This window comes from Pteropus medius, unplaced genomic scaffold (genome assembly GCF_902729225.1).
Source record: "Pteropus medius unplaced genomic scaffold, Ma_sr-lr_union100, whole genome shotgun sequence".
Classification (NCBI taxonomy): domain Eukaryota; kingdom Metazoa; phylum Chordata; class Mammalia; order Chiroptera; family Pteropodidae; genus Pteropus; species Pteropus medius.
Window position 1 is genome coordinate 38245610 of NW_024351730.1, and position 288358 is coordinate 38533967.

The 288358-nt window shown below is 34.4% G+C and overlaps 1 protein-coding gene and 2 pseudogenes across 6 annotated transcripts; 2 read left to right on the plus strand and 1 right to left on the minus strand.

Annotated features, from left to right (window-relative positions):
* Positions 1–48726: 48726 nt before the first annotated feature.
* On the plus strand, positions 48727–230279 carry PDLIM5 (PDZ and LIM domain 5). Of its 6 annotated transcripts, none has more exons than XM_039845735.1 (14): positions 48729–48872; positions 52070–52207; positions 108778–108929; positions 152064–152106; positions 153745–154160; positions 162789–162806; positions 163059–163231; positions 163598–163634; positions 192401–192588; positions 212079–212253; positions 220310–220490; positions 222888–223008; positions 225578–225693; positions 227083–230279. In XM_039845735.1, the coding sequence occupies exons 2-14, from the start codon at positions 52112–52114 to the stop codon at positions 227170–227172; spliced, it is 1806 nt and encodes a 601-aa protein (XP_039701669.1). In that variant the 5' UTR covers positions 48729–48872; positions 52070–52111; the 3' UTR covers positions 227173–230279. The 6 variants fall into 6 exon arrangements, with proteins under 6 accessions (XP_039701674.1, XP_039701673.1, XP_039701669.1 ...); XM_039845737.1 differs by having other exon boundaries at positions 154069–154160; XM_039845736.1 differs by lacking the exon at positions 162789–162806.
* LOC120588498 (uncharacterized) lies at positions 145123–145241 on the minus strand (annotated as a pseudogene).
* Positions 230280–263965: 33686 nt separating the features above from the next.
* Positions 263966–264889, plus strand: LOC120587978 (pre-mRNA-splicing factor 38A-like; annotated as a pseudogene).
* Positions 264890–288358: the final 23469 nt, after the last annotated feature.

A 288358-nucleotide genomic window follows, 5' to 3' on the forward strand; every position in this document is an offset into this window, starting at 1 on the left:
AATTAGGAAAAAATTAACCGTCTTTACAGAGATACCTGCCACATTCTGAGAAGAACGAAAAAGAAAAGTTCTAATAATTTCTAATCTCAGGTCTGCACTAACAAGGTTTTGTTGCCTAAAATTCATATTCACTTTTTCATCTCCACCCCCAAATCCCCCAAAAAACAGATCAAAAATTTAATTTAAAACAATTCCAAGTTGTAGTGCTCTCTGGAAGAAAGCACATTAAATTTAGATGTCAAAGAATTCTCACAGATAAAATTCCAAGGAAAATCGGGTCAAAATAAAAAAATTACCAAATACCGTGAAAACAAGACACTATGAGTGAGAATGAACAGAAACAACAAACAATAATATTTACATCTTAAAAATTACAAATATTAGAATCAATAACAAAAGAGACTGAAATAAGTATGTTTAAAGATACAAAATAATTCATTGAAACTATAATGAAAGAACAAATGATTATCAAAATTGATTAAGAAAATTTGTAAACAGTACCAAAATGAATTTCAAAAAATAAAAAATGTAATATCGACATTAGAAATTCCATGTTTTGGCTGAATAGCAGACTGGAAATGGCTGAAAGGATAATTAGTAAACTGGAAAATAACAGAGCTAAAGAAATTATCAAAATGTAAACTAGAGACACAAGAATATGAAAGAAAAGATGAGGAAATAAAGGATAGAGGGAGAAAAACCTATATATACATAATGAAAGTTTCACTAAGAGAAAATACAGAGCATGGGAGAGGAAATTTAAAGAGATAAAGGCTGATAAAAAAAAAGAATGCAATATTGCCATTTATAACAACATGGATGGACCTAGAGGGTAACATGCTAAGTTAAATGAGTCAGACAGAGAAATACAAATACCATAGGATATCACTGATATGTGAGGTCTAAAAAACAAAAAGATTAAATGAATAAAAAGAAACAAACTCAGATACAGAGAACAAATTGATGGTTGCTAGATAGGGGATTGGGTGAAAAAGGTGAAGGCATTAAGAAGTACAAATTTATAGTTACAAGATAGTCAAGGGTATAAAGTATAGCATAGGGAACGTAGTCAATAATATAATAACTATGTATGGTGCCAGGTGGGTACTAGAATTATTGTGGTGATCACTTCATAAGGTATATAAATGTCTCATTGCTATGTTGTACACCTAAAACTACTATAATATTGTGTGTGAACTATAATTAAAAAATAAAATTTTAAAAATAAATTTAAAAGAGAGATAACTGCTAAAAATTTTCTGGAAATTAAAGATATCATTCCTCAAGATTCAGAAGACTAATGAATAATCCAATGAAGAATATATAAAAAGAAATACACTCCTTATCACAGTGTAGTAAAGTTTCAAAATACCAAAGGGAAGATCTTAGAAGTGGTGAGCTCATCTTAATATACAGATCACTGAGTTCTCAACTGCAATAATGAAAGCCAGATGATAGTGGAATATTTAGTCACTGTGAATCAAGTTAGTTTTCTATCTTAATGTGACATTTGGAAATATGGAAAAGTGTTTTTACAGTCACAATGACTGAAGTGTGACTGGCAAGTTACTTAACTCATCTGTATCTGTTTCCTTATTTCTATGGGAATGATAATATTTTCATGAGATTGTTGTGAAGATTACATGAGTTCAATACATAGAAAGCATTCATAGCAATGCATGACACAATAATATGTACAATGTAACTGTCGCTATTATAATACCTTGCAGCTACCTCTGGTAATACATAGAGGAGTTAAGACAATGGATTATCTGACAAATTTCCAAGAAAGTCCTCCATTGAAAAACATTGAAAACCTATCTAACTTTTTTTTACACTATTCCCATTATTTTTCTCCATCTCACATTAATACACGCTATCATCTAGTAAATCTCTGAATTCACTTTTTCATCCAACAAATAGTTTCAGAAAGCAATATTAGGTGCCAGGAACTATACTTTTCATTGTCTTATGATTATATCATTGCAAATTTCTTGAGGGCATATGTAGCAGACACTAGCTAGTCTCTGGCAATCTCACTTTCTCTTCCAGTTCATTTGGGGAGTTTACTTTCCTCAGCCTCCCTTGCAATTGCAGTAGAGCTACACGACTGCATTCTGGCTAGTGGACTAGTAGAAATAATGCACACCACTACACCACTTCTAGCCTGGGCAAAACACATCCTGTGCTAGCCTCTTCTCCTTTGCTCTCTTTGCTTACGAGCATGTTAAATGTGGAGTATGCAGGGTTGGACTCCAAGGAGACCAGGAGCTCTGAATCAGCACATCCGAAACACCTAGTCAGACTTTGACATAAGCAAGAAATGAATAATTATTGTGTTAAGTTATTGAAAATTTTCTCTTGATCAATATAGCATAATTATTTTCTTCTTAACTTTATAAACCTAGAACAGAGCACAGTGCCTGGGTTATAGTATATCTCTATAAATATTTGTTAAGACAAAGAAGGAAGAAAGAAAGGAGGGTGGGAAAAAATAGTCTCCAAATAAACTTATTCATTCCTTATTTTATCTGAAGTGATTATTCTAACCCATCTACAACTTTATAAATTTTAACAGTCATGTTCCCCCCACGCACATACTTTATTTTTTTTGTGAAGAAGACTCCCTTCTTTGCCTCTTATTTATTTGCATTTACTTACACTGTAAGGAAATATAGACCACTTTAGTGATAATGTTGGCTTTTTAGGTACTGCTCATATTGAATTAAAGTGAGATCATTATATTTCAAAGAAAAATTTAGAATTTTTTGTCACATCTTTCTTTTTCTAAGAAGGAAAGCCATCCTAAGCATTTTACTCCTGGAGTTAAAGTGGTAGTTATGCAGTAGGACTTGATGCAGACTTCTGGATGAGGCAGTAGATCTTAGACTAGTCCTAGAGACCCTACAAATAAGATGATCCCAGTGATGGAAAAGGGAGGAGGACAAGAGAAGCTGTTCGAGAGTGGCTTCCCTTCTTGCTTTGCCCTCACGCATCTCTTGCCGCAGACTCTACAGTAAAGCTGTACTCGGAGGATAGATATGAAGGGCTAATGGAGGATAGGAGGGGGAAGGAGGGATGAGAGGAAGAGATGGTTCAAGATAGGCAGCTGGAAGGAAATGAGAATCTCTGCTCATCACTCCACAACAGGTTTTCCTGTATAAACACTACTTGTAAATTAACCTTAGATACTTTGTGGACTACCATACATGTCTTAATGCTAACATACATGATTAAATGTTCTTTTTAATTTTTTTTACAATTAAAATTATTCTGAATGTTTTAAGAGAAGGAGAATAAACCAAGCACTTCAATTGATATTAAATCTGTCTGCATTTGAAAACCGCATACGCATGTGTTTCATTTATTATTATTTTTCTTATATTTCTCCAAGATTCTTTTGGAAATAAGCACTGTTGTGAGTGCACTGGTGTATCCAGGGAGATAGTTAGAAGCCTAGTTTTAAACATATGGCAAAACAAACATATAAAAGTATTTGGAAATGAATTTTTCCAATCACGAACATTCTTACCAATGCTTGGATAAGCACAAAAGAAACTTTTATAGCTCTCTGGTGGTGCTTTAAGATGAGAAAATGCTGGTAATCATTTTTCCCTTCAGTACTTTATTTATAACTTCTGCTCTTTTCTATAAAGGAAAACATTTTTATGAGACTGTAGCTTTAGCTGAAGAAATACTTATTTTTATATATTGTGCCATTGAAACCAATTTATATTCTGATTTTTTAAAACACTCATTATCAGAGTAATCTTTATAGTTTTCTTTGACACTCTTGAAAAAACGCTTTTAATGCACACATCCTTAGAATTATGTTTTCATAAATTTTGTATTATCTTTCTAAAATAAAAACTTCAGACTAAGAATCATGAATATAGATGGCATACTTTAAGATTGATCATTGGAGAATGGGGCTTCCTCGAAGCAAGATAATACAAGAAGGTAGGAGGGAATTGGATTAGAACAATGGCTTTCAGTCTCTAGTCCATATGACCGCTGGGAATTTTGAAACCAAGTAAGTAGTTTACATGCACATTAAATGCTAACTTTATTCAGAATAAATAAATAAATAATGCAAATATATGTATTAATAATTCTTTTACATAGATGCTCTTAAAAGTAGTAAAATGTCAAACTGTTGCTGAACTCATGGTTGGTTTTGCCACTGTCTGTTTCCCACCAATTACTTTCAAGTGAAATTTGCATTAGACTCATGAACAGAGCACAACTAGAGGACAAGTTGGTCTGGCTGACAGCAGAGATGTCCTGTGATGTCCAGAAATTTATATTTTCATTGAAGTAAATTGTCTGCACTAGATATTTCCCTTTTATCAGTGAGAGTTGGCATCCTTTCTTTCTAAAGACCAGCATATCTTGGTGATAGCTGCGGAGGTAAGTTCTCAGTCAAGTTACAGATTGTTGGTTTTGTTGACCAGAGGCCCAGATGCCCATGAAAAGTTTCCCTGATGGTGATTATCTGTATGACTCAGATTCTAATAGCCTTGCTTCAGTCTCTGTTGTAGGCTCCATCAGCCTGTTGGGATATCCAGGTGCCTCCATTTGTACTAATGCCCTTTTGGCGTTTGCTCGAACTGTGTTTGAAGACAGTTGAATATCATGAATACAGGGTATCCTGCGAGTCTAAATCTGTGTTGTCAACTGCTACAGTTGAGGTGGGTTTTCTTGGGTCTGCCTTACTCTGGTGGATGGGTTTATTGCTATCCCTAGATCTAGTGTCCCAATTAGTCCAGTGCCATACAGTGTCATAAAAGTTCAAGAATGAATGCCAAGTGGAAATGTTCTCTAAAAGATAACACAGTTCTTTATTCCCTTTCTGGAGAGTTCTAAGTTGTTTTGTTTCATTTGCCCTCTGCTTTAATTGAACTAAATATTTATCTTGATTATGTTGAGCTGCAATAGTTTTTTTTTTCCCAGACAGAATGTTAATGAACCAGATTATTTTAAATTTTCAATTGTCTCTATCAGTAATTTACAAAGTAGAGCATACAAAGACTTTTCATGGGAAATGTGAACATGGAAAGTTTTAAGGGAATCAATTTCCTTATTCTCAGTTTTTATATGTACTTTTCCTTAAAACTGATCTTCCTGAAAATATTACTGTGCTCAAGGCGTCATGCCAATTTTCCTCTCCCACCTCCCTTTTACTGTATAAAAGTGAGGTGAACAGTTCAGCTATTCCAAATTTTACTATGCACATTTTATGTGTAAACATCTCTGAAAGTGCCAAGTATAGGAAAAGTTCAAAATTTGCTATCAGTGAAGCCTCATTTAAGCAAGGCTCCGTAAATCTACAGTGGGTTTATGTATTTTCATGTCTTGTATATATTTCTGTGCCTGGTGTTAGAAATGAGGTGATTTTGCCCACGTTGGAGTGTTCTGAATGGAGGTATATTTTAGAATAGGAGTAGCAAGAGTGATGAGTATTTTAGTTTAATAATCATTTTTTTCTCTCCCCTAATTATCGGTGACAAAAATATATTTCGTTCGTGGAAGAGTGCAATGAGAGCAAAGCAAAGAGAGTGTCAGTAATGCATACTAAAGGTGACATTACTTGATTTCATCTAGTCAGCAAATTCTGGTTTTTAAATTCTTCTCCTCCAATGATCTTGTGCTTCACCCTACCCCAGCCATTAACTTCTAGGATCACAGACTAGACTTTGTCATTTCCAATAACTGCATCATCTCCACAGTCTCCCATCACCACAGGTATCTACTCACCAATAAATGTAACCATATACTCTGCTTTTCCACCTGTTGGTATAGATAACTATCATGCTATGGTAGAAACCACTTCTTCTACTTGGACAAGGATCCCACTCCCTCTCTTCCTACTGAAGCACTGAGAATGGCAATTCCACCCCTTCCTACATTATTAATTTTTCACTCTCTGCCAAATATTTCCTATCAGTATCCAAACATGCTGTTATTTTTCCTGTCTTAAAAATACCCTCTTTTAACCACAATTACTCTGAAAACTACCATCCTTCTTTTTGCTCTCATTTCTAATAAAATGCCTCAAAAAAATTGTCTATACTTGCTTTCTCTGACTCCTCTCATTCTCTCCTTAATCTGTTAAATGCTACAAAATTAGGCTTTCATCCATCATTACATCCAAAGTGTATTATAGAGTTCATTAATGATTTTCACAATTGCTAAATCCAATGATCAATTCTTCATCTTACTTGATCAGCAAGATTTAATATAGTTGATTAATCTTTGCTCCTTGATATAAATTTTTATATAAAAATTTTATATAAAAACTTGGTGTTTCTCTTCCCTCACTAGTCTCTGTTTCTCAGTCTCCTTTGTTTTTTCTTTCTCTTCAGCCCAAGTTCATAATGTTGGTCTACCACATGGCTCAGTCCTTCATCCGCTACTGTTCTCAACACCAATTGCCTTTGTGATCTCATTCAATCTTGTGGCCTTAAATAACAGAGTGCACATTGCCAATGACTCAAATGTATATTTCCAACCCAGTCTACTCTCTTGAACCAGTATCCACAAGGATTTTTATATTGTACACACACACACACACACACACACACACAACAAACCATATATCTTTATATCAAAAGCCGAGCCATCTTTTACTCTTTTATTGCTCATGTTGCATATTCAATGCATCTAGAAATTGTGATCCATAATTAGACCACTTTTCAATATCCTGTTCTGAGACACCATTATTTTTCAGTTATTATTATTCAATAGCCTCTTTAGAGGTCTCCCTACTTCTACCTTTGCTGCCATACAGTCTATTCTCAACAAAGCAGCCAGAATGATCTGTGAACAATGTAGATGAGATCATGTTATTTCTCTGCTTAAAATCCTCCAGTGCTCATTCCCCAATCTTACGCAGAGTTAAAACCAGTCTTTATAATGGCTGCCAGGCGCCCTCAGTTTCTGGCCTCCAATTGCCTTTCTGACTTCCTCTTTACTCCCCACCCCCACCCTTTGCCATACTCCAGCAACACTGGCCTCCTTGAGCATGGCTGGCAGGTCCCCACATTAGGGCCTTTGCATAGGCTGTTCTCTTTTTCTGAAATGCTCTTCTCCCGTTTGGCCATCTTCTCTACTCTTTTAAGGCATTGCTCAAATCTTATTAATACAATAAACTACCCAGTTTTTTTCTTCTACCTTTATATTCCCGACTTCCCTTTTTCTCTTTTATTTTTTATATCTCCCATGGCACATATCACCTTCTAACATACTATTTAATTCAGTTATACTTATTATCTGTTTCTAGACTGTAAGCTCCATGAGAGTCTTGGTTTATTTTGTTTACTGATGTATCCCAAAAACATAGAATAGCACCTGTCTATAGAAGGTGCTCAAAAAATATTTGCTGAATAAATGAATGAAAAATCCTTTAGGGGATACACAAACAATTTTGAAAACCATTGCAATGATTTTTGATTTCATAAGGGAACTATATGTTCAAATAAGATATGTCTAAATAAAAACTTTAGCTTCAAATTATGGTTTCCGTTGTTTTAATTCAACAGTTTTAAATTTGGAAATTTTTAAGTCATTTTGTAAAAGGCAGTTCTGAATGAACACTAAAAGATACAGACTATTTTTCATCTCAGAGCAACGAGGAAGTATTACCTAAATCACAACCAACTTTAAAAAGGACATTCTCTATAAGTCTGATTTTGAAAAAGAATGGAGAACTATCCAAGTTTTACACTATGTAGTTATATATTTTTTTAAAAGACAAAATAAAGAATTGATTTATTGCCTTAGTTTTTTAAATAACAAACTTTAGTATTTCTTTGTTAACTGTAAATTCTGTACACAGTTTATAAGAGCCAATTTAGTACCTGTCTTCTTGAAAAAGAAAAAGGCTCCTTAGAAATTACAAAGGTAAAGTCTCTTTCTTCCAAAGGCCCCTTAGGCTTAAAAATATAACAGCTATTCCCTCTAAATAGCTAAATTTAGTGATTAGAAAATCAATTGACAACTACCTTAGGAATAACAGAAGAATAAGCAATATGATTTTGGGAAAAAATATTCTGTGGGACCAATATAGATTTTTTGCAGACCAGAATGGCAGAACTGGTTAGAATAGATATAATTTATCTTGACTAGAATAGGATCACTGTAGGAATGGAAATCATGGCCCCAGAAAAATGCAATCTTGCATGAATATCAGCTCCTTTTTTCAGTCGGTTTCTAGTCAACCGTAAGTGAGCTTTCTGCACATACTACTTTTTGTGGTTATGGTAAGAATTTTGTGCATCGTAGCTGTAGTTTGGTGGCACGTAAAGGAATCAGATACTCCAACAAAACCATGCTGCAGAACAGGCCAGCATGCACTGTAGCCAAATGACACAAGCTCACGGTGGGTTGTTTGTGGTCTGTCTACAGAAGGCAAAGAAAATGATGCTTGAAAAATGAACTCAGTGCAGCATCAATACAGTTCAACATCCTGAATAGACTAAGTATGTGTGCTGCCCCAAAGATTGCTTAGCTAATATTATTGTTCAATGGAAATATTTTCCCAAAAAAACAAAAACAGTCCTCAGAGGTAACATTGACCTATAAGCCAAATTATTTGTAGAGTTTATATTGAATCTAGCTGTTTTTTTCACATTTTATTTGATAATCACATTAATGGAATATAGAACGTAAAAGTTAAAATCATAAGTAATTTCAAATTAGAGTAATAAGATATTTGCCACTATAATCAGGTATTTTATCCTAGTCAGAAAAAAATGAAATTCAATTTAAAGATTCACATTGATAAATTGATCCAAATACAGAAGAAACAATACACAATTAAAGAATGTGTGGCTTAGATAAAAAGGAGATAGAATTCACAGAGAATACAAATAATGATGTATTAGAAATGCATAATATTGTTTAAAAGTGCATATGATACCAGGATTTTAAGGCCATAGTTTGAACAGAGAAAAGGAATTATTCTCAATGCTGGTACAAATATTAAAGTGTCTCGTACACAGTTTATGAGACATGGAAAACTCAGAATTCACAGGCATGAATCAAAATGATTGAGGGTTTGCAAATAGGTGATAAGAGGACAGGTTTAATGAATGCGATCATTATCCAGTAGAAGAGAAGACTGTGAGATGACCTCAGCCTTCTAATTTATAAAGGAATATTATGCAGATGGTGACCAGCTGTTCTCCATCTCTACTGAGAACTGAACCAAAGGAAATAGGTCTAAACTTTGGCTTCTGGGATATAGGTTAAATGTGAAGAATAGTTTCCTGACAGCAAAGATTGTAAAGTACTAAACAAATTCCTGAGAGGCATTATAGAATCCCATTCCCCGGATATCTCTTAAGAATGTAAATTGCTTTACCATCTACAGACAACTACAGAGGTGCAGAGAATAGGCGATAACTCAAATCCTGTCTTTATGAGTTAATATAATCTGACGAGATATTTCCACCCAAGCAGATTTCCATATATTTTGGTTTGGGGGCGGGGGGGGGAGGTGGCGTATATTTGGAGGTGGGGGTTGTTTTTTTTTTTTTTGAGAAGTGATATCTCAGTCATTGAGAATTTTACTCACACAAATACATTTTTCTATGGTAGTTAAAAACATTTTCTTCACTTCATTTAAAAATATATGTGGCCTATTTTCACTGGTCTCTAAAAGTAGTCCAGCCTGTGGGACTTCCAGACAATTAAACACTTCACTGACTGGGAGGTGTTATGAGAGCTGACAGTTTTTGCCCCAGGATTGTTATCACTCTATAGCTAGAGATCCTCAGTCTATTTTCACATGGTGGAGATATTTACAACTGACAACAAAACAGAGGCATGTGAGTGACTCACAGCATTATAAGAAATGGTGTTTTATCTTCAGTTTGCATGTATTTAAGCCTTCATTTTTCATTTGAAAGAAAAGAAGATAAAAACTATTTTGTGTCCCTAGGCATTAGAATTTAGCACTGTGTATTTACTCTTCTAATCTGAGTAACTCAGACAAGGCAAGTAAGTGTGAGGCTTATTGTTCATGCATGTGTATGCAAGAAAAATTAAACATCTAATTTCCAATAATAAATTTTCTAAGGAGATAACATATATTGACTACAGTTGTTACTCTTAACAAATGAATTTTTATATAATTTAGGACATTAATAGGGAATCTTTTTTGCCTATACAAAAATGTCATGTTGAATATTGGCTATAAGAACTTTCCATACCTATTACCTTATTAATGTTTTTGAGAACTTAGTAAATTCCTATTTTATAAAGTATAACCCAAATAAATCAAATAATTTGCCCAAGGGCACATGTTTAGTAATTGGAGAAGTCAGAACTAGATCTCAGAAACTCTGTGGGAAAAGTTTACCTAGAACTCCTTGTCTCTATATTCTCTACCCACTAAACTTTACAAAACGAATGTTTGCCTCTTTCTCTTCCCTTATCCTTCCATTCCCTTCCAGTCAGAAGACCATAGCATCGCTTCTGTCATGAATCTGCCAAAGATACTGTGCTGGCTGGAAAATTACTGCTTGGCTATCCGCCCATGGGAACATAGGCTATCACCCATGGGAACATAACATTCTAACAATAAGCTTTCTGCTTCTGTACCCCTGCTTGCACACCTCACCTGTGGGTTGACAGGTAGTGAATAGGAGAAAAATAGACCTTTGTGTTTAAGACAGAATGAGGAATGGGATTTAGGGCTTAAAAACCCTGTACCTCTACATTTCCGGGCCGCTTAATTTGGGGTCTGTGTACCCCTGGCAGAGCCAGCTGGATGAATAAAGAGCATGTTTCCTATAACTCACTGATTTCTGGTGGTCCGTGTGTCTTTCGGGGGCTGGTGGCTACAACAATACCAGAATTTAATCATGAGGAGAGATTTTTTTAAAAAAATGCAGAATATTCTACAAAATAACTGGTGTACTATTCAAAAGTGTGAAGTTCGTGAAAGTCAAGGAAAGATCAAAGGTAATTCCAAATGAAAAGAAACTAAAGAGGCACAACATATGATTCTGGGCTGCATTTTTTGCTATAAATGACATTAAGTGAAAGTGTTTTGATGTCTAAAGGAAGAAAGAGGTTCTTAGTGGATATAGATATATCATTAGCATCCTAGTATACATTAGTAATACATACTTACTCAGAGGTACCTAAACACCTCTGCTATATGCCATGGGTAGGGGTCAGAATTTAGCACAACGTTTCTCATCTTTAATGTCCATTCGTTTCAGGAATGTTTATATAGTGAATTGCCTTGGAGTCTCTTCCCTACATACGATCTCTTCTAGAGCAAAGGGCAGGCATGCTTCCTGCTCATTATAAAAGATTCAGGTTCCTTTCTGGAACACAACCCATTGCATGTGCAGGTATCATCTGGCCTTCTTGGAGTTGCCCTGTAGAAACTGGGGTTCAGGGAACAAACATCAAAAATATGCCGATTCTCTGGCTACTGCTATTGGAGTGAATAATAAACTGTCTTTCATCTGTGACCCGAGAGTCTTGTTTCTTGTACTAGCATCTATTAGTACAAGGTTAACTTGCAAATAGGGTCAATCTCACACCCTTTGCAGTTTTTGACAGTTCATTCTTCTACTAGTTTCATTCGCAATAGCATATTGATACCCTATTCAATATAGACTCATTTGTAAAGTTAACCACTACCAACCACACCATATAAAACAATAGAGGGAAGGGGAATAGGAAGAAAAATGTAATTGGTTTTATATACACATAACATATGTATGATAAGGCAAGATGAAATATAAATAAGTACTATAATCCCCATTTCTTCACCCGATCGAAGGCCAAAATTTGTATTTATACTTTCTTTATCCAATATTCATTTTATATTCTTCTCGCCTTCGCTTGGTCTAAGTTCTTTGTTAATCAAATGTGATGACAATAATACATTCTGGTATATTATACAATGGAATACATATGTCAAAATGAATGAAATTCACAAATATAAATGTTGATGATAAAGTGAGCCACAGAAGAATTACATAGTATGGTATCATTTACACCAGAATTAAACAAGATATATCTAGGAGTAATATGTGTAGCAAAATTATACTGACAAGAAAGGAAATGAGAAAAATTACAAGCATCAAAATCAAAACGGTATTATCTCTGGGAAAAAGGGAAAACTGTTCACATAGCCTTCAAGAGCTAGATAATGTTCTATTTGTTGGGATGGGTGGTATACACAGATGTTTGTTTTATTAGTATTTTATAATATATGTATTTGTTGGACATTGAGTGATACTCAAAGTCTTTTTGCCCTAGCCCCAGAAAATTAATGTAAGGCAATAGTTCCTTTTAATGTACTTGTCATTTCTTTCCCATTTATCTTTTGGGCTGTACCAATAAATAAATAAAATAAAATAAGTACAAATAAATAAAATAAAATACTTTTTTAAAAAAAAAACAATACTCATTATAGGTCTGAAGTTCATTTGAAATTTTGAAAAAATATCATGTTAGTGTTTTACTTATTTCTTTCTTCATGAGTACTCATTTCTGGGTAATAAACAGCTTTCAGGTGGCAACTATTAAGGTAGAAACAGAATAAGTAGTAATGACAAGAACCTGGATCTAAATCTTGCTTGCTCTTATAATTTGTATGTTTCCTTTTTCCCTTTTCAACACAGAGCCACCTGCTGGCAGTACAGAGTTGACCTTGAAAATATTTTGGAAAATAATTACTTTCAAGTGTACAGGGGAAAAGTACAGTTGATGAGTCTGTACCTCAAAATGTTTTATAGATTTTATCAATAGTAATACTATCAATGAAACTGAAAATGTCAATGTTAAAATGTACTATGTAGTGAAGTGCATTTTTTGACAGCTGAGAATGATTAGATCAAATTGAAATGTTGACAAGAAAACCTCATTAAGAGCAGAGAAGCTGAAGAGACAGTGGGGAGGAGGAAGAATCTGTTCTGAAGGTTCTTGAAAGGCAAGAGAAGGACTACTGAGCACACACAGAAAATCGGTCAGGACAAGAGATGAAGATTTTTCTCAGATGCATCAGGCAAGAATGAGGAGAATAGGTATGAGTTGGGGAGGAACCGAAGAATTGTTTTGATTTTATTTGGCTGAAAGGGAAGATGAGATAATAGTCTAAGAAATTTAGGAGACTAAAGAAGTGTGAAATAGTTAAGGAAATAAGAAAGTTGTCTAGAGAAACAGTAGAATTTCTGGGTTATACTGAGAGCCCAGTTGAAGCTGGTGATCATAAATTTCCGGTGGTATTGATATGCTCTGTCTTGTGATTTTTTTTTTCATAATTGTTCTGTCATCCAGATAAGGATATGGAAAAAGTAGCGTTGAGATAACACCGCAGGGGTTTCTGCCAGTTAGAAGAGATAAGATTAAAAGAAATTGTTCTTAAAATTACAGAGCATGAGAGATAAACAGAATAGGGAAAAAATTAAAGAATGAGGGGATAATATAGATATGGGGACTTGTCTCTCATTAGAGGGTCCAAAGAGATGAAGAAATTGTCAAGGTGACAGCAGTTGAAGAATCGAGCCAGAAAGATGAGAGATGGTAGTGAGAGTACTCAATGCCTAAGCCATTAATTTAGAAAATCAATGATTTTGATGATTGAAAGTTCCAGAGTGTGCTCATGGGAAGAAGTAGCTGAGGTAGAGCAGAAAAGGCCATAGCAATGAGAAGGATAAGGAAATAAGAAGTCAGAGTGTCGAAAGGACACTGCGGATATTGAAGCCACCTACAATGATGACAGGAATTGGAGCCGAGCAAAGACTGTGAGTCTGGTGCTGAAGGTTTTGATGAACAAAAGAGAATGGTCAAATAATAGATGACAATGACAAAGAAAATTAGCAGGCTGTAGAGGCTAAATGGCATAAGCCTCAAAGAAGTAAGGTTGCTTTTATAAGAGATTGGGTGGGTAAAAATCTAGGAGATGTAATGAGAAGCAGAAAGGATTCTAATCTTGCCTCGAGAGAGTAAAGTCTGTAAGGTCTGGAAGAATCACATACACCACTCCATGGGCTCCTAGGAAGCAGCACAGTGACAGTAAGGCTGGTGGAGACAATGCTTGGAAAATGGTGGAGCAGCAATTTCAGAGCTGATTACAGAAGTGGGAAGTAGAGATGGAATGGAGGGCAAATAATTTACCACCAATAGTCTGCTTAGTGTCTTCACCTTTCCTGAAGGAATTACTCAAATCGAAGAACTAAGTAGAAGATATTTCTATTAAATATTTACTGTTACTGAAATAAGTATAAGTTGATTACTGAAATAAGAATGTACTGCTCTCTAGAAAGTAGTTAGTTCATATGAAACATACAGCAAGGTACAGACTTCAGTTTCCTTATTTGTAAAATGGACATTATTATCTCACAGATTTGCAATGATGAAATGGAATTTAATTACATATGTATGTATTTAGATGCATATACACACATACAACATCTTTATTAAAGATAATTGACACTTTGCAAAATAAATGCATACGATGGACTATAAAATAAATCAGAAATTTAAATCAGTGCAAGAAAAAGTAAAATAGTATGGTGAAGGCAGGGATGAAGCTAATATACTGGAAATCTTAAGTTCTTACACAAATGCTGGAGTTAAACCACACATTTCTTGATTTTCTAGAAGGAAATACGTCGGATTCAAAATATAGTGTCCATAAAATTAAAATATTCTGGTTGTTTGGGTCAAGTACCACTTTTCCTAGCACTGGGGAATAAAATGTCTCTGATTATAATTTGAGATCTGGAGAGGGAGGGAAAATGGGTCGCTGAAATGAAAATGACACTACAACGGTTATTTTTTTTAAATTCATAATACACATATTGCAGTAACATTACTGAAACATTCACTAATGGAATATATTTTTTAAATCTTCCGATATTGCTTTTAAGGGGTGGCCAAGTAGGAGGTCGAGGGAAAGGAAAGGAAAGGTACTGCAAGCTGGGGAAGCAGTATCTTCAAAATACGGGCCATTAATAAGCATGAAGGTACCCATCTGTGTTTATACTACTTAATCCCATATGATGCTGACATTGGTGACACTGGCTTCTGTTGACTTTCTTGTCACCATGGAACCTAGCTTTTTCTTATATCTCTTTGGGCATTCCATCTGAGTTTGTTTTACAGGTTTGTCTTGCTCAGTTCATTCCTTTAACGTTGGTTTCCCATATGGTTATGTATCAGGCCTTCTCTTCTTGTTACTTACACACCTCCCAGAAGGTTTCACACATGTTCAGGGTTTTATTTACAGTCTATATGCTGATGACTTTCAAATCTTCATCTGGAATCTGAATTTCTCACCTGTTCTCCAAATCCACATATATAGCTATTAATATGTCTACCATCCACCAGTTGCCCTGGTTTGAATTATGAGCATCTCTTTCTATATTCAAGTAATTATCAAGTGTTTTAGAGTCCACTTTTGAAATCCCAAATCTGTAAACTTCTCTCTGTTTCTTGATATAAATTTCTATCATTCTTGCTTGGATCATTGCAACAGCTTCTTAACTGTGCAGTTGACCTTGGAACATCACCGGCACGAACTTCCCTGGTTCACTTATATGCAGATCTTTTCCCAATAAATATACAGACAGTCCCTCCATACCCCTAGGTTTCACATCCTCAGATTCAACCAACTACAGATCAAAAACAGAATTTTTTATTCCAGTTGGGAATCCATGGATGTGGAAAGACAACTGTGTGCATTGTTCTATGCCATTTTATATAGGGGACTTGAGCACCCCTGGATGTTGATATCTATGGGGGTCCTGGAACAAATCTCCTGCAGATACCAAGGCAAGGTTTTGAGAAGTCAAAAGTTATACATGGATTTTTGACTGCTATATTTCTAACAGTATTTCATTGCTCTGATCCATTTCCAAGTGCAGAGTGATTTCTACATTGTCTGCATCCTACTTTTAAAAATTTACAATGGCTGCAAATTGCCTTCAGGGTAAAGCTCCAAATCCTAACAAGGAAAGGATTTACCATCAATATTTGAGATGGACAATCTCATGTTTTCTCATTCCACCCCAGCGTCAAGGCTCGCATCCTGCTGTCCCTAATCTTTGGGGTTTTGCTCATGCTGTACCTCTCACTAAAATACTTTTCCATCTTTCCCTTGCCTCCTTCTTCCCCCCTCACTTCTGGTCTTCAGCTCCTTATTCTCACTTGTGCTTCAGTTCTTAGCTCAGAAATTACTTTCTCTGGAAAATTTCTTTGAGGTTGATTGTTGGCTCTTCTATATGCTTTCATAGCACCTTGTACTTAATCTTGACGTTTATAAAATTTAACCAATTGAGATTAATGAACTCATATTCTTTCATTTAAAGGATGGTATACCTATAAGTAAGATATGAATGAATTTAAGCAGGATAATGGATTACCTCGTTCTTAAGTAAACATAAAACATTAAAATTTAATGATTCAGGCTGAATGGGGGTGGAGTAGGGAAGCTCCCTCGATAATAGCTACAAGGATGTATCAAGCTTCATTTATTTGGAAGTTTACGATTATTTAGAAGTTCTTATTTAGTAGGTAAGAGAAGATAATTTGCCTTTGCCAGTTCCTAAGTATATATATGGTTAATTAATAGGAGTTGATTAGCAAAGGAGAAGGGGAAGTTAATAAAGAGCCCACTCTTAGTTCTTTAAGTTTACACACAAGCCCGGAGCTTAAGACTTCCACCTAAATCCTAACTAGCATAAGCCCATCTGTCATTTCTGGTCATATCTCTGTGATAAATAAAAAGAAACTAAGGCATACCCACGCCACTTCCATCTCAGTGACAGGACGGAGTGCTAGGAATGGAGCTGAACCAGGAACAAGTTAATTGTATGGTACCTGAGCTCAGTTGGAAAGGGTAAAACATATTTTAAAATAACAAACGTTATGACCCAGTTATCTCATTTATACAAGAAAAAAAACATAAAGACACATAAAAAATCAGATTTTGAACCTTTCAAGAGAAACGTTTTTCCCCTCTCTACCCCAGTTCAAGTTAAAGGGCAAATGTTTTTTAAATCTAAATGGGAAACTTTTTTTTTCTTAAGAGAATACTACTCTTTGTGTACTTTGTATACTATGTTATTCTTACTAGGGCTGCATGCTTTGGACTCACCTCTGTTAAGAGAGTTCTCACGAAAGTGTGTTCTGATCATGATTTGTTAGCTGATGCTGAGTAACAATTCCGGAACTTTGAGAGCCATCTGCCTTTGCACTTAGTACACTGGGTAGATAGAGAGGGAACAGGAAGATTTTATCTTATCTGTGATCATGTTTTTCATCAGCAATGGGAAGCATAGCGTATCGTTAAAGAAAATTCTATTTCAGCCAGAATTTTCTTTTTGATCTTTATTTAAGCAATAATTTGATTACCGGGCTATGTATTTATCTCTTATCCCCAAATAGTGTGAATTACAGCAAAGCTTTATATTTCTATCTTTGAATTCCATGCTCTCATTTAAGGATATCTAGGAAAAGGGACACTATTTCTAACTTAGCCCAACCTATCACATGCATGAAATTAGCTCACATTTTTTGGCTGTACTTCTTAACAAAAATCAATACTTTGAAAAAGATGTTTAAATCAATATCTAAAATGCCTAAAGAATTCACCCTCTTACAGCATTAGGAATTAAGCATGGGGAGTTTAATTTCAGACTGTTTTGCTTGTTTTAGGTGTGTATTTTAATAAAACAGTATCTTTAACAGCTTGTAGCTAAAGATTAAAGTTCCTGCTATAAAAATTTCCTTGGAATAGTAAATATCTCAAATTATACTGTAGCATTCCAGAGTTTATCCAGAAAATGGTGGTTTTTCTTATTTGCACACATATGTAATAGTAAAGAAGTCAGGGAATTTCAGAGAAATTTTAACGGGGGTCACTGTGGTAAATTCCTGAGGATTTCATAGCTCAGTCTGCAGAGTAAAGAAAGTACTCTGAACATTTAGATCACTGAGTGGTTTAGGTTTCAGTTCTGGGTCTCCTACCCAAAGAAAAATATTGCAGTGTAATCGCTCTCCACAGTTACTAATTGCAAAGTAAACAGCTTTCCAATGCAATGAGACATGCTCTTAGAGTGAAATACGTTAATACTACACTATTTTTAGGAATAATGTTGGAAGTAATTTCTTCTTAGAATCTAGTTGTAAATTTTGCATATATTAGAAGACTTAGTAAACCTGAAGATTCCCGAGTAGTTTTCTGGCCACGCAATCTACCACATTCATTGGACACTTCTCACTTTCCCTCCCCAGTCTCTCATCACAGACTAAAGAACACATTCCTGAGGATAATGAATGATGATAGTGAAGTTGACAGAGGAACTGGCAGCTCATTCGTAGTGTCCAATAGACCTTCCATTTTAAACAAGTGATCTACATCTTTTATAAAATAAAATGTCTAAATTACTTGGTGAATAAGGGACTCTTACCTCCTTTTTTCTTACTTTCTATTTTGAACAAAAATTCCAAATATACCAAAAAGATACAAGAACAGTATAATGAATCTCCTTTTAACTTTTACCCAAGATTCACTAGATGCTTAACATTTTGCCTTACCCTGTTCTCTCTGACTCTCTCTCTACTTCTTCTTTCCCCTCCCTTCATATTCTTCTTAGTAGTAATTTTGTTACTTATTAGTGGTAAATTTAGCATGAGTTTTTTTGTTGAATCATTCTTCAATATAACCACAATAAAATTATAAACTTTAAGAAATTTTACACTGATAAATTATCTTATGTACAATCCACATTCAGATCTTGCAATTTGTCTTAGTACCATTCTTTACAGAAATTTTTTAAAAATCTAAAGTTCAATCCAGGATTATACTTATCATGAATTCTATATTTAATAAAATTTTTTTTATCCTACCTAAAATTAGAAAATGCAGGCAAGCCATCGTGTATAAAGATTAGTAATCTCATCCTTATGGTACCAATAAAATAATATTAAAATTATTAGAAGAAAATTTTAAGCAAATTGTCTATGCAATGCTGATTGTGTATCCAGCACTATCTAAACTAAAGATTTTAGAAAAGATTTCATGGTTCTTGCTCTCAAATAACTCACTGTATAATGCTGAAGCAGATCTAATACCCAAGTAACAATTGGCTAATAAATAACCATTATATCCATTAGCTTTGCTGCAAAATAAACCACTCTTCAATGCAATGAGTTTAAACAACATTTTTTTTTTTTAGCCAGCAATTCTGTTAGTTGGCAATGCCAGCTGGCAATGTCAGCTGGCCAATTCTCTTGATCTTGCCTGGGTTCAGTTTTGCAACTGCAGTATTGGCTGGGGGCTAGTTGTTTTCAGATAGCCACACTCATATGTCTGGCAGTTTATATTGGCTGTTGGTTGGTGTTGACCCTGAATGGGAGAGCAGGGATAACTGGGCCTCATGTCTCCATCAGGATAGCCTCTGTTCTTTCACATGTTTGGTCTCAGGGTTACCAAGAGCAGCAAAAGAAGGGAAGTCCCAGCGTACAACAGTTTTCAAGTCTCTTTTATATTGCATTTGCTTATTGCCTGTTTGGTCAAATTACATAGAATGGCCAAGTTCAGAGTCATTATGTGAGAATTTATCCAAGGGCACAGATACAAGGAAATATGAATAAATTAGGGTCATCACTGTAACAATCTATCCCAACAGTTTGACTAGAATGAGATTGATGAGTGATATTATGGAATAAGTATTATTTTGTAATTACACTTTATTAAAAAATCAACTACTAAAGGACAGGTGAAATACACTACAGGAATTATGATACAAAATTATTATGGTTAGAATAATTTAAGAAAACCCTCAAGGAAAGAATGGCATGTGATGGCTGGCCAAGACTGACTAGAAATTGGATGCATAGGGAGGAAGCTATGGGTAAGAGCATTAGCAGTGGGTAAATGAGGGATATAATTTAAGAAAAGGCATGAAACTGACACCATGACATATATGTAGGATAGTGAAGGAACAAACTTAAGTTGAGTAGATGGCCCATTAGAAATAATAGAAAATAAGATTAAACAGGTAAAATCAGCATAAATTATAAATGGAGGCATTTAAAGCTTAGCCATGGTTCAGAATTGTGGTAGCTCCATGACATCAACAACATTTTAAGGAGGGTCATTTAGTAATAGCATTAAGATGGATAAGGTCAGGGGTGAGTGGAAAAAAACAGATACATGTTTATTACAGTAATCCAAATTAAAGTACTACAATTGAGAATAAAGAGACCAGGACAAATCTAGGAGACATATTAAATGAAAAGAAAGTTGTAACTTTGAAATATATTTTATATAAAAAACTGTGAAATTTTTGAACTACAGATTTAGACTCAACATGTTTTCTCTCCCATTCTTTTCCTTTCTACATCATAGTGTTACATATATTTGAAAAGAGCTAAAGAATAACTGCACCTTTAGTATTTTGCCCAAGATGTTTAGCTGTTCTCTATATAGCTTCAAACATTTCCTGTTTCTGAATACTCTGTAATTTGTTGATATCGTTAAACTCTGATACCCAGAATAGAGCCTGACCAAGACGGAGTACGGTGCTGCTCTGAATATCATACTTATATCAATGCAGTCAATGTCAACGTGAAATACTTTTCACATGATATCATGATATGTCATATTTGTCCTATAAAGTCAACCAAATTCCTCAAATTTTACATGAGGACATTCAAAGTCAGGCTAACTTCTAAGTCAATATTTTTTCAATATTGGTTATGTTCCAATTTTTAAAAACTTTTTTAAAACTTTGTATATATATTAAAATTTAAAAGAGACTTATTCTAAATATGGGAAAACTTTTAAAAATCTCTAGGGATGTATTTAATATTTTTCAGTATTATCAGAACTGCCATTCCATAGTCCTGTAATGAATGTGTGAGTACATAATCAAATGCAATATTTAGTACAAACTATACGCTTTTACTTGCATGATTATAGAACATGGCTATAGAAATAATTCTAAAACCTCTATTCCTGTTCTTAACATACAATGTTATCCTTAGACAGCAAGGAATCTGAAGTCATGAGGTATAAATCCACCGAGAAGCCAGATATTTCTAAACACTCATGTACAAGATAATGTGCTCATTACTAAACATGGCATTGCAATAACAATTAGTCCCATAATGTTCTTTTAATAACCTGGAAAAGGAAAGAAAATGATCAATGATAGCTTACCAGCCTTTCGTCTTCTTATAAGCAAGGTAACAAGTAAATATGACAGTTAAAGAACAGGAGTAAATAAGGAACACTGCTGAAATAAGAATACACTCCTCCCACTCTTCACCCTCTTCCATCACACATACCTATGGCAATTTTAACATTGTAACTCCTGTAGCATATCCTTTTCTTCTTAAAAATTTGCTAAACACTGAAAATTATCTCATCTCAATGACCAATAAGTCAAGCACGTAAGATCAAAGAATTACTTTTCTAGTAAATAAAACATTATTACTTTTTGCTTTTATGGTAAAAAAAAAAATTACCACAAATTTCATGTTTGTACATATCTTCCCCTATTAAAAGTTTCTTCAGGGAATTTCTTTTGTGAATAGTTGCATGTAGATGGTTTCCTAACAGATATTCAACAAATATTTTTGTTATATGTAAAAATCTATGATAGCAACAAATAAAACCCATTAATATATAAAAATATGTATGAGTGTGTGCCTTTCAACAAGAGAAATGAAACCTTTTGGGATATGAAGATCATATTGGCAATATGATAACTTTAGCAAACTTTGCTTTTCTTAATGGCCATACTCTGAATAAAGAGGAGGAGACTTCCCAGGGAAATGTCTAAGGCACTTGAGGTGAGAGAGAGAAGGCACCACTAGAGGGCGGTAGCCGCCCCGTCCCAGTTGCCATAATTAAAGTGTCACTTGAGCACAAATTCATATATCTATAGCTGTTTGGCATTTCTTCCAGCTAATACGTGATAAGTTTTTCCTCTCACAGCAAATATCTGTTACGCAGTTTCACTAACTTTGAAATCTCAAGAATATAGAGATATAATACCTAGGAGTGTGAGATAGAATAAAACATCTATACTCTGTTGTTTTTATTGTTATTTTGGTTTAGTAAAAATAAAGTGACACCTTGGATTTGGGAGAGAAATCATTTCTCACACTAAGCATTATTCTTACAAGTAAAATTTACTATGTGGCCTGTTGAATGCTAGTTAAGATTGCTTCTTCTCAAGGCACACTTTGCCCTTTATCTTAGCGCACAGGAAGCTTCAAGACAGCCTCTTTGCCAAAAATAGCTTTCCACCAGCCTGTCACTCTACCTAAATTCCATTAAGATAGTGGTTCCCTACCTTTTCAAAGTGAGGGCTCTTTTCAAACAAAATTTCATAACTCCCATGTGATAACTCTTGAACTCTTAAAATCAGTAGATTAAAATATATAATATATTACATAAAAAGATACTAAAAAGATTCTATAACTTCGGTAATACATTTTATTGAATTAATATTGTATTAATAGCAAAAATGTATATTTAAAAGATATCAGTAGAAATATGAAAAATATATTATTTAGTCAGTAAACAGTTAAGGCTCTTTGCCTACATAAGTTTATAAACCTCTTAAAATAAACCCTTAGTGCTCCCCCTTACCTTCAACATAAGGTCCGGGGGTCTGAAAAAAGAGCATTAATGAATTTTTGTATTATTCCACTCAACTTCCACTTTTAGGTTGGAAACATCATATTTTCTGGTTAGATTTCTTTTTTAAACCCCACCAACTCTTAGAAAGTGTATCTTTCTGCATACAGTTAAGAAATGCCACAGTTCTTGGCATTCAACAATGAATACACACCTGACATAAGTGTGAATATAGCATCCTGCATGTGTTCTACCTGTGAAGACTTACAAAGGTTAAATTTTTAAAAATATCAATGGAAGCTTGATCTCTCAAAGACATCAGTTCCAAGTACAGTTTGTCTATATGACCTGAGCAACTTTCTTCGGTGTCCTACTGAGTACGTAACATGCATTCTCAGCTCAAATGTCCTGCGAGTTTTGACATCATAGATAAACTATCTCCTGGCACTATTAAAAGAGTATCTGGCATCATGTAGCTCTACAGAGAGCCAGGATTCCATAGCTCATGTTAGCTGACAGTAAAATTCCACCACTCAATTCTGGGAAAAGTTAAATTGAGTCTTTTATAAAAGTAACTTATTGTATATTCTGCTCCTGCTTCTTGTTGGAATTTGTCAACTGAAAGACATTTTAATTAAATCAAATACATAATCACGCATCCATGCTTGTTTAATTATTATCAGGGAAAGTTACCAAATATAATAAAGAGTATATGGTACTAAACTTAAAAAAACAAACTTACTCAAAAGACAGCATTAAGAAGCCATCATGCAATATGGAGGATATTAATTGATTATAGTTTTCTGTGCCTCAAGGTTATTTCACTGTAAAATAAAAATGATTCTTCTTATTCTTGTCAAATATTACTTTTTTAATGAATGTATGTGTTTCCACATCCATATCCAAAGCTATATCTATATTTATATTCATATATCTATATCTTTCTGCACTAACAAGTTTATAAATATTTTTACTTTTGTCAAATGTAGAAAAGGGGGTCTATGAGACAAAAGCTAACAGAGAGAGAGAGAAGCTTATCCATAACCTACTCCAGTGTTTCCCTTTTCGAAAGTCCTCTTTGGAACATTGTAACTCCACAATATCTCACGTGTTTTGGTGGCACTCAGTAAGACAATTCTGGGCTGCACATGCTTTTGCGAGCCCTTGATAGTACATAGAACCCTCTAGAATTTGAGGGTCATAGGTTGGGAAATGCTGATCTGGGCTAATCTTCATTTTCTGAAGTCCAGAGAGAGATGAAGCAATTTGTAGAAAATTACACAATTAACTAGGGTCAGCCAGAGCTAAAATGAAAATCTCTTCATCTTTGTTTCCTACAATTCCACTACCTCCAAATTATAAAAGTACATAGAGTCATTGAAAGATAGTTCCTATGCTAATTCAGAGAACTATACATTCAGGCAAAGCTATCAGCTAAGTGCCGAGAGCACTATTATACTCTATATCTGGAAACTCAGAAGCATGCTCAGGAAAGTTATAAATAGAGGGGTTGCAAATGGTTTGATGTCAGTCTTAACACATAAATAATGTTTAGCAGGTGTCAAACCAAGGCCTGGTTCTGTTTGATATTTTCGTCAGTGACCTAGATAAGAATTGGCAACCTAGAGGGCCAAAATCTCTCAAAAGAATTTTACATTTTAGGAAGCCTTCTAGTGTCTCCTGTCCACAAATTACTACTCCTTCTCTTCTCCCATAATCAAGTTTCATTTCATTCCCACAGCTCAATTGAGCTCGCCAAGGAGTTAGATTACTTATTTACCACTAAACTAACAGCTCTTCCAAATGTCTTTTTAGTGAGTGGAGATATGCATCTCTGTGTGTATCTCCTGATTAGAACATTTCTTCTTGCCAAATACAACCATAACTCCTCTACATTCATTAACATTTTTGAAAAAAAAATGCTCATAGATTTCAAAATCACAACACTCTTTCCTGCTGAGCCTGAACTAAATCTGCGAACCCTTGTCGATATGATTGTCCAGGCAGCCGATCAATGAGAATTGATCGGCACATGCAATGAAACTTATTTGCCATTTTTGATCTATATGAGTACATTCCCCCTTGGAGGCAGAGAATGGTATTTCATAGTCTCTCAAAACACCCCGTCGCCCATTGCTCATTTTATAAAAAAGATAAGGTAATATTTCTCTTTTTGCTCTTCGTTTATTATTACTTATAAATTGTGTTAAAGTTTGAAGAAAAAGAACATAGCAGCAGCTTTGGTTTGTATCAAAGAGAAAGCCAGATCACTTACATCTAAAAATTATTTCCGGAAGTAACCCAAATGCCTGAGTGGTATGAAATTATGTAAAGTGAAGTTTTAGCCATAAGTAGTATATTTTTAGTGTATACGCTACTACATTTAAAAAATAAATGAAAATGATGCCAGTATGGGATGGGGGCACCACAACCAAGGGCTTACAAATGACGCTACTTAGAAGCAACCACAAGTATTTGACAAGTCAAGAAAGTAGACTGTCTTGTCCAGGCTTTGCTGTTAAAAATACTCCAGTGATGTATTTTTATAGGCAGGCGAAGGAAAATGTCCATAAATAGTTCTAGGAAGTTTAGCCAAAAATTTAAGCTGCCAGTAAAAATATTATATTGACCATCATTAAAAGCATTTCAAACTTAGTTAATACTCAAAAAGCAAAAATAGAAAGAATGATATCAATATTTAAGTTTAACTAATTATTTTGTTTGTTATATTGTGTATTTTTCTATATTTTTCTTTTTTCCATTTTTATATCCTAGATTTTCTTTGTCCCAAATTTTATTATTATTCATCGTTTTAAATGTTTAATTTCTTTTCTGTTCCAAAGTGTGGAATTTTTTACCTTATACTCGAAACTTTCCCTTTTACATTTCAAATTTCCACTGCCGGTCAATTTCTTTTTTAGGAAAAAAAACATTTCAATGGGTGTGGTTTGTTGCAAGGGAGAACTTTACCTCTGACGCTGGTAATCCATCTCAATAAGATGTTCCTCACCCTGATATAGGCTTCTCTGTGTGTCAACTGTCGGCACTTGACCATGAACTATGACTTGGCAGCTATGATGTCTAATCCTAACTCAGGTTTGTGAAGTTTCACAATTTTTTCCCTTGGGAACAGCCAACGCTGAGCTGGCACAACACCACCAAGCGCAGATCTCTGAAGAGCACTCTCTTCGAGTCCATGTAAGGAATATGGTACTTGGTCACGGCAGCTTTTCTTAATGCAATAGCATCCACAATAATGAGGAGGAGGCTTTGCGACCTCTGATAGCCTTCTCCCACATTAATTTGAGAAAGCTAAAAAGAAACTAATTGGCAACATTTAATGACCATCTGATCATGGTGACTCCTAACTTTTTAGGAACGATAAATATTCATGTACGTGAAAAACCAATTACTTAACTGGTTATAAATTTAAACATTGTAAAGCTTCTTAAAGTGTCATGTGTTTCAACTCTCTCAGAAGAATGACTTTAGCTCTTCGTTTAAGCCTAAATTCAGGAATGAAACAAGAAACAAGAAGACAGACCAGAGCCCAGGAGCAGGAGCAGGGTTTAGCTTAAAGTTTTCTTTTTAGACTTTTTGATTTTTGAAAGCAACATCATTTGTATTTTCTTTAGACACAGACAATATTCTCCCGTGTCTTAAAGTGTGCATTTTTGTCCTTGCTAATAGAAATTTTTATCTATTAAACCTGCAAGTTCTCTCTTATATTCCAATTGTCTTTATGCCTCCACACTCACGATTCTTTACTAGTTACAACATAGAGGTAATCTTAGCTAGAAATATTAGAGAATACACTAAATTTTAACGTAAAACCATCCTTCTTAAAATTCTTCCAACAAATGATCCATGTCATTTCTTGTGATACTTTGCTACTGAAAGCTACAAAAGATGTTAAATGTTGACAAAAGGCCCCTTTTCCTGTTTTCCTCACAGTTACTGCAGTTTCAAATTCTTATTGGGAATTTCAATGTAAACAAGAAAGAGTTTGCAGTGATTTTCATAACATGTTCTTTGAAACCTCTGAGCTTCATAAACATCTCCAGGGTTATGCAGAGGTATGCAGAATGATCACAGCTGGATGTAATTTATTTTCTCCATTTTTTTCTGTAGCCTAATTTAATAAGATTGAAGGTCAGGGATGTGGAAAATTAGCTTTATGATTTGGAAACACTACTCAAGTGACATAGACTCAGTTGAAGAAGACCATTTTATAACTTGCTGCCAATTATTTTAGGACACATTTGATAATTTAGAGTGAGCTATGTTATTCTTCAAAATAGAATAAGTGAAAGTTACTGGTTTGCCTTTGGAGAAACCCATTCGTTTTATATAGATGACAAGAGGAAAGTAGTGAGGCTCATCAGTGCAGTTTCTGTTCTTTATGGTTGCCTCCGGCAAGAATACCAAAGGCTAACAAGCCCTTTGAAATTTTAATTTCCAAAGCACTGTCACATATAAACTTAAATGTACTACAAGTTAATTAGAAAACAGTACTGTCAAGTGTGAATACTGATTGTTTCACACGCAAACTGTGTCCAGCAAACAATACTGGGAACCAAGCCAAGAAATGTCATTTATTTCACTTCAGACTTTCATAATAAGTCTCCATCCCCAAACGCTTTCCCCTGTTCCATCCCCTGACTAATCCACCCACTCCAAATCTTTCCTGTTTACACTGTAAAAGAATGGTATTTAAAAAAAACCTTACTCCTTAGTAAAAGTACCCAATAGAGATGTTTGCATGTAAGGGCATGTCATAAATGTCATTTTGAAAATCTTCTAAAATAGATGTTCCTTTATGAATTTCCTTTATCACTAAAATAACTCATGGTTAAACTTAGCAACTGATTCTTTATTATAAAATTGCTACCATCAGAAAGCACCTGAGTGGTCTCTGAGTGGAAGATTTAAACTCTTAAAAATTTTACCTTAATTAACACACAAGTTACTCAGTCCACTAATGCACTGAAACAATATTAGCATTTCATAAAAGTTGGTACTGGTTTGGCAGAACATTTTTGATTTTTTCCTAGTTTGTGAAATTGATCCTCCCCTGACCTAGATTATTGAACTTTGTAGGAGACATTATTAGTCATGAGCTAAAGTTTGTTCCTGAAATCTGAATAAAAAATAAACATTCGTTCACACAGTAGGTGATGGTCTATGGTCATTTCTCTTATATAAACAAACTGTCCTCAACCAAGAAGTCCAGAAACATCTTTAAGTGACAGTATCTGCAAAAGGTCAACTTAGAATTAACTTTACTTTCTTCCCTGTGTGGGAATTTTAGAAACCAGCATATCTTTTTTTATAAGTCTTCACGTAGCGCTTCATAAATCAGGAATTGTTTAGATGTCTCTTTAGAGGCATTGCATTGATACAATTGAATTGTTTTCAGCTTCCCTCAACTCAGGGACTAATTCTCATCTTGTGGTTTCAGCAAACATTTAAAAAGATCTTCAAATAATTCTATTTGTCTTGTTTTCTATCTGCAGCATAATCCCTATTCAACAAGATATCACCATTGAGTCAAGCTGACCATGGCAATAATAAACTTTGTTGTATCAATTCCAGTCTCCACAAAATCTACCACTCTCTGCCTTCACAGTGACAGTTATATCACTGTCTGGCCATTACCCATTATAAGACCTCAAGGTCACAGTTAACTACTTCTAGTTATAGTACCCTTGTGGTTACCAGACATTGCTTGTTCTCTTTATAAGCATCTCTCTGACACACACCAATTTCCACTCAGAGCAGTTCCTTTTACAAGCCTTCATAATTCACCAATTGACTATTATAATCTTTTGCCCTTTGGCTTCTCTCCCCTTTAATCATCCTAAATGCTATATGTCTTATAGTAATATATAAGAAAACAATTCTAACTGTAAGCCACAGTTAACAATTAATGTAAGGTGTTATTATATTACTATTGTAAGTAATTAACATCAACTAATCTTTGTTCTTACTCTCTGACACCCAAGACATCTGGAGCCCAGGGCTTGGAAGGTGAGATGTAGGCACTTAGCTCCCATCTCAGCCTGGGCTGGCCCCAGAGGAGGGGACATATAAGGCAACTCATTCCTGGGGTCACACCAGAGATGATTCACGCAGTAACACAGACCAGTGACTGCACTGAATCAGAAGGGAGTCCATCTAAGAGTCTGTTCAAAGAAATGAGGGACAAACACAAGAGGATCAAGGCATCAAAACTTGGGCTCAGCCTTCAGCAAAATCAAAGAGTAGAATGAAGCAAGAGGTGAGCCATAAAGCAGGAAAAGATGGGATGAGTTGTAAAAGCACATGGCCAGCCCACCCATGACTACCCTACACTTTGTATCTTCTCTAGATCTTTGTTTCACCACCACCCACTCAACCTGGATAATTAATTAAAAGAATTTTTTTCCCCCACCTCTTTTCTTCCACCCTCTCCCTCTTCTTTATTGTGTTAATTTACCAGCTTGTCTGGCTTTTTTTGCTGTTTTTAAACTGTCTGCTTTATCCATTCTCCTGACTCTACATAAACAAAACCTCAAATCCAGTTTTAGATGAATAGAAGGAGGGAAAGTGAGGAATTCTTGCACCCTTGTACTTTAATAATGTATTGAATTGTTTTCTAATTTTTTCCAAGTACTATATATTAATTTATTTCCTCAATCAGGCTAAGGATTCGTTGAGAAAAAAAGAACATATCTTACTCATCTAATTTTTCTCTGAATTCTCTTGAGGACAGATAATAGCCTCTCAATTCTGGTTGATCAATGTACATATAAGATATATTCGTGTTATGAATAAGATGAAATGTTTTAGAAGAATTTTATTATATGTGCTACTGGACACTTAGAAGGAAAAACTGTTGGAGCAAGTGAAAAATTATGGATCATCATATGAAACTTAAAAAATCAAGTGTAAAAGAAAAATATATAAAACAATGATTTTTTAAAAGCATTTTATTTCCATGAATTTTGCATAATATAGTGCATTATTGGAGAGTTCTCACTATGTACTAGTAATTCTTCTAGGCATTTTACATATAATATCTCATTTACCCTTCGTAACAGTAATAATAGTATAAAGTAGGAACTGTTATTATCCCTAATGTACTAATCAAGAATCAGAAGCATGTAGTGATAGCTTATCTAAGGTCACCGAGGAAATACATTATTAATACATTATTAAGCATTTTGACACTTAGCGCATGCTATAACTTCTGCCCTGCACTACCATTTCAACACAGGGACACTTGACCAGAGAGAATGTGACCAACAACTTTACTCATCATACTTGGAATGGTTAATTTTATGTATCAACTTGACTGAGCCACAGGGTATCCAGACATTTGGTCAAACACTATTCTGTATCTTTCTGTGAGGGTATTCTTGGATGAGCTTAACATTTAAATAAGTAGGCTGAGTAAAGCAGATTGCCCTACCTAATCTGAATGGGCCTCATTCAATAAGTCAAAGGCTTGAATAGGGGAGGAAAAAAAACGGATTCTCCCAGGAGTAAGAGAAAATTCCTCCTATCTGATTGGGACGTCGAATCTTCTTGCTTCTCCAGCCTGCTAGCCTCTGGACTGGAACTATACCATCAACTCTCCTGAGTTTCTAGTTTACCAACTCACTCTGCACATCTTAGGACTTATTAGCTTCTATAATCATGTAAAGCAATTCCATATAATAAATTCATAAAACACATACACACACACACACACACACACACCCCCTATTAGTTCTGTTTCTCTGGAGAATTCTGAATAATATAATACTTTATCTATGTGTTTTTATAAAGAACTAAGGTTCTTTTTTAAGATCTTTGGGTTTTTCCATTAAGAAAATGAGAGAATTTTTCGTTATTATTTCTGTAAACTGTGAAGACATTATTTACATTACCTTATGTTATAACTTACTGATTGAGATTAAAAGACTTGGATGGTCACATGAAAAATGACTTTGAACTTTAATTTTCAAGTGATCAACTTAAATACTTAAGAGCTCATCAATGGATATTCCTATCTCAGTTTAGTCATATAATAAAAACTCTAGAAACCCAGTTTTGGTACTAATTTATTACATGTCTAAGGAGTCCCAGAATGGGAAGAGAAGTGCAGGAAACTGTTTGAAGAAACAATGAGTGAGAAATTTCCAAAGTTAATTAAAAATATAAACCCATAGATCAAAGAACATCAACAAACCCCAAGCAAAAGAAACATAAAGAAAGACTACTCCACAGCACATCAGAAATGCATTGCTGAAAAGTACTGATGAAGACAAAAATCTTGAAGACAGCTTTGGAGAGAAAAAAACAGGAAATACAGGGAAACGAAGATAAGAAGGATAACAGAAACTTATTGTCAGAAATTGTGCAAGCCAAAAGGCATGGAACGACATCTTTAAAGTACTGAAAGGAAAATAAAAACCCTACCAACCTAGGATTGATACTTAGTGAAAATCTTTTTTAAATGAAGGTGAGATAAAGACATTTTCAGGCAAATAAAAGCCAAAAAAATTCATTGTAAGCAGACCCACACTACAAAAAGGGCCAAAAGAAGAACAAAAGAAAAATAATACCAGATGGAAATTGGGATTCAGACAAAAAATAAAGATCCACAGAAATGGTTACGAGATGGGAAATTATAAAAGGTATTTTTCTTATAATTTAAATCTCTTTAAAAGAATATTGACTATTTATAGCAAAAATAATGGTGTATTGTAAAGTGTATAATATATGTAGAAATAAGGTATATGATAAATATAGTATAAAGGAGGAGGAGATATAAAAGAATACTGTTCTAAATTTCTTATGTGACAAACAGTATAATATTATTTGAATAAACCCTGTGCGAAGTTTAAAAACATATGTATTGTATACCCTTTAAGAAACCATGAAAAAATAAAGAGCTGAAGCTAATAAACAAATAGTGGTGATAAATAGAATACTAAAAATAATTAATGCAAAAGAATTCATGAAAAGGGTAGTGGGGAAATGAGAAACAAATAAGACATATAGAAAACAAACAGTAAAAGGGTAGATTTAAACTCAGTCATTCTATTTCTTGGAATTTACTCAAATGAAATGAAACATCTGTTCACACAAAAACTTGTAAGCAAGTTTATTAACTTTTTATAAGCTTATATAAGCTATAAACTACTCAAACATCCAACAATTGGTAAATGAATGAATAAAATATGTATATCCATACAAGAAAATACAGCAACAGAAGGAACAAACTACTTATACATGTTAAGACATGGGTGAATCTCAAAAGCATTATGCTAAGGGGAAGGAGCCATCCAGAAAAATCTACATACTATATGATTCCATTTATATGAAGTTCCAGAAAAGCCAAGGCAAAATTATAGCAACAGAAAGCAGATCAGTGGTTGCTAGAAGCTGGAGGCTCAGGAAGAGGACTGACTACAAAGGGGCAATGAAGGAACTTTGGCAGGGGATTGGAGGGGTGATGCAATTATTCTATATCTTGATTGTGATGGGGGTTATATAACTGTATACATTTGTAAAGACTCGTTGAATGTAACATTTAAAATTACCCCTCAATAAAACTGACATTGAAATGAATTAATGATTTGACAATCACATTTTAAAAATAGCAAGTTGACATTAAAAATTAACTAGTGGACGCAGTTGAAATAAGACCCCAGTGTGGAAAGAAGGATAACTCATTGGAAGAATGTGAAGGGAAAAGATCAGTAAAATAACCCATGTTCCAGGAATCCCAGGACTGAGTGTATTAATAGAGGTCCTAATCCCTTCTCTATAGGAGTCTGTTAAAATATCCCTGAGAGATTTGGCTATTCCCTTATCTAAACAGAAACAATGACTTCATGACAGCTAGTATGCTAACTGATTTCATGTTGAAAGCATCAGGTAATATGGCAAGTTGGAATATCCTTGTATTTGCTACCTAGCTCCAAAGAGCAAACAAACGGGCTTCATTTAGCTAATTGAGGCCAACTGGTTTGGTCCTGAGCAGTCACTGGATTAGGACAGATGACAAATGCTTTTGAGATAGATGTGTATAAGCCATTTCAGAGCCTGAGGCAGGGCATATCATACTACAAGTGGAGCAGTGTAAGGCGTAGCTGGGGAAAGAAAGTAAATTTTAAACTAAGGAACAAGTTGACATTAGTGCCAAATGTAAAGCTAGAAGGGGGAGCTGAAGATGCACCTGTTGGCTTCTAAGTCTCATTAAAGGGTTAGAAGGTTGAATAGTTTTAAAACGTCTCTAAGCAGGTAAATGCAGTTGACTTTTTCTTCTGCCTGCTTACTATGTGATCTCTCATTTAACTACTTGATCTTATTAAATTGTTGCAATATAAACTTTTTAAAAATAAAAATAATACACAAACAAGATTTTTAAAAAGTTTTGAACAAGCACAGAAATGTATAAAAAAGTATTGAACGCATGTCTTCCCAATACCCATGCCTATTCTCTTCTAGAAACATAGGTCATGTTAAAGTCTTCAGACTTTTATATACATGTGATCTTTATGCTGTAGCACCTAAGATTTGGAGATTTCTTATTTCTAATTATTATACATATTTATATCATCAAGCATCACTCTGATTTCCCCTTAAAAACCTTTGCTCTCCCATTTGCCTTGACCCCTCTCCATCTCAGTAAACAGCCCCTCGTTCTTTCATATGCTCAAAGCAAAATTGTTACTCATTCTTGATGCCTCCTTTTTTAAAAAAAAAAAAAATAAACTCCATATTTAAGCCATGAGCAAATATCTTCAAATCCACTCCCCAAATATTTGCACTATTCCACAATTTCTTACCATATCCACTACGACTACACCTAGATTCAAGCCATCGTCCCTCTCTTAACTGGTCTCAATGATCCTACTTTTATCTTTTAAAGTCTATGTTTATGGAATTATGTCTTACCTCTGTTAAAAGCCGTCCAGTGATTTTATGGATATTGGAATGAAATACAGACTTCTCCATGAACTACAAAGCTGGCCTTTGGCTACTTCTGTGATCTCATATCTGACTTCTTTCCCGCTAGTTCTTTTAACTCCAGCAAAACTTGCTTTCTTGCTGCTCTGAAAACAAATTGAATGCATTTTCTTCTAAAGGTATTTTTTTGTTTGTTTGTTTTTTGCTTTTTATACTACCTGAAATGCTCTTTCTCAGATATTTGTGTGGCTTACTTTTTTAAATCACTCAACAGTCTGCTTAAATGTCACCTTCTCAAAAAGCTCTTGTGTGTCTTTATATCATTTATCACCACTTGAAAATAATGTTTGTATCTGTTTTGTTGCTTCACTGACACACTAAAATGTTAATTCCATGAGGATACAGACTTAGTTTATCACAAAAGTTTTATCCTTAGAACAGTGCCTGCCATAGAGTAGGCACTCAAATATTTTTTGAATGAATGAATGGACCTTCAACATCTTTAGCTATCTGAAGTCCTTCCTATTTCATTAAACTATGGTCACCAAGCACAGATCAACTGGAAATATCTGTTGTTTCTCTCCATCAGAGATACAAAGAAAGAGCTAACCAAAAATAACTGGAAAAGTCCAGTACTGGTTTTTAATATGTTATCAATAATATAATACACTAGACTGGGTGATTAATTATATGTTAGTAAACAAAGAAGCCAGTGTTAACTTTTAAGTATATGAGAGACAATTGATCTATTCTTTTTCAGATGCACTATCTTATTCTTCAGGAAATCTTGACATATGTCTCCCAATGGAAGGTTGAGTTCATTAGCATTAATCACATTCATTTGCTCCAGACACTACAGTGCATTTCACAAGTCTTCATGGCTGCAGTGTTCTATATTCAACTGCATCATTCTGATCCAGCTGGCTCTGGAACACTGCCAAAGCTATGGACATCTTCAAAGGTCTTTTTAAAATTACAGGGTGGAACCTTATTCTCTAAGAGTTCGTTTCTCTTCTTTATGATAGAGATGATGATCTTTCTTAACTGTACAACATTTTTAATAGATGGTTTTGATCTATTTATATGTACAAGAATATATCATATAACTAAGAAAGGAAAACTTTAATCACTTTTTACATTCTCCAATTTAAACAAAGGAGGTATGAGATTCAAAATCACCACCAATAAATCTTAGTTCTCTCCCAGGGTATGTAACAATTTAATTCATTACTCTGGTCCCATCGTTCATTTGGTAAGATGATATCTCTTGGTCAGGTAAAACAGCAATTAAAAGAAAATTTTTACTCTGTTTATTGTTTCTAGTGAAATATAGATGATGTTGAAATAAATTTAAGACTTCAGGCTAAAATATCTAAGGCTGCATTAATGAAAAGATGTCTTGATTTGATTGTTGTTGGCAGGTTACACACACTCAAGTGGTCCTCACTTACTAAGAAAAACAATATAAACCTCAAATATGCTAGTAATTTAATCTAGTAATCAGATATTGGCATATGACGTATAATATTTTGAAACCCTTGGGTTTAAAGGCACTGGGACCAGAAGAATGGATTTACCAAAATCTGGGTTATAAACTTTGTCTTGAGTTTAAAATATAATGAAATCTGTCTAAAGTGGCAATAGTGATAGTACTGGTGGGAAGTGAGGCTGACCCAGTTGAAAATCCATGGGGATTGCCCATAATAGGCTTAAATGTCAATTAAAAAATACCAGACTATTTTCTGGACATAATTGTCTTATTTGTGGACTTGTCAATTGGTTCCATGTCAAAATTTATTTAATAATAGACTTTATTAAAACTAAGTTCTGCTGTATTTATTCAGTACTCTCATTTGGAGTGAGGTTAGCTTGAATGTCTTCTTTAGTCCATCTTTCTCCTGGTTGTGGCCTATGTAGACTGTTCCTTAACCTGGGAAATGTTCTGGGGTTTTGATGAAAGTGTGTAACAAAACTAAGGGCCTCCCCCTCAGCAAAGCATACAATAGACACTCAGTAAATCCTATTTTCTTTCAGTTTATATGCCATGTTGTCTAATTTCTGAAATGATGCTTTCATTCAAGTTTGGATTCTATATTGTATTATTTTACAGTCACTAGGGAGTGCCACACAATAAATGGAACCTATAGAAAAGCTTTTATCCTTGAGTATCTCTGTTACTATATGTATAGCTTTCATTATGAGCTTGTTTATAACTTTCAAAGGAAATAAAAGGAAAATTTACTTAGTGGTATGGTAGATTTACAATGAAAAGATTCTTAGCTATGTTATCTTAAAGTACTTTAATAATTTCATGTGAAAAAACCCTCAAGTTTGGCCAAATAAATAGATATTTTCTACTGTACAGTACATTACCTCTCTTCTAACAAGGTTTTCCTGTTTTTATCTCAAGGGCTCTTGGAGTTTATCGAGATCAAGTAGTGGATATCACTTGAAAGTCTTAGGCAGGCCTCAAAAGAAGGAATTAGTCTGAAGGAAAAGAAGTTTGGTTTAGTTGATCAATGATTGTATTTTTTGTTGTTAATTTAAGAACCTCTGAGTATATGTGAAAATTGATTCTTTATGTGAGCAAATGCAATTGCGCTATATACTAACTTTATAAGCCATAAATAATACAAGCAATTCAATAATATGAAATCTTGCTTAATAGTCATAACCCTTTATTACAGATTTCAGGGGCAAAAAAGGCCAAACGATATGAAAGCCACAGATCTTATCGAAGACTGTAATAATAAAAGATCAAGAGTATGAGCTAGGCTCTTCTACAAAATGGATTATTAGTAAAAGATTAACTTCATAGATATGAGGTTGGAGCCTCTCAACCCATAGAATATTTATGGAAGACCCTTGGGTTCTCAACCAAACTGATTTCAAATTAAACAAAAATAATATTTTTGAAACTATTTTTCAAAAATGATATAGGAATTATCTTCCTGAGAGAATGTTGATGTTCCAAAGCAAGAGCAGAAATTACAGATTTTGATACATTTTGGTATATTACTGTTACAAAATGCACAACACCTTCCTTGGTTCCTTGGAGCCCTCTTTGCTCTCCCTATAACTTCATTCTCTATTAATACTTCCTTTTCTGTTTTTCTTTGTAGTCTTAGAAAAAACAAACAGCAAAAATACCATTTGTCTCTTTGAAGCCATAGAAATTCAGATATTATTTAAAATAACTATATAGGTAATACGTGGACATGGGAATAAATAATTTGAAATCTTTTAATTCAACCCATAGACATAAAAGCCGATGCACTAAAATTGGGATCTGTTCAACAGGAATCAAAGTAGAAGAATTGGACACTGAGCGATTATTAGGAAAAGTGGGGATTTCCCTTTCCTACTTCTTTCCACGGTTGGTATAACATTAGTGAATAATTAAGAGAGGTTACTTTTTGGGGAAAAAGACATAATATTTTTCTTCCATTTTTTATTTCCTAAATTTCTATATCAGCCAAACTTTGACCACTAGCTAGGTAACTTTGGACAAGTTATTTAATCTTTCTAAACTTTATTGTCCTCATCTGCAGTGAGATTTAAAATTGTAGCAACCTCACAGGGTTGTTGTGTACGTTGCACACAATAGATACACAATAAAGAGAGCCATAGTTATTTGTTATTTTTCATAATCCAGAGAAGCAAAAATTTATGAGGTTATACTGAGAAACACATCTATTCACTTATTAAATAAATATTTATTGAACACCTACTATGTGCCAATCACTGTCAGGTGCTGAGGCTGTAATAGTGAACGAGATAAACAAATTCTGCCCTCATGGTACTTATGATCTGAAAGGCAACAGTAATGTTAAACAATAATTATTCAAAACATTGGATTTAGTTAACCAATGTCACCATAAAAAATGAATAATAAACAAACAAATAAATAAATAAAGCCAACGATCCAGCTAAAAAAAAACAATAATTACTCAACTTACTATATAATTACTATCACAACAGGGGCTCTGAAGGGAAAGTGCAGGTGCTATAAAAGTATAAATGCAGACTGTGGGGGTGGATAACTTACTCTGAAGAGTCACAGAAGACTACCCTAGGGACATGACATTTAAACTGAGATCTAGAGTCAACAAGACATATTTGTAGAGATGGCACTGATGGAATATAATTAAGTAATTCAAATGTATAAATAAAACCAGGAAAAGATCTCATTTCAGCTAAAGACATTTTTATTTAACAATGATAGAAGACAGCTTTCTAAGGGGCCTTACAGTTTGAAACTGTTATTATAAGATATTACTAGATTATTAAACTCAATCTGAAAATTAAGAAAATTTTATTTAGCAAAAGATGTTTAAATGGATCAATTCGTTACAAATTCAGGTGTATATTTAAAAAGCTAGAATTAAAAAAATCAATCTTACTTCAGGCTTTCAAGATATAATTTACAACATGGAAATGAATAAGGTGTTATTTGCTTTGGGGAGTTTTTTCATATGTTTATATTTTTAGACTTAGTGAAGTGGAAAGAACATTGAATCTGACGTCAGGAGCTCTGGGTTCTATTTCTGACTTTTATTCCCTCACCGGGGAGCCATAGGCAAGGCATTTAAAGTACAGCTTCCTCTCGTAAAAAGGGATATTACTTACAAAAGCTCTGCATTACAGAGGCTTAGCAGAGGAGCACTGTTAGCTCAGGAGATGACGTGATGGTATGGCTTGGGTCAAAGGGTTCCTGAAATCTCATTATTCTTTCACCTAAACATCTGTTTGCTCTTTTCTGGTTTTATGACAGTAAAGGACAAGGAATCTCATTACCTTAAGATTGAAAGGAGAGAGAGAATTAAAGAAAAGATTAACAGCTTTTGGTAACAGTAATGGAACAAATAACTAACAGGAGCCAAAGTTAACCTGAGCATAAAAAGGACATGATGGGAACTGAATATTTATCACTGTGGTTACATTGGAGTCTTTTATTTGATGAACGGTGCTTGGGGTTCTGTTGCCAGTCATAATCACACTACTATGAGAATCAACCAAACTATTCCTTACTCTCTCAGAATTTCTCTTTCTCATCCTCTCTCTTCTTCCTAAGCAACTTTCTGCCTTCCCCTCACATTTCATACTTCCTTTTTCAGTTTCCTTGTCTTTTCTCCTTTGTTTTCCTTGCCTTCTCTCTTACATTCTTTTTCCTTACTGTCTGCTTTCCCCTTTCGATTGCTTCACCCCAAAGGAACACAATCATAGTTAAAATCTTTAATAATCAAAGCGAAATGCATTTCAATAAAAGCCTTAAAAGTTATAATCAGTTGTTATAACCACATAATACAATAGCAAATTTGTCTACAAATTATACCCAAAAGTCTTTCTTCACGTTATGCAGGACTACTTGCAAGGTCCCATTTACAAGAAAGTAGTATTCTAGCACTCACACAGTGGAACTTAATGTTTTTTAAGGAAAGAAATATGAAGAATAGTAAGCATTACATTTATGTTCAATGTGTAGGCCACTCTGAGCTAAACGTATTATGCTTCTATATTGTCGAATAATTTTCCTGTCATTTTGCAGGCACTCTTCAAAGGAATTACTTGTAAATCCATATGGTTGTAATTATATAGATAAGAAAATAAACACAAGCAAATAAGTCTGAAGGAAAAAAAAAGAAGCAAATTGCTTTAGATTTTGTGGAACTAACCAGTGTATTTTTTCAACTTCAAAACTAAGAAGTACATTATTTTTGGTAAAATCACTTACATCCAAGAGAATATTTGCATATAAGATATCAAGTGTTATTATTTCAGACACCTAAATGCTACAGCAAGAAAATTCCTCAGCATCCCTACCATTTGTCACTACATGCTTTACTAGTCAACTATCTTAGAAGGCACTAGCAGAGGAGGAAACTGCTCTTTACAAATGCCAGAATCAGAATGTGTTGGCAATCCATAAGGGTACAATGAAATGCTCTCTAATATTATTAATTTTTTTGATTGGAATTGATTTTTAAGAATTCATGTCAGTTGGCAGGCTGTTTAAGTCTAATTCTTATGGATTGGCTAGGGCTGGGTTAAAAAGGAAGCCACTTACAACAAATGAAGGAAGTCATGAAACTTCTGGCTCTGTTGACTCAAGTGTCTCATTTACTCCTTTGTTAGTATGAGAGAGAGCTAATGAAACAGAAATTTTAATCCTATAATCTGAGAACTCTTGAGATTGTTTCAATTCTTAATCCTTTGAAAAGCTAACGTGGTAATAATAAGTTGGTAGCCAAGTGCATGCATGGAGAAACAGTGTTTTATTAATCTTGTAGAGAAAGAAATATTAACAGAAGCAACAGGCTTGCAGAAAGATGGAAAAAACTTTTTCCTGATGTTCAAGTTGAAAATCTAAGCAAGAATTTTGAGTCTTTGGAAGCCATTTGTGGAGACTGGGTTAGAGGCCAGTCTGTCTTTAACAATACAAAAAAAAAAAAAAAAAGCCAAAGTCCATTCTCTGAAAGCTGGAAAAACAGGAAAAATCTGTACATATTTATGCTTTGCCAGTGTTAAAATCTAAATGACCTCAGGGATGGTAGATAGTACATCCAAGAGTCAACAGATTCTAAGTAGATTGCTTCCTAAAGGTCAGCAAGGGGCCTAGGAGTTTTTCCTCCAAATGGAGGACATTAATTTTAAATGCTACCCAGGTAGGTAAGCTACAATCTTAGAAATTGGATATCTTCATAGTGAAGTGTTTTAGTAATTTTTAAAAATGGAAATTAAGAACTTTAACAAAGAAGAATTTGAAAGTAAGCCCTTGTTAGTGTTTGCCAACCCTGGCCTGGGGATGATGTATTATGAGGACCCGAAATCACCTATGGAAGGAATCACCCAGCAAGGGGTTACCCCATCAGATTTCCCCAACAGAATGGGGTTCTCCTTAACCTTATCTCCCTCTTTTACTCTGATTCTATTCTTGATGAGCAAACTTCTAACTTAAATTTTATTTTTCAATTAGATTTTCCTGGAAGTAAAATGACCTGAACAGTTCAGATTGCTTCATAAGCACCCTTCATTATAAATTAACAAATTGAACTTCTGGGTTTTTCATCAGCGTCTAGAGAGTTTTATTGCTAGTGGAATGAGCCCCTGAGAGTCTGTCTATTCTGTGGTCGAGCTAGTAAAAGTGAATTTCTGAATATGCTCAGTTTTAATTTATGGAGGCCTCACAAACATTTATTTGTCCTGAGAGTTTTGGTCTCAAAAAAACCTGCCAAGTGTTCTCTTTTTTATCAAATCTTTAAGTGCAACATGGATGAATGAAAACCCATTTTCCTTCATATAACCTGAAAAAAAAAATCTTGTCATGTACAAAACTTATCTTTGTTTAAAACTATGTATAAAACTTTAAAATTATATTAATGATGATAATTGCTTAGGCTGGATAATGGATACATTGGGAGTTGATTATATTATTCTTTCTAGTTTGTATATGTTTGTAAATTCTACAATAAAAAGTAAAACTAACAAACGAAGAAACGTATCAGGAGATTTAAAATCTAAGAACTTCCTAAAATTGAGGTAATACGATTTGTTTGCTGCCTAGATTTTCAGTGTATCTGTCTCCACAACAAGCAAAACTTCAGCTCAGATTACTCTGGCAATGCTATCAGGTATCCTCCCACCAGCTCTGTCTCTTGCTTGTGCTCTTTTTTTTTTGCCAGGAGGCACTATATTTGGATCTATGTGTAACAGTTGATACTTTGGCTCAAGTTTTAATGAATCCACTCATTTCTTTTCTAGAAGGGATTGGCTTGTCCTTGCTAATCATATTGATATGTATGTGAAATAGATAGGATTTTAATTTTCCTAAGGATGTTTCTACTTCCTTGATAAAAGAAGTAGAAGTTCTTATACTCCAACGTCTGTCTCCTTGTACACCAACAGGATCTCTTGTTCAAAATTTATATACGTTCCTGTCTTTGGGTTAGAAACACTTTAATGTTATAGAGGCTAAGTTCCGAAATGATAACACACTCATTAATTTATATATAATTTATATATTCTATTTTATACTAAATTTATATATGTAAATTTAATATAAAATTCTAAATATTGTAAATTTATTAGATAGTACAAATAATATAATTTATTAACATAAAATTATATTAAATATAACAGCAAGGCTATGGAATTTTGTCAAGGAATATGACCAGATAGATATAAAGAAAACTAATGATGCTCTCAGTTTTTTCTCTTAAAGATTAAATCCTACATAGACTTATCAGCCTAATAAAATTCCTTAAAGGAGATGTTTAATTGATGTTAATTTGGAAAATGTGTCTCATTTACCTCACTGTGGTATGTTTTCAATTTGCCTATATTTTTCACACACTTTTCATCATATTACTTTAACTGGTATGTTGAATTATCAAATTTTTCTTTTAACATTTTGTCAAATAAAATTATCAAAATTTTCTTTCAACATTTAATATAACTTTGACTTCTCTATTAAGATTGATTAAGGTGTATCTGTATCATCTTCCTTATTGAACTAAAAAATAAAACAAAATTAAATTAGATAATTAAAAATATCGAATAGGTTGGTTTTATCTAAACCAAGTTTGTGAATGCTTTATTTTTCAGATTTAATTTGTATGTTTGACTTTGTATTAATGGAAAAACCATATATATATTCTCGAAATTTCCTTCCCAGAAGAAATTCAGAAAGAAAACCAAATATTCTGTGAAGATTTTAATTTGATTTTTTTAATTCTTTTTCACATACTGAAAAACATGTTATTATTAAAAGGCCCTTTTTGGTAGAGAATAAATCTTAATAGAAATAATGGTTTCAGTTTAAAACATTCCTTATGATCAGTTTACATGATTTATCTTGAAATGAGTTTTATTATGATCACTGTTTTTATTTTATTGCAGCTTATTCAGCTGATATTCCTTGACAGTTATGCAAAAACAAAAATTGTCAAAGAAGTTTACATTTTGAATTTGAACCACATTGGACTGAATCAGACTTACATGAAAAGAAAATTTTAGAGATACAAACTTCCATAACACATTTTGTAAACACAGCCATATATTTTAGTTAAGTACATGTGTTCTGTAGTCAAATTGTTTGGGTTATAACCTAGCTCTTCCTATGCTAGCCAGCTTTACAATTGCAAATTTTATTAACTCTCTCCTTTCATTTCCTTATCTAAAAATAACTGTATCTAGAGTCTGTAATTGCTGTGAGGATAAAATAAGTCAATACGTATAAAGGAGTCAAATGCTACTCCTAAAAATGCTACTCCTCATTTTCAGTTTATTATAAAAGTAAAATGTTTTATTCGAAAAGTACAAAAATCCAATAGAAGTAGAATAAAATTATACCAAATTTCACCACCCAGAGGCTACCATTGATAGCATTTATATCTAGACTTTTTCTATGAATTTTAAATGTGAATTTTAATGTCTAAAGTAATAAAATTTAAGTAAAAATGGGTGGATTTTGTTATTTATACTTCACAAAATTACAGTTGTTTTGTTAAAGCTTTTAAATTCTGAGAAGAAGCAGGCATTAAACTTTGGCTAAAGTATAGTTTTGAAATATGTTGTCATGTGAAATAATCATATTATGAAAATATTTAAAGATCCATTTTCATATCTCATTTTTTAAAAAAGTCTTGCTTATTTTCTTCTTCAGTTAACCTTTCATAGCTGGCAGAAAGTGGCTTTGAGAAATTTCCCAGAATTAATTTTATGAAACTAAATGCTAATAGGTAGGTACATATTACATACTGGCAAAATTGGGTATGATGTGTAAATGGATATTTTCAGTAAAATGGTTTGGCTTATGTTATCGATCCATATTCATTTCTTTATATCACTCCTTATCTTAAAAAAGTTCTATGCTTTAATCAGATTGTTGATAAATTGATTTAGTACTCAGTACTACATCCCTTACATTTTGCCTAGGAATGACGTGCCTTAATACATTCCACTGTGGCTATACATGTGGATACCTTCCAACAAAAATATTAGTTTCCTTGCTTTTCCCAGAGTGTGTAAAAAAGATTCTAAAAACACTTAATGGAGGTACTGTCTTTTGGGTGGAGAGACTTTATTGTAAATAAAGCATAAGATTAGATTTTCCCAAGGATCTTTCCAATCCCAGGTATCACTTGTTTAAATGGCTTTATTTGTATGCTAGTCTTATTAATAATTATATCCTCATAGCTCCACCATTGAAAGAGAGATACATGGAAAAGCATGAAAAATTCTAAACCCAGCCAATATAAAAGACTACCTAATAGATCAGTAGAGATTACATCAATGGTTTGAGACAAAACCATACTTAAAGAAATTGATATTTAAAAACCAATTAATTTAAAATTAATTTGGGACTGATATAAGTTTATGTTACCATGAACAATTTAGTTAATTCATATAGTTAAAAAAAAATTGCTTTATCCTCAATATAGATATAATAGATATTCTCTAAAAATCTGAAATATAGAAAATTATAAAGTAAAAAAATTAATGGCTTCATAATCCCATCTCTCAAAGATAACTATTATTATACTTTACAATATATACATAGACAAGGTCTAGATTTAAGAAGTATTTTATTTGATTCAGAATAATCACAATTGTTACTAGCTCTTTTATTGATTAGAAAGTTGACAATGTGGCAAGAAAACATTTATTTCCAAATTCTAAGTGATGGTGGGTCATACCACAACATTTTAATCTAATATAATTGCTTATAAAAACCCTAACTTAATGCCTAATTTAACAAGTCATCGATTTTAGAAATCCAAAGGGCAAAAACCCTATCTTTTTTCAAAAAATGAATTTGATTTTAAAATCACTTATATCAACAGAGTTGCTCAATAAAGAAATGTGCTCAGCATTTTAATGATTTATGCTAAATAAGGTGTCGATGATTCTAAGTGACTACTCTTACAGTAAACATTCTAAATCTATCTTCACATTTTCTCTAACTCACTTACTACAAATGTGAAAGACATTATAATGAGCACATGGAAAGTCAATAATTTAAATTTATCTTTTTTAGTTTTCCTAACCCTCTGCTTCTCAACTCTTAATACATGAAGGCAAACTTAAAAACTGAGGACAATGGACAAAGCTTCTTCCCAGGCTGCTCTGCCTCCCAGGCTAAAGAGATTTTTTGGCCAAGTTATACCCAGGGAAGTTATACCCAGGACCACTTCTTACTTTTTTGACTTTCTTCAAATAACACTTTTCTTCATATACTAAACTTTTTCAATTACTGACCTACATGTTTTGTTTCTACTTTATCTCTAAATTCATAGTCATTAGCCTTTCAGCCACTCACCAGACTCCTCATAGAAATGACTTTATCTGAATAAAATATCAGACTGGCAAAACCTGGATCTTATCATGAAGAATATTCCTCCCCTTCTGAAATCTCAAAGTTGGAGCTTCCCAGTACTTTTTTCAGTGCCATTACTATCTACCCTTTTTCTTTATACCCCGCACTTAGCAACTGGGTTTTTTTTTGCTTACTAGAAACTGCCAGAGAAATGCATCGTGCCTTCAAAACTTGCTATTTTTCGTTTAGCCTCAGTTATTAATAGCATTCCCAAATCCAAGACTTGAAACTTTGAAGTTTTAAAAAGTTTAAACTTCTTTTCAACTTCCTCAATTGCACTTTGGCTCAGTTACCTAGACTTCACAAATCTGTGCTTAGAGCTTTCTCAACCGTTTATTCCCTTGCACTTTGCGCCTCCTTTGCTTCTGGCCTTCTCCCAGCATTCTGTAGTAGCTTTAGAAAAACAAATGCCTTCAGTCTCTTTCTCCCTAGATTACCAGATGTTTCTTTAGGTATTAGAATAGTTAAGAAGCCTTCTCCATTCTAGATTTTAAACATTAAATAATCATACCTATGAGTGGTTTATTTGCCTTTTAGGCTTAGGATTTAAAAGATAAATTGACTTAGAGTAATGCAGGAACTTTTTAAAGACTGGCACTTTATGTTTATTGGGTGCAACTATAAAAGCTCGGTCACAACCATGCCATCTGTTAATTAAAAGTTTCTGTTATTTTTGAAGCACCGCAAGAGGATTCTGAGTCATGCCTTGGATAATAAAACGTTAGAGCAAACATTTATACACATAGGTAAATACTATGTTTAGATGGAATATTCTTTAAATATCTTCCTGTTAAATCAGTTAATCTTTTGATCTACATTTTTTTCTACTTCAGCTTTTTGTGCACTGGTTATAATAAAGTGAAGCTTTTAATATGGTTTTCTTTGTGGCAAGTGCCTCATTGCTTAGCCCATGGATGAGGCTGAGGACGTTGATCTGATTTCCCAATGGGTCAGTTATTTTTTTGCTAGTCGGTACTCACAGAGTGTCTTTCAAAACATGGCCAACCATTTTATAAATGTTAGTCATGAGGAAGAGAGAGAAGGGGAGTCAGAATGGCTTAGTGCCAATTCATTGTAGAACAAGTTAATGCACATTCCCTACCAGAAATGGTTTGGGAGTTTCATCCGCTCTCACATACAAGTAACTCAACGGTTATTGAATTTCCATAATTTGCTGCAGATTCTTCCTCTATGGCCTTCAACAATGTTAACTGCTATAGCTTTTCACCTTCTTTCTTTGGTCTTTAAAGCTGGATGGCTTATCGAATTTCCTGAGAGGCAGTTTGTTGAGATGAAAAAGAGACATGGTTTTTGGAGTCAGACCCTCTTCTCTACTTCTGTCACTAATTATTTATGTTCCCTTGGTTAAATTTCTTAATCTCCGAGTTTCTCTTTCTTCCTTTGAAAAAAATACCTACATTATATTGTTGTAGGAATGAAATATAATAATGTGCGTGTCATCAAGAACATAGTACCTGCATAATGAATATTAGAGTTCTGTACTTGTCTTTTGCGATACATAAATTAATCAATTGATTAGGAAAGTTTCACATGACTACCATTTATTTCACATCTATTTGGTGCCAAGCATGTTGCAATGTGCTTTATATATGTATTATTTCTACTCCTCATGATAACCTCGAAAAGCTATTTATAATTATCATTTCCTTTAACATGAGGAAACAGATAAGTTGCTGCTATCTAGGATGCATGATTCTCATCTAAGCATAATACACAGTAAATTGGGGATAAAGGAGTACTTCTGGGGAAGTGGTTTTTAAATATTGTAGTTCAATAGTTACCTTGTGGTGAGGTGGAGGGAGAGTGTGTTTGTTAAAAAGACAGATTCCTGGGACCCACCTGCAAGGACTCTGGGTCTGGGTGGGACCTAGGAAAATGCAAGTTTAACAAACTGCATTTTGATGCCAACTTGGATGACTATCAGTCTATATATTGCACCTTAATCATTTACTCTATACCTCAGGCTTTAAACTGTGGTAGGAGAAGGAGGAGGATTCAGAGGGAGGCTAGCATCTGTAGGCTAAAATTGAAATTGCATAAGTAAGCAACACTCCTTTCACTCTCAATTCTTCTTCATTACTTCAAGATGCTTACCTTCCGCACTTGCTTTGGCAGCACAAATACTAAAAAAAAAAAAAAAAAAAAAATGCTTACCCTTTGGTAATACCTCCATATACCACTGCAGTTATTTATGTCTTTAGTCAACTTTTGTTGATACAGGCTCAAATTAACTATCAGCAGCAAATAGATGAGGAGGAGCAGAGATAGCACCCTTACAGGTTAACTGTAGCCATTGCCTTGCAGAATTGTCACAAGCTGTAATCTCCTGCAACCTCAATTTTCTTAATTATAAATAAGAATGGCGTTTATCTTAGGTAAGGATTACCACATTGCCTAGCACATGGTAGATATTCATAAATGGGAGCTATTGCTACTATTTATTTAAGTTTGGGGTGAGATGGCAAACATGATAACAGAGTTAAAAGTACTCTGTGAACCAGCTCTCACACTAGGAAATCCTTCCTGCCAACATTAACTTTTGGAGACTGTAATGAAAAGTATGGGCCAGTGCCATTCAATGAAAATATAACGCTAGTCATGTAGGTAATTTAAAATTTATTAGTATTCACATAAAAAGCAGGCAAAATTAATTTTAATAACATATTTAACCAAATATTAAAATTTTATCATTTCAACATATGCTCAATATAAAATTATTGAGGTATTTCATATTATATTTTTCATACTGTTTTCAAAATACAGTATGCATTTTTACACTTTCAGCATATTTCAAGTTGGCACTAAATTTTCAATGTTCCAGTGAAATGTATTTCTAACCAAACAATGAAGTGTGTTTTATGGAAATAGGTACTCTGCTTCAGTTTTTAAATTTAAATTAGTTAAACTTATAGAAAACAAAAAAATCAGTGCCTCAGTCACAGTAGCCACATTTCAAATGTTCAGTAGCCACGTAGTGGTTAGTGGCTACCGTTTTAGAGCAGCTTTGGACCTTCTCTAGCATTTGTACTTTTAAGGGATTCACGGACTCCATGATGTTGATCCTTGCTTTTTATGTCTCTTGGTTAAGAATTGTCCTTTTCACGTTTTATAAGCCAACTCACAGTTTTAAAAAGATAAGTTACTTTCTGAATGTTCACTGAACATTATTCAAGTTTATGAATAAATTTCTTGGGCTAAATCAAGCAACTTTATAGAAACTGGACTACCGAAGCTGTTGAAAGTGGACTATTATCGACTTAGAAAAATAGGGTGAGGATATACAGAGGTCGAACCGCTTTTTGCCACAGTTCTCTATCACTGTCTTCTGGTGTGATCACAGGATTTAATTTCTAGATATTAAAGTACTAATTTTCACCTTCCTGACAGGCTAGCTTTAGGGTTTGCACTTTTCAGGACATAATAAAGCTCTTAAAAACAAAACAAAACATGCAGTAGCCAGTGAAATTGCATAGACAGGGATTTATCCAAAACTCCCTTCTCTTTTTAGCTAGAGCAACTGCTCTCCAATACAAAGTTTCTGGAGAGAGCAATGCATCCATCCGCTGCAAAACATACACGTGGAGCAGACCTTTGCCAGGTGCTGTTTGCAAACCCCTAAGACTACTCCCACCGAAACTCTGTAGCACAATTGTTTCTCGGTGGCGGCTTCAGCTCGCCTCAGCAAGCCCAGACACCGCAACATCCACCGCCCTTGCGGCGCGGCCGTGTCCGGCCCAGGGGCGTGTCCCGGAGCGGAGGAGGCGTGTCCAGGCTCGGGGGCGGGGCCGCGGAGAGCCAAGAGGCGGAAGTTCCCGCGGGCTGTAAGGTCGGCGCTCGCACCGCGAATCACTTGTCAGCGCTCGTCTGAGGCGGAGGCGGAGGCAGCGCCGCGCCGGACCCGAGGTGAGTGGCCGCCCGCCGGGGATGCGCGTCTCTGATCCGCAGTAGGGAGGAGGGAGAGAAGCTGTCTCCGTGCGCCAGGCGCGAGCGGAGCCAAGCCGCAGAGGCGGAGGGGGCGCGCTTTGCGCGGGGGCGGCTTCTCAGGTGCTTTCCCGACGCGGCGGAGGTGGGAGAGCAGCGTGGGAAGCGGCGCGCGGTGGAGGGCGGCGCGGGAGGGGCCGCCACGCCGTTAGCACTGGCACTGGAGGACCCCGCAGCCCTGGCGGGCCGGGACGAGCGCGGCGGAGGCAGGGGCGCGGGAGCGGGGACGCCGGGGTGGGGAGGGCGAGCGTGGAAGGGCCCCCGGCTCCCTGCAGCGGCTCGCCAGCCGGCTGCGGGTGTCGCCGAGCTCCCGCCTTGGCGTCCGGTCCACCATGTCCTGCGCGAATCTCTCGGGGGTGTGGGAAGGAAGCGGGACTAAACAGGAATGGCGTGTTTTTGTTTGCTCTCACGCTGCTAAGAAGCATTTATTTTTCTCCAAATATTTAGGATTGTGTAACCTGTTCGGGGAAAACTTCCGTGCGTCCAGGAATAAAGCTTGTTTTAATAACAACCTGTCGTGAACGCCAGATTTATTAATACTTGCGTGCTTGTTGAGGCTTTTGTAAGACTGGCCTCAGTGCGTTTGACAGTAAATAAGTGGAAAAAGGAAGGGCGTATGTCCCAGCAGGGCAGAGCTTGGAAAGAGAAATCGTAGTTGCGCTGGGCAAGGCAGGTCTAGGGTGTGATCTCTAGATCCTGTCCCAAGTCCGCCTTCCTGACCGTGAGGACGTCGGAACCCGCCTGCCACGGAAACAGCCTGCTAGGGAGCCTTATTTGGCAAACAGGGCTAGGCGTGAACATCTGCTGGAAAACTGTCTCGTCGGCTGCTTTCATCCTGTGCCTCTGGCCTTAGTTCTTCAGCTCTATCTCCACTGTCTCTCATAATGGAGAAAAAGAGAATCTCAAGATATTGCTCTTTAATTTCAGACCCTTTTTGTTACCCTGAGCAGTTCATCGGGAGTTCTCCTTTCCCCCTACGTACCCATTAAAAGAAGCTGGGATAGGAGAGTGGGAGATAACCAAGCACTAGAGTGTAGACATTGTTTAGACTTCCCCTAAGAGAAGACCCAGGACTATACAGAAGTTCCAGCATTTTCTACATGTTTGAAAGCAGAATAGGCTGCTATTTCCTGCCTGCTTAGTATTTTAGGAGGAGTTTGGGCACCAATAACCAGATGGAGGAGACCGGAAAAGGCCAGTAATATTACCATTGCTTAGGGATCAGAATATTTTAAGGCAGATGAAGCTAGCAGAGGGAGAATACTATAATTGAAATGACTGTACTGATTCTGTAGTGTGCCTATGACCTTGCCAGTGCTAGAAATTTTAATAACAAATGGGAGAAGTCAGGAAGGGAGCTCCCAAATAAAGGGAAGTTGTATTTACTTGCGTCGATACATTAATTAAATACATTTCTTGTGGGGAACAGTGAGGCCAGAAGTTGAGCCTAACTCTCACATATTTCTTGATAAAAGTTAAGGATTAAAAAAGGAAGGGTCAGGCTGCGCGTGAAATATCTGTTGGCTTTATACGCTTCTGATTTGTATTGTTTGCCAGTATCAAAACTATATTTACTAGTTCTATGAAAATTTTCTTTTATTATAGCGAGAAAACAATTAAATTTTGTTTCTCCTTATTACCTCCCTAGTATTTGTTTTTCACATATATCTTACAGTTTGACTTCTCTCTTGGCCTTGGGTCTCTAGTGCCTTCTGCCTATTACATCAGTATTGAAGTAATGTTATTAGTAGTTAGTGTACTACCGTGCGAGAGAGAAAGCTCATTTAATTTCTAGGTAGATGCCATGCAGATTTTCACTGATTTAATATTTCTTTAAGAACCAGACTTATTTGAATGTTTTGTCTTATTTTCCCCTTATGAAAAGATGGAATCTATTTGCTTTTAGTATATCTAGTGGTTCCAATATCTACATCTGCTACTATCAGTAATAGGATATAAATTTTGAATGGGTTAAAAAAATGGAAAAATATTTTAAGACAGGTAATATAAGGTGATGGTTTGGTTAAACAGCAGCTTCTCCAGGGAAGTGTGTCTTGAACAGCTTTTTTATAAAGTGGTTTTAAAATTATTACATTATACATCTGTTAAGTTTTTAATATTTTTTAGTGGGAAATATTATATTTCTTAGTATTACCTTTTAGAAAATTTTCATTCTTCCTATTTTCTCCAACCCACATATAACCACCATAGCAACCAGTACCAACCTCCAAGTCATACCACGAGTGGCATTATGAGTCCACTTACAGCAAAACAAAAAAAGCATTGAAGTGCTGGTTCTTTTCTAAAGCTGCAGTTTACTTTTGTACATTGAGATGAGCTATACTCCTACCAGTTAGTCTCAACTTGTGGTAAATGCTCACTCTGCTTGATGAAATGTGTGTGTAAACAGAAAGGAGGTTGACTGAAATGTCACTGTGCTAGAGTATTGCCAGTCTTAAGAAAAAGTATTACTTTAAGTGTGGGAAATAACATTTCCCTATAAGAGGAAATACAAGTTGTAGTTTATGTTTGGAGAGAATAGTTTTGTACATTAAAAACAACTTTTAAAGAGTTTAGTATTTGGAAGGCATGAATGAGAATCTGCAAATTAGCAGTTTTTTTCATATGTTAGAGTAATTTAGAATTTAAGTTAGTGAAATTGAAAGATTCTTGCCAACTGCAGGCAAAAGAATGCGTGAGGTAGAGGGAAGGAGAAAATTGTTTTGAATTAAACCTGAAATAAAATCTTGTGCTTGCTTATATATATATAACAAAGTGTTGTAAAGTACTTTGAGTTAAAGTTTGTATGCAAGAAGCTGCAAATTGTAGCAAGTTGTAAAACTGACCAAGGGTCTAGAAACATACTCTCATGTGGAATTTTTAGGCTATGGAAATTGGTGTGAGTTTATAAATTGTATGTTAGCTCATAGGTTCCTTTTCTTAGACTCAAATGAGAACTTAATATAGACTTATTCTCTATATCCTCTCACTCCCCAAAATAAAAACCCAAAATATTGAACATAATTTAGTTGGGTTTATATTAAATACATTTAGATATGTAATAGAGCTCTAAATAAACTTTTTTTTTTTTTTTTTAACCATCTGATTTTCTTTCACAGTTTCTTTCACTTTCTGGGATTGAATTTTGAGCCATCAAAACCATGAGCAACTACAGCGTGTCCTTGGTTGGTCCTGCTCCTTGGGGTTTCCGGCTGCAAGGTGGCAAAGATTTCAACATGCCTCTGACAATTTCTAGTGTAAGCAAACTACAGATTTTATTACAGATGTTCATTCAATGCTTAGTCCTGGGGACCTCAGTACTAATTATCTGGCTGACCCGTTCTACTTATTACGATTGCTTATGGCAGGGGTCCCCAACCCCTGGGCCTGCGGACCAGTAAAGGTTGCTGCTCCCCAGTGCTGGCATCACTACCTCAGCTCCACCTCAGGTCATCAGGCATTAGATTGTCATAGGAGCACTAGTCCCTGGTGCCAAAAAGGTTGGGGACCGCTGGCTTATGAGATTTGATCTCAGCAAACTTAATTACCTATAGTAAAAGATGTGGTGGGAGGGAATTTAGCAAGGATAATTAATTTCAGTTATGTTTATTTTCATTTTTCCTTCATGTTATTAATAATAAAATGGAAAGCGTTTAACTGGGGGGCAGACTCCAGATCTTTGAATTGTCACTAATTTGGGGAATTCTGTGGACCTTAGTTTCTTCATATGTAACATTAGAAAGTTGCACTGTGGGATTTTCATGGTTCTTTTCAGCTCCAAAGCTGTTTATTAAAAACTGTTGCTCAGTATTAATAAAATGACTATTTTTGGTGTTATTTCCTCAGCTCACTTTCTGGTGAAGGTGATAGCCAACAGTACAATGGCCAAAAGCTACTAACCTTTGAAGAGGAAATGAAGGGCTTGGATCTCCAACTAGATAGTCAGTCTATGAATAATTGAGATTTGGCTGTTTACCTCATTAAGGATTTAGTTTGAACGGATTATGTATGCATTTTTAAGGATATGTTTTCATGATGATGAGGGGAGTAATAATAGCTTTTGTTTATTGGGGCTTGACTGTGTCAGGTACTGTTTCACTTTCATCACTAGTAGGTAATTATTACTGTTAATTACTTGTATAACTTTCCAGAGGATGGATTTTTTTTTTTTTTTTTGTATAGTCAAAGAAATGTGAGTGTCTATTCTCCTTTTACTTATATGGTAGCATATTATATACACTGTTCCATACCTTGCTTTTTACTCAACAGTTTACCATGGAGAACTTTGCCTATTCATATATAAAGATTTTTATTTTTTTTTAAACAACTGTATAGAATTCTCTTGTAGGGAAGTAATGTTTATTTAACCAGTCCCCTGTTGAAGGGCATTTGTATTGTTTTCAGTATTGGTAATACAAACAGAACTGCAGCTGATACTATATAGACATAATTTTATACGTATGTCTAATTTTAATTAGTTGTGCCAATTTACACTTTTGTGCAGTGCATAAAAATACCTATTTCCCCCTCCTCCAAGCCTAACCAAGAGACTTTGGGATTTTTGCCAAGTGCTTTACATGCATTATCTCATTCCTGCCATCGTGAGGAATGATGGTATTATTCCCATTGTATAGAACTGTGCTGTGAGCTCATATGGCTGGTGTGGAAGAGTTGGCTTTCAAGCAATTATACTATGCTGCCTCCTTAATAATAAACTTTATTTTTGATTGAAGTAAATTGCTTCTATAATCAGATATTTAGAAGGTTATTGTTTTAATTATATATGTATGTATGTATAAATATATAACACACACTACTTATAATATACACACAACCTAAAGGATTGTGTAAGTTTGTAATATGTACATATCTCCATTAAAATACTGCATATTTCAGCTTACTAAAGAAGTTTTCTTAACTATGGATTTTAAAATAGTTATCATTTCTTGTTTCTTGTCTGTGGATTTTTAAATAGTTATAATTAATTTATTATTAATTTCTGTCTTGTTTTCAGTTTTTCAGATTTTACAAGGAAATACATATATGTAATCCAGGCTGCAAGTTTTAAGACTTTTTGTGGTTGGATGAAATTTTAAATGTAAAGCATTCTTGTGAAGACATGTGTTGTGATTTATTCCTGTTTGAAAGAGGCAGTGTTTTATTTATTTTTCTCCTACTGGAGATCTATTATGCAGAAAGGAACAATATTTGAATATTGTCTTTATTTATATGCTGTTAACTTTATTTTATATTAAGTATGAATATCTTTATGATAGTGGACTAAAAAAGTTATTGTTTAGTTTAAAATAATTCCATTTTTGCTGAAAAAATAGTTCAGAAATAAGTTTACATTTAAATAAATAACTTAATCATCAATTTGTTGTTTGGTAATAGAAATGCAAATTGATATGTAAATGTGGTACCATTCTTTTTAGAAAGTTTTCTGCACTTCAGTTCCCTGGCAGACATTTTGAGGCCTAGCTACATGTTGTGATGCTGATAAAACTGAACACTGTGTACATACATTCGTGCCCTCCCTTGGCACAGAAGAAATGTTTTCCTTGTGTAGACAGAGTGCTAATTAAAGGATTTCGAACATACTGATTAAAAGAAACTACCCATAACAAAGCTGCTGAGTTATTTCTGTTCTCTTACAAAAGTCTCTGCCATCTCCTGTGACCTTTTTGGGCCATGTGCAGTGGGGCATGCAGTTCATTCTGAACTGGAGAGGATGGGAAGGGGAGGGGGAGGAGAGAAGGGAATGTTGGCTCAACTGTGCCGCTAGGCTGTTGGCCTTTCATTGTAGTTATTTTTAACCCCTTGTGTGGTTCAAACATGCCTAGTAACATTGTCTAATAAAGATGTGTGCTAGTAACTAATTTATATTGTTTGTTGTAGTAAGATTACTAGTGTTATACTTCATCTTAATTAGTTCTCTGATTATATTTATTCTGCCTTAATTATATAAAATAATTGGGATATATTTCATTGTCACCAGATTAATAGTATCAAGAAGCAATTAAAACCTGAAAACATGCCTTAAAACATGTAATTTAGTGATTCTCTTATTTTAATAATGGTATAAAATTCTTAGCAAGGCCTGGCATATAGTATTCTCTCGGTTGTTTTACGACAATATTACTATAAAATTAAAAAAAATTTATTTAGAGACATGAAATAGCAAATTTCCCATAATTGAAGGGAACATAGCAGTTACATACTTTTACTTATAGTCTTTTGTATTTGAAAAAATAAATCATAAGTTTGTGCTTAGCTGTAAAGTTGCACAAACTCTTTATATTTAGAGTTCAGAAGTATACAATTTTTCCTTTGGTCAGGTATTATTATGTTGAACTCCAAAGGGCTATTTATATTTCTTTAAAATATTGGAACTCTGATATCAAATGCATTTGAGGTAAATAAGCCATTGGCTGGGGCTTGAACATTCTAGTTTCTTGAGATTTTGTCGTTACCAGAATATGCTGAATATGACTTGTATCTTAAAGCACACAAACTATAAAGTTTTAACATTTCACTCAAATTTGTTCATCACCTATACTGTATGAATTTTGCATTCTTTTTTGGTAGATTGATTTCTAAGAAAAGGTTGGTAATTCCTACAAACCTTAAGAGATTCTCGGATTGCCGTTAACTGCATGGTCACGTGTCATTATCTTCAGTTTTCTATTCTTAAAATTGAGTGCTGGCTACAGGAGTTTGCAGGCTCTTTTTATGACCCTGTATTTATGGAATTGCCTTGAAGCCATGGAATGTGGGGAAGGGTTTCATTGTAGCTGTGTGGGTTTATTGGTCTTTGCCAGTATATTTTATAAGAAGAAATAGGAGACTTGTTGCACAATTCAAAGCCATATTTTGGCAAGTTGGTGTTTCTCATGATGGAATTACAAGAAGGATAATATATTTGTGAATAACATCTTTTAAATACAGCATCCTAAAGTTGGAGTCCTCTGCTGCGTTATTTTCTGATGTATGTTAGTTTTTTCCTTAAATGCCGATATTTAGATTTACTAAAATGATATCCCATTTCTCCATAAAAACATCTGTGATGTTCCTTAAGCAAATAAGAATGAGGTCAGACATTTTAATACCCAAGTAATAACTAACTTTGATTCTCAAGCGTTAGGGGAGGATCAGTTGTTAAGAGCTCAGACAGGATTTTAGTTGGATTTGAGAAGCAGAAGACATTTATCGTTTCCTAGAATATGGAGCCCTGTTTGGAAATGTAACATGGAATGGAGAAAGACAGAGCCATGAAACACTTTGCTGTGAATGCATTCATTCAGCAGTTAAAAGAGTACTTCCTAGAAGCCATGAAGAAGATAGTATGGGGAGTACAAAGGTTGCAGAGAAAAGAAATAAATACAGTATTAGTGTCGTAAGACCTGTCACCAGACAACATTTGATGAAATGGCAAAGATACAGATACGTGTTTCTCAGTTTCACTGGGCATAGATCTTTAGTGCTTGTGGGGGTGGGTCAGCTTCCTACAGGAGAAATGAATTGAATTGGTCTTTGAAGGTTGAAATTTGAACACCTTCAAGTCAACATTTCTCTGTGTTGGTTTTCAGTGTAAAGTGAAGATGAAGACTTTCCTTGACATTTCTTGACTGAGTGACGCCGTGGGTGTATAGTTGAGTGATTCTCCAGGTGGGCCCGCTGGAGTTTGCCTCCTACAGGCAAAGAGACTTTCAGTCCTCTCAAGCTAAAAGGGGAGAACCATCCTACCTTGAATAAATGGGCCCATTGTTAATTTTAAGCTGTTGAGTATTTTCTTTTACATTCTCTCCCAACTATCCTGTCATAATGCCAAGTTGAAAGTTAATTTAGTTTATGTAACTGCATAATGTATACTTCACAGGTATACCACTTTCTGCTTTTAAAATACTAACTACCTTTTGTGTGGGGCTCAGAGACCTGTCTTTTCTCATGTGACAGTTTTCTACCATTGTCATCATGAGGCTTAAGAATGTCTAGATAATTCTGAAGATGTTTGGTGTGTTACTTGTTAAGAAGTGAAAATCTTATTAGTTTTATTGTAAATTAATAGTTTTACTTTCCAAAATGACAAACATTTTAGAAAAGGTCATTTAGGAAAGTTATTTGTTAAAACAAGGGGAATTTTACTGGTTTGCAGGACTTTTGTATCTGATAAAGGAAACAATATTGTAGAGATTGAGTAAAGTAAGAGTAGCACTTTAGACTTAAGGAAAAGAGATTTTCATGAAACCTCTTCACCTACTCATGAGTTAGGTTGAGTATTTACTTACTAAAACTGAGAATGCTGAAGTTTATGGACTTAGTTTCAGTTATCTTTGAGAACTTTCAAGGCGAAGAGCTTTTCTGTATGATGGTTGTTGGTCAGGCTGTAATATGAATATACAGTTAACCAAGTGTCTTTGCCTGCAACAGCCTATTTTCAGTGGTTCTGACCCAGATTCCCGTCTACTACAGGGCCAGTCATGGCCTTTCCCCCCAGTTACAACTGCATGGAGGAGAAATCTGATATGAGTTAATCTAGAAGCAAACATTGCTGTGGACAAGAAAGGGTTGTTTCTTTGGTGTCTCATAAGGAATAATTATGTTTCCGCTTTAGTAGGTGAGACTATAGGCCTTTACTTAAATTTTTAAGATGTAGAAATGAGTATGTAATATAAAACTTGACAAAACAAAACTCTTGTCTATGTAAGATTAATATATGTATGCATTTGCAAATAAATGACATAATGGAAATGAAAAGAGAAAACATTAATTTAAGCAAAGGATGAGCAGTGACTGTGGTGACGCCTAATTTAGGTATTCTAGGTGCAGAGCCACAGTGTACCCTGCTTGGAATGTAAGTTTGGTTTTTTAATTACAGATTGGAAAAATCACTTTTCTAGCACATATACTCCGTTTTATTAAGATTTTTTTTTATAGTAGTATAATATGAATGGACAGAATAGATAATATTGAACGAGTGTTTAAAGTTAGTTTTGGAAGAATTTTTTATAATGTTAAAACAATCTCAAATCTAATAGTCACTTCCCCCTTGTTCCCTCATCGTTTTTTCTTTCTGTTGCGTAAGTGGAGTTATCTACCTTTCTGTAAATATTCAGATTTTTTTTACAGCTGATGTTGTTGCCTATTTTGTGTGACAGTTACTGGAGCAAAGTTCATCAACCTCACTGGCACTTAGTACTCCCAGCAGGGATAAACAATTGCAGCAAATGTCCCTAATAGGCCTAAATGGAGGAGAGTCAAATTAACTGGGAAAGTTGACAGGAGGGAATGAAAAAGAACAAGTTAGATAGAGAAAAGAAAGAGCCAATTCTAAGAAGGCCAAAATGGGAACAGTTACATACTGGGTTAAATTTTGTACTTAAGAAATCTTTTTAACCCTTCACCCTTTCCCCCGTTTAAAGTTTGACTAATTTATGCTTTTCATTAGGTAAGACATTCATATGGTTTGAAATTCAAAAGATATAATAGGGTTCACAGGAAGAATGTCCTGTTGCCCTGCCATTCATTTCTTCTTCCTGGAAGCAACAGCTGTTAACAGCCTCTTGTGTATACTTCGAGCGATAATCTCTACTGATATATGTAAATGTGTCTGTATCCTCACCACCTCCCTTTTCAACACAAATAATATCCTTAAAAAATATACTTATTTTTCGGCACTTCTTTTTTCTCTTAACCCCAAGTCAGTAAATATATCTTCATTCTTTTTGTACAGCTTCCTGGTGTTTGGATTTGTCATGATTTCTTTAACCAGTTTCTATCGATGAACAGTTAGGTTGTTTCTAGTCTTTCTTCTAGTGACACTGCGAAATTTTTGCATGTATATATGTATGAGCAATATATGCATGATATATATATATCTGTCATTTATAAGCATTTCTGTCAGATGGATTCCTAGAAATTGAATTGCTCAAAGGGTTGTATGTGTTTACAATTTTGATTGATATTGCCAGATATCTCTATAGAGACACTCCTACTTGCAATATGAGAATGCTGGTTTCCTCATAGCTATGCTAGCACACATTTTAATAGACTTTGATCTTTTCCAATCAGATGGGCCTATTTTCACCTTTCTCCTTTTTATAGGGCTTAATCACAGGTGTTTTGCCAAGTACTCTAGAGTTTTAAAGTGGTTCATTGTTTTCCATTTTGCATGAGAATATATGAAATAAAAATGTGCTGGCTTTCTTTTAATGTTTTTTATTAATTTCTAGAGATGCTGTTGTTTGAATTTTTTCCAGAGCTTTGGTTACGTTATTTCTGTCATTTGTTTCCTATTTTTCTAAACGGATTTTTTTCTCTCTGTTAACATATTACTTCTGATTACATGGTGAAAGATTTTTTTTTTTTTGGTGCAACAGTTTTTGGCATAGTGCCCTGTCAGAGACTTTCTGAAAAATTAAGCAAATTACATTTAATAGATTTAAGGTTGTTACCTTTGGAGTTTCTCCAGTAGCCTGATATGGTGTGTAATTTAGAATCCCACTCTTCGCTAGCTCCCTTTCAATGATGTGACAAGGAGACTCGCCATAATGTAGTGTTCAGCATGGTCTTGGGACATAGTAAAATTTACCCTTAGGAGCCTCACTGTGTTTTCATATCAGCCTTTATTAGCCAGTGGACTTTAACTGAAGTCATAAAGGTTTATAGAGTGTTCCATAGCATAGTGAGTCAGGCATAGTGAAGGCATGCTAATATGGGGCACAAAATGTTTCTTCATTTTACTTGGATGTAAGCAGCAGAGTGTATGTGTTGGTAACTTTGGTGACAAAAAGAATAAGGATTCCAGGGATGTCGGTATTTTATGTACTTAGAGATGGGAGAAGGAGGAATTTTTTCCTTTAGTGTGTTGCTGTAAATTTTTACATATGACAAGAAGAATTTGGAGCTAAATAAGAATTTGCACCATTTGTTATTTGAATTCTGTGACTTGTTAAACACTTTGTCCCAGGATCCAAAAATTGATTTAGTAATGGCCACTATTCATAATGATTGTCCTGGGTAAATTTTGATTTACCAAAAGGGGAAGTAGTTATATTAATGACATTAACAATTGAATGCCATTTACTATTGATTCCATAAGAGATCTAAGTGTTGTGATTCGACCCATTGAGGTTCCGATTATTAGTACTAATCAAATAATTTTTGAGATATTAATTTTTAGAGATGGTTAAATTTAAAAATTTAGTAAGGTTGTATAATGTTAGCCAGAGGAGATTGTGGATATGTTCTGAAAGTATTTTCCTTTTGAGTAAAATTACTGGAGGACAAATGTCCTTTAAAAAACAAATGCTTTATCCCAGAGGTCCCAACCCTCAGACCACAGACCAGTAGTGGTCTGTGCCCTGTTAGGAACAGGGCCACACAGCAGTAGGTGAGTGGCAGACAAGCAACCGAGGCTTCATCTGTATTTGCAGCCGCTCTCCAGCACTAGCATCACCACCTCAGCTCCACCTCAGATCATCAGGCATTAGATTCTCATAGGAGCACTAGTCCCTGGTGCCAAAAAGGTTGGGGACTGCTGCTTTACCCCTTAACTAGGAACCCTTAGAAATTTTCTGGAAGAAGACATTTATATATAAGTACAAATACTGTCACACATATAATTTTCATGATTTTTGGACATTCTCTTGAAACATTTCTACGTGACTAGCTTCCAAATAGTCTACAAATGGTTCTTTTGACCTTTTTATACTAGGCATTTTTGTTTATGTGTACCTTTATCCATTCTGGAAGATTCTAGTTGATAGTCAAGTCTCAGAATGATACTTTGACATTTTAGGAGACAAAGGTGTTTCCACACCTCATCATTGGCTTATCCCCTCTTTAGGCTGGTTCTTCATCCTCAGGCTGTCCCCTTGCCGAGGCAAGAATTCTAAAATCCTATGTTTAATACATTACTGTCCTATTTAAGAACTATTAGGCTTCCTGTTATCCACTGAACTATTGCTTCTTATTCTGCCGGGCATTTGGGCTGCAGGTAGATGGGCTTACTTAATACAACTGAGTTTATAGTTCAGAATGCCCATTTTGAATTCTGAAGTTCTTGTACTCTTTATTCTCTATGCATACTACCTTTATTTCTTCTTATCCCTAGAGCCCTAGATATGTACCCCAAGGTACATTCATATGCTAGATGCTCTTTGAAATGTTTGACTGTTCCTTCTCTCTTGGGTCTCTTTTCTTTCCTTTATTAAATAATTTATTGATCCCTTATTATTTTCTAGGCCCTGCTCTGTGTGTTTTGCACATGTTTGATTATGTAATCTTCATAACAATCCTCTAAGGAAGTATGATTTTAGATCTGATTTACAGATGAAGAAAATGAGAGACAGAGAAGTTAAATAACATGCCCTAAGTCACATAGCCAGTAATTGGTTAGGCTTAGAATTTGAAACCAGTCAGAGTTAGTAGTAGTAAATAACGCTTTTAATCAGTATACTCTATTTTTGGGCCTAGATGACAGTTTTCATTACTGACAGCCAAGTGTGTGTGTGTTTCTTAAAGAGAGAATGTATGCTATAGTATCAAAGTCTTGTATATATGGGAATAACTAAGATTATTAAGAAAAAATATGACTGGCTTCCAAACTATTCATCAGAATCATCAGTGAGATTTAAAAAATGTAGATTGCAGGTCCCAGACTTTGAATTCAGGATGTTTAGGAATTCTCACATCCTTTCTGGATATTTCTCATGTACCATTTGAGTTCTGTTTTTGGGAATGTTTAAGAATTAATAGCTTTGCTGCTTTTAAATAATATTTTTATTATGGATCCTTTGTAACTTAGATCATTTCAGCATTAAGGCTAAGTTACAATGGAATTGCCATTGACTAAATAATGTGACATATCTACTTTTCTCCAACCACCAGTCTTTCCCCATTTTTCTGAGTTCAGTCACCATAGGTCAAATCCTTTTTAGAAATAAATGACAATCTTAATAATGTCTGATATTGGGCTTTACTTCTGTTTACAATGCTATATTTTTGTGACAAAAGATTTTATGACAAAAGATTTAGATGTTGGTAATACTATAAAATTTAATAATATTAAATTTACCAAAGAGTTTTCGATGAATCTTTGTCTATACTAGGTTTTGTTTTAAGACTCGTTACTAAGGTAAAGTGGTAACATTTAAGAAGAACTAGTTATAGACTTAAGGCTATCGACCAGGAATTAGTTAAAATTTTTGATCTTTGTATTAGCTTTCACAGCAGTACAGTTTAAGTATATATAAATGGGTCATATACTTTGTTAAATTATGAACATCTCTCACCAGTAAAAAAAAAAACCTACACTCTGGGTCTTATTTACTCGACATCGTATTAGAATTCCTAGTACCGCTTCAGTGATTTTTGACTGATGGTCATAATGGTAATAGAGGACAAATGGGTGGCTGGGTTGCAATTGCAATCAGATTTCTTCCAGATTTGTTTTGTTAATGTACATCATTGATAGAATTAACAGATGAAACATTTTGGTTTTCCTTGTTATTAATTCTAGTTAGGGTTTAAGTTTCTAGGAAATGCCCCAGAGGTTACATTGTATGATAGCTTCCTGCCTTCCAAGGTACAGTATATGTCAGCCAGATTTTGTTTTCTGTGTTTCTGACCGAAACAGTCCTACCTTTGTCCTTTAGTGTCATTCACAACAAAGGATGATCCTCTCTCACGTGATAGCTTTTTCAGATAGGTGAGTGAGTTGTATTTCCATTTGAGTCTTGTGGATATTCTGTTGGAAACCATTTCTTTACATGTTTCTGTCATGACAGTTTGCCTCTCTTCATACCTCTGAGCATTTGCCTTTAAAAAGTAGTTCAGTTTTTAAATGTCCCTTTAAGTATGACTCCTAGGACTGAACCTAACACCTCAGATATATTAAGACCAACGCAGAAATATGGCTGTGCTAGGCAAAGAAACTGAATTTTGTGTGGCTGAACAGTGCAGGATTTAGAAGCTGCTCTGGGCAATGGGTTTGATGTAACTTTCAGTGATTTCTTTGTATACTTTTGTACTGTTTGAAATTTTTGTAATATGTATATTTTTTGTTTAAAAATAGAACTAAAACTATGCTTTGTACATGTGCAAGCTCAGGCTTCTCTGGACATAAGGAGGTTAGGAGAGCCTCAGAGGGCAGGAGTGTGTGTGTGTGCGCGCGCATGTGTGCATGTGCGCATGTGCATGTATGCGTGAAAGATCAAGAAACCTCATGGGAGGAAATCAGGAAACAGATAATTGAGGTGTATTCAACCTTAATCCTTAAAATTTTGTTATTATTGATTATCTTTTAGGAGAGATTGGGTAAACTCTTGGTACAGCAGGGTATGTCCTCTTGATATTGTCTTCTGGTTCTGCCCTTCTGAATCACTTGTGCCATAGCCCCGAGAGGAGAAGCTGTTAGTCATCACACATTTTTTGATCTCTTACTGTGTACTAGGCCTTAAGTACAGAGGCTTGTTCTCTGTTTTCTGACATAAGGCACATGGAAAACGATATGGTATATAGGAAGGAGCTTTGGAGTAGGAGAGGACATATATGTAGTCAAATCTAGGAAAAGACCACTGTATATGTTGACTGTACAGCCTATGTAAGGATAGCAGTGAACTTCTAGACTAGGATCTGTAGAATCCATAGAGCAGACCAGTAGCAGTGGCATCCAGAATTTGGGCATGGAGCCATTTATTCAGTATCATTATTGAGCACCTACTATATGTACAGTACTGGTCTAGGCACTGAAAATATAGAGATAAGCGAAACAAAGGCCTTAGTGTTATGGACCTTATATTCTAGTAAGAGGAACTGATAACTCATAAATACATAAATAAGCAATGTAATTTAATAAGGTGATATGGTAGGGAATAATTGGGGAAAGCGGATGAGTGTATGGGGATAAAGATTTTACTTTTGATTGGGCAGTCAAGACAGGCCCTTCTGACTGAGGAGGCGACATCGACTTAATAAGAAATCAGTTATGTGAAGAGCAAGGAGAACAGCATTCCAAGCATAGAGAACAGTAAGTGCAAAGGCCTTGAGGTAGGGAAGACCTTGGCATATTCAAGGAATAGAAAGGAGGTCAGTGTGACAGGAGTGCCGCAAGCAAAGAAAGCAGAGGGAGAGGGGAGGCATATCTAGTGCCAGAATGAGAGATGAGGTTCAAGGTAGTTCAAGGTATGTAACATTGGGGGTAATGGTGGGACAGCTCCTGGGGACTTGAGAGGGTGTCTGATTCCTCTGGATTAGGACTGCGCTAGAAAGAATGGGTTACCAGTATTGTGATTGCACCACATCTACAAGCTGGTGTGGTTTTAAATTAGTTTTGATAGACATTTCAGGGAAAGAATTCCAAAAACTTTTTGAGCAAAGGAATAAACCGTGGAGCCTTCTAAGGTGACTACTTGGAAGTAAATTACTAATTTTAGTGTAGTATGTTTGTTTTGAAAAGTTATTTATAGTTAAAACACATACATTATTATTTTTTCATTGTTATTTGCACACTGATGAAATTTTTTCTGTTTTGTGTTCCTCACAACTTTTTTTTTATTGCTGTAAGAAGCAGCTTGTTTCCCAGATGGCTTCTGTTTTTATTTCCTTGTGATGTTATGACCTTTTCTACTTTAATTAAGAAATGTTATGTACACATTCAGGAGTTGTTTACAAATTATGCTGGTAACACTTTTGTTAGAGTCTGCCTCAAAGATAAAGTGAGTGTTAGGATGTTTATTCTAGGTCAGATATGTTGAGCAGAAAAAGGTTTTAAAATGCGTATTCTAAAAAAGAATGTTTTAGTCTATTGGTTAATGCATTCAATACCCAAAGTTATGTTTTATGACCCTCTTATTTCAAGTGGAGGGAGTTTATAAGATTTCATGTTTTTCATTTCCGAAACTTTAAGAGAGGTCACTTGAATAGGGTTAACATCTAATAAGAGAAGGCTGACAGTTAACACTTTAGTAAATTCAGGTTTTCATCCCCTGAACACATTAATGAATAAAAGCGTCATCAATGTTATATAGCTGTAGGTCTGCTATAATAAATCATAATGCCTTAGCAAATGATGTAACGTCATGTGTAAATTTAGCTCTTTATTAATTTAGGGAAAAAATGAGTTTTCCTGTGAGTTTTGGGGTATATTTACAAAAAAAAGCTTTATAACCAATTTATGAATTATTTGTATTACATTAAATATGATAATAATATACTAGTAGAAAAGAAATATAACTTTAGATATGGTTTTCTTAATGGTTTTGTCATAAGAGTTAAAGTAATCTAATAATAATTGATTTCTAGCCTTAAACACTTCAGGCCATTGTAATTATAAAATGATAGGTCAAACGTCTATGAATATCGTATTACCAAAACCGTGTTAGTATTATATTTTTTATTGTTTATTTTTACAATGATCTTTTAGGGTTTATATTTTTTCCCAACATACCCTTTAAGATTATGATTTTAGTAGATAATATCCTAGATGTTGTTTGTGTAGTTATTACGAGTACAGGCTCTGAAGCTCAATACCTGGGTGTGAATCTGGGCTCTGTAATTTGTTAGTTACTAGACTCAACTGTGGAAGTTACTCAACTGTGCCTCAGGTTCTTCAGCTGTCAAATGGGGGTAAAAATTGTATTGTTGAATAATTAACACTTGTAAAGTGCCTAGCACATGTAATTCCTCTGTGAAGGTTACCTAGTAACAAGGTTACTATATAGTAAAAAATATTTACTAGTAGTATCTAGTTTAAGCAGTTTTGACACTATTATTGAAATATTTCTAGATCTATCACATCATAGATCATGCCGTCTTCAAAATTCAATTGTTTTTCTTTTTTGTAGATTTTTACATAGGATTCTTTAGAAGCATCCTTCTCAGTGGACACACACACACACACACACACACACTCAAAACACACACTCTATAGTTTGAGTTTTTCACGAAGCATTTTCTTTTATAGAAGGTACGTAATAAATATTTGTAGAATGAATGGGCATTTCCTTCTTCGATCCATCAAGGCCTGGCTTAAACCGAAAGATTTGAAAGGAGCATTGGCACCAGTAGTACCTCTAATTAGACACTTTCTTTTACAGTAATTACCATTATCTATTTTGTAAAAAATTCTTTTAAGGTGATATGGTAAGATATATTGTTGATGAGAGACAGTTGCTCATGGGGACAGTTTTCTTCTCCAGTGACAGGCAAATTTGATTATAAGAGAGAAGATATAAGTGATGTCTACACTAGACAAGCTAAGCAATATGTCTGCCATTCGTACTGTCTCTTTCCAGGAGTTTTGCATCATCCATTGTAATGAGACTAAAGCTTCCCAGCAACTGTTTCTGAAAATAAAACTTAAAAGGTAATTTCAAATATTATTTGACAAATCTCTAAATAGAATGAATTATTTTACCTATTAATATGCCTCTAATAATCTCCTTGTTACTTTAGTGATTACCCAACAGATACTAAAATTTCTCAATCTCCATTCCGAAGCTCAAAAATAAGGGTAAAGCCAAAATCTTAGAATAAAGAAAAAAAATCTTTTATTTCACCTTCCTTTAAAGTGAATATTATTGAAAGGACAATGGCAATAAAATTAGTCATCACTCCATAAAAGTTATCACTGAACTATATAATCTGACCCTACTTCTCATTATAATCAGTTACTCTTCCTATGTATAAACAATAGTACTAAGAATACAAACAACAACATTTACAGTCTGTTAAACCTCAAATACTAGTAAAAATTAACATCAGTCTTGAGAAAAATAACATTGCAATCAGCAGACTTTTCAGTCTTAAGAGAAAATATTTACTATGTTCCAAAAACAAAAAAATCTCATGTTGATTAGGTCTTTAAAGGCAAAATGCTTTTGTCTTATCAACTAACCTATTGTAAATTTTAATACAACTAGTATTGGGAAATAATTGCCCTCAACTCTAAAAACATCTGCCACTCTCCTCCTCACTCTGCTCTAGCCACTTGAGTCTTTCTGTTCCTCGAACATGCCATGCAAATGTTCATCTCAGGGTCTTCACCCTCTGCCCCCTAAAGTTCTTCCCCCAACTTCATCCAAATCTCTGCCCTAGTGTCACCTTATCTGTGTGGCTTTATTTGCTCCCCTTCTCTAAAATGGTAACCCTTATTCAACCACCACTTCCTTTCCTTATATTCTTTTGTTTTGCCCCATACTGTTTATCACCAATTTTTTTATTTATTGTCTCTTCCTTACTCACCTAAAAGATAGGTCTGAGAGGGCATAGACTTTGTTTTATTCACACTGCTATATCCCTCCTGCATGGTATCAGGTATACAACAGATATTCAGTAAATATTTGTGCAATAAGTAAATCAATGAATGAACAGCAATGATTTACATTTATTTGTATTGTTAAAGTTCTGAATAAATTTTATATTTCATAAAATTCATAGAGCTTGTAAATAGTAAGACCACATACAGCTCTGCTGACTCTGTCTGTAGATGGCTACATTTGGGTCAGGCACCCATCTCAGGTCCAGCTGGCTATGGCCAGAGAAGCAGGATGGCAAGGCAAGGAGCACAAAGACCTACACACAAAGCCTGTTGATGTAACAACACATCGTGGATCTTGTTCCATCATCAGTATATAAAGACTTTTATCATCTTTTGTTGTTCTACTCTGTTGGTTTCATACTTAAGTTTTTTGAGTTTATATGTAATTTAGAAGAGGACTAACAAATATAGGGATACAGAGGCAGGCTATCACAGTGCTTAAGAGTATGGACTTTGGAGCCAGCCATTGTGTGTTCAAATCCTAATACTAACACTTTATTGCTGTGTGACCTTGAGCAGTTATAAAACTTCTCTGGGACTCTGCTTTCTCATCTGTAAATTGGTGTTATTAATAGTATACTTATACTGTAGGATTACTGTGAAGATTGAGTTCATATTTTTTAAGTACTTGGAATACCTGGCAAAGTACATGCAATATAAATATAAACTATTTTTGTTACTATGGATGCTATGGCTTTTAATATTTTAGATAGAGGTATATTTCAAATGATTTTAGGTTTTAGTCCAAGCATCTACATATATTTCGTTGTCAGTTCCCTACCTCTTCAAAAGATATTGTTTTGTATCTGTTGGATGGAGGCAGGATGAGGGGAACGGGGTAGAAAGGAAGTTTTTGGTTTCAGAATTCTGGATAGAATTACTATTGGCAGCTATCCATGCTTTTCTGGCCATATCGCCTTTGGCATATCTTGGGTGGCCTTTCACTAGAGTTGCTGTAAGTAGAGCCAGCCCTGCTATATCCTGGAATCCAGAGAATCGTTTTAAAGGGCCTCAACCCAGGGCCAGTAAAAGGCAATTTAGGTAATGCGAGTTAGTGAATTTTGGCATATAATCTAGTCTGGGGATGCACTCTGTAACCTTACTGAACTTTTCTTGATTTGTGTGTTTAAGCATTCTTAAAGCATTAAAAGTGGGCTGTGTTATTTGAGAGACTTCCTTTTTTAGAATTGGCCTTTTGCGTTCTCCATGTTTATAGGTGTTTTTTTTTCTTTTTTTTTTAAAATAAAGTTGAAACTTAGAGGAAAAGAGCGAAGCCGCGACTTAGTTTTTTATTTTAAAATAGTTTTTAAAAATGGCTTGGAATAGAAGAAATGTAATGAAACAAACAAAAAATTAAGAAAAGTTGGCTGTGGTTACATATATTTGTAAAATTTTTTTTAATATAGTCTTCTATGAACCTCCTAAAGTCAGTGAAAAGTTGTTAATCAAATGAACCTACCTTCCCTGTCAAGAAGGCTGTTTTTTGTAAGTATACATAAAAATAATGTTTGATTTCTGACTATGAATTTGTATGTATATTTCACTTTTTTAATATTAAGTCAGACACGTAAGAAGTTAAAGTTAACTGTGACCAGTAGAATATGGATTAGTGTAGTATTACAATTATACCAGGTCATAGTGAAGTTCAATCTGGCTGGAAGTATTAGTCTATGAGCAGGAATGTTAGGCTACTGGTTGAAATTTATACTATTGGTGATTTCTTGAGACGGTGTGTCTTTGATTTTGTAAAACACACCAAACCACTATTTTAGTATAAATTATTTTTTTTTACAATTTTCTTAATTTCTTTCTCAAATTGGCCCTTTATGGGAGTTTGATGGGGAAATATACAAAGTATATTGGATTATTTTCAAGGCAAATCATGATGAGGAGCTAAACTATTTTTAGGTTATTCTATCTTATATTAAGATATAGCTAAGATATAGATAAAATATATTTTGTGATGTTTCTCACATAAAACCTATCTATTTTCATCATCTAATGGTATTTGTCTTTGCTTTAATACTGATTTTTTAATCCTGGCAGGAACATACTGGCAAAAGTTGCCTTATTGGTAGGACCTAGCCAAGAAGCCAGAGCAAGGGAGCCTGGGGAATGTAGTTCCTTGCCATACAGATAGGACAGAGAAGGACAGGGACTTGATCTGAGAGCAAATAGACAAATGACCAGTATAGACAATGTAAAAAATCTTGACCCTTCCCCCACCCCGCACCGAAACAGATATTAGTGCTTTCATATTCTAAAACAATCCTCTTCCCCTGTGGCTCAGGATGCCTTGTAAAAGATGGAAATAATTATGATTTATATGGTCTTTGTTTTCAGGAACGCTTTAAAGGAATTAAACTGTTATTACATTTGCTGAATATATTTTGCTATTCTTTTGATTTTTATTATTTGTATATTTTCAACAGAAATTATTTTCATTTGTTCAATTCTTTTATTTTTAAATGTTTCTTCAAAGATTAGAAAGTCAGTTCCCTTGAGATATTTAATAAATATTGTTTCCTGTCATCTGCTTTTTCTAGGTTTTCAGCATTTTAAAACTCTGTAATCCATCTGGAATTAATTTTGGTATCGGGTTGATGCATTATTGTAAAGCCACTTAAGACAGTTTATTTGTTTTTAAAGATTATCTATACTTTGAGAACTTTATATTTTCTTTTTCAGTTGCCTTGTCTATGTTGGGTTTCTTTAAATTTGATAGATCCTGATCTATAGTAATATTTCAAGTTTTATTTGAAGTATCATTGCTAATTTCTTTATTGACTAAAGTATATTTTTATTTTTGGTTAAATAGAATCTTTGAAGTGGCTATCCAAAGGCATTTTATCTCCTTTTTTTAAATAAAAATGTTTAAGTTGTCATATTGTGATTTGGGTTAATTTTAAAACCTGTTATCTAACAAGTAGGTTTGAGTTCAGTATTGATGCATACATCTGTATTTATTGCTTTTTATGTATGGATCCAGAAAGGACTGTCATGATTTTCATTTTTTAAATTTATTTTAGTTGCAGGAAAGTGAAGCGTTGAGTAATGAGTGTCTAATGTGTTTTGAACTTGGCCTTTTAAAATCAGTTGCTTTAATCATATGAATCTGGTAATTGCAGTATGGAACATTGTCTAAATTTAGTATAAGGGATAAAAGTCAAAGTGTCCAGAGAAGATAAGGGTAGCTTACTTAATTATTAACTCCTTACCTTTTTCCTTGGTGAATTTACTAACCTGTGATGAGAATATTGGAACTCCGCAAATGTCTAAATAGAGAGGATATCACTTTTTAAAAATTTTATTTGCTTCTGTAATATTATTATGAAGTATTTGTACAGTAATAGAATGGTTAACAGTATTTTTTTTTAATTGAGTTGTAAAGGAGGGGGAATGAGGAGCGATGTGTATGTAAAACTCATTTATCAGTAAACATTCTGAAAAACTAGCCTCTCTAGTTTTGAAGTAAGAGACTTTTGTTTTCAGTTTCTCTCTAGTAACAGTTTAAAATTTTGATGTAATTGTTACTAATTAGAAGCTTATTAATATAAACTTAACATTTTTAATTTGGAAAATTTCAACATTATAAAAATAGAATAATATAATGAACCTGATGTATCCATCACTGAGGTTCAAACACTGTAGCTGATTTCATTTTCTCTTTCCTTTCATTGACTTCTCTCTCCACTTCTGGATTATTTTAAAGCAAATTCTAGGTGTCCTGTCATCTAAATATTTTAGTATGCATCTCAAAAAATAATAACTTTAAAAACCTTAATCACAACACCCTTTATTATACCTGGGAAAGTTGGCCATAATTTCCCAATATCAGATATTTAGTCAGTGTTCTCATTTTCCTAATTTTCATTCATAAGTATATGTGTATATGTTATTATTATTTTTAAATCTGTTACGATCAGGATCCTGGGGAGGTCCATAGTTTAGTTTAGGATTAGTTTATGAATTTCTTAAATATATTTTAATCGATAACTTCCACTTCCTCAGTTCTTTATTTTTTAAAATTTTATGTTAAAGCAACTGAGTCATTTGTGTTATATAAAACATTTTATTTGAGGGAAAACTTTACTACAGAAATATAGATATAGCTCAACATAAGTGTTTTCTAGATTTATCATTTGTTTATTGTGTTCATGATTTTTGCCATATCCTGTATTTGTTTTTTGCTTAATATTTTCATGATTATTGTCCTGTTAAAACCAAAATTCTTTCTTATTCTAATAATTTATGTGTATGAAATCATGGATTTGATGTCTTTGTTGTATTTTTAAATACATATTAAGATAAATTTAACTATTAAGATAAAACTATTTGTGTGCCATCTAAAATCTTAAGTACCACATATTAGGAAATACTATATTAATATTAATGACTCTTCTCTTTATTCCTCCTGCTCATATCCTATGTTGAGATTTAATCGGTTACCCCAAGAGGGACCAGTTTGAAACCTTAGATGCATTTCCTGCATGTCTCCAGAAACAAGGTACATTCCGTGCAAAGTATGGTTTTACTGGCACACTGCTAGTGAGGTGTGTTACCAATCTGAGATCATGGTCCAGCCAGCTCAGCATTCTTATCTTTCAGGTTCAAATTCCATTACGTGTGACATGTAATTTTATAGAGGAAGGAAAAAAAACCCAGGAACCTGATTCTGGATTGTCATTGAAATCTTCAGCTTATTGTTGATAAATGGAGTTAAGTAATGGCTGAAAATATTTCTCGTTTTGTTGAATAGGAATTAACTTTTATGGAAATTTTTTTTTATTCAACTTTTTTTTTAAATTAAAATTATTGGGATGACATTGGTTAATAAAATCAAATAGGCTTTAAGTGTACAATTCAATAACATACCACATGTATATTGCATTGTATGTTCAGCACCCAAAGGCTAATTTCCTTCTGTTACCAAATATTTGACCCCCTTTACAAGCCTGTCTACTTAAAAAAAAAACAAATGAATTTCAGCAGAATATGTAGATGCTTTATTGGAGGATGAAATCGTGCCATGAGAATTTTGGGGAGAGTTAGTTATAATTGTATGTTACATACAGGATAAGACTCAGATTCCTAATATTTATCTGGACACAGGGAGGTTATGCCCAAATGGAGCTTTTGGGTGATAAATTGTCCTGGGCAGCTTTCTTGGAGATAACAGGGAGTTTAGCTGAGTGCAGGGGGTCTTCTCCCCACCAGGTGTATCTCCGCTATTGAGAGGCAGAGGGTGTTTAGTGAAGGAAAGGAGTGGAAGGGGAAAGAGAAGCTAATGTTTTGAGAATAAAGTCACAGGTGAATACATGCCTGATAGGCATCTGTTACTTAATAGAAGGACAGAAGAAAGAACAAATCCCTACTTTTTTCTGTTTGACTTTAGCCAAATCCTATTTCTCTCCTGTTCATTCATCTTTGCTAGTTGTCAAGTTTATTTCTCTTAGGTTTATCCATTTAGTTATGTTAGCACTCTAGAATTCTAATTACAATATGTCTCCCTTTAGTTATGTTTTGTTATGCGAGGGCTATGTCATTAAGTGAGATGATAAAATACTCTAAATAAAAGCATTTATTTCACGTGTTGCACGGCCAATATATAATGCAGTTGGGAAATTATGTCGTTGAAGTGAGTGAATTGGTGCATAAGCCTTATGCTTATGAAGTATTATCACCTCCAATGGCTCTTGTACCTCTTAAAAATATACATAAATCGCATGACATCTGTGTGGTGAAAGGCCAATAGATTATGAATGTGGGCTAAGGATGGATAGGTCTCAAAGGTCCACCTCAGGGTCAGGAAGTCAGAACTGAGGTATCAGTCTGAGATCCCTTAGATTCACCTCTCAGATTAATCCTTTGCTTCTAAATTCTGTCACCATTATATTAGTTGTATTTCTTATGCTCCAACCACTTAGTACAGATCTGTAGGTTACTGCCTATAAACATGTAGCTTACTGTTAGCATTTCTTTCCTTAAATAGTCTTTACATTTTTTTCGTATTTTGAAACAAATAATAAAGAATACTATTAGATAAGGCTCCTTTAGCTTTTGATAAATTAGGTAAGTTTTTATATGTAGCCTCCAGATGAAGATGGCTGTTCTTATTTATAGGGTTAAGGCTGTAGGGGCTGAAGATCTTTTTTGAGGTTATATTGAATGTTAGACCACGAGTAAGCTGTCTAGACTAAAATCCTGAGATGGCTTTTCTTATAAGAAAGTTTTGGGTGACCAACACTGGAAATTACCCATACAGTGCTTTTCATCTTTTTTTCCTTACTAGCTGTATCCTCCTTTTTTAGGGGTTGACAACGTGCCCAGTAAGAGATTGCCTTTGTAGGTTCATTGCAATGCAGTCTGAGTGGATATGTGGTAGGGTATATTTCTGTATTTTCTCTGAGTCAGGTGCCTCCTCCCACCCTTCATTTCCTATCGATATCTTTCTCTTTATGAGAAAGTGGACATGGTACTTGGACTTTCTTGCTACCATTTGTAACAATTAAAAAGTAGAAGAAATCTATGTAATATTAAAATGTCAATACTACTCAAAGTAATCTACAGATTCAGCAAAATTCCTGTCAAAATTCCAATGGCATTTTTCACAGAACTAGAACAAATAATTCTAAAGTCTATATGGAACCACAAAAGATCCCGAATAGCCAAAGCAATCTTGAGAAAGAAGAACAAAGCTATACGTTCCTTGATTGCAAACTGTGCTGCAAAGCAGCATGGTATTGGCCCCAGAACAGGCACACAGACCAGTGGAATGGAATTGAGAGCCCAGAAATAAAACACATACATATATGGACAATTTATTTACAACAAAGCCAAAAACATATAATGGAGAAAGGATGGTTTTGGTTTGGGAAAACTGGATAGCTACATGCAAAAAAAATGTAACAAGACCACTAATTTATACCATGCACAAAAATTAACTCTAATGGATTAAAGACCTGAATGTAAGATCTGAAACCCTAAAATTCCTAGTAGTCAGTAAGCTACTTGACATCAGACTTGGTGATTTTTTTGTGGATATGACTCTAAAGGCAAGGGAAACAAAAGCAAAAATAAACAAATGGGGCTAGATCAAACTAAAAAGCTTCTGTACAAACCATCATCAAAATGAAAAGGCAGACTACTGAATGGGAAAAACTATTTTTCAAATCATATATCTGATAAGGAGTTAATACCCAAATTATATAAAGAACTTCTATAACACAACAACAGCAACAGCAACAACAAAGCAACCTGATTAAAATATAGGCAGATAATCTGAATAGACATTTTTCAAAGAAGACATGCAAATGGCCAACAAATGTAAGGAAAGATGTTCAACACCACTATTAGGGAAATGCAGATCAAACTCACAATGAGCCATATCTCCTTATACCTGTGTGGTGAAAGGCACCTGTTAGAATGGCTGTTATCAAAAAGACAAGAAATAACAAGTGTTGGAAAGGATGTGGAGAAAAGGAAACCCTTTTATACTATTGGTGGGAGTCAGTTTTTCAGCAATGCCAATTTCAGTTTAGCTAGTTGATGTTTTTGAGGCCTCCTAGTTAAGCATACGTTTGCATTCCCCTTCGCTACATTTTCTTTATTGGGCTGTTTGAGTCATCATAAAATGCCTTGCCCTTTTACTAACACAAATGCCATAAAGGATTTGCCAAGGGGAATTATTTCTCCGTGAGTTAAGGTGGAGTAAGAATACTAAGGAAGTGAAATAAACAGAGTACAGGTCATCTCCTTTTATGGAAAATAATTTTGCAGGAAGAATTACTTTATATACCTCCCATTGAGAGTCAGGCATTTCAAATGTCCCTTTTGGAATAGTCATAAAGGTGTGTTTTCTTTTGTTGATGAAATACAAGTAGCCCTAGAAGATTTGGCTGTCCTTTAATCTCATAATATGTGGGCTCTTTTAAGACATGGGGGAATGGAATGGACGATTGAGACAAGTAGTTATTCTAGCAGCTATGAACCAGGCACAGATCAGTCTGGGACACTCACTGGTTCTAGAACTTTACAAGTTGATTGAGAATGTTTGATCATCTTAGGCTGATAACATACAGTTCCTATAGATACATATGCATGTATATTATATATACTTTGGATAAACAGAGACAACCATATGATCTCACTTGTATATGAATGATAAAGATATAAATAATGAGATTATGTTATAGTTTGACTCATGTAGTTAAAATTTATTTTTATGGTTTTGATCATAATATGATCCTTACTAATTAGGTGTAGAATGTTGAGAATATTAACTAGTGTCTGGTAACATCTTTTAAAACAAATATATATTTTTATCTAAAAATTAAAGTTTAATAACTAAAATATTCAAATAATATAAAAATATACAAAGTTTAAAGCAACCTCTTCCAGCTTTCTTTCTTCCCAGATACAACCTTTTCAACTTTTTACTCCTCATTTCTGTGCTCTAAATGTGCTCCAGTCTCCTCACAAATACATGTTGTTCTGTAACTTTTCTTTTGTTCTTTAATTTATATTATGGATATGTTTCCAGGTCAGTATATATAGGCATGTATCAATGTATCATTGTACATAATTTACATATCAAAATTTTTGATGTTGTAATTATTCTTTATGTCCAGAAGTTTTTAAAAAATGAATGTTCACTTATTTATTTTGCTCAATACATATCTTTATGTGGCTGTCAGCAGAAAAAAATCAAATATAGAGTGTGGGTGATTTTATTAATTAATGTTACAATGAGTTATGTAACACATTTAAAGTTAATAAACAATTTGAAAATGACCTAAACATTTTTCAGCAATAACTAAAATATAAACTTTATGAATATTTTTCTATATACTTGATTCTGTGTAAAACAATATTTGAATGATTTTGGATTGCATTTTAAATTTTTGAAACTTTGACATCTGTAAATATGCCTTCAGTTTTTCTTAAAATTAGAAATATGTAATTAACATGCCAGTTATACCTCAACAAATATGTTTATTTAAAGATTTATAAGTAAAATAGCTACAATTACAATCTCATCTGCTATATTATTTTTTCATAGTACTTACAATTTCTGACCATGTCCATTCATATAACAGTGGATAAGGAGTTGGCAAGATGACACAAAAGAGTTGATAGTCAAAATTAATTTGTTTTGGGTATTATATGTATTATCTTTCTAAAATTTCTCTTTATAGAATTCGATATTTATAATCTTATTTTATGTAGACTGATATTAAAATAAGTCAGTGTTTTTGATAATTGTACAAATAGTAAATGGCAGCAGAAGCCAGTTTAGGATAAAAAGAAATGTTGTGACTGATCTGCTAATCATATAATCCATATGTGAAAATTTGAGAGATGATTCAAGAAGATAAATTATTCTTTTAGATTACCGTTTTAATAAATAGTAATGTTTCAGTGTTAGGTAATTCAATAAATTAATATGGGTTCTACCCAGAAGAAGGTAGGAGGAGATTCTTAATATACCTTTCAGTTCCATGACTTTTTTTTTGTACTATATGTGAATATGAATTTTGTATAATATTAAGTGACTGTGTAGCATTGCTTTTTTATACAACTTAAAAGTAAAAAGGTCTTTATTCTCTGTTGCTGTTATAAAGCAACATCTGTTCTGAGTGGGAATTTTTACATGATACTGTGAACCTTGTTTAATGATTTAGGGGTGTAGTCACTTTTTTATTGAAAAAAATGTAGTGATCGTCACCTTATTCAGAAAAGAAGCCTCAAACTGATTTTGACTACTGATAAGATTTATTTAATTGGCCTATAGCATTTGCACTTGACAAGAAACAGCCCTCTTCCAAGCTCTTGAACTATTCAGGAGTTTGATTAAATCATTTTCTTTGTATGACTTGTTAACTCTGACATTGATTATCCTCATCTGATATTTTAGAGTTAATATTATAGAACATTTTGCTGTTGATAGTTCATATTTAAATTGTGGGACAATTTCCTTTTCTTTTGGATTGAGAAGAAATTATCGAATAATCTCTTCAGAAATGTATCTTCAGTGTTGGTCTGACTTGCTGAATACATTACTTGTATATTACATTGCTATTCCTTCATGTCTTTGAAAATTTCAGTGACAACTAAGATTCATAACCTTTAAAACTGAGATGTATAAACAGCTTTATTTATTTATTTTTTATAGCAGCAGTAAGACGAATGTCCATTATATCATCTCTGTGTCATTTAAGTTAGAGGTTTCTTGTGTCATGCTTAAAAAAACATCCATGCTTAGAAGGCACTCCTGGTTTAAATAGCCCATAATGTTTAATCAGTACTTTTGGTTTGAAGGATTAATACACAAAAAAATACGATCATGTTTTATTTGTCCACTAATTGTGTTATGGCCATATTGTCAATAATAACCTTTTTTTGCCTTGGTAATGGCACATAAGGTTAGGTAGATGGGTCAGCATTGGAACAAATATCTCCATGGAAGTTTGGACAGGACCGAATATCAAGGACCTTTTGGCATGGATCAACTGTCACTGTGGATATTTTGGATAGGACCATATGTCCGCTAATTAAGGCATACATATATAGTAAATGATCACCAGAATAAGGTTAGTTAACATCCATAAATTCACATAATTATAATTATTTTTTTTTTGTGGTGAGAATATTTAAGACGTACTCTCTTAGCAGTTTTCAAGTATATAATACAGGATTGTTAACTGTTGTCACCAGGTTGTGTTTTAGATCACCAGAACCTATTCACCTTTTAACTGGATTGAGCATCTTTCATTTGCATTTTTGCTGTTTGTGTATTTTCTTTAGTGATGTGTCTTCTACTTTTTCACTTAATATATCATGGACTAAAATTTAAGTATATAGATCATATATTTATTGACATAGAAAGAGATCTAATTCTATCATCCTTTTAATTACTGAATAATATTTAATTTCATGGCTGTATTATAAGTTTTTAAACTCTAAACCAAAAAGATAGTCATTTACTAATATAAAAGCTGCTGCTCTAAACATCCTGCACTCTTATTTGATAGGAGTGAGTACTTAGAGAACTAATTACTAGGTCAAAATCTTATGTATTTTTAAGGTTTTTGATATTTCTTGCCAAATTTCCCTCAAGAGAGGTACTCTAACAGTGGGAACATTTGAGAGGGGAAGCAAGCATTAACCATAGAATATTATAATCTGCCTTCACATTCTACACATTAGATCTTGACTAGATCACTCTATTTCTTGACTAACTTTCATATTTCTGGGTCATTGTAACCTTTTTCTCCCTCTGATACAGGTTTCTTAATAAGGCGTTTGTACCTAAATTCCTTCATGTTTTTCTGCTCTGTACACCTGGACATTCCCACACATCTTTTAAAGCTGAAACTAATGTGGCCCTCCTCAGTGAATTCTTTCTCAATTTCAGTCCCATAGTTAAAGTTTATTCTAAGCTTGTCCTACATTTTATATATTCATCTTTGAATTCCAGAACCTACCACTATGCTTGACATATTTAAGTGGTTTTTCTCAACACTGACTGATTAAATTATTCTTGGATCAAATCAGATTTCTTGTCCATATTATATTCTACAGTATATCTTTCATATTAATGCTTTATTCAACTTGAAAAGCTTACTGATGTGATTATATTCCTAACTACTAACGTTATGCTAAAGATCCCACTTGTGTTTGAGAATGAAGATGACATCAACACATATATGAAAATAACTTTTTGTTTCAGATTTTTGTAATTTCAGATGACAATTGTATAAGCATGGCTTTGTTTTACTGTTTAGAATTACAGAGTAAAATATTTTGTTAAACTTTAGCTTAAGATTTTCCATTCAGTTATAATAACCTATAAGTATGGTTCAGTTAAGGTTATATTATAAGCTAACCTTAACAACATCTTTTGTTAGGTAGCATGGCAAAAATTAAAATAGAACTTAGTTATGAAACAAAAAGTTCAGCATCGTAGTTATTTGTTCATTTCCTTTAGGTTTACAGATTTGTCCATCAAGCAGTGAAAACATAATCTCTATATAATCAACTGTCTAGGACATTTAAATAAATTAGAATCTTTTGAATGTAAAATTGAAATTACTAAATGTATTACTTGCTTTGTATGTAAAAATAGAAGTGACTATTCTATTGCCAGTAATAGAATTCTTGTGGAAGTCTTACGGAATTGATGAATATGTAAGAGGACATTTTTATGAAGATCAGTACAAGCTGTTTTCCAGTAAAGTCTGGGGAAATGTTTTATTTTTGCAATGTGAACAGCACTACTGCAGCAAGTTGAATTATTTTGGGGCTTCTTTGGCCAACACACTGATGCCCAGAAAATGTCTGGCCTCTGGCTCTCTAGATGCACATTTGACCAAATGAAGGTGAAACTAACTGACCTTTCACTGCCAATTTCAGGTTCCATTTGACTTAATCTTAAAAACTAGAGCATAAATAACAGTCTACATATAAATTCAGTTAGTTCAGAAAAAGCAGATTTATCTAAAATTATCTCTCAGTATATTGCAGTTCCTGTTTAAATTTTCTTTGGTGGTAGTAAGTAAAAAGGCATTAAAATTGAGTGTTTCAGATTTCAGAAGATTTATGCCCAGCAGGTGTGACACTGTCAAGCTCACACTAAATGAGTGAATTGTGATTTAAGATTTGCTTAAGTCTATACTCTGGTGTAGGTTTCTTTTTTTTGAAGACTACTTTATGTATGATTCTTTGCCATAGGTATTATCAGAGGAAGGCATTGTTAATGGATTTAATTGAATTAACACTTCTGTGATGTTTTTGTGTTCCTAGTGATATTACTAAACATTATGAGTGCATGTCTTAACAATACATATTAACTGTCAATAAAATTTTTCTATTTATATTTTAAATTTGAGAAGATAATTGATTTTTTTATCCTATTAATAATGGTTACCTTTTATTTAAAGAAGTGAAAATAATCTAGACACCTAATTTCAGTATCCTAATATAGATAAAAAAATAGAGGAATAGCTTATGCCCAATGAACTATATAAAACATGGTATGATCATGATAGAAATATGGTTATCAATTATATGATACAAAATTCATTTTAGAAAGGTAAATAGACTGTACTCATTTGTTAGGATATTTTTTTGAGATTACTTTGATGTGCCTATTAGATAAAGTGGGAAAGCATCTTACTGAATTACTTCTGGAGTTCGGACCTGAAGGTTGTTTGTAGTGTGGCTTACTTTGTCTGTGTATCATCACAAAGATTTATGTAGAGATCATGAAGCAGCTTCATTTAATAAAACGAGAATCTGTTTTGTGTTAACTATATATGTTATTGCAGCATACAAGAATGCGTATCTAGTGTACCGTCTTCCAGTTTCAAAGATAGATTTTGACCACTTTTAGCACTGGCACTTTTTTCTTCAAAGCTGCCAGACTAAGTGTGTAGCTGCAGTGCAGTAAGGGAGCTTTAATTTGCTAGATAGCCTGAGAGGAAATTATTGGAGACGCTTTCTTGGAGAACTAAAAGGGTTATTTTGCAACACCTTAGCTAAAGCTAGATGTTCAGCCAGTAATCCAAATGAGGAGTGACCTGGGCTTTGAGGTCAGGGCTAAAAACATGGAGAAACCAAATCTGTGCACTTTAAAAAGCAGGCTCATTTGGATTGTACCTGCAGAGAGATATTAGTTTTACATTTATTCCTTACTAAAATTTAATGGCTAAATTTACAATTCGGGTACCCCTAAGAATGATTTCAGGAGTGTTTTGCTCATGGCTAAAAATGAAAATTAAATATATTTAATAGATACTTTTGTGTTTTCATATATTTCATTGACTTTTTATATATTTTGTTATTGTAATGATGTATTCACAGCTCAGGATCTTCACACACATTGATCTTTTTGAAATTTTTTCTGCCTGGCTAACACCTAGACTTTCTGTGTCACTTGGTTGATACTAGACTGATTGAGATACCTATATTATTTATTCTCATAATACCTTGCATAAAAAGAAAGGTTGTATATTTGTGAGAATTGTATTGAAGTACTGTAATTTTCCTAATTTAATTTGTCTACTTTCTGTAGTAACGTCACAGAGGTAGAGCCTGTATTTTTCTTTTTCACTGCTACATTGCCTATATTACCATTGCCTTTTTGGTGCTTAATAGTTACAGGATGAATATTCATTCATCCTGTAACTATTACAATGAATACATATATCAATGAATACATATATGTATTCATTGTAAGATGAAGAAGCAGAAATGAAGCAGGACGGAAGATTTCTGAATAATAAATAAAGTTTTGATGTTCTTTTCCACTTACAGCTACGTTTTGGAAATAGGTTCTTCAATCTTTAATGTGTGAATCTTCACGAAGTAATTACATTTTTGATCAAAGCTGTTTTCCCTTCATTATGTGACTTCATAATTATTAACTGATATTTTATTCTCATTTAGTAGACAGCTCAAACAATAGGTATAAAACCTGTTAATGGTATAAGTACAGGGAGAATAAGCTTTACTCATAGGTTGTGTTTTAAATTTAAACAAGTTATTTAAACTAAAAACAACAAAAAAGTAGCTTTCTCATTTCTTCTACCTACCACCCTGTTCCTTTGGCAACTCCAATTGGTTTGTGTATCTATGAGCTTCCCCTACCCGCCTTTCGATTCCACATATAAGAGAGATCAACTAGTATTCGTCTTTGTCTGACTTACTTCATTTAGCATAATACCCTCAGGGTCCATCCATGGTGTTGCAAATGGCAAGATTTCATTCTTCTTAATGGCTGAATAATATTTTACTGTATATATATATATATACCACAATATTTTTAACTGTTCATCCATTGATGGACACTCAGGTTGTTTCCATATCTTGGCCATTGTAAATAATGCTGCAGTGGGGATGACTTTGAGTTAGTGTTTTCGTTTTCTTCAGATAAGTACCCAGAATTAGAATTTCTGGATTACATGCTAATTTTATTCTTAATATTTTGAAGAACGTCTATACTGTTTTTCATTGTGGCTGCACCAATTTACATTCCCACCAACAGTGCACAAGGGTTTCCTTTACTCTGCATCCTTGCCAGCACTTATTATTTGTTGCCTTTCTAATAGTTATTCTAACCAGTGTGAGGTGATATCCTATTCTGGTTTTGATTTCCATTTCCATGATGATTAATGGTGTCGGACATCTTTTCATATATCTGCTGGCTGTCTTTATGTCTTCTTTGGAAAAATATCTATTCAGATCTTTTGTCCATTTTTTATTGTATTTTTTGTTGTTGCTATTGAGTTGTATGTATTCTTAATGTTTTTGGATATTATCCCTTTATCAAATACAGGATTTGCAAAAATATGTTTCCCATTCAGTAGGTTGCCTTTGTTGCTGGTTTCCTTTGCTGTGTATAAGCTTTATAGTGTGATGTAGACTGACTTATTTTTGCTTTATTGCATTTGCTCTTGGTGTCAGATTCAAAAAACAAATGATCACCAAGACCTATGTCACAGGAGCTTGCCATATACTTTTTTTTCTAGGAGTTTTATGTTTTCGGGTCTTATGTGCCGCGTCCTCTTTCTACCCTACTGCGTGACAAGGTCCGGAGATGGGGACAGAGTCTTCAAGGAATGCATCGTCAAGAACGAAGACGTGGCATGTGTTTAGGGACAATTGGTTTCTTAGAAACGATCCTATTAATAGGGGGAATTTGGGTAGCACAAATTCTAGTAAGTGTAAACACTGTACAAGTGGATTTCCTCAAAATTGGCTCTGAGGAAAATATAGTAAATTCCCCGTGTATGGAATCAGCTCTAGTCACCCTGACGTGTCCAGAATGCGTAAACTCTTTATTTGAACAATTATTAAGAGAAATTCCTTTTGACGTGCCTCTTAAAGATGTTATGAATAAATTACAAGCTAAATTACTAGAACCAGCTTATACTCCTGTTCCCATGCAGTTAGTAGAAAAATTAGTAAAGGATAAGAAATTTACTCATAAGCCTGTGCCTACTATGGAAGGGCCTCCTTTTGTGGCCTACTGGATAAATGGAAAACTCTGGTATCCACCTATGGGGGCTAATAGTATGAAAAGATTACCTGATCCTCCTTTGCCTTATACAGGAGCTTATAATGAAGATTGCATACGTAGGGTGAATAAAGATAAAATTCATGTGCCTTATAGTAGTTTAAGTTTTATAGAAAGGCTGGCTATGTCAGGACCTCCTTAGTGCTTAAAAAACAAAGGAACAAAAACTTAGCTTATGAAAGTAGCTTTCTAAAACTGATTTTTATAAATATTTTCCTCAATACTGCACCAAGGAAACTTTTGAAGAGCTATGAGGAAGGTTCAGCTTGAACTTTAGATATAGCATAAATCAAATAGCATTTAAAAGATTTCTTCAGGCAGAAAGAAGAACAGTGTCTGCCCACAAGCCAATACTAGCTGTTATGAATACATCTATCTATCACCTTTACTTAAGTCAAACTGTATCTTACGTAATAGATATAAGAATTAAAAGTTTAGATTGTTCCATCAGGTAGTTCTGTTCTAATGATTGAGAGAAAAATGTACTAGTTAATCATGAATATTAATAATAATATACTCTATAAGATTTTCTGCTTCGCCTAACCACAGAAATTTAACTCCTTGCTACCTTAACCACAAAGTATAATCAAATGCCAAAATAGAAAGTATAAAAGTTGTACTCAAATCACAAAAACGGAACAGTGTCACACCGCCTCTGAGTTGTGTAGTCGAGTGTCTCCCGTGCTGACGCCTTGCCCACCTTCGGGGCCCCCTGGATCCTGTCGTGGCTGGACCGTGGCACTTATGTTCAAGTTTTTAATCCATTTGAGTTAATTTTTGTGTGTAGTGTAAGAAAGTGATAAAGTTTCATTCTTTTGCATGTGGTTGTTTTTCCAACACCATTTAATGAAGAGACTGTCTTTTTCCCATTGTATATTCTTGGCTCCTTCGTTGTAAAATAATTGACCATATATGCCTGGGTTTATTCTGTTCCATTGATCTGAGTGTCTCTTTTTATGCAAGTACCATACTGTTGTAATTACTGTAGCTTTGTAATATAGTTTGAAATCAGCGACTGTGATGCCTCCAGCTTTGTTCTTTTTTCTCAAGATTGCTTTGGCTAGTCCTTTTTTCTTTTTTCTTTCCTTTTTTTTTTTTGCACATGTCTTTACATACAAATTTTAGAATTATTTGTTTTGCTTCTTTGAAAAATACCACTGAGATTTTGATAGGGATTGCATTCAGTCTATAGATTGCTTTCAGTAGTATGGACATTTTAACAGTATTGACTCTTGATCCACGAGCATGGAGTATTTTTTCATTTCTTCATGTCTTCTTCAATTTCTTTCATTAATGTCTATAATTTTCAATATACCTTCTTTCACCTCCTTGCTTAAAGTTATTCCTAGGTATTTTATTCTTTGATGCAATTATAAATGGGAACATTTTATTTATTTCCTTTCGATAGTTTGTTAATAGTGTATAGAAACAACAGATTTTTATGTATTGATTTTTGTATCCTGTAACTTTACTGAATTTGTTTATTGATGTTTTTTGATGGACTCTTTAGGGTTTTCTATATATAACATGTCATTGGGAAATAGTGACAATTTTACTTCTTCCTTTCCAATTTGGATGCCTTTTATTTCTTTTTCTTGCCTGATTGCGGTGCCTAGGAAATATACTACTATGCTGAATAAAGGTCGTGTAAGTTGGCATCCTTGTCTTATTCTTGATCTTAGATGTAAAGCTTTCGGCTCTTCACCAATGAGTGTGATGTTAGTCGTGGGCTTCCCATATATGTCTTTTTATTATGTTGAGATACATTCCCTCTATAGCCATTTTGTTGAGAGTTTTTATCATACATAGATGTTGAATTTTATTAAATAATATTTCTGCATCTATTGAGATGATCGTATGGGTTTTATCTTTCATTTTGTTAATATAGTATACTGACTGATTTGCAGATACTGAACCATCCTTGCATCCTTGGAATAAATTTGACTCGATCATGGTGTACAGTCCTTTTACTAGATTGTCAAATTTGGTTTGCTTATACTTTGTTTAGGACTTTTGCATCTATGTTCATCAAGGATATTGGCTTTTAATTTTCTTTTCTTGTGGCATCTCTGTCTGATTTTGGTATCAGGGTAAGAGTTCGTTTCACTTCTATTTTTCTGGAAGAGTTTAAGAAGTTACTGGTATTAATTCTTTTTTAAATGTTTGATAGAAGACTCTAGAGAAGCTGCTTGGTTCTGGACTTTTGTTTGTTGGGAGGTTTTTGATTACTGATTCAATCTCTTTACTAGTAATTAGTCTGTTCAGATTTTCTGTTTCATTATGATTCATTCTTGGTATTTTATCCATTTCCTTTCGGTTGTTCAATTTGTTGCATAATTGTTCATTGTAGTCTCTTATCCTTCGTATTTCTTTTATCAGTTGGAACATCTCTTTCATTTCTGTTTTTATGTATTTGAGCCCATAAGCTTTTATTGTAAATTATTTCATGGAATTCTTTATGATTGCGCATTGTGGTCTACTTTAATAGGTAAAAGCATTCTCATAGGAATAAAAGCTTAAATACTTCAAAAAAAATTTGAGATAAGAACAATTAGACCTCATGTTCACTAAAATATACTTTGTGTTAATGGATGTTTCTGGAAAAAGTGAAGCCATCTCTGCAGAGTATAGTTCTTATGGTCAAGAGGCATGTAACTTACAATCTTTTTTTTTTTTTTTTTTTTTACTGCTATGATCACAGATCTTAATTCAGCTATAGGAGATGAAACAAAATGGAAGAAGAAAATAATTCTTCTTTCTCTTTGTTGAAAGTAAACTTAAACTTTTATTCATTTATTTGTTTATATATTTATTGAATAAGTAATACATTTACAAAGTTCAAATAAAAACAGTGTACAAACATACACAGTATATAATAATCTCTCTGTTGACACTGTCTTCTCGGCTCAGTTCCAAATGAGTAACCTCTTGTCTCTGTCTCCTATGCACCCAGTCTTCAAATCAGTAACCATGGTTCATAGATTTTTGAGTATTCTTTCAGAAATTTTTTATGCATATAGGGACGGATGTGAATTTTTGTTTATTTCCTCCCTTTTTTATACAAAAAGCAGTATTCTGTGGGCATGTTTTGTGCCTTTTTTTTAACTTAATCTGTGCTGTATATAGATTTTCCTTGTCATTACTTAAAAGCTTCTTCATTTTTAGCTTTATTGAGGTATTACTGACAAATAATTTCTCATTTTTTTATAATTGCAAAGAATTTCACTATGTAGATGTCCCATAACTTATTAACTATTACAGACAATGCTACGTAAATCAGTTTTGCTCGGTTATCATGTTGTTTTGAAAAGTGAAACATAAATTTGTTCCAACATTAACATATCAGGGAACAATTTTAGCATAATGTGAATTTTACATTTGCTTATGTGTGATTTAGTCTGGAAAAAGAAAACACTAGGTAAACTTAGAAAATTGCACTCAGCTGAACTGAACAATACCCAAAATACACACACCTCAAACATCTGCTGAGTTCATTGAATGTGTTTTGAGAGACCTCCATCCATATCTGGTGTTACAGCTTTCCATTCTATTTCAGATAACTCTGCTTCCATCACATTGCAATAACCAACTCCCAAGCTATAGCCCACTTTTACTAGCAAACTTCTGGTCTTTTTCAAGGTAAAGTTCCAGAGTATTGTGCCTTTAACCCTATTTGTCTCATTAATCATATTTCTCCCATAAGGTTCTTACTGCATGATTTTACATAATACAGTGATTTTTAGCAACATATGTTATGTTATAGCAGAACTGATTATATATGATTTCACCTATGCATGAAGATATTTGAAGTATAAATTCCCAAAAGTAGATATACACATTGGTAATTTTAATATATATTGTCAAACTGGCCACTAGTATTGTATGAAACTGCCTGTTTCCCCACACCCTGGCAACATGAAGTTATCACATTTATAGTTAGTTTAGCTCTCTGATAGATCAGAAATAATCTTAGTGCTTGCATGATTTTCCTATGTTTTAAGAACTGTATGTATTTCCCTTTGTGGGACAAAGTCTTTTAATATAAACATCTTATACATAGAGAACCTAGAAGTAGTGATATCACTTTAGTAATGGTAGCTATTTTTACCTGTATAACTCAAAGTATAAATTTTTTTCTGAATAAGTTATTGCGTCTATCAGCAAAAACAGCTCCTTTCAGAGCATCTGAAACCTTAAGAGTATTTGAAAAGTTGTGAATTTTATTAACATGTATAAATTCTTTCATAAATTTTTAGCAAAAGGGACACGTGTAAACAGTTAAAATTTTATTAGATTTTCTAGACTTGGGGATTAATACCAAAAATATCCAGCCTCTGGAAATTTTATATGCATACATTTTTCTTTTTACATTAGGGCATTGAAGGCTGGATATAGAGAGGAAGGAGAATAAAAAAGTATAAAAAAATAAGGCAGAAAAGATGGTTTGATATTCAGGCTTTAATGTGCCATAAAATAAGCTATAGCAACTGAAACGATATTTCTTTTTAAAATTTTACTTACTTCTACTGATTTTTAAAATAGACTATAAAGAAGAAAAAGTTTAAATTTGCCCGTAATCGCATTGTCTAATCCCTTCTGGTAATACCTATTGACACTTAGAAAAAAATATATTTCTAAATTTCTAAAAAGTTTTTAACTCTTTCAAATATCATGATATTTAGGGCATAGAAAGTAGTCTTTGATGTTCTAACACAGTGTTATTCAAAGTGTTGTCCATAGAGTTGTCAGTTTGTGATAACGTAAGTTCAGAAATTGATAGTATTTATACATTTTTATAGTAGTTTGACCCAATAATTTTATGTCTGCAGAGTCTAATAATAAAAATTGGGGGCTTGTAATATATATATATACACACACACACATACACATATATATACATACACACATATATATATATATATATATAAATATGTAATATATATATATAAATAACTTTTCCGATAGTATTTTTGTTGCTGTATTTTGTTAAAATATTAGTCTGAAAAAGATTGGTTAAGTTTTCTTAAATTGGTTCTTCTCAGATACTTTGAGAAGCCATATTCTTTGTATTATATATTATATCACCGATAAATCATAGTTGAGCTGGTCTATTCCTCCCTCACTTGTCTCCTCAGAGAGAGATTTCCATCATCATTCATCAAGGGCATGCCAGGGAAGATCTTTCTACCAAAATAAAAATATAAGCAAGTAGGGTATTAATACCCCATCTTGGAAGGCAGAAGCTGTGCAGACTGACTTCGCTTTTTCCCAGATGAATCTATAAATGAGATTTTGGAGTAAGATTAATTCAGTAAGAGAACTACAGGGGTTTTAAAGGGAAACAACATTTAGGGGCTCTGGTCTTTTCTGCCACTTTCCCTCTCTTCCTTCACTTCCCCTTCTCTATTCTTTCTCCTTCTCTCTTCTGCCTCTTCTTCTTCTCCCTCTGTTTCTTCCTGTTTGGTCTGGATGGTTAGAAATTTTGACTGAGGAATTTTTAATTTTAAACTTGTGTGATGTTGGATACCTGTGTTCCTCTCTTGGAAGCTAGATGAGGTTAGAATTAATCAGGGTAGCAGTTTAGAGTTAAGCTTTAAGAGAAATTTTTCTCTTGCTTTATCCAGCCTAGTTTATTTAAGTGGGAGGAGCAGATCAATGAGATTTAGGGAATAAAATGTTTGAGAATAAAACATATGCATTTGGCTGGAGTGTGCAATGTGTTATCTCAGGACGGAGAGTGGCAGATGATGTGTCAAGTGGGAGGGCAGCCCATCTGGTGGTCATGAGATGGACTTTGGAATCACACTGCCTGGGTTCTAGCCCCAGCACTGTGACTTCCTAGCTTTGTGACCTTAGACAAGTAACTTAAGCGTCTCTGCCTTAGTTTCCTCACTTATAAATTGTGAATGTTGGTACTTAACTCTGCAGTGTTTTCGTGAGGTTGAATTAATACCTGCAAATAGCTAACTCTATGTTGTTTTCCCTTTCCTCCTCCGCTTCTCTGTTATTAGCATCAAGCCTGTACCAGGTAGCATGTTGAAATAGAAATCTTTATGGGTGTTGCCACTGGTGTAGGTACTAGCCAAATGTTTTACATAATGAGCACATGGTGAGGTTTCTTCCTTTCTACTTCTCCATTTTGAAAGTTTTATGGTTGTTTTTAAATCAGCAAATAGAAGTTTGTGATAGTGACTTTTTTTTTGTTTTCAAAATTGGAAATATTACATGTTGGGCATTCTTTAATTATTTCTCATATCCCCAGTGGAACCAATAGTCACAAAACAGAAGCACAGAAAGATAAATTGTTAGAATGGTAAGACACCCTAGATTATATAATTCAAACTATTTCGCTTCTCCCACAACTTTTTCTGAACAGCAAACAAGCTCAGGACAGATGAGTTCACTGACCAGTACACCTTGTTTTGAAAATAACTTTCTTAAATATTAATTCAGTATTTAAATTATTACTATAAGAGAATTCGTTAACTTCTTTTTAGCCAGTAGAATTTTCAGGTGAGTAATGTGGGTATTTTTCACTGACCCCTCCTAAAATAGTGTTGTTTCATAATCGCCTTTCATTGTGGAGGAGGAAGATGTTTTTGACGGTGCATCTTCACATTAGGACTAGAATAGCAGTAATATTGTGATAAATCAGTAATAATTGTGATAAGCAGTAATAATTCACCAGGTCATATTTGAATTTATTTTAGAGATCGTCTAAGTTTCACCTCCTAGGTGTTTATATATGTCACTTGGCCACCAGAGGAATTCTTTTATAACCAATTAAACCGCCCAATCTCTGATGATAGTCGTTTTAGAAGGCCCAAACACCTGCTTACCTGAACCAGCTTCGAGACATGAGACTTGTTTTTTATCAAACATACAAGAAAGGTCATTGGAACATCTAATTCCACACTCCTTGAACTTCTACCCATGTTCTGTTCTCTCTCTGTTCTGCTTGTTTCTCTTGGCTCCTACTGCAGGTTGTGATACTGGCTATTAGCATCAGGTTACTTAACATGAGAGTTAATATTATATGCAGAATGGTAGGAGAATTGACTGGGTTTAGCTTACACAACACCTTTTTATTCCTGTTTGGAGTTATGGCTATAACATCTTTATTGGATAATTTAAATGTCTTGTGTAGAGCTAATTTATAGAACCCTGAATAATCAGAATTCTGACTGGCCTGGAAGACCTCCTGCTCTCTTGCTTCTTCTATTTAGCAGTGTCCTCACAGTTTAATAGAAAGTTATCTTAGTGTTTTGTCTTTTGAAGCTATGTTTATAACTTATTTTAATAATATCAATCCAGGTGCTCTGAACTCTAGCTAATTGAAACCATTATTTCATTTTATAGCTTGCTACAGGAAAGCAAAAATGTTAGCAATCTGATTAAAATGACTATGCCTTGTAATGAGAATAAGAACTTTATGGTTTTGGAGAAAAACAGAAAATGGCATAGATAATAGAGGCTTCGTTCATCTGCTCTTATGACCACATCAAAGTTGTGATGGAAACATGGAGCAAACAGCAAGCAGAGTTGCCTGGGGTCTAGATGAACAAGCTCCACAATTAGGGAGAGAAATAAGAAATCACCCTGCAATGGGAGGAGGTAGGATGGGGCGAGAACGAGAGGCTGCCGGGTCCTAAGTGGCTGAGTGAGACAGAGGCTGCAGCAGCTGCAGCCAGCAACTGCGGACATTCTCTTAAAGGGGCTGTGTCCGTGATGGGAGTTTCACGGTGATGGATATGCTCGCTCTGAGCACAAACCGCTGCTTGTGGGGCACCAGGGACTTACAGAGGGACGCTGAGTTGTTGGAGCAAGGGCCGGAGGCGAAGCTCTCTCCTGGGCAGAAGTGCTGGCAGTATCCATTGTTTCTCTGTTGAGCCTTCCCCACTCCCAGTGTGCAGAGGCAGCACTGCCATAGCTGAGACGTCATCAAACTGGATAACAAAGGTCACTTTGCCCAGAGGATTCCCTGAAATTCTGCCTCCCCCAACTCGCGGCCCTACCCAAGCCACATCCAGGTGTGTCCTTGGTGAGTCCTGTGCAGCTTGCTGAGCAGTGCCAAGACTCACACTGGCGGTAGCCGGCCTTGGTTTCTGGCATGGTTTTTTGAGGCAACTATAAGCACAGCACCTGTGGTTTGCTTGCTTCAGCATAACAGGTGGCCCCGGAGGGACACAGGCAAGGGCTAAAATTGGCCTGCTGCTGAACTCCCCTCAGGACTGTGCCTCTGGACACCTACTGTACAAAGCCACACTAGCAAGACCGGGAGACTTAGAAGCATTGCTTACTACATAGAAACGGACACAGAAAAGCAGCCAAAATGAGAAGACAAAGAAGCAGAAACTATATGAGAGAACAGAACAGAGATCCAGGAATAATGGAGTCAAGCAATCTAACAGATGCAGAGTTCAAAACACTGGTTATAAAGATGCTCAATGAGCTTAGGAGAAGAGTAGATGAACTCAGTGAGAACTTTAACAAAGAGATAAAAAACATAAAAGTAGAAATGGAAATTATAAAAAGGGATCTATAAGAAATGAATATATTATCTGAGATGAAGATTATATTAGAGGGAATTAACAGAGTGGAAAAAGAAGAGGATTGAAAACCACCAGTATAGAGAATGAGGAAGTCAAGGTCATTTAATTAAAATGGCAAGAAAAAAGAAGCCAGACTATAATAATAATTTAAGGAGTCTATGGGACACAATTAAATGTAAAAATATCTATGTCATAGGGGTACGTGAAAGAAAACAAGACGTTGAAAAGCTACTTGAAGAAATAATGATGGAAAACTTCCCTAACCTGGTTAAGGAAATAAACATATAACCCTAGGAAGCTCAGAGAGTCCCAAAAAAGATGAACCAAAGAGACCCACACCAAGACAAATTATAATTAAGATACCAGAAGTTAAATACAAAGAGAAAATCTTAGAAACAGCAAGAGAAAAGCAGTTACCTACAAGGGAGCTCCCATAAGACTGGCAGCTGATTTCTCAAAAGAAACTTTGTAGGACAGAAGGGCTTGACACAAAATATTCAAAGCGATGAAAACCCAGGATTTACAACCATGAATACTTTATCCAGCAAAGCTATCATTTACAATTGAAGAACAGATAAAGAGCTTCCCAGACAAAAATAGTTAAAGGAATTCATCAGCGCCAAGCCACTATTACAGGAAATGTTGGAGGGACTTCTTTAAGACGAAAAAACATCTATAAAAAACAGGAATGAAGAATGATAATAACTACATTCCTATCAACAAGTACCTCAAATGGAAAAGAATTAAGTGCTCCAACCAAAGGTTAGGGTGGCTGAATGAATAAGGAAACGAGACCCTTACATATGCTGCTTACAGGACACTCACTTCAGATTAAAAGATGCACAGACTAAAAGGAAGGGAGTGGAAAAAGATATTGCCTTTTGGGTCTAGAGGGTGTTGCGTTAAAGTAAGTCAGATAGAGAAAAATAACCAAGTGATTTCACATACATGGGGTAGAAATCTAAAGAACAAAATGACAGTAACAACAAAAACTCATAGATACAGAGAATATTTTGAGGGCTACTAGACAAGAGTTGGGGTTGGTGGGATCGTGGAATAGGGTGAAGGGATTAAGAAATACAAATGGATAGTTACAAAGTAGTCATGGAGATATAAAGTGTAGCATAAGGAAAATAGTCAAAAATGTTGTAATATGTAATAGAGAAGAGGGGGGGTACTAGATTTAATGGAGTGATCATTTGAGCTCTTATCACTATGCTGTACAACTGAAACATTATTGTATGCCAACTATAATTAAAAAAACTCATTGAATTGTGTGAAAATGAGCAATTAATGGTCTATTATATATCTATAAAGCTGAGGAAAAAGAACTTTATGGTTTTATTACTCTTATGGAGAAAGACCATTTATAACATGTAACTAAAATAGAGTAATGGTGTTCTTGTGTCTGGTGGTTTGTTCACCGATAATTTATTGAGTACTTAACTATATTTCTCAAGTTTCAGATTCATATATATCTTGTATAGTACCCATGGCCTGTCTGTCTTCTGCTTTGATATACCCAGGAATAGGAATCTCATTACTTTGCAAGGAAACCATTATATTTCTGGAATGTTCTGAATGTTTTCAAGCCCTTAACTGTGTTGAGAAATGAAATCTTTCTCTCTGGAACTTTTACCTTTGAACCCTAGTTCTTGCCTAGAGGATTGTTAGATTCTTGGGTCTTCACTCAGAGTTTCTAAATCAGAATCTCTTATAAGTCTCTGTAGTCTATCCTTTGAAAAAGTGTCCTAAGAGATTATGATCACCTAAGTGTGTGAATCACTGCTTTGTAAAACATAGTAATTCTAGTCCACTCTTACTTTATACGCTCAGTGTTTTTAACACCATTGTTTTTAATAAGTCATTCCTGGTATGGATCTTTTACCATTCTGACTGTGGTGGTTTCTCTGGTACTGAATCACACATAATATTCCTGGTATGATCTAAATGTAGAGAATACAGGGGACTACTAACACCTTCCTTAATGTGGATAGTGCTTTTCTTTCTTTCTTTCTTTCTTTTTTAATGCAGCCTGAGACTATATTACTACTTAAAAATAATTGGGAAAAAAAAAAAAAACAACGAACCCTAATAGATTGCCATAGTATTGACTCATAGGGATAACAGCCTTCTAAAACTCCCTGGTTTTATTTTTGTGGATTCCCTGTCATGTATTCTTTTATTATATTGCTCTTTGAATTCTTGCTTTTGAATCTAAATACGGGGTTATAGATTTATCCCTGTGTATTTTGGGTTCTTCAAGTCAGTAAAGAGCTTTTAAGCCTTTATTCCACAGCCAAACATACTACTTTCTTTTCTATCCTTTTTTTTTGGCATCTACTGATTGATGTACATAATAACATCTAAGTCTATAAAAAAATTGCTGGAAATGAATATTGAATCAGCTCCAAGAAATGATTTTTAATGATTGATTTTTAATGATTACAGAGTAATTATCAAGTGAAAATCAAGAAAGATTTCATACATTTAATCGAATACGCAAATATAGTTTTAGATTTGGGAGTGAAGAAAATAAATATAATAAAGAATCCATTTCAGTTAAGGCTGGGCCATGTCTGCCAGATTTTGTTGTTGTTCTTTCTGTTTTTATATTGCTTCAAGGAGAAAAGTTTTTGGTTTGCAAGTCATTTTGGTAGGGCAAAATACCTAGTTTCCTTTCTTTCTTGTTTCTTCCAAATGAAATAAAACATAACAAGAGAAAAACGACACTTATTTGAAAAAAATCTTTACTCTTGAAGCTTGCTATAACTCTTTAGAGAATTCTCAGTAAATATTTATATTTCTATTCCATTGGTTTTTGTGCCAGAACAATTTTTAAGTCCATGAAGTTTGCCAGTGATTAAAGAATCTGTTGCAAGGAATATGTTTCTTACTTGAGTGTTCCTGAGCAATTAGACATTTTATGTGAACACATTGGTCTCTCATTTATGTCTATGATGTTGAACAGTGTAGCAGGAGAACTCATGGAGTAGTTAGAGTCAAGTTTTCTTGCTCAGGTAATATTTTAACATTGTATACTATTTTCTGCCTTCTTGAAAGTTGAGGAAATGGCTTATACTAATTGCCAGGAGAGAATGATAGCTAAGCTAACCAGGGAATTGCCAGATAGATTTTCTTGGAAATGTATTCTTGATGTATAACTTTTTGAATAGATGTTCGCATACATCAAAATGCTAAGCCCGTGTTAACCTGTGAGATAGAAGAACAAATGCAGCATTTTTCATTTATCTGATCTTGGTCATTTTATAAAAAGAGAAAGTAGGAAAGTGCCCAGCATAGTGCCTGGTATGTTGTAAGTACTCAGTAAATGGTAGTTTGTCTTATAGATATTATTTGTTAATTACAGTACTTTTAACAATGAAAAACTCAATGTTGACCTCCCCTGAAGATACGTTATGCACTGGTATATATCATGTGCTCATTAACCATTTGTTGAAAGAATGGAACCCATGTCAACTGCTCTAACATAACTTCAACTACTTTTAAGTAAAACACTGATCTCTCATCATTCAGTAATGATCAACAGTTGGTAGTACTGGTCATTTTTGACTGACAGAAGAAAAGCTCTTTATAGAACCTAGATTTACTTCTGCTAGTAAATTCTTGTTTTCTCTAAAAATAATGGCTTTAGTCTTACCTTTATATTTGAATGACTTTGGGCTCTTACTCTGAAGGGAAGAAGTGGTTTGATTCATCAAAGAGCTGATGTCACTAATAAGAAACAGGGTGAAGATGAAATAGCAGACAGTATGCTTCAGGCATGTTCTACCGGGCAAATCAAAATCTTAGCACCCTCTGCTCACTTATTCCCTCCCCTGTGCAGACTTTGCACAACTGGAAGCAGTGACACTGTTTAATAGACTTCCCCTAACTGCTGCGAGTACCCTGCCCGCTGCCAAGTCCAGTGTTACCCAGAGCTCAGAAACATATGGTACACCAACTGCATCAGAACAAGAATTATTCACTGCTGCTTCAGTCTCTTTTACTTGTTTTAAAAAGAAAAAAAAAAATAATGGCACTGACAGAAGAACATTTCCTTTACATTTGTAGCCACTGTTTGTAATTGTGCATTTGCTTTCCATGGAAGGAGTGAAACATCTAGAGTAAATCAGTGTTTTGTGACTAGAGACTAGAATGCTAGAAGCATTTATCAACATTTGGTGCTACCTTGATAAAAGTCAAATGTGGGCTGGAAAAATATTCCTGAGACTGAAAAAAAAGGCACAGGAGACCTGTGAGGGGTGTTGGTGTTGGTTCTGACCTAAACAGAGAGAACTGGAAAGAAAAGGATCCCTAAGAATTTTTTTTCCTCAACAAATTCCAAGCAGGATAAATAAAATAATTTCATGTACAGAATCGTTAACTGTATGGGTCCAAGTGTTGATGGATCTTGATTCTGAAAGGCCACAGATGTATGAAGGAAGCTGAAGCCATACTTCCTCTGACAGGAACAGAATGAAGACATACCTATCTTCTTTAAGGAATGAAAGAAAGTGCATGGTAGATAAAGCACTGAAAGGAACCAAGAGTTGACAAGCATAGGTTTCTTGGAAACAGTATAGCATCCAGGAGTGATAATTGTGTAATGTAAGCAATCTGTTCTAAACAATGAAATTTTTGAAGAGACCACATCAGTTGATGTGGTAGCAACTTGTAAACTTAGATTCTTCAGAAATTATTTATTGTCACATACTATGCCCTTTATTGTATGGCTTTTGGCACCGTGGTCAGCCTGGGCTGTAAGTTTCCCTGTCACTTTTTCTTTATAAAGTAGACACCCTTAACTACTTGCCTTTCTCTGGGAATGGTAGTACTTTTGTGTCATCACATGCTTTTTGTTTTTTTCCTAAAGCAGTCTCTACCATTTTGCTTCTGCAAATTCTAATTTATATTTCAGCATTCAGGGCAATTGTCCTTATTTCTGAGAAACTTTTTCATACCACCTAAGTATATTAGTCATTTCATTCTTTGTGTCACTGATAACTTTGCATATTTCTTCATTCCCCTGTAGTGTCTCAGAGTATTTCTTTTACTTTTGCTCATCCCTCTGCCTGGAATGCTTTCCTTCTAGATATCTGCATGACTCTTTTCTTTTACTTCACTTGAGTCTGTGTTCAAATGTCACTTCCCCAGGATGTCTTCCCTGACTACCCCAACTTAAAATAGCATCTCCTGACACTTTCTTTCCCCTTTCTCTGCTTTATTTTTCTTCTGTAATACTTATTACTTCCTGGTATTTTATTATTCATCGGTATGTTTATATGTTGATTGTCTCTTTCCTCCTGACTCAACTTAAGTTCCATGAAGGCAAAGACTGCATTTTGTTCATTATTGTATCACCATACCTAGAACAGCTTGGCACATAATAGATATTTGGCAAGTATTTGGTAAATGAATATTTGCTTTCCCCATTAGCCTAATTCAATCTGTTAGTCATTAGTATCTGGTCTATTTGTAATTGCTCAAAAAATGTATGATAAATGAATGAATGCATAATTCAGCATTAAATTCTAGAAGGCTCAGCTGCTACCAGTGAAAAGAAGATTCTTGTCCTTTAGACTAATACATTCTAAAAGAAAAAAATCATTTGGAATCTGGAAAAGTATATAAGCTAGATTCTCTTCTCTCCCAGTTAGCTCTGAAACCTAGACTTTTGGATTTCTAATGTTGATGAGGTTTTAGCTTTTTAGAAAGCACACGGTTGCCATTTTAATGTTTTATAATAGAGAACTAAGAATAACGTACATGAAGTAATTGAAGAATAGTACAAAATTTATTTTAGTGTCTGAGTAATGAATTATAATTGTAACAACTATTTAGCTTGATGAGAGATCGTAAAGTCTGTGTAAATATTTATTATGGGTTAGCGTTTCAAGGGGCCCTGAAACATTTGATCCAACTCTCTTGTACAGCTAAGCAGAATGAGGCCAGAGATGTAAATGACTTGCCCAAGTTCACAGAATTTATTAATGGTGAGCTAGAATTACCCTCAGGTTTCTTTTGTTATACTAAGAGTTGCAAGGATGGGAGTAACAGACACTTTCATACATAGTTTGCAGAATTATTAATGGCCACAAATATCCTTGCTGGCAGTCTAGTGTTGTGGATCAACAGTTTAAATACATACCTTTTTAGAAAGAAGTCCTAAAGAAAAAGTCAGATAAGTGTGCCAAAATAAATGTACAGTATAATTAATCACTTTATGTTTAACATAAGCAAAAAGAATTAGAAATGAGTTAAATTACTAAATAATAACCTAAATATCAAATACATTTAGTTTCCGGTGTGATAATTCATCATATGTTTATTATGTAGTATGTTTAAATCCATGTACAATTCTAAAGAGAAATAAAAAATATAGTCATTGCCTAGTAGGAGCATCTTTGCTGGTCTGCTGATCAGCAAACTGTTGGTTACAGTTTGAGATGAAATAAGGACAGAAATGAAGAGTAAGTATCTAGAAACTTTTGTAGTTTGACAGACTAATTTTATGTATATTGAATATGATGATAAAAATTTTGGTCTCATATTTCATATGGTTTCTTTCACTTTTTTTTCCAGTAATTTGTCATTATTATAGATTACAGAAGAATTTGTATATGGCAGATGAGGGGGGAAAACTTTTCCCACAGATAGTGTCATTTGCCACAGGTAGTTTGAGAAGCACTGCTTTATAGAGTTGCATACACGTGTGAAATGTTAAATAGTATAAAACAGTAAATGAGGGAAAGGGCCATGCCTGTTCTTTTATACTTTTTGTCAGGATTCAGTATTAAATGGAGTGTCTTGTAGGGATAGGCCATTATTAAGTGTTAGTGATTTATACTATGAAGATTTTAAAAATGTCTTAAAAGTGAGTCTCTGTTATTTTTAAGCTACACTTACCTTCCATTAGTGAAATCATGATTTTACATCACTTTGAATTAATATTAATTGTGCTTCGAGTTCCTAAATTTTCTTAATGGATTTTTGTCGTTTTGCAGCATCTTTAGCTTGTGGATTTTGAAAGGTTTGTGTATTTTTTCCAGCCATCATAGAAGTATGCTGGCACTGGTGGTTTAGGAACCACACTTTGGGAAACACTGTTCTAAGGTTTCATTAAATCATTAGTTCTTAACATTTTTTTGGTCACAGATGCCTTTGAGAATTTGGAAAGCTATGGACTGACTGAATGGAAAATACATGCGTATTTGCACAGAATTTGCATACAATTTCAGGGGAATTCATCTCATCACTGAACAGAACCCAGAGAGGAGGGAGGATTTGGAAAATGTGAATTTCAGAGTTAATCTGTTCCTAGGTAAACTAGAGTTCACTAATTCACTTTTAACATGTGTAGCTCTATATGACTTTTAAAAAACTGTTTTCCTTATTATAGAGTGATTACAGAGAAAGTAATTTCTTTGTAATTAACAAATTTGTTTGATTTTGAGATGTTTGCGGATGTGTTCTTTTTTTAACTAACCACCATACTTGTCACATTTCTGGTAGGATTATATTTACACATTAACTGCAAAGCATATTAAATCTCTGGGTTTAAACACACATGGATTAGCTATTAAACGAAAGTGTTATGTGGCATCTTAATAGTGAATTACAGTTTAAGAAGGCATGTTTCAGTTTCATTAGGATGGTGATAGAGAGGAATAAAGATGTTATTTTAATAAAGAAGGACTCATCATGGGAGATACATTTAGACTACTGGAACAAATAATGTGAGCAGAAGCCTTGTGTCTGAACTAGGTAGCTCAGTAGCCACATAAGGAAAGAGGCATAATCCTCTTCCGTTTGGTTTTGTAAGGCATAATGACACATACTTTGAGGTATTCTCTCATTGCTGCCATATAAGGTATTTGCTCAGACTTTTGGGTAAAATTGATAGTTTGACTCGTAAGCCAAAAAATAAGGCCCATAGTTAAAGTAACCAGTGCTCTCATGAGTCAGGATTTTACAAATTTATTCACAGAGAGACATCAGTAATTGCTTGTTTTAGCTCACCATCCTAACCTACAAAAAGTCAAACCATTTTATTTCACAGAAAAAGGTATTAAAATGAATCCAACGTAGCCTCAGATTTTAAAGGGTGTGTTCACATTAGACATCCAAGCCAGAGACTGGCATTTTATATGTAGTTGAGTAACATTTACAGGCTGGTAAAGGCGCCTACACTATATAACAATAAACAGTCCAAGACGTTAAGTGCTGAGTTCAATATTAGATTAATAAGTGCTGGAATAATAGTAAATAAATTGGGATGTGAAAAAACCTTAAAGGATATGTCTGAGAAAAAAATCAGCACTTTTCAAATGTTCTTTTACTTCTGCTCACTTTTTACTTTATCTCTCTTTTTTATTTGTGGTATTTGGTGGTGATTAAGTAGCACTTATCGTTCTACAGGAAAACAAGTTCTGTTCTCTGTTTTGCTGTAATGCTCCTAAGTTATTACATTTTTTTGCGGTGGGAGAGAGTGGTACAGAAAGTCGCATTCACAGTATTCTAGGAAGTATGTGGGCGATAAACACCTAGAGATTTTCAACTATCCAGGCTAATATGTCTGGATCCAATTTTTTTCCTCTACAATACGTACTAGAAAATAACATTACAGGACAAAATTAAAGATTGACCATTAATCAAGTATTTTTTTTTTTGCATTTAGTAAGCTGCATTATTTATAAATGTAGAACTGCAACCCCTCATCCCTGTCTAGTAGTTTATTTTATTTTTGTATTTATTGAAATTATATTTCTTAATGAGTACATATGTCAGTTTTTGCTTACTTTTTTTTTTAACAGTAAGGCATTTTCACTGTGTGTTCACCTCCCATAGTTAGATTTCTTTCTGTCACCACATATTTTGACCCCCTTTACCCCTTTTACCTCCTCCCTCCCCTCTCCCCTCTGGTAACCACTAATCTATAGTCCATGTCCATGAGTCTCTGTTTGTTTGTCCTGTCCATTTGTTGCTTTTAGGTTTATATCCTGCATATAAGTGATATCATGTGATTTTCAACTTTTTCTATCTGGCTTATTTTGCTTAGCATGATTAAGTATTTTTAAAAATAAGACTTTTCAGTGCTCTCCTCTGCCTCAAGAAAATTCTGTTGGTCAGATTGAAATAATTTTATTGGTATATTTCTCCAAATTTTAGTAATAGCACTGTTAGAAAAACAATAGCTTTTATTTTCCCATGGATTAGTTCCCATGGTTTTCGGACATGGGAAATTTCTGTTAGTGTTTCTTTCTGTAGCTGTCATATTTATACGTTCCTTTTTCACATTTACTAAGTCTGATGACATTCCTGTCATACCCATGGTGTTAGGCTCATACATTTCCAAGCAGTCCATATTTGTTGAAAATATGCAGAAGGTTGAAAACTTGGATATTGATCGTGGCTCACGATATAGGTACCTATCTCCTACTTGTTACCCATAGTATGTAATGGAATAATTACCAAAGTCAATTTCTTTTGAACCAGTATAAATTGTTCTTAATAAACATCTAACTATTAAAATGGTGTTATCTATATTATAAAAGGATCTCTGTAACATACTTGGGCCTATCTATCTAATCTCCAATAAATCATTTCTATTCCTGACACCTGTTTTTCGATGTTTGTAACTAATGGCTTATAGAGGTTTTTGGGTGCATATCAGGAATTTCCTCTGCTGTGGAAGGATATATTTCATTAGAGAATTCTAAGAAAGTGTTTGAGTCACTGCTATGGTTCAGTGTTTTGCCTCTTTATGAAAAAGTTTAGAGCAATATAGTAGCTGTATTAAACACTCATTTTAAAGAGAAATCTTAGGCAGTTTGACTTATTTAAATAATATCTGCCATAAATGGGTCCTAGCTTTTAAAAATGAAAGCTCTGTAGTGCTTTTTTTTTATTGAATTTCTTTTTTTTCTGTGAGTTCAATGATTGGTTTGTTTCTGTGATGAACTCTTGAGAGGTAATAGCCATGGGGAAGGGTTAATCTAATAGGTATATCTCTAACTCCTTATGAATCCCAAATAGCACACTTCTTTGAGGATAAGATAATATTTTTTGTCGAGCGCATTTTTGAGATCCTTGTCTAAGTGGTATGCTATCTCGAGATAATAATAGTTTATTTCAGTGCAGTTTTATAAAGACGTAGTGCAATTTTTCTCTTTTATTAAAAAGTTGTAAGATGAAATGCTGCTGGAACCACACATGGAGGCTGAGCATTTGGAGGAAACCTAGTTATAAATTTTATTTAAGTACAATAAAGTTAATGACATGTTAAATGACATACATAAACATTACTTGAGTTAATTGGTTCTAAATTATAGTTATTAATTATAGTCATTTAGATTGTTTTAGTTATTGAAGTCAAAGTGTAACATCTCTAATGAGTTATTATTTTAATGTTCAATTTAAATATTTTGTGCATTTGCACATGAATGTACAACACACCTAGAGGCAAGGCCTGGATCTAGCTTACCAAGCCCTCATCGTCTTGTTTCCCTGTTCTACCCCCTATAACAGTACCCTCCTTTGTTCCTTTGCTGCGTGTTCGCATGTTTTCTTTCCTTCTTATCCTTTCCTAATGTGCAACTCAAGGCTTCACAAACATCACCTTACTGATTCTTATCCTTTGGCCTCTTGGTACAGTGGCAATACCTGTCTGTCCCAGGAAGTGGTGATATGAGGTCATCATCCCGTGGGAATGGAATTTGAAAAATTCAGACTTTGATAGTGGTCAGCGGGGAAGGAGGACTTGGTCAGCCGGGGTTCTGAATCTGTGGCATATCAACCTCTGTTGGAGTTAGGGGAGGATTTAGGCAGAGTAAAGAGAATGAATGAAGGAAACATGTTTGGTCTTTCTTTAAGGAGGGAAGGGATAAGCCGGAACGTCTGAGTGGTCAGTTTGAAAAGCCGTCTTCTCTGCCCTGTAGGTTGAGAATTGGTGGCATAGTGTAGTAGTAGTAGTAGTAGTAGTAGTAGTAGTAGTAGTAGTAGTAGTAATAGACATATACTGTGCATTGTGTGTGATATGTGCCTTGATAGTGTTTTAATCTGCTCAACAGCTCTGTGAGGCAGCTGGAATTATAGTCCCCATTTTCAAGGAGAGATAGCTGAGGCTTAGAGAGGCCTATTAAAATCATGTCACACAATTAATAGATGACAGAGCATGAATATGAACTCATGTTTGCCTGACTTCAAAGCCTCTGCTTGGTACTGTGTTCTTACTTGCTGTATGGACGTAGGCAAGTCATTAATCCCTTTGAAGCTCTCGTTTCCCATCTGTAAAAATCTGATAGTGGTAAAGAATGATAAATACTTCCCAAAGTCCCTGACTTACTGTTGGTGCTCCATAAATAGTCCTAATTACTTTTTCTGGGTCATTTCTTTCTTAGGGCAGAAAAAGACTATATGAGAGGAACTCCTCCTCTAAAATGACTGAAGAAAAGTTACTTTTGGTATTTTCTAGTCAAAGTAAAATGGGGGAAGCACAAATCCATGCTGTCTTTTTTGTTTCTGTCCTCCACCCCACCCACCCATATACACACACAGTCTGCCCATCTGCATTAGGAAACAGAAGCTTAGAGGTGGTTCCAACATATGCAACTTAAATGAGACCACAAAGCAATGTTTTTAAAGAAGCATACAACTATAGTTAAGTTCATGGAAAGTTGGACAGCAGCACTGAAAAATGCATTTAAAGATCAAAAGCGAAACATTTGCTTGTAATTAGTTTGATTTATACTAGACTTGACCCAGGAGCTTCCCACAACTGCTTCCTTCCTACACATTGTGCATTTATGAAATACACACACTTATGGCTGTCACGTTATATGTACAAGATTTACTGATGACAGAAAGTTATTACTGCTTCAAACAAATGCAAGCTATTTAGACTTGCTAAAACAAAGGAAAAATGAACTATGCAAATAATGAGTGACCTTGTCGTTTTTCCTTAGCTGCTCACAATTCATAATAATGCTACATCCTACCCAATTAATGGGGGAAAAAACCATTTATCTTTCTATGAGTGGATGGCTTGACAAAGTGGTTCTGGGGATAAACGAAACTCAGGAGTAAACAAGTCTTAAATATATTAATATTCGTTGGGCTTTTTCTACTATACATATAGCATTGGTCAAGGCTCTTCATGCTCTTTAGTTTAAATTGTATGAGTAGAAAGCCTGGATATTGAATAATAAAAATTGTTGGAGATTTAGAAAAGATGTTAATGTCAAAAACCCAAAACAATATTACTAAGCTCAAAAAACTAGACAAAAAGGAGTTCGTTTCATAGTTTAAATCATATGAAAGACTGTACAGATGGCAATGGGTATTTGTTCCATTTCTAATAATTGACTGAGAAGGAGTTGAGATTAAATATAGTCAAGCTCTTCCTAACAATTGTTAGATAGAGCTACTAAGGTGAGTTGTGACATCGCTTTGGAGATCCTAGGAAAAATATATTTCTAACTATCCAAAATGGATTTACTTTGTTCTGTTGGAAATATGGTTTGATTTTTAACTTTACTTAGGTCAGTTCCGCCCAATGATTAATTAATATTCTTATTTTCAGATTAGAATCTATTTTTCTCTCTTTGGTGAATTTAGGTATACTTCTAGAATTTAGCATATTAAACTGGTTTATTGATTTACTGATTTATTGATTTCTTATTTACCACAATTTAATCAGATATTTTTCTAATACCAATAATATTCAGTGATCTTGTAGAAAATTATAAATATGATCCTTGACCTTATGGTGCTTGTTTTGAGGTTGGAAACAAGTTGGTGACAAGTTATAGATGACTTGTATTTCAGGGTTCAGCTGTATTCTACATTGTAGGAAGCAGAAGATATTTGAAGTTTTTTTTTTTTTCTTACCCTCATTTTATAAGTAGTTGACATGATTGGAACTCTGCAGAGTGAAGTGGTCATGGGGCCACCATTATGGAAAATGTGGAGATGGAGGAGAGGGGGAGGAATCTGGAGAGTTTGACAGTAGGGAGGCTGTCAGAAAACTCTTGTGGTAGGTAGTAGGCAAGGCCAAGGTGACAGATGACCAGGTTATGGACTAGCATGGGAGAGGAATGGAAGGATCGACAAAATTTATTAATTTCTCTAGATGTGGTACCCAAGAAGGAGGCAGAATTCACAGGGACTATAGGATTTCTCTTCTCTATGATCTAAAAATAAAGGTAGTAGAGTAAAAGCAATTTAAAAAAGATAGGTAATTCTGAGAAGTTGTATTTGAACATCTGGAGATTACATGATCTCAGAATATAGTAGGCAACTGGAACAAAGGAATAAGAAAAATTTTATCTGGTTATGACATTAGATTTGATTATTTCCTTTACTTTTATATTACTACAGGACTGGGAGCATTTAAATTGCTTTCGTTGGGTACATTTAGAGCAAATGTCCATAGATTTCAGTGTTTCTATTTTAAGGCTGCTTTACGTTAGGACTGGTGAGGTATTTAGCTATATGTTCTACTTGTTTTCTTGTTTTGTTTTGTTTTAATGCTTGCCTTTCTTGACTAAAATAAAATATAGGATAAATTATGTTTATACTTTTTCTCATTATCAGGATTCAAATTTTAATTAATTTGCTGATTTTAATAGGAAATAGATGTCCCTTTGCACTATCAACAAAGTCTTTCAAATTTAACTCTTATTTTAGGATTAGATCTATACCTTTACGCAGATAACTCAGAGATAAACTTTAAAAACTGGAAGGGACCTTAGGGAAAGCCTTTGAGATCATCTAATACGGTGCCCTCATTTCTCAGATTATCTGAGGTCAAGAGAATAGTAATAATAGCTAACATTTACTGAGCTATAATCTCACATAATCATTATAACAACCCTGTGAATAAGTCCCTTAGAAAGTGGTGACATTGCTGCGTTAGGAACTGTTTTCTTTTAAATCTCTTTCACAGTTTAGTTCCGTATATTAGAGAAGAACAATTAGAATTTCTGTTATTAAATTAAGTGATTTTTAAAGTATTTAAATTAATAAAAAGAAATACTAATTAAAAGACAGTTCACACCCGTTATTTAATACACAGTCACCTGCCACTTAACGACAAGGATGTATTCTGAGAAATGCATTGTTAGGTGATTTTGTTGTTGGGCTAACATTATAGACTTCACTTACACAAACCTAGGTGGTATAGCCCACTACACACCTAGGCTGTGTGGTATAGCCTATTGCTCCTAGGCTACAAGCCTGAATAGCATGTTAATGTACAAAACAACATGAGATTAAATCAAGGACAAGAGAAAGTGATGAGATCAAGAGATGTGATAAATACAAGATGTGTAAGGCTGCTGCTGACGTAACATGGCATGCTGCTCTACAGCCAACTTTTTTTTATAAACAGAGTACACTGTAAAATAACAATAAAAAGTATAGTATAATAAATATGTAAACCAGTAACAGTCATTAATTATCATTATCAAGTGTTATGAACTGCACATAATTATATGTGCTATGCTTTTATAAGACTGGCAGTGTAATGGGTTTGTTTACATCAGCATCACCACCAACACGTGAGTAATGTTGGGCTATGTATGACATTAACCCCCGCTGTGAGATCACTAGGCGATAGGAACTTTTCAACTTCATTATAATCTTATGGGACCACTGTTGTATATGCAGTCATTGTTGACTGAAATGTCATTATGTGGTGCATGACTGTATTAAAACAATATCATTTAATGTATTTATTGTTAATTTTAAAGACTTTTTTCTAATTCCCAGGTACACACACACACATTACTTTTATATTTTAATTTTTTGCCGATACAGTATTTAAAAATATATTTAATAAAATTCTACTTGTTTTCTCCTTTATCCTAAAATACAATTCCTTTAATTTTCATTGAATTTTGAAACTACTTTGTCAATACAATATATATGTAATATGAGGTATGTATATGTATACATATATAATATAGTTATGTTGATATGTTTTATATGAGGTAAATTTTGATCTGTTTTGTTACTCTGGGAATTTTATTTCTTTAATGTTAACATTTCATTAATTTTTCTTACCTTCAAATATCTGGGCAGCTGAGAGGAGTTTTTTTGGTTTTGTATTAGTACAAAGATGAAAACGAAATCACTATATACTATATATACGATAAAGAATGTTTCATTTGTAAAGTTTGAAAATTTTCTTACTCTTTGTGTCTGTTAGATTTTATATATGCTTGCTCAAATAGATATTTTTCTTACTAATTTCAAGAACTATGTCAATTACTTGATAGTTATATTTTAAGAATGAAATAAATTTCAAATTATGTAAAATTTTAGTTTCTTCTAATTCCACAATTTAAAACAAATGATAGATTTTGCCAGTGTTAATATGTGGCATTCATTCAATCAGCATATATTTCATGAAGGTTTATGGTGTGTCAGGCACATTGCTAGCTTAGGATGTAGTGGGGAGGAAACACAGACATGGGCTCTGCCTCAGTGGATCTAGCAGTCAGTATTTTCTTGATTTTAGATCCAAATACTTGTATACTTGGATTCTCTGCCTTGGTCATTATTTTTAAGGAAAGTATTTGACAACTGATGGTAATCAAAACCTAACTGAACATATACTATCCATTGTATTTATTGCTTTGCTTCCAAATTATGAATTCCAGAACTTGGTTCTTGTTCAGTTGGCTGAGAGCTATGTTTTATTAAATCACAAAGTAATTTTAATAAATTGTTCTCCAAAATATTATGTTTTTTTAAAAGTTGTGGTAAAATATATATATCATAAAAATTAATCATTTTAACTGTTTTAGGTGTACAGTTCAATTGCATTAAGTACATTTATAATGTTGTGCAATTATCACCACTATTCATTTCCAGAATTTTTTATTATCCCAAATAGAAACTCTATACAAAATCTTTAGTTTTAAGTATTAGAGGAATATTGGTTACTTTCTGTCTTTTTTGGGCCTAGTCTTACCTATACGTCCAGCAACACAGTATTCAGTGTGGTCTACTTGTACTTTTGAATTCAGAACTTATCATTTGAATTAGAATGTTGTTGTTGTTGTTTTTGATTTATGCTTGTTCCATGTTTCTAGGTATCTGTTAAAATTGCATCATCTTTCATTTTACTGTAATTTTATATCTGTTTGCTTCTTTTGGAGCAGTAAAATAGATAGACATGAAATTTGAAGGAGATCAAACAGTAATGTAAATAGAAAATTTTGCAAAAAAAGGAAGAAAGATTGGGGATCAAAAACTGTGGTACACAAAAAAGTCTCACGGTCTCGGACACACTAGTTTCCTTGGCTGCCTGTTAAATGCCTGGAACAGGAAACATACCCAGTATAAAAGATATTTGGGCCTGTGATCTAAGAGAATTCAGCCCCCCAAACACTGGATATGAATTGGACTCAACAGGAAAAATAGTTCTGTAGATCCTCCATCTGTATTACTTTTTGTGCTCAAACAAAAATACAACTGTTTAAGAGTTTTAAAAATTACTTCTAAAAGAGTATTAAATACCCTATTCGGATTATATGCTTTTTCTTCTGCTGCATATTTCCTTGGCTACTTCTCTTCCTCATTTGTAACAATCACACACTATTGTTATACAATAAAGAAATGGACAAATTATCAGGGAACCTTTCTTAGAAAATTATTTTAGTTTTATAGAACAAATAAGAATCTGAGAAAATAAACATAAATGTCATCTGATTTTAACTTTGCCTGTTAAACAAAATAATTTTTATTACTTTGTCTAATGTTATGTTAATCCACTTTTCCTTTCATATAAGCAAAAGTAAAAATTTCATCTGTTTTATTCTTTACTTTTTAAAAAGCGACACTCCTAATTAAATCTATTTATTACAGTTAAAAGATGGCGGCAAAGCCTCCCAGGCGAATGTGAGAATAGGTGATGTGGTTCTCAGCATCGATGGAATAAGCGCCCATGGAATGACTCATCTTGAAGCCCAGAACAAGATTAAGGGTTGTACAGGCTCTTTGAATATGACTCTGCAAAGGTAAATTGCTTTTTGTTTGGCTCTGAGAGCGAAAACAACACTGAGGAATGCATTTTCATGTGTCTGATTCTTGGTGTTAACTAAAAAGCTTTTTCTACTACCTTTGTTTCTGATAGAGAAATAAAAAATATAATGGCTTGTAAATTGGCTAATCGAGCAGTAAAATAATTGGTGGAAGCTTTGGATTATTTCTCCATAAAAAGGCATGTATTTACATACTAATAAAAATTCTGTCTACAGCTTCAGCGAGTTTAAGAATAAATGAAATTTCTTGATGGATTGTGCAGGCTAAGAATTCTTATAACAGGATAAAACTCTTAGACTTACTATTCTTGGCAATATATTAGGGGGTATTCTTTTAAGGTATGATTTGACTTTTCTTAGTATGTCGTCTTTTCTCTTTTTTTTCCTGAGTAGAAAACTAATTTTTTAATATACTCATATGAAGTCCAGATTTTCCAAACTGACTGTTTTTAATGTTACTCAGCTTTAATTTATAAAATGGCTAATCATCACTTTGATAACATGTCAGGCGTTTTGAACATCCCAGTGTTTGATGTACATTGAAATCACCTGGATTGCCTTGCTAAATATACTGATAGGAATCAGAATATCTGGAAGTAAGAACCAAGAATTATGTATTAATAAATTCTCTGAGATTATTGTGAATTATAAAGTTAGAACCATTGCAATATCTGAGGGTGTAGGAAGGAGAAAAAAGGAATGAAGAGAGGGTGATTGAGTGATATCTCTGAATCTTTAGGTTTATAAGAAAAGTGGCTATCATTTACCAGGTGGTTATGGAGGGTTTTCAACAAGTCTTGTTTTTAATGATTACAAAAGTGTTCTTTATTGTATAAAATTTAGAAAACACCATTTGCCCACCCCCCCGCCCCCGCCAAATCTCATAGTCTTCCATAAATTTTAATTTATATTGTACATTTTTAAGAGGGGAATGACATGTGGTGCCTCCAAACATATTTGGCTGTGGAAATTTTTTTATCTTGGAGTCTCTCCTGGGACTATTTAAAGGATATATACAGGGTAAATTATATGTACTTGTCTGGAGGAGTATCGATTTGGTCTTAAAACTGAATAGTAAAATTTTTATGAATTTAGACTTACAGATTTACTTTGCTGTATCATGACTTTCAAATTAGTGTCCTTTTTTGACCCCCTTGGGAGAAATTCCTTTTAGTGGGATTGTTGAGTCAAAGGTTATGTGTATTTAAATTTTGATAACTATTAGCTATACATTTTAATGCATATAAAAGTAATCAATGAGAAAAATAACCTTGCTAAAAAGCTCTATTTCAGTAGTATTCTTTCTGTCCATATATAAAAGTGTGTACTTTTATTTATTACTCATTTTTATTTATGGACATTTTTACTAAGTATCACTTTTGAAAAGGAACCAGAAAGTCAAAAAGCTTAACTTGTGTTAGATATCAACAAAACAAAACAAATCCAGATGATGATGGGCTGTTTCTCAAATTCTGAAGTTGAAAGTTTATATAGGGTGTAAGCTCTTTCCCTGGGCTGTGTATGGTTTCTTTCATACTAGCCCACTTGTTTTCACATTGTGCTTTCTGTTTTATGACCCAGGACCCAGTATCGTATCTTCTATTGAAAACACTTCTGGGTCCCCTAAGAATAGTTGGAAACCAGAGGTTACCCTGTTTGGTTGCATTTCCAATTTTAGTAATCTACAACTACCTATAAGAAAGATTCTTTTAAGCTACTTAAATACAAAATCTAACAAACCAACTTGTTGTAAAGATTTGGAGATACTATTTGACATTGTCTTCATATTTCTGAATATTGATATTCATGGTCTCAAAATACAAGAAAGAACTTTAGGATCCTGTTGTTATTCATTGTAACTCTTCCCAACTTTTTGAATACTTCTTGCGTTAGGTAATATCAGCCTGAAAAGAGATTTGCATTTAAGAAAATTCAAGGTAAAATGTTAACAAAGCTACTGAAGAAATACTTTTTGCCTTTTAAGGAAAAAATAAAACTTTGCAGAGTTATCTTCAATTCTTCCCTATACTAAGACCATTCTCTTCTTAAATTCTCTCTCCTATCAAAGCAAATATTTTTCTTTCCCTTATTTCTGAATTGAACAGCAGCATCCTTAACTGGCCTCCAGTCACTTTACCTTCTTTTTCCCACTTATCCACAACCAAATGCTCTGCATTCTCCTTCCAATCTGACTTACCTATAACAGTACTTTCTTTATGTAACTCTTTTCCTCATAAACATGTAGTTTTCTTCATGAATATGTAGTACTTTACAGACTTGTCTTGGTCCAGTTTCTTTAGAAGCAGAACCTGAAATGGGATTCATGTGTAAGTGATACGTTAAGGGAGTTCTTTCAGATGTTACTTAAAGAGAATGAGTGAAGCAGTATTGGGAAGAAGAAAGAGATGAGCTGGGATGTGGTTTCAGGGGATATCTAGCCTCAGCTAAATCCTGTAGGGAGCTTAGGGAGTGTGTGTGTGTGGCGGGTGGGGGCAGGGGTATAGGGAGGGCTAGGAGGTAGCTTCTATTGCTTCCACAGGAAGTTGCTGGTGTGAACTATTAGCAGTCATGAAGGGAGCACCTCAGGGATAGGTGTACCAAACCGGTAGAAGGGTTTCAGAGAACCTGGGCTGGGCACCAACAGTATGCGCTATGAGGTTCCATCCAGACTTGAGTCTTCTGCTTAGAGGATTAGGTCCTCTGTGGCCTAGGCCGACTCAAATTGTCTCCCTCGATCATCACTGCTCAAAAGTAAATGTCACTTTTCATTTAAGATGTATTTCTTACTGGCCCTTGCATGCCTTTATGTTCTTTCATGAAATTCACTTCATCTGGCATGCCTACACACCACTTCACTGCCGATACATGCCTCCACATCCACAAACCCCGTATCGAACTCATCATCTACCCATATTCTTTCCTTATGATTGCACCTCATTCTTTTTAATTTTTTACTCTGAATTCCTATGACAAGTTTATACCAGTCTTTCATGAGTTATATCCGTATAAACCTAATTAGTTAATGGTCATACCTAATACTGCCTATGTAATTAACTAATTGCTCTATGTATATAGTTCTATTTCTCCAACCAGACTCCTTGAAAGCAGAGACCGTGTTTTTTGCACTACTTATATTTGACAGCTTTTATAGTTTTGCGTTTTTTAGTGTCTAATAAATATTCACTAGGTACCAGCATTATTTCCCAAACTTGAAATCATTTATCCCAGAAATATTTTGGGGGTTCTTGCTATGTGTCAGGCATTGTTTTAGATTCTGAGGACATAAAAGCGAATAAAACATAAAAATCCTTGCCCTCATAGTGCTGACATTTTAGTGAGCAGAGAGACAGACAAGGAGTAAGTAAAAACCTATAGTATATCACGCGGCGATACATACTATGGGCAAACATAAAGCATGTAAGGAGATAGAGGATACAGGGGTAGGGAATTGCAATTGAAAATAGAGGTCAGGGAAGCCTGAGTGAGAAGGTTATTGAGTATCTGGGTCATGAGTGTCCCAGGTAGAGAGAAGAGCCAGTGCAGTGGCCCTGTCAGGGAGGCCAGTGTGCCTGGAGCAGAGTGAGTGAGGGCAGACTGGTAAGAAGTGTTGTCAGAGAGGTAGTAGGAAATGGATAGAATTGGGACAGAATTTATAGGGCCTTGTGAGTCATGTAATGTTTATAATCAAATTTCAGTTTTCCTGGGCCTATAAAAAATTGTGAGAAAGACTTAGAGAGGTATAGCTGCTTGGCCAGATCTATAGCAGACTTTGAGAGATAAATGACTTCATTTTTGGAAAAAAAGGGCTTGGAGAAGGAACAGAGACCAAGCCTCTCCTCAGTCTTGATAGTGACGGCTCTATCTTTTCCTGTAGAAACACTGGATTTTACCACTTCTGCTGTGTTTCTGCTTCCCTATATCCAGTATTCCTCAGGAGGAGAATATAAGAAAGAAAACCTATTTCTTTTTTTGAAATCAATGTTATCAGCAAATTTTTTTGTGAATTTTTTTAGGTTCAACCTCAGTATCCTAAAATAGGATTTAGATAAGAAAAAGTAAAAAAAAAAGATACTTGATTAAGGTTACTTTGTAATTGTTTTTTTTCTGTGTAGTCTAACATGGGGGTATTATCTCTCTGGTATCCTGAAATAATAAAACTTTATTCACTATACTCTGGATATCTAATGAATACAGAGGTATGGAACTTTTTATTTTGATTTGTCTTTTACCCTTGAAAAGGATTTGAAATTTTTTTCCTGCAACTGGAACTGAATCTAAGAGTACTACAATTGGACAATGAAAGATTCTATCTGAAATTATTTTTCCTCTTGAGGAAATTAGGAAAGTAGCACTGTGCTTATTTTTAAATATCGAAAGCATTTTGCTTATGCTTTTCATCCAAGTCGAATGGGTCATTTAAAAAAATTATATTATTTCAGCTAATAAAAGAGGAAAATTACTTTTTAAAGCTTTGATGTCTAATAACTTAACTATATTAGAGTTAGGTTCTATGAATAAGATTTTTAACTATGTCATTTTATTTCAGTAATTCTCTGCATAACATAGATAAACTTGCTACTAACTTACTGTATGAATTGGGGCAAGTTGCTAAACTTTTGGGCCTTAATTTTCTTGACTGTAAAATGAAGTCATGGTGACTTCTAACTTCCCTTAAATTCGAGTTCTTGTTTTGGTTTTTTAGCTGTAAATGATAAGTTCCCTAGAGCTTGGTATTAGATCAAACTAACTTAAGTTTGCTTATTTTGGCTGAGAGAATCAGGAAATTGGACTTTCTTCATTGGAATTATCTTAGACTGTGCCAGGTTAGCAAAGTGACTTGTACTACTCTGCTGACTTTCAGGTGAAAGGTAGGTCACATGGATAGTCAAACAGCATTGGATCATTAAAAAAACACTTTATATTTGTTCTTATTTTATATTTTTAAATTAATTTTCTTGAAATCACAGAGAACACATATAACTTTTCTAATCTTCCTTGTCTTTTACATTATCGGTAGTGGCATGTCTGTGTTGTGTTTTGTTTTCGTTAGACTTCATTTAGTTTATAACTTGTAATGATTGTAAATGAAAGATCTAGAGAGATTGAGTTTTGAAAAATATTGATGTACTCTATTTCTGCCTCTCCCTTCTTATCCTTTAAACAACAACAAAAAATTGTCAGAGGTCCAGTAACTACTACTAATGAACGACAGATTGAGTTACAAGAAAAAAGAACAAGTAGCTTTGTACCAGACTGAAGCTATTAGCCATCTTTCGTTTCATTTTAACGGATCACTTAACATCCTATTCCCGTTAGCTTTATGAGTTCAACTCTGCTCTTTCTTTAACTAATAGCATAGATGCCAGACTTTAGAAAGTATTCTAAATTTAAAGTTTTGGGGTATTTCAGTTCATGTGAATTAAAAGAAGTTTAGTTCGATCCTTTTCTTTTAATTGGAGTTCCATTTCAGGTTACTTTTTCCCCTTGGTATTTCACATACTTTTCCAATATTTGCTCAGAAGTTTAGGTTTTACTGTTTTTTTGTTTGCCTTTTTTTTGGTCTTGGTTTTAGTTTTGGTTTTTAATTTTTAGGTTGGAGGACTTTTTCAGAAGGACTGAGTCTTATTACAGCTGCCCCATCATTAAAATTAGAAATGCTGCTTAGGAAAGGAAAAGAGGACAAGCCACACGTTGACATCTTTTGTGCAAGTCTTTTCACATATATTCTTTAATCCTTATATCATTCCACTGAGTAAGGAGTTACCATGTTCATTTTTACAATGTGTACATTATGGGTTCAAAAATTAATGTTACTTGACCTACAAACATAGGTCAGTTCAAAGCCTATGCCTTCCCCACTTTCTCTGCTGTAGCAAGGGACTTAGTGACTATAGTCTCTTAATAAAAGTTTGTAAGATAGGATAGTAACATAATAGGGGCAACTCTTTTAACTCTTGTACTTGTAAACAGAAGCATCTTTGTCCAAACATACTTCAGTCTTGCCTATCAGCATTCTATAATAAATTTTCTATGTGCTTCATAGGCTGTATATATTAGAATGGATGTAAAAGAGAAAAAGGAGGCTAAATAGGCTCATGGGCTACTCGGCATTCATTTGGATACTGACTTGTGTATATGGTTGCTCATCCTTTATCAGAATGTCATCTTTTATTTTTCCCTCCCAAGTTTATAAGCCTTTTGACTATATTTGCTAATTTATTTCTACATTAAAGTTTAAAGACTTAGTTTTTCAGCAGGCTTCTGTCTGTGTATTCCACGAGTAATTAAGGATTTAGGAATTTTTAAAAATATATTTTTAGGAGTTTTTGCTCAATATGACACTTCACTGGAAAAGAGACCAACTATTAATCGTCAGATCAATCTGCAGACATAGACATATGAATCTTATATCTCTTTTTCTTCAATTCAGTTTGGATAAAGATTGTTGAAAATGAACCTGAAGGATCAAGTTAGTCTGTCTTTTTTGATAGTCTGTAGCAATTTGACAGCAGCAGAATTGGTAACTATGGGTTTGTCAGGGTGTATTTTTTTGCATTTTGAAATTCTTCCCTTTGAACTTTACATCTTGAAAGTGTGTAGTTATTTTTTAACATTAAAGTTTTACTTATTCCTCTGAAGGAAAAACTATTTAAAAAATTTTAAAGTTTGGGAAAACAATCCTAGGAAATAATACAATTAAAGACCTTTTTAATTTTAAAGGTTTGTTCTAAAATTTTAATATGTACAATTCTTTTTTTATATGTGCAGAATTTTTAAGGCCATGAAATGGAGATATAAACTAGGCAAACTCTTTGCAAACCTTGATTCTACCACTTCCTCGCTGTGTGACCTTAGGCGAGTTATGTAACTGAATTTTAGTTAGCCATTTGTAAATGGGCATGGTAATAACTGCCGTGTAGGGCTATTATAAAGATAAAATGAAATAGCACATGTAAAGAACCTAGGACATAATAAAGATGTTTTCTCTCCTTTCTTCCTATTCCTCACTTGATAAGGGACTATTAATATAGGATGCATTGTAAAGTTACTTCTAGGACATCATATTTATTTTGTTTCTTAGCAACAAAATGGGTGTGACTCAAGGGAAATAGAAAATGAGAGGGCAGTCTGGTAGGTAGTTATCTGAGAAAGTCAGAAAGATGATGATGCAAGTGTTAGAAGAAAGGAATGTTTAGTCAAGTGATTTTGATTATACAATTGTAATTAAAGCTTTTTAAAAGAGTGGATACAAACATTATGCTTACTGCCAGCTAACTACTGCTTTGGTTCAAAATTATTGTCTTAACCAGTAATTTATGGCAGTGAAGAGAAACCTAGTGCACACCCAGTCTTGTTTGTTCTGCTGATTCCTCTTGTTCGCCTTAGAGGAACAGTGTAGATTCTCTTGTACTGTGGGTTATCAGAAAGACAAACAAAAATAAATAAATTTTTTCTCTCACCCTTCCATTCATATTCATGTGTATGCCCTTTAATTTCCTGGGTAACATATTAAAATCAAGTTAAATTATTGACTTCTGGACTGTGTTTTTAATAATACTTTTAGAAATATTTTTCTCTTCATCTTTCATCAACACTGTCATTAATTATTTAAGTTTAGTTGGAAATTCTCGTAGTGTTCCAAATTTTTAAAAATGGGACTTTTCCTCCAGATTTACTGTATAACTAGCAGTCATAAGGGGTAAATATAAAGGGAGTGATTTATGATTTCTGCCTTTAAGAATTTGTATGTATTCATTGGGATTAGAGGAGACAGAATGCTACAGGAGTTCAAAGAGGGCAAGATCCTATTAAGATAGAAAGGCTTCCTGGAGATGCCGAAACCCGGGCTGGGCTTGGAAGGATGAGGAGGATGTCTCAGAAGGAGTGACACCCTCTGAGGTAGTGTGGACGTGATCAGTCCCCAGGCATATGTTGGGATGAGCATGTTGACCAGTCGAGAAATAGAGATAAGAATAAAAGGAAAGTTATGTTTAGAATAGTGCTTTGCAGGGTCTTAGACACTGAGATATTAAAATTTTTGATCAGAAAAGTTATATTTCTGGATAATATTTAGTGAGACTGCTTGGAAGAACATGGAGAGACATCAGAGACAGGGAGACTGGTCAGGCAAGTGTTGTAGTAACTTGGCTACAAGAGGGCTTGAAATGGAAAACCGGAGAATGAGAAAAATGAGAACTTGTGAATAATAATTCTAAAGCCACATTAATGATATAGATACGAGAGAGGGAAGAGCGAAAGATGACTCAGGTTTTTAGCCTCCTGGACCCAGGTTCTGTCTCCTTTCACCTTCCTCCTGTTCTACTTACTGGAGTCTGGCTTCTGCCCCTGTCGTATCACTGAAACTATTTCACACTTGGATGTCTCACAGATTCTTCAAACTCAGCATGGTCAGATCTGAGCTCTACACCTGTCTCACTAGTCACATTTCCCGCTGAATGGCCCACCAGCCACTCTGTTACCAAGAGGAGAAACTCATTCTTTGCCTGAACCTCCCATATTCATGTCTAACCACCTGCTATGTAGCCTTAGCTGTTGTATATATCTCAAGACAGTCGGTGAAGAGCGTAGATAAATTAGCATAGCCAGTGAAGGCTTCCTGTGCTGATCCCTGGGGATTGAAAGGAAGTCCTCACACCTGTCCTCAAGGAGCTCACGGTGTGGGCCACTGGTTTCTAACCTTAAATAAGTACTTTTTTTTTCCCTTTTAAGGAGGAATATTTCTGGGGTAAACCTTCCCCACCACATTAATAATTGTTATTTTTAGTAACTGCAGGTTTTATAAATATTGTATTGCAGTTTTAAATGAAGAGGAGGAATTTTTTTACATTTATGTATAGGAATCTATATTTACTTAAAAATCCCAATATATACATGATTTAAGGAGACTTTAAACAATGCTCGGTACACAAATGAATTTGGGGATCACTTGCGAAAACTTAAATCTGTGTACCAGTTGCCTCCAACTGCTTCAAGTGTGGTTCACAGATTGGGAACCAACGGCCAAAAATATTTTAAGCCGTCTGAACATAAACAAGGAAGCAGAGACATCTATGGAGAAGGCGAGACTGAAGAGAGACAGCCTGTGGGTGTGGAGAGAAAGGAAGACACACATAGATGGCAGGACAGCTGAAGGAGTGGAGTAACATGAGAAGATTCTCCTGGTCACATCTGCTTAGGAGATTAAAAGGACCACGATTCCACAACATCGGATTCTATCAAATTAACTTTCATTATAATTTTTAGGAAAGAAAAAGGCTGAACTTCAGAGATTTAAAATGAGAAGCATCAAGTATGTCCTTATATGAAAAGGAATAGCCGAGTAAGATGTAATGTGCATGCTGATTAAGTGCCAGGAATATCATGCCCAACTCTTGAAGGGCAGAATTAACGTTCTAGTTATTACATTCTCCAGCGCCTACCACCGTGGCTTAGACATAGAAGACCTCAATAAATATTTATTACCTTGAGTTCTAGAGAATTTAAAAATATAGTAATTTCTGCTACTTTTGTATGATAAATTTAGAAATAATTCACAAGAAGTTGTTAGTGAGATAGAGTCACAAAACCGGTCATTCTTGTGTATTTAATGGCAGCAGTCTCCTTGGAGTTCCAAAAAACATTTTTGTCCATAGCATCAACAGCTTTCGAAAGGATTGAAATTCAAGTAATTCCCAACTGTTTCCAGTGGCTGTTGTTGCTATTAAAGTTTCAGAGACTGAAATAGCCTAGGCTTTATATGAGTTTAAAAGTGAACGGGAATGATTGGCTGTGTAAAACACATATGTGGCAGAGTATTCATACTCTTGAACTTTGCACCTTATTTTTTCTTTATTTTAAAGCCTGCATTTTCACAGTAAACCAGCTTTATAAATATATTCTAAATGCTACTAGTCCTAATAATTTCTTTTACCAGCCATGAACAGTTTTTCTTTGAAATTTAAATGCATATAAGTCTTTTATTCATTTATTTATTTTGTGTGTATGAATTTTAATTTCTTGAGTAATACAACAAGGGACTATTTCCGCATTACAACAAAAATCTATAGATAATCCTAAATTCAATGACTTCTCTTACAATTGAGTCTGCCTTTATCTTGGCTTTTTAGGCTGAAGGTTATAGCACTGCTTTCCTGTGTAATTCATCCTGTTACAATGAATTTGGGACTTTCCAGGTTCTTTTGTTTTACTGGAATTATATTGTTAGACAGTGCTTTGCAATAATAGAATATTTATTAACCCAGAATGTTTTTACTATCCTGAGAATATGTTTGGTTAATAATTCTTAAAACTAAGAAAAGTATTTTTATATTTGAAAGATAAGCTAGTTAACTGTTTCCTTCAAAGTAGCATTTTAATCACTTTGACTCCCTGAATTATGGAACGAATATCTTATTTCTGGATTTCATAAATTCTATAATGTTCATGTAGAGTTCATTTTCCAATGAGAAGCCTATTCACGCTGGTGAGGCAGAGAATTATTACCCAGGAATCAAAGTGAATTGTTTCTTTATTGAAACTTTGCTGTGATGTTTTTGAATTATGTCTTTAAAGAAGCTTATATTGGTTATAACAATATTCATGTTTCCTGTAACTTCGTGTAATAGTTTTCCTTCTGAGATATCTGATGGAAAAGTGTTACAGTTGCTAGGGAAGCAATTTTTGTCTAGTTTCTTAGTACACATTAGGAATATGGTGAGTAGAATATATTACAGAAAAACTAGCATTTTAAATTCTTATTCTGTCAGGTTACTGAGTTAAGAACCTTATATACTTTAGTCATTTATACTTCATAGCAATTATTGTGGCAGGTATTATCACCCCACTTGCAAAGAGGTTAAATAAGCACTTCAGAGTCACACAACTTGTAAGTAAGTAAGCCAGAATTCAAGCTCAAGTCTGTTTTTCTCCTAATATGATTTTTCTATAGTATCACATTGTCTCTTTAAATAAAGGAATTAAAAAATATTTTTTTATTGTATAGCCATCGTAATGCCCCTCAACTAAAAGTTTATTTTGCTCTTCCAAATGCACCACAATAAGAATTTTTGCCATTAAATTCATTCCGTAGGAGGCAGAGAAGGAGGCAATTATGGAAACATTTGTTTGATAGTCCAGTAATTTCAAATTTCATGGAAAATACTAGCAAGTAGTCAGTGCTCTTTGAAAAATTTGCTTTTTTAAAAGCTCACAAAATATTCCAGCAGTAATATTACCTCATTCATTCCTTTAGCAGCGCCAATGTATGCATTCTCTGGATAAGTTAAAGCAGCTTTAATAACTTCATCTGTGAAACAGTTATGCAGTCGAATTAAATTGCATGTCTGAGTTCAAGTATAGAGAACAGACTTCATAGATTCATAGCATTTTAGAGTTTGAAGCAATTCCAACGATCAACCAGTAGTCTACCAATGCCATTCATCTCTGTTTATACTTTGAAAGTTCTTTTTGGTCTGTTTAAAAAAAAATATCTGCAGCGACAACTCTGTGATAGTAGTAACACTGGGATTGGAGTTGTGCAGCAGAGGAGGAAAGGAAGAACAGACAGGTGTTACCCTATGAGTTTATTAACCCTCTCACTCTATGTACCTGTTCCCTACTCTAGTCTTCCCCATCTATCTTGTGGTCTAATTACAATGTTCTTTTTAGGTATCTTATGCTGAGAGTGGGAAATATGCTGGATTTAGTGGTAAATTGGTTTATAGCGAATACCATGACTGTTAAAGAATCCAGCGTATTTTCTGTTTTCTCTAACCTTTTTCATGCTTTCTTTAAGTTGCACTCTTTTGTCTCTTTCTTTAGAGCCTTGAAACCCTTCCCCTTGACTCTAAGGTATCAAAATGACTTCCTCCGATTATACATGTCTAGAGCTTGAATAAGTCATATGTAATTGAATTACAGAAATAGAAAAAAATGCTTATATTAGTTTTGGTGGACATAGAGACCTTAAAAATACTGAAGTATAGCCCCCCCCCAAAAAAAAAACAAACAACATACAGAGGTGGGATGAATGGTGATGGTAGGAAGGACTGGAGTAGCATTGTTCAGTCACCTGAAGTTTGAAGTTCTGAAAAGGAAGAATGTTTTAGAGTAAGGAGAGGGAGAAAGTTTGCCAGGATCTGAGAAAAGAGAGATCCTAGTTCAGAGTGATTCCATGCTTAAATTCCAGGGCAAGTTATAAGTTAGTGCAAAAAGTACTTGGTTTTCCCAGGAATCAAATAGATGAGCTGGGCCAGAGGCTGAGATCAAGCATAAATTAAGCTCGAAAGGATTATAAAACCTTAGCAATATATGAATGAATGACAAGATGAACTGAGTTTTCTGTGATTTTAGCATGTGTGTTTATATATAATATATAATTCATATTCCCAATTTCCTTTGTAATTCCTTGTGCAAACACTACAGTGGTCTACCAGTAACTATGCTATGACCAGGGAATGGGTAGAAAAATAAATGCATCTCTTAGTTCAAGAAACCCCTAATGGGAAGAAATAGACATTTTTATAATACAAGGCAATGATTGTCAGAATGCAGGTATGTACAGGTAGCATCTGCAGCATAGAAGAAGTGTGGAGGAAGCAAAGATGTCTCACGAGATAATGCATGAGCAGAAGCTTGGATATTGAACAGGGGTTTGCCAATTGGTCAAAACCACACTCTGTTCTGAGAACTCATCAATAGTTCACTGTAGCTGAAATGTAGTTTTTGAGAGAACAAGAAGAGTAGGATTAGAGGGTTAAGAAGGTTCAGATTAGAAAGTTAAGAGGGTTCAGATTATTATAAAAGATCTTTGCTGCCATAAGTAAAACTTTGAATTTCGCTTCTTAGTTAATGAGAAACTATTTGAGTTATCTTGTAATACAATAATAATAGATTTGATAATAATAGATAATATTTATTGAGAGGTAGTATGTGTCAAACATTCTTTTAAATGCTTTACGTATAACTCATTTAATCATTTCAAGAACTCTGTGAAGTATGGATGCTATTAAAGATAAAGAAATGGAGGGAAATGATACCTAAAGTCAACTACCAGGATTACATGCTGAGGTATTCTGGCTATGTGTAATATGTGAGGCATGGAGAAAGAAGGTTACCAGTTAGAAGACTATTTCACAAGTGTATGTGGGAACTGAGAAAGATCTGGGCTAGGAGAGAGTCAGGGTGAAGGAGTGAGAGTTTTTCTGATGGTGAGGGCTGAAAGTTCCCAAACTGGTTGAGTAACTTTATGTTGAGTAGCAGTGCTGATCCTTTCTTACTGCCTCCTTTCTATTGCTTACTTCCCGTGTCAAACTCTTCCCTGTTCCTTTTCTTTAGTTTTTCTCTCTTCTCTTCTTTTCTCTTGTTAGTAACACTCATTTACCCATTTTTTAAAACAAATATTTGTCAGGTTTTTAGTTAGTGTGAGTCTTCATTACTTCCTGCTCAGTTGCAGAAAAAAGGCACATGGTTTCTGCCTTAAAGCAGTGTTTGATGTAGTATGACAGGTAAGATAAGTACAGAACTTGTAATTCAAGTTAGTTTGAGAGAGATCAGTGGACTGATACAAACTTCTGGAAGAGCCTTGTTCATTTGACTGTATACTTCACCTTCTGTTTGCATTTCTAAAGCTATTTTAGATAGATTCATCTGGGCTAGTGAGGGCTACGGGTCTCTTGTTTTCCTAAAGATCAGAGCTGGGGCCCTCCTAGAGCTATTACATATTCAGCTTTTAAGGGTGTAGACTACTTAGTATCACACACACAGACAGACACACAGACACACACAGAGACACCCCTTCCAAATTTCTCAGTACTTGGGCCTTAAGAGAAAAAAAAATCTCATAGTAAGGCTGAGTATAAGTTTATGATGCTAAATACAACTACACTAAATTTTTTTATACACTGAGATTGGCAAGAACAGTTTTATGGGGCAGCCCCACATGACATATCCCTCTCTGGGAAGCTGTACTTTAATGTCTTTACTTTTAGATATTGATTATATACCCAGCCCCTTCTTTTGTCTATTACCAGCTGGGGAGTGAGGTAATTCATCCTTTCTGCTGCCTCTGCCCATTATGAGAACAGAACTTCCATGCGTATCTTTGCCCACCTGAGAGGGGACTGATGGAGGATACTACTTCTGTTGATCTAGATTAGCTGCTCTCCTGGGAATTGGAGTCTGGTCCTAATTTGATAGTCATTAGGCCACATTTACCAACGTGTGGAGTACATTGTGCCATAACAGGGTCATAGTCTCCAAGTTCCACTTCTTCACCTTCTGTCCTCAGGTGTGGCTGGTGCCCTTGGCAGGGGAGAGGCCTGCTGTTCTTTCTTACTTCCTGTTTCTTTTTTATCTACTGTTTTGATAAGTGAACAGAGTCAAGGAGATGGAAATTAAAATGACAGTCCTCTCTTTGCTCCTACACAAAACAGGAGCCTTGCATTTGGGACTTTAAAGGGCTTGCATTTATAAAGGGCTTACATTTACTTCTCATTTGCCATCCAGTATTTAGTAGGTCATTGCCCTGCAGAGAAGGAGTTTCAGTGATAACATCTTACCTTCTGGGTGAGAGGAGGTTTGGACTGATGTGTCTCTTTGGGTTAGAAAAAGAAATCACTGTGCTTCACTAGCTATACACTGACTGAGACAACTTTTCACTTGTTGGGCAGTGAGTGTTTTTCCTTTTCTTTGTTAATTCATTCACTCTATTTTTATAATTCCAACTATTTCCAATGATCTCAAATTCCTTTTATTTTATCTGTTTATTAGGTTAGGAGTGAATGGTACTTTTTTCTGAGGTTACTGATAAATTTAGCTTTAGCCTGTTAGTGAAATAAATAAAATCATTAAAAGAGAAAACTATTTGTCTTCCTTAGAAGCAAAGCTTAATGGTAATAGTTGCTAATTTTAAAAATACATTTACTGGGGCACCAAGTACATTTTGGCAATTTATTTCACAGTGAAGAAAGAAATATGTGACATTTTCCACCCTGGGAAAATGCAAAAGCAGACACTTACATGGCTGCCTCTCATATATATTCACTCATTAATTATAATCATTAATATTTATTGTATATTCACAGATCAGGGTACTATCTCCTTTCAACACACTGTCTTGATACCATATTAGTTTCCTGTGGATAATGTAACAAATTATCAGAAACTGATTGGCATAAAACAACAGAAATTCTTTCATAATTTTGGAGGCCAGAAGTCTGAAATCAAGGTGGCAGAAGGGCTGCACTCCCTCTGGAAGCTCTAGGAGAGAATCCTTCCTTGCCTCTTCCAGCTTTAAGTGGCATTTCGCCTTGCTGCATCACTCCAGGATCAGCCTTTGTTGTTACTTTATCTCTTCCTCTTCTTGTGCCTGTGTCTTCTCCACTTCTGTCTCTTATAAGAAGATTTGTCAGTGGACTTAGGTTCTACTCAGGAAATCAAGGATGATCTCATCTCAAGATTGTTAACTTATTTACATCTGCAAAGACCCCATTTCCAAATAGGTAACATTCACAGGGTCTGGGTATTTGAACACGGACTTATCTTTTTGGGGACCACCATCAACCCATTTACTCATTATCTCCATTTTCCAGGGAGACATTAAGTGGTCAATCTGTCAGGAATAGGAGCTATGCCTCTCTACCACTACACTGTGATGTCATGTTAATTTATTCTGCTGTATTTGCAGATGATACGTTTTGAAGAATTTCTTTTGTGATTTTTAGTCCTTTATTTAATTAGGAATGAATTCACACCAGGTAAGTTTTTTTCTACTTATCACAGTGTCTGTTTTGGGAAATATATGAGTAAGAGTCATTGATGGATTCTCTTGATATAAAGACTTAGTTACCTTGCTATGGTTAACGCCAGCAGAAGAAAAGGCAACTCACTACTTTGACAGCAACGTAGACTTGTTTTTCTGGTTTAGTGAGACCAGTCAGAAACATCAGAGTTCTAATCCTGACATCTTCACTTACTAGCTCTAGAGCTGTGAGCAAATTACTTTAATTTTTAGAACTTCACTTCATTTACTAATAAATTAGGAATCCCTATTTCGTATAATTAGATTGGTTGAAAAAGTTAAACCTGATCATTTAATAAGTAGTTTGCCTAAATTAAGCATATAAATATTTTTTAAAATATAATTCCAATGTCTGAATTTCTTCAGATTTATTTAGGTATTTCAACTTGTAGTAAAAGTTAAGCTCTTAAACAGTTCTCTATATCACAAATGATGGAGCTTGCTCCTTTAAATTTAAAAAATTTTTAATATGTCAGCATCTTTCATTATCTGTGTACATATATGATATCTTTTTAAAAGCTCAAATAATACTTAGTGGTATCTCCCTCAGCACACTTTGGTTTTGTTGATTGTGTATTTTTTTAAGGCTTATTCCTCTTATCCAGTGCCTGACATATATACCAAAACGGGAAAACTTACCAGAAAGAATGTTGCTCCGATCACATCATCGGGTTATTGTACTTTTAGCATTTTGTCAGTGATAGCGTCTTCCTAAGGAGACATTCTTATTAAAGTTAGAGGTCACCGTTTCTTTTTTTAAGAACACTGTGTTTTAATTGTGAGTACTATTTTCTAGACAGGAAACATGACCTTCTTTCATTTTATTGTCCTTTTTAGTAGATGTTTGTTGAGAATACTGAATGTTGATAAAACAAACTGCTTCAGTCTAGTTGCTCTTACTTATTCTTTTTTTGTTTTTCACAGTTGCATAAGTCTGTTTGATAAGGCCATCCATGGTCGTCAGATATTTTTCATCTATTTTCTAATGAAAGGCCTGAATTTTTTCAACATTGTCTTCTCTTATATTATTGAATTACAGACAACTGAGAAATTTTCATAAATGTATGTTTTAGAAAACATTTTTTGAAATATGATTTCTTGGCATTTTAGAAAAACTCTTGGAGTAGTCTTAATGTAATTTATTTTAAATGGAACTATTGATTATATAATGCAAAAGCCCGTGAGGTTGTAAACCCAATTCAGTAGTATTTGTAAATATTTATTTTCTCCTTTTGTACAGATAATACAGATGATGGATGTAAAATTTGTTTTGACCATTAGAATTTGTGATGCTTGTTCAGGAATAGTATATTCACAGAATTGAAAATAGTGTTGGATTTTTAAAGTATTCTGACCCAAATGATATTGCATTACTAATACTTCCCCTGCTATTAATTTCCTCCTGGAATGGAAAATGGTTTGTTCTTAACACAACACATTTACAGCCCCCGCTTATCCTTGTGTACACACCCATATTTCTGTTCAAAGCAGAATAATATCAAATTGGAAGTAACAATGTAGAGAACAAAGATAAACTTTACTTAGAGAAGTATTTTTCCTCCTTGTTTTACTTTTTTTATTGATATTAAACAAAAGCTATTTGGAAATCTTTAGAATTTACTCCGAAGAAGTCCCAGACATGTTCTGTTTCCTGATACTCTTACTCTTTAGGGAAATACATTGATATGTTTAAATATTTATCTGATATTAAATGTAAATAAATTTTTCTGTTATCAGTAGGAGATGTTTTGAAACACATGTAGATGTTCTTGATTTTTATAACATCCCATCTATAATTTGAAGTAACTTTCAAAATATAAAGCTGTGGTAGGAGGAATGAAAACAGCAGGCATGTCAAATTTTTAAATGTAAATGTTTTAGTAAATATATTATCATTTTTACTTAATGTATTTATTCCTAATGTTCCTTTGGCAACAGGCCATTTCTTTTTCAAATTTAAATATTTAACGGATTTAAGGTATTAGAAATTGCATCTGGGCTATATTGTGGTAATCTTGATTAGCATCATACCATTTAGGTTTATAGTTAAATGTTAGTGAATTTAGGCTTAAGGAACACAAACATTTATCTAAAATTATTGATAATACTTGGTATCCCAAAAACTTCAGGGCATGCCTAATTCTGAATAACTGAATTTTCTGGATAAATTGACATTAAATGCCTATATTCTTTAAAATGTTTACTGAAACATTTTCATAAAAGTCTTTTAAAAATGATTTATTTTTGTATTAGTTTCTTATTGCTGCTGTAACAAATTACCACAAACATAGGGGCAGGGAAAAAACCCACGATTTTATTATTTTATAATTCTGGAGGTCAGAAGACCCTTGTCATTACATTGGGCTTACTGGGTAACCTAGGTAATCTCCCTGTTTTAAGGTCATCTGATTAGTAACTTTAATTGCACCTGGAAGGTACCTTAATTTTGCACTGTCATGTAATTTAACACTATTTACGAGTCTGGAGATTAGGACAGGGACATTACTGGGAGGCCAATATTCTGCCTACCACGTTTGCCTACTTAAAGTCTTGAATTATGTGTACTGAACTGACTATAACTATGCAGATTGCATGAGATAGGAGGTCCAGTTGATTTATTTTATCACCATCTATTACCCAGGATTGAAATAAACAGTCCTCCCAGGCTTCCCCATAGCTTAGTTGGTGGGCCTTTGTGATTCACTAATACTTTTGTAGGTTACTACACTTGTAAAACACAGTAGAGATTTCCTGTATCATAGTCATTAAGGGCTACTGTTGGGACTCAGGTCAGTTTTTGACACCTCTTCTCACTCTTGAGAAGTACAGTGCTATTAATCCTTCAGTTGTTTATTCTCTTTATTATGTAAAAATTAAAAGACTGTTCCCATCCTTATCATTACGTCTCTCACTATTATCACGGTTCATGTGTCTGACTTCTGGTCACTTAGGGTGCCAGTTTTTCGAGACATCTGATCTTTATTCGATTCTAGTCTTGCCCTGGTCTTTTTGCTGTCTACTGCACTCTTTGTTCTGTTGCATTTTTTTCCGCTTTGTGTACAAAAAAATATTTTTTTAAGATGAAGAAATGGAAGTTCAAGTGACTAGCCCAAGGTTACTCATCAGTGGCTGTTTCCGGATTGGAACTCAAGTTTCTTTGATCCAGGAGAGCTCTTGCTTACCTCACAACTGCTTTGCTGTCCAACATTCACTCCAAATCCTGGGCCTTTTCTTTTGAAACCCATTTGTCTTGACATTTTAATAAAGAGGTCTTTGCATCTTATATTGAGCATAAATTTACTAACAGGAAGATAAGAGTAAAAGTGAATGATACTTTCACTCTGCTTTATCCTTTTAGAGGGCTAACACAGGAAATTGGGGGATAATGCCCATGTTTTAGTAGATTCAGTAGGAACAATTTATATCCGCGCAATTTTCAATTTAGGAGGAGGTCAAGAATTAGACTGTTTTTATTACACTCTTTTAAAGGAAGAAAGGAAATAAAGGGGTAAACCAAAAGACATCGGCTATAAAGTGCCTGTTCACTCCCTGTGAGTCACTCACATTATTCTGCTTTAAAAACATGTTAGGAATTCATCTAATCTTCTTCACGGCACACCCACTTCCCTATAAGCCTAGTGTAGTTCATGGTTAAATTGGTCATTCTCAGCTCACCACTTTGACTATGCAGTCACCTTGCCAGTGGTGATTTGATGTTCTGCTATTGGCCAAACTCTTCTTATTTTGAATTTCTTCCTTACATAAATGAATACCTGACTAACAAATATGTTACCTAATACTAAACTTTCCATTGCCTTGGCATTATTTCTGTGAACTGAAAAAGCTACCTAGGGTACTAGATACATGATGATGGTCACTTTGCCCTTTAATTCATGTTTTGCTTTAATTGACTGCTCTTCTTAGTTTTCTACCCTCTTGGTTTTCACAAATGATTATTTGCAGGCAACATCCATTTTATGCTTATTTGCTCTATCCTAAAGTTTACTACACTGCATGCAGCGTTAATTGACCTACATTTGCATGCTAGTGCTCTGGGACAATATGAAGCCTGCAAGCTTCATATTCTTATGAAGTAAGGTGAGGAGATTTTATACAGAGTGTATGGTTAGTTGCTAAATGACTTCTATACTCTTTTCTCTATCTTAATATGTACATTCTTATTCTTCTGATAGGTTGCTTGTTTGTATGCATTCCCAGAAAAGGCCCTTGATGGACATCTGATAGGAGGAACTTATATTTTAAACATATTTACATTTCTTTAGTTTTGAATTTTTCTTTTTGTAGAAGAGAATGCATAAAAAATATTCTCTAAATTGGAAACTGTACTGGAAATCAGGATTCATAATTGGAGACTGTACTAGAAATTAGGATTCATGCTCTTATGTTGTCAATTTTTTCAGAAAGATCTGGAAATCTTTCATGCCACATTGATTAAACTGTTAAAGAGTGACTGAAGTTATCAGATTTGGCATCTGAATAGTCTAAAATATTCAAGTCATTATCCTTAAAAGTTACTACTGCCACTAGCAAAAGTGCTTTGAAAAAAAAATATGTTTGATAATTCGAAGCTGAGAAAATTCAGTTAAAGCCTGAGAAAATTTCTTGGCTATAGCAAATTATTGCTCCTGGATAAATTATTCTTTTTGGCTAGTATGATAGAATGGAAAGAACATGGGCTTCAGTGTCAGACAGAGCTGAAGTTATATCCTGGTAACATTTACTTGCTTTCTGTATTAGAATGTGCATGATTGAACATTTCTGACAGAGAGTTCAGAATCTTTTCTTATAAATAACATTTATTAAAAGATGCTAAAGATGCCGTTGTAGATGGTAGCGTGGTATAATGAAAACATTTTTGCATTGGGTGTTAGTCCAAGATTTAGGTCTCTGCTCTGCCATTTACTAGCCATGGAGACCGTAGGAAATTTTTTATTTTCTTTTTTTTAGAAAGACAAAATTTTGTTGGTTTATTTTTCGAATGAGCAATATATTCATATTGTTCAAAATCCAAAATTCACATTGTTCAAAATCCAAGCTTTTGCCATGAAAATTCTTTCTGTTCCTTTCCTTCAGTTACTCATTTCTCCTCTTTAGAGCAACCAATAGGAGAAAGTTAAATATATTTTGCTATATCCATGTATCAAAACGCTATGCAGCTATATCTTTACAGATATTTTATGTATGTAAGAGCAATACATACGTACATTTCTTTCTTTTCCTACAAATGGCAGATGCTGTTCATACTGTCTTCTGTCTTGCTTTTTTAACTTTTTAAATGTCAGCTTATCTTGGGGATCTTTCTATATCAATAATAAAAACTTGATCATTTTAAAAATAGGTACATAATGTTCCATTATATGGATGTACCAAAGTATAGTGAACTGGTTTCCTATTGATGGACATTTAGTTTGCTATTAACAATGCTTTAAACATTTACTTTAAACATGCTTCATTTCATATATGTGTGAGCACATCTATAGGATAAATATATAGAACTGGAATAGGTAGGTCAGAGGGTATATCCATTCTTCATCTTTAGAAGGGAGCAGACCCTACAGACAGAATGCTGTCTGGACAAAATGTTGTATATGCTCAGTTAATATTGCTTCTCTTTTGTCCATCCTACAGTGCCTACGGATATTGTGGGCATGGGTCAGCCAATGCAGCTTGCATCTAGCTTTTTTGAGACTTCATGAATGTTGCTTTTAATATACATCTGCTCAGGGAATGAGTCTTTTAGACTTTGTTATGTGGCTGCCCTTTTCCAGAAGTAGTTTGTGTTTCAAAGATAGAAGCAGACATTTCCAAAATATCTTTCTTCTTCAAAATATCTAATTCGTTACAATTCCAGTATGTCCTTTGGCATATCATACCATGCCAAGATTAAAAACACTATCTCTGATTTTTTAAAAAATCACTAGCAGAGTGGAAAGCAGGCACTTTCTTGTAACCTTTCTCTTCTGACTAACATGCAATGTGAGTTTGCTTGGAGTGAGAGAGAGCATTCTTGATGAGCACAGAAATTTAAGCTCATCCATATTTATTCCAATGCTTGCAAATTTTCTTCAGGCTTCAGAGGCTACATCTTCTGGTTTTGACATATGACCATGTCACAAAAAGCTTGAGAGTTTTTTTTTTTTTTAATTTTCTAGTTTAAACTGAATTCTTGGTATTAGGCACATTAATATTTCATATTAGTCTGAGAGTTTTGTATTTTATCTGTATGATATCAGTTCTTAAGTGAACTTTTCTAATAGCATTCATTGTCTGAGGCATACCTTGATACTGGGTATGTAGGAAGATGGTGAAAATGAGAACAAGAGCCATGTATTAGAATATCTGTCAAGTAATTATAGCTAAATCACTGTTCTAACTAATTTATATACAGTTACTCATATATAATACAGCATCTTCCCTGTGAAATAGATGATATTCTTTTTCTCCACTTTATATATGAGCAAAGTAAAGCACAGAAAGCTAACTTACTGAGGTTGCCCCTTTAGTAAATGGCAGCACCCTGCTTTAAACCCAGGCAACCTGGCTGTAGAATCCATACTCTCTACAGTATACCTTTATTTAACAGATGTATTTTTAGTGTAGTATTTTGGTGCTCTTAAGGACTACTGAAATCTAAATGACTGTTAGCTTAGCTTCCTCTTAAGGCCTGTCTCTACATGCTCGCTCTCTTTCTCCCTTCCCCTCTCCCTCTTGCCCTCTCCCTCTCTCTCCCCCTATAAAAGCCCTATGGCCAAAGTGCTATTGTGGTACTAAATTTAGATTGTACTTTGACTCACATTTTTTTCTGGTTCTTTTTTCTTCTCCGAAGTCAGTGCCTGTTTTTCTGCCACCCTGCTCTGTCTCTTTTATCACTGCCAGTATAGTTTATTACTCTCCAGTATTGTTCTCTTTCTTTTTGAAATCTTTTTCAACTTTGTCGCCTGTTACTCATCAGTATTGTATATAGGTGGTAAACCTATTAGTGCATTCCACGCCCCACCCCCCGCCCCCACCTTGGCACAGTGAATTGAGCAGTCACATTTCTTAGATATATTTGTTTGCTCTGGTTGTCAGAGGTGGCTTCTTTATTATTGAAGGAGTTTTTGCCAGCTACTTTACTCATTCATTCTTAAATATTTACTAACCATTCCTTGGGCCAAGTTCTTTACAACTGCTAAGAAAATTGAGATTGATAAATTGTACCATGATTGGAAGACTTGGAGTCTAAAGAGGTCTTATACATATCATGATTCTAAAATTCTGCAAATTTTCAGGAACAAATTGCTCCAGTAAAATAATAATACCAGTATCTCATATTTTTATGATGATTTGTAGATATTTAAAGCTTTTTGTGTTTCCTTGCTGAAGTCAGTGGTACAATATCTAGCATATACACAAATACACACATATTAATTATATGGAAATTATAATGTAATATTATGTAATTATATGATTCAATAGAATTGTTATCTGAATACATTTTCTTAGTTCGCTTATTTTATAAGGTTTAATCAAGAAATCTCTGTAGTCTTAAATATTGGTCTTATCCTATTCAATTATTGTATGTGAATTATTTTTCTACGTAAAAAACATTTTACTCTTTTTGGATTCAAAGTTAAGACGTTTCATAAAGATTTATGCATTTAGTAGAAACTTTTTGATTACTTTCTGATATGCAAAGACTAAATGAATCACAGAAGATGAGGAATCTAAAAGGCTTGTTAGCAAGTTTTTAACATGTGCCATTGTCCTTGTAAAATTATTTTAAGCTCTATCTGTTGTCACACACTGAAAGATAACAAAGAAACAATGTGACTTTGGCTAGAGCTTATCACTTCTCAGAATAACTTTGGTGTATTATCTTTAGTGGTGTGCTAGCTTAGTTGGCCCACTTCATAATATCCATCTGAGACACCACAGATTGACTTAAGCTTTGATAACTTGCAGTTCCATGTATGTCTAATTTGGGAACTTTGAAAGTCTGGAATTCTAAAACTCTAATTTTGAAATTCTACAGTGTCTGACAACAGCTCTCTCATTTAAAAGGAAAATGGGAATAGTTCTGATATTTATAATTAATGATATGTTTATTATTTTTCTTACTAAAAATTACCAATCATAATATTTTGGCATCTTATTTGCACAAGCATTACTAGAAAGTAATCCATGAAAATAGGGTGTAACCTATCTTGAAAGTACACTCAACCTGAAGTATGAAGTTGAGGTCCTTGTTGGAATAAAATTAAACAAAGAACTAAGAGAATGAGAAATGCCCCAAAAAACAATAAAAAAGAGTAAAAGCTTGAACTCAAGGAACAAAAAGAACAAACTAATTGAAAACAGACTCACAAAGAACAGGGTGAGAGGATTACCCTACCATGTATTACTAAGGGCATGTAAAGCTAAGCGCAACGTGCACTTGGTGTTAGGAAATGTAAAATTATTTAATGCTTCTGCTAGAAAAAATCGTTCCCATCTCAGAGTTTTCTACCTAGTCTTTCTCCAGCTTAGAGCCACAGTTTTGTTTTGTTTTTTTTTTCAGTGAAGCTATTTAATTTATTAATTAAAATTTATTTAGTAAATTTATTGTGTACCTATTTTATACCAACTATTCTGCCAAATGCTAAAGATAGAAAAATTAGTAATCTGAATGAAGACTTGCTAGATTTACTGTTTGCAAGGGGCTTCGTAAACTGCTTGTGCTAAAGCAAGATTCTAATAAATTTTTGAGTGTGCAGTAAGTCAAAGGGTATTCCTTAGATTTGCCAAATCAAGGCCCTGAAATTCTCTTGAACTTAAGCTTGAAGCAAATTACTGGGTTCCATTCCCAGAGATTTTGATTCTACGAGTCAAGTCTTTCTTACCCCACAGCCCATATGTTTTACCATGGGCCCTTACTGCTTGTTCACTTCATCTCCCCAAATAAATGTAGCACCCTTGAAGGAAAGATTAATTTCTTATTCAGCTATGTGTTATCTCCTACAATACTCATAACAGAATTTTAACACAAAAGAGATGAAAAAATATGCATAAACATGAGGGATTAAATCCAGGCAACATAATGATTACCTAAGTAGTTACTTTGTCCAGTATATGACCTATAAAGGAAAAAATGGTAACAACTGAGGTTAGCTCAGAAAGGGAAATTTTCCTGTGCAGCTCAGTATAAATTGTTTTCTAAGAGGAAATGGAGGAGTAGAAGAAGAATCCTTTCCTTTTGCTTTAAGAAATATGTTTTTCATTTTCTGCAGAGGACCATTGACTTTTTTCCCCCTGTATATGAACTAATTTCTTATACACTAAGTAGGCAAAGGTATTGCATAGTAAAGTTTGCTTACTTAAAGACGTTTTTAACTCTGCCCAGTGATTTTAAAGCTTGTTGAATCATTGTTTTCAGTAACTACCTAATGCCTAAAAAGAGTATGCTTCTCTAGCCGAGATGACCCGTGGGTGAAAACAAACACTTCGATGATTATTTTTTATGTATCATTGCAGTTAACTATTTTTAGAATCTGAAGAGCTTAATCTTTTCTATAAATTATATATTCTGTTTAGTCACAACTGTTTCTTGACAGTACAATATATTCTTTAGTATAATTTTAAAATATCCACAAGTTGTCGGGTTGAGTGGCTGAGACATTTGTTTAAAGAAATGTGGGCAACATTCTTGTGGTTGGAAAAAGTAAGAAGAAAATGAAGTATTGTTTAAACGATGTTTTTAAAGCTTGTCTTATGAAATGGATTATAGCTGAAATTTAGGATCTGTTTTTAAAATAAAAATGAGAATAGACTAAATTCTAATTCCATAAATATTGTCTAAATAGCGGTCCCTTAAAGATACAGTATTAGAATTAATTTCTGATAATGCATTCTATAACCTCAGTAGAGTCTTAACTGATTGAATGAAAATAGATATAAAAATCTCTTAAATATAGCGAAGTTTACTCTAGGTAAAAAATCTTGTTTTATATATATGAATATTATATAAATCTGTCAGAATATAAAAATTTTCGTAAGAAAAATATAATAAAGAATAGAATCATAGAGAAAGAAAAGATCTTTTTTCCTTAGATTTTGTTTAATGAAATAGTGGTATTTGATATTGGCTTAAAAAAAAATTGATCTAGTTTCATATGGTGGCAAGTAAGGAAAAAGGCACATCGGGAAAAAGCATTGGCACATCTGTGATGTGGTCATGGAGCCTGGAAAGGGCAGGGCAAGCCTGGGTGACTTTAGTTTGTCTAGTTTGTGATTAGTGTATCTGGAACAGGAGGGGAGTAGCTGGAAATGTAGTGAAGGTGTGTATGTTGCTAGAAGTGTACGTTTTTGTGGGTTTCCTTTGTTTTTTTAGTATATCTAATTTTCTTATGTGATATTTGAAAGTATTAGCTGTAAATTGTCTCTCTTTATGTGTACATCACTAATGGTACTAGTTTATTTCATATTTTGAATCACCAAATGTACTTCTTAAAAGTTACTTTTATTTTTATCAAAATATTTTATACGAATAGTGTAAGAAATTAATTAAAAGCATTATCCATAACCCTCTCCCTCCCCCCCCAAAACCCCCAAAATCCAAAAAACAGCAATCTCATTTTTTGTCCCTCCTCTTACCTGGTTTCTTTCATCAGAGGCAACCAGTATTTACCTTCATACTTCTAAATAATAATCATCTGCTGACTCTTGAATTATCAGGTTACTATTCACTGACTTCCTATTTGGTGGGTGAGAATTTTACCTTACTTAGAGCTCTACTTGTCTTGCCATCTTGTCAATATCATCATTTTGGGAAGATTATTTAACAATGCCTTTTTAAAATCATATTCAATCTTTTTTTTCGTATGGAAAAATAAATATTCACTGCTGAACTAAAATTTGGGAGACTTCAGTATATCAGAATTCAGTAACAGAGTCTACCGTGTCCCATGAAGAGCACTCCTAGGTACTGTGGGCACTAAAGGAGAGTTTGTGAGCCACAGCCCCACTCATTCTACATGGATTCACTTAGTGTGCCGTTCCGGTGACCCTGGAACCCATCTCTCTTCGCCAAATCACAGAGCACTTTATGTGTTTGTTTAGTTTCTGCATATTTCCAATTGAGTGCTTATACATAAAGAAATTCAGCATTTCAGAGAGTATACAGAGACATGGCATTCGAGGAGGAATGGACTGAGTAAGCTTATGGGAAATGTGAAAATATTTTCTAAAAATACATTTACAAAAAAACTCTTCTTTCACATTTTTCATGTATTTATTTATATTGTTCCACAATGTTATCTCCGCAGATAATGTCTTTGCAATCACTTTGTCATAGAAGTCTGCGAAGAATGAGACGTCCATCTTCCCTTTTGTTATTGAATTTCTCATCTTTCTGTTGTTTTTATACAATTTTCATTGTTGTATTATTTTAAAGTAGTTAGTTGCTTTTCTTTGTGTCCCTTTTCCTGAGTACGTGCCATCATGTACTTTTAGATGGAAGATGTTCCATCAAGAGGTTACAAAATCCTTTGAGTTTAAAGTGGCTTTCAACTTAATGCCGCTGTTTTCCTTGTTCTCTGCTATTTTTTATTTAAAGCCCTTTTCTCTTTAAGAAAATATTTAATGGCTACTTTCTGTTTGTAAAACAATTACATATATATTAAAGAACATTTGAAGACACAGAAAATAAGAAACTTGTGTATCATCTAGAGAAAACAAAGTTTGGTATATGCTTTTCTGGTCTGACTACATATAGACATACACAGATTATACATTCTTTCAACACATATTTTAAGAATACAGAAGTAAACAAGATAGATAGGGTACCTGGCACCATGAAATGACTACACTAGCTAATAAAGAATACAGTCAACATATAATAACTTAATTATTTAATTATAATTTTTACAAATGCATTTAGTATAAGAACAATTTTAAGGAAGGAAATAGCATTATCACATTCATGAGCAGGTTTTGTCATTAAAAAAAATCTTGTAATATATTATAAAATACCTCTGCAATGTGCTAATATGTGTATAAAAACTCAGTTTCCAGTGTGTGTAAATTTGTCAATTACTATTTCTCCTAGGGGATTTTATAGAATTCTGTCCTAATAGAATTGAATATGAAGGTGACGAATCCTTCTGCTTTTAACTTTATCTTTAGGATATAAATTTTCCATTTAAATCTTTAACTTCTGCCACTACTGAAGTACCAGAGTAGTGAGATAGGCTGCTTATAATGAATTGGCCCATGATAATGCCCAATGATGATTACAATGTTAAGTAGATTCATTTTATAAATACAGGCAAGTGCTTTACAAATTCATGGCTGTTTAATTTATCAACTACAAGTTGTAGGTATAGTGCTAGATAATTTACATATATTACATCATTTAATTTTCAGAATATCCGGTGAAATAGGTGGTAATCTCTTTTACATACAAGAAAATTAATTCAGATAATTTAATTAATTTTGACTAACTGTTGTGAAAATAGTATTGAGATATAAATCTTGCTTGGCTCCAATTAAAATTCATGCTTTTAATTTTCTTGAAGTCATGCTCTCTCCTTGCAATGGTGAGGTAGATGATGGGAATTATTATACCCATTTCTCAAATGAGAAAAATGAGGCAAAGAAAGGCTAAGATTTCAAGTGTAATAGAAACGGCAGTGAAATAGTAGTCATCCTAATCTTTCTGAACTTCAGTTTTCCTGTCTATATATATAATAAGAGGATTCATCTATAGTAAACTCTATCCTGAAGTGTCTTGTAGTGGTGGTACCAGGAAGCCAGTGAAGTGCATTGTGAGTATCTGCCCATACTCGAACTTCAACTAGAGAAGCTGTGCTTTTGTTTATTTTATATATGAGACCCTGAAATATTCAAGTATAACTACCAAGCATCATATACTAACCTAGTTTGGGAATAAAAATTGGGACTTTCAGGTTTGATCTACTGCTTAACTTTTATTCTAGATGAGAGCATAAGTAAATCCCTTCTTATTTTTCTGTAAAATGAACTATCTAAGTCTTTTTTTGGTAGTAAAAAAATTTAATGACAAGTTATATAAATGAATATTGATCTCGATGATTGTTTTTAATAAAACCGTGTGTTGGGTTTCCTCTGCAAGTAGTTAAATGATGATTTTTTTTTTTTTTTTGTCTAGAGCATTTCAGCTATAGCAATGATATTTGAGCCTATATGTAGATATTCATGCTCACTACTTTTGTAAATGAAAGAAAATAAATTTATATCATAGAATGAGGATTAGACTAGTAGGAAATTGCAATAGTTTGACATAGAACAAGTTTTATTCTTTATCTATCAGGAAACCTGAAAAAAAATTATGATTTCGATGTTGATATTATGTAAAGTTAGTCTAGATGATCTGTTAAGATCTGTATGATTCTTTGATTTCTTAAGCCTTTACTGAGTATTTTGTCAAGTTTCAGAAACTGTCCTAGTATTCTTAGTATCCAACTTTATTGAACATAGACTACAGCAAATATCTAGGTTGCAGCAAATATTTTTGGTGACTCTGAAGTGGAAGCTGTAATTATCTGAACTTGACCTTCTATCTAGTACTATTTTTATAGGGCTGCTCTATCTCTACAAATGCTTCTTCTAAATAACTGGTTTCTTACAGTCATACTCATCAATATTTTAGCACATTTAACTGCTAGTCCTTTTCTTCAGAACTCACATAAGATACACAATTTAACAAGAAGAGCAATGAGTCATGCAACATCTTGTTTTCATAGGAACACCAAAGCATAAGCATATGCCAGTGTTTGCTTTGGGGTAGGTTTCCCTAGAAAACAGGAGATCACTGAGATGGTAAATTGCAGTTTTATGTGACAGCTGAAAACAAGGCCATGTGTGAAATCAACCAAATTCTTAGATGTTGTGCATGTCAAAACAGGAACAAAAATTATAATGCAAGTTTAATTTCCTCAAATATGGTCCCAACATTAATTGAGGTATGCAGCTCACCCACAGCCTTGGGTGTGGCCCATGAACACAGCTGCTAACTCTGATCTGTAATTACTATATTTTATTGCCATGTTTGATTGGGCCTTTGGGTTATAACCATTGATGCAAATGAGAAATATGATAGGAATCTCCTTTTCCCATTCTCTAGAGATATTTGAGGGGAAGCTTAGCACTGATGTAAGGGAACTATCAGATAAGAGGATGTGTTTTTCTCTCACTAAAGAATCTAATACAGTTCAGATTATTTGTCTTAGGAGTTAGGTATTAGTGTTTGGCTTCTCTAAATTTTCACAAGTTAATCAAATAGGGAAAAATCTCTGTCATTTAGTTCAGTTTATAAGTACTTGCTAGACAATATTGTTGTTGGAACCATACGTATGGTAGCGTATGCTCAGCACTTTTGTTCTCAGTGATTATAATTCTGTCAAAAGCAAATTTGGTGAGGTTGAGTTTTACAGACATGTCCTAGCCAGAACTCTGTGTTAACTATTATTGTTGCTAAGTCTATTTATTTTGTGCCTTTGAGGATATTATTGAATGCAGTCATTTTCAAAAGTTAAAACTAGTTTAATATTATTTTATGACTGGGCTGTTTCAGTTTAGTGAGCATTTATTGTATGACCACTGTTAGCTAGCCATCATGTTTATTATTTGGCCTATTAGGCTTCCAGATCCTTTTGATCTCTGCTTTTGGGTCAAATTAATGTTTATCAAACCGAGGCTCACTATGCATTCAATTTGAGTAAGGCATAGCATCTCCCGTTCCCCCTTTTTTGTTTTGTAAATGAATTGGACTGGAACAGAATATATATTTAATGGATTGCATGTGAAGATGTATGCCTTATTGGTTCATATTTATACTAGGTAGGTCATGATATAAAGTGGATTTCTGATTATATTTTGTGATAAAAAGTTAGAAAACAGGAGTCTATGTCAATGCTACATAATTTGCAGTCCTTGGACCCTAGGACCAATTTGAACTATTTTGTTCTAACCTACAATGAGATATATACTAAAATTGAGAATAAGCATCCAGAAATTTTTGCACAATTTGACATTGCCAGTTTTTCAGCTTTCAATCAGAGGATTTGTCCCACTGAAAGATGTAGACCAGTTTGGATGTTGTTGAACTTGCATGATGAGTCACATATGTTGTGAGTTGTGTACTGTTAGGAAGCACTATTCTAATTTATTGGATTCAAACAGTCGTGGAGGGAATTAGTTCTGTCAGGGTAATAAACTTAACTTTTGGTAAAATATGCAGAATGCGTTGCTAGTTTGCTACAGTTTCAGATTTTCTTCCTATAGTGACAGAGGTATTAGAATAGCAAATATAATTTATAATGTTTTCTATCATCTGTTTTAAAAAAAGTAATACTTTGTTAACATTGGAAAGCTTTGGAATTCTAATGTAGCTTAAATTTAACAACAAAATCCATTAAATTATCAATCAGAAATATAAGCAATATTGTCTTATTTTAGAATCAGAATTTAGCTTTTATAAAAGTAGTTTCTTAATAAAAAAAACAACGTGTTTCAGTCCTTTCTAAGTGATAGTATAAATGTGAAGTTAATCACAAATAATCTGAGAACTTTTAAAAATCAAATATTTGAACATTTACTGGCTTAAATTTTTTTTTGATCCAGATACTGTTATATTGAATACTTTGAACTAATTTAATGGGATTCAGTGATGAGGATATTGGACAAGATTCAATTTCCGAACTGTTAAATGTGAAATTAAGGATCACCTTAAGTTATTAAACAAGGATAGTCCTGGCTTTATTTATGGCTAAAATAGCTGTATTCAATAATTAATTTTTAAATTCCTTGACTCTGAGTAACTATCTCCAGATTTTAAAAAAACCTAAACCCACCCAAAATTATTTTTTAAGTGTTTAATAAATGGAAAAACCTAAGTTGAGACTAAAAAGAATGAAGTTTTTATTTCCGGGCTCTCCACACGACAGCAGACTGTTTTCCTAATAAGGCTGTGCTAACTGCTGGAATGCTTGTCTCAAATTTTATTGAAATACCTAAAAATACTCACTTTACAAAAAAATGTTTGTAATTTAATATGTTTAGCCTAGACAAGAATAGAAAAAGAGATATACTGGGAAAAGTTAGTGGCAAAATTGTGCCTATAATATTAGTAGTATAGGACAGAGAGCATATAAATGTGAACCTCAAAGAGCATTATCTTACATTTTGGACGTATGAAGAAAAAACTAGCTATTTTGCTACTTTCTATTCATATTTGTCTTGATATATATGTAAAATTTGAGGCAAGTTTTAGTCTCTTCACTTGTAAGTAGTCTAATACAGTTCAAAATATATACAGACTATTACCCAAATGAAGTACTGTGCTTAGGAATACTTTTCCATCTCACTTAGAGGAGTAAAAGACAAGGTCCTTTTAGTGGCATAAAGCAGCTTATGTGTGCTGGCTCCTGGGTATCTCTCTGGCTTCATCTCTCGCTGCTTTGCCAGCTTTTTTTCTCATTCCAGCCCCATTGGCACATTCCTGCCTCAGAGACTTTACACTTGCTATTTGATCTGCCTGCAACTCTCTACTTCAGGTCTCTGCTCAAATTTCATCTTATTATGGAGACTTTCTCTGATTCTTTTATATAAAATAAGGTGTCCTTGCCCCTGTCCTGTGTTGTTACACTCCATTGCACTCATTACCATGTAACATACTTTGCTTGTTTTTAGTCTGCCTGCCTCTTTCAAATAGAACGTAAGCACCTTTTAAGTGGGGATTTTTGTCTGTTTTATTCATTGCCAGTACTCCCTCTTCTGCAACAGAGCCTGCTCTGTTAGGGGCTCAATAAATATTTGTGGAATAAATTAATGAAATAATTTAAGGAAAAAATATAGCAGTGTTGCCCTTGAACTTGAAGTGACATTGGGTATAATACATATTGGTCAAGAACGAGAAGGTGCTTGATTAAAAATATTTACGGTAATATAGAAAGTCATACTAATCATAACAAATCTGGTAGTTGACAGGAGCTAGATTCTGACTAGAACATAAGGGTATGTGTTTATAAAAGTGCAGACTGCTTCAAAAAGAATCGAACACTAAAAATGTATCATTCACTGACTGTGTGTGTATATATATATATGCACATACATACATACATACCTACATACATACTTACATACATACCTACTTACCTACCTACCTACCTAGGTACTTCATTTGGTAAGAAAGTTGAGTCCAAATCTCAAATTAAAGATTAAATCTAAATACAGTGTTGAACAATAGTCTGTATATATTTTGAACTGTATAAGCCTACTTACTAATGAAGAAGAGAATCTAAAACTTGCCTCAAATTTTACATATATATCAAGACAAACTAGGTAGGTAGGTAGGTAGGTAGGTAGGTAGATAGATAGATAGATAGATAGATAGATAGATAGATAGATAGATAGATAGATAATGTCTTCATTGACTAGGTATATATGAATGTATAGCCAAAACCAAATAGAAAAGGTACCATCATGGTATTTCTGTAATTTTATATGCTCAGTATACACCCCTCGATCACAGGATATTCATCAGACCTGTAGTCTGAATCAATCTGGATTATTGGTAGCATATCACCTTCAATAGTTGTAACAGGGAATATGATGCCATTTTATTTTCTCAAGATCACGAGGAACAGGAGATATAAACAGGCTTTGACACAAACCCACAAGAAGATCCTGTGATGTGTTATCTTGGGATCTGCTAATTTCAGAACTTGGTTGTTATTTTAAACAAAACAGCCAATTTAGCACCATAGGTGATGTTCATTAAGGAACTTCCAGCCCCATCCTGCTGGAAAATGAAGTTATTAGAGAATTCTTATTGCTATGGGGGAAAATTCTGCTCTTCTTTGGAAAAATAAGGAAGAATAGACCAAAGGCTCTTGTTTCTGTGTTTTTGCATGTTAATTAAGCTTTAAGTGAGAATTTTCTGAAGTTTATTTATGTGCATATTACTCAATTTGTAAAATGTGCACTTTCTTTAGATAAAGAGATGGGTAGATAGATACTTTACATATATTATCTATCTCTATATATCTCTGTATTAACTGCATATATACCTATATGTATGTTTTATAATGAGTAATTTCTGTGTTTACATGAATTAAATCAAATAACATTCTATAAATAATGTGATTGAAATGAATAGTTATTAGTTAATAGAAAGTTAACAGTTATTAATTGTTTGAAACCATTTCTCTATGGAGTTTTTTTACCAAAATTACTTTTGTGACTTGCACTTTGTTTGATATTATTCATAGAAACAAACAGTGTTAGGGCTGCATATACAGCATCTGGAGGAGCTAGGTTTAAATCCTGGTTCTGCTATTTTCAACTTCTAAGTTGTGGTTAGATTATTTACCCTATTTTAGCTTTTGTTTCCTGTATTTAAAATGAGAACAGTACTACTTTCTCAGGAAGAATAAATGAGATAATTTATGTAATGGACCAAATGAAATTATTGCCAGTTGGTGGGTACTCAGTAAGTGCTATTTTCTCATCCATTTCTAGTTTGTTGTTTTTCTTGTTTTCTCTTGAAACTTACCTTGATAGATAATTTAGTTTGAATATAAGCAGTATACAATCAGAAACAGAATAATTTCCACAACTCCAGGGTCAAATTTTCTACATAAGGAGTAGGAAAGTAATACCCATCATTGCTTACTTTGTGCCAGTTGCTCTGCTAGGAGTGTTGCCTACATGACCTCATTCCCTCCTCAAAACAATTCTGCCTGGGAAGGATTACTATCCCCATTGTACCAACAAAGAAAACTTCAGAGTAGCCAATTAATTTTGTTGGTAACCTAGACTTGCAACCTTCATGTAACTGTTTCTCCTATTTGTTAAGAATTCCGCTGTCAATGAAGAACAGAATCTAACAGAAAGCCTGAATATGAAAGCTAGGCTCTGTCTCTTTAGGGCTCTTAAGCTTTTCCTAAAAGGAATAAAGAAATAAGTAGACAAACATCAGGTTATGAATTGTGCCTGCTTGTACTACTTTTATCCTATGCTCCAGCATCTGACCCTTATCAGGGTTTTCCTGAAGCAGTTTTATATGCACTGCTAGAAGTCTGTGAAAATCCAATTATATATATGGTTTATTATTGATGTCTGCTCTCCTAATGTGAATCTTAACCACATTTGTTGTTCAAGGGCATTTTAATAGTGTTATGAAAGAGCCAGAAAAATGTAGGTGTATAAATGAGACTCCTAATTTTTCACAGGCAGATTATTTGCTTTGCAAACTCCATTATTTTCATATTAGCAATGAAATATTATGTTGATAAATATTTTTTTCTCAACCTTACTGGAGCTAGCAGAGTAGATATATTAAACAGGAATAATTACTTTTGTGCCCAAAGGAAGATGTAAACCTCATAGGTTTTCAGAGAATGTAGCTCTGTTTATATCAATCCTAAAAGTATTATAACCCATGCCTACTGTGAAATAAAGTATAGAGGTTTGGTTGAAAAGAATGAGAAAGAAAGAAATTATGCTTTCCAGCTTCTCTTATAGAATGCAGACTGCGTCCTTTTTAGTTGTTTAGATTTTTTTTAAAAAAACAATTACATACTAATAGTTCCATTTCTAATATGTAGAAGCAGAAAATGAGAGAGATTTTAGCCTTCATGTTTTCTCAAATGAACTGAGGTGCCGAATAGCAGACTTAAAAATAGTGCTTAAATGTCATCCTTAATCTCATAATATTAAACCTCTTCCTTCACTAAATTTCAGTATCAGGGTGGTTTGGAAGTTCAGATGGATCATTCAATTGCAAGCAGTATGAGGTAGAGGAGATAAAAGAAATTGAAAAGTAGTGTCCCACAACCACAGATTGAATAATGAGAAGCTAACCTCATTTCTTATACCTATCAGTGTCTGAACAGACTGTAATTAGGGGTGTTTGATTTTGCAGAATGATTATGAAGTTTAGGGTCCCAAAAAGCCATGGTCATGTAGGATTATTTTCAGGAAGGTTTGTTATAATCAAAACTATAGAATGATCTAAACCAGGGGTTGGCAAATTATGACTTACAGATAAAACTTAGCCTCTTCACCTGTTTTTATAAAGTTCATTGGAGCACAATCATGCTCACTCATTTACATTTTGTCTGTTATTTTTCTTGGTATAGTAGCAGCGCTGAGTAGTTGAATCAAGATCCTGTGACCTAAAAAGCCTAAAATACTGACTGGCCTTTTACTGTAAAGTTTGCCATTCCTTTTCTTTTTCTTTTTCTTTTTTTTTTTTTTAGACGAGGCAACCCTTGGTTGACCTCACAGATTGCAAGGACCTTGTCAGCTTGCAATCCTTTATTTTTTATTATTATTTTTTTTTATTTTTTACGCCTACAGCACCCGGTCTTCCTAGGTGGTCTCCCATCCATGTAGTAACCAGGCCCGACCCTGCTTAGCTTCCATGATCAGCCGGGATCGGGCTTGTTCAGGGCGGCATGGCTGTAGGCCATTTCTTAACAATGGGGCATATAAAATAGATTCTTCATATACCCTTTATTGAAACAGTATTTTCTGTAAAAGAATTTTACCAGTAATAAGAATGAAATAAAATAGATTCCTCATATACCCTTTATTGAAACAGTATTTTCTGTAAAAGAATTTTACCAGTAATAAGAATGAAATATCCTGAACTTTGGAATTCTTTTTATTTAACTTGAACATATCTAAAATATTATACAACCACTTCAACATTCTTTTCGATAGAAATTATTTTATAAATACTAGTTAGAAAAATGCATTTTTTCCCCCTTAAATGATCCTGAGGTTATTTTGAATGTGGACAGGAGGCATCATGGATAGATGAAATTTTCTGCTCTGATAAAAATGTTCTTGTAGAAATAATGTTGAGTAAAAATAAATTTCCATCTAAAATCAAGTAGAATAGTTTGACTGGACTTAAAGTCCTGTACTGGACTTTGCATTTATCACTTCTGAAACTATCTTCTTTAGTGGCTTATTATCTGTCTCTTTCATTAGATGGAGATTTCAGGCTGGGGCTTTCTTTGACTTGTCTTCCACCGTATTCCCAAACCCTGGAACAGTACTAACAGCTCAATAAATGTTGACGACTGGGCAGATGAAAGGATGCTCTTAAGTGAAGGATGTAAAGTAATATGTAAAACTGTCACCAAAACTAGTTATTAAAATTGATCAGTATTCATTTGCATTTCTGAAGATCTTGATAGAATTGAATTGGTGAACTTCAGCCACAGAAAATAAAGCAGCACATCATGAGAGGAAGAAGTATTTGTTAATTTGTTGGCTCTTATTGGGTGAGATGGATATATTACAGGGAAGATAATGTGGACATTGGTGTTAAACTTTTTACTAGTCCAAGTTATTTGACATCTAGGCTTTATTTTTGAAACTTAAGTGATATATTATATATAAGGCCTTTAATTTAGTGTTGAACCTCTCCTAAGACCCCAATAAATGGTAGCTGTAATGCTGACGGTTATGTTCTCATTATTTATATAATGGGAAATATTTTATTTTAAATTTAGCCTAATGCTCCCTTGTCTACTTCCCTTCCTCCCCTCTGCATTTTTTTTTCTCCTTGAAAATAGTATACCATGTGAATTAGGGAAGCTCATAGGAGTCCTTTCTTCTTCCTCCCATCCCTCTCTCCTTCTCTGGCTTGATTTACAACTGGTTGATGAAAATTTCTTCTGAAACCCCGTCAACTGTTATGACCTCCAAAAAACGATCTTTACAACAAGAGCTGTCACCTTTACCAGGGGAAGTCATTATCAAGTGATAACTGCCTGTACTGGACTTTTCAGAGCCTTATCCACTTTTAAACCCAGCTCAAACAGAGGGGACCCCAGGTGGTTTGATGGACTAGAGTAATTCCCTTGCTTCCGTCGTCTTACCTTCTTTTTCCTACTCTTTAAAGTCTGCCCAGTTTGGGGTTATTTCTTTTTCTCTAGTGGAAAAAATATACTTTGTTAGTTCCCATTGTAAGATAGGGAAGATGTAAAGAATGAGAAAGAGGAAAAGAAAGAAAGACAGAAAAAGAAAGGGAAGAAAAGAAAGAAAAGCAAGTGAAACCATGTGTATGACTGCATGTGCATATGGTGAGTATAATCTTTTATAAACTAAAAGGTGCTATAATATGCTGATATATAACTTTTTTACTTTTGCTAATGGAAAATATAATCTACATAGTCTCAAATTATTTAGAAAAAAGTCTGATACATTGCCATAAGTGATTTAGGTTTGAGTTTTTAGGAAAGTAAACTGACTGGAAGTACAATAAAATATAGGGGAATTGTTTAAAGAGACATCCTTCTGCACACTTGAATGCTCACTTTTTCCCTTCTGGACTTGCTTTGTTATTGCAAATTGACAACTTTGCAATTAAAGTGATTAATGATGTACCCTAGTGTTTATGGGTCCTGAGGTCACTGAGCCCAAAGATGGCTATACTGTGGGAAACTTAGATAAAGCTCATCTCACAGAAGGTGAACTAAGAATCCTCCTCTTTTCTGTATGGTTGTTTATGAGTTAAGTATCTTAAATATGATTGAAGCAGTCACCAATACATAATAAATATTGTGAATAATATTTATCAGTCTAGTTCTGTTGCTTAATTCCTCATTCTTAAACACTAATGTGAACATTCATTAGCTACTTTATTAATTAAAAACTTGTTATTTTAAAAAGTAGTATTAGAAAATGCATCAATTAGTGAAAAATACAACTTAAATATAACACCATTAAATATAACACCATGTTCCTAAGGTGCAGTTCTGATTGATTCCTCTAAATCTTGCCCTTGATAGAGCTGTTGCTTATTTACAACATATTTCCTATACATTATTCTAACCAGAGCATCACAATTCTAGTTTCTAATACGATCTGTTATAACTTAGAACTCCTTTCAACTGTTCAGCCAGAGGTTCTGGTTGTAATGCATCAGGGATTTTTATTTTGGATACTGCTCCTACAAAAATTAATCAACTTTCAGAATAGATTGTTCTAACCACACTGACAGCTTTGTTCTTTGAATTCTGTGAGCTAAGGATAGCACTGGGCCAAGGCACTAGGCTCTCACCATCATGGCTTACTCCCATACAGTGGCTTTGCACTAAGCAAAGAGAGAACAATAAGCGAATTGTTGAGTCTGTGGCACTAAGCCATTGCCAAGATCTCCGCTGGTTTGAAACACACTACACAAAAGTGATTTGTGATGATCACTGTGGTTGAAAGGGAAATATGTTATCCTATTGTATATTTCCCAGCATTTGAGGAGAAAAATGTAGGAATAATTTTTAATAATTACACCTGTTTTTAAAACTTTCTTTAAAATCTTTGCAAAATTATTCACTTTTAAGTACTCTATGACATTTCCAAGGTAAAGGAGCAGATGCTCAATATAATATTTTTCTTAAAAATAAAAAACAACTATAAAATTTTACTTTTGAGGAATAGTTTTTCTTATTTGTATGTTAGGACTTTCTCCCCCACGGACTATAGGAAATATGTACATTGATTAAATTATGCTCATAGTCTTTGGATAATTTATTGAACAAAGCTCAAGAAAGCACTAGTTTGATAAGAAAGATGTTCTATACAATTAAAGGTTTCGAGGATTTTATGGACTGTAATATTTCTTCCCCTTAATTTTAGCTGCATATAGGAGACCTAAGTAAACATTTCAAACTTACAGAGATGTAATTTCTTTAAAATATCATTTCCCAGAGGGATTTTCCTCTTCCTAACTTGAGTCTTGAAAAATGCTCCCTAAATAAATGAATATTTTAAATAAATGAGTATTCCATACTTCAGATAGGTATGGACAACAATGCATAGTATTTTCTTCTGTAGGTATTTAAAGACTCTGAGAGTCCTGTGATTAAGATGCTCATGTAACTCTAACTTCAAGTTTCTCAAATATCATTGGTAACAATGTTTTTTTTTGGTGGTTGTTTGTTTCGTGGCTTGGAAAGTAGCTTTTATGAAGGGTGCGTTGAGATATAGTGTTACTTATTATAAAATGCAGCACATGTATGTTGCATAAAATATGGAAAACATACAAAAGAGAAAAAAAACAAACATCATTAATATGGAGGCTCTATTAAAATGATGTGTTTCTATCCACTTTTTTCTATGCACTGATCATGTTGTACATGCTATTTTATGTCATCTTTTTCCAATTAACCTGATAAAGTAAGCATGTTATCATGCAATTCATTTTTTTTCTAAGAATGATTTAATCATTGTATACCAATTCATCATGTGGTTATATTGCAGTTAACAATTTTCTTGTAGGTTTAATTGGTTGTTTACATTTTTTCACTATTATAAGTTACACTGTAAGGAAGAAATATTTTTACACATAAAAACTTTTCCATATTTCAGATTATTTTCATAACAATAAATTCCCAGAACTTGATTAATATATAAAAAAGCATGAGTTTTCTTCAATGCTTTTCATAAACTAATGCCAAATTATTTTCCAAAAGAGCTATAATGATACATAGTTATTCCAGTAATATATAGAGTAGTCTCACAAGCATTATGTAGTAACATTAAAAAAAAAAATCTTTACATATTTCAAAGTAAAGGTGATCTTTTAATTTCATTATTCTATAATTAGTAAAGTTTGATTTTTTTAAAAAAACTGGTTTTACTGCTATTTATTAATTTTGTAGATTTTATTTGTCATGTATTAAAAATTTTCTGAACCATGATAGTTTGTGTCATACAAGTATGTAATTACATTTATAAGATTTACATAGTCTACTGATCTTTTAAAATGTAATTAATGCATGTTATAGATTTTATGTACCTTATATGTGTTTCAGCTGTTTTTCTAAATATTTTTAATGCGGACAGGTTAACTTCTTTTTACTCCAAAAAGCGAAATAACACACAAAAATGAAGGCCATTTTAAACAGAATCATTAAAAAATTGCATGACTTAAATTGTGAGCTCCCGTAAATATTCAAACAGAGGTCAAACAAATAACCTAATTGGCATATGATAAAGTAACTCTAAGGAAACTTCTAAGTATCAGTGATTCCATGACTCATTTGGTGGTTATTTAAATATTTAAACCAATAGAACTAATGTTTAGTACATCTAGGGTTAACTGTTTTATTTGACATTTAACTATAAGCTAGTCTGCTTTTTTTTTTTTTATTTTGTATAAAACGTTGGTGTTTTTAATATGTAACAGACTCAATCATGGGAATTTGAGGGCCTGTTGCAGTTCTTTTCTCTGACTGCTTGTCTTAATTCATGTCACTGCACTTGTGAGACCTTATCAGAAGGAAGCAGGGCAAACAGATTGAAGTTTCAGATTTTAAAATTTTTTCTGTGAATCCGGAATTTCAAGTAGTATTTTTGTAGAACTTTCAATTCTCAAAGTGTGTTAGGACTCATTAACATTCTATGCTTTTTCAATAAAGTAAGATGTCAAACTACAAAATTAGTGAAAACTATTCTGTGGCTTTTGTTATTGTTGCTAACGCTGTTTAAATAAGAACGAATATCTAGAAAAAACTAAAGAGTTTGTTTTCATAGCATGAACATATGCATTTTATTCTGTTCGGAAGCCTAGTGACTGTTACACATCATGTTCCTTTTTATAAATTGTTTTTATGTTGCTAGAAGAGCTTCATGGACCTTTAAGGATCCAAATGGAAAAAGATACCATCCTCTCTATTATGGCAAACTGTCCATAATGTCTAGGGTGGTTTTAATTCACAGATCCTTTATGATTTACATATTGTGAAATTTTAATGAAACGAAGATGGCACTATTCTGTACTCAAAGTTGTTTCCTTTGCTTGTTATAATAACCCTCCAAGCTAAAAGAAATTTGAGCATACAAGTGGAAAGTCTATTTGAGAATACACATGAAAAGTTAGGCAACTGCAGAGTATAATTTTGTGTAGCAGTAACCACATATTACAGCCTCTCATTAGGTTAGCCAGTTATTCAATCGGTGCTTGCCCTAGCTAACCAAATTAGTTTGGAAAATTCAGTTGCTGCTAAAAATGTTGTTTGGAAGTTCATTACTAGATTATGCTCATAGAGACCTATGCTAGCATCTTCTGTTGGTGATATGTTTGTTGTCTCTATAAGTAAAATGATCTCATGGTTTGTAGTTTAAAGTTATCACTTGTTATTTACGTACAATGGTTATATTTCTTAAATTCTGCACTTGATGTCTTATCTTCAGGCTTGTGTGGTATAAGAGGAGTCAGATTGCTTCTGGCATTATTAAATACAACATGTACCTTAATACTGGATAGTCTTTAAATCATTAGAACCTTTCTCAGTCATTTAGTTACTGCCTTTGACTATAGCCAGTATATTGTTATAAGAACTGTTAGCCTTAGCTCCATCCTAGTAAGTAATTTACTTTAACTTTGAACTTCCTTATATGAAAAATAAGGATAACAATAGTTGTCACTCGGTTATTTGTCATGATTGTTTGAGATAATTGCTCTAGATCAATTATTGTTACTATTTGTGCAGCACACTAACCAAAGGGACAGTAATAAGACTAAAATATATATTAAAAATAATTAATTTGAATTTGGAAATAGTCCAGTCCTGTGCATGGATTTTTGTCCTGTCCTTGTTTTCTCCTTTCATTACTGATGACCTAGTACATGTCAGGCACAGTGCTGATACTGGGACTCAAATGGTACATGGTATGGTCATCACCTTGACTGAAATGACAGCCTAATGGGAGAACTTACAGTTTAGTTTTAGCATAACAAGTAATTAACTTGCAGACACATTTAAGAATATAAATACTCATTTGGTGACCCAGTTCAACCAGAATTTATTCAGTATCTTCACAAAGATACCCAATATCTTATAGACATATTCATGGATTTTAGAAGAAAAGGCAGATACTATTGGAGATTGAGATTCAGATGAGATATTTTGGGAACCACTCAAGGATCAGAAAGTCATGTTTATTATATATTGTCCCTTTGGATAAGGAATAGCTTTAATTTAAAGATTAATTATGAGTACATTAACAAACAGGTTTGGTGTTTGTCTTTCCAATTTGAGTATGTAGAGCACAAATACCTAGTGTGTAAGAGTATTGGATCTTGCAGCTTTTTGAGTTCCATGAACTGATTAGTAGATTGTGAATAGTCAAAACCATGAATTATGAAACTAAATTCTGTTGATTTAGCATATGTTAAGGTATACAACGTTAAGATTAAATTAATAAGAAATTTGCAAGTTTATAAAAATTCATGTTTTTTCCCCCCTTTTCTCTCTCTTTTTTCTTCCTAGAGCATCTGCTACACCCAGGCCCGAGCCGGTTCCTGTTCAAAAGGTGTGTTTCTTATCTTGTATCACTAGGGTACCATCTGATAGTCCCTTCTGATTGCCTTTAATTTGCATTCCTTTCTCAGGCCATACTGACAATTTATTGTTTCAGTATAATTTACCTCATTTCTGTCCCTTTAAAGATGACAGAGGAAAATTGAAATCAACACATACAGAATTACTATCTGTAATTATACATATTTTATGAAACATTATTCCATTGACATATATTATCAATAACTTATGCCCAAATTTCTTACATTCACTTTTAATTTGCCTATCTTTATTCACATATTCTAAAGAGAATAAATAAGTAGTTACTGCAAATGAATATCACAGTGTCTTTAGTAACTTTTTATTAATAATAATAAATTTTAAATTACATTTTCAGAGTATTTTTGGATTAGGTTATTGGCAAATGCCTCGTTTTTTTCATATATATATCCTTAAGTTATCCTAAACCATTATTCATATACATCTGGTTTATTCTTTTGGGGGTTTTCTTTTTTCTTTTACTTGTGTCTTTCCATTGAATTACTGATATTGATTTGCTGAGATATCCACCCCCCTCAGCTTTATTATCTTTATAAGATTAATTTAGACTAACTTTGTTTTCTTAAAATTAAACATAATAGAGCCACCACTACATGCTTTTTAAAATTTTTTATTGTTTTTCATCCAGGATGGTAGGGTGAGTAGGGATTTCTTCTTGAATGTCATAGAAGCTCAACCTGTTTTGCTTTTTTTTAAAAAAAACTTTGCACTTGCTTTGGAATAGGGATTTACAAACACATTCTGTTAATATTAGGAGGAACTGTTCTTTCTTACTAGTTATTTTTTCTTTGGCTTATAGCAGTGAAGAAACGTCTAAGATAATTTTTTTCTCTCATGAAACTATTAAATATTTATTTTGGAAAAGGGAAAGAATTTTACTCCTGTTAATTCCCTGAATGATATCTTAAAACATTCCAGAGAGAGAAACTCGTAGATTGCAGGAAAGGGAAAGGATGGATTTTGTTTTGTTAATTCACTTGCTTTTTCGTAGATTTTTTTAAAAGCAGTTTCTTGATTCAAAATAATTAATTAGAATGTGCACATTTCTGAGTTAGATGAAAATGATCTTATTCCTTCTTTATATGTTTTTTCACTGAAGAGTTAGAAATGTGCTGTTGCTTCTGCATGAATCAAATAATTATGCTCTAGAGAATAATTAAACATGTTTGAAAGATGGAATTATAGTTGAGACTCTGGATATTTTAAAATAAACATTTTGGTTAGCAATGTATTATTTATTTGGGGTATTTAAATTTTTTTCCTTTGGAATATGTCTAAATTGACACTTATGATGGCCTTTAGGCTTTTTCATAGCTTTCCTGCTCTATTTCCTAAATATTTTGAAACTCCTTTCATTTTTATTAAAAAAAAAAAAAATTCAGTGTGTGCATCTGTGTTATGCATGTTGGGAACAGTTAGCATGCATGTTATGCTATATCAACTCATTGTTTTTATCTAAAAACATGTAAAGTTTGGGCTGCTAACATAATTGTGTTTGTCTTTTTAAAAACTAGCTGTGTGTTCTTTTCAGTGAATCTATTTTGCATGTATTTGGTGTGTTTTTGTGTATGTTTATTTTTATTTTACATAGGGAGAACCTAAAGAAGTAGTTAAACCTGTACCCATTTCATCTCCTGCTGTGTCCAAAGTCACTTCCACAACCAACATGGCCTACAATAAGACACCACGGCCCTTTGGTTCTATGTCTTCACCAAAAGTCACATCCATCCCATCACCATCGTCCGCCTTCACCCCGGCCCACGCGACCACTTCATCACATGCTTCCCCTCCCGTGGCTGCTGTCACTCCTCCCCCATTCGCTGCATCTGGACTGCATGCTAATGCCAATCTTAGTGCTGACCAGCATTCACCTGCACTGAGCGCTGGTAAACCTGCAGTTAATGTCCCACGGCAGCCCACAGTCACCAGCGTGTGTTCCGAGACTGCTCAGGAGCTAGCAGAGGGACAGAGAAGAGGATCCCAGGGTGACAGTAAACAGCAAAATGGGTAGGTGGCCAAGGGTGCTTTCTGCTCTTATCAAACAAAACTATTCTTTCAGGCAATTTCCAGGAAACACTTAATCTAAATCCCCCCAAATCAACTGTTTTTTTGAAGGAAGGGAGATGAAGTTTTATTTGCTTCATTAACCTGTAGCTTTATATTATTTTATATATACAGCACTTTCTGCAAGGCAATTAAAGGTTAATCAAAACCTAATTATGCATTTTGACATGTTGTGAACCATGTAACATACTCTGTAACTCTTTTTCTCCAAGTCCTGTCACAACATTGAGCAGCTGGCACTTATAATGCAAGGCAAATCTTGAATCTTTCTTCCTCAAATTTTCCATCCTTTTATTAGCCACAAAAAGTTTAAACAGTGATTATAGTAGGGTCAGCTTCTTAAGATGTGTATTATATCTTAAGAAGAGAGGAAATGAGTTTATAAGAAGTTTTTTTTCCCTAGGAATTTGTCTTACAAAGATAGAAAACAAATTAATTTTGACTCATGTCTCTGTGATGCATTAGCGTAGGTCAGTAGCTAGCAACATTTTTTTCAGATAAGCTTAAGCTAGAATTTAGTCTTTAAAAAGCAAACAGTAATGACAGAACAGTAACTTCAGGGGATGCTTATAAAACATCAGAAGGAAATTAAAGAGTATTTTCATTGTAAAGATTTTTCTAAAAATGAATGGATTTAAAGCAATGAAAACTAAATTTATAATGTTAGCAAAAGTTTTTGAAAATCTGTTTCTTATAATTTTCTCCTTTTGAATACATTTAAAAATATGGTTAAAGTCTGTTTTTAGCACTCTTCATTTACAGATGGTCATTTTATATCTTTTTAATTCAGTGACCATACTTTAAGCCAAAGTCATTTTTATAAACTCATTTTGATCAGATTTATTGTGACAAAATGTACTTTAAAAGGAAAACAAGAGAAATAATCTGCATGTGTGATGGTTTTTACCAGTGCCAGTTCCCAGGAAAATATAATTAAAATAATTGTGTGGATAGGTTCTGAGATAATCCCTTCCTAATGTTAATTCATGTAATGAAGGAACTGTGCTTTCAGTAGCACTGCTGCCATGGTAACTTTGGGGCTTTGAAAAAGAGAGTGGCAGGGTTCCAGGCTGCTGCTGAGAGAGAGCAGGAAGAGGTCTGGGAGAGCAGCTACTACTGGGCTCTGCATAGGGTTTTGTGGTTATGACTGGCTTTTTAAAGTTTTGATACATATATTGGGGAAAATTAGTGTCTTTGAAGAATGTTATTCTTTCATGTGAGGAAGAGAAATAGTATGTAGTGTTGAGATGTGTTTGGTTTTATATATATATATATATATATATATATATATATATATATATATATATATATATATATATATATAAATATATATATATATACACACACATATATAAATAATATATGTATATATATATATATAAATAATATGTCTGTTTTAAAGCAATATATTTAAGAGTAATCAAAGTAGATATTCTGAAAAGGCAGATGCTGCCTGATAAATACTTGCCCCATAGAAAACTAAAAACAGTTTACTATGTTCATTAAATTCCAGGTTCAATAGAAAAAAAGTCCATTGAAGGAGATGTTTGAGCTAAAATCTTCTTATTAACACTTATAGAAATTTTATATGAAAGTGTTTTTAATGGAAAATTATAGAGGTAAAAACAAATTGAGGCTTGGAAAAGCACTACATTTAAAACATTTGAAAATATCGAGCTTAAATTTTGTATTTTATAAGTACAGCTGTGATGATTAAACTTGAAGTGATTTAAAGCTTATTATTTCAAACTGGAACTATAGGCAGTGGTATAGTTATACAGACTTTATCATAGCTTTTTAATCAATCGCCATGTGATTATTGAGCACATGCCTGGTGTCCAGCACTGTGCAAGATTCAGGAGAAGAGAGATTATTACATATTTTGTATCATTAACAAGCAAGTTACTGCTTTGCATTTGCAACCTGGGTGTATTTAAAAATAGCTTGATTTCATATGTCGTCCAGATGTTAGGACAATGATGACTTGATTACTCGAAAACAAAGTGTGATATCTGTGAAATTCTAAAACAAATTTGCAGTGCCCTTTCTCTTAACTATATTTAGATTAGAGAAATCAAAAATAAATCACACACTTTACTTGTCAGTGATGTGTCATTTTGAAGAGATGATGTTTTAATGATCAGTGCATTTCCTGCATCAAGCGCCAAACTTTCTGAAATCACTGTTAGTGTTTTTACTAATTGTGTAATTATTAAATTTCTCATATTTTTATAATGTTACAAAAGAATCGAAACAGAACTCTTTTTAAAGTTGAGAATTGTTACTTTCTATTAATTACATTTTATTTAAAAAATAATGTATGCTGGTAACCAAAAATTTAAGATTTTAGAAAGACGTAAGGTTAAATGCATGTTATTTTTTTCCTCAAAGCAAGGGGACTTAGTTTTTAAGTGATTTAAAGTAACTGTCTACTTTGCCAGTGTGATAGATATTTCACCCAAATATATATAGCATTAATAAACATACGACAGAAACAAGTGCTTATTAATTATGTATAATTACTGAGAGATTTACTCATTCTAATAGTATAACATCTATAATTATGTTGATATTTTCAGAATATTTCTTAATAATATTATCTAAGCATTCCTTTTCCTCATAAATAATAATGAATCAGGCACTATAAGAAATTTTTAATCTTTCCTTTACATATAAAAACTATTGGTATTGGCTCGCTGCTTTTTTATTACTCTCCTACTCACAGCAAAATGGGACTAAACTGGAAGAGAAGCTATTTTGCATCAGGTAGTTTAAGTGATCTACCTTTTCCCTTTCCATATGCCATTGCATTATAATGTGCCACTGCTTTCAAGAGGTAAGTCTTTCATGCATCCTCTTAATAAATTTCAGTTTCTTTGGACTGCATTTTTTTCTAACAGTTCCTATATGGTATTTTGAAGAACCTGGCCTTGGAAGATACAAAATATAATGGTATAGTAATAATATTTTTAAATGCTTTTCTCTTTGCAGAAAACACAAGTGACAAAGTTAGTATCCACATTACTGGAGAGGAAATATGGTGATTTATGTATGAGTCAACAGCATGAATGCCCGAGTTTTGCAAAATTAAGTTAAATTTTGCAAAACAGCCATAATGTAGAATAACCACATTTAGTCTTTTAAATAAGTTTGGTTTGCATTGCTATGTGGTGGTGAATTGCTGTATGGTAATAAATATTGGTGTTTAACTTTGTTTATAAAATATGTGGGGTTTGCTGTGCAATGGTTTAAAAGAGGTAATCCTTGGGGGAATGTAATATGTATCAGTCTAGACTGCTAAAGATGAAGATAGAGAAAGCATAAACATATCTAATGATTGGCATATATGAAACTGAGTTGATTTCCAAATTCAGATAAAAATACAGTGTTTCTCAGGTAAAGTCTCTAAGAACCTTTTGGATTTTTCAAACAATATTGCTGGAAGATTAGACCTCTGTATGTACAGATGTGTGTCACTGGATGATAGAAAATCTGTATACCTTTGAAATTAGTTAAGAGATAATTATCAACTTATTAAATGTCACATGTAGTTGGCATAGACACTGGAAATCACTGTGGTAAACTTTAAAACCTCACTTTCGTATTTGTTGTTATTGACAGTAGCTTTAAAAGTAGATAAAAATATTAGATAAAAACTTAAAAATTTTGTTATTATTTTATGAAAATTTTATTATGATTCTGAACTTGTGCTGAAATTTCTTTATTATTACACTGTAGAGTAGAATTGGAAATACAGAATATATAAGACACCAAAGAGAGTTATCTATTGAATTATTAGAGCACCTTTATTCCAGTGTGGCTGTGGTCTCACTAATTGAATAGTTTCATGTTATATTCACATAGAAATATTGCACAACCAGGTATTAGTGAAAAATCCCCAAACCCTGATTTATTGTTTGTCTCTTTGAAGTTAAATTCTTATACGACTTTGATTAGTTACTGGATTCCAGTATAACAAACAATTTGACTTGAAAAGAGGGAAAAATGGGACGTGGAAAAATAAATTTAAGCCTAATTTAGGTTAAATATTTTTCCTAAATTAAAATTTAGATTAGTTTTTGGGTATTACTGTGCATTGTGCTAGGTGTTTCTAAATGCATTACGTCATTTAATTTTCATTAAAATTGAACACTGAGAAGTTACTTAATTTTCTTAAGTCATGCAATATGTAAGCGATAGATTGGAGCCTACATTTTTTTGAAGTCAAATTTTGGTGTGCCTTCCTTTGTATCACCTATTTGTGATCTGGGCTTATTTATGTTACTTGGAATTTGTTTTTAATATTATAGACTTGAAGATAATGTGAGTGAATTGAGGCTATCTGAATACATAATGTGCATAAACTACAGTTGGACTTGATAGTACTTATTTTTATATTAAACAGTCGAAGGATCTATCCTAACAACAAACCTTTATATAGTTATCAGAGTGCTTTTAAATAAATATGTTAGACATACGCCCTACAAGAAGTCTAAAAGACAAAGAAATTATAATTCATTTCACTGTTGAGGAAAAATAAGCTTCTTGCCCAGGACTCAACCAGGGTAAGAAGCCAGGTCATCTGACTGTCACCTTGGCACAAATGCCACTGTAGTATAGGATGGGCTGTTCCACTTGAGCACATTTTCTAAAATGCATGAAAATATTTGGCATATTCAAATCGGCATCTTTACATTGAACCCAATCTACGCCCCCCCCTTTGCTGCCCCTCCCTACACCATAGAACAACCCCACCCCAACTTTATGTTGACATAAAATTTTTTCCTGAAACTTTATAATGTTTAAATATATATCTAAAATTCTGCTCAGGGAAGTTTATTTTGAAAAACTATTTCCCTACTACTTAAAACAGCAAAGCAGAGGAGGGAATGCTTTGTATTGTGGCTAAAGAGAAAATAAATATTGGTAAACTACTGAAATCAGCTTACTCTGCCCCAGCCCAGTTCAGTGAAATTCAGATCTTTGTTGAGCTTATGAAACTGACTTGGACATTTGGAAGTAGAGCTACACTGCACCATCTTAGTGTTAAAACTGGTGGGCAGTTTTTCTCACTGTGTTAATAATGCATTATTAGTTACTCTGACTAAACTTTATTGCGGAGGATTGATTCAACAGTGTGTTGACAAACTAGAGTTTATACTTTAATCTTCTCTGTCTTTAGTGGAATATGAGTATACAGTTGACTCTTGAACAACATAGTTTGAACTGTACAGGTCCACTTACATGTGTAATTTTTTCAGTAAATATACAGTCGGTTCTCCATGTTCTTGAGTTTCACATCCATGGATTCACCAACTGTGGAATGAAAACAATATTTTCGGTCAGTGGTTGGGATTCCAGGGATGCAGAGTGATGACTGTGTGCATCGTTCTGTGCCATTTTGTATAAGGAACTTGAGCATCTGTGAAGTGTGGTGTCCAAGGAGTTCTGGAACAAACCCGCAGCCGACACCAAGGAACAGCACAGTTTTGGGGAGTCAGAAGTTATACCTGGATTTTCAACTGTGTGGGGTGGGGCGGGGGGTTGTCAGCTTCCTTAACCCCCGTGTTGTTCAAGGGTCAATTGTATTTTTTAAAAATGATTCTGTACTTAATAGACTATGTGGCTGAATTATGTTTTGAGGTTTTCCCTCTTCAGATGTTATTAACCTAGTTCCTTTATTATATCATATGAGACATGCCTTTCTGGATAATAATTAAGTCACTTACGATACAGAACTATGGAGTTCCTATAAATCAGTTCTAAACTTACTGGGATTTGCTTGTGAATGAGGGTGGTAGACAGGGGAGAGTATAAAAATTAAATGATAGCCTAGTATTTATGACCCTCTGGTTCCTATATTTTTCATTATAACCACTACATTTTAACAAAAACTTTCAAGTAGTGTATTATTCCTTTATAATATATGATTCAGAATGATTTATGTGAGATTACACTTGCCATTACTGTATACTACTTATATTATGTAAGAGCTGTTTTATTCTCTGATTTTAAAAGCGATTCTAGAACAATCTGTTTCTACACCTTACATCCAATTATTTTATTTTCTACCTTTTATTAGGAACATAATGGTAATTTGGATTCATGCTAAAATGAATGTTATAGAAACCTAAAAATATTTTTAAAATAGTAGATCTTTTTCTCTTGGTCTTAGTAACTTGAGACTTGAATTAGCATTAATATATAAAGTATTTTTTGGTGTTTTTGGAAACAAAAATGTAGATAAAACTGTTCAAATAATAACAATGTAACAGAATTTTGACTAACATTTATTCATTTTTGTCCGTACTTACGTGATTATTTTGAAGCATGATGTTTGTGTAACATCTTCATGTAAATTCATTGTTTTGAATTTCGTTATTTCATTTTTTTCTTTTCTTCTTTTTTTGGCCTCATCTTTGTCTATTTTACATTATCCTGGGAACATCAATGTCTTCTCTACTCTATCACATCTTTTTTGTGTGTATTATTCCTCCTTCAGTAACCCTGGCACTGTGTAAGTACCTAATCTGTGGTTCTTTTGTAATTTTCATCATCGTCTCTCTGTGACTTTCTGTGTTGCTTTCAACTTAACACCACCAGCAAATTTTGTTAGTTATCTTCTCCTTGCAGGAATTTTCAAATATGTTAAGGAGCCCAGGAAACATGTTTTTTTGTGCTAGAAAACTTCATATGGATTGGTGGGTATGTTTAGAATACACACACTTATCAGTGGAAAAACTTAATAAGCTAAACCTTAAGGACATAGATAAGTATTATAGACAGTGTATACTGAAGTTAGAGGTGTAGTTTGGGCCTTTCTTGTTTAGTATTTTTTGAAAATTTGAATAAACTTTATAATTTTGTATGTCTGTATTTTGAAATAAATTATTTGTTCTTGATAGTTAAGATTATATTCTTCCCAAATACTTTTAAAAAGATAAAATCATGGAGATTATTCTATTCTTTAATCATAGTCATCAGAGTCTAGAGTTTCAAATCCAGAAAACACAAAGTAAATGTTCAGAAACTTCATGTCACTTAACACAGGACCTTTGCTGTGGTTAATGTCACAGAGTCCAAGGTGTAATATACTTTTTGAAAGTGTGTTGTAGCTAAAAAATACTAAGTGGTGTCATTTTATTATTCTTAGTGTCTTAATTAGATACTACTGTTTTGTGTTTTTATAGACCAAACCTTTTATAGATGATAAAATAGTCTTATACTTGACATTCGCACTATTTGAGAGTAAACTACACTCAATAATGATAGAGAAATTTAAAACAATAAATTTAGTAGCAAAATAAAGTTTTCCAGGTAATTGCATAAGATAAAGTATTGTCTGTTTAGGAATTTATATCGGCCAAAGACAGTGTGTTTTGAAGTAATCTGTTCTTCTCTAATTTTTTAAAAAAAGTATCTATTTTAAAAAGGATTAGGTTTTGTTCAATATTAGTAAAAGATCTTAGCTATTTCATTTCTGGAATATTAAAATTTTACTATAAATTATAATAAGCATTATGAATTATGTATATACTATTGATTCTTTTCATTATTTATGCAGATGACCCAGTTTTAGAACATGCATGGCAAATAACTTTTCTAGTAATCATAAAAGAAAGCATTATGAAATCATTACTCTGCATTAGGTACTGTTGAAAACACTTTACATACATTGTCTACCTTATTCTTCAAAACAACTTAAAATAGGTGCAATCCCCATTTCTTAGGAAGAATCTAGACTTGGAGAAATCAAATGACTTGCATAAAACATACACTGAGTGGTAGATGTAGTGCCTGAGGCTGTTATCTGTCTGACACTAAAGCCATTGTTAATGTTAATTCTATCATGTCCTTTACTGGGCAAAAACTCTCCTAGTGTAGTGAGGCAGTTTTGATAGTGTGACTATTAAAATGGCAGCAGTCATGTGGGATTCTGATAGCACCGTGATTTTCTAGCAGTAAGTTATACCGAGCAGGTGTTGCCACCCACATCTGATGCTCTTGGGCACTTGCTCTACTTGGATCTTGTGCCAGTAGTCTGCTAGTCCAGACTCAGGTTCCTTTTCCTCTTCTGAAATTAAACTCATAGTCTCCAAAAGTTTTCATTTATCCTATTTGGGGGGAGAGGGAGGAGAGACAGAAGGAGTATTTATTATACTTACTAGATCTCAGGTTAAAGTGTTAAAATAATGTACTTGTGAATTCCCCAATATTTATGCTTTATTAAGAGAAAAATGAATGTTCTTAGCAAACTCAAAGCTCTTGAACTCTGTAGTTTACAAATCCCTTTCTCATATATTATTTCATGTAATCCTCAGAACAGTGTGACTTTGTGAAAGCCAGTACATTTTAGCAGCTTATCGATGTTTAACAGTGGTTGTGAATGTAGTCCATATCTGTGTTTTGTTAGGCATTAGATGAACAATTCAAGTATGTAACTTCAAATTGTTTTATTTTAACTTCTACAAACTTTTTAATTTCTCATTTCCCTTCTTTTCTTAATCTTTTCTTTTCCTTTTCATCATGTTGGAAATCTCTCTTCTGATGCCTTCTTCTGTCACTTAAAAGGAAAATCCCACCTAAACGGTAATCTTTTTGTTGAATACTTATACTAATATTTTATATTAGCATATACATACCTTTTTTCTAATAAAAAAAGTCTACTCTATTTTAGAAGAATGCTCTTTTTTAAAAAAATGAGACTGTGTATACTTCTGAAAGCAAAATACATAAAAACGCTGAGTATTAAATGTATACATCGTAAATACTTTGGCAGGGAACATTTGCCCTTAATATTATTAAAAATTGCTTAATTCTTTTTTTCCTTCCTAATCCTAGCCCACCGAGAAAACACATTGTGGACCGTAACACAGAGTTTTATCACATACCGACCCACAGCGATGCCAGCAAGAAGAGACTGATTGAGGATACAGAAGACTGGCGTCCGAGGACGGGCACAACGCAGTCTCGCTCTTTTCGAATCCTGGCCCAGATCACTGGGACTGAACATCGTAAGTGAATACCCAGGGATTCTAGTAGATGAATGTTCTTTACACGGAGAGTAGCATTTAGAGAGAGAGACAATTATTTGGAAACAATAATTTTCCTGAGACAGTTTGCCTTTAAATTATGCCATGCATAATACAGATGTTGTAAATAAGAAACCAGCCCAGGAGAGTTACATTAAGAAGTACAGAAGCAGTAGTAGCAGTGCTAGTGCTGCTTGTAGTACACAACCAATGACAGGATGATAGGGAATTTTTTTTAGTGGCTCTATGCAGCTTGACTATTTGGTATTGATTGGTACATGTAACTGCTTAAGTGATTTTAAAGTTTGAAAAAGCAAACTAATACTGGATCTGCTTATTATATTTCAGTGAAAGAATCTGAAACTGATAATACAAAGAAGGCAAAGTAAGTTGTCTTTTTTTTTTTTTTGTAAATTGAATGCTTTTCATGAATGGTCTCAATTTGTTTTTTACTTTTTCAAGTATAATGGTATGGCATTTCGTCTTTGCAACTAGATGCTAAGCATTTAACTTGGTGCCTTTTGTGGGATTTAAATGTACAACTTAACAGATTTTAAAATTAGTAGATATTGTCTGGATTTTATGTCTAAGGCTTATTTTCTTTAGTATTGACATAAGTGGGCAGAGGGGTATATTTGGGGGTGCTTTGCTAACACTATAGATCTCTGTGAATGAGTTCATGTGTCTTGCAGTCACTTTATTTTGGGCATAAAAATTGATGTTTCCAAAAAGGCTCTGTAGATTAATTTCTGCATTTCTAAAAATGTTCTATCCTTCATATCTTTTGCTATTAGACAAACAGCTATGTGAAATTAAGCTTTAATAGGCATGTTATCTGCATGATGAACAAAGTATAGCAACTTTCTCTTTCTTATGACTCTTCTATCACTTTTCTTTTTTCTTTTCTTTTTCTTTTTTCTTTTTTTATTTCCACAGGGAAAAGATACCCCTTCACGTCTTTAGTCCCAAATACACAAAATTACGTGACTGGCACCATGAAGTTTCAGCACGTGCTCTTAATGTACAGTGATTTATGAGCCTTGCTCCCTCAAGCAGCCAGCACATACCTTTTCATTCACTTTTTCTTTTTTTCCGACTTCATAGCAAAAGCTGTATTAAGTTTGCCTTATGAAAAATAGAACCTTTTCTATACTTTTCTAACCATTTCCTGCTGTTGTGAAAACGAGGAGGATGAACACATTTTGTGCTAGTCGGTAGCTCACAAATGTTAAACCAAGAGAGTGTATCAAGGGACTAGATCTATTCAGTGGATTTATATCTGTTTCCATTGTTTTTTAGGGTAGTAACCTTAGAAAAGGAATTCTTTTCATAAGTTGAATTGGGTTGGTCGTTTGAAGCAGAGGTAGATGAGCAAATATTGTTCTTGTCTAATTTGAAAAATACGTCCTTTATGTTACTGCATTTCTCAAGGTGACTTAAGTTCATTATAATGTAATGTTAAAAGTGGGTTGCAAATTATTCTAAGTAAGCAAATATGAGGAGGCAAGCTAAAACAATAAACAAGACTTTATTAGAACAGAGTTCATTATAGATTTGGGTATCTTTTAAAGAAGGTACTATTCAAGATGGTTATATGAAGAGATGAAAGCCCAGATTTGGCTCCTAAAAAAGGGAAAGAAGAGAATTCTGCGCCTATTTGCAGTGGGGAAATACAATGTTCTTTTGGTTTGGTTAATTTTTTAAAAACCATTCTATTTTCTACCAAAGGAAATATCTCTAAGCTTTAACTAGTAAGATATAGAAAAGATGGCCTTGCTTTATTCTAAATCAGAGGAAATGATCATAAAATAAATCACAATATGAATGATTCTTTATGTGACATCATAGAAATATTTTACTTAGTGATATAAACTATTGTGTGTTGCTGCTATTCCTAGAAAGCTCTGTTTTAGGCAATATAAGCAAGCTAAATTCCTGACCAGAAATGCTTTCTGTCTTGTAATATAATGTATTATATATTAGATCTGAATGCAATTATGAATGCATTTTGAAGTTTGGAAAAGTATTGTAATAAAGTTGCCTTTAACTTAGCTTTGTACTTGTTTTTTGTTTCCTTGAAGCTAGTAACAATGCTATCCAAGGCTTCTTACAATATTACTTGGGTAAAATAAATAATTATCTTGACATTTCATTTGGAAAACATTTTTAATTCTGCGAGGTTGCTAAAATGTGAATGTGGTTTATGACAGTGGCCCATATTCAGTTTTTCCTCCCCTGAATTTTTACAATATTTAACATATCTTCTGAAACAGATAAGGTAAGTTAAACTATGGCACAACATAGAATTAGTCTTTGTGTAAAATGATTTCTGAAGAATATTGCCTGCATTCAAGGTTCTATTTTAATATTTTTCAGTTTTCTTCATTTTAATGTTATTATAGACTAGGATAACTGCCTGATAATTTGGAGAAATTAACATTAATTTCAGTTAGTGAATGATTACTATTTAAAATTTGGCATGCCAAATGCATTTAAAATATAATTCCAGGATTTATTTATTCTCATTTCTGCTATACTTCATAAGATAGTAAGATGTCTTTCTTGTTTTGCATTCATTCTTCTTCAGATACTGCTTGTGATTTTATGACCCTGACATCAGTCCCAGTTATTTCCGCCTCCAGCCTCTCTAAGAAAATCTACTTTCTAGACCAAGCTTTCCTATACCTAGTAATTCCTCACTGATCTCAAAAGATGGTGTTTCAAAGGTGATAGAATCAGATTCTCATGAAAATAAATGGCCTGGGAAGAGTAAACGTGGTATTTTCCACAAGAACCAAATTTCTAGAATAACTACAGAGTTGAAAGAAAGAACTATTAGAAAGTTTTAGGTAAATAAAAGAATATTTCCCTAATAAAGACAAGAGAATGTATATCAAATTTATAACTTGAAATAGGTGTAGATGAAAATAAAATTTAATTCCTTGCCTAGTTGAAAATAAAAGTATTTAATGTTGCATTGAAAACATGGACTTAGATAAATAGAATGATCCAAATTTGAGTATAAGAGTAAATGTTTAGTCAGGATCACAAAGGACATTCCATTTGACCCTGTCAGAGGTTGAATTCCTGCACTCAGTTAATCTCTTGGGACATCTTATATTCCTAGCTTAAAAGCTAGCCAAAAATTATAAAACCTTCTTGCAAAAATATTATTGTAAGTCTAGTGACTTAATTTATAGGTTGTTTTTGTTGTCTCTCTTATATAAACTGTCTTTATCATAGGCTTGTTTTTAATGTAAAATTGGACATTTACTTTTAAGAATTTTCAACATTTTTTTCTTAAAATGTTTTACCAGTCAGAAGATGAAATGTTTCCCACACAGTTAGTAGTTTTGTGACCTCGAAAAATATATTATCTGTGGAGACAGAAACATATTGTTTTGTGCATCATTATGTCCTTTAGGAAGACTCAGATCAAAAATAACTTGTTTACTAAATGTGTTGATATTTAGATAGAGACTAGCAGTCCCTTTTATTCAGATTTATTCAGAAATACAGAATGATTTTTTTCCAGAGAAATAATTGAGCAGTTATTGTTTCTGATGTGTATTTAAAATCATATAAACCATATTCATTCACCACCTGCATTCATTCTTTCACACGAATGATTGAATACTTAAATGCCAGGCACTGATATATTGTAGGTAATAACAGATAACTATATAAACAAGATGATCTGAGATATTGTGTTACCAAGATAAGAAGATAAGTTAAGTTAAAGGAAATTTGGCTTAAGCAGAGAGGGAATACGTAGATTGTGTGGACCTCTGAGATCACCTTAGTGCCGTCACCTGAGAGGTGAAAGGGGGTCTGTCATGTGATGTCTTGGGGTCAGTGTTCAGGACAGAGAAAAGGAGCATGGAAACCCTGAGGTGGAAAAAAGCCTGGCAAGCACAGAACAGAAAGGACAGAGTGGCCAAAGTGTGGTATACGAGAGGAAGCATGATATAAAAAGAAATATTTACGCACATAGTCAAAGAACTTATATTTCTGTTACTATCCACAGCATTTTAAATGGGAAGTTGTCGTATTATCATATCTAATCACTTTCAAATAAAATTAGAAAATGAAGAACCAAACAGGTTAATCAACTAGCTAAATAAAGTACACATACTCTCCTGGTTTGTGTCAACCCTGAGCATAGTTAGCAGTTTAATGCTTTTCCCACTGAGACCCATTGAAGACCTAGAAAAAAAGGTGGCATTTAATACAGTATATATTGGTAACACATATGTGGGCAACAGAATACCTTGTAAAGCATATGTAAAGCTATTCAAAAACAAAACTTTCATGTATAAAAATTTGACAGATCTCTATTCATAGTTTAGTGATGAATTTGACAGTTTAGTTCTCTTTATAAACCTGTCTGGAATTGTTTGGACTCATTCCTTTTCTTTACCCGATTCAAGCAGTTCCTTAAACCAAATAAATATTTCCGTGCTTATTATTTCCAAAATAGACATCAACATTTAATTTAATTTAATTTAATTATTTTATTTTTGTGGTTAGAATAGTAAGAAACACGGAATGATAAGTTCTGTGTTTTAAATGCAGATTTGTAACTAACTGACTGACTACTTTCTGCTTCTGAGTTTCCACGTCCTTAAAGTATGAAGTTAGAATCAGTGGTGAACATGGTGATGCTCGCCCAGATGATGCTTCAGTGGAGGACTTGATACCACTGCTGCTGGGAGTGTAAGGGAGTAAGGTAGCCTTCGGGGGTCAGTGCTTTCACATAGCACCTGAGCTGCAAGACCACACAGCCTTCATGGAGCTGTCCAAAGCAGTGAACTGATCGAAGGGAAGAGGAGGTGTAAAGCCTGGTCATTTCAGCCCTGATAGGGACAAATCAGAAGGACCATTCTAGGTCCAGCGCTTCCTTTCTTTCTCCCACAGGTGTTGATCTTAACGGCACTTTTTAATAAACACCCTCCATGCTCAACTCTGTTTTGGGGTCTGCTTCCTGGAGAACCTGATCTTCAACAGAATCATAACCTTTCAGGTCCCCATTTGGATTTCAGTTGCACAGGTTCTCTTCAGTGTGGTTCTTGTCTTCATCTTCTCATCATTCACTCTGTCTTTATCATCTGTCTCTTCTCCGTAAATCTTCAACCCAGATTACAAACACCATGTAGGGAAATCATTAAAATGAAAGATCAGGTAAGTCAGCCTGAAAAGTATATGGAAGTCAAAAAGAAAGAATGTTTATTTGTTGATTGCATCAGACACATCCTGGGAGTAATGCCTGGATAAAAGCATTTAGAAATTACTCAGGGAAAATGATTGAATCAATGAAATGAGAAGGTTTAAAATGGAAAATTAAGATTAATTCTGAGTAAATGTAATAAACACTTGTAACTGGTAAGCAGCACTTAGTAAAATATTATATTTTTGTATGTTATATGCAACATTTTAGAATCAAGTGTATTAATCATTTAATCAGTCACTTAAATTTCATTTAGCACCTCGCCGTTTTCTTCGCATCTTTAAAAGTTTATGTCTGGTTGTCTCTTGGGAGAGATGCTTCTGAGTAGCCTTTGGAAATGTATAGGGGGATAACATAAATATTATAAGACCAGAGGGCACTCCTGAGGGACTAAGGATTCTAAATGTGATGCTCTGAATCATTCTATGGATGGAAGTGTCACCCTACCCAAAATGCCAGGTGTTATGCACTGAGAATGACGCCAAGTGAAAATGCTCCCTATCCCAGGTTTTCTTACTTCTTCCTAAAACTCCAGCCACACATCTCAGCCACAGCGCACCACCCCACGGTAGAAGTCATCTCACTTCTGAAGTAACATACTTTATTATTCTTGCCCCTCTGGCACCTCCTTTTCTAATTTCTGTTATGGATATTTGTCTGCATGTCCTAAATCTCCAACTAGAGTATGAGCTCTTTGAAGACAAGAGTTTTTGTATAATAGTATAAATTCTAATAGGCATGGTATTTCTTCATGGATGCAGCTGTAGCTATGAAAATAAGATCTATACATTCAACATATAAATCCATATATAAGTGGACATTTATTAGAAATGTATAAATATAATATAAATATTAAAATACAAATATAGAAAAATACAAGTTAAATTTCAAATTGGGTGTTAGGATTGTAGGATTCATCTCTGGTAAACTACGTCTTAAATTAGACACTGTTTTAGTTCAGGCTGCCGTAACAAGGTATTACAGACTTGGTGCCTTAAACAACAGAAATGTATTTTATCACAGTTCTAGAAGCTAGAAGTCCAAGATTAAGATGCTGGGTTGGTTCCTGGTGCTGCCTCTCTGTCTGGCTTGCAGACGCCACCTTCTTGCTGTGTCCTCACATGCCCTTTCCTCTGTGCATAGGAGAAGAGAGAGCTCTGGTGTCTCTTCTTATAGGGACACCAGTCTTCTTGGATTAGGGGCCTACCGTGTGACCTCATTTCACCGTAATAACCTCCTTCAAGGCCCTCTCTGAAAATAGTGTCACATTGGGGGTTAATTAGGACTTCAAGGTATGAATCGTGGGGGAGGGGCACAATTTAGTCCATAACATATACCAGCTACCTTTTACTCAATTTGACAGATTAGCATCTAAGAAAAAGTTATTTTTAAGTAGAATCACTGACTTGGACCCATATAGAAGCATTATTGTTACCTTTGTTGTGGTGACTCTTTTTCTACTTTGGATGACAGGTATTTGTCTCCATGTGCTATATATATCCCTAATTAGAGTACAAGCTCTTTGAACACAAGAGTTTTAGTATCCCACCATATTGGTCACTAACTAGCACTAATAAGTGGTTACTCATTGTATATAATTGCATATTTCTCCAATTCCCTGATTGTTGAATTATAGGGAAACTGTTTACAGTATGGTATATATAACTTTTCGTTGAATATAAATTCAGTATAAGGTCCAGTTTTCATAAAAATACCATCGCACTAATATCTATACTGGAAGTAAAGTAGAATAATACCTAAGTTTAAAAGGAGAATTGTTGTGCTTCGGGCAGTCTGAGAAAAGTTGACACTTTTCTTCTGTTATTATCTGTTTGTTAATAGTCATGGAAGACTTTAAAAAAAAATAAATGAAAATTTGTTTTTTCCTTTGTGTTTTTGGTCTGTTTCAACATGAATAGCTCAGTGACTCCTTTGACGAGACAACACCTGACTAATTTTGGAAACCGGTATATGAGAATCTTAGTACTCTAATGGGAAAAACCAATAGAAATAATTTTACCATTACAAGAAAATGTTTGAAGTTGAGTGTACTCTACAATATTGATTGAAAAGAAACAACAGCCTTATTATTAGTAACTACTAATAATAGAAAACTAGTAATAATATGTGGCTTACCAACATAGAGAATATGGGAGGCCATAGAAAATTTCATTAAAAGATAATTCTTTTAAAAACATTTATACTTAAAATAAATTCTTTGTCAAGCACCACACAATTTATATTAAGTTAAATGGTGATTTTCTTGATCTCACCATTTTCAGAGGTTTTATTACATAGAAAAATATTTATCCAAGAAGCAATTAATTTTTCATATAAATTTTCTATATAAATAAGTATAAAGTAGTATTTTAGTTAGCAAAAAGAAATATAAAGTTGTCATTGTGAAAACATACTTTTTATCAGTCTTTTATCTCTTCAAGGAATGTTAGGTTTTGATTTTTCATGTATTAGGATTAAGAATTATAGAGATTCTCAATTTTCACAAATTTGAAAATCTCATCAATGGAAAGATGACTGCCTTACCCTTTAGTAGGAAAACAGTTCAAACTCCAGTCACTAGTTACATTACACAAAACTGAAATAGTTATGAGGAAAAATACTCTTATACGCTGTCCCATATCACTAAATAATGTCCACGTGATTCTAGCTGAAGGCCATCAGAACCAGATTTTAAGTTACCTCTTGAATAGTAACCTTTCATCTTTGTACATTCATTGAATATTTAGAAAGCAGAAACTAGACAAATGTTTCTAAATGTACCCTTTTTACAGCAGTTTTTTAAAAATTTTAGCTTGTTCAGAGATACACAATCCACAGAAAATAAATTAATGAAGACATGGTTGCTGACCAGTGCCATGTCTTTATCATTGCTGTGTTTCACAAATATACTGGACTCTGGTTGCATATTCTTATTAAGACATGTTGTTTGAATAAATTACCTAAAACTTCTATTTTTCATGAACTATGCAAAGAAATTAGGAACCATTCCTTAGTCTTATATTCTTAACATATTTTTATGGGGTAAGAATTAACAATTGGATTTGTTCCAAAGCACAGAACACCAAGACTTCCACAGCATAGTCTAAACTTAAAAAATAAAAATAAAACAATAACAGCCAGAATCTCTTAGCTGACATCATCATACACATTCCTGTAAAGTATGTTCATGAACTTGGAAAAAAGACCACAAGTTAAAAAAAATGGGTATGCAACCAAGCAATAATTTTGTCTATTGCGAAATCTGGAATATTTATAATTTACCTCTGTTATTTTCTACTGGTGGACTGTACTGCCCCATGCAAATGATGGCTTAGTGACTAATGTAAAGGCCGCCATCTATTGAACATAAGTAAGCACTACACTTCAGTTCCTTGTGAGAATAGTACTTAAAACTTTTTGAAGCAAGAAACATAGTTCCTACCTACTCTGTGCATTTTCACGTGGAAATTGTTTAATTCTCTGTTTAGTTATCAAAATGCTTGTGTACTTTTCTTAAACTGGTAAGACTATTAGTTATAAATACTTTTTTTCATAAAGATCTGTTTTCGTAAGATGCAAAAATTGACTTTCATAGTACAGAATCTGCACCAAGTTCCTTAGAAGTTTTATCAGACCAGCAATGCTTCCCTTATAATGCTGCTTCGATAAATTCTTTCCACGTCACCTCTAGAGAGGTAAATTACACAACAAATTTTATTGAATTAAACCAGAAAATAAAAGGAACTTAACTTCTTGACTAAAAACTCAATATTGAAGACACCTCCTACGGTTTACTTTCTGTTTTAACTTCAAAAGAAATCACAACTTTAAAAAATTAGGAGCATTCTTCACCACGATGGAAGGCTTTAATTTTCTACCTTTTGCCACTGTTGAATTTTACATATTTCAGTCATTTTGAAAGTTTCAGAAGCCCATGTTTTTCTACCTTTATGTTATGTGAAGGTGTGTTTATGATGATGGTATGATTTTATAAAAGAAAATTGAAATAATATATTACATACTATAAAACATGATGGATGTGGATATTTAGGCATCTTAATTTTCCTGTTAGTCAAATTAAAGGACTATTTTCAAATTACCTTAATCTCAAAAGCATTCTGTTCAGGTCTTCTCTTTTGTATTTCTCTATTTTATGTCTATTAACAGGTATATGTTGAGTGTTCCTTCTATGTTCAATGTTATGATAGGTGTTCATCTTCCAGATGTACCTAATTGATTACTCTTTAAGAGTCTGTATTCATTTCTTTGAATAGAAGACCATGTTAAAGCTGGGATGACACCCCTGTAATTTTTGAGTTAATGTTACACATTTATTTTGTCTTTTCACAAGATATTCTTTCCCCAATATCCCAGCAGTTCATAAGAAAAAAATGTTTGCGAAAATTTCTTAAAGATTTTAATGGCTTCAGGTAGTTGTATGTCACTGGTTAGATAGTAGGTGAATTTGAGGTTTTAATAAAAAGAAGCAACATTTTTAAACTTGGTAGACTCAAACCAATAATAACAGTGCTAAGAGATTTGCTGATTTTAATAATAGATATTTGATTCCAGCACTGGAATCAGCAAATCTCTTAGCAGTGTTATTAGCAGGGATATTAAAGCAGTACTGCATGTATGTTAGAACACATATATCTATACGTGCAAAAAACATTTAAATGTGAAAAATAAAACAACCAGACTACATTAATTCAAGAGATAAAAAAGTAAAAAGTGATGGTGTCAAAGGTTGTTATGAAATTGATAAATGCTCATTGTTGAAAGACATAAATAAACAAACAAAAATCACCCAAACCCAGAGGTAAATACTAAAAAGGTTTTGGTATATTTACATTTTGGAGGGAATTGAAGCCCCAGGGAGAAAGTGATTCTAAAATGAGCTCTCTGTAGTCTCTTTTTCTCAATGATTTATAGTCCCAAGTATTTAGAGAACTTACAGATGAGATTTGCTAAGTAACACTATATGTGTTAAAAAGAAAAAAAAAATCCTGGAGACTGGGAAGGAAATAGAAGACTGGGAACAGATAAATACAGTACTGATTTTCAAAAAAGGGAAAAGTTAACTTCTAAATTATAAATTAGTTTGAACTTAAGGTCATCTGGAAAAAAGTCTAGAAAGCATTCTTAAAAGCATGACTAGAGACCATTAAGAAAAAGAGGGCAGAATTGCCAAGACCTATAATTAAGTTCTTAAGAAACAAGTCACACCCAGCTTAACACATTTTGAATAGATTGGGGGAAATGTTAATTTTAATAAGTCATCAAAATAAGACTTTTAAGATCCCATCAAATTTAAAAATGAAATTAGGCTAATAACTATCAAGTTTTTAGATTTATAACGGGTTGAAGGAGTTTAAAACCACAGGATATTTTTTAAAGTATCAATCAGCGACTTGGATGAGGACCTCTACAGCTTGCTGCCTAGATTTGTAGATATCATAAAGTAGGGAGAAATAGCAAACATGTTCCATAACTAGATCATTCTTCAGAAGTATATTGGAAGTCTAGGAAAATGGACCAAATTTAGTCAAAAAAAAGAAGAAATAAAGACAAATTTAATATGGTTATGTGCTGTTTGGATCAAATCATTTTACTCTTGTGGGACATATTTGGTTGGGTGAGATAAAGTTAACAAAAACAAATATAAAAAAATTAAGGATTTTAGAAGAAAATTAATCCATGTCCATTGTGTTAGTCATGTCATGTGGGTCCTAAAATTATAAGGCAAGCAGTAGTTTTATTCTGCACTAGTAAAATCTCACCTGGCATATATTATGTTTAATCCTTGGCATTAATTTCTGATGATTACATAGGTAAGCTCAAGAAAATCAACTGAAAAATCATGGGACAATTAAGCTGTCTTTGGGTCACAGGCAATTATATCAGTAATTGATTGTATCTAATAACATACGCTGGTTTCTTGACCTAAATTCGTAGCTATGCCTTCTTCCCCAAACATTTTCCCTAATTCAGGCCTTAAAGATTAGTGGTGGCTTTTGCTTATGTTGACTATGTATTGCTTTGTAGGTTATATTCAGGAATTCAGATTGTTTTCCTAATAAGAAATGAAATATAGGATTTTAATCATGGGAGTAACAGCTGATGTAGTGTTGAAAAGATCACTTTAAATAGTATATGGAAAATTGATTATAAGGGAGAAATAATGAAAATAGGAGAGTAGTTATCTGTATTCTGTCAGTTCAGGCAAGAGAACAATAGCTTAGTCCATGGAGATACTAAAGGAGATGTAGAAAATTGGATGGGTTTGTATTTTAGAGGAAAAACTGACAGGAATGAGGAAATACTTGCGATGGGGGTTTGGGGGATAGATAATGGAACATTGCTGAGTCTGTGAATTTGGTAAGGATTTAGTCAGTAAAAGTCAATGAAATAGGTAAGAGTAAATTCAGTATAGTAAAACTAATAAAATCAAGAGGTAGAGGAATGAGTTAAAATCAAAGAAGGTTAGTAAAATCCAGATTTTTAGATGTGTTATACTTGTTGATAAAAAAGTAAAGGTTTTGAGTTCTAGAGTGCATGACTAAGGTATTCCAAGCCTAAGATTTAATCTTAGGGATTATCTTTGAAGAGAAGAAGTCAAATTGAGCAGTCAGGTTATTCAGCGATTCAACATAGAATTGAAGTCATCGAGATAGATTGTGGGAAGGGAGTAAAGATGAAGGCAGTGAGCCAGGGGCTAAAGCAAATAGTGAGGTAGAAGCAAGACAATGCTTGGGTATAGATAGTGAGTGGGATAGTCTGATGACATGAGCCTCAATGGACTTGGGATTTTGGAGGATCAAAGGTGACTGATAATGTTAGAAACAGTAATGAGGAATTTGCATCATCTCTAGTTTTATAAACATATGGGGTGTGAAAGAAAAGGAACCTCTGTTTGAAAGGACTGCAAGAATGGTGTAGAATGATAAGAGGGTATAGTAGAATGAAAGAGGGTTTGTGAAGGCTGAGAAGGATGGTAAATTGATCAGATTAGGGGATACATAGAGCAGGAAAGAAGTAAGAGTCCAGGAGATGATGGATGACCCAAAGGGTTTGCACTTCTGGTTGTGGCAGGAAAACAAGGATGGAGAGTATGATGGGGTTGGTCCTCATGGTCTCTTAGAAGAAAGTAGGCACTAGAATGTAAACTCCATGAGGGCAGGAAGTTAAAGTGTGTGATAGAATATGTGAGGATGCTTGGCATAAAGTGGCGATTCAAATAATATGTTGTTGTTGAATGAATGAGTGAATGCAATAGTGATTGAATGGGAGAGCTCAGGATATGTGATTCAGAATATTTATCCTTGAGAGTGTGTGGTCCTCAGCTTTTGTTCTCTAATGCTGGCAGGACACTCCTTGGAGCATGAGATTCTGTGGTGGCTTTCTCAAGACACCTGGCTTCTCCAAGGACTTGCAGTGGTTGGCTGTTGAACAGTAGGCATTCAGACAGATTCATTTATATTTTCAAAAAGGTTACAGATTTACTCAACATTATTTATTGAATAATGCATCCTTTTATTCTGAATCTGAAAAAAGTACCTTTATCATATATAAATACTTTTTATAACATTAGGATTACAAAATGGCAGATTGTTCCCTCTTAGAAGCTGTTCCTACCTGCTAGAAATCACCGAAGTCCATGATCCAATGAAGAAATTGATGATGCAAACTGAGAGAGGCTAAGGTTAGTGGTAAGTACCTTGCAAGTTACTGAGGGAGTCAGGCTTTTATTGGAGTATTGTTCCAAGTAATTTTTAAGTTGATATTATACCTTAAAATCTCCATATTACATCAATATTTTTATAGACATATGCTCATTCTTTACCTGTCTTATCTTTAGACCTCACATTATATTTTCTCGAAAGAGATCAAGGAATAGTATAGATAACTAAAGAGTTCACATAATATTAAGACAGGACATTTAATAAAGGTAAAATCATTAGGGAAAGCAATAGCAGAGAAGTACCTAAGAATTAAGGCAGAGTTTGAAAGGTTGAAGAAAATGGGATAATATAACAAAGAGCAAACTTTTACCCCAACACGAATAATGAGTTCAGAAATTTCCTGTTTTGTTTCCTTCTTTTCCTTGCTTCAGAAAAGTGGAAAGCGCCAAGAAAAATAATTTCTTTGAGTCAGTTCTTTTTTTCTTTGCTCTCACAAAAAGAGATTCTCATTTTGGGTGGTATTTTCACATTTGATAATTTGCTTCATAATCTTCTTTTAACCTCCAACAGTCAGTCTCTCTGCTCCTCTGTATAAAGCAAGGATGCCCCTACTTGCTGATTTTTAAATTCTCTTCAAGATGCCGTCCATAATAAATGTAGAATTAGCAAAGTCAAACAAAGTTTTTATGCTGCTATAGAAACAAAAGCTATTGAAATCAATTAATAAATTTAGCTTATAATTAAGAGTGCCAGAAATTTCCAACTGAGGTTTAGTCGATTTAATTTTGCAGAAGGGATATCATAGTTGCAAGTGAACGTAGTCACCATCTTTATTGTCAGGAAGCCTGTGGAGATACTCATTTTTCCAGACAATTAGCAGTTTCCTTGGCTAAAATAAAGAACTTTGCTATGCCAGTGAACCCTGGAAGTACAGAATGCAACTATGATCCTGGTATGTTTCACTCTCTGCTTAGCAGTATTAGTGGCTGAATATTTGCTTTGTGGAAGAGTGAAAATGCCAAGGACAATTTATTGTTTTCTTGCTTTATCTTCTATAAAATACATATTTTAAGGTTTCTGAATTTCTCCTCTGACTGAAAACTTGCCATGTGGGGATGTAATAAGTCACTCTATTTGATTATTTTATATTTATATGGAAAGTGAGGAGGCATTGAAAATTTTAGTTGGAGAAGTTTTCTTGCTGCAAAAGAATTTTTTTCCCAGATATTTTAAACGTTAACCTTGGTGAAGAATTTATGTTTATTAGGTTTGCATATCATTCCACACAAATATGAATGAGCCAAATTAACATTTTGAAATTTTATTACTGCAACCAGGAATAGCCAAAGAAATTGTACCAAAAACAAATATATACAACTGAGACACAGAAGACAGGAGAAGAGTGGTCAGTTGGGTTATATACAGAGACTAAGTAAAAACATATGGGTACAAAAATATAACACTATATGATTCCACCTATATGAGGTATCTGAAGCAGTCAGACTCATAGAAACAAAATAGAATGGTGGCGGCCAAGGCTGGGGGGTGGGGGAAAGGGGAGTTTTTGTTTAATGAGCATAGAGTTTCAGATATGCAAGATGAAAAAGTTCTGGAGATCTGTTTCACAACACTGAATATACTGAGCTCTACTGAACTGTACACTTAAAAATCATTAAGATGATTTTTAGGTAAATTTTATGTTATGTATTTTTACCACAATAAAAACAAAGTGAGGAATGCAAATTATCTGTTGAATTTAGCGACAAAGAAGTCGTTAGTGACCTCAGCAAGAATATGGTTTTTAGAGGTTGGGGATTGAGGCCTGCTTGAGGTGGTTGAAGTGACAGGCGGGCGAAGAATGGAGACTATGTGAGGAAGCTGTTATTGTTTCACAGGATCTGGCCGTTAAGCAGAAGAGGAAAATAGAAGGTGATGGTACTTTTCTTCTTGTTTTTAAGGGAAACCATACAATTTTGAATGGAGACATTAAAGCATGCAGTGGAGAGGTAGAAATGGAAAATGCAAGGGAAAGAGAGCTAGATCAATTAAGGCCCCTGAGAAAAACGGAGAAGATGGAGTACACGGCTTAAGGCTGTTGCTATTTGACAGTTGCCAGGATGGGGAAAGAGTTCGCTGGTCCAGCAGGGTGGTCAGGATGGTAAGTTAGTAAGATGGTGGCTTCATACCTCCTTTACTTGCACAGATGGCTGTTGAGCTTCCTCATGTTAGCATAGATTGCATGATTGCATAGAAAGACTTAGTACAGAGATTGTGCAAAGAGAGGCACAATTACAAAGAAGGATAATGCACAAATGCTCTTTGTTCATTTTTCCTGAGAAAAGCAGGCCAAAAAGACTTGTGCAAGCCCAGTTCTCCAGACATGTCTGGGAAGGAGAAAGGCTTCATACCTCTCTGGTGAGAAATAAAAACTCACTTAAGTAACAGACAAAGCAAAAGGTCTGGCTGCTGCAGAGGTGCTATTAATCAAAGCTTCTTCCAACCCTAAGAGGAATAAATATTAGCAAATGACAGAACGAGAATAGATATTGATGTCTGTTCCATATTAAATGAGGTAGTTTAAGATTTTCTTAAGCCTAGTACTTTTAGAGATTACCTAAGCAAAGGAATAGGTAATAAGTGTGTAACATATGGGAAACGTCCCAAGTTCATTTGTTTGGAAATGCGGATGTCTGGCTTTTGAAGGTTATTTCGTGACTCATATGAACTGTTTCCAATCTCAGGTGGCACTCATTTTCCAATCAGCATAGAGGTGTTGGCAGATTCAACTTCAACTTTCTTTTCTTACTTGCCCTTATTATACATTAATATGTAGACATTGATAATTCTTTGTAACTATTTTTTTTTCTAAGAATACTGATAATTCTGTATATTATAAAGGACATTTTAAAAGATATTTTTGGAATTTTAGTCACTCTTTGAGATCAGTGATCTGTCTCTTCTTAGGCAGTAATATCTGTTTAAGCTGAATTACAGTATAGTCTCTAGAAGGTACACAAGTGTCTCAAGAAATATATGTATATTGTGAGTGAGTTCTCATTTAAAAACAATAAATTTCATTCATGCATTAATTCAACAAATACTTATTTGTTGTTTACTTTATGGTAAGCACTTTATTACACTTCATTTATACCAGTAAACATCAGGTTACTTGGCCTTGGGGGTTCTAATCTAATGAGGGAGTCCAGATTTAAACAGATAACCACACAAATTGTCTAATTACAGTCATAACCAATTCTGTGAAGAAAAAGGGTGCTATGAATACGAAGCACATGACATGGGCAACCTAAAATGATTTGGGGAATCAGGGAGGCCTCCTGGAGGAGGTGACACTTAAGTTGAGGTCAGAAGGACACAAGGGAATTAACCTAGTAAAGGTGTGATAGGGAAGTGGGTATAGAAAGCAAGATGTAGTAGACTGAGCAGCAGAGACCTTGAGGTGGGAAGAAGCTTGACCTGTTTCAATGGAGACTTTGTGGACTGAAACAAGCCAGAGGGAGAGGAAGAGCTTAGTAAGATAAGGCTGGAGAATAGGTAGTACAGGGTCCCAGTTGTCCTTAGAGCTGTGTTGGAAGGTCTAAGCAACAGGCAGGCATGGATATCTATTGATAAAAGTTTACTCTGGTAGCTGTGTGGATACGATATTCTCTAGGATGCATTCTCTTCTGTAATGATCCGGTTCAACTCTCTGTAGCGTGAAAGTAGCCATAGACATATGTAACTGAATGAATCTGGCTGTGTTTCATACAACTTTATTTACGGTTGCTGAAATTTGAATTTCATATAATTTTCATGTGTCACAAAATATTCTTTTTCTTCTCATTTAAAAAAAAAAACATTTAAGAGTATGAAAACCATTCTTAGTTCCTAGGCCATACAAAGACAGATAGATATCAGGCTGAATTTGGCTGGAGAGTCAGATTTGCTGACCTGTTATAGGACTATATTTCTTATCCTGGTAACTTTTTCTTTCCTACCTCTTAAATGATATTTTAGTTCTACCATGACATTTTTCCTAAGCTGTCTACATTTTCCCAACATTCTGGTAAATGTATGACCAATACTAAATAAAAAATGGGACTGTAACCTCTTCTTTCCTATTTCTTTATCTCAGTGTTACATTTTACATTTGAAAGTCAGTATAATATGACTGACCTAGTCTTTTTTATATACAGTCTTTTTAATTTTTTATAGTGGGTAATTTTGTATTTTTCCTATTTATTTTGGTGTTATGCTCGGTGACTTTCTTCTTTTAATCCTCACACTGAGTTTTTCATCTTTTCTTTACCTGGTAGTAGTTCTTCTAACATTTGATCTTGGCATTCAAAGGAAAAAATGGTACAGGCATCAGAAAAACAAAATAAAAATAAACAAAGGAACACAATTGCAGGCAAACATTTTTGTTGTATGAATAGCTAAAATACTTTATTTATATCAAGGTAAACAACATTCAAATAATTTCAGATCTATACACACAACATTCTGATTTGAAAAGAAATTCCTAGGTGCTTTTTTGTAGTATATGATTTAGGCAGCCGCCCCACAAGATGCTGGAAAGCATTATGTAATGGAAATGGTACAGACAGACCTGGTTCAAATTTCATCTCACCCTGACTAGGCGTATGATATTGGACAACTTAATTTCTTGGAGCCTAAGTTTCCCTGAAGCATGCAAAATACAGTATATGGGAATTCCCATCCACCTTTCTTCCCTGGTAAGCATAATCTTTTATCACGTGGAATTAGCCATGTTAAAAAACAATTGGATGTAAAACAGCCTGTTGTTGGTTGTGGTGAGGGTGTTGGTTTTGGTTTTTACCTTATACAGATAGGAAGCTGAAAAAAAAAAAAAACTAGCAATACTCCCAAAGTGAAAGCGATGTACATTTGAAAGGTAGTATAGGTGATAAAGCCAGTACTTTTTATTAATATTTCCTTTGCCTTGTTTATTTTACTTCTGAAAACTTAGGTTTGACAGTTCTCTGGAAGACCTACCTAAGAGTGGACCTCACCCGCCTGCAACTGCTCAGGTTTTACATATTGGTAGCCAAGTAGCCACACTTTCTAAAGTAACTACGTATTCTAGGTAGAGTTTTTCTTCTTGGTATGTCTAAATTTTAATGCTCGTGGTGAAATTAAATACTAAAACTGTTTGACTAAAAAGAAGAAAGTGATCATAGATTACAGAACTGACATCATTAATATGTAGACAAGAAAGCTTGGCACTCAGCTTTGGAACACCGCTTTACACTGCTTTTTATATTTTTCATTTTTTGTTTAGATTCTAAGTTCTAATGTAGAGTCAGGAAATCTGTGTCTTTCATTTATTCACTGTGATTTGGAAAGTCAGCTCTCTTGAGTTTGTCATAAGTGTACTAAAGCATTCAACTCTTAAAAAGGAGCGACAGAGATCGTATGTTCCAGGTACTCAGACATATTCTAAAGGGATTCAAGTTCATTCTTATAAGATTTTGCTGGACTCTGGTGATACTAAGTCCTTTTATGTTATTATTTGTGATACAATATGATAAAAGAAATTCACTACCATTTCTTTTTCTTCTTAAAGGAAAAGGATAATTTAGCTGATTTATTTTTTAGCTGATTTTTTTATAGACAAGTTCCTAGTTCTTATTTGACATTACTTCCCCCAAATAGTAGCCATTGCCTCAAGCGTTCAGCGTAATTGAGAAACTCGGAGTTGAATCACTTGGTAACTTTATTCTTCCACTTTGCCTGACATTCATATTACCCTGCTCTGCTACTAATAGCATCTTTCTTTTTTCTTTCCAGCCTCATTTTTTTTTTTTTCTTTTTAAGCCATTCACAACAGTTGTTAAAACATATCCTGGTAAAACATATCCTAGTCATACAGTTCAATTAAATTATAAACTTGCAAAAGAATTATACTTTAAGTTAAACAATTCTATATAATTTGTTTTAAAAAGTGGCTTGCCACCATTTCTTAATTTGCCTTCTACTTATTTGTAAAGTTATAACTAGTAGAACTGGGAATAATGGATTATCAAATTCTTCTGACAGGGAGAAAAGACTTATGTCAGCCCTCACAGCCTTAGATGTCTGCGTACTCATTAACCTTGGATGAGTTTGGCACATAATTACTTTATGTTGGAAGTGACCACTTTCGCATACTTTGAAAAACAATGATCATGGTATAGTGAGGATGTTCATTAATAACTTGTACTCATAAATGAAGAAGAGAGACAACAAATTTCACACTATGCATTTTAGACTTTCTTTTTACTTAATAAAAAAGAAATTCTCAATTCCAATTTGATAACTAATTTGTTAATCATTACAAATGATTGAAATGTTGATTGCTATCCAGGTGTTTGATCTTTTCTAAAAGACCAAAGAAAAATAATTATTATTTTAAGTAATGAGAGTTCTGAATATAAAATTTCTTACCAGCATTTTTGAATCTTTATAGAGCTAATTGAAAATAGAAATATAGAACATCTGCAGGGAAGGTGATGTTTCCATCATACTCACTGTAACTGCTTTTTATTTTGCAAAGGCATTTACCCTTCCCAAATAGCTTTTCTCTCAATATCTTAAATGTTATTTCTTCTTCTTAGTAATATATATTGCTGCTTCTGAATAGGCAGCCGATTGTACCTGCTTTTCTTGAAAACATTAAAATGTCAGGCTGTGGGAATTTATCATCTCTAAGGTAAAATGCTTAATATAGAGACATTTTGGAAAACTCCACATAACTTTCCTTCCTTCTCTGCTTATAGAAATTCAAACTTCATGTTTAGGTTTATTTTCTACTTATTTGTTGACAAATCAATCTTCAAATGTGTGTTGTTATATGATAGTGATTTGATTTTAAATAGAATTAGAGACAGTGAACTTAAATACATTCAAAAGTGTTTGTATCTCAAAAGCCAGTTATTATAGAGGATCATATGTCAAATTTTAATTTCTGAGAAAAATCATAGCAATAGTAAACAACCTCAACTTCTATTATATTTCTGACACATTACATTTGTATGTTTAAATATTAATACAGGATGGTTACTGCCTTATCTTTATTATGCTACCTCTTCTCATTTTCCTTTTTGTTCCTCTCTTCTCTTTTTCTTTCCCTACCTATTAATTTAAGCAGCTCCACAAGAAATGTGGTGACAAGTTCTTTGGAAGGTTTTCGAAACTTTTCTACCTCTTCTCCTGCTAGATATAGTGCTGCAGTTCTGAGCAGTGCAGCTGCTACTGTGTCTGCCGTTATTGCCGCAAAAACCAGGTAGAACTACATGTACGGTGTGTGTCTGATGTGATCCCAGAGCTTCGCCATCTTAAAGTCACCTCGAAGAAAACATATTCATTCGAAACAGCCACAGCTCTGTTATGAGATCTTAATCATATTGTGGACATTTTGTCTAGATTATAGCTACATCCCATAATGTTTATTACTGATTTTGCTTTAAATCATGCTTTTATCTCTTTCTATGATTGCCACTTATATATGATACTTCTCAGTTCCATGGATTATTGCGTGTTGTGTGCCTGTTGATTTTTGGGGCTTTATAATGTTTGGTTTTTATATCTGGAACAAAATCAAGGATGTATTGGTATTTTAAATGTCTGTTGGTTTTATCTTCTCCCACAAATTGATTATATTTGAGGATGATCTAAAACCTAATTATTCTTTGCGACACCCCTTCCTCCCAATTTTTGTGGCGTTTTGTTTATACCTTATTTTATTTTTGTGGTATTTTGTTTATACCTTATTTCTAGTAGTCTTTTATAGCTTTAAATGCTTTCTAAAAGATTACATTGACCAGTTTTGGTGAAAATTTAATCAATTCTATATTATCGAGTAAAATAATATAATGGACTCTTAGCTCTTCTTTTCATCCTCTTTCTAGTGCTAGTTCTACTGTCTTTCTGCTTGTCTGTCTTTATCACTATGTCTCTCTGAAAAGGTTTCAAATCATAGACTGTAAAAACTACTTTCTGCTATTGGTAGTATGATTTTTCAATTTAAAACTCTTTCTAAATGCTCACCAGGCTCTCCAGTCCTGAAAAATATCACTCACTCCTGGATGCACTTTGCATCAGCCCTGTTTCCAAGCCTTTAGCTTTTTCATATCTCCAGTCCTCGAGGAAATCAACTGGCTCTATCCATGTTAAGAAAACAAGGTACAGTGGGAGCAGATGACACAAGTGGTGGTTTGCTGTAAAGATAACTGCTTTCTGTAACACTTAAACACCATATTAACAGGCCAGGTGAGAAAATCCTACAGCTGATCGTGTTTTAAATTTATAATTTTAAATTAACTGTAATTTCAATGCAATGCTAATGCACAAGCATGTTGTTTTATATGGTTATTAACTTGCCTTTTAACCCTTTGTGACATCTTTTATTAGCACACTTGATGTTTGGTATGAAATTATGAGTAATTGTGCAAGTATTCAAATTACAGTAGAACCCTATCTTATATTGCATGGATGTTGCTATAGGAGAATAGTCAAATGTTTAGTAAGACATACCTTTATACCTTTTGAAAGAATGAAAAAGAATAATAAAATAATTGGTTTTGTTCGGCTACTATCTTAGAGTTCTCAAATATGAAGGTTTTACTTGGGCCACATCTAGGAAACATGAAACATGAAAATTAATTTTTCTCCTAAACTTTATAATTATGCCCAAAATTATTAAGCATATTAAAAATATTCCAAATGTTTATTACTAAAGGCATAATCTTATTTTATTTTAATTTTTTTATTTTTCAATTGGAGTCGACACAATATTTTTTCATATTAGTTTCAGTGGTATAGCGTAGTGGTTAGATATTTATATAATTTACGAAGTGATCCTCCTGATTAGTCTAGTACCCACGTGGCACTACATTCCCTATGCTGTACTTCACATCCCCGTAACTATTTTGTAACTACCAACTTGTACTACTTAATCCCTTCACCTTTTTCATCTAGCCCCCCAACCTCCCTCCCATCTAGAAAGCACTAGTTTATTCTCTGTGTCTGAGTCTGTTTTCATTTTGTTTGTTTATTTTGTTCTTTAGAATCCACATATAAATGAAATATGCTATTTGTCTTTATCTGACTTATTTCACTTAGCATAATACCTTGTAGGTCCATCCATGTCATTGCAGATGGTAAGATTTCATTTATTTTATGGCTGAATAGTAGTCCATTGTGTGTATGTATATATACATACACACACCATAACTTCTTTATCCAGTCATCTATCGATGGACATTTAGATTGCTTTCATATCTTTGCTATTGTAAATAGTACTACAGTGAACATAGGGGTGCACGTATCTTTTCAAATTAGTGTTTTGGTTTTCTTTGTATAAATACCCAGAAGTTTAATTGCTGGGTCATAAAGTAGTTCTATTTTTAATTTTTTGAGGAACCTCCATACTGTTTTCCATAATGGTTGTACCATTTCCAGTCCCACCAGCAGTGCTCGAGGGTTCCCTCTCTCTACATCCTCACCAGCACGTGTTGTGTTTTGATTTATTGATGATGGCCATTCTGACAGGTGTGAAGACTAAGGGTATAATCTTAATTAAATAACTGTATAAAACGATTTCTGACAGAACATAAAATTAATGGCAAAGTGTACACTGTGACTATAATTAGTAAAAGCCTGATATGATGTAGGTTATTTATCGATCACGTGTTTGTATCCTACCTATTTTTATGGAGGTTTTCAATATACTTAATTATAATTCTGGGTAAATTTTAAGGGAGGTGTTTAGACAGGGAGAGATTTTGCTCTAAAAAAAAATATCTGAAATTGTATTTGTGGAATTGTGAGTGTTAAATGAGCAGAAATCTTTAATTGTCACGGCTAAGTCTGTACAGTGACAGGTTACTGACCACGCTTGGAATAAAAGGTCTCTTTGAGGACTTAATGGAATGTTCTACATCATCTCTCAGAAAAGCCCCTAGTGAATTTTTTTAAAATTTATTTTTAATTATTTTTTTGGTGATATTGGTTAACAAAATCCAATAAATTTCAGGAGTACATTTAACAATAAGGCATATAATATAGAATTCTGTGTTCCCCTCCCATAGTTAGATTTCTTTCTGTGACCACATATTTGACCCCTTATACCCCACCCCATCTACCTCCCCACTCCCCGCTGACCCCCACCCTTTGGTAACTGCTAGTCTATTATCCTTGTCCATGAGTCTCTGTTTGTTTGTTGCTTTTAGGTTTATATCCCACATATAAGTGATATCATGTGGTTTTCAGCTTCTTCTGTCTGGCTTATTTCGCTTAGCATGATTATCTTGAGGTCCATCATGGCCAATGGTATGTTTTGATTAACAACTAATGGAAATGGGGTGGGGAAAAATACTGATTCTGCAAAAATACCCCTTTTTTTCATTAGCAGCTCAGCTCTTATCTTTCTATTCCAGTAAGTTATTTAGCTCTCATTGTTTAAAAAAAAAAAAAAACAAAACAAACCATCATAAAAATTCTTGCATACCTTATTTAATTAGAGAATTTTAATGTTTTTCATTTATCATTGTAAAACCAGGGATAACTTTATAACTTTGTTTGTATATAGTTGTTACATGTAGGGCAGTCTGTCTTAAGAAGAGATAAACTACTCTAAAAGAAATGAATCCTAGATAGTTTTCCCTTACGTTAAGCATATTGTTTAAATAAACTTATTTAAAAAAAAAAAAGTGTGCTTGCAGTTAGAGACTCACTGAACCCACTGCATGAACCCACTTCTAGAGCAGGTGTTAATAGTTATTATCACTACTTTTTATTAAGAGCAGTTGGCACAAACTAAGTATATTTTGCTATTTGGGAAAGGGAAATGGTTGTTGACAAGATAAACCAGTTGGTGTTCTGGAAACCAGGACCATGGTTTCCTGAAGAGACCTTGCTAACTCAGTGAGCTGGGTACCAAAAAGAGTGGTTGGGTTAGTGTCAAAGATATTTTATCCCTGATGTTTGCTTTGGTATGACAGTAACTTTTAAAATTATAGTATAGTATAATACCAAACTTGTTTCTTTCCATTATAGTATATTTAGCATTTTTAATTTTGGTACAAAAAGTCTAATAAGTTAAAGAATTTTGCTTAGGAAAATACAAAAAACTTTTTTGTAAACACAGAATTCTGGAAGGAAGGAGACTCATGATGATTCTTCTATATGTCTAGGTTCTTTATAGAGTCCTGACAGAAAATCTGTTAAAATAGAAAGCTGCTTATAATTATGACCCTTTCAGAAATATTCCTTTCCCACTACTTAAGAGTCTGTGTATTAGTGTATCAATTTCTGTAAGACTTTGTGTAAAAACTGTTTAATTTAAATATTGATAATTAAACCTGTGATATGCAGTTAGTTGGCTTTTTAAAAAATTTAAACATGTAATTAGAATAAAAGTTACCTTAAGAGTATTCTTGAAACAGAATTTTTCCTTTGAAAATAGACTTAAAATTTCCAACTGTTCTCAATCTGCAGCTGAAATTTATTTGTTGTAATAGTTAAACAAACATGAGAAAGGAATGTAAACTCAAGATAAATCACGTAGCTGACACTGAAAGTAAATTTTTCTTCCTTTTTATTCTTTCTTTATTAGCTCAGTTTTGAAAAGAAATCTGTGTTCTATCAGTGTATTTTTCTCCATTTTCAGTTTTTGAAATATGAAACAAAAACTTTGGTATACTCTAGATGGAATTCATATTAATCTAACATTTCATTTCAGTGCTTGTTTATTTGCCAGGCTAGTTAAAATAACCATATTTGATTTTTAGCTTCCGAGTTATTAGTCAAGGGTATTTATGGATTTTTTTCTGTTTTCCTCATTAGAAGCTTTTGAAAGCATTTTAATTTTGTTTAAAATTTAGGTATACCTTTAACAATTTGAATGTAGAAAAAATATATTTGAATCATGATTTCAGAAATAAGATACCAATCTAAGTAATTATGCCATACTATATTAATAAATTAGTTATTAATTTAAAATATTTTGCTGTTAATGATTATTAATAATATCTTATTTTCAAATATAAAATAATATGGCCAATGACTTTATTAATTCTGTAATATTTAGTACATGATACCTAATATTATGTATTTTCTTTAAATGGTAGCTAATAGTTAAAAATTAAGGGGAAAAGGGGAATATTTTTAGAGACCTAGGCATCGTGTATTCAGATATATGATTGTCTAGATAAACCCTAAGATTCTTTCATTACTACATTAAATATTTTAAGTAAATAGAAATCTGTTTCCCCAGAGAATATTGAACTTTGCTGATCAATCCTGAATTTAAACAAATGAAATAATTTTCTTGCTTATAACTTGGGATTTTTATAAATTCTTTATACTCTACTGCAGACCCTTTGTATCTAAAGAGTACTATTTAAGATTCTAACATCTCAGGTCTTTGGGAGAAAATATATGCAGAGTATATACAAAAGATACAATAAAAAAATGAAAACATTTTTTGGCTTATGAGATTCTTATTCCATGGGAATATTAAGTAAATATATGTGTCATTTTAAATTGAGTTGAGGAGACAAGATTGTGTCACATCTCAAAATTCTGAACCAAAACTATCCATAGATTACATTTAGAACTAAAATTATTAGTACCGATGAAAGGTGTTTATTTAGTAAATGAACTTATCGCTAGATATTTGAGCTAGATATTTATTACAAAATATATCATTTCTTGAGCATATACTCTGCGCTCAGCACTGTGATAAGTACTTTACTTGTATTACATGTATTACCTTATTGTATTTTATTTAATCATAACAGTAACCTTGGAATAAAGATAATATTTTTATCTCATTTTACAAATGAGGAAACTTGCTAAATTTAAGTAATATTCCCAACATCATAGTAAAGGCCCAAATCTTAGATAGTTTATAATGTAATGAAGGAAACAAGATACATAAAGAAATTACTTTAATTAAAAAAAAAAAAAGCCTGGCTATTACAAATCAGAATGTAACTATATGCCATGCAGTTAATATGTGCCATGAGTTGAAGGAAGAAATTTCTATACTTCTAGAAGATTTGAGTGATTGAATAAAATGCATTTATTGCTTAGCATGATACACAGTGCATGATGGATATTATTGTTAGTGATACTGTTGTTAATTATGAATAGGATTTGGATCAGTGCAGAAGGAGAGTGGGGATGGGGGGAGAGCCTTCTATACAGAGCCTGGAAAAAATGGAGAACTGTGGACAGGGAGGAGACATGGCCAGAATATAGTCTGTATAGCAAAGAAGTAGGAGATACAATTGGACAGGTAGGTTATAGCTATATCTTAGGAGGCTCTGAATGTTATGCTGAAGTGTGACTTAGCCCTCCAAACCTCTAACTGGTTAAATTCATTCCACAGCACTTTCATCCTCTGCTGGACAAGCCTCTCATGAAAGACGTTGTTAGGGAACAAATTTTTGCCTTTGGATGATTTTCTGTATTAGGAGGTACTTCCATATTTTATTGAATCAAATCTATCTCACTGTAGATTTGACTCAACTTTAGGCAAACAGAATGTAGCCGTGTTGAGTGAATTCACTGTCACATATTTGAGGAGTGCTATTATGCTTCTCATGAGTTTTTTTTAATATCCTGGGCCAATATTAACAGTTCCCTCAACCAAATTTCATTAGGCTTGGTATTGATTTCTTATCATCCTGGTCACTTTCTCTGTCTGGCAACTCTCCTAGAATTAAATTTCAGTTCTTTTAGGTCATTAAGCATTAAATGATAATTTAGGTTTTGTTATTTCCAGATTATGCTTTTGTTTCATCTGTAACATTTAGTATTGCTTGGTCATAAATTTTCTCAGAATTGTGACCGTATGATTATTAATCATTTTTTTAATCCACATTAGTAATTAACCCTAGAATTAAAATGACATACTTATGTATTATTTTAAAAAATCATTTATTTGAAATGTGTAAAAATTTGAAAATAAATCTTATTATTTAAATACATTAATTATTCTTTTCACACGTCAAGTTCATATTGTGTCTTAGAGTACGCTAAGCACTTTGTACATAATTATCGTACTTAAGCCTCTTGAAACTTTTATGAGCAAAGTATTATTCCCATTTAAAATTTAGATACCTGAGGCTTAGAGAAATGAAATAATTTGTCCATCACAAAGCTTTTATAAGGTGCTCATAACCACTATGCTATAATGCTTACACTGTTTCCATTAATATTATTTATCCTCATGTTTATCGATAACCGTGTCCAGCATTGCCATTAAGTAAGCAAGCAGTCTTTCACTTTTAAGTTGTTATAAAAATTATTAAAGTGCTTAAATTTTTCGTTATATAGAATGTTTTTCACTAAACTGATTAGAGATGATAAAAGAAGGTAGTAGCTCTATTACACTTGAATTTGAAAGAATAACAATAGGGAAAAATGTTTCAAGAAAGTTAAAATAGCTCTAGTATGATTTTTCAAAACTGTTTAGCATCAGAGGTGCCCCAAGACTACCCCAGGTTTGATGATTCACTAGAGGACTTACAGAACTCAGTATATAGTTGTACTCATGACTAAGATTTATTACAGTGAAAGAATACAAAGCAAAATCAAGAGGAAAAGGTACATGGGACCAAGTCTGGAAAAAATGAGACTCGAGTTTCCAAAAGCCCTCTCCCAGTGAAGTCACACAGGATGTGCTTCATTCCTACAGCAGTGAGTTATGACAAAACATGCAGAGTGTTCTCTACCAGAGAACTCATTAGAAACCACCTAAGACAAGGTTTTTACTGGGGCTTGTTATGTGTAGGCACGCTGTGCCTAATTCATACCGAAATTCCAGACTCTCAGAAGGGAAGAAGGTCTTCGGCATAAACAACATTGTTTATATAGTTTAGGCACAGTGAGCCACTCCTGTCTTTTTAGAGAAAGTTTTATGTGACTGTAGGGAGCTGTTTACTAGCCAAGTTCCCAAATGCCATCCGAGGCCAACTTACAAGTAGGCCATCGTAAGACTAGGCAGCCCCAGGCCTACTTCGTTAGGTGTTATTCAGGATTCAAGAGTTGTTGGAGAAATTAGTTATTCTTGTTCATTTGGTATTATGGTGGACATGATTGAATTTGAAGTTTCTTTTCCTCGAAATAATCTCAACCTAAATAGTATAATTAATGGTATTTATTTTATTGATGTCATTAATAATATAGTATCCTATCTTTATCGATCTGTTGCTTTCAGACATTGAAGAAATTGAGTTTCTGTGCATAGAATTTTTTAAGCAACCAGTACCTCAGTTTCTGTTGAAAAGTTAGCAGGCTGTGTTATTATTGTTGTTGTTGTTATAATAATAATTATTATTATATTTCAATTGAGAGAAATTGCTGTAGTATTATGTTATTCCAAAGTGCTTATTTTATAATTCGAGGTACTTTAAATTTTTTTTGGAAATGATAATATATAATAATAAGTAACAAATAACCAGGTAATAAAAGCCATATGATCTTCTGAATCAAACTGGAACCAGCACAGACAAGCCTCCTGTTAAACAAATAACTGATTGAGAGAGGACAAGGGCAGTCTTGTCTCCCGTTTTCCTTTATTAGGAACACAGAACACTGGAAGTTCTGTTAGACTGAGGATGTTGTCTCTTGTTTACCACTGTATGGCCAGTGCATAGCACAATGCTGGCATATAATAGGCGCTTAAATATTTATTGAATGAATGAGAGAGTACTTGGGTATGTGAGCGAAAAGAGAGACTGGTGAGATGTCAGAGAAACTTAGTTCATAAAATACTAGAAGAATGTGGAAAAGGAGAAATATCTGTGCCATTTCATAGAAATTATCAGGGATTCTTCAGTAATTAATTGTTTTAATCTAGATGATAACGTGTTGAGAATAAATAGAGAGGAATAGAAAGAGGAAATGAGCTTATTTTAAAGGATTGGCTGTATAAGTTTTTCAGTAGCCTCATTTCTCATGGTAGATCTCTAAAGAGAATTTCCAAAGTATCGAACAAATGTAATGTGACTCCTTTCCTTTCCTATTCTTTTTTTTCTGTTTTAAAGAGAGGCAGTCCTTGAGTCCTAGTTTTAGAGTTGTTTGTTTGTTTGTTTGTTTGTTTGTTTTACTATCAGTTAATTAATTACTATTTTTGTTTTCCTTAGAGAGTCAATAGATTTAGAAAAGAAAGGATCATTGCTTGGGTCAAATTGCTACCACTTCACCAAAAATGTTTTCTTATTTTCTTTCCAGCAACACCCAGGAGCCTTCTCAGCATTTGGCTCCATCAGTAGCTTCAGCACGGAGCATGCCTGAGAGGCCAGGAAGCCCAGCCTCTGCCAGACCAGGGGTGGCTGGTCTCACAACTGCTGCTGCCTTCAAGCCTCTAGGATCCACCAGCACCATCAAGTCACCAAGCTGGCAACGGCCAAACCAAGCAGGTATGCCAAAGAACTCCCTTGCATTTTGCTTTTCTTAAGTGCAATTATGAAAATGTGTTTTGGGGTATATGATAGAATTGGTGAAGCCCATTCTCAACCATCTGAGATTTTAAGCAGACTGCAGAGGATAGCTGTAGCTATTTTCCTCTCTGAAGTGTTTCGTAAACATTTTCTCTGTGTGCTTGATACAATTGCTATTTGCTCTTCCTAATTATAGAATTAGGCTTTTCCTTGTTTCCCAGATTATTAAGGAAGTATGTGCTGAATTATAAATTTGGGGTCTTATTATCGAACTATATTGTTGGAAGTTTATCCTTGAAAATAATAACATTTTAGTTTTTGATGATCTATACAAAATAACAACAGAAGCATTTATTACCATTAAACAATTACTGAAGAAAGACCTTTTATTTCTCATCCTGAACATTTACAAGTCAGAAGCAGGAAGAGGACACAGTACTAGAAAGAGAACTTTTAAATGATTAGGGTGGAACAACTTGGGGACAGTCTGGAAACCTGGGTTTTCATTCACTTCTACAGATAAATAGCTTTAAGTAAAGTTAGAGAACCTCTTTGACCCTCAGTTTTCTGCTCTGCAGAATGTAAGGAGACCGAATGATCTGTTTCTTCCAGTGTGAAAACAAAGTTTACAATGATAGGACTAAAGTACCTCTCTTAAGAGGACTATTCTTAAATGGTGTCAGTCCCACACTTAGCCTTCACCTCTTCCCATGCTTCACCCTCTCCTTGGATGATCTCTCAACAATATTTCTTTTACTATCTAGCCACTGATAATAGTCCTTTCTCTCCTGAACTTTACATCCGCAAACCCTGTTGACGTACTTGCTGTTTTCAGGTGGCACCTCAAAGGCAATATGTCCGAAAATATCATGACCTAGCTCTGGAATGGTACATCCACCCAGTCACCAAAACTGTAATTGAAGCTTAAGACCTCCCACCCTCACCCCCTGGCCTCACAGTACTTAATGCCTAATGATTCCACTTTTAGTATTTCTCAAATTTGTCTCCTCTCCATCACCTTAGTTCAGGCCCTTGTCATTGCAAACAACTTGTAACTAATTTCCCTACCTCCTTGTCACCCAGTCCATCCTCCATATTACAGCAAGTTATCTTTCTAAAACTAATTTGCTCATGTCACTCTACTGCTGTAGATGTTCTATTTAATTTATCATTTATAAGAGCTCTTTCATTCTGGCCCCAACTAACTTCACAGTTTCATCTCCTGCTGCTCCCAATTGGATATGACCTAGACGATTTTAAAGAAAAGACAACTTTATTACTTTTGAATACTTAAAATATTTAGACTAATATCGTTAGTCTCTGAAATTTCTGGACTGTTAATTAACCTAGCAAGACCTGTTTCCTTGGGAAAAATTCTGACAGCTCAGCTTGTACATTTTAAATTATTTCCATTTACTTAAATCTTACCCATGATGATGGAGATTTGCTGTAATTATTTTCTATGTACATTGGAATACCAAAAGTATCTTTCAGAAAAATTTCTGATATGGTAATTGGAAAGGAACAGAATGTTTCCTAAAAGAGAGAGGAAAAGACAAAATTTCTGAGGTAGAAACTGAAGGGAGGACACAAAGTATATGTACTGTGGAGGACAGAAAATATATGTGCTGCTTTTGGAAATTCAGAAACCATAGTCAAAATAGCACTCTGCCTATTAGACTGTAAAGAGGAAATTCCAATCTATGTAGAATGCCTGGAGAATACGTTACGGCAAAATTACCACAAGAGGGCGACAAAATCCTTTATTCTCTGAGTCTAATTTGTTACAATAATTGAAGCAGGCAAATAGTGCAAGTATAATCATGATTCACCTGGTTAGTATTTAAAATACTATGCTCTTTACAAAACATGTAAGTGAATTTAATTTGAGCAAAACTAACAGTATAAAACATTATACATTATATAACATTATAAAGCATTACTATTATAAAAAGAAAATATATTTTCCATTGTGAGGTCATAATTGAATTACATCAGGATGCTTGGCTCAAATCAGAAAACATTTGCAGAACTCCTGCTGTTTATCTTGCTCTGGGTGCTACAACTGACATTTAATAAGTTATTATGTTATATAAAAATTACTTATTTTACACTATTTTGTAAAAATTGTAAAATAAATCCCAACCCCTCAAATTCTTTTATTCTACTCTACTTAACAGTTTGCCATATTTAAAAAAAGAAAAATCTCAGAATCTACTCTTAGTCTTATAATTAGTTTCAAGGGCTTCATAATGCAAATAAAAAGTTCTTTTGATTTAGAAGGTAATAGCTGTCTCTTTATGGGCTGTTATGTTCTTCACAATTCACTTGTGGAAACCGCAGTGTCAACCAAAGGGATGCAAAAGCTAGAAAGCCAAGTTGTTGGGCCAGTGTGGGCTTGGGTAAAGCATTAAGGCCGGTGGCGTTACTTCTCTCACCAAGAGAACTTCAGGCTTCTCTCTCTTGATAATTCACAGCTTTGCTCTAGTGTACGTAAAAAAAGAAAAAAAAATTATCTCCTTCTTCCCCCATTGCCAAAGAGTGGCTATTACCAGTGATGTTATTTAAAAATAATTTCTATAGTTGGGTGGGACGGGTAAGATCAAAATCACTAAATTGTCATCTGTGACCCACTTAGTTGATCCTGAAATCAGTTTAATGGGTCATAGCTAGTATTTTCATACAGATGAAATAGAATAGAAAATATAAGAATATTTTAATATATTAAGGGTAGGTATCATGTTATGAAAATGTGAGTTTAGTTTATACTTGTGTATGTAAGTGTGTTTATATATATACATACAAACACATATTTGGGGTCAGCATGTAAAGTATATTTTATGCTGTATTTTGTAATTAAAAGATTTGAAAGTCATTTATTTAAATAAGTATTTTAGACATACTTTTTTCTATTGGGTGATGACTAGTGTAGTTGCGAAATAATAGCTTTAAAGAAAAAGACTGTTAAAAGGGCTAATTGAAATTTTAAGGCTTACTAGGGTATTCTGAATCTGTCATGTCCACTGAAATTCTGACTTTAAATCTTAGATCATTTCATTTGTGGTGTTATATTGCCTATGTTTTCCAAAAATCTTTCAAGAAGACAGGAATGATATACCAGTTGAAACTACTTGTGTAACCGCATTATAGCGTAGGTTGGATCATCTTTTTCTCAGGCATATTTTTTTAGCACATACCACCACGCATACACAAGCTTGCCAGTGACTGACAAAGAACTAAATATTTTAGGATGCAAAATGTTCAAAAGTTCATAGTCTGCATGAAAGTATTAAGACACAAAAAAGTAAGACTCCAAGCTTGCATTTTATGTAAGCTCGCGTTTTATGTAAGCTTGCAAAACTACTTCCTCCTTGCCCTGTATCTTTGGTTAGACTTTAATAATTCAGATGCAATAGTCCCTTTAGAAATGTTGACTTGATCTAGAAAACACATAAAAGCTGAGATCCTTCTTGTTATTTTTCAGAATTGGGGATTTGTATTTTTTTAAACTTTTAATTCACTATATTTGTATGTCTGACAGATTTTATGTTTGAAACCTTCATATTGTATATAATAAGTGGTTAGATATTTTCAAAATCTTTGTAAATTTAATGGTATAATTTTAAAAATATGTTCCTATGTTTATGTAGGTGACCTAATTTGCTATGTAATGTTTTTCCTAAGATTCTGTTTAGGCTGTGGACACCAGATTAGGTAAATTTAGTTCATCCGATGCAAGTATATGTATAAAATATTGCTATCTTACCAAATACAGTCAGCTGTTTTACACAAATCCAGTATTAGAGGCATGAAGAGCCATTACATGGTAGAAGCACATGTTTTCTAACTTTAGTTTAATTGTATACACAATGAGGATAACTAATTCGTTTGAATAAAACAGTGCTTTGCTAAATTAGGCCTATTGTTCATCGAACCCAGTTTGCTAACTGGTGGTGGCTCCTGGAGAACAAGAATATCTGCCCCATGGCGCTGAAGTTCAGACATCCAGAGATATTCCCCCAATGGAGCATTTTGCGCCTTTAATTTCTTTTACTATTAAAATAAGGGTCTAAAAAAGTCCTTTATAGCATTGTTGTGAAAGTCAAATAATATAGCAAGATGCTTGATACATAGAGGGTACTCAAGAGAGGTTAAGTTTTCACCCCTTTTATTTTTAGTGCTAGCATTAATAACTTACACTGTTACTATCCAACAAAACAGTTCTCATGTGACTTTCCTGCTTGAAAATGTTTTTGGCTGTCTGCTGCCCACACATTAAATGTTTGGCTTCTTAACAGGGCTATGGTCCCTTTACAGCCTCATGCCAGCCTTTTCCAGCTTCATTTTGTAGTGTCGTTCCTCATGGTCCCTATAGTCCAGTCCCACCAAAGTTCATAAGCTCCTACCATTCCTTGGGCACACGCCTCTGCACTTTGTACAAGCTGCTCCTTTTATTTGAAATGGTTTTATACCCTCTACCCCTGAAAAATTTCTATTCACTTTTTAAGACTAGATGTCATCTCCTTTGTGAATGTTTCTTGAGCCCTCTTAAATAGTTGCTTATTCTTTTATGTTCCTACACAATTTTGATGATGGATTTATTATAGCATTGACATAATTGTTTACATATGTCTTTTACCATTGTTTTTAGATCCCTTTAAAGACAGGGACTAAATCTTACTAATCTTGGTTTTATAACATCTAACTAACACCTGGCACAGTTTCTTGGCCCTAAGTAAAGGTCAGTGAGTGAGTAAATGAGTAGGTGGATAGGTCAGTTTGTCTTACTTTGTACATCTTTATATAATTTGAGGGATTCACAAGACAATGTTATTTCCTCCTTTTAGACTTGAAATGCCCACAACAGTCATTGTAGAAAAGTGGACGTGCTGTCTGTCAAAGGCTGCCACTAAAAACTGCATATACTGTTTAAGGAGAAGGGGACTCCACTCTCCCTGAAGCATAAACTCCTGTACGACTTAAAAGCTGTGAACATAAGTGCTGTAACTGGTACTATATTAATTTCCAGTGATTAAAAATTTAATAATAAATCTGAAACCTGATGATAGCATTTTCCCCCTCAAATAATGTGAGAATTTATGGCAAATAAGGAACCAAGCAATAGAGTGCAAAGCAAATATTAGGGATATTCACCCATTTTGTCACTGTGAACAAATTAACTTGGATGCAAAGTGCCAGTAAATAACAGAAATCAGCAAAAAAGGTGCAAAGGGTTAAATCAAAATACAAGGTCCAGGTCAGAGGCGTGGGGGTCTGGGTCGTTGAAAAGGAGAGAAAGAGACCAATAAAGTTTCAGTGATACGGTCTTGAGGTAGAATATGTATTTGTTTATAATGGAGTCGTATTTTATGCAGGAATAAGGTGTTAATGTTTGCGCCTAAAGTAAAATCACATGACATCAATACTCATTGAATATTTTTAGGAAGAGGCCAAGTTGGAGAGGGAACAGCATATGCAAAAGCTCTCAGAGAACTTGGCCTCTTGGAAGAAGGGCAAGTAGCTCAATATGTTCAGGACTGGAGAGTGGTCAGAAGGCAAGTGGGATGGGTTAATGGGGGTCTGGTCAGAAAGGGTTTTGAAAGTAAGGAGTGTGGATTAATGTGGAAAGGAAGCTGTTAAAAGATTTGGAAACTGGAAAGTAACACAGTCAGATCTGCATTGTTAAAAGCTCAATCTAGTGTTAATGTGTTTAAAAGATCATTATGACCACAGTGTAAAAGATTAAGAGTGGAGTCTTAGAGACTCTTTTTAAGAGGTTGTTGAGATAATACAGTATAGACAGGATGCTAATGAATATACTTTGAGCAGTGGCAGTGAGTGGAGAGAATTCTAAGGGCAGGAGAACGCAGAGCACTTACACTGATTGGGATGCAAGTTCTAACCATTGCTCTTCCCACAGGCCTAATTCTCTCTAGAGTATTGTTTATCCTCTGCTAAAATGCTGGTAGAGGATCGTATTCGCTTTGGAGAAACTATACTTGGCTATACTTGGTTCTGAGTAAGTCGGGTTATGGCAGAGAAAATTGGTTGAATATATCTTTAGGATTTGTATGTAATGTGTCTAGTTACGAAATATAAATCTGAGTAGATTACATCTTATACTTGAGAAACAAGTTAAAATTTATTTTTATAACATAACGTCTATTTTTGTAGCATTTCCTCAGGCTAGTGCATTTCCCCCAAATTAGCATTTTTTTATGTACTGAGTTTCAATTCCTTATACCTGCAAATATGACATTAGTAGCTTTGGCATGATCCTCACTGCACTGTTTGCCTTTGCAAGAAGCACTTGTGCTATATGTTGTCACGGAAATAAACATGAGATAAAAAAGGGGTTTCTTCTAAGACAAAAGAAAAATTCTATAGAGCCTCATTGGTCAAAAATTAAGTACTTATGTTGTCCACTACATACATACTTATGTATGTAGTGCAGAAAGCTTTAAGTCCATAGATAGGCTTTTAATTTTTTTTCATTTATTACAGATTTTTTTCTTCCTTTTCACTTTTAAAATATTTTGATTTTGAGAGCATTTATAATGATACTTAAATGTATTAACATTATGATAAGTATTTAAGAAATAACTTATAATTCCTTACTCAGAAAATCATTGAGCTATACAGTATTGGTTAATACTATAATTGCTGTTTTCTATAGAGAAGTGACTTTATTTCATAGAGCCGTTGAAAATAAAAAGCTTTGTTGTTTTCTTTCACAATAGTTAGTGTTGTCTAGCTGTGCTAAAATCTTTCCTTTTGTTATTTTCATAAGCAGTTCTTATAGCATGTTAAAATAATGCTACCTTCACACTTTCTTTAATTGTATGTACACACAACTCTGTTTATTATTTCGTCCCATGAAGTTGGTAAGAAAGTAATGGATTTCTTTCTTTCTTTTTTTTTTTTTTGTCGTTGTTAAATGTGTCCATGGAGGCGGACGTTCTACCAAAGAAAGTAAAGGCATTTAGTGGATATGATGGTGACATATTCAATACATTAGTAGTATTTTATCATTTAATATTAGACATTGTTAATCTGATACTCCCTATTGAACAAGCATTAATTTCCCTGTATTCAACTTATGGCATTATTTTTTTAATATGTATCATGTAATATGTATATAAACTTTTTTTTAGTGAATTACTTTTTTCTTTATGAAACAGTTTTAAATTATATAGTAAAGAGTTCATAATTGAAAGTGAGATTTGTAAAAATGGGTGATTTTTTTTTAAAAAATATAATCGTGTTTTGAAGAAACACAGTAAGCTGTAAATAGAAAAATTGGGATCATTTGAAGATCCTTATGTTCAAATCAAAAAGGGAAAAAGACAAAACGAATAATTAATTTTAGCTTTTTTTTGTTGTTGCATCCTGTCTTGGGAAATACTCATCATTCTCATTTGGGCATTTGAAACTCAGAAATATAATAGGTAGCTTTGAAGGGAGCACACAACCCCATTTCATGGTAAAATGGTCGGTATCTTTGATTAGTAATAATAATTACTAATATACTAGTAGTATTTTATCGTTTAACATTAGACATTAGACATTGTATAACTCTTTCAGTTTTGAAACTATCTTTTTATTCAGAGTGTACAATAAGATAATGTCATTAAAATTTTAAATGGATATCTTACTAGTGAGGTAACAGAGTCTGAGAGAAGTCAGAAGAATTGTCCAGAGCGCTATAGTGATTTGAACCCAATTATTTTGTCTAAATAGTGCATTTTTCTGTATCATAAGATAACAGCAGTGAATATATTTAAGAAGGACTACCTCTCTTAAGGATAGTGTAGAAAAGATTCTTGCCTTGCATAAGGAAGATAAACTAGTGACTAGCAACTACTAAGATGTTTCAAGTAATATTTTCTTTGCATCTAAACTCCATTTTTAAAATTTTGCTGAGATTCTTTATCATACCTTGTCTCTAGTATGTGCTGCATTTTAGCAATTTAAAGAAAAGCTTATTTATTCATTATGGACAGAACTTTGGGAAGATTGGTTATTTTTTTTTTCAAGGAAGACTCAGATATATTTGTGAGATCTGATTAGATCAAAGACTGAATGATGTGCATCTCAGTTATAAGTGGATATAAATTCTATCTTTTATTCGAAGTCTAAAGGAGATAGGGGTGAGAAAGGAAATGACTGTTTCTACAGCCACCCCAAATTTCATTGTAGGCTTTACGCTACAGTAATAAATCGAGATAACTAGATTTGCCTAGCTAAGATGGATAGATTTATTGGTTTCATTTTTAAATTTTTATATGAATAAGTAAGCTGCTACCAGTTGTATATGTTTATCTCTTCTAATAATGTTTTATTGCCATCTGCTCCCCTGTTATTTAACATCATTAAACTAAATAGTCCACTTGCTGTAAAGGCCTGGCTGGAGCTGTCCATTGTCAAAACTATGGTGTGAAGTGTGTAGATGTTCTTTCTCTTTGGATAACAAGTAAATTTTTATTTAGAATCAAAGTAACAACCATTAACTGCCTTCTTTCTTTTCTTCTAAATGTCCTCTTATTGAAATTTATTTTCATGTTAGAAGCTTTCCAGTGTCGATGCAAGTGCATGGTTGTGAAAACTCTTCTTTCTTCCCATTTTCCTTTCATCCTGAGATGAAAAAATAAATCTTTTATATGGGAAGATACCTGGATTTATTCATATATGCTTTTCATGAAGAATTACTACTTTTTGCTAATTGATGTATGTGGTTTAAACCAGAGGTTGGCAAACTGTGGCCCTTGGTCACATCTGGCTCACTACCTGTCTTTGTAAATAAAGTTTTATTGGCACATAGCCATGCTCATTTGTATACATGTTGTCAGTATTTTGTCATATTGTCGTGCTACAATAGCAGAGCTGAGTAGTTGCAACCTAAACCACATGGCCCACAAAACCTAAAATGTTTACTCTTTGGTCGTTTATAGAAAACAAAATTGCCAACCCTAGGTTTAAAGCAGTGGTTCCTTTTTGGCACCGGGGACCAGTGCTCCTGTGAGAATCTAATGCCCGATGATCTGAGATGGAGCTGAGGCAGTGTTGCTAGCTTAGGGAAGTGGCTGCAAATACAGATGAAGCTTCGCTTACTTGCCTGCCACCACTCACCTCATGCTGTGTGGCCTGGTTCCTAACCTGTCATGGACTGGTATCGGTCCATGGCCTGGGAGATGGGGACCCCTGGTTTAAATCATAGGAATAAGAAAATTTTTGTTTGATAATTCTGCACAGTGGATGCAGACTTTATTGGGGGCCATGAACACCCCTGATGGCACTAATCGTAAGGTACTGTGTTGCCTATTTGCCTGTGAACAACACCCATAAGAAACTCTTTTGGGGCAAAAATCTTATTCTTGGGTGTATCTTTCATACCACAAGAGTTTCTAGATCTAAAGCATTGTATGTATTCTCTAAATAGTTGTTGAATGAATGGATACTTTTATTTCTTTTAACCATGTAAGGGAGTGTAATAATAATTAACATTTATGAAACATTTTTTTACACATCCAAGGGACTGTATACTTATATTACCTCATTTAACCCTCTCACATCTGAAATAGTTGTTATTATTGCTTTATTACCGTTGAGGAAGACAAGACCTAGAATGATGACATTTCTAAGTTCACACAAATTAGCAGAACTAGGAGCCCAAATTTATCTTAATATCTGTCATTATGCTAGATATACTGCTTCCTCCAGCATAAAATAGCTCACCAATGTTCTCCACTTTTAAAAGATGTAGAATTCAAGCATAACTTTGGATAATGGTAATTTTCATTTATTTTAGAGATCTAATGACTTTGAGAGAGATAGCATAGAGAATTAATAGTAGTAATAGAAATCTAAATGTAAAAAGTATCCCAGGTTTTAAATTTTGCAGTTGTTGATATTGCTTGACATGGGAAATGTCCTTAAACTTTTTTCCTTTTCAGCTTCAGGAGGTTTTTTTTTTTTGCTTACATGAAAAGAATTCTATTTGTATGAACAACTCAAACCCGAGGTATCGTTCTTCTTTATTTCTGAGATTAGGTTGCTTTCTCACTTCTATAGATGAAGATTGGTGAGAAAATGGTAAAAGCCAAACCCACTTGGTTTCGTGTTACTTGAAAATAGGGTAGATCAGAACTTGATATAATGTGAGTATAAATAATTTTAATATATATATCCTTACACTTTTCTCATCCAAATATAAGCAAAATTCTGCAAACTTAATATGTTAAATAACTTCTTAGTTTACAGAGTCTGTATGAGTTTAACAGTGATCCTCTTTAGTATTCCTGAGACTGTGAATCATGTATCAGATTTGTTTTTGTTTTTTAAAATATTTTGTTTTTTTCCTTTTTTTCTTTTTTGTTTCTTTTCCTTTTTTCTTCATATACCCCTTCCCCCCTGCCCACCCCACCATACCTACACACACACTTTTTAACACAAAGCTCGTTGATCACCCACAATTAGGTCATGGATTTGTCTTCCTGTTACAAAATATGAAATCGGAACAGCGATACCGAGATTATTTAGAAAATCCTACATATAAGTGAAAAATAATTTATTGATGTTTCATTAAGCAGTGGTGAAACCAGATATTTTAAATCTTATGTCTTTATCTGCAAGGTACAGACTGGGTTTTTTACTAGTCACTCTGACCAAATGGAAGTTTTCTCTGTAAGGCCAGTTAGTAGGGAGGGAAAAGTCTGTGTATCCTGAATTTTGATGATGTGTGATGCAACAAATTAAAAAGAAGAGAACTGAACCTTATCCAAGTCCCGCACTCACTTTAATTAAGACACTCTAGATCCAGTTTAATCTGAGTTCTTAAAGTTGAAAGGCTAGTTGCTAATGGAAGAAACTAACCTCCTGAAGTTGCGGAAATACTTGATACTTAGCCTTGGGCACACCTGTTCCATTTCTTTATGGCATACATACCAGCATTCGCCACAGCCCAGAGAAATGATAATAGTTTAATCTATCCAATTTTGCTTTTAATCATTGAATTTAAAAAATCCTTGATTCCATTTAATAAACTTTGCAGAAACCTCTCCAGAATGTACTTTTCCTCTGATCTTAGATCTTGGCTTAACTTTAAACCTTTTCTATTTGTACTGGATATGATTTCATGCCTGGATTATGGAGAGTAGACTGTTGTTTATGCTTTCAACATAAAGAGCTTGACAGACAAAATGCACAGATTTTGTGCTTCTCGTGGCCACCATCTGTTTGAGATAGTTGGGGACAGGGCAGAGAAGAAAGCGCTCGCTGACACAATAATATGCAAGTGTGTTGCCATCACTGCCACCTAATTTAGTATGTGTAAAATTTCTTTCATGCCTTTGAGAACACATTCTCCGAGATGTTGAATTACAATACTTTATCTCCCCAAGGGTGCCAGAATGTCACTTTGATGTAGCCCAGTTATTTATGTGAGCACAGCATTAGCTTCATTGTTTATAACAGCAACGGCTCTGACAGTTGAGCCAGTTGTTTTTCATACCATAAAACCTCACATATGACTTCTGTCTTGTCAGGGCTGTAACTATTTGTCTTTTTTCTTTTGGAGGGTGGGAACATATTATTCTTGATAGCCTTATTTCTGACTTAATAATGAAATATTACAGGATTTTAAAAAATACATAGTATGGTTTTCCCTAAATTTACTGCTTCATAACTTTTCATAACTTTCTCTCCTGATCTATCTTAATTCAAATGTAGTTGAAATATTTATACCAATATAGAGTTGTAGAACAAAATAGATTCAGCATTCTGCTTCAAGCCCATTTGTCCTTAGCAAAGTATTAGATCTACAATTATATTTCCCTTTCTGAAGCAGTTGATATAAATCCTCTTATATGTTCTCAAAACATGAAGAATCTAGCCTTATATTCATATGTTTTATTTCAGAAACTTTATAGCCATTATTATACTGGCTGAAAAGTATGGGCAGCCAAGTTTAGGAAAAGAAAGCAGTATCTCTGAGGGAAACTAAACTAATCTTCTGCAGAATACAGGAAGGGTTTTACAGTGATAATCTAAGCTGTTAGGCACATCAGGGCAATTAAAAAACAATGATTTCATACATTATTCCTAAATCTATCCTGCCAGCCTCATTCAGGACATTAAAGTAGAAGAAATTTATCACCTCGATTATCACTATCCCCTCCTAAACAGGCCCAGAAGTTAGTACATCCAGGTTTAGATCATATTTGAGATCTTCCTTCATATTTCCGGGGTCAAGGCAGTGATTGGCAAAGAGCTTGGCTCATAGTAGGCACATAATAAATATTTGAAGGGTGATTGCATAGAGACATAGGCTTTGGAGTCAGACAGATGTGGTATTGGATCCCAAATTGTCCACTTTCTAATTTTGGCTGCCATGATGCACTCTACTAGTCTTTTTCCTGCCTCTCTCTCTCTGTCCCCAAAGTATTTATCTTATTTGCCTTATGCCTTAAGAGCTCTTCTATTTCATACCACTTTTTACCTGAGTAGTCTCATTAACTCCCACAGCCTCAAACATCATCAATATGCTGAAGACTCTGGAATCAGTTCTTCTAGCTCAGATCCAGTAGATAATCAGAAAAAAATTAAAAATTGATTGATGTTACTTTAGGTGCAATAATGGTATTATGGTTATGTTTTTTAAAAGAGTAGTCTTAGGGATCATACTGAAATATTATGGATTAAATAATAGATACTGAATTTGCTTCCGAATAGTTCAGAGATAGCAAGGCAGTGAATGGGATATAGATGAAATGATCATTTATGAGGTAATACATTTTTAAAGCTTGATTCTTTCCCTTTATTAAATTTTACTAGTTTTTAAAATAATGAATTGTTTCCTTAGCATCCTGTAAAGATAATCAATGCAGTTTTTAAACAATTCCAGAATTATTGTGAGCTCACGGGTTTAAACATATTCGAAGTATTTTAATCCTTTATAGTTGTTATACTTATTAATGCTCAAACTGTCTTATCTGCTTTGTCAAGTCTATTTGATAGAACTGTATTAGTCTTTGATAGCTTCCTTGCTTTCTAATTTGACAAGATATTCTAGACATTCATTGTTCATTTTTTGTCCCAGTCCAAGAATCAGTTTCTTTAAGAAGTCTGGTTCCTTTTCGTGGGAAGACATTAATTTTGGTGCTGGAGTCATTTATTTTCTAAACAAAGATTATTAAGCAATATGCCAGAGACCGTTCTAGGTGCTAGAGACATTGGCAGCAAACAAAATACAGTGTCCCTGGCCTCACGGTGTGAAGAGATGGATAGTAAAAAGCAATGAAAAGAATATAAAATATGTTATGTTAGATTAGCCTATGAAGAAAAATAAACCAGTTAAGGAGTATAGGGAATACTGGGTTGTGGGGGAGGGGTTGCTGTTTTATAAGAGTAAGCTACATCGATAAAATGGCCTTTGAGCAGAGACCTGAAGGGAACAAGCCTTGCAAACATCAGGGGAAATGATTTCTGGGCAGAGGGAATAGGAAGTACAGAGGTTTTGAATCAGAAGGATGCTGGCCATTTAGAGGAATAGTAAGGAAGCCGGTGTGGCTTATATAAATGTAGGCAAAGGGAGAATGGCAGACCAGGTCAGGGAGGGAGCAGGAGTCAGATTATGTAGGACCTTTGGTTTTAGTTCTGACTTAGAAGGGAGCTTTTGGAGGATTTTTGAGGAGAGTAGCAGCATGATCTGATTTAGTTTTTACTGGCCTCTATGTCATTGGCAAGTGTAGAAGCAAGATCTGTGAGTAGTAACTGCAGTAAGCCAAACAAGAGGATGGTGGCTTGGATCAGGGTGTTCTGTGGAGCTGATAATGTCATCAGGTTATATATTTTTTGTACTGTTGTGAGCAGTTCATTTTCTAACACCAAACTTGTTCTACTGAATTGTTCAGCAATTCAAAGGCACTACATCTAGTATGAATAACATGCCTTAGAAAAAGATACTAGCAACATCTGTTACTTCTTAAGTTTGTTTTTTGGGCTGTCACCTCCCTGCCCAACCCCAATTGACTTATGTTAAGTTTCTAAGTAATATCTGACATACCTAGTATATATCAGTAATAAGAACATTTTATTGGTAGTTTGGATAGTTTGACTTCAAACAAAAGGGTTTAACTGAATAGTTTGAATAGTTTGACTTGAAACAAAAGGGTTAACTACTGATTTTCTTGCCAATTCAAGTACATTCTGGCCAGGTGTTTAATGTATACATTATAATCTTCACTACTTTTACTTTTAAGTGTATTAGTTTAGAGTTAACAGCCCTTTTTCAACAGGACAGAAAGCAAAAATATCAATTATTCTGTTTGCAGAAAATTCACACATTGTACTACCAGGAGTTCTATTGCTCTTAATTTGTGTTTTCTCTCTGTAAACTCCTTATTTATAGAAACAAGTGCCTTTTAATGAGTTCAGCTTTTTTTGAAATACATAGTAAATAATTAGATAATTCATAATTACATATTACATAATATTTTATAACATATATTACATATTATATAAGCAGACCTCCAATAATATACTTTTGTAGCCCATAGTGTAGAAGTTACTTGGATAAGCTTGATAATCACTTAATTGGGCCCTTACAATGATTAGAAAAGAAATAAATCTCAGGATAAGATTGCTTAAAACGTGTGTTAACTAATTTGCTAAATAATATAAACCTGAATCATCTGCTTGGGGGGAGAATGCAATTAAGATCTTTCTAAAGTAAAGAAATTTCACTTTGTCTTTCCAAATAACATATCACAAAGATTTATCTAATAACAGGAAGTAGGTATCCTACTAAATTAACAAATATTATGTGGTTCAATTTTGTAAAATTCTTTATCACCAGTTAATCTGTTGTTCAAAGAGATTATTTTTTATTTCTTTATAGTAAATTAAATTTCGTGTTTAGTAAGTCAGAGGTCTGTTTGCTTTTTAAAATATGTATCATACCTTATAATCCTCAAATATAGCACTATGACTGGTTTTTAAAAACTGCGTTGCTAGTTTTTAAATCTTAAAATCTTTTAAAAACTAGCAACGCAGCATATCGTGGGTATATTTTACTTGATTAATTTGATAACTTTACATATTATGTACTGAGAAAGTATTCTATTATGCTGCTAGGTTTTCCCATAAATTTATGTTTACTTAGTAAGTGATAATCTGTGTAATTTTAGGTTTGACTGTCATAGTGCTGGAAAACAAAAACATTGACTAAATATGAATGTATGTCGTTTCAGAATCTTAGAAGACCTCATAATTAATTATTCTAAAGTTAATAAAATATATTCTCACCAAAGGTTTGGAAAGTAGTTAGTGGCTCTAAATTTCTATGAGTTTTGTGGTGCTGAAATGTATTTGATACAAAAGAAAAAAATAATTTTAAAACATGATCCAAGTAGAGTAGAGATTAGCCACAAAAGAAGCCATATTTAATGGATTTGCTCAAGATTAAGGTTAAAAAAGAAAATGAGTCAAAGACTAATTTTCTCATGTTCCTATTGTGACACTTCACTGACTCACTCATTATTTAGTTTAAGTTAACTTAAATTTTTTTGTGACTTAGATTCCTTGCTTATGAAATGGGCTAATTCAGTGTTCTTATTTAATAGTTCTAGTAGGACTAGTAGGACTTAAGAGGGAGAAAAAAAACTTTTTATTACAAATAAATAGATTATCATCTTTAAGCTGCTATCTCTAAAGAGTTGCATATTTTTTCTGCCTGAAAGTAGATGATTTGAAGGATGGGTTCAATAAATTTGAAGTATTTTTAGTCACCACTACCCATGGAAGACATTTTCTCTATATGGTCGTACAGTTCTCTACAGAATTCTAAAAAAAAGCAGGACTCATTTTGTGGTGCTTCCTTCCCCAAGAATCCAAGTGAGCAGAGGCCAGAAGGTTGGCAGTTGGCTCAAAAGTTGCCAGTACCTTTGCTAGAGTAGTGAGAAATTCATTCTGAAGAAATGAAACGTCATTTTATTCATATGGAAGTAACTAACTGGGCCTTGGAAATGTTCAGGGCTTGGTAATTAACAGGCTTGTGTAGCCTTGTGTGCTGGCCAGTGTGCTAGCAACACAGTAACAAAACGGAGGTGTGAGAACTTCGATCTTATCCAAAGTAGTTAAGATGGGGCAGTAACAGAAAGCAAGTCTTTTCTTCCCAAGAAAGAAACAGCGGTGAGCTTAGTGCCTTTTTATGTGTGTTTAAGACTGTCAGATGTTTCACGTTTAAGAATGGTTTCTCATGTTAAATATGTTAGTTCCCCATGTACCTTCTGCTTGAGGCATGGGCCAGATGGATTATGTTCCGTTTTACAATGACTGATGCAGAATTACTACACTCTTTTATTGCTAAAAATGTCTTAGTGACTCAGTACTTTAGGGCTTATGCATAGATAATGTGATAAAATAAAGGCATATGGTAGATGAAAGGGGTTGACTCTCTTTGAGGTCTGATTTTTAGATTTTTCAATTGGTAATTTTCCCACTGTTTGAAATCCTGAACCTAATCCACATTTTAAGAATCTCTGTCTTTATAGTATCCTTTAAAAAGGCAAAATGAAAGTGATTGGAGACTTCCCTTTTTCATTTATTTGACTAAATATTAATTTTTTGCCTTCTGTTTGTAAGACAGTTTTCTGGTGGTTGGGGAGAGTTTATCATTTACTCAGAAAGGAAAACATACTGCAGGATACTGATGAATAGCAAATAAATTATATGAGTAGGGTGTTATAGATGTTAAGAGGAGCATGAGAACACTTTTAGCTGGGATAGTCAGGGCACACTGCGGACGAAGATGGCACTTTCATGAGTCTTGCAGAATGGGAAAACTGAGCAGCAGAGGAGAAAGAGACATTTCATGGGCGGAGGGTCATAGAACAGGGGGTAACATGGCATGTTCAAGAGACAATGAATAGATATATCACATAGTGTTAAGAGCACAGACTTGAGCCAGACTACCTGGATTCAGGACTGCCCTTTATTTGGTGTTTGACCTTGGGCAGGTTTTTAAACCTCTCTTTGCTTCAGATAGAGTAAAAAAGTCGTAGTGATCATGCCTAAATCATAGGGCTGTTACAGGATTTGAGAATACTGCTGCACAACTTAAATATTGAGTATAATCGAGTATGATGATGATGGCAGCGATGTGGGTGAGCATAAAAGACAAGGTTTTAAAGAAGATTGGAGCGAGCTCATTGGGGGTACTGGACTGTCAAGATTGCATATATTTTGCAGTGGGGACTTACAGGATGCTTTATAAAAAAGAAAATATGATCAGAGTAGTGTATTTGAAAAAGGAATTTAGCAGAAGAGGTTGAAGAAGAAACTGGCAGCCCGGAGGCTGCTTAGGAGACTTGTAATGGTCCAGACCAGGTGGCAGGAGACGGGTTCAGATTAGAGAGAGGGGACAGACCTTAGAAACACTTAAAATGAAACTGTTTTCAGTGTCTGGGCACTGAGTGTCAGGGACGTAGGAGGCAGAGGGCCATGCCTGGATTAAGTGGGAGAATTCAACCATAGAGGAGTTCTTAGAAAGAGCTGGTAATGTGTACAAGAAGGCGAAGTATATTTTGCATGTCTTGCACTTAAAGACAAAAACAAGATTTGGCTTGGAAAGTGCGTATCTGGTGGTCCTAGAAGAATCAGGCCTGGACATAGAAATTGAAGACCCACAGAAGAGAGAGTTGTGCTGTGTGAGTGAGTGAGGTAACAAGGAAGGGCGTGTGCAAAGTGAATATTACAGGGATTTTCCTTCGCATTTCTATAAAAGAAAGTACGAGTTTAAGAGAATGAAAACGTGTTCCTAGTCCAGTTTGTTCATTTGAAACATGGGCAGTAGTAGAGCCCCCTGGCCTGTAAAGTGCCATTTCACAGCTTGAGTGCCAGGCAGAGCACCATAGGAAATGTGCTAAGTGTTTATAAATGCTTGGTTTCTGGATCTGTACTTGCAGATCATTGCAAATGTGCTTTATTGTGGCAAGGAAGAATTATCCTTTCAGTTATCCTAATTAATCGTATCCAGTTCCGACCACACCTTTAATATGTATCCTGTCAATACACACACACACATACATATGTACATACATACACACTCCTCGTTAATTGTAGTATGTGTGTTCTTTTCTTAAAAGTTGTTTCTTTTAAACCTTTTTGATGTGTGCGTTTTTCTCTTCCATTACATTTTAATTGCCTGTGGGTAAGGAGCTGGCCTTCTGTTGGTTTCAGTCCCTCATGATTTCTGGATTCATTCATTTCTGTATTGATTCCAGTTTATTCATTCATTCAATTTATTCATTCCAGACATTGTATTAGTTGCAAAAGTAATAAATAAGACATAGTTCCTGCCCTCAGGGAGCTTGTTATCTAGTTAGAGAAGACACAGATATGTATAGTAGAAGCAATAATAAACATTCCCAGAAAATTATAGGAACATGGAAGAGAAACATTTAATAAGGATTATGTGGTGGGGGCACTGGGGAGAGGTCATTCAGGGAGGACTTTTGGAGCAGTTGACTTTTGGACTGAATCTTAAACAATAAGTAATGGTTATGAGGTAAATAGGAAGAAAGATAGAGAAATGACATTGAAGACCCATTCACAAGAAAAAGTGAGGCAGTTAGTATTGCTGTAGCATAAGGTGAAAGGCAGAGACGGGTAAACAATGAGACTGTGGGGCAGGCAGAGACCACTGGCAGGACCTGTCAGCAGTGCTTTGAAGTATAGACTACATCCAGTGGTCAAAGAACAAGGAGATCGTGGAAATGGTCTACATGGGGTTGAGTTCAGGCCAGATTTCACTCTTCGGTGGCACTTGAGAGGATGAATTTGTGGAAGACAAGACATTTTGATGGCTAGCCTAGGGGGGAGACATCGAAGTCCTAAACCAGGACAGTATTGTAGGAATGGAACGAGAGGGCAAAACTCAGAACTATTGTGTTATAAAATCAGCAGAGAGAAAGAAAAGGGAGGCTCTAGGAAGAGTCTTTCATAGTTACTTTATATGACTGAGTGACTGATTGCACAGTCTTCTTAGAGAATACAAGAAGAAAGAAAATATAGTAAGTTCATTTGTGTTTTTGGTATCTTCAGCACCCTGAGATTTTTTAAATGTGCCTGTGGTATATTGGAGTTAAATCTAATTATTGGTTAGTAGAGCTGTCTAGATGACTAGTAATACCTCACCATCAATATTCACTTTAACCGTATCTCCTCTTGGAAGTAAAAACAACTCTCCTTCTCCTACAGTATGCTATGCATGCATCTGTCATATCTCTTTCACTGTATTGTAATCCTTGATTTTCTTTTCTATTTATCTCTGTAGTCACAGTCTAGTGTTCACATAACCTCTCCTTAAATGTGAGTGAATAGATTATTTTTAAAAGTAATATTATTATTTATTAGAAAAAGTTTATATTTGGCTTATTCTCATTCTGAATCTCCTGTGTTTTAACTCCTAGCACCTTACACTGGAAGAATCTCAAATAGTGCAGCTTCCTCAGGAGCAGTGGGACCAGCTGCCTCCTCTGTGGGGCAGCCCCAGCCAAGTGACCAGGACACTTTAGTGCAACGAGCTGAGCACATTCCAGCAGGAAAACGAACTCCAATGTGTGCCCACTGTAACCAGGTCATCAGGTTGGTTGTTTATGAAATTTCTTGGAAGTATTTAATATCAATTTTGATTTGTTTATATTCTGAAAGATTCAAAATTTTATTAGGGAAAATATTCTTGCATATTTCTATGTAATGGTTATTATTGAAGTCCATAAGTATGAATATATATTTGTTAGAATCTATTTTAATGAAAAATAATTCTGGTCCCTTGAAATTAAAACTAAAAATACCAATTTGTCGGTTATTAATTTCTATGAGAATTAAGGAAAAATAATGATTAATATGGCCTTTCAGATAATAATAAAATTTTAAGACTAGAAGAGACCCTGGAGATCATTTATCTGAACTTCATTATTTTACAAATTATAGAAGTGAGGACTTTCATTTAGATGAAAAATAACTAGTGACATAAAATAAAGAACTTTGAGTCCTAGAGGAAAGAAGATTGGATTTTTGAATGCCTAAGCACTGCGAGATATAATTTTACAGCTCTTTAAGTGCTTTCAATTTTAGATTAGGTTATAACCTGCTTCTTTACATTATTTTTATCCAAATCTTATTTTATTGTCTCTTAAATTCCAAGTAGAAAAAAAGGCTCAGAGATTTTAAGTGAGTATACTATGCTTATACTCTGAGCATTTCATAACAAGTGCCTTTTAGAATGCTAGGAGATACAGGCATGAGTGTTGAATTCAGGACCCACCAGCAGGACTCGTTGGTTCTTTGCGAGTTGCCTTGTGGGCAGTTACAAACGATCAGTTGAAATGACTACTCAAGCTTTCTCTTCGTTTTTCATTTATCCTGTTTTGAAATTTATCTTGGAGAAACAGTGGCTTCTCCAAAGTTGAATAATGTTAAGACTTACCTGCATTTTCTCCTGCTCTATTACATAATTGTTGCTTAGGATAATATGTCTAGTTAATACTTAAAATGGAGCCCAAGAAGCCTCAATACTTTATTTAAGAACCAAATATAAATACTCTTTTTCTTAAACTCACTTTGTAAATAATAAATGTGTCAAGAACATAGCACACAGTGCATGATTAAAAATAAAATAGCCTTTATATTTTAAAGGTAGTCCGTTCATTGTGACTTTTCAAAACTATAGGAAAACAGAAAGTAAAAATAAAAATTCAGATTCATATATAATTCCATTTCCTAAGATAGCCACACTTTTTTTTTTTTCAGTTCACACTTTTAAAACACACACGAGGATGGATGTTGTTTACAGAAGTGGCACCTTAATCTAATTTTTGTAAGCTGTTATTTTCCCCTTACCTTGTGTTTTCCAGCACAGTGTCCAGCACACAGGCAGTCAGTGAGTGCTGGACCTGAGCAGCTCAAACATGGCTCTAGACCCACTCGTCGTTCAAGCTGTGATACCGATTTGGTTAGAGTCATTTTCCTAAAAGTACTAGTCTAGGGTTACTGCCTTATGGAAATGTTTAAACTGTCATAAAACTCTAGTGTGGTACTGCTTTATCCCAGTAAATAAAACCCTGTGCTTAGTTACTAACTGTATTTAGTTGTTATATTTTTTAGGTCTAATATTAATAAAATAAAAATAAATTCCGACATGTCATATTGTTTCTATAAGTTATGATATTTTGGTTTTATAGACTAGTATTTAGGGATTCTATATTCTGGGTAAAAACACCCTTTATGGAGATTGAAGTCACTGCTATTTGTGTGCTGTTGTAAGCAAATGATTGGATGGGTTAACAAAATGTCAAATCATATCAGTTGCTGATTTATGTTGTTCGATTATCAAATTCTGTGACATCTTGTAATTACCACTACTAGCACATCTGAAAAACTTAGTATGGAGAAAATATGAAGATCAAAATAGAAAATACATTCCCTATTCCTACTGCCTTGGTTTCAGTTTTAATGTTAGACCAGGATGTAATTTTAATGCACAACCTTCTTGCCATGTGAAGTAAATATATATTATGTTAATAAAACGAATGGCCATCACTTATTGCTTCCTCATCTATTAAATTTTACGTTGCTCTGGATTATCCCAGCACTTGTTATTGGTTAGGCATTAAAGCTTCATTTACTAGAGAAGTTAATAAGAACAGGGATTAGTTCATGTCAATATCTTATGACAGTAATTAACATAGCATATTTGCTTGGTGCTCAAATGCTAAAGCAGCTTGAATAGATTGTGGTCTGTTCAGAGACCTAGTCAAAGCATTATTCTAGTTCTTGGCCTCGGTTCAGTATCACTTACCAAAGCAAGGAGGCATTAGATCAGGTGACATTCTCTTGGACACCTGTTTTAAAAACAAGTAGCAGTTGCAGCTTGATACTTTCAATATAGAATATTGCAACCTGGCAAACTCTGAAAAGTTTAAGGTTGTTTTATAATTTATATTGTTTATTTTCCACAGTATAATTTAGTATAATACATTGCTTCCACTTTTCCATTCATGAATAGATTGACTGTTGGAGTGCTGATATAATAGGGAAACAGAAAATCAGACTGAGGTAGCCAAAACCACATTTTAGTTTCCCTGGTAGAAAGGGTTTATGAAACCTCTAGCTTATTTCTTGACTGTTACATCTAGTGGCATTAACCTATTGACCATTTGTATTACATGGGGTTAAATGGACCATTCATATTTAGCTTAGCATTTTTGTGAAAGAAGCAAGGGGTTGATGGTGCTTGAACTTCTTAGATATAGAATGTTTTTTTTTAAAAAAAAGCCACTATTGTTTTATGTTTGCCTGCAGTACAGCACCAGAATGGTCACACTCAGTCAACCCATTGTTTATTCCAGAGAGAGAATTTTAACATTACCAAATTATTTCTTGCTCAGTGATTTTCCTACTTTTCTCCTGAGGAGAGCCATATCAGTTACCCCAAGGAGAGGCCAACAGTGTTTTGTCTGTCTCACCACCCATTTCAATTTCTGCGTACTCTTTTACGAGTAGATTTTGTTTCTTTTCCCTTCTGGGTAAGCTTTTCTTGAAAATAAAAGGTTTCTTGGCTTAATGTGGTAGCCCCTGAATTTAAGGAAACAACCAAATACACAGACCAAGATTTATGAGCAAGACATAGACTGAGCGTTGAGGTTTACTGTAGTGAATTGCTGTTTTCTTTGCCTAGATTTTCTTCTTCTGGATATTTGCATGGCTTACCTTCTCTTCCTTGAGGTCTTTACTCAAATAGCAGAGTATTCCTGGTCACCCTATTTAAATTCTCCCACTCCCCGCTGCCCCGCCCCCACCACACACACACAGACACACACAATCTCCCTGTCTCCCCTCCCTGCTTCATTTTTCTCCTCAGCATTTAAAATCTAACATACCATGTATTTCATTTATCTTTTTTGTCGTCTTTTTCCCCCATACTAGTATGTAAGTTCATGCAAGCAGGGTTTTTTTCTGGCTTTGTTTTTTGCTATAGTCTCTGATCCTAGAACAGTGCCTAGCACTTATCATTTCATTTAGTAAATATTCAGTCGATGAATGAACTATTTAAAAATATTTGGAAGAATGTATGATATTAGTCTTGCCAAGTTGAAATTATATCCTACTTGTCTTAATATATAGAATCAATCACATTTCTCCTGCTTTTCTGATTTTATAATAACCTCAGTATATAGACTATAACCGTCTCCAGTACACTTTTTAAAAAATTGTCATTGTTATAGCCTTTTTTAGAAGTTATTCTTTTTATTTACTATTATGTTATGGCTCATTTTACCTGTGCATTTATTCTTAAGGAGCATGTCCTTTATGTCTTTAAAATTAAAAGCTGTAGTTGGCCTTACAGCCTTTTAAATGCAATATTTTAGGTGGCTATGAATTAAAGATTAAAGAAGATCAATGAAAGAAGAACTGTATATTTTTAATGTTCCAAATACGAAAGTTTGGGCATAATCCACTGGAAATGAAGAATTAAGGGTGTCAAAAATATGTTATTTTTAAATTTTAGGAAGGATCATTAATATTTCTAATTCGAGGTATTGCAAATCTTGAAAGATAGTCACTGTGTTTCATTCTCTTTTACTCTCTTCTCTTCCCTCATGTGTCTTTGTGTATTATTTGTGACTGTGTGTTGTGCCTGTGTTTTGCGGTTTCTCCCAATAATCTTTTCTATTTCATTCTCTCCTTCTAGCTGTGTTGTTCTTAAGACTGCTCATGCTAGGCTCTTGCTTAAAATTGAGCATGACATAAAACTGGCTTATACATTTTTATTGTTTATTATATCTAGTTAAGTAGAATATCAGATTCCATATTTATTATTGAACATGTAAGTTTTTTTTTTAATGTGGCCTTGTTTTTCACGTTTATTGATTAACTTTTTTGATTTTTTTTAACTTTTGTTGTTTTTAACGTCTATTAATGTGGTAAGGTTTTGTCAAATAAAAATTTTAATCTATAGTGGCTGGGACTTGGAAGAAGATTCCAGGTTTACAGTTCACCATCCCTCATGATCTTAAAAAGTTGGCTAATTTCCTCTGTGTTTTCTTCATCTATTTATAGCGTTAATGTCTGTCACTGAGAGTTGTTGTGAGAGTTAAATAACAAAGAAGAGCAAGAAGTAAGCATTTGATTTTGAAGTTAAGTCCTTGTTAGATTGTGCCTGTGGAAATTTGCTAGTCCTTTCCTATTTGTAAGCTTTTTCTTTTCCTCTGAACTTTAACCTTAGCATCCTTCCCTGTCTCTCTTATTTTTTTTTCTTTCCTTTTTGGCATAAGTCTCACAGAAGATAAATGGGATGAAAAGTTTTGTGCAGGTGTTCCCTTCTCACAGCCAATCAATGCTCTAACTCTCTCCCCTCCCTTCATTTTTCAGTCAACAAGTATTTAGTAAGGGCACGCAAGGTGTGGACTACTATGAGGTAGCTGAATACACTTAATTCCACTTTGCAGTTATCCAAGCTTGTTGTTCCAGTTTACAAACGGAAACCCAATCCTACCTGGAACAAGAGAAACTTCATTGTTAATCCTATGTTAATTAATTTGTTAAATTAGTCTCTGCTGATACAGAGAAGAGAGTACTTTGTTATGTGTAAAAGATTTTATTGTTTAATCTGTACATAATTTCAAGGGCATTGATAGAGAAAGATGCTCTTTCAGCACAGTCAAGGAGTATCAGGTTAGGCCAGTATCTGCGCTGAGCGTGTTTGTTTAAGAAAGGAGGTCTGGCAGGAGCAAGGGTCATTTTCAGCTCACTTTTTAAAGGTGCAGAGGATGCTTCTTTATTGTGGTTAAGATTTTTCATTATTCAAATTTGATAAAGAAACAATGGAAATATCTGCAAAAGTACCCTTTTGATAGAGAATATTATTTATTTTTTGGTCGTGGACTCTATTCCAAAAAGCTTTCAAAGAGACTTTTAACAATACAAGAAATATAAGAAAACTTTCTAAATTACAAAAAGAAGCAAAAGAAAATCTTGAATGGGACTATTAAAAGTGAACACTGGACAAATTTGTCATTGAGACTAGACAAAGCCTAAAACAATAGTATACATACTTGCCTGTGGTTAGACTAAATTTGGTTTTAAGCCTTCGAGCAGTCAACAAGAAAAGGAAGTTAATTTTGTAAATTAACTAGACAGGTAAAAAAATAAATCTATTGCTTAGAAGACCAAAACTGTTCTTGTTCAAAAAATCTGAAAGGAATTTTTTCAAGGAGTCCATATGATAATGGCCGTGTGATCTAACAACGCTTTCAACAGCATCTTGTAGGAAGAGCAAAGGTGGATTTCAGAGAGCTATTTCCTGTAACAAGTGTTACTGCAGACTGATGGTATCACACACAACACTGGTCATTTCAGGAATCTGGGGAATGGGTCAGGCCCTGATTTCCGGTTCTCTGATGGTCCGAAGTTGATCTCAACACATATTTTAGGAAATCTAGAAAATGGATCCTCAATCAGTTGTTCTTAAATGCCTTTTTTTCCCTCAGATTCGCTTTGTCGACTATTTGGTAGCACTGATAGACATGTTCCAGGAGTAAAGCTCTTTATTCCAAGCGCATACCAGCACTTAACACTCTAACACAATGTGGAGTTTGAGGTTGACTGACTTCTTTTACAAACTGAGGAGCCTAAGGATATTAACCTCGATAATATCGTTATATGAAGGGGCCATCCAGGTTTATGGGTGAGCTGAAGATGTGCCCTAACAAAAAAATCACCCTAGTAAGTTCTTTCGAACTACTTTAATGTCCGGGCCAATGGTAGCTTAAAACCCCCAAGTTCTACCATACTCTTATGTTATGGTCACAGTAAATTTAGCCTGGCAGATTTTAAAGCATATATAACCAGATATCCACCTGGGGAAAGGCTCAGAGCACTCAAAACTGTCTAGTTTTGAGCATTGTGACTCCTTGGTTTATCATTGAAGGAAAACTATTTGTCAAATACATATTGAAAAAATGAAATAAAGGAACTTGTTGAGTAGGACTGTTACTTATAAACCAGTTACAAATTGAGGGACAGCCTGCCCAAAGTAACATATTTGGTTGCAGAGGTGATCTGTAGCCCCTTTTCTCCCCCAGTAGGACTTAGTTAACAAAGGCATTCCTTTTTAGTGATAACAAAACTATAGTACCCTAAAGTTTAAAAATAATAATAATGAACTACTTGTCGCAAATGCTAAGAGAGCTGCCTGCACTAGCTTATATACAATTACGTATTATTGATAAAACACAAGGCAACAAAAAGTGGGGCTAGAAAACACCCTCTTACCACAGAACACATTTTAATCATTCATCAAGAGCCTTTCTTCTTTCTTGACTCTAGCAGAATTAGGTGCTGCTTCTGAGTAAACATCAGTGTATTTGCAAAGACTTTCCCAGTGGGAGATAGTTACCGAATATCAAGGTTTATATTATTATCAAAGGCTAAAAATTGCTTCGAATTATGATGCTTATTACTGTGATGTTTTCTATTAATAACCTGCCTGGAAGTCAGGTATCTGACACTTAATAACAATTATCCTGTAGTAGCTCAGTGATGATAATTGGTGGTAATGAGATCAACGACAGAATATCAATTGACTAGAACAGTATACTAGAAATCAGGAAATTCAGCTTCTGGCCTTGACTCAATCAGTGATTTTATGACATTTGTCATATCTTGTGAACATTCCGTATCTCAGCTTTTCCATCTGTTAAACTGAATTTGTAATAACCGCCCTGGTCTATCTCACAGGAATGTTGCATGGACAAATTAGATAAGTGTAAAAGTGCCTTGGAGGTAAAGCCACTCTGTGAATAAAAATGAGTGTGATGTAGCTACTAAAAACTATGTTGCAGAGGCTAGAATGGTTAATCTCTGCAGCCTTCATGACTAGATAAGGCTTCATAATGGATTCCTGTCAAGCAAACCAAACCCATCTTAATCAGTTCATGACTGTACGGTATTTAATGGGGGGAAAAAATCTCTTTATAAATGTTCGTTACCTTGATACAAATGTGTGTTAAAATAAGTCATGTTCGAATTAAATAAAACCTTTCTAAGTAGCTTCAAACAATCTCTAATATCCAGTTTACAGTTTCTGTAGTCATTTTGGAGGATGAGAATTTGACGTGTTTTAATAAAGTTGAGAAATAAATATATGAAACAAATATGTGCGAAAGAAATCGACTAGAATGTTTTCTCAGGTAATAGTTATTATTTTTAAGTCTGACATTACCAAATTGAGATTTTTTTTCTTTTGTTTATTTTTTAGGAATGTCATACTCTCATCTCTGCCTAAACCATATTTTTTTTCTGGCCGTTTTTATTTTCTGTCACAGTTGTCCTCATTCTCAATCATAATCATGACAGACTCACTTGTTGCAACTTAAAAAACATAACTACCAAATCTCTTGAAAACAGAAAAAAGGAAGGGATATAGCCTTTCAGTGCTCTTACTCACCGCCCCCCCAACCCCTTTTCATATAAATACACAGAGTTCCTTTGGAAATTTACAGCATCCATGTGTTCAGTCCTTGAGAAGGATAATTAGGCAAGTTTTTAATTGTTTCGACGTTATATAAAAGAGGTTCTATCCAGGCAAACTTCAGAAACTTTTATTCTTGAGCCAACTTGATCTCTTTGCTTTTGGCAGGGGACCATTTCTAGTGGCACTGGGGAAATCTTGGCACCCAGAAGAATTTAACTGTGCTCACTGCAAAAATACAATGGCCTACATTGGATTTGTGGAGGAAAAGGGGGCCCTGTATTGTGAGCTCTGCTATGAGAAATTCTTTGCTCCTGAATGTGGTCGATGCCAAAGGAAGATCCTTGGAGTAAGTATTAGAAATCTTATTATTCTGAATAAATGTTGAAGCAGAATAATTTTTGTTACAAAATCTGTCACTTTGACTTTTTATTTTCTTTCTCCTTGATATCCTCTCCCTGCTTTCATCACTGTTTATTATTGTAAAGCAAAACTAAATAGACCTCTGTGGATCAGACTCATGGGGTTAAGTTGTCTTTGGTTTTGTCTTACTGAGTGCTGGTTTGTCTGGTGAAAGTCTAGCCACTGTGCGGGAAAAATAATTTACTGTGGGTGTGCTACCTCAACAGGACCCTGTTTGCTCAGGAACGAAGAGGTCGCACAGGACCACACACATCAAAGTTCTCAAAACTGACACCTTAACTGTTTTAAATTAAATTCCATAGCTTTTATAAGAGCTGCATTTCCCTATTTGTCAAGGTTCAAGCACAGGGCACAGATCTCATGAAGAATATAAAACATGAGGCTTATAAATATATTTTTCTTGAATGCATATGATGTTTAAAAATATAACCTCAGTTTTATGAGAGTGTACATGTATAGACAAATAATAAAACCACATTTTAAAAGTATTTTTGTAAAAAGGGAGTAATTTAGGAGTCAGATATATAATAAATAATAATGAATGAATGAATTTCCTACTCCAGAATACCCAGTTTGCAATTACAGAGTTAGGGTCAGACATTTTCTTTGGGTGACCAGGAGTTGGAATTTTACATAGAAGCAGCCACGGTGCCTGATCTCATATGAAATTCATACAACTCATACAGAATTTGGAAATGGCATTGCTGAATTCTAATATTCTCAGTACGAAAATATAATAATGAAACTCTAAATTCATATCAATTAAGAGAAAAGTTAACATGAATTATTGAGTAGTCTTAATTTTATGCTATATCTTTAAATATGTCAAAAACTTTGAGGACACTTAAAAATTATAAATACACCTCATGAAATATTTCTGTATTATTAATTTGTACAACATGTTGGGAACAAAAGAACAGAATAATTCAGGCCGTACCTTCCCAAATGACAGATAAAAAGTAGAGTATATAAATACTATTTTAGTAAATGTATTCTGTGGGTTCTAGAATAATTAGTAGAACAAAATCAAGTAAGAGTCTTAGAATCAAATGAGGTTGTAGGAAATGGAAATCTTATACTCCTTGCTTCAGAGATGGACCAGATCTTTGCTAAAAGGACAGATTCTCTGGGTTGTGTTTTAGTTGATTGATTACCTATTAAAGAAGGAATAGTGTGTTTCAAGTATAGAAAAGGAAGTATATGCTGGAAGCCTTGGGAAATGATTTGGTTCAATGTACCTTTGTTTTACATGTTCATGGTGATTTTTTTTTGGATCTTAACTGCCATTTCTTCCCGTTGTCCTTCAGTAGTGAACTATGGCATTTTCTATGGCTAAGAATTTATTCTGTCATTTTTTTAGTTTGACAGTATTTTTTATTATAAAAGAAAATATTTCACTCTACAACAATTAGAAAATATAAAAAATGTAAACAATAAAATGAAAATAACCTGTATATTTACCAATCCCAGATTAATTTCTGTTAACCTTAGGATGTATTTTCTTCTCATTTGCTCCTTATAAATCATTTATTTACAAAATCATAACCATGCTTTATGTATAACATCCTCTTTTTTGTGATAAATATTATGGAAAGAGTAAATTTCCATGTTATTAACTATTTCTCAACGATGATTTTTAATGGCTCCATCTCTTTCTCTCAGTCTGAAGAAATGATTTCTTTCAAAACCAACTTCCCAAAATGTCTTTTACTAATCAAAATCTGGCCCAAGTTTTTGATACTTGGTATTTTTAACTGTAGGTCCATTGTTGACTAGAATCCATGCTTTGTGGTTCGAATTTTAGACACTCATTTGAGTGTGTACTTAGTAGAGTCACAGCTGATTTCCAGAATCCTAAACATGTGTTAAATTGATTGGATTATACTGATTAAGTTATTGCTTCCGTAATGCACCAAAGTATAGGTTTGTTTTAGTTTTTAAATGTTTGCCCTTCCTCCGTGACATTTTCAAGATAATACTCTGAAACCTTTATAAGTTAATGTTTCCTGACACCCTTTGAGAGAAAGCAGAAGGTATAGTAGCAAACTTATGAAATGCTTACTTTTATTCATTGCATGTATAATGTTTTACTCAGTAATCATTCTTTAAATAAGTTTATTGATACATATTTGTGAAAAATACAGGTGTTATATAGTGTATCAGTTTAGATGATTTGTGAGTCTGTCTTTATCTCGTTAGATAAAAAGCTCAAGGCACAGACAAAGCATGTCTGTCTACTTTGGGTTAGTTTAAAAGGGCCATATTAGTTGAGCATTTGTGTATTATCATCTTTTTTTTATATACAATTACCTTTCTATAACAGGAAGTCATCAATGCTTTGAAACAAACTTGGCATGTTTCCTGTTTTGTGTGTGTGGCCTGTGGAAAACCCATTCGTAATAATGTTTTTCACTTGGAGGATGGTGAACCCTACTGTGAGACAGGTAAGATCCTAAAGTCACTAGTTTTTTGAGTTTTGAATGAAGATAAAATATGAACTCTTACATTGCTGTAAAGTCAAAAGGAACTGTAATAAGGAAAACAAAATAGTTTTCCTTATTATTTTAAGAACATTTGATGTTACTCAAATGTATAGCAAAAAAAACCTGTAAATTTTTAATGTTTGTCAAAACATATTTTCAACTTAATTGAGATGTAAGCATAAAATGGTAGAAAAATATTTAGCTTGAATCCCCAGTAATTTGTGGATATAAATTCTGTCAAATTGTGGAGCTTAAAGACACCTCTTACACTTTAGTAAGTGGATTTTGAATGGTTATAAACATGATAAATGTTCAACTTTTGAGTATGACACTGATTTGCTCTTTAAGGTAAATTGGAAATCCTTTGTTACTTTTACTAAATGACAGGGTAATCCTAGCTTGGATTGTTCCCTTGGTAAAATTATTTATAATAAACTACACTCTGAGGACCAATCTGCTAAATTTGTCTTATTACCTGAATTCTGGACACTTCCTTTTCCTTCCCAAAGTCTGTAAGTGAACTTCCATAACATTTATTTACTATTATTACCCTTACCTAGATATTAATAAAACACGTACATTTTTCAGAAAATATTTGTCCTTTATCCTGCTTTCACTCACTATTCTGCATTTCCACTACAGAGTTTTATTATGGTTCTCCTTTGAAATTCACACTGTGGTGCTGAAAGAAGGGAATATTCCACAGTAGTCACATTAAAGGAGCAGTCCGCTTCTAGCTGGAGTCTGGTCAACATCACTGAACCCTTCTTTGCCCACTCAGTACTGTTTTATTTTCACCTTTTTTTTTTTTTTTTAAATGTTTTAGGACCAGTCTAGAACTGTGCTAGACTGTCCCCCAGGAAGTCCTGTGGAAATTCAGTGAACTACCCTATGGGCCGTTTTGGGACAGTTAAGCTGCAAGCTGCTTGCCCTCATTCAACCACAATATTTCACGTTTTGTAATTCCACTTAATTCTTCTGAAGAAAGAGCTGTTTGCTTGTTTTAAAAGTTTTGTAAGACATTTGACTAACTGGCACAGTCCCTCTCTAGTCAAAACACGTATACAATTAGCCTTAATATCATATTTAATGCAGTCTAAGTGGTCATTTTTAAAACCCAAAAATTGTTTACAGAAGGGAGACACATTATTGAAGACTTATTTAACTGTCACTTCTGATCACCTTGCTCTATTTTTGTTCTTTTTCTTTAACTTTCCAGACTTATTCTTAAACCAGTCTTCTCCATTTCAATAAATGGCTCACTTTCTGCTATCTCAGAACCTCTAACCTCAGCTGTCACCACTAAATCCATTCACTTTCACCCTCTGCCTGGACATAATAATCACCAACTAGATGGTAAATCTTTTCCCCAGCCCTTTAAAAGCAGTTATGGTAATATTTGTTTAAATGTGAATCAGATTGTGCTTGATACCCTTCATGGCTTCCTCTTCAGCAAAAACTGTACTCCTTACTAGGACCTTATCTCTACCACCTGGATTCTAGCCATACCCAGCCCCTTTTGCTGTTTCTAAACATGCTAAGATTGTTCCTGCCTTAGGGCTTTTGTACTTGCTATTTCTCCTAGGTGGAATGTTCTTCCCCAGCTTTTCTGTAGTGACTCCACCTTTCTCTTTCAAGTCTCAGCACAACTATTACCTCCTCATAGAGGCCTTTCCTACCTAACTCCTCTGTGTAATGTAGTGTTATACATCTCCCCCGGTTATTTTATATGGCATCACTATTATCTTTCCTTCATGGCCTCTGACATTTTCAATCCAACTTGGGCTGAAGGAGAAAGTAGGCTGTCTTTTGCTACTTGATTTACCTTTCTTAGAAATTTTCAACATGAGTAAACATGAGTAGCGAGAATAACTGCATAACAGAAAATTAAAATGCTGTTAAATTCTAATTTAGTAATAATAAAGGAACATCTGATCAAACCACTTTCTTCCCAAGGAAATCCTATTAGTATTTTATAACTACAATCTGTGTCAAATAAATGGTGTTCTCTGGCTCATGATTTTAAATATAAAGTCATAAAATTGAAAGGAAAATACAGCAAAAGAAATAGTGGCTAATATGGTTGTCCAGGGAGAAAACTCAGTCATGGCACTTTTTCACGGAAGTTTCCTATGGCATCTTTTTCTTTCTTACGTTAGTCAGATATGCTGTAAATTTTGCTAATACCAGGTACTTCTTCTTGATTTAAGTTCATTGTCTTATTGTTGCTTGTTATTGGAAGTTCTTTTATATTTTATTGAAACAATCATGTCAGTTGATAACTTGTGTGTTCTTTTTTATTCATATTTTATTCATCAAAGAAGTCGGAGAGAAATGAAAAATGTTACATGGAAAAATATAATAAAGAATGTTAAACTGTGTAAATAACATTTACCAAGGATAATGAGAAACAACGCTTTACATATATCTCAAGCCAAATACTATGCCATCTGAAAATTTTCCAATTTTAGTAACTTTATCATTCTAAAGCTTTGTCATGTTAAAATTATGTCTCCCGTCCACAATACAGATTATTATGCCCTCTTTGGTACTATATGCCGTGGATGTGAATTTCCCATAGAAGCTGGCGACATGTTTCTGGAGGCTCTGGGCTATACCTGGCATGACACTTGCTTCGTATGCTCAGTAAGTATTTATTTCTGAATTAAAGGAGCGCATGTGGCCAATTCTAGCCTAAGCCCTAAATGAAAATAATAGTTCTTGTATCTTTTAGTCCTTCAAATCTAAAAATATTTTTACAGTGATTTTGAAAGTTGTTTATTATAATTTTTGGCACTAAAAAATTATTTGGCGCAATAAGATGCTTGCTTCTTTAGAGACAATCCTATTTTTGACACATTTTTGTTTATAAGGAGAAGCTCTACATTTATTAAAACAGTAAGAGGCCTTTACCTTTTTAAAAAATAACTTTTATTGTAGCATTTGAGTAATTATTGGAAACAAAGTTACTTAAAATAGAAAAATTATTATAAAAATCTATTATTGAATTAACAGTGGACATAAACTATATGTTGATTTGTTTCCTTCCTTAACAATAGTCTGTGAATATTATTTTATTTTTGAGACTATAATAAACATGTAGTAATATATTTATTGCATTTGATAATTTAATATTTTTAATTTTATTTTTGATGAGTATAGATTCAGAGATTAACGTTAACCTAAGATATATATACACTTTTAAATTTAGAAAGCAAATATTCAGTAAAGGTACTCTGTTCAGATGTTTGATTTTTTTTTTAAATTAGGTTCAATATATCTAATAGTTTTCAATACCCATTGTATGAAGGGAGAAAAGTCATATTAATTGAAGTCGAATGATTTTTCGAAATGTTACCATTGAGTCCTGTCTAGTTTACCTCATCCATCTCTTAGAGTTCAGAAAATCTATATTAAAAAAAAAAACCTTTAGCAGATTAGTTTTCTTCTGTTCTCTGGTAGAGCTGCTCACGAACATTGTAATGAACAAAGGCAATAGGAAATGTGATTAGTTAACTGACTGTCTAATTATCCAGTAGCCAGATGTTGACCAGAGTTTCACTTCAAGAAACAGAGAAATGCATTAGGAAAAATGCTCAGGTACTCTGTGCCTGGGTATTTGGAGACTTGGAAATGTTTGGCAAAGCAGTTGTGTTGAGCTTTCTTATTGAATGCTTTGGTTCTCTGCAACAGGACACAGATTAAAAGCATTGATTAGAATTTGGGAAGAGAAACTATATTTAATGTGACTTCTTTATGTGTTAATTTTTTGTTTGGGCTAAGTGCTTAACTGCCAATAAAGATAAATAATTGTCAGTGATTTAAATAAATTAGAATGCATTCCAGGAAAAAGTTATTCTTCATTGCCTTTGAAAGATTACATGAAATGTAGTAATTATGAAATGTCAGTCAGTGTATCTAACACAACCAACTAGAGTGCTTTGTCATGTTATCCATTGGGTTAAAATTCAGTTTTCCCTCCTTACATACTTGATAAAATAATGATATTCTCTTATACAACACTTTCTTTTTCAGGTATGTTGTGAAAGTTTGGAAGGTCAGACCTTTTTCTCCAAGAAGGACAAGCCTCTTTGCAAGAAACATGCTCATGCTGTGAATTTTTGAAAGTCAACAGTTCAGGAGAAGAGAAGAAATTTGTAAAGAAAGAGGAGAATTAAAATTACCAATTAATTTTTAGATTTAATATTTATATGGAGTTTGAAAAATAATAGTGGCCCTGAAGGGATAAATTCCAGCTTTAAAAACCGAGTCTTTGAAGAAATATTTGGCTTCATAACGTAAAGAGACAGTTTGGCATTTATTATTACTTTTTTCCCTGTATTTTCTGCCCATAAAATAACTTTCATAAAAATCAATTTCCTGGTTGACTATTAAATTCATCTTAGAATAAATTAGCAAAGAATTAAATTTTAGAAAAACTCAAACCTCTGTGCTGAAATAATTATGGTTTCTTTCCTTGTTATGAGTAAATCTGTAAAAGGCAATGAAAGTGCCTTATACTTTTATCATTAAATGAAACATTGTATTTTTTTAAGAATAATGTTTATCTTTAAAACAGTAAATAGGAGTTTAAACAGAGCATTTTATCAGTAGGTGTCAATTTTTACAAACTGTGTACATTTTTTTTGTCTTACAATCGATCATTCCAGTAGGAAAGATCAATGAGATTTTTCATCAAAATGCATCATGCCAATAAGAGATGCTATATTTTTCTTCATCCCTTTCAAAAGCTACCTACCCTATGGCTTATAAATCTCAAATTTTTGCCTTTTATTAAAATATGGCCATTCCTATTCATTGTGTATGTTTTATCGCCTATATCAGTCAAACTCTTTTTACCCCCGCTCCTTCATGCTGAGGTAAAGAGCTAATTGGATAACTTTGGACTGTGACAGTTTTCTCTCTATATAAAGACAATAAGTAGGAAAGAATGTGGTTGTATCCAAAATATTCTCCTCCCCAATTCAGATCATGAATCGGTTTCAGAGTTGTACTACTGACAAGTGAAGGTTTGAGAACTCTCTTTGCAGAGTATTTTTTTCTTTAATTCTACATTAGAAAAATAAAAGATTGGCTTGGGGATGTGATAAAATCTAGATTGTTTTTTTCTTTTGATCATTCTCTTTCAGTAATAAATGAACCACTTCTAAAGGTGATCATGAAGTTTGGAAACTTTTATTCACAGAGGTTTGGTAGTATAGGAGGGCATATGATTAATTACTCAGACTAGCCCATTATTTGTTTTCTTCATTTGGGGAAAATTATGTGGATACCACATGAAGACAGAGAAACAATTGTGGTAAAATTGTAGATCCTATTGATATTTGCCCAGTGAGAAAAGCAATTATGGCATTTGATAGTTTTTCTCTTTGTTTTCAGATATGATGAAAGCCCATGATCCCACTAAGTTATAATTTAAATTCATTTGGAGCAAGATGCTTTTAAAGTTGAGGCCGAACCCCAAGTCCTTCTTGCCCCATCATCACTTACTAATTACTTCACTTCCATTGTGTACATGTTTGTTATAGAGGGAGGTTTTAAGCTACAATATTTGTTTAACCTCCCTAAGAACTTTTCAAGGCATCTGTCCTGAAAGTTGTTAATATATGGTCTAGCAGATTTAAATTATATACAGATAATAATTAACTGGGGATAAAAGAATGAGAAGGATGACACAAAGTGGCAAACTGAATACTTCACTTATAGTAACCCCAAACCACCTCCTCACCTTGCATCTTGCAGGGAGGCAGGAAGTTTTTTTGTTTTGTTTTTTGTTTTTTAAGTGCTGTAACTGAATCATGCATTATTTTTCATTGCTGCTGAAACTACCTATAGAAGACATGCTGGCTAATGTGCCTTGTCACATATCTTGATGTCAGCCTTTTGCTTCACACAGCATAAAATAAGTTGGTGGTTTTGTTTTGATGTGGTAGAAGTTTTTTTTGTTGTTATTTAGTTTTGCATTTATGGATTATATACAAAAATTGTATTTGGTAAGTCAGTGGTAGTTCCTTCAAAGAATTTTATTTGACCTGGGTTTCTTATAAAGTTATATTAACAATATCGTTTTTATAGACTTTTCTTTCTGCATATTATTCATGGAGCATAATGTTGCATTTCTCTAAATTTTATCTCTAAAAAGGTAACATTACATCCTAATTTATCATTCTGTCTTTGTGCTTTGTCCTTCTCTTCTGTGGCAGAGCTTTATATCTATAACTAAAACAGTTAATCCTGTGAAATAAATATTGATCATAACCCAGAAGAATCTCTATTTTCCAGTGGGGAATGCCATATTTAACATACCAGCATTAATCTTTTAATAACTGGCAGAGCACTTTATTCTTCTGGCGAGCTCCCTGAATATTTATTTTTCTGATTATAAATATTCTGTGTCAGTAGCATTTTTTAAATTATTACATCTTTACTGTAGAGCATTTACTTTTAGTCTCTTTAGATGTATATTTTGAAATGCTGTACTTAGCATAATATAGATTAAAATCATAGTACATAACTTTAAAACATCCCTTATTTGGATTTCCCTGTTTCAAAATGCTAGTGATAGGTTCATATTTCTCTAGACTTACAAGGACAGAACGTTGCCCGCCATAATAGCAGCCTAAAACTGGTCTTCTGTGCTTATGCTTATAGTAGCTTACACATTTCTATTGATTCAGGTTACATTAAGAATCTAAAACTAAAACTTAATTGTCTGGTCAGTATTAAGACAAATAGTTTTAATCTTCAAATTATTAGTGCAGCATTATGTTTAAAAATTACCTACGACAAAATGTGTTAATGATACTATTTTCAAGGGGTACTATATTAGGACCACTTTTATAGAAAATAATTCCTCGGCCTCCGAATCTCGTAGTATGTTAACATTTTTGTGATGATTCAAAGGAGAGGCTTTTCAGACATAGGGAAGGGAAAACATACTGAATAATTTCACACAGATCTAACGTGGCTTCAGTTTGTCACTCTTCATCCCCTAATGTTTTAAGGTATTGGGTTTGAATTCTCAATGTATCATTTGCCTTATCTATTAATCTCTACTTTCTGTTTCTTTACGTTTTTAATTTTATATACGTCTATGCTGTTTTGCTTTTGCTTTTGGATGTATTTTCTAATTAAAAACCATGTGAGAAGTGTAATCAGTATAGTAATACCTTAATGAGCACATAATAAATAAATGGCTGCAGTGATGTAGACAAGCTCTCTTGGTTTTTCTTTTGGGGTGGCAAGTGGTTGCTAGTAAGTTATCGTGGGAAAAAACTGAGTTCACAGAACAGGAAGAGGTGTATTAATTCTCAGGAGAATCTCTTTCTTATGCTATTTGCCTATCAAAATGTCCAGAAATAAAACATTTGGAAATATGGTCACATTTATTCTACTTTAATCCGTTTTTATTCTCCGCATATAGTGTACATACAAATGTTTGTGAATTGATGAATAACCTCTATTGTCTTTTAAAAATTTTCATTATTGAAATTACTTATGGCAGGAGTATCCTGTTGTATCAAGCGTTATATTGTATTATATATCGTATTCAAACGACTTAAGTCGTCATCTATATTTTCACATTTTTCATTGACCTGGGTCCGTTACTTCATGCATAACACGTCTGATCTCATTAGCTAACTTTATTCTATAACTAGGTAGGCTCACCTATTCCTCGTTTGTTTATTGGTTTGAATAAGATTTTTTTTCCAACTGTATAAAGTTAAGGGTAATGTTTCTGTTGCAGGCTGTATATTGGGAATAAAAGACAAATTCAAGTCTATTTGCTCACAGTATATTAAACTCCAGAAGCCAAACTTATAAGGGCATCAAGTCTACATCTGACATTTTAATAGCTGCTGTTTGGTTTCTATCAATCACGTCATTGCACATTAAAATGCACCGACAAAATAAGAGATCTGTCATTTCTTCGTTAAGAAACAGTAATCCAGTACAAGATTTATAGGCTTAAGACTCAACAGTGTGTGTTCACAATAAATCCCCATTCAGTGCTCAAACCAGAACAAGCCTCCCAGTCGTTCAATGTTTTCTGGTCAAAATGTCCCCAATATAAGATTATCAAAGGTTTTCTTACAGAACTACATGTAAAATCCATTTTGCCCACAAAAGCTTAATTTAGGTTGGCGGTTTCCCTTTTTGAGTAGTCTCAGACAAGATCTTGATTATATCAGAAACACATAGGTACTGATGTATTATTAGCAGGCCTGGTGTTAATTAGGGAGAATTACCAGAAATAGTTTGCTTCGTGGGAATTTATTGCAGAATCACACTTGACTGATGGCAGAATAGGAGTTGCTGAGAGAGAGCAGCTCCCACTCATAACCACTAATTAATAGGGTGCCAAAATTCCGCAGAGAAGGTTTCATCCCAAGTGTGGGAGCCTCACAGGGAAAATGGTTCCTTTGCAGTATTTAAAATTTAAAAGAGGAAAGGGGTTAGGACACATGGCTACCCAACAGGAATCTCAGACTGATACAGTTTTGTGTTGTACTTATGAATGAGACCTTTTAACTCAGGAAGCACCAAGCCCAAAAGTTTGTGGAAAAAACCCCTTCCCTTGCAAAAATCAGAAATAGGCGATGTATTTATCATACTCAGGAGATACACATAGTGTTTTGAATGTGGCGAGTGTCTGATTTACTAAACTTTGTTTTGTGACAAGAATTTAGAACAAATCATTTGTGCTATTACGTTTCTGAACTTTTACTCTTTATTCCATGATTTAGAAGCTATCTGAGTAGGTGGCAAGATTGCATCAATGATTAAAAAGAAAGGTGTGGCTTCCACACCTTGAACACAGAGTTGGGGGAAAGCAAGGTGTGTTTAGTGATTATCACTAATGACAGAGCACTGGAGGAGCCCTCATAAATGAAAGTTTGCCAAGAAGGCAGTTTTTCCCTGTGTTTGGAATTGCATGTAATCACATACAATAAAGCTTGGAGCCATTGCTTATTGTAGAAGAATAAAACATTTCCGTGTCAGAAAACCACTGATCACTGGCCTCGGGGGAAAAAAATAAAACAATTTAGAATTCACAGAGAGTATAATTTTTCAATTTCTCTCAAGGCGAATATGGTTCCCAAGGAAAATGACTTCTGTGCCAGCTCCATGAATTGATTGACACGATCTCTAATGCATCCATGTTTCAAAGAACAAAGTTTCTCTTTAATAATTAGGTTTCAAATTAGTTTTTCATCATCATGTTCTGAACTGTCACATTTGCTCTCTAGTTCAAATATACTTAGATTCGTTTTTTTCTTTTTTTCTTTTTCTTTTTTCTTCTGTTTGTAAAGCACACGCGGCTGCTGCTATGCTAAGCACTTACTCAAAAATACCATTGTTTAAAGTATTTTTGCAGAATATAATATCTTCGGAGGTGTCTTGACATTTTTTTCCCTTAGTGTATCACTGATATGCCAAACTATTTCCTTGGTAAATAGGAAAGTAAATTGAACTCCAGTGACTTATCCTACTAATACTAGTTTTTGCATAGTCTTTGCTTAGGTGACTCTATATTGATGTCATCTGACCCCAGAAACTTTTTCTATCCCTGTTTGCCTGAGAATCCTGATGATCTCAAGCCTCCTTAGTTGAATGAAATGGAGAGTAGGAAAATCCATGGAATGTATCAAGTATAAACTTTGAACTATAAGTTAATTTAATTCTGGCATTATCAACTGAAACATTCATTTATTTAAATTAAACTAAATCATTTTAATCATTTTTTATCACTGATTAAATTATGCTACTGCTTAATAATTTTTCTGGTACCATTATCAATGCTTCAAATAAAATATGAACTTAATAAGCAACACTGAACCCAGTACTTCTGCCTTAAGAAAAGATATAAATCATCAGTGTGAATTCTTTATAGTTTGTTTATGCCTGAATATCCAGGATGTCCTAGATGATCTTTAACAGTATCAATATAGTATAGATGTTGAGAGTGAAGCAGAGCTTAGGGGGAAAAATGTATTTGATTACTCTTGGTGGATCAGACTGGGTTCAATTGGGAGACAGAAATCACACAGTAACTTAACAGAAGTTTAAAGAATTATTAAGCTATGATAAGAGAGTAACTATGAAAATATAAAAAGAACTCAAAAGGGTAACCTTGGGCTGGAGGTCAGACCTTGCTAGAGAAAGTATGGTTGTGGTCCACGGAATTCAGAGAAGTTTTCTGGTTGCTGAGGCCAGAGCTGGTCTCCAGTTGCCAGGAACAAAGGAATGACCCCTCCAGAATACAAGTAAGCCAAAGCTGGTGAGTGTGTGTGTACAGGGAGTTGAGGTGCTGCTGTGGGTAGGAGGCCTGGAATACAGGGTATCTGCATCGAGAGGGCTGCAGCAAGGCAGCCACCGGGCCCAGGAATGTGAAATCGCTAAGGGTCGGTGCTCTCTAGATGCACAGCTGAGGCAGAGGTCCACCAGATGTCACCACACACATGCACCACGAATGGACCATGCAGCTGGAGCAAGAAAAAGCAAAATGCAGCACCTGGAACCAGGAAGAGAAGGCCCTTACTTCTGAAATATTCCTTCAGCTCCCTCGACTGATGGCTGACAAAGCTTAACGCTGCTCACTGTAATGGAGAAATGCTTACAGAGTCCAGTTCACTATCAACAGAGCAGGCAGTGACGGGTAAACTTGGAACTGAAAACCAATAAATTGGTAATTGGCATATCGGGGTACAAAACAGAACCCATAGATTTTCAACTGTAGATATTGAAACTTCCATTATCCAGAACACCAATGTATATTCTTAAGGAACTGGAAAGTCAAATAATAATTCCTTTAATTTTGTTTTTATTGTCAAAAATTCTCTAATAATTAATATACCTTAAATATGCAAAGTAAACATAATTGTTGCATTGATTGTGTCTTTCAAGGTCTAGCCTCTAAACATCGAGTATAATTGAACAGTTCTGAATATTTAAGAGATTTAGTTGGATCTATACAAAGATATAATCAAAGGATTTTAATGAGTTTATTTTATTATACTGTAATGATTTTCTACAGTTAAAATGAGTAAAGCATTCTTTATTTAAGGTCTGTGTTAGTTAATCAGGATTTTGGTTAATAGAAGTTTTTCTGTATAAACCTAAACCCCTATCATATAAAAATGGATTATTTTCATATTTAGTAATAGCAAAGAAATTAACAACTTCCTCTTCACAATAAAGTAAACTATGAAGGATCAAGCCCAATGGGTCTATAATAATAACATATTTGTTGTATAGTCTTTGTAATTTGTGTGGTATATTAACTCATTAATTATACTAGGATATACTAACTAGTACATAGTAAAGATCTAATAATTGGAGAAACTTAGAGTCAGGTATTTTTAATCCACATATTAAAGATGAGAAAATGAAAACTCAGAAAAATAATTCTCTAATACAGTTATTAACTGGCAAACCTGAGACTTAAATTTTCTAATAGGTTAGGGAGAAAATGTATTATTTTATCCACATACTCTTAGAGCCCCTCTTATTAATAAGGGAAAATTCCCATATTTTTAGTTAGTAAAGGACAGGTTTAGGAATCATTTTGATAGAATATGTAAAACTTGAAAGCTTTATCTATCTGACTTATACAGTTGCTTGCCACGCAAATGTCAATATTTGGGAAGTTTGCAATTGGACCCTCTGTTCTTCAAGGGTATTTGTGACGTGGTAGTCCTCTTTGTAATTCACCATTTGCTGTTCTTTGTGCTTTTGCCAAATTTCAAAAAAAAAATCACAGGAATAATAAGAGTAAGTTGATTTGAAGTGGAGGTAACACCAAATAAATGTGATACCAAACAAATGAGAAGGCTATAGGAAATGAAATTAAAATCTTTTCTACACTTGGAGGCTAATAGGGCCTATTTACAAGATGTTGGAAAACCATTAGGATGGCTGACGCTCAGTTCGTTGTCACTTTGCAGTATTTTGATAAAGTTAGTTCCATACTGTGACTCCAAAGATTGAAAGATGGAAAAAGTAAGACCTCGGCATAGATGAAACTGCATATATGTCCAGTTATACTGACAACGTTGCCTAAGATTCTTTTTTTTTTTTACTCAGTTGAAATAAAATCTCTCCATTATTTGGTAATGGCAGGCACCACTGCTAAGTCTGCTGAAGCATAGTTGGAAAATCCAGCTGCCCTCACATCTGTTTTGCATGACCTTTCGATCATCAGCAAATACTTCTGCCACTAGGAATGGAAGTCTGGGTAGGATATGGTTATGTGACTTTCTAAGCTATCACTATGGAAAACATATTGAAACAAAATTCACGCATGCCATGTAGTATGCCCAGAAATTATAGACTTGTCTGGGTGGTGTTAAGGTTTTGACCTATCAAGAGTGCTCACACCTGCTTCTTACATTCAACTTGTTAATCCTTTGTTCAGAAAATGACACATATGAAATATGTGAATGGACTGCTATGGCTTACGTCTTAAGTGTTTAGGTTCTTACGTTGGTTCAAACTAAAATAATGTTAAAATGTTGTCCTTTAGACTTCTAATGATTATGTTTATTATACATCAGAAACCTGTGTGACTTGACTTTACTGTCAGAGTCTTCAAGATCCAAGACTTATAGTGCTTGCTTGAGTTTCAAGTTGTGGTGGAATGTTCTGAAAATGAAAAGAGGGAAAAATTACTAAAGAATCTCCTAAAAGGATTGTAATTAAGTTAACTCTCACACTAATAAATTCATTCTCACATGAAATCATGAGGAGCCATTGGGCTATGTTCAAGAATACAGCTCAGTTTATCTCAAGACTGACTTGTGAAAGCAGAGCTTTACTGGTTACACCGAATAGAGTAATTACATGTAAACATGCAAGTGTCTAAAGGAGAAGACCTTGTTTAGGAAGGACACAGGCACTGAAGCTTGATGGAACTGTGAATCTTGATTACACCCAGATTGGATTTATTTATAGGATTGCCATGGGCAGGCTAATAATTTGGATCACCCAATTAATGGTGTTGCTTTCTTTTTGTTCTCCACATTTATGTAGAGGGAAGGCTGAGCACTTTGTTGAGAGAAAGGAGGAGTGATTCCCCAAGAATCACCCTAGTATCTCATAAAGTTTCCAGTGATGTTTTTAGAGCTTCTCGTGGATTGGCACCCAGGGCAATTGACCAATGGGCCAGCTTCTTTAACTGGAATTCCCTCACTTAGAAATCTTCTGACCTTGGAAAATCTACAGAACTTGGTTGAGCCTGTGTCTTTTTTTCACTAATGTGTCTCCACAGTTTTAATAAGTCTGGAAAACTTATTAAAACAAGACATTCTTTAATGTCTTGGAGAATTGTTGTGACACTTAAATGAGATAGCATATGTAAACATACCAGAGTTACAAACAAACTATTCAGCCTTCTTTTTTTTTTGAGGAGATAGTGAGAGATAGTACTCAAAAAACAAATTCAAGTTGTTCATAAAATGAGACATATTATGTAATATGCGAATGACTGCTATAGCTTATATCTTAAGTGTTCCCAAATAAATTTGGGAATTGCCACCAGCTATCTCAGAGATTTATAATGCCTATTTAAGCTGGGTAGCCTTGCCGTGAAAAATAAAAATAGTTGTTTTAACTATGTATTTCTCAAATATATTTGACCACAAACCCCTTTATTTAAAGAACAACTATTAGTACCTTAGTCCACATAATACGACGTGGGAAATCCAAGTTTATCCTTTCCCTTTTTTTAGTGTGAATGTCCTAAGTCATGCCTGTCTTCACATTTTAAGCTGGTGGTTCTTAAACTTTGTTGTGCGTCAGAATCTTCTGGAAAACTTATTAAAACTAGACCGTTGAGCCCTACCCTCAGAGCTTCTGATTTCATAGATTTAGAGAAGATGAAAATCTGCCTTTCTACCAAGTTCCCAGGTGAAGCTGATCCTGCTGGTCTGGAGACCCCTCCAGGAAGAGCCTGTTCTAGATCCAGACCAATGCTTCTCAGTTTAATATGCAAATGACCCGGACTCTTGTTAAGAGGCATTCCTGGGCCCATCCCCAGAGACTCTGATTTGGTAGAAGTGGGATAGAGCCAATAAATTGCATTTCTGATGAGTTCCTGGTGATGCTGCTAGGGGTCCACAGGCCACACTTGGAGGATGTCCTGAAACGAAATGGTGACGAGCCTTCAGAGACTATAGGTAGAAACCAACATTTTCTCTCTTCCTCTTGTATCTGCAACCAGAGACTCATGCTTTGATTTCTGAAAATTAGATACATAGAAAAATATGATCCACTTTGGGACTTTTGCAACTTTCTTTCACACTTGTCTTCTTTCCAAGATTTCTGTGGCACTCATGGAAAATAGCAGGTACAACAGTTCCCACTGCAATCAAGCTGTTGCCTGAGCTGAACTGGAGCACTAAATGCCAGCAGTGGATGTGCAGCCCTACAAAGGGTAGGCTTTTTTTGCTTTGTTTTGTTTTCATCAATCTAGATTAGGAGTGTTAATTTTCTTAACCTTTAAAGATAAACTTCACAGGCAGGGCAGGATGGGGAGGGAGGAGCAGTAAATTATAGAAGAACCAGGAGTATTAGTTTTGGGTGTTTGGCCTGGTTGATCACTCTTTCTCTGACCCTGAAAATGGCAGTTAACCAATCCTGACCAAACCTTCTTTCTCCATAAAAATTAACTAGATCAGTGGCTTCTTCACTTTGTTTGTTTTAGTAACTCTTTTGAAACATCTTAAGAACATAACATATACAAGAGTCAAGAGGTTAGCATTTGTCACTTGAGTTTCTTAGTTGTTTTGCAGAAGATGCTTTTGATTTGCAAAAACACTAAGGAAACTCTGGATTCCCCAGGTTCTCAGGAACAAGACTTGTAACCACTTTACTGGAAAGCTGCCTGAATTTTTTCCAGTCTAACATTAAACCACCTATGGGGATTTGTGGGTCTGCTCTGATTGATACACATGCAATTCACCTTCCCTGCAAATGACTTTGGTTTCTCCTAAGGAATAGTTTGTTTTTTTTGTTTCTGTTTTTAATCATAATTCATTTCTTCAATGCTTTCTCCATACTTCAATAAAACTAACAAGCAGGTGTTTTTTTTTTTTTTTTTCTTTCAACTATTGAAAAACGGCTTCAGTTTTGGAGGGGCAGCTAAGAAGAAAGGTTGTCTGCAGCCACACAGGGAGGTCTGGGAGTTGCTTTGTTTTCTTAGCTGTGCTGTGCAAATGAACTGAAGGTTTAACACTTAGGTACCTTTGAAGATATAATACAACAGACCCCAGAGTAGGGAGTCCAGGAACGCCATTGCGGGTCTTGCCCAAAGCATCTTGGTACAGCTGTTCTGAGAGCTGCAAAGCTAAAATTTGTTGCCATGGCTTAGACCTAAACAAACCTATGCCTGTTCTGCTATGTAGATTATGTTCTTCGAGGACCGCATTGCTCATTCATTTTACATGGGACATATGGGTTTCAATCATCCCTCTACCATTCCCATTCTAAAGCTGCAGTTTGTTATATGATATAGTGCCTTGTCACTTAGCAGCAGACGCCATGGGGTTGGAATCGGCCTGTTCCCTGGCTTTTCCCCAGCTATACTGCAACCTCTGTCTTCGGGGACCTGCTGTGGGACCACCTTGCAGGCGTTAATACTTTTCCCACTAAACCAGCTTGGACCAAGGCCAACGTGAATGCTATACTCAACAGTAATGGAGATTCCAGGGTCCCTTTAGGTTAGTTTGGAGGCAACAGAGCACAGTATTCCCCCTCTTCTCAGGGCGTGTCCTCTTTCAATTTTCTCTCTCATCACATTCTGGGAGATGCGCTCCTTTTGGTTTATTCTAGCACAATGATATTTAGCCCTATTTTTGAGTTTCCTCCATCTCAGAGAACTCAGAGCAATTTTTAAGACTGGCAGATCTTCTAAAAAACAATAAAATAACATTACCTCTAATTCCATGTAACAATAAGAAGCTAGAAAATACATATATATTCTTGTATCAATATAAAGATAAGAAGCGAGGGAAAAATTATAAAACCGACAAAAAGTGCAAATTTTAATTAGAACAGCCTCTTGCACATGCGTGCACCCACTTTCCATGTAGTAGTAACAACAGAAGCATCCACTTGTTTTCCTGGCAGCTAAGAGAGAGATGCGATGTGGTCTGCACAGCCAGACTGAGGAGTCGCAAACAAGCGTCACTCTGGGGAAACCTCCTGGCCCTGGATTCCTGAAGTAATCTATGTGCTGATCCTCGTGTGAGACACTTTGGGTAACAAAATGGCTCATGTTTTCAAACTCCGAATGGGTAGGAAAGACTATCATTTATGTCGAGTCATTTTTTATATCAGTTCTTTCTAAGAGCAAACTATTAAATTTCATCTCAGAAAACATTTCTGAAAGAGATGAGAGAACATGGTCCATGTGTGTCGGTGCCTCATCCATGCTTTCGTACATTCGTTTATTGAACAAGTATGTATTGGAGCACCTAGGATTTGCCACCTGCTATTTTAGTCCCTGGGGATTCAGCATAAGTCTCTTCCCTCCAAAAGCTTACATTCCAGTCAGAAGAGACACAATAAACAAGGTAGTAACCGATACACAGAATATCAGATGGTAAATGAGGAGAAATAAAGAAAGGCGAGGGAAAGGGAGTATAAGTGTGGGTGAACCAGACAGGAAGGGAAGGAGGGAGAAAGGGAGGGAGCCACGTGGAAATTTGAAAGAAGGTTGTTCCAGGCAAAGGAAAAATCTTGGCATGATCAAGGAACAGCAAAGAGTCAATGTGGCTGGAGTGAGCAGGAGAGAGAGAAAGGGAGGAGATTTGGTGGTGGTGGTGGTGGTGGTGGAGGGGATTGGGAAGGCCCCAGAGTGCCTGGTAGGCCATTTTAAGGACTTAGGCTTTTACTTTAATAATAAATATTTAACAAATCCTTTAGCTTGGTATATGTTATTCATTCTCTCTCTCTCTTTCTCTCCAGTTCTCCCTCTCTCCCTACTTGTGAGGCAGGCCTTTGGCAACTGATGGACCACATTCCAATGTCTGAATGAATGAAGGCCCGAATGTGTCTGCAGAGTAACTAACCACCTTTGACTTTTACTGTGATTTGCTCACAGGGCAGGGCTTCCTGAAAACTCTATTTCTGGCTTGTAAGAGAAATTATGTAGTTCTCATCTTGATGAAATTTCACAAGTCTGGACTCTCTAATTTCCGTAATACAAAATTTAGTAGTCTCCAATTTTCCTTTTCTTGTTTCTTGCTGTTTTTGTGCCTGGAAAAAGTTCATTCTCATAGGGCTGCCATACTATGAGATGAGCCTGTGATGACTCCCTCCTCAAATCATCTCTTGGGCCCTGGGAAGGGGCTTCCCATAGAATTGTTAAGGCCTGGGATGACTGGGGAGTAAGTGAAATAACCAGATGTCGAGTAAGTTGCTGGAGGCTCAGGAGATTCAGTAGGTGGACCTGCATCCATAGGTGAAGGGAATAACCTGTCATCTTCCATGAGCCCCTGAGACATGTTGTAGAACTTCACTTGAAATTAAAAATAAAGACTCTTGTATTTTGTTTGTTTCATTCATTGTCTTAAAGTGATTCCGACCACTTTTCTAGAGACTTGCATTGTAATCCCCACCAAATCATTTTTGTCCAGGAAAAATAACTATCAGGAGTAGTTTAAAGGTAAAAGGAAGCCTCCAAAACACATGACTGTGTGCAGGTTGAGAGAGTCTGTGATGACACAAAGCCTTTGTCTTCGTGTTGGAAGCTCACTTGGCAGTGGTGGAGGATATGACCTGGTGGTGTGGGTGGGCCCCTCAGACACTGTTTGGCACCATCTATAAATGGCTTTCTTGGCTACCTTCTTCCCTCCTGCCCTTTACTTATCTTCTTGAATTACCGTCCAGCTGAAAAATACTCACCTTGTTCTTCACAATGCTTTCTGGCCACATAACAAAGTTTTAGGTTTCACAGAGAATTCCCTCTGAGCACATGTAAGAATGTTTTATACTCATGACAGTGTTTCTTCCTCTTGGACTCCCAAGTACGTTTGAGCATTTGCCAATTTGTGGGGCTAGTTTTTATGAGCTTTAGAAGGTTATAAATAGTTGACAGTTGACCATTTATCCCAAGGAAGAAAGGCTCATCAGTGTTGTGTCCTCCCTTACACCCGCCTTAACCAATCATTCATCACAATAATTCCCCGAAACACATCTCTCTAATTCTGCTTCCAGATCACCACCTCTATGTGACATCATGGGAACTTAGTGCAAATAAATCTCCAGAGAAACCCACGCTGGACAGATATTGAAATGGATTGCTGCAGGAGGGCATTACTTATCTCCATAGAGAGCAGGGTTTATCACTGAAGTGAGGCTTTGACGGAAAACACTCCTGGGGCTTCCATGTACCTTGGTATATCCAAAGCACTTCACCATCAAGTCTGGACATAACCCAGAGCAAAATCAGAGCAGGATCTTATTAGAAGCTCAGAACTAGGGCCATGTCTTGGGATAGAAGAGGAAGCCACTGTGACAATACATTCTAACTATTCTTATTATAGATATGGTTGTTGTAATTTAACCGGAAGGGTAAAAGAGGTTCCTGGTTGTGGCTTTTGAAATTGGTCCTTGTTGGTATTGAAAAGGCAACTATTAAAAAGATACCTCTTTTTCAAGTCTCTAAATTATCCTGCATAGAAATCTGATATCACTGCAGGGGTATTGTATAGTTTTATGTATAGAATGATGTTGATACTAATAAAAATTTGAAACCTATACAATTTCCGTGAGTGTTTTCAAATTTCAAATTATGTCACTCTGTCTCACTGAGGTTAGAATTTGTCAATGTGAGTTGATAATTTTCAATACATTCTTTGAAATTCAGAATGAGACAAAGAAATGGCAAAGATTTTTGGTGAGGGCATAAACAAATGCTTATGGAGGATTTCACAAGGGAGCAAATAGCAGAATTAGAACTCACATCAGGATCCATCTTCAAAGCCCATGTTTTATGCCTTTATTCATAAATCAGGAGTATTAGACTTAACTGCTGATTTCAAGAACATAATGGAAAGAAAAGAATATGTGTTGGAACCCTAAAATAAGTCTTTATGATTAGAATTTTTGTTATCTCAGAAACTGGAAATAAGCAACTTGTCTACCTGCCATTTGCAATCTTTATGTGGCCATCAGGTTTACACAATTTTAAACATAGTTGCCAACTATAAAAATTCTAATCATCATATATCCAAAAAATCAGTTTTCTATCTTGTCTCAGAAAAAGGATTTGGCAGCATTTGGCGGTCCTGGTTGGCCTTGAGGTGCTGAAGCTGACTGGCTGCTGTCTCTTTTTATACACACAGGCTTATCCATTTGTTCTCGTGTCACTACAGGTCCTTCACTCATCTTCATCCCCTTCCTGGCCTGGCAAACACTTGAGTGCGAGGCCCCTGATTTAATATTGAAGACCTATGGAGGGCTCTCAGTAGGAGAGTAACACGATTAAAGAAAAGTTTTAAGAAACATGTAAAAGGACCAAGTGATACATGAAAATAGATATTTAAATTTGCTGTAAACGGCTCTTAATGCACTTCTTATTGATTCTTAATATTCACTAACCTCCATTCAAATCTTTCCACTAAGCAAGCTGCTCCAGGGAGTAAAGTATTGTCTGTAAGCTCAAGGAGCCAATAAGTGTGCAGCATTACTTTTGAGAGGTCCTTTAGCAACTGAGTCCAGCTCTTGTTTTACAGAAAGGCCCACCTAGGAAGAGTGATTTTGCCCAAGATTGCATGGTGCAAGAGCTGTTCTCTGCTGAATATGTGTCAGAAAGTTCATTCCTAATGGTATGTGGCTTCCTATGTGAACTTGTTTGTCCTGAGGTTGGGTTGGAGCACATGTTGAAAATGTAGGCACCCTCTCCCCACGCCCCATTCTTTGACAGAGGGTAAGTGAGCCTAGTATATATGAGAGCAAACCAGTGGCCTAGAAAATATAGTCAGTTTTTGGTTCTGAGGCTTTCAAATTTTATGTAGCGTTAACATTTCCAAAAAAACCAAACTTGAAAGCTGTCAATTTTTAAATTTTCCATAGATTGACAACTATCATTTGCTATGGAAAACATTACATAAAGAAAGAACTTTTAATATCAAAGAAGTTGAAAGGAAAAAAATCTCAGAATAACTGACAATTGTTCCTAAGTAACTATTGTTGACAATCTAGCTTTGACATAAATTTATGCATTTGTTTTCACAGATATAAATTTGATCTTGCTCTGAATGAGTGAATATTTTAATATGATCTGATATTTGGGAACATTTGTTCTAAGCAGCAACCAGCTACAAACTGAAATATTTTTATTGCCACTGTGACTGAATTTTGATTATTGCTTTGTTTTCATGTTAAACATCTGCCAAGGTTTTTTTTTTCTTTTTTTTAAAAAATTTTAATCATGAAAGCCATTCTCACAGCATATTTTTAAGCTTGTAGAAAAATGACTTATATTTATAGTCTGAACTCTGTGCTACTTCTGAGCACATTCCCAAAATCTTGTACAAAAGGACCTGTCTGCCTTGTATTCTCGAATTCACAGTTCTGTCTGTGGTTGTAGTTTGATTCCTTTTAATATAAGTGGTGCAGTGGAGGTGAATTTTGCTTGCTGGTGGTCATGGGTAAGGCAATTACGAAGTCTGACATTATTCTTGGAATGATTTTAAGCAAAATATAGTTCATCAAAACCTGTCTGCAAAACGCCAACAAGTTAATAGTCATTTATGCACAGAAGGAAAAAATTATGGCTGCCAGACCACCTTCATGTGGGAGATTTGGTCATAAATTTTAAATATCCATTGTGAGAATTATATTATGTGTAAGAAAATCAGCATCCTGCAGTTTTACAAGTGGGCCTAGAAGGGTATAATGCACAGAGAAAGATTTAACAAGAAATGTAAGTAGAACAGGCAAATAAGAAGGCATCTCTGAAACTTCTGGCGCCTCCTATAAGGCATTTGGAAAAGGGCACAGTTTCTAAAGCTCTTTTTTTTTTTTTTAAGACAAAATGGTGGCGTGGGGTCTTGAATGTTTTAAACATTAAAATTGCTGCCAGTACTGAACACTTACTTTGCGCTAAGTGTCTTACGTGGATCATCTAACCAGCTTTGAAAGAGCCCCAGGAGATGTAGATAGTGATGAAACTGAGTTTTACTGAGAGGTTGGTAACTTGCCCAAGATTTCCACCTGGTAGGCTAGGCTATATGTGGCCCTGGTACCAAAAATTTTAAAAGGCACTATCTAAGGGTTGACAAATTATAGAGAGTTGCCCCACTGGGCAAAGGAGTTATAAAAAGGTCCCTGCTCCTCAGTGACCATATAGTCTCCCAAGGAAGATTCAGCCAAGACGTCTTGGGTGTAGATACCATCTTTGCAACAAGGAGGAACTAACTGCCTCTTTCTCAGAGCAGACACAGCCCTGCTCCAGGGCATAAGGCTTGGTGAGCAGGAAGCTGAGTTTAAATTCCAGTCTTACCTACACACCCTCACCCCCTGCAGCTTAGATGGATAACATCAACTGTCCTAGGCCTGCCACATGGCAAGTAGAGGGCCTGGAAGCCAATCCCAGGCAGTGTGACCCTGGAGATACATGCTTAGACATGATTCTCTATAACCTCCCTCATCTTTAATACTCAGTTCAGCCCAATGGGCAGGTGTATCTATCACATGTGCAGAGGACTACAGCACTATTTCTTCCTTTCTTCCTTCTCCTTCCCTCTGCCATTCAGGATACCTAGGCCTTGTGCATTTATATCCCCAGTGAATGAGGCAGCATGGACCCTGCCTTCACAGAACTCATGTACTCAAGACATCACAATTTCATAAGCACTTAAATAGGCAGCTGACATCCATGATGGTGAGTGGTAATAGAGGGAACATAAAAGGAGCCACCAACACACAGGGAGGGGCACCTGAGCCGGACTGGGCAACAGAGAAGACTTCCAGGGGCAGCCTTGGCTAAGCTGATAACTGTAGAAGGAAGAATAGGAGCTCACCAGGAGAAAGGTGAGGGCACAGGAGGTGGGCTATGGAGGGCACAGAACACAAAGACCTCATGTGCCACAACAAGGAGTTTGGATGTTGTTCTGGAGCTGAGGGAAAGCATGGAATAGTTTTAAGCAGAAACCTGGCTCTCGGGTTTACCTTTCAGAAATGTATGTCTTCTAAAATAATAATCATGTATGCTCATGTAGTCGTGTTTACATATGACTTTAGAACTTTGTCTTTCCTTTATAGTCACATTGTATAACAAGATCTTATCTGATTTTTTAATAATTTCATAACATTTTCAAAAATATTTTCTAATCTTCCCCCAAAGGTTCCCCACTTACTCTGGTCTCCAGACCAGATTTGACCCACCACTGTCCTTTATTTATTTACTTTCGCAATGCTTTGTATGTTTCCTGTTTCACCAATTTGAAAAAAGCTCTGTAGTACAGGGGCCTTGTCTATCTCGTTTACTCCATAGTAATATTCAACAAATATTTTTAAACAAATGAATGAATGTCCCACAGCGAGTAGCCATGTTCTCCTTGATATCTAGCAGCTCCACAGCTGACGGTCCTCAGAAGCTGGCACCTGAGGCATGAGTTAGAAACTCCCTGCCACTGAATGAGAGTTAGAACAGGCTTTCAGGTAATACACAGTTAAAATTGTGTTTCATGCAGACTTTCCTGAGGTTGACATTACAACATTATTGTTGTATTTCCTCTTAGGGAGTCTGTGCCCATTTATGACCTCATCGTGAATGAAGTAGAAATGGTTGGAGATACTTGCCAGTCACTGAAAACTAAGGCTTTGGCTACTTTGGCAGAGAGACTCTCAATACCGTCCTAAGTTTGAGAATACCCTAGAACTGATAAGTATTCACAAACCCATAGTAACTTAACATCTATTTATGGCTTGTGTTTTTGGTTACAAACTGAATCGTACATTGGACCCTGTCAATTTAGTTCAACAGACTTTTACTTGTATTTCTAGTCATTGAGTCAGGTTCTGAATTAATCAGAAGCATTAATTAATCTGAGTTAATCTTTAGCCACTATATTAGTTTCCTATTTCTGTCCTAACAAATTATCACAAACTTAGTGGCTTAAAATAGCACAGTTTTGTTATCTTACAGTTCTGGAGGTCAGAAGTTGTTATGTTGTTATTTATAATAAGAAATATATATTTGGTCTTGGTTCTCATTCCTGGCAAGGATCTTCTAAAACCCTTTAAATTTCCTAAATGATGAGAATAATAAAGGTGTCTTTTGTTACATTAATGAAATGACTTTTGGAAAACACCTGAGCGGGCTTGTTGCCAAGGAACCAACCAAGTGATTGGAGGGTTGTAACTTTCAGCCTTATCCCCTGACCCCAGGGAAGGTGAGTGGGGCTAGAGATTGTATTTGATCAGAATTGGCCAATGATTTAATCATTCATACAGTAATGAAGCCTCCTTAAAAACCCCAAAGGGTAGGGTTCAGAGAGCTTCTGGGTTGCTGAACTTGTGGAGGTGCTGGGGGAGTGGAGTGTCTGGAGAGCACATGGAAGCTCCAACCTCTTTCCCTATACCTTACCCTATACATCTCTTCCATCTGTCTGTTCCTGAGTTATATCCTTTTATAATAAACCTAGTTTCTTTTACTTACAAATTACATAAACTGCTATCCAAGTTCTGTGAGGCACTCTAGCAAGTTAATCAAATCTAAGGAAAGGGTTGTTGAAATCTCCAAATGTTGGTCAAAGCATAGGTGACAACCTGGACTTATGATTGACATATGATGTGGGGGGAGGGGTGAAGTCTTGTGGGACTGAGCCCTTAACCTGTAGGATCTGACACTATTTCCAGGTAGACAGTGTCAGAATGAGTTGAATTGCAGCACACCCAGTTAGTGTCAGGGAATTACCCGATGCTGGAAAAAAAATATATGTGGAAACTGGAATTGGTATCATGATTGTAGAGGTCCAAGATGGATCTCAAGGGGCTAAAAACAAGGCTGTGGTAGGGCTGTGTTACACTGCTGAAGGCTCTGGGGACAAATTTATTTCATGCCTTTCCAGCTTCTGGCGTCTGTTTGCATTTCCTTGGCTCTCAGCCCCTTCCAATAGCTGCATCACTGTGACCTGTGCTTCCATCATCATGTCTCCTCTGACTCTCCCTCTTTCATGCATAAGGACCCTTGTGATTAGGCTTCATAATCCAGGATACTCTCTCCATCTTAAGGTTTTTAATTTAATCACATCTTCAAGTTCCCTTTTGCCATGGAGATACCATGTTCCCGGATTCTGAGAATTAGAATGTGAACTTCCTTGGGGGCCATTATCTGTCATCTCAGCTGCTATATGGTGCTTCTACCCAATTGGTTTAGAAAAAATGGTATGAATTTTAGACTCAAATTCGGCCTAGTTCCAGTATATCTCCACTACTTTCTAGAAATACAACCTTAGGAAAGTTACTTAATTTATCTAAGCCTCAATTTTCTCCTCTGTCAAATATGAAAAATATTGCCTTACCTCATAAAGATATGAAGTTTATAGACTATAGTACATCATTGCTTGCACCTAGTAAACACTTTAAAATGTTAGATATTATTGTTGCTAATTCCTTTTCCTTGATCAGCATCCCTGATAGCACATGATTCTCTTTGAGTTGTGGAGATTTTCAGAGGTTTGCCATGATATTTCACTATTTTCTTAACAAAGATTTTGGTTAACTTAAACTTTTATAGTTTTCATAAAAGGAAGTTATAAAATAATAAACGTAAGTTTAGAAATAGTCACTACAAGTTTTCAAAAACAGCCTCTTACTTCCAGAAAGAGTTTTATTTAATTTGAAAGCTGGATATGCCCTCAGAAATATTTTTAAAGTACATTGCTCCAATTTCAGTGGGTTCAAGGATCCCCTCAGCCTTTGGTGCTTGTGGTCTTTCTCAGAGCCTACTTTCTCTCTCTGAGACGTGGCAGAAATTGCTTCCGGACTCTTACTAGAAATCATCATGACATGTTAAGGGCTTGCATTGTAAATTAGACTGTGCACAGCCTACTCTCCTCTCTAAAGTGAAATACCCATAGAATAAGACTCATTTCCTGCTGCTTCTTTTCCAACTGACTTGTGGATAATCAGTTTCCTATAAATTCAAAATGAGATGCCAATTTGCCATAAAAATTTAAAAAAGATCTTCAACAGCTGCCTGAACTTGCCTTAAGGCAAGGTTCTATTATACTTTCATTTCCTTTCTCCTTATTGGAGACCAGGTTCGCCTGCTGCAGTAAGAGCTCTGTTCTCGCTGACAACTGGCACTGGGTGTCTCAACATAAACACTTAGGTCTGTCTGTGTACATATTTTGAAAAACTTGCTGGGGCAAAAGGAATAATGCCTTTATTGAGACAACTCCTAGAAGCTCTGAGCTTTAGACAAGGACAATTCCTGGCTTATACATCTTTGCCATAAGAATTATAAAACTAAAGTAGATTATTGAGTTATTAAGTTGGTTTCTAACAACATGCCAGAAATTCTACATCCAATGATTGTCAATCATCCATTCGTTCATTACATTTTGGGGTATTAAATTCAGTCAATATTATTAAGCGATCAGAGTTCTTATCCATGAGAAGTAAACGTTAAACCCTATGATCACATATAAAATGTAGCTTATTGCTTTTACAGAATAGATGGTTTCTGAAATATTATGTGAGTTGGATTTTTTATAGTTAAATTGTTATTAACACCCTAAAGGATTTAACCTTTTTAAGCCTCCTTGCAGTAAATCTTTTTAAATAACCAATATGTTCTAAAATAGCAATTGAAGTAGTATTGACATAGAATAAACAAACAGATCAATGGAAATGAACAGAAGATCCAGATTCAAATCCATGAACACATGAAAATTTGATCTATATCAGAGGTTGCTTTGCACATCAGCCTTAGAAAGTCATCTTTTCAATAAATGGTGTTGCTATTATTGGTTTCCCCTATAGAGAGAAAATTGGATTTATACTATATATTATACACAAAAACTTACTTCAAGTGTATAAAGATGGAAATATGAAAAGTAAACATTAAACGTCAGGAGAATAAAATGTAGGAAAAATGTTTTATTACCTATAGGTAGCATAAAAATTTGAGAATCTTGAGGAGGGGAAAAATGGAATTGATAACAGAAGCTTTGTTCATCCCTCTTATGACAAAATCAAAGTTGTGATGGAAGCACCAAGCAAAGAACAAGCAAGGTCTCCTGGTATCTAGATGAACAGAAGCACTACAACTAGGGAAAGAAATAAGAAATCACCCTGCAATGATAGAAGATAGGAGCTGGGAGAAAACACAAGGCTGCCCGGTCCCAAGTGGCTAAGTGGGACAGAGTCCGTGGCAGCTGTAGTCCAGCCATTGGCTGCAAATGACTCTTAAAAGAGCCTTGTCTGCAAATGGACTTTTGCGGTGACGGACCTGCTCTCTCTGAGTACCAGTGCCAGGTTGGCTATTTGGGGAGCACCAGGGACTTACAGGGGGACACTGAATTGTTGGAGCGAGGGCCAGAGGTGAGTCTCTCACCTGGGCAGAAGTGCTGGCAGAATCCATTGTTCCTCTGTTGAGCCCTCCCCTCTCCCAGTGTGCAGACTCAGCGCTGCTGTAGCTGAGACATCATCAAACTGGATTGCAGAGGCCACTTCGCCCAGAGGATTCCCTGAAACTCTGCCTCCCCTAACTCACGGCCTTACCCAAGCCATATCCAGTTGTGTCCTCGGTGAGTCTTGTGCTCCTTGCTGAGCCAACTCCAAGACTCACCCTGGTGGCAGCTGGCCTCGATTTCTGGCATGGCCTCTTGAGGCAACTACAAGCATTGCATCTGTAGATTGCTTGCTGAATCTTAACAAGTGGCCCCGGAGGGGGACAGGCTGGGGATAAACTTGGCCTGCAGCTGAACCTTTGGACATCTACCGCACAAAGCCATGCTAGTAAGATCAGGAGACTTAGAAGCTTTGCTTAGTACATAGAAACAGAACAGAAAGGCAGCTAAAATGAGAAGAGAAAGAAGCAGAAACCATATGAGATAACGGAACACAGATCTAGGAATAATAAGAGTCAAGCAATCTAGCAGATGCAGAGTTCAAAACATTGGTTATAAAGATGCTCAGTGAGTTTAGGAGAAGAGTAGATGAACTTAGAACTTTAACAAAGAGATAAAAAAAATGTAAAAATGGAAATGAAAATTATAAAAGGGAACCAGTCAGAAATGAAGAACACATTATCTGAGATAAAGACTATATTAGGGGGAATCAACAGAGTGGGTAAAGAAGAGGATCGAACCACTGATATAGAGGATGGGAAAGCCGAGAACACTCAATCAGAACGGCAAGAAAAAAGAAGCCAGACTATAATAATAACTTAAGGAGCCTATGAGACACAATTAAATGTAAACATATCCATGTCATAGCAATACCTGAAGGAAAACAAGAAATTGAAGAACTATTTGAAGAAATAATGATGGAAAACTTCTCTAACCTGGTGAAGGAAATAGACATACAATCCCAGGAAGCTCTGAGTTCCCAAAAAGATGAACCAAAGAGGCCCACACCAAGACACATTACAATTAAAATGCCAAAGTTTAAATACAAAGAAAGAATATTAAAGGCAGCCAGAGAAAAAGCAGTTAGTTGCTTACAAGGGAACACCCATAAGACTGGCAGCTGGTTTCTCAAAAAGAAATATGCAGGACAGAAGGGCTTGGCACAAAATATTCAATGTGATGAAAACCCAGGATCTACGACCAAGAATACTTTATCCAGCAAAGCTATCATTTAGAGTTGAAGGACAGATAAAGAGCTTGCCAGACAAAAATAAGCGAAATGAATTTATCAACACCAAACCAGTATTACAGGAAATGTTGGAGAGACTTCTTTAAAAAGATAAAACATGTATCAAAACCATGAATAAAAAATGGTAATAACCACATTCCTATCAATGAGTACCTCAAATGGAAAAGAATTAAGTGCTCTTAACAAAAAATAGGGTGGCTGAATGGATAAGAAAACAAAACCCGTACATATGCTGCCTAAAAGAGACTCACCTCAGATTAAAAGGCACACACAGACTAAAGGGAAGGGGATGGGAAAAGATATTGCCTTGATGGACCTTAGAGGGCATTGTGCTGGATGAAATAAGTCAGATAGAGAAACACATATATCACATGATTGCACGTACATGTGGAATCTAAAGAACCAAGTAACAACAACAAAAACAGAAATAAACTCATAGATACAGAGAATATTTTGAGGACTACTAGGTGGGCGGGGGTTTGGGGGATAGTGAAAAAGGGCAAAGGGATTAAGTGCAAATGGGTAGTTACAAAATAGACATGGAGGTATAAAGTGTAGCATAAGGAAAGTAGTTAATGATGTTGTTATAAATATGTAAGGGAGAAGAAGGGTACTAGATTTAGTGGAATGATTCACTTTGCAAGTTATATAGATCTCTAATCACTATGCTATACAACTGAAACTAATACTGTATGCCAACTATAATTGAAAAAACTCATTGATTGTATGATGTAAATATGAGCAAATAATTGTCTATCATATTTCGATAAAGCCAGAAAAAAAGTTTTAAAATCTCTCACAAACAAAGAAACTGTTGATTAATTTTTTATTAAAATATAAAACCTAGATTCATCAAAGACTATTTTTTAAAAGTGAAAAGATAAGATACAATCTGGGAAAAGATATTACAAAACATAAATCAATATATCAATTAGAAAAAATTATATTATTTTATACATAGTAGATATGTAATAGAAAAGAAACATGTATATGATACTAGAAAGATATAATTTTAGGGATTAAATATTTTTAAAGGAGCTCATAAATGTTAATTTTTTTATGAATTGATTTATTATATATGAATTAAGTGAAAATTAAGTTCAGTTGCTATTTTCCATTGCATGTGAAACATGAATATTTTTGAATTGTGGTTATGAGAAACATAATACTGAGATTTAATTCAAATTTATTACTTAGAAAAATCACAAATTAATTTTAGTAGTTGCTATTACCTCTTCCTTGTTTTATCCAGGTAAGCTCAAATTATTTCTATCAACACAGACTTCCTTATCCTTTCCTTCCTGTTGATCTCTAAATACATGGATGAATCAAACTGATTCAGTTTTGTCTTTAATAATTAAATTGACTTTTAAAATAATTTCCTATGTGCTTGGCATTGTGCTAAGAACTTCATATGGATTATCTTTTTTACAAACCTATAAGATCGATACTGTTTTAACATCTTCACTTTACAGATGAAAATTGAAACAATGTAATTTGCTTACAATTAAACATCCAGTAAATTTTATTTTTTCAATGACTTTTGGTCACTCTAGGAAATAAACTCCCATCATTGTGCTTTTCTCTGAGATATCTTTAAGTGAAAGAACTAAGAGCCATGAAATACTGTTGTCTTCTTAAATACATTTATTTGCTCAGTTTGGCTTATTCTCTTTGCTTAACTGCTGATGGGCCTTAAGACACACTGAAATTTCTGATTTAAAAAAAATCAAGTAAAACAAAATTATAAAAGTAGTGTTTTCTAACTTTAAATAACTAATAATTAATAGATGGGCTTTCTGTAAAAGTTCGTATTTCAGATTACTTCTGAGTTGACCCCAGAAATTAGGGCAAAGGATAATGATTTATCCTACTCCTCTCTGACTTCTTCAGATGAACGATCAAATTGAGCTCTTTTAACAGTGGGCATTTCAAAAAGATAAAGAGGCCCATTTAATGAGGTGCGCTACATAATGAAGAATGAAGGAAGTGCCATGTGCCTTCTATCCTCCACGTATTCTCCCCTGGGTTCACCTCATACCCCAAGTGGTGGCACCAGTTGCTAAATTATTGTGATTAGTTCATACTGGTTAGAAAATAATCACTACCCTTAGGCCTGCCCCCCACTTCCACCCCCACTCCAGTGCCCTCTGCTACCCTGCTCCAATGGGCCCTGTGAAACTCCCCACTATCCAGCAACCTAAGGGTTAAAGGCTGGCACAGCCAGGGTATTCTGGATCCTTGATCTTGAGCTACCATTATCATTCACTCTGATCAGCTGATGCCCGTGAGTTGATGCTTGATCTTAAATCCCCTACATTTGGTGTGATTGGTTCAAAGAAGCAAAATGTAGGTTTGAATTAGGAACTAGTGACTATCTGAATAAACAAGATCTGCACAACTCAGCCTTCACATATTGCTTCAGCAAAGCCACCAAGACTCCCTTTGTCACTAGTGTTTCTGTTCCCCACTGGTGCATCTCCATTCACTAAAGCAGTTCAGAAGTGGGCTTCTCTCTTCATTGCCATATTTCTTCATGACCCACCCAGAAGTAGGATCTTTATTATTATTAGCTGAACTGATTTATCTTGCACAGAAAGACACCATTTGCTGACATATACAAAGAAATATCTATGTGCTATACCAAAAATTAGACAGTAGTTCTTTCTGTACTCCTGGCTAGAGGAGATGACCGTAGACCATGTTCTTTGAGAAATTTTTTAGTCTCCTGTCCTCATCTCTCATGGTGTAATCATTTTTTTTTTTTTAAGTGAGACATCTCTACAATAAAACAGAAATGAGTCAGCTCTAACAAAAGAAGGGGCAGTTTTCTAGAATGTCATGAACACTTTTTTGTCAGTGAAAGTGCTGGGGGAAGGCTCCAGTGGGCTCTGATGGTCCCAATCTCAAGTGAATGAAAATGTCCACTTACTGTGATACTTAAATTTATGTGTCAGTTGGCTAGGCTCGGATACCTTGTTATTTGGCCAAATAATGGTCTAGGTGTTGCTGTAAAGGTTTTTTTTTCTTTCTTTCTTATTTATTTTTTATGCCTACAGCACCTCATATTCCTAGGTGGTCTCCCATCCAGGTACTAACCAGGCCCGACCTTGCTTAGCTTTTGAGATCAGATGAGTAGATATGATTGTTATTTAAATCAACAGACTTTGAGTAAGCCACATCCACGATGTGGATGGACTTCATCTAATCAGTTGAAAGCCTTAAGGGAAAAGACTGAAATCCTTTGCAGAGGAAAGAGTTCTACCTCTAGTCTGCCTTCCGACTCAAGGCTATAACATCAACTTCCTCCAGAATTCCCAGCCTGCTGGCCTGCCCTGTGGATTTCAGACTTGTCAGCCCCCACAATCATGTGAACCAATTCCTTAATCCATTATTTAAAAAATTATGTTAAAATTTCTTAAAATATGAAGTGTGAGGAGGAACATAATTTTGAAAATATCAATAAGCAGATTTTAGTTGTTATTTATGATGTAAGATGACTTTTCCCTATCACAAAGGGCCAAAACTAAACCTTTTTTAGCAGCAGAAAAAGTATAGGCTTTGGGAACAGACTATCCGTGCTAGACTCCAAGAAGAGTTGGTGTCCTCTGCAATCAGCAAGAAACCTGGCTGGATATGTTTCTGGTAACTGTTGAGTAGACCTAACCCACTCTCCTGCAATGGCTTCCGGATGCAAATCACCTAAAGATAGTTGAGCCTCTTAAGATTCCAGTTTTCAGTTCCAAAAAGAGTCCTGGGGTCATAGGTAAGGCATTTCATTTGAGCTTCTCTCTCTTGTATTTACTGGGTCTAAAAGTGGTATATGGAGGCAAGCCATTTATACTGCAGTATATTTCTCATCACTTATCTTCCCATACTAATATTACTGTGTTTGGTCAATACAACTCAATCTACGAACATAGTATACCTCTCTATTAAAGTCCCTTTAAAATTCTGTCAATAAAGTTTTATAGATTTCTGTATAAAGTCCCTGTATAGCTTGTTTTACATTTATTCCTAGAACTTATTATCACTATTTTATGTTTTAAAAATTACATTTTCTTGCTCTTTTTTGCTGGTGAAAAATGACAAAGTGGCTTGTAGTGTTTCCTTTCTGTTTCTAGAATGATTTTTATAAGATAGAATGAGTTCTTTATTTAGATATTTGGTAGATGTTTCTGGTGAAGCCATCTGGGCCTACATTTTTATATATATGCCCATTAGGCCAAATTTATTAACCAGCAGTATAGACTCTTAATTTTACTGCATTTTTGTTGATTTGTTCTATCAAATTACTCATAGAACTTTCATTTTGACTACCTTTTCTTCTTTTAATCCTGTCATTTTGCTTTGTGCATTTTTATTGAGACATAATTGACATATATTAGTTCAAGGTATACAAAATAATGATTCAACATTTGTACATATTACCAAATGATCGCCATATTGTGATGAAAACTTTTAAGAATTATCCTTAGCAACTTTTAAATTTATAATACAATATTAACTGTGGTCACCATTTTGTACGTTACATCTCCAGGATTTATTTTACAACTGAAAGTTTGTACTTTGACCACATTCACCTATTTCACCCAGCCCCTGCCTCTGGCAACCACCAATCTGTTCTTTGTAACAGTGTGTTCCTTTTTTTGTTGTTGTTTTTAGATTTCATGTATAAATGAGCTTATACAGTATTTGTCTTTCTCTATCCGACTTATTTTACTTAGCATAATGCCCTCAAGGTCCATCCCTGTTCTTGCGAATGGCAGGATTTCCTTCTTTTCATAGATGAATATTACTTCTTATATATATAAATTTCATATGCATGTAAAGAAATTACATATATAAAGAAATTGTGAGATATACATGTATATATATCATCATTTTTAAATCCATTCATTGATGGACACTAAATTGTTTCTATATCTTGGCTATTATAAGTAATACTGCAATGAACATGGGGATTCATATATTTGTTCAAATTAGTGTTTTTTCTTTAGATAAATACCCAGAAGTGGAATTGCTAACAATTGTGATAGTTCTATTTTTAATTATTTTGAGGAAACTCCATACTTTTTTCCATAGTGGCTGCATCAATTTACATTCCCACCAACACTACACAAGTGTTCCTTTTTCTCTAAATCCTTGTCAGTACTTATTATTTCTCGCCTTTTTTATAATAGCCATTCTAACAGGTGTGAGGTGTAATTCTGATTTGCATTTCCCTGATGATTAGTGATTCTGATCACATTTTCATGTACCTGTTGGCCATCTGTATTTCTTCTTATCTATTCAGTTCCTCTTCTCATTTTTAATTTGAATTATTTGTTTTGTTGCTAATGAGTTGTATGAGTTCTTTATGTATTTTGGATGTTAACACCTATCTGATGCATGATTTGCAAATATTTTCTCCCATTCAGTAGATTGTCTTTTCATTTTGTTGATGGTTTCCTTTGCTATGCAGAAGCATTTTAGTTTGTTGTAGTCCAACTTGTTTATTTTTGCTTTTGTTGCCTTTGCTTTTGGTATCAAATTCAGAAAATCATCACCATCACTGATGTCAAGGAGATTACTGCCTGTGTTTTCTTCTAGAGGTTTTATGGTTTCAGCTCTTAGGATCAAGTATTTATTTCTTTTTGAGTTAGTTTTTGTGTACAATGTAAGATAATGATTCAGTTTCAGTCTTTTGCATGTGACTGCGGAGTTATCTCAATACTATTTATTGAAGACTTTGTTCTTTCCCCATTGCATATTCTTGGCTCTGTGTATCTGTTTTTACACCAATTCTGTACTATTTAGATTTCGATAGTTTTGTAATATAGTTTGAAACCAGGGAGCATGATGCCTCCAACTTTGCTGTTCTTTCCCAAGATTTTTTTGGTTGTTTGTGTTTTTTCGTGGTTTTATACAAACTTTAGGATTGCATTTTTCTGTGAAAAATGCCATTAGATTTGATTGCATTAAATTTGTAGATTGCTTTGGGTAATATGGACATTTTAACAATATTCTTCCAATCCATGAGTATGGAATATTTTTGCATTTATTTGTGTCATCTTCAATTTCTTTCATCAGTCTTATGGTTTCCAGTTTTTCACCTCCTTGGTTAAATTTATTTCTAGGTATTGTATTCTTTTTGATGCAGTTGTAAATTTGGTTGTTTTCTTAATTTCTCTCAGTTCATTTTTAGTGTATAAAGGGACAACGAAGTTTTGCATACTGACTTTTCATTCTCCAACTTAATTGAAATTTTTTGTTAGTTCAAAAAGTTTTTTGGTGGAGTCATTAACATTTCCTATGTATACTATCACAGGAAAGTGATAGTATACATAGTAATTTGTAAATAGTGACAGTTTTAACTTTTTCTTTCTGATTCGGGTGACTTTTTTTTCCCCTTGCCTAATTGCTTTGGTGAGGACTTCCAGTACCATGTTGAATAAAACAGATGACAATAGCCATTCTTGTCTTGTTCCTGATCTTAGAGGAAAAGCCGTCAGATTTTCACCATTGGGTATGATATTATCTTGGGCTTCTCATGTATGGCCTTTTCTATGTCAAGATACATCCCCTTACTTCTTGCATTTTGAGGCTATATTCTGAGGTACATACCAATTTAAAATAGTCATATTCTTAGTGAATTTTGTCTTTATTAAATAACTGTATTTATGTCTACTTCTAGTAACGTTATTTATTTATTTTTTTTTTTCGCCTTAATGTGTAATGTGTAATGAGGTTATATTATCCTGGGGACACTGCTAATATAGAGACCCCTTTATTTTCCTATACAACCCAGGTGGTATGAACTTGGACTGCTAATCTAGGCAAGGGCTGGCTTATCTATGGTTCTCAACTTTCTCATGAAGGTGTGTTTCATTTCCACCTCAATTTGTTGTGGGAAGGATTTCCTATATATAATCCCTTACCCTATGTAGACCCGGGTCTCTGATTTCTGTTTTGTTTGTCTGTCAAGGCCATTAAGGATACATTTGCAGATATGAAACTCTTAGAGGAAGAGGCATCAGCCATATTACTAAATCTATATAAATATTGAAGTATATTTTATTCTTCTATGGTATTTAAATTATGAGTTTTATTTGGAAATAGAAGAATAACAGAGAGACAAAAGCAATGAATATACTTAAGTGCTATGTTTTCCAATTACAGCTATAAAATAAATTTGTAATAAACATATTATTACATGACTAGCATGTGGTAAGCTCAGGATTTAAATTCAGACAGCCTGACTCCAGAGTTATGTAAGTCAGGTAGAAACTAGTTGTATTTCTATCTACCAAGTGCTCTTCTAAAAAATACCTGGTAGAAAACAAAGATTTCACACCTGCTCTAACAATAAAAACCTCCTAGATTGAGTTCTCTTCTTTCAAATTCAACAAGTCTTACTAAAACAATTAAAAAATATCATTAGAGAATTCTTTCATAGTGTCAGTAAATATTTGAACAAAATGATGATGTGTTCTCTTTAACATTATGCAGATGTATTGCATAAATCAATATTGTTTTGTTGATTCACAAAGTACATTCATATTCTATACAACGTGCTATATTTGGAAATAATTTTATTTTCTTTGGCTTATTAAGAACATAATTTGTGAGGTTTTTTTTTTTTTTCAACTTTGTTTAAAGCAAATAAACTATGCATCATATTCTTAGGTTTCTGTTAAGGAATTTTAAGGGTTTCCCAGTTCTTTATTTCATTCTCAAGTAAAACATCCTACTTTCAACCCTCATCTTCTTGCAATAATTATTTTGCTTGTGGTGCACGATAGTGCAAGTAGGTATGATGCTTAGAATATTCAATACCTTTATTTTCTCATCTATAACTAAGCCATTTTTGTAATTTTTCAGTAACTCCATTCTTTACGATTTTCTCTTTTTAAATTGTGGAAACTTTGGTACTATTGGCTCTTGATCTAATGGTTACAAGAAAATATTTAATGGGTTGGTGGCAGTTTTATTGCCCCTTAAACATTTAATAGGTTTTCTGCATAATTTCTCAATGTGTTCTTATTTGTTTACTTTTTTATATTTTTGGTGTAAAATTGAAAACTTATGGTATTGAATTTTATGACATTGGCACAATTCTTCCTCCACAGTTATAATATATACTTCCATTATACTCTTATTTCTAGGGGCTAAAATATGAACTTAAGAGTGCAACATGGCCTCAATCCATAGAGTTTTATATTTGGATCACTATTATATATAGAAAACTTTTTCTTTACAAAACTAATAAGATTATAGTTTTATTTGATTGCCATTTATTATAAATGTACTGGCAGAATCTGGAACTACATTTTATTATCATTTTTAAAAATTCAACATCAGTTTGATCAACTTTGTTTTATTTGTTCAAGTATGTTATATTGGAAATGGCACCATAGCAGAAATTCAGAAAATTCAGATTCTAGTCAGAACACTGCTGTTCATTTAGATGTTCTGTGCTCCTGAGTTTGGACTAGGTCAGAGATTTCAAAATTTCTTAAGTCTAACTTATATTTAAACAAAATCTTACAAAATGAAAATCAGAACACACCATCTGAAAAAGAGTGAAATGTATTATTATTATTACTTTATAGTTCCAGAATAGTTCAGTTTACTTGATGAAACAAGGAAATCCATACAAGAGACTGGATAAAGGTTTTTTCAGTTGTTTGAAATGACTATTTTGTTCTTTGTGGCTATTTAATTTACAGGCACAGAAATTATAAACTTAGAAGGCAACTTTGTTAGCAATTTTTGCAGATCAATTTATAAAAACTTTCCATTAGTCTGTTTACCAGTGTCATTTCTATTGATGTTTATATTAATGATTTAGTATAAATAACATTTAAAGAGGCAGTTTTCAAAAGTCCATACTATAAATGAGAATAATCCTAAATGATGATATTGTAAGAGATTTTAATGTGGTACTTAGACTTTGTATAAAGTGCACAAGCAAATATATATATTTTAATTTCATGCACAAGAAAGTTCATTACGATTTCTTCTCTTGTCCTTTTGAAAGAGCTCTGAAGGAACTTGACTGCATAACTTAGTTGATTTTAGATAAGCCATTTCATGCATAATTTAGAACTCACTGTTAAGAGACAGAATGACACTCTGTTGTTGTGTTACAGAAAAGCTGAGTGTGAATGTCCACTTTATTTTTTTGTTCAGACTCTCTGAAGTCTAGTTGGGACCCGCATCCATTGATGTCTTTGGGCACTTCCCTTTTGGTGACCTAACCCCAACCTTCATCTGCGCCCCACAGCCGTTCCCAGCAGGAGGCCTTTTCAGCAGCTTCCTCCCTCTGGGAACAGCTCCCTCCACCTATGCTGGTTACCTGGGAAATCTACCCAGGCTCTCACTCATAAATCTCTTTTTCCCCTTTCTTGTTCTCAATCTCTAGCAAAACTTGAAGTTTTCAGTGCTTGCTCCTCCCCACTGGTTGTTTCAGACCCATTATTGCTTCCTGCTTTCTTCTGAGTGTTACTCCAGAGAGGAAGCCTTAGCCTAGCCCTGCCTCACCCAGGCCTTTCTCTTGACCTGACCCCTGCAGAGACAGCCCCCTGCCTGCCCTTCTGGCTCCATCCTACCCAAGAAAGGAGTCTCCACTGAGTGCGGTGGCCACTAAATCACCACCACTTATAATTATGGTCGAGTGAATTCTAAATGAAAAATGAGATTATAAAGTCACAGTGTTAGGCAGATAGATAGACATGAGCGGAGGAATGAAGGCCCAACCCAGAGACCTCTCTTAGGACCTCCCTGAAACACCCATTTTATGGTTAAAAATTACCATTACACCCTGGAATACAAGGAAGTAAAAGCCACAAAAAGAACCACTGGTTTAGTCCAGCCATAATCACTTGTGCAGTTAGTGACCTTCCTTAACCTTAGTCTCATTATACCATCATTATAATATCATACATATGCCAGAAATTCATGAACCTAATTGTAACAGACTGAATTCTGGGTAACCACATGCACAATAAAGGGTTATATAACAGCTAAATGCCAATTAATTGACCTCACATGCCAATCATCTAGCCGTAACCCTGTAACCACCCATCTAGGGCCAATATAAGGCATGTTTCCCTAATTCTGCAGGTCTATGGCCATCTCTGGCATAGCCTGTTTCTCTCTTGAAACATACTTTAATAAATCCTACTTTTCCTAAATTTCAATGATCTGTAATTCTTTACTGTATTGGTGAAAAGAACCAAAATATCTCAGCGTCCTCCAGCGCAACAATCTTGGTTTAGGCTGGAATTCTTTTAGTCCAAAGAAAGACAGAAGACATTTACAAAATTATTTTCTTCTTCTTTACCCCATTGATCTCCACATCAGCTAATGTCTCTTAAAAGCTTGCTCTTGCATGAATGTGTGATATAAGTCTTCTTTGGATAAACTCAGTCAATGCTCAGGTAATAGTTTTGGACCCTATCTTATGTGTACACTGAATTAATTCGTATTCAATTTATTATTTTTATTCTTGATGCCTTAATGTAGGGGTCCCGAACCCTGGGGCATAGACCAGTACTGGTCCGTGGCCTATTAGGAACTCGGCCATGCAACAGGAGGTGAGCAGCGGGTCAGCAAGGAAGCTTCATCTATATTTGCAGCCACTCCCAATGCTAGCATCACTGCCTTAGCTCTGCCTCAGATCATCAGGCATTAGATTCTCATAGGAACACCAGTCCCTGGTGCTAAAAAGGTTGGGAACCACTGCCTTAATGAATAATTTATACATAGTTGTAGGATTGAAATGATCTCTTGTTTATAAGGCATTTATGCTCTACAGGATTCCATAAGGGAAAAGTTAACAATCTAATGAACAGGTCAAAATAATCAAAGTTCATACACATATGTATTTTTCACCTCTTAAAAAATAAAATTCATGAAGTTAGTTTGAAGAATTAGCTTTAATTAAGCAATTAATCGGGAGCATCCCATCTAGCAACTAGAAGGGCACTCCTGATTCATGAATCGCTTAATTAAAGCTAATTAGATCTTCAAATTTGTAGTTGAAATTTTATTTTTAACAGCTTGGTGACAGCATTGAGACAAGCAAACTTCTGGTCGTACTTGGGGACAACAAGAAACACAGGCTTGGTGCCCTTAAACTCCATTTTTGAGTTCACTGTCTTTTTTGCTCTTTCCAGAGGTCATTGGAAAGTTCCTCTCTCTTTGAGCTCCTTTTTCTTCATGTTTGAGCTCCCAAACTAATTGGCTTTCCTTTACAAGGTAGGCCATCTTGAGCTGCTAGAGAAGTCTACCTGAGACAATTGAGCTGGTAGAGGAGTTGGCCCAAAGCCAATTTAGCTGATAGTGAAGACTTCTGAGAGCCAATTGAGCTGGCAGATGAGTCTACCCTGACCAGGAGCCCTAGCCATTCACACCACAATTCTCTGGATGAAAACACCCATTCTTAGTGTTGTCCCTGGATTCCACAATGGAAATTGCAAATAGTTTATTGTACAACTCCCCATCTATTTGGACTCAGCCCCCTAAATTCCATATTGAGAACTGTTGGTGGCAGCTGCAGTTCTCCCGTTCGCTTGGAATCAGTCCATACTCTCTATTCCTTGGAGTGTGTTCAATCCTTTCCCCAATCCAAGATTCCTCAGGAATTGTTGATGAGTGGCAGGAGTTGGACTGGGTCCAACTAAGTACCAGACTGGGTCTGGGGTTAGATTGGGTCCAATTCGAACTGGACTGGATCTAGCAGGAGACTTCATATAAACATTAAGAAATAAGATCTTTTATGTCCAAAGAATTAAATCCACCACCTTTTGACATACCTGCTTATTTTATGTTTAATATCTATAGTCCTGGAAGCTGCAAATATTTGCAAAAGAGGTAAAATCTTACTGGAGACAGCCTAGAATTGCTTGACTGTTACAAAGAGCGTTCCGGTTAGAAAAAAATATTTAAAAAGTGCACCTGAAGGGTTTCCAAATTGAGCAAACAGAATGAGAATTGGCATGCAGAAGCTTGCAAAAAGTTTTCAAAATTTCAAAGTAGCTTCAATGAAAGATTTATTGCAAAAGGCTAGTGAAAAATAAAGGCAGTAAGAGGTCCCTAAAGACAAAAGGTGATAGGATAGACTTGATGACTGATGTAACTCCTACTACTCCTTCCTATCTATCTTCTCCTTTCCACTCTTAAAAGATTGAAGAACAGTTATCTTTTAAAAATAAACCAATTTGAGGCTACAGGTGATCCTTCTCTGGTATCTTTCACTCTTAGGTCAAAGGCTGACATAAGTGCCATATTAGAATTGATTGAACCCAGGGAGGATCCTCAAAAGTTTTTGTAAATGCATTAACTCCTGGGGCCAATGAGAGGAAAATAAAAATTTATGTTGTCCCTTCCTGTTCAACTTCAGACCAATTGGTTATTGATTCTTTCTCTCTCAGAATAGTTTTTGCCTTCTAGCTTCAGTCTGTCCTTTCTTTTTGACTATCTTTGGAAGTGACTCTGGATCTTGGGATGGTAGTGATCTTTGTGCATCTTGGGTCCATGGGATTGTTTAACATTGCCAGAAATATTTACTCATTGTCCCAGCTGAAAACTGATTCGATAGTTGAAAGAATTTAATAACTTTTTTGATCAGAAATTTGGCCAAATTGAAAGTTGATATTAGAGGCTAGTAATTTTTTTTTTTTTTACCCCAAGCTAAAATGAAACTATATAAAAGGAATTTTATTTAAAAAGAAATAATGTAGTTAGATAAATGCATCAACCTATGATGTCATTTGGATGGCAACCCAATTCTTTGACGTATTAAAAACAGTTGTCCTTGTTTTACAAAGGTAGTGTTTAAAAGACCAGAGGTGTGGGTCCAGAAGCAGTTTGAAGCTTAAGGTGCAGCAGCCATCTTTGATTAAATTGAAGGTGCCATGTGTGTGAAGGAAGTTCTTAACGCTGCAGCATTTCTGATTTCAAGCTACTTAAATAAGACTTCTTCCACCTTTCTCCCTTCCTCACTGGTTTCTTTAACCTGGATGTGACACACTAAAGGACCTGATGGCAATAGAACTAAAGGCATTCTAAAATGGCCAAATGTATGGTGAAGGATGCATACAGTATGCCTGGTACCAACACCTGTTGGAGAAGACCGTTCAGACATGGATCTATGAGTCAGAGTACTGGAAAGAGGAGTGTTTTTGACTTATGGCTGAACTTGTAGTTGATAAAAGCCATAGAGTTAAGGTTTGTGGGTGGTGTCTATGGTGGCAACGTAAAGCCAACTCCCTCTGTGTGTTTTACTTTGAAGATGCTTCAATTTCAGTTTGAGAAGGATATCATCATGGAGTTCAACAGAAATGAAGATTTCTAGTATGTCTGCATGTTGGGAGCATTTTACATGGAGCTGACAAACACTACAATTGATTGCTACAAGTACTTGGAGCCTCTTTGCAATGACTATCGAAAGATCAGGAACCAGAACTGAAACGGGGAGTTGCAACTAATGCATGTAGATGAGTTTATTGATGAACTACTGCACAGTGAGAGAGGCTGTGGTATCATTCTGCCCCAGCTAAAGAAATGCTATGTGATAAAGGAAGTTGAGCAACTGGAGCCTTGGGTTAGTGCTCTAGAAGAGGACATGAATGATATGCAGTCCAGCAAAGAGGAGGAAGGGGAGGATTAGAAGATGGAGAGAGTACCATCGTCTGATCACTGCTGGAGAAGCTACTGAGACTTGGAGAAGCCCTGTTGCTCTCCCACACCGCACTACAGGAAGAGTGAGAAAGGGTCTCCCAGAAGGCGGAGTCAGTCTCCCAAAAGCAGAAGTCTTTCCCCTCACCAAGGAAAGCATCAGAGCAAGAGTCCAAGATGTCACCACAGCAGGTCCTGAGATAGACAGCACAGATCCCACTCTAAGTCCCCAGGTCATTACCAAAGTCACAGACATAGGAGCCATTCAAAGTGATCTAAGAAAAACCACAGGAAGAGCTGGAGAGGGAGTGAGTGATGGATTCAGTTTGGTTTTAGTTCTAATGGCCTCCTGTGCATATGAAGGCATCTGCTTATGTGGGAAGATTAAGATCTACTTCCAAGGCAGCTAGGAAGATATTTTAGTTTCTTTTTTTTCTTTTTCCTAAAAGTTTCTTCACTTTTTTTTAAATTAAAAAGGTACTGAGTTTTGTATCTCATTTTGAATCATAATCTACATGTTTGAGGGATAAGGGCTCAAATATGCAAGGGCTGCTTATGACTCCTTTGTACAACAAAACTTGACTATACTCAAATTTATGAAGGTAAAAAAAATTTGAAGAGTGGAGTGTACAAATGACAAGGAGAAGATGTAGCCACTTAGCAACAATTCGTTATTGTATTTGACACACCAAAAAAAACTAAAAAAACTAAAAATAAACTTGGTCTATTAGTATACATGTTCTATGCCACTCTGAGAATTTTTTTTATGAAATGACAAATATTTTTAGAAATTATGAAAAAATATTTATAAATTTGCCAAGCCATAGAATGCTAATATAAAAGACAGTTCATAACTGTGTATTTCTTAGTTTTCACTAGAAATTAAGGTTTTAAAGGTTTAAAATTATATGTAATTGAAGCTACTAGAATTAAAAAAAAGGGGTGACTTTACAAGGAAAGTAGGATGTGTTTTGGGCTAAGAAAAGGTAAAAATGAAGATACATTTTCATTATGAGAACTGAAAGTAACTTTGTTATAGTTGTTTTAGAATGGGAACAGAATTTTACCTTATGTAATAAAGCTGGCTAAAATTGAATTATTATAAAGATTTAAAAAAAATTAAGCTTGCATATCAATGGCATACTTATATAAAACCAAGACATTTAATTTTCCTTCTTCTGCTAAAAGGACAGTTTTCTTGGACTGTCAGTCTGCTTCTGAGTAATCTTTTTGGGTAATCTGCTGAGAAAGCAAAGATTCTGCGATTTATCAAAACAATCTTCTCTATTTTATGTCGTTTCAATCAGATATTTTACTTAAGAAAATGAAATATTCTCATAGTAAGAGCTAACCTTCTGTATTTGTCTTAGAAATCTTTTATTGTCACTTTGGTTAAATAGATAATTAAGTACTGCTTCATAATAACTTACGTTTCTTATTTAATCAAGTGTCTAAACCTTTTAATATCTTTGACAAATTTTTCAAATTCTGAAAGATCTTTTTTTAAAAAACTCAAACTAATTTTGAGAATTCCCAGAGGGCCCCTAGAAAATCTCAAAGAATTTGTCTCTATCCTTCTAAAAAGGGAGATGTTGAACTAATTAGGTTTATTTGATATGTTAAATTACAAGGAAAGCATTGTCAAATAAGAAGTAACCATGAGCTTTCTTTATGTTGTATTTGTGTAAGTATATGTTATAAGTGTTTCAAAAATTATGTGAACTTCCTGGAAGTCTGAGATGTCCTGGTATAAGATGTCTGTCATCAAAACTGAAATGACTAAACCTGAGTATCAGATTGTGGCACATGGGAATGAAATTCATTCTGCTCCTGCAGAATGATGCCTCATTGCCAGATTTGCCATTTCAATGTCCTTGTAAACATGGCAATAGTCGGCTTCTAAATCAGATAAATTAAGATGGGTAAACAATGGCTGTAAATGAAGTAAATAGAGCAGTGGGAAACCCAAGACAGCTGCTTGGTTCTTCCAAGCTCCCTGGCAAACTCCATTTTTTTGTTGTTGTTTGTTTTTGCTTTCCTTCATTCACCATGGTGTATTTAAGCTGGGCTTCCTTCAACTCCCACTTAGAATGGATTATCAATATGCTGTTATCATTGTATGTACATGTGTTTTATTAGTGAGTTGAAGTCTTCCCCTACCATAAGGCTGATGCCCTCACAGTAGCAAGAAACCGTTAGAAAATGTGTTTCCACTCCACACAAAATAGTCATCAATAGACCATTGTCTATTGGTATGTTACCTTTTGTCGATCCCTTGTTGTCTCATGCTAGTATAATTAGATGTTGTTAGTCTTAAATGTCTTCTTCTGTAACCTATTATTAATAGGTTAAGGAAGATTTTGCAAACCCCAGTTTAAGGGATCCTGTCGGTTATAGTCTACAGCCTGGTGATTGGGTATTCTGAAAGCTCCATCAGAAGCATAGCCCACAAGCCCATTGAAAGGGACCTTATCAATGACTCCTGATCACTGACACTGTTGCAAAACTAGAAGGCATGGAAACTTGGGTACATATCTCACAGCTGAGGAAGGCTCCACCTTCTGAATTTTTATACCAGCCAGAGACCTCTAAATCAAATTGACTTGGAAAAGAAGTAGCTGACATCAGTGTAGACTGCTTCCACCCAAAATGCTGGATCGACTTCCTACCTCAGCTAAACATAAAACCCTTTCTTCTTTTCTTTCTTTCCTTTACTCTGACATTGGACTGAAAAGATAATGCCCATCTATATCTCCCAGGCCATTGTTAAGCGGGGGAGGTAATCTCTGGAATTTAGAGTAACTTTTTTTTATTTCAGTCTAGGAGAAAACCTAACTGATCCCTAGCCAGAAAAGGTAGTTGCGCCCCAACAGGATTTATACTTGTCTGTCATGATTATCATTCTCCTTGAGCCTATGAATGCCTAGATTGCTGATGCAAAGCTGAATAGTGTCTCATAGATTACCTAACTGTGTCCCTAATTGTTCTAGAGAGGACATACCACAAGGTTTTCCATGATTCAGGGTTTGCGAACATTGGCAGGGCCATATTTTATTGGTTAGGAATAGATACCAGTGGGAATGTGATCAGAAACCTCTCCTTAACTCCTGGAGATGTTGTGGATTCTTTTGCTAAGGCATTAGCTGCCCAGCAAAGATCTTTAAACTCTCTGCTAAGGAAGGAGGTGTCTGTGGTATGACCAATACTACCTGCTGTACCTGGATCAACACTTCAGGGGAAGTTGAAACTCACATAAGATTACTGAGCAAGCCATTCGGCTTAACAGAATGACTCCTCACAATGAGGTCTTTCTTTGATTGGTTTAGGTCCTGGGGACTATGACTCTGAAATACACTCCAAACATTGGTAATTATCCTACTTATGGTTCTCATAAAATTCTCCCTGGCACATTACATTCTCTCAAAAGCTTTTAACATGTGTTCACCACTGCTAATGCCAAGTAAATGATCTCCCCAAGACTGGACTGTCAGGGAACAAAGAGAGTAATCGGTGTACAGATTACAAACCTAGAACCTGAACCATGACCTGTAAATGTCGCAACGAGTAAACAAAAAGGTCCTGACACATCCAGGTTCAGCAGAGCTGCAGAAAGGTAGCTGTGAGTGACGTTAATGCCTTAATTTTTTATCACATCTCTCATTTAGACTAAGAGTATTATCAAAAGGGGGAAGTGTTAAAGAGAAAACCACAGGCCCAAAATGGTGTCATTTGTACTGAAAGCCCATAATACCATATTTAGATTTAATACTTGATCTAAGCAGTTTAACCACTCCCAGAAACACAATCTTAATTAGTCTGAAATTTCCTGATCAACACTAGTGAGGTAATTTTCCTGATAAGATGCATAGCCTTCCCCTAGGGAAGATGTTCTTGCCTGAAATAACTAGCTCTTTTAACTTTTTAGTTTCACTCTAATCCATTTTTTCAACTATTCTTAGTCCCACCCTCTTTTTATCTATAAAACCCTTCCATTTTGTACAACTCATCAGAGTGCCCTTGTTTCTAGGTACCATCCTGCGTGATTCATGAATCACTTAAAGTCAATTAGATCTTCAAATTTACTTGGTTGAATTTTGTTTTTTAACACTTCCTTACATGTTTATCATGTTTGTCTTCTTGCAGTAATTATGAAATTCCTTTTAAATGTACTGCTTTCACTAACTCGTGAAAAGTGTTTTATGGTATAATTCCACATAAAAGCTTCAGTTCTTACACTGTAAAATATAGTATTATACCTTAAATCCTAAATATTCTTGCTTGTGAGCTGAAAATTAAGAATCAGGATCCAGTCAAGCCCTTCCAATTGCTTTTGGAACAGGTGCTGGGGCAAAGCTGTGAAAACAGAAAGCTGAGGACCAAGAATTCCCATGGCCTTCAAGAAAGGAACAGACAAAACCAAAGGGTGGTCTAGCATTCTGCCAAATGACATAGCTCACTCTAATCACTGTATATTTGGAGAGCAAATATACTAGAATAACAAAACCTTTTCTTTTATTTTTACATTTTCAAAAATAGGTACTATGACAGTTGTGAGAATTTTCTATGTTGGAAAGATTACGTGAAGGGTTCTGAAGCTGTCCTTTTTCATTAGGGAAGAAAAAGAATCCACAGGTTCCCATTCCTGTAACACTGAGTCTCTCAGGAGGGTCCTCACAGCACGGAGTGCTCTGGGAGGGCTTGGAAGGATGTCTCGCCATGTCATACACAGTGCTTCCTGGGTCTGCCATCACACTGGGAACTCTGGCCCCTTGCTGGTGCTATGACCCTCTAGGTCCCGCCCCCAGTGCCATTAGAACTCTCTGGGTTGCAAAGCTACAGTGACTGAATGCTCAGGAGCCTCCAATCTTATTTTGTTCCTTTGAACAGTCAGCATCTCTGGGACTCAATTTCCTTATTTGAACACCGGGTAAATAACAAAGGTCCATCTACTCCACAGGGTCAAATAAAAGAGTGTGTACAAATATACTTTTAAAAGCAGAAATCTAAGGTGCGAAGATGGGTATTTTAATTTGCACTATGAACTGCCATTTGATATATTATATTCTTAGAAGTTTGAGGGAGAGTTAGAGAGATCATGAGCACACAAAAAAAGTATTAGTTAAGAAAGAATGACAGGAAAAGTAAGATCAACATGAAACAAAAGAGGAAATTTTGGGGAAAAATGGACAAGTCAGAAATGTGCGGCGAGCTCTAACACCATCCATGTGCAGCTTCTCTAGTTACAAACAATGAAAACTCTGGTAGTTGCACTGGGTGAGGGGATTAGGCAGCAGAGAGGGGATGGAGTGTAAAAAAAAACAGCAAGAGGAAAGAATCTGTAAGTGATGTGGGAAAGGCAAGCACATTGTAAACTCCTAAAACAGGAGCCATTTTTATCTATCTAATTTGCCTTGTACAGATAGGTACTCAATAATGATTTTTAAATATTTAAATAAAGTCTTAGATTTAACAAAGTGAAAAGAAATACACCTCTAGCAATTTAAAGGAAAAGAGAAGAAAAAAAATCATTTATTAAAGAGATACCGAACAGCTCCCAAAGATCTAAGGAAAAGCTGAAGGATCAGATCTGGTTGCAGGAATGACTGAAGAGTCTTTATAGCCCACATGAAGTACAGAACACTGGCCCAGCCCGAGCTTTTATTTCCGCTGCCTGGAATAAATAGAACAGAAGAAACAGCTCAGAGATCTTACGGAGGAATTTCATGATTTCTTCTAACTTTTTGTTTTGAAGTAATGTAGACTTATAGAAAAGTCATGAGAATAGCACAGAGTTCCTATATACCTTTCTCCCAGCTTCTTCCCCTGATGTTAGCATCTTGTATAATCATAGTGCAATGATCAAAACCAGGAAATTTACATTGATATGATATTATTAAATAAATGGCTGACCTTATTCAGGTTGCACCAGTGTTCTCACAGATGTGTTTTACTTGCACAGAATCCAATCCAGAATTCCACATTGCATTAATCGCTGTCTCCTTAGCCTCCTCCAGTCTGCGAAGTTTCTCAGTCCTTCCTTGTCTTTCATGACCTTGATGCTTTGAAGAGTACTGATTGATTACTCTGTAGAATGTCTCCCAATTTGAGTTTGTCTGATATTTTCAAGGATTAGCTCAAGGTTATGCATTTTGACAAGTGTACCACAGAAGTGACAGTGTGCCCTTCTAGGTGAATCACATTAGAGTTTATAGTAACGTCAATTTGGCTTCTTAATGATGATCTTAACTTTGTTCATTTGGTTACTGTGGTGCATGCCAGCCTCCTCTATTATAAAGTTCCTATGCTTCTCTTTGTTATTAAAAAATATCTTGTGAGGACACGCTTTCAGAGGATGCAAATATGCTCTTTCTCATTATACTTTTGACATCTACTAATGGTCTTGCCTTAAAACAATGTTTGCTTAATGGTGATTTTCTATTTTTCTTGCTCCTTTTTTCCATTTATTAAGAATTCCTAGATTTCTTAATATTTGATCGATGTGTGTTAATGATACCCATATTCAAGAAAATAATATTTTTACTAAATACAACAACAAAATTTAATTATTGTAATCCAGGTTGATTTACCGAGGCTTCCTACAATTAACAACTTCCAATTAGGACCTAATCTACTAATTTACTGTATGTTTCCAACTATTTTAGCCATATAAGATTCCAATTTTTAAAAAAAATCATAGAGCATCTAGGAAAATTGGAAAACTTCTTTGTGGCATTTAAAAGACATATAGCTAGGTTATTTGGTATAATAAGATTTAAAAAAACCACAGAATTAGAAAACTGTTATGACTGAAGGAATACTGATTGAATCAGATGATGTTTAAATCAGTTAACTGTTCAGACTTGGTTGACATAGTTGGGAGGAATTATTTTAAAATATATGTAAAATAGTTATAAAAAGGATATATAGCCTCTTTCAGAAACCAGAGTGCCAAATGTAGGAGCTGTTCTAAAAAAAAGTGGCTTTCAGTAAGTGTGGGGAGAGTTTTATGAAATAATTTGCCACCATTTTGATAAAAGTAAAAACTGCACAGAGGCTTCAAGCTCTAGCCACTAAGTCAGGAACAGCCCTGGGGGAGAAAAATTAAGAGCCTAGAGTAACCAGAAGGTGTTAAGGAGGCAATAAAATCTTTTCCTCTACATGGCAGCCAGGAACTGGCTGAAGGAGAAGATGCCAGAGGCCATGAAAAGGTTCAATAACTTGAGCCCATGGCATTATTTCAGATCACAAAGTTTAGTTGGTATAACTGATAAACACTTTGCATAAAATGAAGTAAATATTCCTAATTTATAAGGTCAAGGGGAAAATAAAATAAAACATACATAGTGCTGTCTGGCATTCCATAAACAGTGAATAAATAGTACTCATTTCTACAACAAACATCCATTGAGAGTTTTCATGCAGTTTTACACTTAACCATTTTGGGCCTTAGTCTTTTGTAGTTATTAAAGTGATTGTACTAATGACTTCTGAAGTGCCTTTTTAACTCAGATGATATGACTACACTGCCATAGGTGGGGAATTAAAAAAAAAAAGATAACTGCACATTGGATTTGTAGAAAGGCTGACCCAACTGCTTTTAAAAATCTATTTATCTATTTATGTATTTATGTAAGTATGTATGTATGTATGTATGTATGTATGTATTTATTTATTTATTTATTTATTTATTTATTTAACGTTGGATATGTGGCAGGCACTATACTAAAGTCCAGAAATTTTTAAACTAAATAAATAGTACTCATTCCCTGACTTACTTCAACCTCACATTCTTTTTTGACAGAGGACCATGCAAACAAACTACTACTATGTAAAATGGTAGAGTAGTGGAAGAAAGGGGTAGTTCTCTCTGTGCGAGTGAAGGCTGGCCTCAGAGAAGCACAGATACGAGACCTGGGCCATGGAGAATCAGAAGAAATTTACCCAGCAGAGAAAAGCTCATACTAGGTAGAAGAATTTGCTTGAACAAATGCATGGAAATAGAGAAGTGCATGTTGGTTTAGGGATGAGTATTATACTTTTAGTGTGTGGAAAACAAAGTGTTTGAACATAAGTCCGGTTAATTTGGGACAAGACTAGAGTTTGACCTGTATAAGCAACAGGGAGCCATTGAATACTTGTAAGTAAAAGAGTCACATGATAGGTAGTATTTTACAAAGTATTTGTCAGCAGGTAGAAAATGAGAAACATGGGAAATGACTAGAGGCTGAGAAAACAGTTTAAAAGACTTTCATCAATTCAAGAAAGAAGTAATGACTTCAGCAAGGGTGGGAGCCATAGGATAGAGAGGAGAGAAGGGATTTCATATGTATTTTGGAACTACAGTAGCTTCTATGAGTCCCATATCTGTAACATGGCTATCAAAGTATTTCTACTAACTTTCTCACTGCAAAGAACTACTACAAATGCTGTGCATGTGTGTATTTTCTTTAAGTTCCAAAATGCTTTAAAAAAAGTAGGAAATAGCAGGCCAAAATCCACGTAAAAGGCAATAACCCAAAAAGTAAGCAGAACTGTTATCCTGAACCTAGCTTAATTTACCAAGGCCTTGGGGAGTGTGAGGGCAGAAGACAGAGCCCTTCTAATGTAGTCGGGCAATCTAACCAGTAAATTCCTAATATAACTGGGACCTCAAAGGGTTATGCCACATATGTAAGGATGTAAGAGTGAACTAATAATCAACTCTCTTGGCTTCTCCTACTTCCCCAGCCTCAAGGCATTGCAAGAATTGCAAGGCAAGTTATTGGGCAAAGCAGGGTCTGGGGAAAAACGAATAAAGCAATCCCTGAGAAGCTGCAACCACAAGTCTGTCCTAAAAATATTTTATAGGCAAAATTCACATCTTCTGAGAGGTGCTCAAAAGTTCAAGACTTAAATTTAAGCTGAAGTGTTCCAGGACTGATAGTACCTCTGTATACCTGGCAGAAGTAAACACAGATCCCCTATGGAGTAACCCACCTACATCTTAGGCTTCAAATTTTTTCCATATAGACTTTTTCAAGGGAATAGAGTAGCTCACAGTCAATGATACTTAAGCACACAAGGAGATAGGTACCATGGACAAGAACCCGCAGAAATAACAGGCAACAAACAAGGCCTATGTAAATTTCAAATGTTGATGTCATAAGACAGATTTTAGTGTAAATATAAGTATAAATTTATATGTTTAAAACAAATCATGTTGAAGGAAAGAAAAGACAAACTTAAAAATACCTGCAGGAAACACAAAACCATTTTTAAAAAGTCTTAGCAGATTTTACAATGAAAAAAACAACTAGACTAAAAAGTGCAACAGATAACTTTAACTGCAATGACAACTGAAGACAAAATTATCGAAGTTAGCTAGGGATCAATAAAGGCCTTATTAAGAACCAGAATTTGTAAAGATTTAGGGCTAGGGTATTTCAGGCAGAGGGAATAGAAGTGCAGAGAACCTGAGAAGGGAATACACTTATGTATTAGGAGACAGAAAGAAGTCCAGGGGTCTGGAGCATAGTAAATAAGAGAGAAAATGGTAGAAGTTGAGGTCAAAGAAGGAGGTGAAGGTCAAACACATAAGACTTCTTGTGCTCGGAGGACTTCTTGCCGTATAGAGTTGAATATTATAAAAAGTGTGATGGGAGCCACTGGAGAAGAGATTTTAGGACAAAGTCTGAATTACATTTTAAGAATTGCATTCTAACTATGCTGTGTATAGGAATGGATTGTAAGGAAATGATAGTGGAAACAGAAAGACCATTTAGAATCATATTGAAGTAGTCTCAGTGAGAGATGATAGTAGTACTGTTTAAGGTAGGAAAAAATATAAATACTTGGATATCTGATTTATGGTGGGAGTATTAAGAAATATTTATCTACAGGTCTGTCATATTTTTGCATGTATTGCAAGAAGAGGCACTGATGATTTTTGTTCTAAACCATCTTTTCTGGACTATATCTCTCTGGATAGGAAATAAGTTTTGAGAACAGAGATACTGTCTTACTCTGGAGCAAAGGGAAGGCATGCTTACTGGCCATTATAACAAATTAGAGTTCTCCAAGTTCAAGGTTCCTCTCCTGGAAATCAACCCACTGTGCATACAAGTGTTACCTGGCCCTCTTTGCATAGTCCTGTGGGAATTGGGGCTCGATGAATTGGTGTAAGAAAATGCTGACACTCTGGCAATAGCTACTGAGTAGTAAACTGCTTTGTCTCTAACTTGAAATTGTCATGTCTTTGCTAGCATTCATCAAACTGATGCAGGCTAACTTGGTAGACCGCAAAAAGGATAAAATAACAGACCCTTCACAGTTCTTGACAAGACGGTTATACTTACTAAAGAACTGTATTGTGAATAGTACAGACCCAATAAGAACTAGGATATTGTAGGAGGTGAGTTCCCAGTAACAGAGAACCCAAGATAGTGGGTTCTTGACATTAAGGCAATTTATATAAAAGTGGGCCAATTATAAGGAGGAAATCAGACCCTGGTCAGAGGAATAAGGACAGAATTTTGTCCTAGGAAAGGTGATTGATAAGATCAAGATAGGACTTTGGTCCTAGAAGTGTGCTAGAATACCATGTTAGGGCATTAGAAATTTCTTAAAAAGAAGGACCATAAGAAAACCCCAGTTATGCGAACTAAAGAATGCACAGGAAGGAAAACTGAGACCAGGAAATCCAGACACAGAAATAATGGTAGGCGCGTGAGAGATTGAACAATGTGATAAAATATTAGCCAAAAGAGGTTACATTTTTGATAACTTTATTTGGCAAAGAGTCATGAAAGTGGAGAGTCAAAAAAACACAATCTGCACACCATAGGAAGAAGTTGGGTATAAAGCTCTGATCTGAGAGCACTGATTCTGCTTCATCTAAAAAAGATAAAATAAAATAAGTAAAGGGAAGTACCTTAATAGAGTTTCACCGGAAGGGGGAGGCAGATTATGGCTAAAGGCGTTTAAGAATTTACTGTCTGCTTCAAACCAGGATTGATCTCAGAACCGAGTGTGAAATGGGCACACTCTCAGTGTAGGGGCTAAGAAAGCCAGAGGTATTGAAAGTGAGAGTCAGAAAAGTCCCGCTTTGATGATTCCATTCTCTTGCACACACTCCTTTATGTTTCTTAGCATTGCACTCCATAAATACCTTTGAACTTGCGCTCATTTCTAACCTTTACATGTTGTAAATACTTGATATATATGAAGACTATGTCCCGAGCCTTTTTTGATTGTTTCCAAGACATAGTTCTCTTAGAAATTGATTTCTTAAATAAGTCATCAATTAGTTTTGTTAGAAATACTTTCTATAAGAAATAACAGAGCAGCATTCAATGAGCTGCAGCTTAAGCAATAAAAACATTTGATTATTTACACAACAGGAAAGGTGAAGGTAGGCAGTTGCAGGTTTCATAAAGAAACAGCAACATCACCAAGGATCCTGTTTTTTTCTCCTTTTCTATTCTCCTATCTTTTATTATGGTAATAATTTGGCTATCACTGTTCCTTACACAGTGGATTCAAAGCAGGTAGAAAGATGATAGTAGAAGGCATTTGACTCAGGAGGTTCAGTCTTTTCACCTGGGAAGAAAACTTGTTTTCCAGAAGCAACATGCTATCTCTAACAGCCCTTTGACTAGAATCGAGTTCATACATTAGCTCAAACTGGGTCCCACGCCTAATCACTAGCAAAATAAAGAGATTACTATGATTGACATAGCTAGCATGCCTCACTTTTGCTACGCATCAAAATTACCTTTGGAGCCTTAAAAAGTACTGATGCCTGAGTCTCACTTCCAGAGATTCCGATGAAATTGTTCTGGGTTGTGGCTCACACATCAGATTTGTTTGTTTCTCAGGCAATTCTAATATGCAGCTGTAGTTGAAAACTACTACCTAAAACACCAATCATGACCCCTTAGAGCTAGAGGAATGGCCTAACTTATAAGTTCAAGGGATCTCAGCTGCCAACTGAATGAAATTGAGGTAGAAAAATGGCTGCTAGTGGCCTCAGATTCACATTTTTTTCAACCTAGCCAATCCAGTGGAGAAAAGGTTCTCTTTGCCAATATTTGCAGTAAAAAAGTCCAGAGTTGAGTCCCAAGGGCCTGTCTTTGGTTGCACACCATCATTGAACCAATCATTATGACTAAAGGGATAGAAATTATAATGGACCAATCCTGGGGCATGTGCCCATAAAGGAAATGACATCAGTGGAACCAAGTAGGCTGCCTGTAGGAAAAAGGAAATGGTTTATCCCCCAAAGGAATATGTAGGTACAGCTACTATAAGAAGAGAGAAAAAACCCAGGGGTTCACTAGTGCTCAGTATATGCTTATTGAATGAATGAGTGGAAGAATTTATTCCTCATCTTTTCTACTCCTAAACAAGCAAAAGGAGTAGTTAGCAAACTTCACTCTTATTTAATATGAGCTCCATTCTTCAGAGGGACTCTATTGATTCTCAGGATGTGGATCTTTGAAATACAATTTAGTTTCTCTTCATGTGTTTAGGATGACTATTTCTATTTTCAGGCAGTGGGGTAACTTCTACTAAACAGATAATGAGGACAGTTGTATGAAGGACATACATTTAGTAGAAAATAAAATTGAGTATTTTTGTCCAAGTTCAACCCTCTGATCATGACAATGCTAGTCGTGCATCTATAATTGTCAAATATTCCAGGCATTGCAGGAATATTGGACACATGATGAATAGTCATAAAGAAATAAATGTTATGAAGCCAGAAGCATTTCACTCAATCTATACCCTTACTCTGTGACTCTCTACTAGAGAGTAACCATTAGCTTTAGATAATTGCTTTGCCTGCTGAGTTTTTTCAAGAATTTTCCAAAAGACATAAAAACAACTGTGTTTATAACAGCTTACATGAGCGGACACTGAGGTGCTTCTTATAAATCTCCAGGAAGGGAGAATGGAGCTAAAAATGTGGTTTTCTCAACACCACTTGTGACTCTCGAAATAACCCAAGCTGGGGAAAGAAGTTGCTGATGAGTCTTATGGTTTTTTTTTTTTTAATTTGTTTTTTGTTTTATTTATGGGTTTGATTTTAATATAATAGATTAAACATCTTCTTGTTAGTTTGTATTGGTCTATTGACTCAGTTCACATTGCAAACGAACTGAGTGTTTCATGGTCTTGTTTCATTCTGAGTGAATGAAAGGGAAGGATTTCGTAGGGTCAAAGTTTCAGTACTTTCTAGGGATATGAGTACCATAAAAGGGTAGTAGGTGGTAGGATAAGTAAGCAGTCATGCGGGGGTGGTTAGTCTCAATGCACAAGACGTAGAGCACAGGAATTGAATTAGGTCTTCAGTCCCTGACACTAAAGATAATCAGTCAATTCCAACCAAGTAAATTTTACACATAATCCTTTGATTTTTGCATATATGTGAGAAACCTCAGTCCTACCTACCATTATATTTCTTTTTTCTTTTACTTTTCATTGGAAGTTTAAAAAAGATAAATTCATACAAACAACATATTGTTTCATATTTCTACATCTCAAAACTAACCAATCTTAATATATTTCCTTTTTTCATTCCTATTTTCCTTCCTTCATTTTAATCACTCTTTTGTTTTTTAAAAAGTGATACATATTGATCATAAACAATTCAAACACTGCAGAAAAATATAAAAATGAAAGAAAAAAAACCAAATTCCACATCCACAAATAACTATCATTAACATTAGGTAAATATCAGTTGCAATGTTTTTTATGCATGTAGATATGTAGAAATTATTTTATAAAACTGGAATCATATTATATATGCTGCTTTTAATATAAAATTATTAAAGTTAATTTTACTTGAATGTTAAGAAAAAGGAAAAGCTCTAGTGGAACAGAATGAATAGTTTAACATGCAGGCTCATATGCATATACACACATATAATATACATACACACCTCAGGAGATATTATTTTCTCAACGACTACACTAATGCTAAAATATAATTCTGAATAACTTTTAACATTAGTATTGTCATGATTTTTTTAAAAAATGATTTTTAAACTGTAGAAATCAATGCTTGATTATTAAAGCTAAAATGAGTGCCCTCATATTACCTACTTTTCTTCCTTCACATCCTGATTTTATTGATATCATTGTCTTTATATTGCCCAGGTTTATAATATTAGCATCCGGTCCTGTAGAACACATGTCTGTTCTTATTAATTCTATGTTTAAATTTACTTAGCGCTACCATCATTTCCTATCACATCCTTATTTCTATACTCTGTATTGTGATTCAGCTCTTAAAGGCTGGATTTAATTGTCAAGTAATTTTTTTTTCAGAAGGGCTAATAAGATTGTATTCTTATGTTCCTTTATCTGAGAGTTCTGCCAGTTGCATTTATATTTGAATATCTTGGCTGGCTATAATAATTATGGGTCACGCTTTTCTTTTCCTCAGAACTTGGCAAACATTGGTTCATCGATTCTAGAGTTGTATTTGGCTCTAAAGTAGATTGAGAGTCTAGACTGATTTTCTCTCTGAGTAGATTTTTTTTTTTTTTTTTTGTGGAGTTGGTGGGGAGTGGCGGTCTATGACCTGAAGCTTAATAACTTAATTAGATATGTGTCAGGTTTAAGATTTCTGCATCGCACTTTTCTGAAATATAGTTTGTATCCTGCAAATATTTTTTCCTTCATTTTAGAGAAATTTTCCTATGCTATCTTTGAATCTATCTTCTTTTCATGGGCTCTTTGCGTCAGAGAACTCAGTTACCCTTATTTTAGAATTGATTTTGTTTTCTTAAGCTATTAACTTTGTTTCATTCTAGCTTCCATATTTCTTTGTATCTCAATCGGTTGTATAAGAAAGCATCACATCTTTAAGCTATTTTTAAATTTTATTATTGTTTTGGTATTAAGGGAGACTATGCAAAGCACTTAGGAGAAATCTTCTGTGGTTTGAATTTGATTTTTTTCTGGCTGGAGTTTTGTTTGTTTGGTTTTATTTTGTGTTTTGGATGGTTTGTTCCTGTCTTTTTGCTTCATTTTGTTAGTGGGTTCTTGTTTTTTGTCATTTTAATGTTTGTACATACATTGCAGAGTTGGCTATGCTGTTTCTTCTTGTGCTGTTCATGCTGGGGTGACTCTCTTCACTCTATTACTCTGATAATGTGTGAGTGATTTCTGAACTCTTTCCACAATATCTGAGGGTTAGTTTTTTTTCACTTCCCACCTACAGCTTGAGTTCTATGTGTTCTTATCCTTTTTTCTGTAACTTAAAGAAATGGTGGGGGCTGGGAATGAGAGTAGTGTGCAAGCTGTGTTAAATGACCTGGAATCCTGCACTTTTTTTTTCTGAGGTTTTATTACATATCCTGTACAAGAGTTCACTCCAGCTAATGAGGACTCAATCCCATTCACACTGAGGAGGTCCCTTGGGCTTTGGATGGCTTTCTGTTTCACCCATTTCCCCCTTCAGCCCTTTTTCACTATTCCTCAGTCTGAAGAGAAATTGGATAATAACATAAACTCAATTTCCTTTCCTCCATATTTGGAAGTTTTTGTGGGAATTCTCAGATTTTTGCAAATCCACCATCAGGGTTTTTGGAAAGTTGAAGGCTGGATTCTGACCAAGATATGTCTTTCATCGCCACTTTATTCCAAAATCAGCTGTTTCTTATTGCAATAGGTTGTGCTTCTTTCCTTCCTTGGTGGTTTGATAAATTTTTCTTGTGTTGGGTTTTACATTTTTTAAACTATCAAAGTGAGTGTTAGTAGAATGGACAAAGGCATGAACTCTAGAGCCACACTGCCTGACTTCAGGTCTCTGCCACTTGCTTACTCTGAGGTCAAATATTCAATTTCCATGGTTTTAGTTTCTCACTCTGTCAAGTGTCTTTCCCAAAGGGTTTTTATTAAGATTAAATCAGTTAATAAATGTAAAACTTTTAGAAATGTCTTGGCATATAGTAAATACTTAATGAATGTGAGATAATATTTTTATTTTTATTATGGCTAATTTAAAGTATTGAACAGTGAAAAATTCTTTTTCAATCTACCACCTTAAACCAAAAGGCTCTAATTCTGGCCTTTAGGTCAACATTTCTTAATCTTTTTGAATCTATGGTACACATATAGTCTCACTAAATCTCACACTGAGGTTACTCAGCAATGGTATTCGTTGGTCCAAACTTTCTATTTACTAACTTAAATCATATTAACATGCTCATTTTTATCATTCTTCATCTTTCTTTTTCTTGAAAGAAATCTGTCAAATGTTAAGAGTGAGAAAATCTATGACTTTTGGGAGTTTATTAAGCTTTTAGTGATATCTGGTGGAGAGTAGGTACCAATAAATGTTTACTGAATAAAAATATCTAAGAATTACTTTGTACTTGGGTTTTTATGCCCTTTTAAGGGTCACTCGAGAGCTTCTGTCATTCTTTTATGTATTTTGCATTCTTTAAAGAATGAATTTAACTAGTCACTTAGACATTATTGTTTACTATTATATAAATTAACATGGTATATTTTAAAATATTTATTTTGGCTCTATATTTCAAAATATCTGATCTATGCCAATGATTATCAAGTAGAGGGCCCTACAAGTGTGCCACAAACAGGTTACACATAGGCAGTAATAATATTGATTCCTTTTGGTAGGTAGGCTGAGTCTGGAACGTTGAAATTCTCTGCCCTTTGGCCTTTCTACTTAGAACTACAACAATTATCATTTTCTGTGTGTGGCATGATATTTAATAGGTTAGAAAGAATGAATCTAGGCAGTCATGAGGTAAATTATGCTGGAAAGTAGGAGTCCCCCAAATGGACCCAGGCACCATCATCCTAGAAAACAAATGATGGGTTTGAGAAGGTCCACAAAACCCCTAAAATTGTGTGCACAGTTTGTGAGTGTGAGTGTTTTCTGAGGCAAGGGTTTGTAACTTTTATAAAATCCTCAAAAACAGTGTTTTTCAAAGTGCAATTTAAGATTCAGAATCACCTGAAAAGAGTGTTATTAAAAGTATAAATTCCCAGGACCCATTTACTGAATACTAGATCCTTTTAAATGACTAAAAAGAAAATCCTTTACTTGTGTCTAAAGTATTTAAATTTTTTTTCTGTACAAATGTCAATTATTTTTATTAAGGTAAGATTGGGGATAGTGCTTGAAGCAAAATTGGAAAAAAAATTATGGCTTGTATTTGACAGTAAGTCTGGATTTATTGATAATATGAATAGGTGACCAAAAAGTTAATAAGATCTTATGCTTTATTGACAAGAGTTTATATGTAAATAAGAGAGATGAAAATTTTCTTTAATCCTCCACAGATTACATTTCTGAGGTGTGTTTCAGAAACTTTGAGTGGAAGTTATAGAGAAAAAAAAAGAATTTTGGATCACATAAAGAATAACTTCCTCTCAATCAAAGCTGGTTAATGATGGAATAGATCATTTTGGGAAACAGTATTTTCCCATTTCAATAGAGGAGTTGGACATAAGGCACAAGTTCACTTCTAGGAACACTGTGGAGGAAATCTAAACATCAGGAGTATTGAGGTTTCACTGTTTTAATAATCTAACTTGCCCTTTCACCCCAATTTAAAAAATTATTTTTATCTGAAAAAAGTAACATATGCTTATTGCAGAAAATTTGCAAAATAAGAGCTAACAGAGAAAGAAAGAATAAATGATTATTGTCATTCATAGGCAATTGCTGCTAATATTTTATTTTAGAGTCTGTATTTTTTATAGACTCATAAATATATAGAAATAATTTTTCTATAGAATTATATTGTGCCAAATGATTTATAAATTACTTTGTTACTTAATAATAATAAATACATTCTATATTAATAAATCTTACTTAAAATATAATTTTTAATGTTTACTTTTTATTTCATCTTATGGATAGTCATATGATAATACTACTTTAATCACTTTCTGATATCAAATGTCTAAATTTTTTCTTACTCTCTGTTATTATAGACAACATCACAATACACATCTGTGTAGTCAAAAGTTTGTATATGTCTGTATTAATTATCTATTGCTATACTAACAAATTATCCCACACTTAACGGCTTAAAACAACAATAAATATTTAATGACTTCACATTTGCTATGGGTCAGGTTTTAGAGAGAGGTATAGGTGGGTGGTTTCAATTTGGAGTCTCTCATAGGTTGTAGTCAAGACTACAGTCAAGACTACAAGTGGAGACTGCAGTCATCTGGTCTTATTTATTCATTTTTTTAAAAGTATACAATACAGTGTTATTACTACAATCACTATGCTGTACATTAGGTCCCCAAAACTTACTTATTCATTTTATAACTGGAAGATTTTTGACCAACATCTCCCCTTTTTCTACTAGTAACCACCATTCTAATCTCTGTATCTATAAACTTGTTTATTTTTAAAATTTCACGTATAAGTGAGACCATGAGGTATTTGATTTTGTCTGACTTATTTCACTTAGCTCAATGTCTTCAAAGTTCATTCATGTTGTCACACATGTCAGGATGTCCGTCTTTCTCATGGCTGAATAATATATGTTAGTATATTATTATAATTGTAATATAATTATTATATTCATAGAATTATAATATTATATTATATATTAATATATATTATATAGAGACATATATATTCTCATATTTTCTTTATGTAGTTATCCATTGATGAATACTTAAGTTGTTTCCATATGTTATATATTGTGAATGTGCAATGAACATGGGAGTACAGATATCTCTTTGAGATCCTGTTTTTATCTCCCAGAAGTGAGGATTGCTAGATCACATGGGAGTTCTATTTTTAATTTTTTTGAAGAACCTCCATGCTATTTACCATAGTGGCTGCATCAATTTACATTCTCACCAAAAGTGCATAAGGGTTCCCTTTTCTCCACATCTTCACCAACACTTACTATCTCCTGTCTTTTTGATGATAGCCATTCTAACAGGTGTGAGGTAATATCACATCATGATTTTGTTTTTCATTTACCTGGTAATTAGTGATGTTGAACACCTTTTTATGTACCTGCTGGCCAGCTACAAGTCTTTGAATAAATGGGCTATTCAGTACCTCTGCTCATTTTTTAATTGATTTAGGATTTTTTGTTTTGTTTTGTTAATGATTTGTGTGAATTTTTTAATATAGTTTAGATATTAACCACTTAGCAGATACATGATTTGCAAATATTTTGTCCCATTCCACAGGTTGCTTTTTCATATTTTATGGTTTCCTTTGCCATGCAGAAGCTTTTTAGTTTGAAGCTGTTGCACCCGTTTATTTCTGTTTTTGGTGTCAATCCAAAAAATCATTGCCAAGACTGATATCAGGGAGCTTACTCCCTGTTTTCTTCTAAGAGTTTTATGGTTTCAAGGTTTATGTTCAGTCTTTAACCCATTTTGAGTTGACTTGTGTGCGTGGTGTCAGATAGGGGTTTAGTTTCATTCTTTTGCATGTGACTGTCCAGTTTTTCCAACACCATTTATTGGAGTCATCTGAAGTCTTGCCAAAGGCTAAAGACTTGACTTTCATGGCTCACTCTCATGGCCAGCAATGTAGTGTTGGTTTTTGGCCAGAAGCTTTCGTTTCTTCCATATGAGCATCTCCGCAGGCTGCTTGAGTGTTTTTAGAACATGGCACCTAACTTCCCACCCTAGAGCAATTGATCTGAGAGAGAGAAAGCCAGACAGAAGCTCTTCTTTTTATGATTTAGTTTTACCATTTATAAGGCAGTACATTTGTCATGTTGTGTCTGTTAGTAGTAAGCCCTCACTAAATCTGGTCCACATTTGAAGGAGAGGAATTAGGCTTCATCTTTTGAAGGGAGGAGTGCTAACATATTTTTGTGGGCATATTTTAAAATCACCACAACTAACCTTAAAATAAATTTCTAAAGATGGAATTTAAAGGATCAAAGGACATGGAACATGTTAAGGGTTGTACATATTCCTAAATTGCCCTTCAAACAATTTGTACCAATTTTATTCCTGTAGACGTAATTGTGACATTCTGTTGTTCTGAGCCCTAGGAAACACTGAGCATTAAAGTAGAGCCTCTGCTTGTCCAAAGGGTACCTTTGTAAGAATAAGAAGAAGGTATTCCTTCTCTGGGCAGACATAGGCCTCCACCAGGGTAATGGTTTGGCAAGAGGAGTACTAGCTCTTTTAAACAACCCCTGGCCACCTGGGCTGAGCATCCTTGTACAGGCCACAACCCATGCAATCATAGTGGCCCTGTTGAAAGCTTAAAAAATTTTTTTCTGAACTAAACTAAACTACGAATTTTTTCTACTCATTAAAGCAGATTTGATTTTTTTTTCTAATTTGAATCATTAAAGAATGGCCCTTTGCATTTTAAATTTATTATTATGTAGAGCTGAGAATAATAAAAATCACTTCCTTAATGAACTACTCTATACACATTTTACTGAATCAGGCTGGGTTTCTTTTCCTTGCTTGCCCTGTCTCTAGCCACCCTCCTAAAAAAGGATAGGACTGTGTCACTACGTTATGACAAAACTGTCTGCAGAAATGATTTCTCAGTTTGTTATGATATAGGCAAGATTGTAAAATGCTAGCCAGGAAAGTTAAGTATGTACTTAGAAGCATCAATTGACCTTAACCGTATTCACAGCTTCTGCTTTTTTCGTTTCCTTTTTTATTTTCTGAAGGGCATGTGATAAACCACAAAATTGGCTATGAATCCTACACCTATTGTATCTTGCCACTTGGATCCTGACACTTATTTTTCATAAAATATACAAGAATATTTATGCCAGTTGACATAAAAACACAACAGTCTAGTAACATGTTTTCTAATAGAAAAAAAATTTAAATTATGATTTTTAGGCTGCCTAAACCAGGCTATAATTACCATCCATTGTAATATAACCCTCTCTGTTCTTGTACAACATCGAGCATCAATTTCTCAGTAGTTTTTTACTGTTGCTTTCAATTATTTCATGCACTTAGAGGATTGAAAATTTTTTTCATTAACTGGTAATGAAAGATGTTACAATGAAAGTTTTGAGAACATTGACTAGTATAAAGGTGGATGATATTATTAAATAGTTTGACTATTTTAACTAATTGATCACAGTGGTGTTTTTTTTGTATTAAATTGACCATTCAGTGTAATCATAAACAGTAAAACTGTTTATGTGGTTAGCATAATTGAAGCCAGAAACATAGTTGCTGTTTTTTACCTCCAATATTTGGGTGTGATATTATCATATTCAGTTCTTCATTAAGCCTATGCTTGGCGGTAGGTGTTAAGAAGCAACAAGAGCTCAGATTTACTTCCACAAGACTCATGGGAAGTATAATTGAAACATTACTTAAAATATAATTGCTTTTCCATCAGAAAATTTAAAACCGAGAGATCACTTTTCCAGGTGTCAAATAAGCATTGAATTATAAAAAAAAGTGGCTGAGTAGCTAATACTTATCAAAATATATTCTTTATATCAAACAAGAATGAGTTATGCTATCCCAAAAGCATACAATCTCACTCATAAAAAATTATATGAATGGTTACCTCTAAATTGGTATGAGTTTAGTAATTTTAATGAAGGTGTACAAATTTTGATATGACTAAAACAGAAAGCTTATAATGCCTTAGAATCCATTCTCAAATAGTCCCATTTGATCATTAGATCAAACAAAACTATTTTAATTTTAATAGAAATCTCAATTCTCAATATCATCTTTATCGTAAGAAATATTTTTGCTTCTAAAATATTACTGTCCTTTCTTAGTTGTCAACCTGGACTTTACATCAGTAGAGAAAATAGTGTGAGAAAAAGCTTTAAGTGGGCCAAGAATTTTGCTTAAATCAATTTCTGTTAAAGTGCTTTCTCATTTATCACCTCTGAGAGGACATTTAACAAAGGCCCTCTGATGTAACTTTTGTCAGAGTACCAGGTAAACTGCTGCTTAAACATTAGCTTAGTCTAGAGACTGAGTCAGGAGGGGTGAGGGGCAGTCTGCAATCGTTAATCTATATGAGGAAATGAATTTATTTTGTTAAGTAGTGAGCTGCTTTTTCTAGAATAAAAACCGTCATTTGAAGCTTAACAGTTTCATGTCCAGGGTGAGGACTACAGTGTGAAGCATGATCCCGGCAGTTAAGGTATTTAAAGTTTAAAAAAACAGATGGGTGGATCCCTGGAAATATCCTTTCCAATGCAGCAGTATAAAAGGTTTTATGTGTACTGTGAACCTGGGATATTTGGATCTTGCGGGGGAAAGTTGACTTTGCTGGCAGAATTTTCTGACTTTTTTTCTTGTTTTTATGTTGTATTGGTTTATAGCACTGAAACTAGACTTCAAAGTAAAGTGCAGATTCTACATATGTGGAGAGTAAATAATTTCCATGAGGCATTTTCACAGGTTTAGTTATATTTATGTTAGTAAGTGATCAAAGGCCAAGAGTAGAACACGAAAATTTAAGGTAAGATGCCACCTGGCTTGAATGACCTTAATAGCTAGGATAAAGTTATTTTGAGGGCACAATGTATCTGAATTAGTCTCTCATTTTCAACATCACCTTTTTGGCAGTGACATTCTGAGGGTAGACCAAATTAGAGGTAGGCAATAAATTGGAACACAGCAGGAAAGATTATGCCTCCACCAAACCTGGCCACAACATCAATGTTTACTGGAACTTTTTCTTTTTTAATACCACTTGGCATTTGGAAAGGAAAAGAGAAAATCTTTTCTGTTTTATCACTTATGCTGGATGTAGTCAGGAAAAAAAAGCACCTGTGGTGATTTTAGTATTTATTTCTTTTTAAATGAGAATATAAATAGAGCAAGAAAAAACTGAATATATGTGTGTATGTGTGCTTGCGTGTGTGTTTGTACACTCCCAGCCCCCTCAGAAGTGGCTGTTATTCTGAATAAAGGAAATGCAGAATGGGATGCAGCACAGAGGGAAATCTATGATTATCGATAAAACTTCTAGGATGAAATGCATCGACTTTTAATTTTTTTTCTTTGTTTCTAGAAAATGCTCTTTGAAAAATATATAGCACAGTGTTCTGGCATGTTAGGTTCTCAATAAATGTTTTTTGATAAATTATAACCCAAGTTTCTTTAGCCCCTGACTGTTACACTAACAGCAATAACTCTGGCTATTTGTAGGCCAGCTGCAGGACTGTCAGGCCCCCTTCATGTCTCTCTCCCAGCAATTTCTAGGAGTTTGAAAGAAATGTCTTATTTTATCTGAAATGCAGGTCTGTCATGGTCTGTACCTATAATGAACAAGGAAAGCAGCTACCGAAATAACACCCTTGAATGCATTTGTGTCTTTCCACAATGCCAGGTTTATTGAGTGGAACCTTCTCAGATAAACCAATCAAATACCCACACAGGTTAACACATAACACACAGAGAGGGGAAGTACAGTCTTATACAACAGAGTAAAGGGATGAAGTTCTTAGCATCTCCAGAAGAGCTCTGGTGACTGGTGGCATGGATAGTTTCACATTGGTCCCAAGCTAGTGGCTCCAATGAGAAGGTCAGAGTCTTCAGCCTTCAGTGTACTATGGTGCTCTCAGGTCAGACTCGAGCATCTGTCTGAGGTGTTCAGCTTATCTGGACCTTACAAAGTGGGATCCTTAAGCTTATTGGCTCCTGCAGTTAGGGACTTATTGGTGGCAGCCATAGCTGATGTTTCTGTAGTGTCGGGTGTTTTGGTCGCACCTAAGGATCTACCCATTATGTGCCAGTAGACATTACTGTCATGTCTCCCATAGAATTCATTTTGTAAAGTCCCCAAACTCCTCTATTCTTTATGCTCTAT

Coding starts and splice junctions, on each gene's coding strand:
- PDLIM5 (XM_039845735.1), top strand. CDS start 52,112: ATGAGCAACTACAGCGTGTCCTTGGTTGGTCCTGCTCCTTGGGGTTTC. Junction 108,930..152,063: donor TTGAATATGACTCTGCAAAG/GTAAATTGCTTT, acceptor TTTTCTTCCTAG/AGCATCTGCTACACCCAGGC. Junction 192,589..212,078: donor GCAACGGCCAAACCAAGCAG/GTATGCCAAAGA, acceptor TTTAACTCCTAG/CACCTTACACTGGAAGAATC.